Source organism: Monodelphis domestica, chromosome 2 (assembly GCF_027887165.1).
Source record: "Monodelphis domestica isolate mMonDom1 chromosome 2, mMonDom1.pri, whole genome shotgun sequence".
Taxonomy (NCBI): Eukaryota; Metazoa; Chordata; class Mammalia; order Didelphimorphia; family Didelphidae; genus Monodelphis; species Monodelphis domestica.
Genome location: NC_077228.1, coordinates 83833842 through 84106341, shown reverse-complemented (window position 1 = coordinate 84106341; position 272500 = coordinate 83833842). Strand labels below are relative to the sequence as shown.

At 35.7% G+C, this 272500-nt stretch overlaps 4 protein-coding genes across 18 annotated transcripts; 2 read left to right on the top strand and 2 right to left on the bottom strand.

Annotated features, from left to right (window-relative positions):
• The first annotated feature begins 40708 nt into the window (after positions 1 to 40708).
• PDC (phosducin) lies at positions 40709 to 76731 on the top strand. 4 transcript variants are annotated; one of them, XM_007480972.2, is made up of 6 exons: positions 40709 to 41187; positions 47856 to 48029; positions 56585 to 56619; positions 71232 to 71316; positions 72725 to 72876; positions 75613 to 76731. In XM_007480972.2, exons 4-6 carry the CDS (start codon positions 71235 to 71237, stop codon positions 76138 to 76140), a joined length of 762 nt encoding a protein of 253 aa, XP_007481034.2. In that variant the 5' UTR covers positions 40709 to 41187; positions 47856 to 48029; positions 56585 to 56619; positions 71232 to 71234; the 3' UTR covers positions 76141 to 76731. The 4 variants fall into 4 exon arrangements, with proteins under 4 accessions (XP_007481034.2, XP_007481035.2, XP_007481033.2 ...); XM_007480973.3 differs by lacking the exon at positions 47856 to 48029; XM_007480971.2 differs by lacking the exon at positions 56585 to 56619.
• A 10775-nt stretch (positions 76732 to 87506) lies between these two features.
• On the bottom strand, positions 87507 to 131666 carry ODR4 (odr-4 GPCR localization factor homolog). 5 transcript variants are annotated; one of them, XM_007480964.3, is made up of 15 exons: positions 131455 to 131626; positions 126679 to 126923; positions 124657 to 124796; positions 123049 to 123183; positions 120406 to 120501; positions 118427 to 118533; positions 113012 to 113048; positions 109704 to 109844; positions 108985 to 109080; positions 108296 to 108364; positions 105837 to 105965; positions 103180 to 103270; positions 101852 to 102037; positions 92977 to 93087; positions 87507 to 91384 (listed from the first exon to the last, which is right to left on the bottom strand). In XM_007480964.3, exons 3-15 carry the CDS (start codon positions 124753 to 124755, stop codon positions 91317 to 91319), a joined length of 1365 nt encoding a protein of 454 aa, XP_007481026.1. In that variant the 5' UTR covers positions 124756 to 124796; positions 126679 to 126923; positions 131455 to 131626; the 3' UTR covers positions 87507 to 91316. The 5 variants fall into 5 exon arrangements, 4 of the variants coding, with proteins under 4 accessions (XP_007481026.1, XP_056671635.1, XP_007481025.1 ...); XM_056815657.1 differs by having other exon boundaries at positions 108296 to 108361; positions 131455 to 131594; XM_007480963.3 differs by lacking the exon at positions 126679 to 126923 and having other exon boundaries at positions 131455 to 131666.
• TPR (translocated promoter region, nuclear basket protein) lies at positions 123942 to 218525 on the top strand. Of its 7 annotated transcripts, XM_016430011.2 has the most exons (54): positions 123942 to 124294; positions 125515 to 125650; positions 132383 to 132691; positions 136219 to 136323; positions 152107 to 152180; positions 153597 to 153693; positions 154353 to 154456; positions 156114 to 156278; positions 156675 to 156767; positions 158422 to 158502; positions 158592 to 158679; positions 159900 to 160040; positions 160596 to 160687; positions 160936 to 161133; positions 161860 to 161967; positions 162770 to 162996; positions 164695 to 164858; positions 165211 to 165347; positions 165439 to 165587; positions 166397 to 166559; positions 168290 to 168424; positions 169460 to 169600; positions 170467 to 170635; positions 172699 to 172865; positions 173771 to 173923; positions 174451 to 174567; positions 174714 to 174917; positions 175025 to 175209; positions 176110 to 176257; positions 176642 to 176779; positions 176904 to 177035; positions 181974 to 182104; positions 182637 to 182847; positions 183369 to 183509; positions 184102 to 184300; positions 186525 to 186730; positions 189004 to 189065; positions 191760 to 191968; positions 192761 to 193033; positions 194642 to 194790; positions 195857 to 195937; positions 197457 to 197657; positions 198713 to 198847; positions 203359 to 203446; positions 204328 to 204512; positions 205815 to 205883; positions 210487 to 210581; positions 211132 to 211238; positions 211973 to 212068; positions 212247 to 212403; positions 215470 to 215588; positions 215698 to 215823; positions 217675 to 217773; positions 218318 to 218525. In XM_016430011.2, the coding sequence occupies exons 3-54, from the start codon at positions 132541 to 132543 to the stop codon at positions 218371 to 218373; spliced, it is 7221 nt and encodes a 2406-aa protein (XP_016285497.2). In that variant the 5' UTR covers positions 123942 to 124294; positions 125515 to 125650; positions 132383 to 132540; the 3' UTR covers positions 218374 to 218525. The 7 variants fall into 7 exon arrangements, with proteins under 7 accessions (XP_016285497.2, XP_007481029.2, XP_007481028.2 ...); XM_007480967.3 differs by lacking the exons at positions 123942 to 124294; positions 125515 to 125650 and adding an exon at positions 131682 to 131938 and having other exon boundaries at positions 210490 to 210581; XM_007480966.3 differs by lacking the exons at positions 123942 to 124294; positions 125515 to 125650 and adding an exon at positions 131682 to 131938.
• PRG4 (proteoglycan 4) lies at positions 217516 to 240209 on the bottom strand. 2 transcript variants are annotated; one of them, XM_001375819.5, is made up of 13 exons: positions 240196 to 240207; positions 239361 to 239456; positions 236066 to 236188; positions 233501 to 233620; positions 231319 to 231471; positions 230058 to 230183; positions 225109 to 227634; positions 222981 to 223058; positions 221841 to 221977; positions 220495 to 220651; positions 219796 to 219990; positions 219344 to 219469; positions 217516 to 218663 (listed from the first exon to the last, which is right to left on the bottom strand). In XM_001375819.5, exons 2-13 carry the CDS (start codon positions 239428 to 239430, stop codon positions 218566 to 218568), a joined length of 3909 nt encoding a protein of 1302 aa, XP_001375856.4. In that variant the 5' UTR covers positions 239431 to 239456; positions 240196 to 240207; the 3' UTR covers positions 217516 to 218565. The 2 variants fall into 2 exon arrangements, with proteins under 2 accessions (XP_001375856.4, XP_007481031.2); XM_007480969.3 differs by lacking the exon at positions 236066 to 236188 and having other exon boundaries at positions 240196 to 240209.
• Positions 240210 to 272500: the final 32291 nt, after the last annotated feature.

The window sequence follows — 272500 nt, the reverse complement described above, 5'->3', positions numbered from 1 at the left end:
TAATTAAAAGAAAACAAAAAAAACACACCTAAGGAACTTTAAAGACTGGAGGTTATGATTTTAAGGCATTTCAGACTCCAATGGTTTATTTAAAAAATCTCTGTATTCTATTGCATTTTTCCTGATTGTTTTGTTTAAGGTTTAACTTTGTGATTTTAAGTTCATATATTACTGGATTCAATATTATTCTGTTACACTGAAGGTTGATTGAATTTATTTTGAATGTACTGAGTTTTGAAATTCTGTTGTTTTTCCCCTATAACTGTGCTGAACAAATATTAAGTAATTAAGCCCATATAAAAAAAACAGCCTTTCTATTTTGACTTTGTAAATTATCACATAGAGGATAGATGGACTTCAGGACTGGTTATAATTGTATAACAACCTTAGGAAAATTTAATATGCTAAATATCTCAAATGATTTTAAGGGTTTTTTAAATGATTTTTGTAATTTTTTAACAATCTCTGGTTATTTTGCCTGCCCCTACCACGAGGTAAGGCCCATTCTAGTAGCTGAAGTGAAATACATTTTATAACCCCCAACCTTCCCACATTTCCAAATATGTGAATGGAAGTTGGGGCAGTTAATCTCAGGGCATTTGTACCCCTAAAAAGCCTCCAAAAAAGGAGCACCCCTTTATTTATACTCTTTAGCTCACTATTTTATTTCCACCAGAATGATATATAGATTTCTTGATTATGTTCTTAACCCAAGATGAGTTTTACTTTGTTTAAAAATATGTTTATTACCAAGGTTGAAAGATTGCTATGTTTGTAAAAAAAAAAAGTGTGACAAATGTCCATCAATTCATAGGTTTTTTTAAATGCCATACAACAACTTATGTGAAATATGATAGTGTGTTTGTTTGCTATTGTAATTAATTGGGCTATTGAGAATTTTGGGGATATTGATATCTACATATTTGTACTACTGTTCAATTCATTTGCCTCATACTTACAGGGGATTATGGCCAGATATTAAGAGGAAATGGATCTCATTTTTGGTGAGAAAGCCTTGCATTTTATATTTTCTTAGCTGACACAGTGTGTCAATGATTATAAGCTATATTTTTGAATTTTTAAAGACTTTTATTACATTTTTCTCGCATGTGCAATATACTTTTCAGTATTTTTTTACTTTTTTCTCTCCTATTTTATATTTCAAGCGCATGTCACCAGCATTAAGATTTTCTTTAACTTTTTGACTTTTCAGTACTACAAGTTTAAGATACATTTGCTAATGCATGCCCTAAAAAGCTTGTGACTATAAAAATGATGCCAAAAATTATTTAAAAACTTATGGGACTTTGCTTAATGATTCTGATTCCACGACAAGATATATACACAAGAGCTATTGCACAGGGCCAAAGAAAACCCTATCCAGGATGGAGTGATGCACTTCTAGGCCAATACAAAGGTCTTGAACCTAGTGTGAAGACTCGAGGTTACTGTGTTTAACATGTGTTAAGACATAGGCTTTCCTTGTGTCCACACTCACTCTGAAGATACTCACAGACGAGTGTCCCCAAAACCTTGGCTCCTATAATCTGGTCCCTTTTTCTGCCTCTCATAGTGTGGTACCTTTCTGTAGTCCTGGCTACTGACTGGATAATGCATCATTGCTTAGATCATTTAATTGGGCCCTGATTCAAGGACCCGTTATAGATTTAATTTTCTTTTACTTTGAATTTTTACACATAAGACTTTGATAGTCTATATTTTCATCCAGAAATTTTTCTTTTCTTTTTGATTTTTCTGATGTTTTTTTTAATTTCTCTTACCACTTGATTCATATACTTCATACCTCAGCCATGCATCCCTAAGTGATTATGTATTTTTTAATCATCCTCTTAACGGGGGGGAGGGGGATGTAAAAAATATCATTATTTAAATTGCAAAGTTTAAAATTCCTTTTGAGAAGAATTTTAGGTAAAGAAGATGCTACTTCCCTGAATCCAGAACTGAACTTTTGGAGAAGACACCATGAAGAAGCCTCCAGACCAGCCAACTGCACACAAAAAATTGAACTTTGGGTGTAGTTGATTGAACATTTATTTGTATGTATACTTTTATGCCAAAGGGGACTTCCCCCTAACTGGCTTTTTGGCAATGCATTCAACAATTATTGGTTTTATTCTTTTTTTTCTCTTATCCTCAAATTATTGTAATCTTTAAATTGATTATGTTTTCATGATCCTTTGGGAAAAAATTAATTTTTTTCTTTTTTTTCTTTTTTTTTAAATTTTAAACATTATTTTATTTGGTTATTTCCATACATTATTCACTGGAAACAAAGATCATTTTCTTTTCCTCCCCTCCCCCTCTCCCACCACCTTTCCCTCTTCCATAGCCGACGCATGATTCCACTGGTTATCACATGTGTTCTTGACTCGAACCCATTTCCATGTTGTTGGAATTTGCATTATAGTGTTCATTTAGAGTCTCTTCTCAGTCATATCCCCTCCAACCCTGTAGTCAAGCAGTTGCTTTTCATCGGTGTTTTTACTCCCACAGTTTATCCTCTGCTTGTGGATAGTATTTTTTAGATACCTGCAGATTGTTCAGGGACATTGCATTGACACTAATAGAGAAGTCCATCACCTTCGATTGTACCACAGTGTGTTTGTCTCTGTGTACAATGTTCTCCTGGTTCTGCTCCTTTTGCTCTGCATCACTTCCTGGAGGTTGTTCCAGTCTCCATGGAATTCCTCCACTTTATTGTTCCTTTTTTCACAATAGTATTCCATCACCAACATATACCACAATTTGTTCAGCCATTCCCTAATTGACAGGCATCCCCTCGTTTTCCAATTTTTGGCCACCACAAAGAGTGCAGCTGTGAATATTCTTGTACAAGTCTTTTTCCTTATTATCTCTTTGGGGTACAAACCCAGCAATGCTATAGCTGGATCAAAGGGCAGACAGTCTTTTATCACCCTTTGGGCATAGGGGAAAAAAATTAATTTTTTTCAAACGATCAAACGAGGGTATGTAAAAATAGACTCGAACTCTGGACTTCAATCCCCACAAGCCCTTGCTCCACTTCCCCAAAATGCTTTATAATCTCACGGAATTCTGAGGTGGGCCGAGATAGAGAAGGGATTTAACCTGATTGCAAAGGCCTTTGGGTCTCTTTTTGGACTTCCGTTTCGGAGCAGACGCGTCTCTTTCATGATGTGAGATTATCTTGTCTAGGCCTCTCTGGCCTAGGCAGTGTTTCTTATCCTGTATTTTCGTTAATCCTTAATCTTTAATAAACCTCATAAAAATATAATATTCCTTGCAGAGAGAAATTAATTTCTACCTGCCTCAGTCGCCCCTAAATTTTAATCTTTACATCTCTTTCCCCCCCTCTCCATACCAAAGGTCCAAGCCTCCCTCTCTGGGTATATCCCTCCCTCTCTTTTTATTCTTTTAAAATACTGACAAAGCCTTGAAAACAAGGCTCTTGTTCTCCTACAAAATTCTTATTGCTGTTATTCAGTCATGTCTGATTCTTCATGACCCCATTTGGGGTTTTCTTGGTAAATTACCATAAAAATGATTTGTAATTTCCTTCTCTAGCTTGTTTTATAGATGAAAAACTGAGGCAAACAAAGGTAAGAGACTTGCCCAGGGTCACCCAACTAGTAAGTGACTGAAGCTAGATTTGAACTGAAGAAGATGAATTTTCCTGACTCCAGGCCGGGCACTCTATTCATTGTGCCATCTAACTCCCCTTAAAATTCTTCAAACTCAAGATAGTTTTCCTCACTCAAAGTCAGTAAGAAAAGAATGAAAAAGAGTAAGTCAAACTTTATGAATAACAACTCAGTTCTAGCACAGCAACACTGGATTAATTAGATATTCAAGATATATAACCAGTTAGATTTTATACATGGCTGGAAAACCTTACCTTCAATTTTAGAATCAATTCTAAGTATAGTTTCCAAGGCAGAAGAGCAGTAAGGGCTTGGAAATTGAGATTAAGTAATTTGCAAGTTCACATAGCTAGGAGATATCTGAAGCCAGCTTTGAATCCAGGACCTCTTTCTCCAGGCTTAGAGTTTTGTATTTATTGAATCTCTCAACTGCTCCAAAATATTTTCTTGGACTAAACCAGGAGAGAGTATATCTGAGAATACTTCAAGGACAGACTCTCATAAGCCAACCTACCCATCCTCCACTATTATCCACAATGAAAACTCTCCTGGCTTGTTGATTTAGAATTGTGTATAAAATTGAGCTGATTTAACAGTCTTGGCTACCTGGTTTGTCTTATTATTTAGCAAATCAGAAGTGGAAATGAAGAGGTTATAAAGGGGTCTTGGGCTTCAGTGTAGGAGCAACTATACAACTCAGTAGTTTGGGAAGACATTAATATGTTTGGCACAGCACAGGAAAATGATGTTTAAAATAATCATCATAGAACATTTAAAAGGCCCAAATTACATACTTTTAAAGTTCTTTTTAAAAACTGAATTACGTAGTATTTAATTATTTATTACATTACTGTTTAAAAAGGTAGGGAAGCTGAAAAACATTTTGAAATGTTTCTGTTAAAAACTCAATATTAACAAGCAAACCAACAAATATCACATGATTATCTCAATAGATGCAGAAAAAGCCTTTGACAAAATACAACATTCATTCCTATTGAACCACTAGAAAGTATAGGAATAGAAGGGCCGTTCCTAAAAATAAAAAACACTATTTATCTAACACCATTAGCAAACATCATCTGCAATGGGGATAAACTGGAAGCCTTCCCAATAATATCAGGAGTGAAACAAGGATGCCCATTATCACCTCTATTATTTGACATTGTACTAGAAACACTAGCAGTAGCAATTAGAGAAGAAAAAGAAAGTGAAGGCATTACAATTGGCAATGAGGAGACCAAGTTATCACTCTTTGCGGATGACATGATGGTCTACTTAAAGAATCCTAGAGATTCAACCAAAAAGCTAGTTGAAATAATCGACAACTTTAGCAAAGTTTCAGGATACAAAATAAACCTGCATAAGTCATCAGCATTTCTATATATCTCCAACACAGCTCAGCAGCAAGAATTAGAAAGAGAAATTCCATTTAAAATCACCCTAGACAATATAGAATACTTAGGAATCTATCTGCTGAAACAAACACAGGAACTATATGAACACAACTACAAAACACTTTCCACACAATTAAAACTAGATCTAAACAATTGGAAAAACATTAACTGCTCATGGGTAGGACGAGTTAACAAAATAAAAATGACCATCCTACCCAAATTTATTTACTTATTTAGTGCTATACCCATCAAACTACCAAGAAACTTTTTTACTGAATTAGAAAAAACTATAATAAAGTTCATTTGGAAGAACAAAAGATCAAGGATATCCAGGGAAATCATGGGAAAAAATTGCGAAGAAAGGTGGCCTTGCAGTCCCAGATCTCAAACTATACTATAAAGCAATGGTCATCAAAATAATATGATACTAGCTAAGAGACAGAAAGGAGGATCAGTGGAATAGACTTGTGGTAAGTGAACTCAGCAAGACAGTCTATGATAAGCCCAAAGATCCCAGCTTTTGAGACCAAAACCCACTATTTGATAAAAACTGCTGGGAAAATTGGAAGACAGTGTGGGAGAGATTAGGACTGGATCAACATCTTACACCCTACACCAAGATAAACTCAGAATGGGTGAATGACTTAAACATAAAAGATGGAAACTATAAGAAAATTAGGTGAACACAGAATACAGAATTTCATTTCCTTTAGGAAAGATGTTAAAACCAAGCAAGATTTAGAAAAAATCACAAAGTGTAAAATAAATCATTTTGATTAAATCAAATTAGAAAGTTTTTGTACAAACAAAACCAATGTAACCAAAATTAGAAGGGAAGTAACAAATTGGGAAACAATCTTCATAACAAAAACCTCTGACAAAGGTCTAATTACTCAAATTTATAAAGAGCTAAATCAATTGTACAAAAAATCAAGCCATTCTCTAATTGATAAATGGGCAAGGGACATGAATAGGCAATTTTCAGTCAAAGAAATCAAAACTATTAGTAAGCACATGAAAAGTGCTCTAAATATCTGATAATCAGAGAGATGCAAATCAAAACAACCCTGAGGTGTCACCTCACATCTAGCAGATGGGTTAATATGACAGCAAAGGAAAGTAATGAATGCTGGAGGGGATGTGGCTAAGTTGGGACATTAATGTATGGCTGGTGGAGTTGTGAATTGATCCAACCATTCTGGAGGGCAATTTGGAACTATGCCCAAAGGGCGATAAAAGAATGTCTACCCTTTGATCCAGCCATAGCACTGCTGGGCTTGTACCCCAAAGAGATAATGGACAAAAAGACTTGTACAAAAATATTCATAGCTGCGCTCTTTGTGGTGGTAAAAAATTGGAAAATGAGGGGATGCCCTTCAATTGGGGAATGGCTGAACAAATTGTGGTATATGTTGGTGATGGAATACTATTGTGCTCAAAGGAATGATGAACTGGCGGAATTTCATGTGAAGTGGAAACATCTCTAGGAATTGATGCAGAGTGAAAGGAGCAGAACTAGGAGAACATTGTACACAGAGACTGACACACTGTGGTACAATCGAATGTAATGGACTTCTCCATTGGTGTTGTGCATTGATCCTGAACAACTTGGAGGGATCTATGAGAAAGAACACTATCCACATCCAGAGGAAAAACTGTGGGAGTAGAAACACTGAAAAAAAAAAAAACAACTGCTTGATTACATGGGTCGAGGGTATATGTTGGGAATGTAGACTCTAAATGAACCTCCCAGTGCCAACATCAACAACATAGAAATAGGTTCTGAACAAGGTCACATGTAATACCCAGTGGAATTGCACATCAGCTATGAGAAGGGCAGGGGGGGGGGGGAATAGAATATGATTTTTGTAACCAAGGAATAATTTTAAAAAACCCTCAACATTAAAATATTTTGATTCTTAAAGAGGAAAACTTCCATTAATTATAAAATTCATGACCACAGAGCACTTCAAATCTCTCATGACGCCAGCTAAATAAAAAATAGTTCTAATGGTTCTTTGAGCAAATTATTACAAAAAGAAAAATTTTGTTGAAGTTAGGAATTAAAATAAATAATATATTACATTAGAATGTATTCATATGACAACTTTCTTGCAAAATGCTGTAGGAATATTTTAGATTATTCAATCTTATATCAATTTTCAAAGAAAGAAATTGTTTCACAGATTTTTGTAGGACATTGTCTTCTATCAAATTATAGATCAAAGTGTAGAAATGTAGTAGCTGACCTGAAGTTATACAGCACATCAGTGAAAGATTCATATTTCCAGGCCACTTGTCCAATTTTCTGTACACCAGATTACATAAAGCAGCTACCATCTGAAACAAGTTGAAAAGTACAACAGCTACTATTTTGAAACACGTTCCAAACTAACTCACTTGCCAGACTATTTCTTTTTCAAACAGACAAATTCCATTAAACCCTGTCTGAAATAAGGTACAAAGCAGACAAACCCTTTATATTTAGACTCTATTTTGGGGAATAGAAAAAAGAGAGAACCTTTTTATTATTGATTTTTTTGTTTTGCTGTTGTTTTGCAAAATCTGACAGTTGATGTATAAAATGTGTTTCTCTTGACTTAAAAAATCAGTAGCAGGGATAAGAAACAAATAAATAAAAATTAAATTAAAGCTTTGAATCAATTACCCAAGGAATGTATGGTATATTTTTTTTCTGGCTCCAATGGGGCAGGGAGGAGGAATAAGCATTTGTATAGCGTCTACTACATGTCATATACTACGCTAAGAATTTGACAAATATTATATCAGTTGATTCCACACCTCTTTGCCTCCAATAGAATGCAACATGGCAGGAGGAAGGTGCCTTGGCTCTGACGACAGAGAATGAGGTTCATGTCCCACCCTCTTATGTGCCTTGGCTCAAGTCACTTATTTTCCCTGAGCCTCCTGAGTGGGTTGGTTGCAATGGCCATGGAAATTTCTTTCCAGCTCTAGATCAATTCAGCACACATTCCTTAAGTATTTTCCATGTGACACTGAGGATATAACAGCAATAGCAAAACAGTTTCTGACCTTGAGAAGGCCATTATTACATATTACAAAATAAGTAAGTTTTAATTTTATTTATAATATTTATATATATATTTATTACATTACAATTATATATACAATATATATACAATACAAATATATATACATATATACAAATATACATATATACAAAATATAAATACAATACAATACAATACGAATATACAATATAAATATTACAATATTTATATTACAAATGTGACACCAATGACCCAAAAAACAAGTTCACAAGAGCATAGACTCTCCTGGTGGGAAGGACTCTCAGAGACCATCCAGCACAGTCAAGACTTCTCTCATACAATTCAACAAGTAGTCCCACAGCTTTCACTTGAAGATAATTAATGAAGTAAAACTACTGCCTGCGGCAGCCTGTTCCAATATTAGACAGTTCTAATTATGTAGATTTTTTCCTTAAACAAAGTGGAAATATGCTTCTCTGAAACTTTCATCCTTTGCTCTTTAAAACAAAACAAACAAACCTTATCTTTTGTCTTAGAATTGATAGTGTCTATCAGAAGAGTAGTAAAGGTAGATTATTGGGATTAGGAGATTTGATATTAATAAAACAAATAAAACAAAAGTAAGAAAAAGAAAATGAGATTCCAAGAAATGAAAAGTTATTCTAAAAATTCTTTCCAGCGATATGAGGAGGTATGCATTGGCTCTCAAGCTAGCATTTTCCCTAGCCTGTGTCATTCAAGTGACTCTTCAAAATTTCTTCTCCAGCTTTTAATTGCTTTTTCAATCCTTTAGGATTTGTTTCAAATATGACAAAAATATTTTTGCAGAAGAAAGATTTGATTATTTTAGTGCCAGTCAAGGTATCTTTATGGAAACAGCCTTAATGCTAGGAGGAAAAATAACAGCTGAACTCAGCAATTAAAAATGAGTGTTGGGAATTTGTCTAAATCCAAGTTATTCAAAAAATAAAGTTTGACAGTTCAGCCTGTGAGAGTAATGAAATGTCAGAAATATCAAATCTAAATGCACCAAGAGTAATTGTGCCCTATAATCATATGCTGATCCTTTGTCACAGAAATACATATTGTCAAGTCATGTTTTAAAATATTCTATATTCTCCATAATGTCTATAATGCTAAAAAAAAGCAATTGGAACAGTTTAGAAGTTATGATTAAAATTTTTTAAATTAAGAATATCTTTAAGAATATCAGGAACTTCAGGAACTCTAGGGAAAGTGGACTAATTAAAAGGAATTAAGCAATTGAGTAGATTTCCATAGACCAAGAGTTCTTGACCTGAGTTCATGGATAGATTACATAGAGTCTATGAACTTGGTGGGAAGAGATTATATCTTTTATTTTTTTAACTGAGATTCTTCATTTTATTTAAAAAAATGTTAACCACCACCACCACCACCACACAAAAAAATTAACTAAATAAATGTATGTAACAAGGGAATCACTTTAAAAGACTGATATATATTAATTTAAGGTCGCCAAGGAATCAGCTATGTAATTCCTAAATGAAAAACTCAAGTCAGCCGTCAGCCTTTTTCGGAGTTTAATTACAATAGGAGTAAGAAAGGAATTAGAGATATATATAGAGAGAGAAAGGGGAGAGAAGGGAATAGGGCTTAAATACCCCTTCTGTTTAGGCTGGGCCAAAAGGCCCAAGCCCTTAGATAGCTGGGGCAAAGAAAAGAGATCAGTCCCTATTACTCACGTGTCCAAAATGGAGAAACAGTTTCAGAGGCCCCCACCTTCAGCTTCCTTCAGAGCAAGCCTCCTCAGAGCCCAGGAACCACACCGACCAAAAACTCAACCACCTCCTCCCAGTTCTCCCATCTACCAATCCCTGTTCATCAATTTCCCTGTGCCAATGGAGGCTCTAGCTTAACCCAGGACCGCCCAGAGGTTTCTGGCTTTTGCACATGTCTGTTGAAGGTCATATTTTCAAATGATTAAATCTTTACTCCTTTGCTACAGCCCTTTCTAAATCCTGTTAACTTGAGTATGGTAGAGATTGGAATAATTAAATTTTGATCTAGGCTGCAGCCCTTACTCAATCCTATTAGGACTGAATAGGGTGGAGTATCTCCATTGTATCAATTCTAAAATCAATCAAGACTCAAAGAAATTCCTGTTCTATGCTTAAGCATAGGTCAAAGTCCTTTCCATTGTTCAGCAGAGGGTTTCTGTCCTAAAGTAATCTTAAGAAGGGAAGAGAAGGAACCTCCCATGCCAATGGGGTTCCCATTCCAATAGACTATCAGTAAGAAATTTTCCAAGTATGAAATATCCCAATGGTGAAATTTCCAACATTTATAAGCCTAAGGAAATTTGAGGTTTACATGTATAAAAAAAGTTTATGTGCAAGACCACAAACTCCACATTGTTTATAATTTGTCTAAAAAGATATACATTATATATGTATATATATGCAAATATAAACATCCTCTCTTTTTTAGTTCCCTTTGGATTTCTTTAGCTTGGATACTGTTTTCTCTTGATTTTATGACTATTTTTTAATGTAATCACAGTATGTATTATTATTCTCTTTTCTTTTTTATCTCTTCACATAATTCCCTTATTTTATTTATATTTCCAAATTTGTCATTTCAATAATATAATTTATTACATTCAAATATCACAAACTATTCAACCATTTCTCCCATTCATTGCATTTATGAAATTTCCAATTATTTTTTCATAATAAACAAAGTTTCCCTGAATATTTTAATACAAATATAGCTTCTCACTCTTTCAATAATGCCTTTAGGGCCTACCCCCTAGTAATGGAATCTCTAGGTCAATGAGAATGAAAAGCTTTACATATCTTAATGCATAATTCCATCTTGTTTTCTAAAAACAAAAATTCATAGATGCTCTAACAATGTAATATCAGGCCTGTTTCTCCATTTTCCTATAAGCCTTTAATTTGATCACATTAGCCCATCTGGTTCTCAGGTAACATATCATCAGGACCATACTTTGCTTGATCAGTCCTTAGGCAACAGACACAACCTGTTACCAGGACCATACTCTTTCCAAAATAATTCTTTCCAGCTTGATCATACTCAGTGGAACTTTTGTTCCAGTGCCTTAATCCCTCAGGGATATAGGATCACCTCCATAGTATGATGGGAGTTAAGGTAAGACCTTTTTCTGGAATATTTATACTCTTCTAAATCAATGTTGTTGCACCAGAAAGTATGTTTGGATTATGTGTATACTCAGGTTTAGATCTATATCTAGTCTCATGCAGGTGTATGGGAACAAGAAATCATATCTTTATTTTTACTAACCTCTAACTGAAATTTAGCATTCTCTTATTTAAAAGCAAATTCTGAAAAGGAATCCCTGGACTTTGCCAGACAACCAAAGAGGGTCATGACACAAAGAAAGACTGAGAACTTTACATTAGACTGTATTTTTAAAAAAAGGTTTTTTTAAGTCAAAATAATGTTTTATTTTCTTTATATGGCACAGAATTTGTTTGACTGATGCTGAGTCTTTATACATATTAATATGTATTTGCTAAAATTTTTTTAAATTAATATCCAAGTAAAGAGAAGATCTCATTTGCAGTGAGACCCACATCCCCAATATGTAGAATGAGAGTGTTTCATTGTGTGGCTTAATAGGAGGCAAAATAGACATCTCCAGTTATTTCCCTTCCCCCCCCCCCTCAGTCCAAATCTGACTTTAGACATTTGCTAGCTGTGTGACCCTAAGTAAAATCACTTTGTCTCTGTCTCAGGTTTCTCAACGTTGTAAAGGTTAAATTTAATGGTTGGACTTAAATTATATGAAATAACATGGTTGCCAAAATTATAATATCTCAATTCAGAAGTTTATTTACCAAAATAGAGGGGGGAAATAAAGTAGAGAAATGTGAAAGAGGTTAGAGAAAATACCTATACTAGTACTCAGCCAGGAGGGCTAGTAATGAGTAACCACATGGCTTCCTCCAAGATGGAAGCTAGTCTCTTAGGAAATTAGGAAGGGAGCTAGCCTTTCATTCACCCGAGGAAGCAGTCCAGGAGTCAGAGTCTAAGTTGAAGCTGAGATCCAAGCCCATGATCCAAACCATAGTCTCCAGCAAAGCTCCCTTAAAGACTTTCCCCAGTCAGAAGACTATGTCCAGAAGACAATCTCTTCAGACTATCTTCTCAAAGACAATCTGCCTCAAATAAAAGGATTTCGTGGCTTTTGTGGTGGCTCCTTGGCCCTTCCTCTCTTCAGAGGGGCCAATCAGAGTTTCCAAATTGTCTAGCACTGCCTATGGGGTCAGTGTTTGTGGGATTGACCTTTCCACCTTCTGAAGCTTAAATTCTCACCTGCTGAAGGTTAAGTTCTCATCTAATGGTATCCATCTTCTGGAGAGGTGAATACTCATCCTGACTGATTGAGTTTCTAAGGGTATGAATTCACTAAGTTGTTTGTGAGCTCCTCCACCTAGTTTAAGCTTGTGTTGATTTGATCAAAAGGTAGACAAAGGAGAGTTAATCCTGTCTTCACAATCTAGTGAAGTACTTAAGTTAGTATTTACTCAGGATAGACCATAGAGTCAAGAATTCTATTTCACAGCATGTAAAATGGGAATAATAATAGAGCCTCAATCATTGTAAGGATTAAATGAGATAATATTTGTAATAAAGCACTTAGCACCATTCCTAGAACAGAGTAGGTGCTATATAAATGTTTTTTTTTCCCCTTCCCATCCTCCCCTCTCCTCTGGTGATAGAGCAAACAAGGGTAACATGATCCAGCAAAAAATTATTGATAAGGCTTCAGAAACTTGCATAAGAGGAGAAATGGTTTCTAAAATCACCAATCATCAAAATCTCACCTATTAAACTGTTCTTCATAATTAAGTTTTAATTAAAGAAACTTTTTGCTATATTATTGTAGATAAAGATAAACAAATTTACTTGTCTAAATGAGAATGACACTATAACAAAATGTAATAGAATGATTGATATTTTTGCTAGATTTTATAAAAGAGAAACTATTCAAGGGTCACAATAAAAAGCTAACTATTAGAAAAAGTTAATTTTCTTAACATGCTCCAAGTGTATTATCATATAATGGAAAAGCATGTGCAACAATTTCCTCCAAATGCTATCCTAAGTGATCATATCCAAAATTATTTCATTGTGGTCTTGTAAACATTGTGCAACAAGTTAAGTCAATGAACATTAAATGCTAATATATGACAGACATTGTGCTAAGTACTTCAGATATAAAGGTAGAAGATAATCCCAGTTCTCAAAGAGTTCCTAGCCTACTGAGGGAGAGAATGTACAAAGAAGAGATAGACCAAATAAACTGGAGATAATAGTAAGTATTCAGGGAAATCAGGATAAACTTCCTGTACAAGATGGGAGTTTAGCTGCAATTTGAAGGAAACCAGGAAAGCCAGCAGGCAAAAATGAAAGGTGTGAGCACTCCAGGTATGGTGGATGGATGACGAATGAAAATTCCCAGGCAAGAGATCAAATCTTATGTGATGTACAACAAAGAGACAAGTGTCATTGGAAGACAGAGTCCTTGGAGGGAAGTAAGGCAAAAGAAGACTGGAAAGGTAGGAAGGAATTAGGTCATGAAGGGCTTTAAAATCCAAATAGAAAGCATTATAGTTAGTTCTAGAGATAATAGGAAGAGATTGAAAATTTATTGAATAAGAAAGTGACATGGCCATATCTACATTTTAGAAAGAGGAATGTGATAAGTGAGGGCAGGAAGGCCTCAAGTGGAGAGACACTTCAGGCAGAGATTCCATAATAATGTTGCAAATAGATTAGGTGAGGTTATTATAACTGCATAAATGGAAAAATTGTCTCAAGAATTGCTAATGACATTACTGACTCTACATTATGATACAGTATTTTGACAATGAAAAATATAATCCAGTTGAATATTTTATGTTGGTTAGGGGATATGAACTATTGATACTCAGTATATATTTTACCAGTTAGATTACTTCTCTGCCATTCTTAAAAATTACTGATCATCAGTGATATTTGCCATTTGAATGGTGCATCTAGTAAGTCTGGATTTACTTTAAATAAATATAAAGAAAAATATAGTTAAATATTCCCTGAGTTATTTGAACTTTATTCTAATAATTGTATATACTTCAAGTAAGCAAAAGTTTTGGATCCAATATTTTTATATCATTAATACTCAATATACATTAGTGAATTGGAGTCATCTGAAATACAATCATGTAGAAGATTTCACAATAATTAGAACTCTATTTGAAGACTGAAATCACTGTCAAATAGAAGATGGACATATAAGTAAAAGCAGAGGATGTTATAAAAAAAATTAACCCATCCCTTTATAAACCTTCCAAGATGAGGAAGTAGAGAGGAATAATCATTATTTATAAAAGTTTATATTTACATTGTATTAATTAGAATCTTGAACCCTTGGATGTTTCCCACAATTCCCTTTTGCCTTTCATCTACCTGTGTCATTAAGTTGTTTGTATATAGTGGGTGTGGTTCATCTCTCTCGCTCTCTTTTCCATGTGGAAAGCTGGTGAGCTCTCTCAGTTTCCCTAGCTTTTTACTTTCCCTTTGCTTCAAGTTAAATATTAATAAATACGATGAAATATAATACTTGGAGTATTGAATATTAAATTTTAAATTTACAATATTAATGCTATGTGCCAAGCACTGTCCTAGGTAATTTTGCAAATATTGTCTCTTTTGATCCTCACAATAACCCCGAGTGGTATGTGCTATTATCTATACTTTACAGTCAAGGTAACTGAGACAATCAGAAGTTCAATAACTTACCCAAAGTCACAAGTTAGTAATGTATCTAAGGTTGTGTTTGAACTCAGGTCATCTTCACTCCAGACTCAGGGCTCTATCCACTGTGCATCAGATGCCAGAAACAACTGAAACAATTCATTGAGCTGTGACTAAAATAAAGTCTACTTGTATTAATGATATATTTGAGTCCCCATATGATTCTGAAATGAAAGAGGAGCAGGAGAGAGTAATTTGACTTGATCTATTTCTAGAGTGAGTGATTACCACCTCTGAAGAGGGATTTAAACAGGGGATTTATAAAACCATAAATACAATGGGGAAAATTGCTGAGTTTAGGCATTGACAGGGATAGTATGAGAAGGGGTACCCTTGTGGAATTGAAAACTAGAGTTAGATTGCTTTGCACTACAATGACCACCAGAGAATGCCTTGATCAACTAAAGAAATCAGATTATTCTTCTGTCTTTCAGGCTTTATTTTATTCAATCCTTTCCTAACTTACCTGTTAAAAGCAGCTATTCATGTAAAAGAAGCTTTCCAGAACTAGCTCATGAAAAAAATAATAAATTCAATGTCCCAATGGCGCTTCAATTGCGAGATATCCAGCAAGAATTATTTTTGTCAGCTAATTATTATGATCCAAGCAAAGAATTAAAGTCCATAATACCTTGTGACTACTGTCTCATTCTTTAGGACAGGAATATTAAAACTTCATCTTTTGCTTTGACCATTTGGAGTTAATTCATTATCTGGATAGAGCATGAAAGTTGATATCTTTATTTATGCCTGGTTGTCACTACAACAAAAATTTGGTATTTTAAGCCTCATTATTATAATACATTTTTAATTTTTTAAATTAAATTGAGTTGTTTTAATTTTTAGGTTAATGAATAAAATAACATCTCTTATAAGTGAATATTCAACATACATTTGCCACATTTTTTTAAATTCCCTTGGAAATACATCATAATGAAATGTACTGAGCATGTCTATGACCTGATCATGAGTTGCTATTTTCCTTCTGATAAGTGAAATAGGCATTCTTTAAATGTTCCATAGACTCTCCCTTTTTGACTCAAGTTGAATCATTTTGACAAATTTTCAAAACTGTCTCTATTAAAACCTCAGACTCTTTTATTTCCTATGCCAGTTTTTTTGTCTCTATTTAGCATTTCCTTACTAGTATCATCTATTTTTAAATTTTTAAATCATTTTTGAGGTGATTCCCCATATTATTGTAATCACTGGCTGAGATTAAAAAAAGATTCCTCCCATATCAAACATCAAGAAGCTCATTTTCATTTGAATCAATTCTAAACTGAAACTTTTAAGGATAAATGAGCTCTTTGAAAGAGAAGAAGAAATCACCAAAAGCCCACACACCTTGATTAAGAACAAATGGTCTGGGGGCAGCTGGATAGCTCAGTGGCTTGAGAACCAGGTCTAGAGAGAGGAGGTCCTAGGTTCAAATCTGGCCTCAGCCACTTCCTAGCTGTGTGACCCTGGGCAAGTCACTTGACACCCATTGTCTAGCCCTTACCACTCTTCTGCCTTAGAGCCAATACAAAGTATTGACTCCAAGACAGAAGGTAAGGGTTTAAAAAAAAATAAAAAGAACAAATGGTCTAAGATAAATTTCATTTCGTCTTTTAAAGAAGTTAAATAAGTTTATAAATCAGGAAAATTTTGGAGTCCTTGCCAAATTAGATTTCAGATGTGCTTTTGATAAAGACTCTCAGACTATGCATGTAAATGACCAGACTAGACTTATAGAGTAGTCCTAAATGGTTCTTCATTCTAAACAGACATCTCTAGTAGATAGAATGTCTTCAACAATCAGTCCTTGGCCTCCTTTTCAACGTATTTTATTAACAGATCATGCACAAGTAGCCCAGTGGCCCCTAATCCAATCCTTTTCAATAATAAGAACCAGGTGCTGGACAGTCTCACAGGTAATTTACTCTTCCATGAAATATGTAAGGGGGAAATAGGTGTTTTATATAAAAAGTTTGGATTGGATTATATTTAAAATTGGGTCACCAGGAATTTAATTTATTCCAAAGAGATGTATTTACAATTTATTTTTAAAATGTAGAAAGAGTAAAGTAAGAAAATCAGAGAGAGGATGGGGTAAAATATCTAGCCTAAACACAAAGTAATTTACTCCTGACCCCTGGCTCAATCTGGGCAGGGAGAATTAGTCCTTAGCTTGAGAGGTCTGCGCAAAGCCAAGGACCTGGGGATATCTCTCCCAAGAGATAAGTCTCTCCTGAGGCTAGTCTCTTCAGAAAAATCAGGAAAGGAGTCAGATTTTTCACTCACCACGTGTCAGTCCAAAGGAAGAGATTTAAGGACAGTCTCAGCAGGAACAGGGTCTCAGGTCCAGTCAGCACATTCTTCACCAATCTCCAACTTGAACTCAGAACTCCAGAAGAAGCTAAAGTTCAAGTTGAACTCTGAAGATCTCAGACAATTCTCCCACAAATTTCAGACTAATCTGCTCCACAGGAAGTTGTAACTCCCTTTTAAAGACACTTTCTTTTGTGTCACTTCATGTGCCTTCCCCTAATTTTACATCTACCAATCACAGTTGAAGCTTTGCTTAGGATGGCCCATGGGGCAGTCAGTTTGATTCTCATTTGTCACCCACTATGGCACACGTGAGTCACAGACCTCCCCACTTAATGATTAAGTGGGATGTTTACACTTTTGGTGATTAGATCTAAAAATAGTCAGATCTCCTCATTCAGCTGTAAGTATGTAAAAATGGAGATTTGAACCCTGGACTTCAATCCCCAGAAGTCCTTGCTCTAGTTCCCAAGATGCCCTCTAATCTCACTGAGATCCCCACCTGGGCGAGATCAAAATTTCTATTTAAACTGGCTATAAAACCTACTGAGGTCTCTCTTCCTGCTTCTATTCCCAAAGACACGTGTCCCTCAAGATGTAGTGTAAATTGAATAGGCCTTTTGGCCCCCCTAGGCATGTGCTTTCTTATTTTGTATTTTCTTTATAATTTTAATCTTTAATAAACCTCATAAAAATATAATGCTTCTAGCAGAGAAACTAATTTTAACTGTTACAGTTTTGACTAACCACTTCGAAAAATGAAATACCCTCAATCTTCTGATCTTTTGTCTACTGTAACTAATAGCTAGTGCCTAGTTTGTTTGTTTTTTAAGCCACATTTCTCCAAGATGCTTTTTTAGAAAACTGTCTTGATCAGCTCTGACCTGCAACCATCCGCTTTGGACTTTCTTGTTTCAATATCGCTTAGCTCACCTGCCCCCCCTTCCCTCCTGCCCGGCCAACTCAGTTCCTGTTCCCAGCATCCGGACCTATTTGACCCAGATCTTGATCACCTGGTGACCTGCCCGCCAGCCCAGCAAACTCTAGCCTCAGAGCAGACCACTCATCGCCCCAGGCCCAGGACTCATTTCTATCAGCTGGTAAAAAACGGGGGTAATTTTCCCTTAGGCTATGATTAGCCTCCACGTGGACTGGAGGCAGGGGATCACAGGGAGGGAGTAAGAAAGAAAAGAAGGAAGAGACCTTTCCAAACAGGAACTTAAAAGCATTGCTACTTTAAAAGGATATCTTTTGAATGCACTGATTCTGTTACTTCAGGGGTAAAATTCAGCTCCCTGCAACTCTTTAGCTAACTTTGGAGGGGCAACTGGGTGGCTCACTGGATTGAGAGCCAGGCCTAAAGACGGGAGGTCCTTAGTTGAAATCTGGCCTCAGGCATGTCCTGGCAATGTGGTGCTGGATGGGTCCCTTAACCCCCATTGCCTACTCATTACCAATTTTCTGCCTTCTGACAAGAGGTATCTAAATGGATAAAAATCCAAAGAACGTTAAAGAGACTGGAGGTTATATTTTTAAGACATTTCAGACTCCAATGTTTTATAAAAATCTCTGTATTTCTATTGCATTTTGCTGATTGTTTTGTTTAAGGTTTAACTTTGTGATTTTAAGTTCATATATTACTGCATTCCATACTATTCTGTTATACTGAATCATTTTAATGTCCTGGGTTTTAACTACTGTTAAATTCTGTTGCTTTTCCCCTATAACTATGCTGAACAAACATTATTGAGTAAGCCCATATTAAAATAAAAACAGCTTTTTTCTATATTTGACTTTGCAAATTGTCACATAGAGGATAGATGGACTCCATCAGAAAAGTGCTACAACAACCTTTGGAAAATTTAAAGAGATAATTATCTCAAATCGATTTTAAGGGTTCTTTAGACATGATTTTTAGAATTTTTCTTAACAATCTCTGGTCATTTTTGCCTGCCCCTAACACAAGGTAAGTCCCATTTTAGCAGCTGAAGTGAAATACATTTATAACCCCCCAACCTCCCACATTTCTAAAAATGTGAATGGAAGCTGGGCAGTTAATCCCAGGGCATTTGTACCCCTAGAAGCCTCCAAAAAAGGAGCACCTCTCATTTATACTCTTCAGCTCATTTTACTTCCACCAGAATGATATCTAGATTTCTTGATGATGTTCAAAACCCAAAATAAGTTTTACTTTGTTTAAAAATATGTTTACCAAGGTTGAAAGATTTGCTATGTTTGTAAAAATTATGACAAATATCCATCAGTTCATAGGCTTTTAAAAATGCCATACAGCAATTTATGTGAAATATGATAGTGGGTTTGTTTGCTATTATAATTAACTGGGCTATTGAGAATTTTGGGGATACTGATATCTACATATTTATACTACTGTTCTTTATATATATAAAAAAAAACTGTTGCCTTGTGAAATTCATTTGTGGATCATGGCCAGATATGAAGAGGAAATGGATCTCATTTTTGGTGAGAAAGCCTTGTATTCTATATTTTCTTAGCTGACACAGTGTGTCAATGATTATAAGCTACATTTTATTTTTAAAACTCTTTTATTATATTTTTCTTGAATGTTCAATATACTTTCAGTTTTTTTTCTCTCCTTTTTATATTTGAAGCACATGTCACCAGCATTAAGATTTTCTTTAACTTTTTGATTTTGCAGTAATATAAGTTTAAAATACATTTGCTAATGCATGCCCCAAAAGTTTGAGACTATAAAAATGATGCCACTAATTGTTTAAAAAAATTATGGGACTCTGCTTAATGATTCTGTCTGATTCCAGGACAAGATATACACAAAAGAGCCATTGCATAGGACCAAAGATAAGCCAATCCAGGATGGATTGAAGCACTTCCAAGCCAATACACATGACTTGAACCTAGTGTGAAGACTCAAGGTTGCTCTGTTTAACATACATTATGACATAGGCCTTCCTTGTATCCACACTCACTCTTTGTAAAAATACAGACAAGTATCCCAAACTTGGCTCCAAACCTGGCTCCTATAATCTGGTCCCTTTTCTGTCTTTCATAGTGTGGCAACTTTCTGTAGTCCTGGCTACTGACTGGGTAAATGATTACTTGCTTAGATCATTTTAATTGGGCCCTGATTCAAGGTCCTGTCATAGATTTATTTTTCTTTTATTTGGAATTTTTACAGATAAGACTTTGATAGTCTATATTTTCATCTAGAAACTATTTTTTATTTGGATTTTTCTCATGTCTTTTTAATTTCTCTTGCCAATAGATTCATATACCTCATAACTCAGCCATGCATCCCTAAGTGATACTGTGTTTTTCAATCACCCTTTTAATGGGAAAATGTAAAAAGATTATTATTTTAAATTGCAAAGTTTAAATTCCTTTTGAGAAGAATTTTAGGTTAAGAAAGATGCTACCTCTCCAAATCCAGAAACTGAACTGTTGGGGAAGACACCATGAAGAAGCCTCCAGACCACAAGCTGCACAAGAAGATCAAGAATGAACTTTGGGTGTGGTTGATTGAACATTTATTTATATCTATACTTTCATGCCAAAGGGGACTTCCCCCAACTAGCTTTTTGTCAATGTGTCTAGCAATTATTGGTTTTGTTCTTTTTTCCTCTTATCCCCAAATTATTGTAATCTTTAAGTTGATTATGTTTTCATGATCCTTTGGGGGAAATCTTTTTCCCAAACGCTCAAACAGTGAAATGTAAAAATGGAGATTTGAACCCCAGACTTCAATCTCCAGAAGTCCTTGCTCTAGTTCCCAAGATGCCCTCTAATCTCACTGGGATCCCCACCTGGGCGAGATCAAAATTTCTATTTCAAGTGGCTGTAAAGCCTACTGAGGTCTCTCTTCCTGCTTCTGCTCCCAAAAGACATGTGTCTCTCAAGATGTAGTATAAATTGAATGGGCCTTTCGGCCCTCCTAGGCACGTGCTTTCTTATTTTGTCTTTTCTTTATAATTTTAATCTTCAATAAACCTCATAATAATATAATACTTCTAGCAGAGAAATTAATTTTAACTGTTACAAGTAGCGTGTTTATACTTTTGGTGATTAAATCTAAAAATGGGCAGGGGAGTTAATTTAATTTTCACAATCAGAGGAGAGTTAATTAATTTAATTTTTTACAATCAGGGGAGAGTTAAATTTAATCTTCACAAATACCAAGTGGTACTTAAGGAGAAAACCAAGCTTTTTATGGTGATCAGGGACCTATAACTGATATATCCTGAATACCTATCCCAAATGTGGGTGGCAATGCATCTCTTCTTTTCTTAAGCATATGATTCATATCAGTTTATCTAATTAAGCTTTCATTTCACAATACCTGCTCTGTGACCTTGGGCAGTCCATTTAACCTCTCAGTGCCCCGAGCACCTGTCAAAGTTGATAAACTAAAGAAAGGGAACCCAGCTGAATGGGCATACAGAGTTTCCTTTAGGAGTTCTCCAGACGAATGAAATCAACTATCTTCTTTCTCATATACAAGTCACTATGTTGGGTTCTAAAGATAAACAATAAAGTCATAGGCCCTGCTCTCAAAGAGGTTAGAGTCAACAAGAGGAGATTAGATATGTACACAAATTACTATAATACAAAGTAGAATTTAAGTGTATGACTGAAGTATATGCTATGAAAAAAAAAATCTCTCCTGATTGAGGGCTCCAGAAAAGCATAATTCAGGATGTGTTGAGTTTTTAAAGGATGGATAGGATTTCAAGAGGCAAAATGAAAAATCAGGACATAGTTTGAACTAGGTTGAAGAAGTTAACAAATTCAGGGCAAATGTAAAGAATATTAATTATCCAATTTGGTTAAGAACAAGAAAGAAAGTATTTTCAGGTAAGATTCGAGACGTGGGAGACATAAGAACAGATAAATCAAATCACAAAATTTCAGATTTGGAAGAGACTCAGTAGCCATTTGATCCAACCCATCCCCTCAAATGAATCTTCTAAACAATTTGTCCAATAAACCACCCATCCTGCAAAGGATAATTTAGTCTCTATTTGAAATCCTCCAGAGGGGGAAAAAATATTGTCATAGAACATTCCATGTATTGTGGGCAAAATTCAAATCTAGTTGTAGGGGGATCGGCTAGGTGGTTCAGTGGATTGAGAGCCAGACCTAAAGAGGGGAGGCCCTAGGTTCAAACTTGGCCTCAGACACTTCCTAGATGTATGACTCTGGGCAAATCACTTAGCCTCCACTGGCCAGCCTTTATCTCCCTTCTGTCTTGGAACGAATACACAATATTGATTCTAAGAAAGAAGGTAAAAAAATTTTTTTAATCTGATTGGAAAAGATGCCACCTTTCTGATTTTACTAGTACAAAAGCCAATAGAAGTAAATCATACATTCTTCATATAAATTAAACTTGGAAAAAAAATAGGTTCACAACCAGCAATTTAAAGAATATTTCTCCATATTCTTTTTTCCTACCAATGGGACTTCAAAGGTTTTAAAGAAGCACTAGTGTGATCATGATGTAATTTGTTTTTTTTTTCATATTTAAGATTGATAATCAATTACTTTTTTCATAAGAATTATATCACTGGGCAATTTTTTTTTCTTTTTTAAATTGCAGTATTTGCAGTGTCCCTAAAATTAGAGTTTAAGAAAAAAAGCTGAACTCCTTTAATGCTGATCCTCTCAAATATTTTAAAGATTACTCAGGAAACATACTTGACTGGGTGGATCTTGAGATTTTAAACTCCTCTTTTTGACAGGTTTGCGTGATCTACAAAAACTGCTCAGTTTACTGTTGAGGCAATTAATTCAAACATGCTGTCAACTCTAGAGCCAAGTATGAAATCACATTATCTCCCCCCAGATACCTTTCCAGTAAACAGATGCATGCAGGAGTTGAGATTTTGCATAATGTTTAGGGAAAGAATAATGTAAATATCAAGAGGCACAGTCATTCTGGTTTTCCCTAAATCTCTGGATTTGGGCCAAAGTTGCAGTTTATGAGGTCAAAGAATCAGGTTGTCTGAAGGGAAAAAATACTACCTACATATCATTTCAATAGTATCTTCATTGATTTGGAAAGCCTGGCACCTACATATACTTAAACCCTTTACATTTCAGATATTCCTTCCAATTTTCTCTAGCTGAAAAATGTCCTTCAAGAGGTAGACACAGCTATGGGTGAATCTTTTGGCTTCATCACAGATTTATTAATAACATAAAAGTGATTTGCCATTCGGGATACGGTAGTCCCTGAAATTCTGTCTAAAAGGTAAATACTGACCTCTATGGGTAGCACGAGTATACTTGTGTCACATAAAATACTCAGTTTTCTCAAATCTCCAACATTTATGGTTCTTTCAGGTCAGATCAGTCAATACTCATTTATTAAGAGCTTTCTAGCTCTATGCTTACTGCTGGGGATACAAAGACCCCAAAATTGTCTCTGTCAAGAAGTTCATAGTCTAATGGAGACTCAACACATAGCTATGTATAAATATATATTATATGTGTGTGTGTGTGTTTGTATGGCAGCTAGGTCAGTGGATTAAAGAATCCTGTGCCTGGAATCAGGAAGACTCATCTTCTTGAGTTCAAATCCAGCCTCAGACACTTACTAGCTAGGTCACTCTGTGTGCCTCAATTTCCTCAGCTATAAAAAGAGCTGGAGAAGGAAATGGCAAAGGGGCAGCTAGGTAATAGAGTAGATAGAGCACCAGACCTGGGAGTTGGGAGGACATGGGTTCAGATCTTGCCTCAGAAACTTCCTAGCTATGTGATCCTGGGGAAGTCATTTGACCCCTTTTTTGCCTAGACTTTGTCCTTCTACCTTAGAGTTGTTACTAAGCCTGAAAGTAAGGGTTGGGGGTGGGGGAAAGGAAATGGAAAGCCACTCTAGTAACTTTGCCAAGAAAATTCCAAAATGGGGTCACAACAAGTTGAATATGACTGAAAATGACTGAACAACATACACACACACACACACACACACACACACACACACACACACATATATAAATACAGAAAGGTAGGCACTGATATAAATAGGACTTCAGGAAAGTCTTCTTGAAAATGCAGTTTGGAACTGATTTAGTAGTACAATTAATCCCTGCATTTCTCATATTTTGGCATTTTTGAAGAATTGATTTCATCATAAAAAGTATGACAGAAAAAAAATGAGCTAATGATGTAGCACATATGAGACACAACTAATGTAAGTCTATTTGCCCCATTGGTATCCATGTGATATTCAAGAGATCTTGAAGATAACCAGCAGTCTTTGGGAAGGATTTCCTCTCATGGAGTTAGGGGAGAACAATGACAAAAGCTGCACAAACTTAGCAGGCATGAACAAGTTGAGATCTACCTTGTTAGAGAGGGTGCCATCATCAATGAGATCACAGAACCTGCCGAATATTTTAATTTTCTATAAATATTAAATACTTTGTCTTGAAAGAGAAAAGGAAAATATTCTAAGTTAAAACTTCATTATGATTTCATTTTAAGACTCTCGTAGAGATATATCTATTGACATATGGTCAAAAGATGACATTATCCAGGAAAAAGCATTGCCTATTATTCCAGACAGATGGAAACTGATGATTCCCAGATATCTGAGAAGTGTACAGAGAGTGAACATTATTACATACCCCAAAGCAGTATTAAATACCATGACCAATTCAGAATAGTGTTTATATAACAGTGGTTTGGGAGCTTTATGTCCAAAAGAGGAAGAGCACTTCCTCTTCTAACTTAAAGAGAGGACAGCATAAGGAAACTTTTTAAAATGATGTTATAAGAAAGCAAACAGCACCATTTTTGGTTACACTCTTCACACTCTTTCCTGACCCAGGCAGTGAAAGCCATACAGATGCTTGACTGATTTCTAGTCTTTGCCCTTTTACTGAAGACAGCAAAGAATATCATAACCAAATTCTTGAGTTTCTTGATGATGTCAACAAAAAGATATTACAAGTAGCCAGAAAGAAAGGGTTCAAATATGAAAGAACCAAGTCTCGATCTATACTACAATTACATAAAAGGAAAGAAAATCTTGGAATTCAATATTTCAAAAGGCAAAAATATAAATGTTCATGACCAAAAAATAACTTACCCTGCAAAACTGAATATAATTCAAAGGGGAAGGTTGGATCTTTAGTAGAATAGAAGACTTTCTGATGAAAAGATCACAAACTATGAAATGAACGCATAGGACTTGAGAAACATAGAAGAAGCTTTACAGTGACATGTTTACATCCAATAGAAGATAAGATTGGAGTTCAGTCAGAATTCCCTGATCATATAGAGAATTAAGAAATCACATCCAAGATTTGGATGTGATTTTATTGTTTTATTGGATTCAAGAGAGTAAAGAAGTCATGGAAAAAGGAATAAATAGGAAAGAAATGAAAAAAGAAAAGAAACACTATTTTACATAATTGAGGCACACAAAAAAGAATATGAACATTCAGAAAAAGTTGAGTGAGTGGGTGTTTCATTCATCTGAATTTACATCTGAATTGCACAAAGGACAATTGTACACATACAGGCAAACATGAATATGCATTTTGGTATAAAACTATATTAAAGTCAACAGAGAATGGAAAGAGAAGTATTTAAAAGGGAGGGTAGAACCAGGTAAGAAATATTCACAGGCAAAACAAACTTCAGAGCCTGGATCCTAAAAGAGAGAACTAAAAGACAATAAAATAAAATAAAGGGATATCATGGAGGAAAACATATAATTAACAGACACATTTATGTTCTTGAGATGAATGAATGATAAAATAGAAAAAGGCTAGTAGAATTTATAGAAAGTAAAATCCTACAATATTTTGCTTACAAGAAACAAACTTGAAAAATAAGAATTCATGCAGAATTAAAATCAATACCTGGAGCAGAATTTATTTTGTTTCAGGCAAATTCAGAAAAGCAGATAATGATCATAATCCCAGATAAGATCACAATAAAATTAAAAGAGATAAACAATTTTATTGTGCTTACAGGCATCCTCTGAAATGAAATTATGTCAATACTTAATGCACCAAATGTCACACTATCTAAGTTCTTAAAGGAGAAATTAAACAAATAACAGACAGAAGTTACAATAAAGTAATGATAGTTGGGAACTTCAATGTGCTTCCTTCAGAACCACACAAATCTAACAAAAGAGATGAACAAGAAAGAAGTTAAAGACCTAAGTACCATTTTAGATGTGTTAAATATGATAGATTTCTAAAGACCCATAATGGTAAAGAAAGAAATATTCTAATTTTTTCAGCTGTCAATGACATTTGATAAAAATTGCTCATAAGACCTTGAAAACAAATGAAGAATATTAAACACATCATTTACTTACTAAGTGAAACTAAAACTATAATCAATAAGTGAAACTTGAAGAAAGAATTCAAAACTTAAGAAGAGAATAAATGATTCAATCATAAACAATTAGTCAAAGAGCAAATTATAGAATAGGTAATCTCATATAAAAATATAGATAATAATAATAGCTAACATTTATATAACATTGTATCAGGCACTGTACTAAGAGCTTTTCAATTATTTAATTTGGTCTTCACAACAATACTGGGAGGTAGGTTAAATTATAATTCTTATTTTATGGATGAGGAAACTGAAGCAATTAGGGGTTAAATGAATTGGCCAACATCACACAGGTAGTAAGTCTCTGGGGCTGGATTTGCACTCGGGTCTTTGTGACTAGAAGAAATAGACTATAATCATTATACCACCAAAGTTCCTCAAAAAAAAAAAAAGACAACCAAACCACATACCAAAACTTCTGGGATGAGATCAAAATAGAACTTAGGGGGAAACGTATGATTATGAATCCTTTTATTAACAAAGAAGAGAAAGTATTGCTCAATGAATGAGGCAGACAACTATAAAACAGAAAAGAAAAAATTTAAAACCAATTAAATGAAAAAATAGAAATTCTTAAAATCAGAAATCAGCAAAATTAAAAAACCTTAATTGATGAATAAAAATAGGAGCTGGCTTCAAAATAATAAAAAATAGATGAACTGATAATCTCATAGAAAAGAAATCAGTTGACAAATTTAAAAGAACACATAGCAAGCAAAGAGGAAAATAAAGCAAATCATTAGTGCTATGTTGCCTAATTATAAAATAACAAAATTGATCAAGTGAATATTACAAACAGAAATACGTAGTCACACAGTAAAAGAAATAAAATATTTATGCATTTATATGTATAATATATATATATCCTCCTATACATACATATATAAAATAAAATTCATCCAGATGAACAAAAAGGTCATGAATCTCAAGGGGAAAAAAATGGGAAAATCGGGAAGAAAAGTGGCCTACGAGTAACATGAAAAAAGGCTGGGAAATTAGGAACCACGTGTGGAAGGCTTAAATGGCAGATTGAAGATTTCATATTTTCTCCTTAGAGAAAATGAGGAGCCACTAAAGATTTTTGAGTAGGAAAATGACATGGTCAAATCTATGGTTTAAGAATGTAAATCTGGCAACTGAAGGATAGATTCTAGAGGGAAGAGACTGATTCAGGAATACCAGTAAGGAGATAACTGCAGTAATGTAGGGGAGAAGTGTGGCTGGATGGCAAAGTGGATAAAGTGTCTGGCCTGAAGTCCAAATCTGGTCTTGAACATTTGCTAGCTGTGTGACCCTGGGCAAGGGTCACTCAACTATGTTTGCCTCAGTTTCCTCATATATAAAATGAAATGGACAAGCTAAACCAGTCCAGTATCTTTGCTAAGGAAACTTCAAATGGGCTTACAATGAGTCAGACACAACTAAAAGACAATTAAATATTATGTCTCCCATATGTTGAGGGAATAAATTTATATGTGTGTGACTATGCCTTTTGAACTAATGTTTATTTATAAAAATGGGGGGAAAAGAATTGTCACAATTGAGATTAACGTAAACTGCGCCACAAAGTTTTGAGTACATATAACTTATTTCTAAAGTTAGCAATTACAAATAAAATGGGTTTTTCCAGTTTCTCAGTCAGCCAAAAGATCACAGAGTTGAAATTATTTGCGTTCACATCATATAGCGAAGTAAAAGAGAATAAAGAATAGACTGTATCACAGATGGAAAACAATATGATTGGATAGAAATCTGGAATGCAGGAAAAACAGTAATTTCTCCTTCCATCTTGTTGCCATGGAAAGCCCATTGTCGACTTGCCTGGCTAGTTAGTCTTAGCAATATCAGATTAGACTTTCTCAAAGGATGGCCAATGTTGCAAAAGTAACAAGCCAGACTCCCTGGCATCCACTTTCATCCTTCAAGGATAACAGATTTCTCCGAATTGTAAGGGCAACTTTTAAACTTAATTCAGAGGGGGAACTTTTGGATTCTCGAACTTCTGAACTTTAATTTAGAGACAAAGAAACCTGGCTCAGGCAGTTACAGAATAGAGTCAAATATACAATGGAATCAAATATAAAATTTTGAATCAATGTTTATTTTTTAAGCATTTTATAAGTAGTGATTGTTTCATTCTTTGTATTTGTATCCCTAGAGCCTGGAACAATGCTTGATACATAATGGACTCTTACTTTATTTTTTTCCCATTGGAGACTTTTCAAGAACATTGCATATTCTTTCAAGACTGTACTTCTGAGTCTCCTACACTTTCTCAATAATACTTTGAAACCACTTCAACTTAGAATCCACACATTGGAAGGATTCTCACCTTGCAGCCTTTCTCTCTGGTTAACTGGTTCCGCCATTTTAAAGAAGAGGCCCTGGCTACCTATGCTTTTATTTCCCAGCTGGCTTTATTCCTAACACTCCCAGACTTTCTCTGCTATATTGGACACCAAGTACTTTCAGCTTTCCGTCTTCCATTTCAGTTTCTTTTAATGAGTTATCTTTCTCCTTTAATATATAAGTTCCTTAGGAGTAGAGATTGTCTTTTTACTGATAGTAGCAGTATCCTCAGCATAGCAAATAGTTTTAAAATGCTTGTTCTTTGCTGGTGTCTTCTATGAACAAAAGCCTTCTTAGTTATTTTGTTACTTTGACCAGTGACCCATCCAGTAACTTTCTCTTGAAAAAGGAAACCTTAAACAAACTTAATTGGCATAATTTATTTTAATTTATTTTAATTTTAAGAACAAATTTCCACATGAGTGTTTTGAAGTTATATAATCCAAATTATCTCCTTCTCTTCTTCCTGACCCCACTGTAGAGCTGGCAAACAAATCATTCTAGGTTATACATGTATTATCATGCAAAACATGTTCACATATTGTTCATTTTTGAAAGTGAATAATCTTATAAAACCAAAACCCCAAAACATATATCTGAATAAACAAGGGAGAAATCATATGTTTTCGTCTGCATTCCAATTCCAATAGTTCTTTCTCTGGAGGTGGAAAGCATTCTTTGTCATAAGTCCCTCAGAATTGTTCTAGATCATTGTATGGCTGAGAGTAGCAAAGATCAAACATTTGATCATTCCACAATTGGTATAATTCTGATAGGACATGTTAGATTAGTACTGACCTCAGTTATTCTGACCTGTTTCTCTAATTCTGGGCAAATGTGTGTGGAGACAAGAAATACAGGATTGACAAAGACCTCAGACCTGTGAGCTTCCCCAAAGACCAAATGATAACACAAGGAAATAAGAGAAGAACTAACACATGGGGAACCACCATGGCCAGGTACCTGACTCCAGCCTTAGCCCACAGCTCACTCATATGAATGACCAGATATCCGACTCATACCAGAGAACAGTGATCTCTGTCTCCACCTGGTCATCAGGAGCTTCCTAGTCTCTGGTACACACTATAGGATCAGGCGATGCAGGGAGCAACAATTTTGTCTATATTACTGCTCCCTGCATCGCCTGATCCTATAGCAGGAATAATAAGGGAAAGAACTCCCTTCTGGCATTTACACACTCTAAAGCACATTCAGCTCAATTCTTTCTCTGAGCTTCCAAATGTCACAATCTATCTCTTAACAATATCTTCATTTTCCAGTCAGTCTTGTATCTTCCTTGTAGATCTCAGTGCTTCCCTCTCTAGCATTCCATAAACCTTTTTTCTACATATCTTCTCCTATGTCCTTTTCCCAGAAGGTCAGGTCACCCCAAGAATTAGCTCAGTTCTTCCTTGAGTACACCTTTTCTTCACAAGGTCATTCTACTTGAGGTGGGAGTTTGGACTTAAAGGATATGTTCAAAAGGATGGTTCATTATTCCTAGATGCAAGGCTTCCCTCTCACCTCTCTCTGAAAAGAACAATAATCAACTTTTGATCTGGAATTCATGTTAGGCAGGGAGGTAATATGGTAATAAAGCACTGGACTTGGAATCAGAAAGACTGAATTCAAATTCTGAATGAGAACCTTAGTCGCTGTGTGACCCTGAGAAAGTCATTGAACCTCTCTCAGTCTCAGTTTCCTTATATGTAAATTGTTATTAATAGAAAAAATGACTTTTAAAAAAAAGAAGAGGAAAGAAATAAGCAGTTATATTGTGCTTACCACATGCCAAACTAAGCAATTTTTAACCTTCTTTTACAACAATCATAGCAAGCTTGGGAGATAACTGCTATTATTATTCCCATTTTACAGTTGAGACAATTGAGGCAAACAGAGTTTAAGTGGCTTGTCAAGGTCAAGAAGCTTGTAAGTATCTGAGACTGCTCTATCTACTGTGACACAAAAAGAACAAAGGTTCTACCAAAGGGTATTTTAGCAAGTAAGAAAAATGGATGAATTGTCCAGTGTTATAGCTAAAGGGGGCCATCTAGTCCAAACTTTTAATTTTACAGATGAGGATAGAGACCCAGATATGTTAAGTGACTTATTCCAAGTCATATAATTTAATCATGACAGAACACGTACCAGCCTTTCTGTCTCCTTAATATCAGCCCAGTGCTCTTTCTGCTACTTAAGCTCATCTTTGAGAATACCTCCTGAAAAGACTGATACCTAAACACAGAACTGTTAGCAGGTCAGATTTAAAAGATTAGAAATAGACAGATTAAGAAAATGCCAAGAGAAAAACTTCAGTTGATGAAATATTTCTTTCTGGAACTGTTTCAAGGACAAGAGAAGGTACAGAAAAGAAACAAAGAATGTGGGCCCATAATAAGTTGCCAAGCAAAGGACTGAAAAATAAATCGTTGAACAGCAGACTTTCTGAGTAGGATCAACTTGTTAAAGACAGTAAGTGCTCCTGGATCAGGTGGTTTCCCTCAGTAGCCCAGACAAGCCTTGGGTTGCTCTTTTCAAATTAAAGTGATAAGGAATATAGAAATATTTTTAAAAGGATATAAGGAGAATGGAAATCAGAGGTTCCTAACATTACTAAACACTAATTTTAAGAGTTTGCCAGCAATCTGGCTTCAATAACTTATGAAGATAGCCAAAGGACCCCAAAAGGAGAGGTAGAAAAGTAGATCCTAAAAGGGAAAGAAGAAGAGTCATTGACTTTGCCAAGGAAGAGAGCTGAAAAATATACTTATAGCGTGTAGAATAATGCAAAACTTTTTATGGGATAAAGCTTGACTTCCAAAGATCATATAAAAATTTGATATTCTAGATGAAATAGAAATTTAATAGAGACCTTAAATCTTAGAGCTGGAAGGGATAAAACAATGAAGTGCTTAGATTCTAAATGATAAGGGAGAAACAGATCCCTTCAGGTTTCTAATTTCTTCAAAGGGAGTTAAATATTATAAACATTGAGTCTGCTTGGGTATGTGTTGTATTAGAGGGGAATAGTGTTTATTTTGTTGGCTTAAAGAAAAGAGAAGGGGGTGGAATGGTCTGGGGGAGAAATGTGAAAAAGGGGGAGAAAATATTATTTTGTGTAGATGGAACTTTTAAGGCAAAACATATACACACATAGAGGAAGAAATATATCATTACAAACTCATTCTTATCTGATCCTGACAAAGGATGGCTGAGCATAAAAAGAGTTTGGTAGAGAAAATGTATTATTTTTATTAGTGATAACAGCAGGGATTGGGAAAAGGGAAGAGTAATATACAAAAGAAAATAGATTAAAGAAGAAAATAGTCATAAGCAGAGCAATCTTCAAGTTCTGAAAATTTCCTATAAAGTATGATTAAAGAAAAAGAAAGTGTAAGAACTTGAGTCTGGAGTCTCAGTTTAGAAGAGAAGGGAGATACAGAGGATCAAGAACAGATCAGTTGTGTATTATGTTAATAGTGTTTATCAGATTTCTTCTCTGTTAATGCAGGAATGGTTTAAAAAGAAAGAAAAGTTTAAAAGAATATAATGGAAGGGAATATATAATTAACAACTATGACAATGAATGTTAATAGAAGAGACTTACCCATGAAACTGAACAAAGGAGCAAAGTGTATTATAAGACTGAAAGTAATAAAATAACAAGAAACATACTTGAATCAAAGATTCACACAATTAAAATGAGGGGCTAAAGAAGAATTTATTATACTAACAGGAATTTTTAAACAACAGATATAGTATTCATAATCTCAGACACAGCAACAGTAATTTTTAAGGGCATCATATATAATTAAATAATATCAATATTTGTTTATGTAAAAGACACCAAATAGATGTCTGGCATTTACTGAATGGGAATTTTAAAAAGGAGGGAGGGAGGGGGAGAGAGAGAGAGAGAGAGAGAGACAGAGAGACAGAGAGAGACAGAGAGAGACGCAGATAGATGAATAGACAGATAGAAAAATAATCTAGATCAATATAGAAATATATACACATGCCAATCTATTATATAGGATAATAATATGATAATTACTGTATCCTTAAAGTCATAGTACATCTTGAGTTTTATAGATCATTGATAATTGCACATATAAGTATATATATGTATATATATATATATATATATATATGAATTTCTCAGCTCTGCATGGCACCTTTACAAAAACTGAGCATGTACTAATGCATAAAAACCTGATGAAAATACAGAAAGCAGAAATAATATGCCCTTTACCCACTAGAGTATGATTAAATATAATAATATAAAGGAAATCAAATTGCTAATATGCTATATGTTACACATATACATGTATATATAATATGTTAATAAGTAAAAAAAGGAGAATTCATGCCAACTAAAGAAGAAATATAGGAAAATATTAGAAACTTTTGTCCTATAATATTATAATATACTAATAAGTTATATGAACTAGATTAATATTTACAAAATCATGAAATACTCATGTTAACAGAAAAAAGAATTAAAAAACTCAAGAAGCTTGAAAAAGAAATTGAATAAGCCATAAAGGAAATATTAATGGGTAGAAGAAATAAGGCTAAAGAGACTTAGAAGGGAATTTCACAAATATTTGAAGAGTAATTAGTTCCAATAATGCCCAAATTATTTGCAAAGATAAGGAAATAAGAAATTCTACTAAACCCCTCTGAGAGGCAAATAGAGTACCAATTCCTAAAATAGGAAGCAATTGGGGGGGAGGGGCGAGGAATTATATAGCAATATTCTTAATTAAATCAATGATAAAATGAACAAAATATTAATGAAGATATAACATATTGAAAAGAATAGTCACTATGTTCATATTGAATTTATGCCAGTAATGAAAGATTGGTTCAATATTAAGAAGACATGAATAATCGGCATATTAATTTAACAAAACACCAATAAAATCATTCAGATAAATCTTTTGGCCAGGTACAATACTTCTTTATATGAAAAACACTTTTTTTTGAAACTTAGGGGAAAATTAGAGTATCCCTTAACATGGTAAATAATATATATCTAAAATCAAGAGCTAGCATTATCCATAATGGATAAATGCTAGAAATCTTTCCAATAAGATCAGGGGCAAAGCAAGAATATTCACTTGAGCACTACTATTTGATATAATCCTAGAAATTCTGAATATAACAACAAGACCAAAATAAAAAATTGAAGGGAATTAACATCAGAAAAATATGAAACAAAATTATCACTTTTTTCAGATAATATGAAAGTTTACTTATGGAACCATAGGAATTTGATGAAAAAAATTAATTGAAACAGTTAAGATCAATGAGGTAGCAGAAAACAAAATACAGAAAATTTTAACACTAGGGTACATAATTTTAGAAGGCCTAGAGCAAATGAAGATAGTAACAATCTATTAAAGAAAATGAGGGGTGGGGCAGTGAAGTGGCTTAGTGGATTGAGAGCCAGATCTAGGAATGAAAGAGCTCCTAGGTTCAAATCTGGCCTCAGACACTTCTTAGCTGTGTGACCCTGGGCAAGTTGCTTAACCCCCATTACCTAGTCCTTACCATTCTTCTGCCTTAGAACCAATACACAGTATTGATTCTAAGATGGAAAGTAAGAGTTTAAAAAAATGAGAGACTTCCAACTACTTAATAAGGATACATTTGAAAATAATTGCTGGGAACTCTGAAAAGTAGTCTGTCAAAAATTAAGTTTGTTATTATCTGACACTATTAACCATAATCATCTACAAAATGATACAAGAGTAATATTTAGATTAGACCTATACCCAAAAATGATAATAAAAAAGCGAGAAAAAAAGTCATTTGTTACCCCCCAAAAAAATTTCATACCTCTAAGTATAGTGGCAAATAACTGGAACTAAGTAGATATCCACTAATTAGGGAATAGCTGAACAAATTATAGTATATAAAGGTAATAGAATATTATTATACTATAAGAAATTATGAATGATTGTTTCAAAGAAAGTTGTGAAAACTTCTATAAGTGGATGCATGATAAAATGAATAAAAGTAGAATCATTTCTGCTGACAATATTGTAAAAAAAAAAAAACAAGTTTAAAAAACTAAAATTTCATCAATGTAATGAATGACCATGATTCTAGATGATGATAAAATCAAGAACATTAACCACTTCTGGACAGAGAGAAGATAGACTAAATATGGAGAATTAGACATATGGTTGAACATGGCTAATGTGAGAATTTATTTTGCTTAACTATGGGGAAAAAAGTTGGGCTGATTCAATACAAAAAAAAAAGTAGAAGATATAGCTATAAAAAGACATATTATAAATGCATTAAAGACTATACCTTTCACCACAATGGAAAAAAGGAAGATTTGCTTCCCAAATAGGGGAGAGAAAGGATGATTGGAAATAAAATGAATACTTCTGATAATATAAATTTTTAATCTATACATAAACAAAATGGATCAATTTTGACTTAGAAAGGAAACAACTGGGGGGGTGTTGCAATAATTTTATGTGACCTGATACTTGAGAGATAGGAAATTAATATATATTAATATGTATTGTAAAGGATGGCAAAAGGGACCTAAATAGAATTTTGCCTGTTTGATGGACCAGCAGCTCGATGGCAGTTGAAAGTAAGCAAAGGATTCTGGTAAGAGAACTGGGTGCTGAGGAAGAGAATTCTGGACAGCTGAGCACTTCCAGTTCTGAAAGGGAAACAGATAGGTCTTTGCCTGGGTGGCTGAAGGAATATGAAGCCACAAGAAGAAGAGCCAGACTTTTCCTGCTCATCTGTGAACCTGCTTGCATCAAGAAATCCTTTTATCACCCTTTCTCCACCTACTTGAGAAAGTGGCAGAGACAAACTGTAAGGATTAAAATTTAGGGAAACTGAGGCAGGTAGAAATTAGTTTCTCTCTGCAAGGAGTATTATATTTTTAGAGGTTTATTTAAGATAGGGAATTTAAGAAAATACAGAATAAGAAAGCATGTGTCTAGGCCAAAAGGCCTAGACAACCTTACCTACATTATGAAAAAGATGTGTCTGCTTGGAAGTGGCAACAGGAAAGCAGAGAGACCCCGCCCAGGGACCCTTTAAATAATAATTTGCTCTCGGCCCAGGTGAGAATTCAGTGCGATTACAAAGCATCCTGGAAGTAGAGCAAGGACTTCTGGGGATTGAAGTCCTAGATTCAAATCACCATTTTTACAAAGCATGAAAGTGATTGAGGAGAGTAAGGAATAATCTAAATATACCTTCAGCACCTGTGGAAAAAAAGACAAGGAAGATATATATGAATCAGTAATCCAATAAACATTTATTAAGTATTTACTATGTGCCAAGCACTGTGCTAAACACTAGTGGTTCAAAAGAGAGTCAACATGCAAATAATTAAGTTATATATAAGATATATTCAGGGTAGATGAAAACATTTTGATTTCCTCTTTTAATCCTGCCCTTTCTCATTTCACTCTTCTCAACACCAGTGTGTCTTGCTTTTAATCACTCCCCTCTTCTCCCTCCCTTATTTTACTCTCCTTCCCACCACCTCCTTTCTTATTCCCCTCCTACTTCTCTTTAGGGTCTTTTAAATCACCCCCCCCAACTTTTCTATCCCTTATATTACTCTCCTCCCTATACCCACTTCCTTATTCTCCTTCTACTTCTCTATAGGATAAGGTAGGATTCAATACAATGAATCTGGCTCATCTTCCCTCTCTGAACTGATTCCAATGAGGGTAAGGTTTAAGTATTACCTCTCACTATCCTCCTCCTCCCCTCCTTGTAATAGTATTCTCCCCCATCATGTGACTCTTTATGTGGTATAATTTAACCCATTTTACTTTTTCTTTTGCATTTCTCTTAGTATAATTCTCTTTTTTCCCCCTTAGTTTTTTTTTTACATATCACCCTAAACAACTTAATACCACACCCTCGCCCTTTGTATATTTCTTTGAACTACTATGATAATGATCATAATTTTTAAGAGTTACAGATAACATCCTTCCATATAGGAAAATAATCAATTTGACCTTGTTGAAGCCCTTAAATATTTTCACTTTCTTCTTTGTCTTTTTATGGTTCTCTTGAATTTTGTATTTGGACATCAAATTTTCTGATTGTCTGGTCTTTTCTTCAAAAATGCTTAAAAATCTATTTTATTAAATGCTCATACTTTCTCTTAAAAGTATATAGTCAGTTTTGATGGGTAGGTGATTCTTAATGGTAGATGCAATACTCTTTCCTTCTGGAATATCATATTCCAAATCCTTTTGGTCCTTCAATGTGGAAACTTCCAGATCTTATGTAATACTGACTGGGACTCCATGATATCTGAATTATTTCTTTCTGGCCACTTACAGTATTTTCTCCTTGGTCTGGAAGCTCTTGAACTTGGCTTTAATATTCTTGGGAGTTGCATTTGGGAATTGATTCCAAGAAGTGATCTGTGAATTCTTTCAATGTCTATTTTGCCCTCCTGTTCAAGAGTATCAGGGCAGTTTTCTTGGAAAATTTCTTGTAATATGATGTCTAGGATTTTTTTTTTGTCATGACTTTCAGGTAGTCCAATAATTATCAAATTATCTCTCTTGGATCAATTTTCCAGGTCAGTTGGTTTTGCAATGAGATATTTCATATTTTCTTCAATTTTTTTCATTCTTTTTAATTTTGTTTTATTGTTTCTTGATGTCTCATGAAATCATTAGCTTCTACTTGCCCAATTCTAATTTTTAAAAACTGAATTTCTTCCATGATTTTTTGATCCTTCTTTTCCATTTGGTTCATTCTACTTTTCATAGCACTCTCTTCTTCATTGGACTTTTTTGCCTGTTCTTCCAGTAGGTCAATTCTGGTTTTTATTCTACTTATTTCTTCGTTTGATTTCAGTGTCTCTTTTTCCATTTGAAAAGTTTTACATTTTAAACTATTTTCTTTTTTGCATTATTTTCATGTCTTTCCCCCCATTTTTCTTGTCTTATTTGATTTTTGAACTCCTTCTTTAGTTCTTCCAGAGCTTGTGACCAATATCAATTTTTGGGGGAGATTTTGCATATGTTTGCTTGTTTCTCACCATCTCCTATTGCTTCTGTTTGTTGCTCTTTTTTCCCCATAGAAATTTTTAAGGGTCAAGATTTTTTTTTTTTTGGCTGTGATTTGCTCATTTTCCTGCTCAAGGACTGGGAGATCTGCAAGTTGCTAGCCATTTCTGTCTTAGCTTCTGGCACACAGGGTTTTGCCCTGGGGCTATCTTCATTGCCACTTCAGAGGCTTGATTATACCCAGTGCTATGGAGCTCCAAAGCTCACTTCCAGAGTCTGGGATTTCTTAGGATGGGCCTGAGGTTCTCTTTTGTTGATGTAGCCTATGTCCAAGAATCCCATAGTTGCTTAGTTCTTGGTTCTGTGACTAGCATAGTAGGGGTTGGGGGTTGGCCTGCACTTTTCCTTGTGCAGTTTTTACCCTGGTTTTACTTTATATTGTTGAAATCCACTCTCTCTGCCTACCTTTCACATTGTGTTCAATGGAAGAGTCCCTTCACTGATCCTGCTTTAACTCCTGTCCTTCTGAGGTGCCTTTTAAAGATTGGTTTGGAAGAATATTCAGCACAGTTTCAGGATTTCACTGCTCTTGTGGCACCATTTTAGCTCTGACCCCCTGAAAATAATTTGAAATGGAAGGTAGTAGCAGTTAAGGGCGAATGGGGAGAGGATAGGGAAAGGTTTACCGGGAAAGGTAAGACTTGAGCTGAGTCTTGAAGGAAGCAGAAAAGTCAGGAGGTAGAAATGAGGGGGGAGATAGGGGAGCAATCTAGACATGAGTAACAACCAATATAAAATCATGGAGAAAAACTGGATGTTATATTCCAGGAACTATGAGCAGTTCAATGTTTCTGGATAGTAGAATACATAAAGGGACTAAGGACTTAAGAAGGCTAGAAAAGGGACCCATATGTAAGGGGAAGAAAGGCAAAGTAATATAGCCAAACATAGAAAGAAAAGCAAGGGAAGGACATTCAGTTGGCGGAGACCAGGTCTTCATGAGGGTTTGTGACAGAAAGAAGACCAAAATGAAGTGGTTTGTTCACTAGGGAATGAGAATTCCAGAGGGCACAATAGAAGGAACAATCAAGATTGTAGTAGGGCATGGGTTGAATAAAAATGAAGAGGATTAGAGTTAGTTAAGCAGGCATTAGGAGTTGAAGATATTTTGTTTCTTATGTGATCCATGGTTGAGTAACACAATGATAGGGAGAAAAATAAGGTGATGGGAGATGTTTAGCTATAAGGTGAATAGTAGATGGCAGGTAAGTAATAATGCTTGTATTTTTGAGTGGTTATTGTTGGCAAGAACCAAAGGAATAATATCTTCATTATTCCTACCTTTTCCTTCTATGTTCTTAGAAAGGAGCAATTGGCAAAGTTGACAAACAAGGAAAATAACAATTGTTGGAGGCAATGTGGAAGAATAGCTACTCTGGAATGCAATTTGGTATTATACAAAAATTATTAAGCTCTGAGAACCTTTTGATACTATTACTTGTCCCATGTTGAAGTGCCCAGTTATTGATCCCAAGGATGAAACAAAGACCAACAATGTAACACACAGGAGGGAGTTTATTAAACTAACTGCAGTTTGGGCTCAGCACTCAAAAAAATGGCTGGGCCCTGAGTCTGGGGTTTGCAGGCTTTTTATACCCTTTTATGGTAGAGGGGAGTGCACAGGAATTCCTGGGGTGGGAGAGAGTGAACAGGAACTCCTGGGGCTAGGGTCCTTATCAGTTAGTGTCATTATCAGTTCCTGGAAGGGGGGGAGTGACAGGAACTCCTGGGGTCAGGGTCCTTATTAGTTCCTACCACATTCCAGGGTATGGTAACTGGTTACTGCAGAGGCTCTAGGAGGTCAGGGAAGAGGTTTACAGGGAATGGCAACTTGCCTCCAGGGGCTCTAGGGGCGAGGGGATCAGGGAAGGGAATAGGAACTGGTTCTTCAATGTGTCAGAAATTTAAAGAAGAGAGAAAGGATCTATATGTTCAAAAAAACTTACAGCAGCTCTTTGCATGGCAGCAAAGAGCTGGGAACAAAGTGGGTGGCTGAATAAAATATAGCAGATAAATATAATGGAATATCACTATGCTATAAGAAAAGAGGGGGCAACTAGGTGGCTCAGTGGATAATCATGCCTAGAGACAGAAGGATCTGGATTCAAATTTGGCCTCAGACACTTCCTAGCTGTGTGACCATGGGTAAGTCACTTAATACAATTGCCAAGCCCTTATTGCTCTTCTGCCTTGATTCTAAAATGAAAGATAAGGGTTTAAAAAAAAGACAAAAGAATAAGATTCAGAGATACCTGGAAAGGTTTCTCTGAACTGATGTAAAGTGAATAGAATCAAAGAATAATTATTTTTACAATGACTACAATAATGTAAAGAAAAACAGCTCTGAGGAATTTAAGAACTATATTAATGCAATAATCAGTCTTTTGCTGAACTAAAAGCTCAGGAGATATTTTCAGACTCAGCTGATGAGTATTTTTGTTTTCTGTGGCCATACTTATTCATTTCAAACGATGGCTTTTGCCTTTTTTCTGTTCAGTAGTGAAGAGAATGGAGGGTAAAGAGCAAAAAAAAAAAAATAGAAGGAAAAAATGTTAATGAGCCATTAAAAATAGACCCAAAAAGTGCAGAAGGCATTTCAGAAAGAGACAAACAGGGCAGTGTTGTAACTCGCATTTATATTTGAATTTTACATAAAATCTGCACATGATGAAATAAAGGCAAACTAAAGTTCATTCTTTCATAGACAATCTCCTGTTTTGTTTTTCTGTACATGTTGAAATGTTCATATTTGTTGACCTTTATTAAGTTAATAATTTTTTAAGTTATCTAAGAAACTAGTGGGAATAGGAGAAGTAGGAAAAGCAGACATGCATTGTGGAATGTCTTACATAACAAATCACTAGTTAGTTTCTTGACAGGACAGACAATGCCTGACCAAAGGAAGGATGTGGGAAGATAGAGATACAGCAGGCCTGAGTTTCTGAATACACCAAAGCAAAACACTTTTGGAACCAGTCAAGCTTCTGGGGGAGGGGAAAGGAGGAAGTAAACAAGCTAGAATTAGAAAAATCCGCATCTTATTAAGAGGAAGAAACAAAGGAAAAAACAAAGAATCATCATCTTCAGAATAAAAACTCTGTAACAGAAGAAATATTGAAGCACATAATTCTGTAAGAATCAGAAGAACTGACCAGAAAATGAACTATTAAAGAAGACAAGTATACAACAGGTAATGGAAAAACAATTTTAAAAATAAGAGTATTGGATTCATAAGAAATATTTGTGAAATGTCAATTGATAGTTTCTTGGTTTTATTTGATGATTGGAGAAAATGTATAAACATCATTTTATAATAACTATGATTCAAATTAAGTTGGTCTGTGAATGCACTTTCTAAATATTAAGTATAAATATAAATTCAAATTATTTAAGTGCAGAATATGCAAATTGAGAAGAACTTCAGAGACTAATTAATACAACCAACTTCTCTACAAAAAAAAAAAACAAAACCCTTCTCCATCATATCTAATATATCTTCTTACCTGAAAACCTCCAATAAGGGGAGGAGATCCTCTATTTACAGGGATATCCCATTCCATTTAAAAACTAGTTCTAATTGTTAAAAAATTTTCCCTTGCTTTGATTTTTATGTTAGATATTATATTAGATTTATGTTATATGTAGATTTATATTAGAATATTAGATTTTTTTAAAAACTCAAGTATACTTTGAACTCGAGTCTAAAAATGACTTTATAGTCATCTCTTATTTTATTTCTCATTATTTGATTCAGGCCAATGTTTTCGACCTTGTTAAATTCTCTTTGAACCCCATTTCAAATCTCTGGATGATAGCTATCTATGCCTCTCAGATTTGTGTCATGTGCACATTTGATCATATAAACTTTTATCCATGTCATTGAAAAAATGTTCAATAGTTTAAAACCCAACACAGATCCCTGGGACACTCCCTTGTAGACATCCTTTAAAGCTGATTTGAAACCTTTTGAGTCCAGTCATTCAACTAATTCTACATCTTCCTAAATTTGTGATCACTTTTACTCTACATCTCTCCATATTGCCTATAAGCATAACAAAAGAAATTATATTCTTATGCCTGTTCATAATATGCCTTCACTCTGGTCATATCATCCATGACACTTGTCTTTTTTAAAAATTCTTCTTTTCTGTCTTCGAATCTATACAAAGTGTCCATTTGAAGGCAGAAGAATGGTGAGGGCTAAATAATTGAGGTTAGTTGATTTGCCCAGGATCACACAGCTTGGAAGTGCCACATTTGAACTCAGGTCTTCCCAGCTCCAGTCCTGGCACTCTATCCATGATGCTACCCTACGTGATCCTATGGTCTTACAATAATATGTTGACCACTGTGGGTTTTTTAAAAATTCATCATTATCCTATTGAAGTGACTTGAGAAATGGGAATATCTCGAAAAGTCAACTCATTTTCAGGTTTCCAGAAAAGTTTTAATCTTCGCTTCTTTAAATATATGAGAAATTTAACAGATACAGATTCCAAACTCACCTCAGGACTGACAAATGATATTTGACATATTTTAAAAAGTAATTTGGGATTTGTGATACTGAAAGCAAATAGTTGGGGTGTGCTGGAACAAGCTCTAACCAGCTTATGATAGCCAGTTGTTAAATTTGTAGTGTGAATTTTTTGTGTTTAGAAAATTTTTAGTGTGAACTTCAGAAATACACAATCAGCCATAAATCAGGGCTTGATTTGTTTTGTTGGTTATCTAGATTTAGGAAAAGGGTTAATAGTGGAGAATAAACTTTAAAATGTGTATACAGAGATCCTTTGTTAAAATTTACCAACACACCCCTGTGTTTTACTTTATAAACATTTCTTGAGCTTAGTGGGAGTGCAGCAGAAAGCTCAAAGAATGAAGTCTGACTGAAAGGTTGTTTACTAGTGGATGACAAGAATAATAACAATAACTGCATTTATAAGCATCTAAGATTTGCAAAAATGTAATTATCTCATTTGAGCTTCCCAACTTGTAAAGATCATAGAATCATAGGTTAAGATTTAGAAGAGATCTCAAAGGCCCCCATCCAATGCCCTCATTTTGTAGATGAAACAATTGATGCCCTGAGGGATGAAGTAAAAGGTAACAGTCAATGTTTATCTTGGAAATGTCACCCTCCCCACTCCAGATCAGATACCAGAACTTTGTCCTGTGACTGTTCAAGTGCCAGACTGAAAATATGAAAAATAACTAGATCTCAAAAGACAAAAGATAGGAAAAGGAAAGGTGTGAAGATCAAACCTGAATTTTCATGGAAAGGGGTAAAAAGATCCTAATTTGAGCAGTTTGGTTGTCTCAAAATTATTGCTGTCAGCTTATGGAAAAGATTACATTTCTTCCCACTTAAAATATAAATTAAATGTTAAAACCCAAGCTATTAATGAAGGTAAAAGAATGGCAGAATCCTCTGAGGTCTCCTCAGTCATAACAGTAATTATCCTCTGCTCTTATACTGAGATGAAAATGAAAATAGCTACCAAAGACAAATATACCTCCAGAGAAACCATGGTACAACCATGGAAATGGAGCTTCTTTTTGGTTCATTCAAGGAAAGGCTGCTTAAAAATTTTTTCTTGGCATATAGTGAACAAGATATATCCAGTCCTTCCTATTTGATCATGCAAAGTAGGGATGATGCCTGCTTTCATTCATCCCCCCATGTCATTTTTTCTGCGAGCAGGTCTCCCTATCTCATCCATGACTACCGATGGTCCAATCCCACTACTGATGGGCATGAAATATTTGATCTCTATTTCCAACCTGGGCCCATTCATTCTTCCTTAGTCAACTTGATGGGCCCTTGCTCTCACAGGGACTAATATCTGATTGAATTCAAGTACCAAATAGTCTGATCCCACTAAGCTCAAGAGATATGCTAGCCTCAGACTCTCTGGTGTCAAGGATTCTAAACATGAAACATCATCCTTGGCCCATATCCTCTGATTCTTCCAATAAACCTCAAGTTACTTCCCTTGTGTAGTCATTTCTTACAGCTCTGATTTGAATCCAAGAATTGCCTGGCTTGTCCATCAGGCTAATTAATACCTTCTCTTCTCTAAGACCTCACTAACAATCTTCTTTCCTTTCTCATTCATCTTCATTCCTTCCCTCGCTATTGGTTTCTTCCAGTTAGATAACAAATCTGGACAGGTCTCCCAATCTGATTAAAATTCTTCCTTTGACCCAGTTTTTAAATGTCCTCTCCTCTCCCTTTTACTTCTTGATTTCTTGAAAACTCAGTGTTGGAAGGCACCTCAAAAATAATCTAGTTCTGTCAGTATCTAACCATAAGTCCTCCCTAAAACATCCCTGACAAGTGATGGTCCAGTTTATACTTGAAGAGCCTCAAAGAAAAGGAACCCAGCTAGGTGGTAGAGTGGATTGGAGAGGCAGGCCTGAAGTCAAGAAGATCTAATTTCAAATTTACCTTCAGACATCTACTAGCTGTATGACCAAAACAAGTTTCTTCACCTCTATTTGCCTCAGTTTCCTCAACTGTAAAATAATGATAGTAATGATAATAATAGGGTTATTGTGAGGATCAAATGAAATTAAATTAATTATAAAGCACTTAGCACAGTGCCTAGAACATAGTAAATACTATTTTAATATGAATAGTAATAGTATTGTCAATATTATTACCTCCCAAAGCAACCAGTTCCTCTCTAATCAATAGCTGAAATTGGCTTCTTTATAAATTCTACCCCATGGTCCAAGTTCTGTTCTCTGGAGACCAGGGGAACAAGTCTCTTCCATGTGAAAAATCTCAGGCTAAAACATATCCTCAGTTCTTTGCCCTCCTCAAATGGAGCTAAGCTCCATATACCTACTAGACCTTATTCCTAGTTCTACCTTTTAGGATCAAGCAGGACAAGTCTAATTCTTCTACATTAAAAGCCCAAAGCAAGCATCCTCATCTTTTAGCAGATCCACAAATGCCTTCAGGTATAAACTATCCCTGGCTTAAAGAGAATGCCAGCCAGAGATTGCTGGAATCAGCTCTTTCCAGCACAAGTCCATTTTTAAATTTTCAGTTTGATCATTTACACTTAAAATGAGCCAATGCTGATTTTGTTTTGGTCTGATCTTAGAAATGTAATGGAGAAATTGTTAATGAGGCAGATTAAACATAAAAGAATCTACATTCTTTTTTGAGATCTGTTTGTTAAATATTTACCAGCTATAATCATAGAATTTATGCTAAAAGGAATATATAGTATCTAGTCAAACCTCTAACTCAGGAATAGCTACTAATACCATTAATATCATCTATCTGAATGCTTTCAGAGACTAGGAGCTCACTTTAAAAAAAAAAAAAGGAAGATCTCCTCATCATATTTATCCATTGCCTGAAAGGCTCAATTTTCTGGCACTTCTACCTAGAACAAATGTGACTTTGGTCCATCTGACTCTGAGTGCACTTGTTTGGCATTAGGTTCTAATTAAAGGACTCCTGAATCACAGACCTGAAGAATTGTACATGGGTCTAAATAGATGCTTCCAATTGGTTTTATTGGTTTCTTTTTCCAATTTTCACTGATTATATATACTAGTAATTAAAATAAGAGTTATAAAATTCCTTTTGCAATTAAAAAAATCTCAAGATTAAAATGAGATCATGTCTGTAGATGTGCTTTTCAATGTATGAAATATTCTTCCTTCCTTTACTGAAGGGGTAGAGGATCACAGATGTGGATGTTTATACCATCAGATAAGGGCATTAGTTAGTTTTGCTATGCTACTGTATATTTTTTTTTTAATCTTTATTACAACAGATGACTTGCTGCATAGGAGAAAGGAAGGGAACTATTTCAAAACGTACAAGGAATGTATTTAGAAATCACTATAGGGGGCAGCTGGGTAGCTCAGTGGATTGAGAGCCAAGGCAAGAGATAGGAGGTACTAGGTTCAAATCTGACCTTAGACACTTCCCAGCTGAGTGACCCTGGGCAAGTCCTTAACCCCCATTGCTTAGCCATTACCACTCTTTTGCCTTGGAACCAATACACAGTATTGATTCCAAGATGGAAGGTAAGGGTTAAAAAAAAAAGAAAGAAATGACTATAATGTAAATATAAAAGATTAAAAGGTTAGTTAATTTTAAGTGCTATCAAAATTCAAAATATTATTATCATATCCAGTTGGTTACTTTTTTATGTCAATGTATATACTATTAAGCCAGCTGGAAAATGGAGGAGTTAATTTTCAGCTTTATAAGCTAGATTAAAATTTTTTTCTAGGATTTCAAATTGCCAGGTACTCTTCCTCCCCCCCGCCCAAAAAAAAAAAATCTTTACTGTAGATTATAAGGCAGAAGAATGGCAATAGCTAGGTGGAGGCTAAATGATTTGCCCAGGGTTACAAAGCTAGGAAGTATCTGCCAGACTAAATCCAGGCCTTCTCAACTCCAAGGCTGGTACACTATCCACTGTGCTACCTAGCTGCTCCACCACCATGTACTCTTAAAGAACACAAAAATTGGGTACAAAATGATTTTTTTCCTCCTAATCTCACTTGTTGAAATTTTTTAACATTTTATTTTCCAAATTACATATAACTATTTTCAACATATATTTTCCAAAATTATAAGATCCAAATTGTCTCCTTTCTCCTTTCCCTCCTTCTTCCTAGAGTTATTAAGCAATTTAATTTGCAATATTACACATGTATTATCATGTCCATATTGGTCATTGTTGTAAGATGTAATTCTTACATCTTATATAACATGTAAGATGTAATTTAATTCTCATATAAAACCAAAACTCCAAAATAAAAACACAAATAAAACAAAGTGAATAATAATGTGCTTTCATCTGCATTCTGACTTCAATTCTTCCTCTGGAGATGGAGAGCATTCTTTGTCATAAATCTCTCAGAATTATCCTGGATCATTGTATTACTGAGAGTAACTGAGCCTACCACAGTTGATCATTCCACCATATTGCTGTTACTGTACGATGTTCTCCTAATTTTGCTTATTTTGCTCTGCAATCATTACATGTAGGTCTTTCTAGCTCTTTCTGAAATCATCCTGTTCATCATTCCTTAGAGCACAGTAGTATTCCATCACCATCATATACCACACTTTATTCAGCCATTCCCAAACTGATGGACATCCTCTCAATTTCCAATTCTTTGCCACCACAAAAAGAGCAGTTATAAATTTTTGTACAAGTAGGTCCTTAATTCTCTCTCTCTCTCTCTCTCTCTCTCTCTCTCTCTCTCTCTCTCTCTCTCTCTCTCTCTCTCTCTCTCTCTCTCTTACTTTCTCTCTCTCACACACACTCACACACATCTCTTTGGGATACAGATCAACAGATCTAGTAGTGCTATTCCTGGATCAAAGTATATGCACCTTTGGGCATAGTTCCAAATTGCCCTCCAGAATGACTGGATCAGTTCATAACTCCCCCAACGATGCATATGTCCAATTTTTGCCACATCCCCTCCAACATTTATCATTTCCCTTTGCCGTCATATTGGCAAATCTAATAGGTATGAATGGGACATTCCGAGTTGTTTCAATTTGCATTTCTCTAATTAAGAGTGATTTCAAACACTTTTTAATATGATCATTGATAATTTTGATTTTTTTCATCAAAAAACTACTTGTTCTTATTCTTTGACTATCTGTCATTTGAGGAATGGCTTCAGTTCTTATACATTTGAACTCATTGAATTTCTTACAGAGGATGCCAATGGACAATAATCACTTAAAATTGATTCCTAACAGAGATAAAAAGAATGTATGTTTACAGGAAGGCTGTAAGCTCTTTATTTCGTTGGCCTATCACTAATGGACACAGTTTGCTAATTCTCTTGTGTCAATCCTATTAGCTATTCAGAGCTATTTCTGCAAGGTTATCATCCAAGGACCTCAATCCGGGCTTAGATTTATCTGTGTGCCATAAGAATACAGTCAAAAAGAAATTCCCTTCTGCTGAAAACCATTAAAGGTATCAGTTGATCCAGTTGCGATTAGAGGCAGACAATCAAGCAAAAGGTCACCAGGTAGGTCTTTTCTTTCTTTCTTTCTTTCTTTCTTTTTTTTTTTTTGGTCACTTTAATGCGTTTTGTTTTTATGTTACATGAATTCATAGATTATATACACTTCATCAGAGGTTTCTTGTGACAAAGTCAAGCCATTAAATGTTATCAGTTATCCCTTAGATTTAACTTCAGGGGGTAAAAAGATGAACTTCTTATTACAGTGCAAAGTTATTCTTATAATCTTAAAGAGATATCTGGGACACTGAGAAGTTAAAAACCAGTAAAGTGTCTCAGAGAGGACTTCAATCTAGGTCCTCCTAACTAACTCCCAAGCTTGTAGGCAATACAGTATTCTGAAAAGCAAATGCCTGATGTTTATCTTTGCCACCTAAAACCTGTAATATTTATTGGGAAAGGAAATAGGAAGATTGGAAAACAGGGGATAAATGGGGAATAATGGGAGGTTTGTATAAGGGTAAGGAGGAGATAAGGGGAGAGAGGGAACACTGCTTGGTGAGGCAAGGGAGGGAGATGCCCCCTGCTGAGAGGAAACAGCAGGGGTCCAATAAGGACGGTTTGTCTTTGAATGACTGAAACTGAAGTTCAGTTTCCTCTATGACTAGAAAAGATAGTCCACTTATCTGACTGCAAATTCAAATAATATAAAGTTTAATAATCCAGTTGGAACTGGAGTTTTTCCTTAGCTTCAGAGTATAGGGCCAGGCCCTAGAGGCTGGAGGAGGGTTTGTCCCTCTCCCGTCTACTCTCATTGTTCTAATTCAGAATCTTAGCAATAGACAGAAAGCAAACAAGAACAATTCTAACCTTCAGAAGCCTGTGTCTTTGGGCTGAACCAAGAAGAGCATGCCACTCCAGACTGGGCTGAATAAGTTCCACTCTCCTCCAACACCAGGACCCCAGACTCCACTGGCAGGAAGGAAGTGCTAGTCACAAGACCCAACTGCCACTCCGAGTTGGCCCTTCCCCCACACAAACTGTCAGTCTTGTTTCCTTTCCACAATCGTCCCCTTTTTTGTTGTGACCTTCCCAAGGTCATATATTTATATTATAGTTACCAATTTACTAAATCTACTCTAAGGAATTCTTAGCAGGAAAATTTGGGCAAGGGTAGTTTGGGGGTTTTACAATAATTCAGTACAATAAATGTTGAACAAACTATTACAAGAAATTTGAATCTTAGTGCTAATACTACTTACTCTACGTTAACTAAAATTAATATCTTATTTACAGAAATTATTTACATATAATATAATAATATACATTGTTCCACATTATAATGTTAGTCAACTAGAAATATCTATTGATCTTTCTATTTGCCTAAGACCTTATGGAACTAACTATATACATATTAACATTTTGCATAAATATAATTTCAGATATTTGTTTATATAAACACGGTCTCTCAATATGTTAGTGATTTTGTGTTTTGTGTCTAATAGTGTTGTGTTGAATTAATACTTATCGAGTTTCTTCAGATTTCCACTTCTCATGTTGACTGATGGAACTCTTCTTTCTTCCATGTTATGTAGTGATGCATGCTATTTCCCTAATATGTGAAATTACTTTTGTTTTATTATTTCAACACACTCAATCTTACATATAAGTCTCATTTTTCATCTGTCCTCTAATATAAACAAATTTACAAGTTCAAAGTCTTAGCTGTCCATTTTAGCTTTTTTTTTCATTTCTTGTCTCTAGCATCTTTTCTTGATGCTTTTCCTCTGGGCTGGTTTAAAATCTTTTCCTCTGGAATGCTTTTCCACTGGGATGCTTTTCCTCTGGGTTGCTTTTCCTCTGGGATGCTTTTCCTCTGGGTTGCTTTTCCTCTGGGCTGGAAAGTTGTCTCAAACATTATGTGTCACTATTATTTCTTTGTGTTGTACTTTTTATGTTAATCAGTTTTTGTTTTTATTTATCAGCCCTATCTTTTGTCTAATTATCTTCTATGTCTGTTACAGTGGTGTTGAACTTTTTCTGGTTTCACATGGGAACAGTGAAACCATGAGTCTTTCCCTGCAACTTTTATAGCTGTTGGGGTAGTAAGCAATACTTCATGTGGTCCAGTCCATTTTATGTCTGTAGCCAATTTTCTATTGAAATTTTTTAAGTATACTAAGTCTCCTGGTTTGATGTTGTGCAAATTGTAATCCAGGGGTACTGTTTGTTGTATCAAGCCCATTTCATGCAATTCTGCTATTCTTGTCTGTAAAGCTTGTATATATTTTGTTAATTGACAGTCTAGTTTGTGAGAAGTTCTACGTCAGAGAAAGGAAGATGTGATAGGAGCATTACATTGTTTTCTTCTTCCTTTTGTTTTGGATAGGGTATATGATTTTCTTGTACTGCAAATTTAGTGTCTCTATCCACTTTATCCACTTCCACATACTTTTCACAAAGTTCTTCGTAATTCTTAACTCCCAATGCTGCCAGCATTTCTTCTATTGTGATTGTGTAGTTTATTTCCTTAACTAACTCTTCTGACTGGATCGTTTGTTCTTGATTTGAGTTGTTAATGTAATTATCTGTCTTTCCCTCTTGTAAAGCTTTGTGATCTTGATCGTAAGGTTTGATATATTCATAAGGTTCTTGGTCTTCTTCATTTTCTGAATCAAACATTATTGAATATAGTGATTCTGTGTGATTTATGTCTTGCATTGACTCTTGCTTGGTGATCTCTATATTCCCCAAGTCTTTTGCAAGCTCCTTAACTTGGATGTAACTTGTGATTTGGCTATCTTCAGGAGGTGTTTTTAAAACAGATTTAGTTGCTCCTGTATCAATAAGAGCTGGGTAGATCTCATTACCCACTTTTATCATGACCCTTGGTTCTGTGTTCTCATTTTATTGGCACACTTGGACCATAGGTACCTCTATTTCTATTTTGTTCAAATCCCAGTTTTGTTCTTCATCTACAGACTTTTCTTGTTGCTTTAAACATTCATTTTGCAATTCATCATCAGTTTGCAATAGAATTGCATTATCATGGAGACTTAAGGATGGCATAACAATGTTTGTATTTGCTTTTTCTTGTGTAGTTACTTTTGGTTGGAATTCTTCTGCATAAGGATTTAAGGTTGACTTTTCTATTATATCATTGGTATTTTCTTTTGTAATATAATCCCTGCTTTCCATGCCATTGTCTCCAGGAGGTCTGCTAATTTGAATGTTTTCTGTTATTGCATTTTCCTCCCCATTGGACCCTTCTATTGTTAGCTCATATGCTTCAATTAATTCATTTACAGTTTGTGTATTACAGACTGTTGCCACTTTTGTTCCTTCTTCTTTCTTTGTAGATTGTTCCACTGTTCCAAAAATTTTCTCTTTAATCTCTGTTACATCATCATCTAATTGGATTTCTTCTTCTATCTGTTCTTTAGTTTTATTTTGTGCTTTTGGCACCCCAACATTCTATCTGCATGCATTCTCCTTCCTTTTCATTTTTCCTTTTTCCTTTCCCATTTTTCCTTTTTGATGTTACCCCATGTACCTGGCTTCATAACTGACTTTGTTTGGCAGCACCTGAGACTATTTGCGAATAACGTGGTTTTGCTCCTTGTTGGATGTACCTCTCCATGGTTTCTAAATTTGGTGCTTGCAATGAATTTTTGCAATTACAATCACAACATTTTGCATTTGTTTGTGTATTATTGCTGCTATACTTTACATTGCTTTTCCAAGACCTCGGTTTGTTATTAGCTTGGAATAATTGTGCCCTTAAATAACAATCTCGAACCATGTGACCTATTTTTCCACAGAGGAAACACCTGGGTAAATTTCTCCTTTGATTGCTTTGTATGTAATTTCTTGTGGGTTTGTACCATTGCAGAGTGGCTAGATTTTTTATTTCTTCAATTTCTTTACATTTACTTGTGCTATTTGCCTCCTTGAGCTTGGCTTTAAGCTCTTTTATTATTTCATTCTTTTCCTCTAGCATTTCTTTATGACCTGAAAATATGTAAGTTGCAGTTTTTCTTAAATCTTCCAGACTTAGTGTTTCCCAATCTGGGCATTGAAGTTTAAGATATGATCTAATAGGTGTGTTACTGCCTTTCACAAATTGTCTCCTTATGTGTTGGAGATTTTGTTCTGTTAAATTTTCAAATCCAAGCACATCCTCTGCTACTTCAATCACTCTATCGAGCAACTTTGATGGATGTTCCCCACTCTCCTGTCTCAATTTCTCAAATTTTCCCCAAGTATCTGGTCTTTTTGAAAACCTTTTCATTGCTTCTAATAAGTCTTCTCTGGCCTTTCTTAGATAACGTAGATTTTCATTATTAGATAACTCTAAATCTGTTCCTTCCTCTGGCCATGATGTTAAATTTGGATTTTTTCTAGTTTCATCAAGGAATTGTTGTTTTTCCCTTTTTGAAAATAATTCTGAGAGAAGAATTTCAGTGTCCTGGAAATCTGGATCAGAAAGCCTAATTGCTCTTTTAAATTCTTTTAAACATCTGATTGGTTCTGAAAAGCAGGAAGGCATCCATCTTTACAGACTTTCAAGGTCAGCTGTTGTAAATGGTTTATGTGTTTTAATATGAATTATGCCGCTATCTGGTTGTAGGCTTGTTTGATCTCTTAGTGGCAATATTGGTATTCCCCCTTCAGCCCCATCTGTATTTTCTTGCTGAACTACATTGTTATTTTTAGGTATGTCTTGTTGTGTGTTAATACCTTTGCCACATTGTATCTCTTCACTCAGTTGCTTCATCATTTCCTTTAGTTGCATCATCTCCTCTTTTATGGCTAAAATCATCACAGCCATTTCATTATCTTTTGCTTTTTTCCCAAAATTTAGATGCACACCTTTTTTTAGGGCATAGTATAATTTGGTTAAGAAGAATAATGCTCCAGCATATGTGGGAATGAATGAAATCAAGCGATACATACTTATATTCAGCCATTGCAAACTTTCCTAGATGCTAAGCAGAAAATAAATATAATCCAGAATCGTGACAAACAATAAGTCAAAAAACATATAAAAGAAATATGCAATCCAGGCTAGATTACCCATGGCAAGTAATAGTTTCTTTGCCGTCTTGTATCTTGAAAAGCCTTTTGCAACAGAAAAAAAAAATTAAGTCTGGCCCTTTAAGAGTTGCCTCCTCCCTTCAGGAGGAGTGGTTTCTTTTGGGCGTGGTATCACTAGGCAGATTAGTTGTACTCAGCACTGCTCTCAAAATGGTTACTTTTCACAGTCACACAGGCTTTTGAAATGTATGCAGGCCCAACTTCTCTGAAACCTCCAACTGACTTTTTTTTTTCCAAATTCTTGACAAAAATAGGTTGGAAAACCTGGCTGGCTCACCAAAAACTGTAATATTTATTGGGAAAGGAAATAGGAAGATTGGAAAACAGGGGATAAATGGGGAATAATGGGAGGTTTATATAGGGGTAAGGAGGAGATAAGGGGAGAGAGGGAACACTGCTTGGTGAGGCAAGGGAGGGAGATGCCCCCTACTGAAAGGAAATGGCAGGGGTCCAATAAGGATGGTTTGTCTTTGAATGTCTGAAACTGAAGTTCAGTTTCCTCTATGACTAGAAAAGATAGTCCACTTATCTGACTGCAAATTCAAATAATATAAAGTTTAATAATCCAGTTGGAATTGGAGTTTTTCCTTAGCTTCAGAGTATAGGGCCAGGCCCCAGAGGCTGGAGGAGGGTTTGTCCCTCTCCCGTCTACTCTCATTGTTCTAATTCAGAATCTTAGCAATAGACAGAAAGCAAACAAGAACAATTCTAACCTTCAGAAGCCTGTGTCTTTGGGCTGAACCAAGAAGAGCATGCCACTCCAGACTGGGCTGAATAAGCTCCACTCTCCTCCAACACCAGGACCCCAGACTCCACTGGCAGGAAGGAAGTGCTAGTCACAAGACCCAACTGCCACTCCGAGTTGGCCCTTCCCCCACACAAACTGTCAGTCTTGTTTCCTTTCCACATCTAGGAACTAACTCCCAAGCTTGTAGGCAATACAGTATTCTGAAAAGCAAATGCCTGATGTTTATCTTTGCCACCTAAAACCATCTATGTTAATTGGTCTCCTCTAGAATTAGAGTGTCCTATTTCAATTAATCAAATGTCTGAAGATCTTTAGCATGGCAATAGATAAAGCTTTAGATTTAATTTGGAATTAGATTTGGACTTTTGGAATCCTCTGTTCACAATAGGAGGTTGGGATGGGGCTGGGGGACTAGAAGCATTGTTAGTCGAAAGGCTCTTGGATCCAGGGTCATTTGAGCTATCTCCATCAAAGAGGTAGTAGCAAGAACAAGAAAGAGGGGAGAAAAAGGCAGTTTTCTCAGGGATTATCCCACAAAACTTTCTTTGTGGTCAAAAGCAAATCCAAATATAATTGGGAAACATTTAACAAAATAAATTAAAATTCAATACAATACAATGAAGATGATACTAATTTTAAATATTTAATATTTTTACAAAATGTTTAAATTTAAATATGTAAAATAAAAATATTTTTAAAAACTAGATATTTAAATAAAATTAATTTAATTTTGGTCTTCTAAGTCAATCTGCAGCCCACAGAGATCCATTTCTATTTGTTTGACACCATTGTATTGGTCCTACTTTATCATGGCACAAGAAAAGATCAACTGTTAGAAAATGTGCAAAAAAAATGTAAACCATTTGTCAGACTATCTATGAGACCTAATTGAGAAGCAGCATGGTACAATGGAAATAGACCCTGAAGTCAGAGCACCTGGATTGAAATCTCTGCCTCCCACTATTACTACTCCCTGGTATCTGTGCAAATCATTTAACCTCACCCTGCTTCAATTTTATCATCTATAAAATGAAGGGATTGGGTTAGATGACCTCTGAGATTCCTTTTAGCTCCTTTTCATTTCTTTTGTAACCTCTGGGGATACCTGAAATAAAGTTGCTGAAAACTTGAAAGAGAAAACTACTAAGCATCCTTTGATGTGTCTTGAATTGGGTAAGAGATCTTCTCTTTCCCCTTCTTCCCTGGATTTTCTCAGAAGTGATTATTATTAAGCACTCCATTTTATTAGACCTACAGAACTAGCTCTAACAACATTTTCAGTATGAATTGTGAAAGTAGCTGAAGCAGGGTTCTTCCATTGTTTTGCAAGATACCATTTTAATCTGCAGAATCAGCTTTTATTTATAACATCCCCTTTGAAAGAAATATGGCCCAGACCAAAGCAAACCGTTCTTCATTTAATTTTCTTAGTTTTTAAAAGAAAATGTGGATTCTTTTTCCACAACATGACAAATATGGAAATGTTTTTTGTCCAAGCATAAATATAACCTATATCAAAGATTACCATCTTGGGGAGGAGGGAGAGGAGGAAGGGAAGGAAAGAATCAGAGACGCAAAATGTTAGAAAACAGATGCCAAAAAGTGTTTTTTATATATAGTTGGAAAATAAAGGGGAAAAATAAAAACGTGACATCACAGATGACTTACACTTGAGAGTTAGCTACATCCCAGCAAAGGAGCAATCCAACAAGCTGGAATCTGTATGATATATTGCAAAAGACACTCCACGGTGACTTTCTTTTGCTAGAATTTAGTTGAATATCACATAGAAGAGAAAAAGTTGTTTGCAGGATGAATACAAGCAATCTTTTTTCGCTATAACTCTTCAGAAATGTTTGTTAAATTGTATTTATAAGTATTTATTGTAGGGGCAGCTGGATGGCTGGCTCAAGGGATAGAGTTCTGAGCTTGGAGTCAAGAACACTCAAGTTCAAATCTGCCTTCAGACACTTACTAGGGCAAGTCACTTAACCTCTGTTTACCTTAATCTGGAGAAGGAAATAGTAAATCACTCCAGTATCTTTGCCAAGGAAATCTCCTGGACAGTATTGTCCGAGGGGTCACAAGGAGTCAGATGGGACTGAACAAGTCAACAACAACAAAAATTTAATCTTAGTTGTGTTGTGATTCTGCTCTTATCTAGAAACTATACAAAAGCCATTAAATGGAGATTAAAAAGGGGTTCCCACGAACTGTAACATAATATGTATTACCAAGGTATTTCTGACATATGAAGAAATTTTAAAACCACAGATAGGAGCGCTCCTAAATTTCCAAAGGAAGTCTGCTACTTTCTTCATTTCCTCCAGAAAGGCCAGGAGGAAGGAAATCCTATGACCACTAGTGACACTCTTTGCCTGATATCTCCCTCACCTCCTCCCCTAGTTGAAGTGCTCACACAATTTCTATTTCTTTTGAAAATATGGAGTACCACTAAGCCTTTTCCTTTCTATGCCTTCAAGACCCTAGCATCATCATCTGATTTACCATGTAACCTAAAGACCCCTGGGCTTTGCCATCTCCTGCCCCCTCTTAGGCCTTCCAAACCTTTCCATTGGCTCCACAACTGAACTTTCTTTTGTGTACTATCTCCCCAAAACAAAATATGAATGCCTGGAGAGCAGAGACCATTTTGATTTTTCTCTTTTTATTCCCAGACCTTAGCATGGTGCTTAATGCATAGAAAATACTTAATAAATTCTTTTTCATTCATCTACTGCTTCAGTTTCTAAAAAGTCATTTTTCTCTCCCACAGAGTAAAAGAAGCATAACCAGGTGAACACCCAAAAGGTGGGTGTTGTTGTTTTTTTCAGGATGCCTCTTCTGAGAGCTACTGTTTTCTTCAGAAGGAAATAGTTCTTGCTGAGGGAGATAAGTATAAATAAATAAATAAATTCAGTCTTGTCTTTCTAGTTCTATGACCTGGGGCAAATCACTTAACTTCTCCAATTTCCAGTTCCCTCATCTGTAAAATGGGTATATTAGTAGTATTTATTTCACAGAGGTGTTATTAAGATTCAAATGAAATGATGCTCCTAGAAAGACTTTGCAAGACTGACATTTAATTGTCAACTATAACTGTTCCTAAGTCCCATTAGGATGCTGCTCTTGGAAGTCAAAGACTGTTTTTATATTTCTTTGTATCTCCAAAACTTGGAATAATCCAACAAGCGTTTATTAATATAACAAAAATTTATTAAGTACCTATTCTGTGTAAGACACTGTTAAGCACTGAGGATACAAAGAGAAATTAAAAAAAATAATAATCCCTATTATCAAGGAGCTAATAGTCTAACAATGCTTGGCCCATAATAATCACTTAATAAATGCTTACTGATGTGATATTATTGTTATCATTATTCTTATAGAGGTAGCCTGGCATAGCAAGTAGAGCCAATTATATTAGTCTTAACCCTTATGTCTGGGCAACTACTTGGGACTGGTTGACTAAATAATGGATGGATGACCATTTGATTGAAAACATAAATCCTTTGCTTATCATTAGCACTACTGATGCTATAACTGCCTCCATACAGAACACCAAATTGTAGCTTTCTCTTATTATAAAAGTATTAGCAAAACTCTATTCTCTATATTCAGGCAGCAGCAGGAGAATTTTTTTTTCCAAGCAAAATTCACTATGGAAAGACTTGTGAGCCCTTAACTAGAATCAGAAGAAAAGAGAAAGATGACAAATATAAGACAGTTAGTTATAAGAGTAAGCAAGAAGACGAGCCTACTTTTTAGCCATTATGCTATGAGTTTGAAGATTTTATGAATTTTGCTATAACTGAACTCATTGCACAGTGCCAGGCTCTGTGCTCAGGACTGAAAACAGGAGTGGAGGAAAAAACAGACAGTTGCTGCATTTATGGATTTGTATTATCTTGGGAGGGAAACATCATATGCACCGATAAGAAAATGTAAGATATATACAAGGTAATGGGCGGCCGGTATTAACAACAGAGGAAATCGGGAAAGGTGTTTTGAAGGAGATGCTATTTGAATGAGCCTAAAGGGGAGTTAGGGTTTCCAAGAGGCAAAGATGAGGAAGGAGGGTATTCTAGACATGGGGGAGATCCCCTGTGCATAGATACAGACATGAAAAATGGAATGTCACTTATGGAAAACAGCAAGCAGGCCAGTTTGTCTGGAAAATAGAACTATGAGGGAATAATTCGTATTCAGTCTTGAAAGGCAGGCTGGGTCCTAATGGTGATGAGTTTAATAAATGCCAAATACAGGAGCTCCTATTTTGTTTCAGGGTATTCTAAGAGGTCCAACAAGATCTTGAGTAGCAGAGTCATACCTGTGGTTGAGTTATATTCATTTAATAGGTGTGTGTAGAATGCATTAGTGAGGGGAGAGACAGAGGTCTTATTTTCTGGGGCTTCTGATGTCATTTGTTAAGTTGCAATGGACATTCTGAGCCCATCAAGAAAGTAAAAGGTGAAAAATGAGGCCAGAAGAAGCTATTTGTGAGCTGAGAGTTTTTTCAGATGCTAGATTTTAAGGGTGGCAAGAGAAATTCTTCCCTATAAACTTTTATCTCAAAACAGATTTAAACGGCAGAAATGCAAGCCTTTTGTAGCATAAAAGGAAAGAGAAAATGGGTTAAGATTTGCAAAATGTTGTATAAGGGAGGTCACTTTACAAAGAGGCTGCCCAGAATTCTCACATCTCTCTCCACATATAATCAAATAAAAGAGAAACCATTTCGAACTGGTTGAAGAATCATCTAACACTTGTGATTTTCTTTTTTTTTTTAAACCCTTACCTTCCATCTTAGAGTCAATATTGTGTATTGGATCCAAAGCAGAAGAGTGGTAAGGGTTAGGCAATGGGGGTCAAGTGACTTGCCCAGGGTCACACAGTTGGGAAATGTCTGTGTTCAGATTTGAACCCAGGACCGTGAGCCTCTAGGCCTGGCTCTCAATCTACTGAGCCACCCAGCTGCCCCCCACTTGTGATTTTCTTGAACAATATTTAATCATATATTTCTTAAACAATCTAAGATGAATAACCAAAAGATTTTGATATTAACATTTGAAATTACATTATAACTCAAATCCAACTGAAGACTCAATAAACTGGCCTCTTATTTTTTTCTGAAAAAGTCTGTAAGATCTTGGTTAAAAATAAATCCTAATTGGGACTGCTGGGTGGGTCAGTAGATAGAGCACCAGGTCTGGAGATAGAAGGTCCTAGGTTTAAATGTCACCTCAGACACTTTCTAGATGTGTGACCCCAGGCAAGTCACTTAACCCTTTTAAATTAAGTTAACAAATTAATCATTTAAATACATTCATAATTTAATAATTTTAATTAATTAAGAATAATTAAAAATCAATAAAAATCCTCATTAATTGCCTAGCCCTTACCACTCCTCTGTCTGGGAACTGATATTTAATATCATTTCTAAGACAAAAGGTAAGGGTTTTAAAACTAAATAAATCCTGATTTTTTTTTGTTCCTGAAAAAAAAAGAATCTCTACTAATGTAGAACTCCAATATTATTGGTCAGTCAGAATAGTGATATAAAGTAAGTTGAAATCAAAATGTTATGATGGGTGCACTGTAGCCATTGGTAAGACAGGAGAATAAAATACTCATTAGAGATAAGTTGTTCATCCATATAAAGTTAATGGATATTTTGGGGAGTCAAATTTACATCATATCAGGAGAGGGAATCTAATGCATCTGAGCATAATCAAATATGCAAAATATATACAGATTCTAAGTATGGGGAACTCTGGATACAAGTATTTTCTCTTCAAATTGGCTCAGGAAATAAGTCCCTGTAGAGCTACCGAGAGCCACAGATAAACTAAATGACTATCCAAGGGTTATAAGACTACAAACGTTTCAGAATGTGAACCTCCATCTTTTTTACTACAACCTTGAAGCCCATCAGCTTGACCAATCAGGATTTGAACCTTGGTCTTCTAGATACCAAGCCCAGGACTATATCTACTATACCAAGCTACATGTAGGGGAAAAATATATATATGTGTAAGAATAAAAATTAATATCCAAAATGCTCTAAGTATTATATTTAATAAAATTTATTAGTAATAACTTGAAGCAGAAAGGAAAATAAAAGGATAGAGAAAAAGAGAGAGCTCACCCAGCCACACATGTCGGAAAAGAGAGAGTGAGGGTGGGCAAAACATCCAATTAAGTACAAATAGGCAAGCATACAAGATGGGGATAAAGAGGAAAGGGATGCTGGGAGATGTCATTCAAGGGTACAAAATTTCTAATTACATATGTATATTTTTTAACATAGGAAACCAGCCCTGCCTTATCAAGTATTTCAAATATTTTGTTTCTTTTGCTCTGCTATTCCTTTCTCTGTTAAGGAGCATTGTCCACAGCCAATCAATAAATATCGTTTTAGTGGATACTTGCAATGAGCCCAGCCTGGCATGCCACAAGGACATGAAAAATTATTGACATGGCACCTACCTACAAGGGACCTTACTATCATCTTGTGGGTACAAGACACATCCCAGAAGCAATCATAGAACAAAACGGAATATAAGTCGAAGGTGAAAATGGCCTAAAGTTCCCAAATTGGCTCACTGAATCTAGCTCCATCCCAGGTAGTTGTAGGCAAACAGCACAGCGGCCAAGTATATGTGGGGTGATTGTCCTAGTACTTGGATGAGTCTGAAAATTTCCCTGGGTCCTTAAACCCCTTTTGCCATCAGATTTAGTTTTCTGGCATTTTCTCCCCATTTATCATCCCATTAGGTACTCATTCATTCCAGGGGTCCTCCGAGAAATGGAAGTTCCATACTTTTGGACACTCTTGGTTTAGTCACCTGCCATAAATCAGTTAATAATCACTGACAGTAGGAAGAGGGTCTGGGGAGATGGCAAGTGAGGGGCAGAAAAAGCAGGCACGTGAGGCATAGCAGGGGAGGGCAGAATAAGTGGAAGAAGGGGAGAGGGCAGAGAAGGCTGCTCCCAAAAGGAAAGGGGAAACAGCAATAAACTTTGCTGACTCCTCAGTTTCACCCACCAATCAGACATTCTTGCTCATATAAAGTTGTTGTAGTTAGTATTTTCCAGGTAACCTGCTCCACGTTGGCTTAGTCAACTGAAAGTGTCAATTTACTGAAGCATTTGATTCTTAGAGAACTATTTAGGGCCTCTGGCTAAATAGAAGTGCAGACAGATTAACAGCGTTTGGGACCAACTCCCCTCCTGGAAGGGCCTCTCCTGACTGAATTGCGGTTTGGTGGGGCAGCATGTGCCTTCATGTGCTCAGGAGATGGAAGAGAATGGATTTTAAACCTCACTACAAAAGAACTGTCTTCTTGTTGGACTGTCTCATTCCTGTCTATTTTCTGGGTTTTACCTATTTAGGGAAAGATGCCAGTTAGGGCATCAGAAAAGAAGCAATGTTCTTGTCTGGCTTGTTAATCTCATCATCACTTACCTCTTAAAACAAAATTCACATTAAAGTATTTTCAACAATACCCCTAATTCCCATCCCAAAGCACCATATATATATATATATGTGTGTGTGTGTGTGTGTGTGTGTGCATATATATTTTTTTCTGTATTTGGACAAATGGGAAAATATAAATTATAGTGACAAGTATTTATTAAGAGTACACTCTATGGGGGCAGCAATGTGACTCAGTAGATGGAGAACCAGGCTGAGAGACAGGAGATCCTGGGGTCTAATGTGACCCTGGGCAAGTCACTTAACCCCCTCTTACCACTCCTCTGCCTTGGAACTAATACATAGCATTCATTCTAAGATGAAGGTGAGGGTTTAAGAAAAGAGTAGAGACTTTCATTTTTACCTTTGCAACCTCAGCACCTAGACTAGTGCCCAAAACATGGCAGGTACACAATGTTTCTTGGTTGATGGTTAATATACAGCAGACATGGTGCTAGGCAATGTGGATATAATAGAAAGAAAACAGTCTTTGCCTTCGAGGATCATATTTTGGATGGGGAGGAGAGTGGTAGGATATGGGGACAACAAGCATCCTAACACCAACATACTATAGAAAAAGACAGATTTTTTTTTAAATTCTCACAGAAAAATAATCATTCTTTGGTTTGCTTCTCCTCCTTGATGGCTCCATCATCTTGATGTGAGTACTCCTCCCATGATGCAGGTTACAATCTATCCATGCCGACTTATCCAATTCAATCTTTGTCCAAGACCTCCTATGAATTCTCCATGAGGGGGTACACCTAAAAGGCTAGAGATCTTCCTCTTCTAGTTTTCTGAATATGGTATGGTTATCAATAGAACAAGCCAACTGCTTGTCCATTATCTCTTGCTCACACCAGAAGACTGACCTGCCATCTTGTCTACTAAAACTTTTCTCTGATAATATCCTTTATACTTCCTCTGTTTGGTTAGTACCACAATAAAATATACTTTTATGAATATACTATAATTGTAGTATAGTATACTTGTAGTATAACCTATGCTTGCCTTTGGGCTAGAAAAAGGAAGTCCTCCAAAGGACCTGGATAAAACTATTCTCCTTCTTGATCTATTATTACTCCAAATTCACTCTGAGGAGCAACATTAAGGTACTTTATTCAGTCGCAGAAAATGTCTTAAACCATCATAGAATCTCTTCAACCCTTAATATAGATGGAGAAAAAAGAAAAGAACAAAAGTCAAGGGTCCCAGATAATTATATCTGCGTTCATGGCGTTCGTCTCATTTGTCACTGATGGACTACAGAGATTATTTAAATTCACAGCACTCCAAGTGTCTCTGGTTGTGCCATCCAAAAAGTCTAATCTTTGGATGAGCAGTGGAAATAGGAGGGTTGAAGAAGTGTATATTCAGTCCACCTAAGGTCAGCTCAGCAGGAGGTAATTATATTGCTCAGCAAATACAACAGTATATGTGTGAATAGTGGATAGTACCAGTCCTGGAGTTAGGATGATATGAATTCAAATCTTGCCTCAGATATTTCCTAATCCTGTGACCCTAAATAAGTCACTTAATCTCATTTTCTCCAGTTTCCTTATCTGAAAAATGGAAATAATATTATCACCTTCCTTCCAGGGTTATTCTGAGGATCATATAAGAGAGTACTTATAAAGCATTTAACACAGCACCTGGCACATAGTAAATGCTATGTAAGATTGGGAGGGCAGGGAAATACTCCTCAGGAGGGAGGAGGCTCCAGACCCCTAAATATCCAAGAACTTCTGGTCATATCATGGGAACCTCAGAAAAAAGCAGCACTACTTAGCAACTTTATAGGACTTTGGAGGTCCTAAAATTAAACTAAGAAAAACAAACAGACTCTAACATTCAAGTGAACCTAGAGTCAAAAATACGTTACCTGACCTCCTAAGAAATTTTCCATTAGAATGCTATTTACATCCAGAGAAAGAACTGTGGGAGTAGAAACACAGAAGAAAAACAACTGCTTAATCACATGGGTCAATGTGGATATGATTGGGGATATGATCACCCAACTGCAAGTATCAATAATATGGAAATAGGTCTTGATCAATGACACATGTAAAACCCAGTGGAATTGCTCATTGGCTATGGGATGGGGAGGAAGAAAGGGAGGGAAAGAACATGAATCATATAACCATGGGAAAATATTCTAAATCAATTAAATTCAATTTTTCAAATTAAAAAAAAAGAAAGTAAAACAAAAGTTTCCCATTAGGAAAACAAATTTCCTTTTCAAAAAAAAAATTTTAATAGCAGACGTGAATCCACAGATAGTTAGGTGGGGCAATGCATAGAGTGTTGGACCTAGAGGCAAGATGGTCTTCCTGAGTCCAACCCCAGCCTTAAGACACTATCTGTGTGACCTTGGACAAGTCACTTCACCCCATTTGACTCAATTTCCTCATATGTAAAATGAACTGGAGAAGGAAATGGCAAGCCAGTCCAGTAACTCTGCCAAGGAAACCCCAAATGGGGTCACAAAGAACCAGGCAAGAGTGAACAACAAGGAGTACATGAATAATGATTTGCTTTTTTGTTTTTACAAAATTCCACCAAGATAATTCATATCAGAAAATATTAAAGGATTTGAGCTGGAAGTCAGTCATTTGGTAAACCAACAAGTATTTATTAAATGTTTACTCTGGCCAGGCATTGTGCTAAGCATTGGGGTTACAAAGTAAGACAATGGAGCAACTAAGTGGCACAGTGGGTAGAGAGTCAGGCCTGGAATCAAGAGAATCCAGGTTCAAAATTGACCTTAAACATTTCCTGGGTGTGTGACCCTGGGAAAGTCACTAAACCCCATTTGCCTAACCCTTGCCTTCCTTTCTTAGAGTTGTTGCTAGGGCAGAAAGTAAAGGTATTTTAAAAATAACAACAAAGGCAAAAATACAGCCTCTAAACTCAAGAAGTCCACATTCTAATGAGGAATACAAGTCACCTCAAGGAACCCCTAAAATAGTAACTCAGGTGCAATATCAAAGGGAAGGGATCCTAGAAATTACCTAGCCCAGTATTGGAATTTTCTGGATGAGGAAATGAAGGGACAAAGAGATTAAGTGCCTTGTTTTGACTTTAAGAGCAAAAACATAACTGAGAGGAGCAAAACCACTCAACTCTACTATTCTTAGAACCATTGCCTTAGAACCTTAGCCATTCTTCTCCCCCAACCCCATCCCTTGCCACATGCATACTGTAACCAACTGCCCACTTTCCACCTCTGATTCCAAGAACTGTAATCACATCAAGGCTACTATGAATTAGAATTTTTTTAAAGGTATGTCAATGAATGTCCAATAGTTCCTTTACTGAAAGGGAAATGCTTCCGTGTGGCTTTTACCCTGATTAAGGAGGCACAACTCAGGTCAAAGAGAATAAAAAGGAGATGAGTCCTTTGTTGAGATGGACCGATCCCTGGAGATCAGCAAATGGTTTTGAGGTGGGGCACAAAAAGTCCAGGTCAGCCAAAGAGGTTGGACTTCACATTCCTGCTCCTCCTCCTCAGGTAGGAGTAGTAGAGGCAGTTTCCAGGTACAATGTGTGTAGGGAGGGGGTAGGGAGGACTTGACTACGTGACAAATAGCAGGGAATACAAAGCTTGAGACTGAGCAGGTTTGGAAACAATGGGTCACTGAGTCAACATAACTTTCAATACCATTTTCCATCTCTGTGATTACCCAAACCAGACCACTCTTTACTGGCCTCCACTTCTAACTGTGTTTTCTCTCCCATTCGAAAAGATTCTGATAGACAGGGACTCTTTCACTTTTGTGGTTGTATTCCCAGACACTGGAGCACTTACAGATTTCTATTCTTGAGCATCATTTAACAAAAAGCATGGCATCATTTTAGAATCAAGTATGTGAAAACAGTGTCTGGTCTACCTTTGTAAACGAGCCAGTGACACAGAACTAAATGGTATTCTTCAATTCAATACTCTTCAAAGATACATCAGGCAAAACAGTTTTTTACTTTTGAACCCTTCAAAAATCTTTGAAGAACAGAATGTAGACTTCTTTGGCTTCATCTGGGTTTGTATCTTCTCATACAATTATTACTATCAACTATTCCTAATAATTCAAATTTCATTCAAAAATCATACAGTGAAAAGATGTAAATTTTTTCTACTCATAAATTTATATGGTTTAGCAGGGAATGATATAAAGTAAATATTACTCAACATAGCTATGTATTTTAAGTTATTTCTATTTAATTTTCTAAATCACTCCTTTTTGCAACACCTTATCCCCAACTCTATTAAGATATACACAAGAGTAGTACATAGACTTCAGCAGAAAATATTCTTCTAAAATCTTTTTTTGAACAAACATTAGCGTTTACATCTATAGCAAATCAAACACTTGAAAGATCAACAAAAATACAGATAACAAAATTCAATAGAGTTGTGATTTGTTTTTTAATGTTAAAAGATCACTGTATTACAAATATAAATAACATAGGAATAGGTTTTGAACAATGATACATGTATAACCCAGTGGAATTGTTTGTCAGTCCTGGGAGTGGGGAGGGAAGAAGAAAGGGGGGAATCATGAATTATGTAGCCATGGAAAAATATTCAAAATTTTTTAAAAATACAGATAAGAATGTTTAAAATGACTAGTAATAGACATTGTCATAGGGAAGGTTTATCTTAGCAATAGTCTTAGTAGCTTTCAAATTTTTTGTGTCTTTATTCTGTTTGGTTTTTTTAAACTGAAGTTTAGAATTTAAGCATTTGATAACTCAAATAATCATTTTTATAGGACAGGAATAGACTTGTGACTTCTTTAGCACAGGGAAGTCCCAGATGCTAAAATTGTTTACTGGTAAAGGTTGACACTCTCACTGCAACTTGTAGGCTTAGAAAGTTGCTTAGGATCTAGATTCAAATCTGACTTGAGATCTTTCCTAGCTGTGTGATACTGGGCAAGTCACTTAACCTCAACTTCCTAACTCTTGCAGTTCTTCTCTCTCACAATTGACACTAAAGAAGAAATTAAGGGTTAAAAAACAAAACAGAAAGTTGCCAGGGCTGTGGTGCAAAATAGGTAACCTATTGGCTACATATTTGGAAATGTTTAACAAAATTAACAAAAATACAATAAAATTTAGATTACATCATATTTTCAAATTGTTAATAAGTAGCTGGCAGAGATCCTTATGTATGGTTTAGTGTCTCTCCCATTTTGATTTGAGTTTGGCACCACTCTCTACAACACTGAGTGATTTCTCCAGAATCCTACACCAGTATTATCAGAGGCAAGATTTGAATCCAGTTGTTCCTGGCCCTGAGGCTGCTTAAGAACTTGATGGAATTCATGTGTATGTGACTAACAAAAGTAACTAGGATCGAAACTACTGCTAGTATTATCACTCCTACTAGTACTATAGCTACTAAATTCTATCTCCCCACAGAGTATGAAGTAAGCACCAAGAAAGATGGAGAGTTAATTTAAACTGTTCATTCTGATTCATCTTCGTTATTTTTATTTTTCTGTTATTGAAGCCCTACTCCATTGTCAGATGGGTGGTGTAGTAGATGGAATATTGAGTGTAAGAAGAAAAACAACTGCTTGATCACATGGGTCAATGGCGATATGATTAGGGATGTAGACTCTAAACAATCACTCTAGTGCAAATATCAATAATATGGAAATAGGTCTTGATCAATGATACATGTAAAAACCAGTGGAATTGCTCATTGCCTATGGGAGGAGGGTGGGAGGAGAGGAGAGAAAGAACATGAATCATGTAACCATGGGGAAATATTCTAAATCAATTAATTAAATAAAATTTTTCAAGTAAAAAAAAAAGAATATTGGGTATAAAGTCAAGAAGACTAGAGTTCATATCCAGTCTCAAATACTTACTAACCATATGACTCTAGACAAGTCACTTAAGCTATTTGCCTCAATTTTTTCAACTGTATAATGGGGATAATAATAGCACCTACCCCTACCCTACCCCAGGTTGTTGTGAAGATCAAATGAGATAATATTTGGTAAAAAAAAAAAGGGGGGGGGGTTGGGGAGGAAAATGGGGGAAAGATTGGTTAGTACAGTGCCTGGAGGATACTAGAGGGTATATAAATTCTTACTCCTTACTCTTCTTTTTCCTCCTCATGAAATGGAGGTGAGCATAGATTATCAAATGATATCTCAGGGCTCTATGAGTTCTATCAGATCCTACCAATCCAGAACAACTTTAAGGAGAGGTCCCCAGGAATGTACTAGATAGCTGTTGTTTGAGGACAAACAAGTTAAGTTTGGAAAAGAATATCATCAAGTCAGTGGCAAAAAGGTAAACAATCAGGAGTGGATCTTTCTAGCCAGAGCAGCTCTTCTACACCAGTACTCACCCATGGAAGGGTCCAGATGCTCATTGGTCAATGAGCCCATCAGTAAACATGGATGAAAGGAGCAAGTAAGCAAGTACTACCTAAATCATGGCTGTGAAGTATTTAAAGTATTTTAATGTATCTAAGTCTATACAGAGAGAATAACAAAACGGGGGGGGGGGGGGGGGGGGGAGGGGGGAGTAGTCGTCCTCTAAAATATAACAAGATACTCAGTCAAGATCCTTCATGACCAAAGCCCTTAGTTGACGTCAATAAGCTTTTAAGGATGAGTGAAATGCACAATTGCAACTGTCTAAAACTGCCTTGCTCTGACCAAGAAGAAACTGCGCGTCATAATGCTTTTTAATCAGATAAGGTAACCAATCCTTGAACAATCCCTAAATGAGGTTGACAGTTTTCTCTTGTCACCTTGCCCCAGTTGTTCCCTCCTTTCTGATGAAAAAAATTTGTTTGACCTCCCCCAATACTTTATATGATTCTACCAACCATGGTCTAAAAATCTTCCTTCTGGTTCAATCCATGGTCATGTACTTCCTTTTTTTCTTTGGTCATTTCCCCCTTTTCGGTCTAGACCTGTGATTTCATCCTGTGTAAGACACTTGTGTGAAGCAATGAAATGCAGGTGCTAGTGCTAGGGACACTTGTTCGACAAATTTAATAGAGTTGGGGTGTTTCCTGGGGCATTAATGGGTTAAATGAATTACCTAGGACATTAACCACCAATAATGGCACCAGATAAATGTTATTCTGGATTTTTAAAAAAGTTTTGCCCAGAGAAAGCTAATGATATTGTTGTTAAGTTGTACTTTCAGTGATATCTGGGGTTTTCTTGGCAGATACTAGAGCAGTTTGCCATTCTTTCCTTTTCCAGCCCATTTTACAGATGAAGAATAAAGGCAAACAGAGTTAAGTGACTTGTTCAAGTTCCCATGGCTAGTAAGTGTTTGAGGCAAGATTTAAATTTAGGAAGATGACTCAAGGCCCAGCGCTCTATCCACTGTGCCACCTAGCTGCCCCCTAACAGTTATAGAGGGTGGTGTCCCAAAAGCCTTAGTGCAGTTGGCTAGGACTTTTAAGGCACCTTGTGCAGTGTCCTTTGCATTTGCAAAGTGCTTTCCAAAGCACTCTATCTCATCTGATCATAGTCCAGACCTAGGGGTTCTTATCATTTTTTATGTCTTGGGCCCTTTCTCAGAATAATGTTTTTTACCCATATTCATAAAAGAAGGAAATGTTAAATTTCAAGTAGATGTTAGAGAAAATAAAGACATATTTTTTTTCCTCATTCAAGTTCACAGATCCATCATCTGTGAACTCCAAACTAAAAAGTTTAGGGGTGAAGATATCTTCTTAAATGCAACAGGTGCACTGTAAGAGAATTTTGAAGCTAAAATTAGGGTAAATGGTTTGATATTATAGAAGGAAATTGATAGTAATTCAGATGACTTAGAAACAGTAAAAGGAATGTGGATGGCAAGAAGGAAAAATCTCTCTCCTGTAGTTAAAAAAAAAAAGCAAAGGCATGCATTTTTTCCTCCATTTCCCTTTCTTATGAGAGTATCAACCAGTGCTACTATTGGTAGCTGCTGTCACATCCCTCCTATCCCTCCCATCCTCAACCATGAACCTAGGTCACAGTCACCCCTAATTCAACTGGAGCCTTTCTACCATGACTAGCTTTGTCTATGTGACCTAAAGTTTGTCTTGAGTATTGGATTACTTTCTCAGTAAGGTGGTGACTCAATGTTTTTTTTTTTGTTTTTTATCTTTCTTTTGAACAGTAATCAGTTTTCCCTTCTTTCACTATGGGTTTTCACCTGAGCAAAAGCAAAGGCAGCAAGCTCTGTTTCTCATTCTTGGTTATTAGTAACAAAATTGTTTTCAGAGTTGCTTAAACACTATTTACATTTCTTGTACATAAGTACCCAAAGTAAGCAAATTGCTCTTTTAAAATTCAGAAGAAAGAAAAGTCCCTAGCTTAAAGCCAAAGCATTTGGGGCACTAAACAGTTCTGCAGAAATTACCAGGTGATGTGCCATTTTTAACTTTTAATTAGAGCTTTTATTTTAATGTTCCAAGTTACCCAGTTATTACTTTTGATGACTATCAATATTCCCCTACTTACTCTCTGAGGTAGTTAATAGTCACAGTGCAATTAGAGAGTTGCTTATATTCTATAAAATAGTTACTTCCATTTTTGTCCTGTACCTTTAATTATTTCTGATTTAACTTATTAATCATTTCCTTTCTCATATTTCTAGCTGTGTGATTCATGGACACTATCTCTTTTATTCTATTTTTCTTTTCTTAAAACAATAACCAACACTGACATAATGCTTTAAAGTTTGCTAAGTGCCTTATTTATATTTTATCATTTTATTTTACATCTCACCCAGCCTGGAAGGGTGATGATCAGTCATGAGCATGATCCCAATACTGATTGGCATGAAAGCTTTGATCTAGATCATTTCCAAACTAGGCTATTTCACCCCCTCCTCAAGCAGTCTGATGGTCCCTGCTCCCAGGGGTTTCCCATATTGGTTCCAGACTTGGTGTGGACCCACCTGATTGACTTTAGCCCTTCTGCAGCTCAGAACTCTCAATATCCAATGATCTATCAACCTTAGCATCACCCAGTAGCAGGGATCATAAGCATAAACCACCACATCTGGCACATTTCCCTTCTTTCCTAGAATATTCTGAACAAAATTTAAATTTTTCTTAATGTCAGCATCATTTTGAAAATTCCTCTGAGTTTACAAAAGTATATATTTCTATTCCATATCTGGATTAAATATTACCATATTTTAATTCTTTTGTTTGTTTGTTTTAATGATTTTTCTTTCTCCTCCTCTGCTGCCAGACTCAATTGATATTTCTTGTTAGAATGAATTCCACAGAAAAAATACTTGCCTATAAAAGTCCCTTCCTTCCACCTAATTTCTAGCTTCCAATTTGCTTTGTGTTGAAAAATGAGATAACCAACCCTGTTAAAAATATGTGCAAAGTCAAAATAAATAACCCTATATGAAGATTTGCCAAGAAATAAAGTATATATGCTTTTTTTTAGAATAAGAATTCTGGGTGTGATCTTTATTTTGACTTCTCAACAGTCTTTTTGGTTCCTCCCTGATTCTCAACTGTGTTTTAGAAAGTCAAGGTCCTTAAAGAAGCAAAATCTCAATGGAGAAGGAACCAACATATCTATGATTTTTTAGGAAATGTTCACTGATAGTATATTTCAAGTTATGATAGAAAAGCTGTCCCGAGGCCATCGACTAGGCAAAACTTCCCATGTATTTCAGTGTTTTCTCTTCTACTTCAAATAATGATAGCATCTTTACACAATGACTTCACAAAGTAATGAACAATGTTCACAAAGTTTGTGGCTTGAAACAGGAAAACTACTTTGGGCTGGATACCAGGTCAAAATATTTTTCATTTACACATGTGGGTGATCACTTAGTAGAGATGTTAGTCCATCATCAAACCTAGGAGTATAGGAAATTATATGATTTGCCTATATGTTCTAGCCCCGTCTATTTATTGCTCACCTATTTATTTTCTTTTTCAAACACACAGATAATGTCAAATTCTGACACAAATATGGAAGTAACTAAAAGCTTCAGCCTAGAAGAGGATTTTGAAGGACAGGCCACACATACAGGTAAAAAAAAAAAGCACTAAGCAAAAGTATTCTCTTATTTAAAAGAAAATAGGAGGGGGCTGCATAGCTCAGTGGATTGAGAACCAGGCCTAGAGACAGGAGGTCCTAGGTTCAAATACACAGTATTGACTCCAAGATAGAAGGTAAGGATTAAAAAAAAAAAAAGAAAAGAAATCTGAAACCTTATCTTAAGTTGCCTTCCTAGAGTTGGAATTTGCTTATTGTTTTTCTAAATATTGGATAACTTAACAACTCTAGAAGTTGAATAACTTATAACTATTTTGTTTTATACTTCTGTATCCTTTGATTATTTACAGTGATACCTACCTAAATATTACCCCTATAATAATAGTATAGCATACATTTATTAAGCACTTTCTATATTTAGAAAATTATTTCATTTATAGGCAAGATTTCAATTCAAGAAGAATGTATATATATATATATACATATATATATATATGTATATATATATATGTAGAACAGTTTTCTAGACCCTGATACAAAGTTTAGACAAAATGTGACCACTGCTCTCAAGGAGAAAACTACAGGGATGATACCAAAATAGATAGCTGTACAGATAAAATGGTAGTTAAGTGGCTAGAGTATCAGGCCTGGAGTCAGAAATCATTATCTTTGTGAATTCAAGTCCGACTTCAGAGACTTACTACTGTGTGACTCTAGACAAGTCACTGAATCTTGTTTGCCTTAGTTTCCTCATCTGTAAAATGAGCTGAAGAAGGAAATGGCAAAATGCTTTAGTATGTTTGCTAAGAAAACCTCAAATGGGATTCCAAAGAGCCAGAACTACGACTGAAACAACTTGACAACAAATAATGATAAATGTATAAAACTACATTAAAAATATTAAAAGAAAAAGAGAAAAAAATATTTTAAAAAGAAAAAATAAAAATAAAAAAGCTACAAAACAAAATGCTATTTGAGGTGAGAAAGGGAAGATCATTCCCAACTTACAGATGAAAGCTGACTTCTTGGAGCAGATATCATTTGTGTTAATTTCTAAACAGTGACCAGAGGTTCAGTAGGAAAAGAAAGGAAGAAAGTACTATACTAGCAATTCCTCCTAATCCTATCATTTTAATTGGACCATAAAATTTTTAAGTGTTCTTTTACTAATAGACAAAGTTTAAAATGTATGTAATTCACACATTCATAATATGGAGTTTTGGGGATGATTCTGTGCTTAAACCTATATTAACACGCTTGAAACGGGAGTGAGTTTTTATTATTGGGACAATCAGAGACATCTAGCCTAAGCAAGTCATGGATTTCACCAGCAGGAGATCACAAGTCTGTTCCTATGACAACACACATATAAATTTCAAAAGGGCATACTGCCCACTGGATCGCCTAAAGAGCAGAAGACAAACCTTTTCCTTTATTCCAGGGCCCAAAGGAGTTATCAATGATTGGAGAAAGTTTAAATTGGAAAGTGAAGACAGTGATTCCGTCCCACCCAACAAGAAGGAAATTCTCAGACAGATGTCTTCTCCTCAATGTCGAGATGATAAAGACACAAAAGAAAGATTTGGCCGGAAGGTAGGTGGAAGAGACATGATATTTTGTAGGAAAGGAAAAGGGTAAATTATACCAGACTAAATTCAGCCCCTCAGTGAATGGACTCCAGGGTTTGAAGAACCTTTTTGACACCCAATTATGGTTTTGACGGAATTTTCTCCTCTCGTTACAGTTGAGCAGGATAATGTTTTTGTTTTGCTGTCATAGAAATATCATTCTGAGAAAATGCACAGTGTTCTTTGGTTATGCATTTTGCTCTCTTGTAACAACCAAGGTTAGCAAAAAGAGAACATGATTAGGAGTTGAAAAGCTTCATTTCAACTTCACATTCCCTCACTGACTCACTATGACCTTTTGAACAAGGCTCTCCAATTTTCCTGTCTGTAGGAGGATGATAATGATATCTCTTTCTATTTAACAAAGTTATGAACATTTGAAAAGGTATTCATGAAAGTGGCTTGGAAAATAAAAAGTGGAATGTAAGGGGTTTGGATTCAGAATAATAGAAACCTCTTGAGGGCAAGGACTGTTTTGTTTTTGTATTTCTATTCCCAAACACTAAAGCTGTGCCCTTCAGGAATAGGGGTTCCATAATCCTTTGTTGGAATGGATTCTATTGGATTGGATTTTTTTAATACTAATCCATGAGGTCTTATAAAATTGCTCCAAAAGAAAATTATAAGTGTAAGCATATGACATGATAGCATCCATGTAAATGATCAGATGTCAACATTCTAAGAACTTAAAGCTGGAAGGTCAGAATTTCAACTAAGCCCCTTATATTATAGAAAAAAAGAAACTGAGGAATAGAGGTTAAGTGAATTGCTCAAGCTCCCACAGCCACCAGACAAGATTTTGGATCCACATGTGTTAATATAGTAAAGTGAAAGGTTGGAAAGGAGAAGGGGGATTAAGAATCTAAGGACCTGAGTTTGAATCGGGGCTCTGACACTACAGAACTTTAAATAAGTCACTTATCCTGTCATGGCCTGAGGTTTGTCCTCTGTAAAATGAAAGGTTTACAAAAAATGACCATGAAAGTACCTGCAGATTTTCACGATTCATGATTCTAAGTGCTTTACTTCATCTAAGCTCTGAGGAAAGTAAAAAAAAAACAAGCATAGTCTTTTCCTTTAGAAGCTGCAGAGGTGGTTCAGTGAGTAAAGTACTAGATCCGGACTCGGGAGAAACTGAATTCAAATCTAACCCCAGACATAGACTAGCTGTGTGACCTCAGGCAACTCATTTAGTATTTCTCTGCCTTAGATTCTTCAATTATGAAATAGAAAAAATAATAGCACCTACCTAGCTAGGAGAAGGATAAAATGAGGTATTCATTGTCTAGCACTCAATAGGGCCTGGTACGTAGTAGGTCCTTAATAAAAGCAAGATTCCCTCCTTCTCTCATTCTTTCTTTGCTTCCTTTCTTCCTCCTGCAGGGCCTTCCATTCTCCTGGATCCAATCCACCATATTTGTACTTTTCAAAATTCTATCACAAACATGTTATTGCATCCTCATCATGATCAAGAAGGAAAAACAAATACAAAGAAATAAATTCAAAATCTATTGCTTTTGCCATTATGCCATACAACCACATTAATCACTTAATAAGCATTTATTCAGTGACTTCTATGGGTTAGATATTGGGGATACAAATATAGAAAATACTTCCTTGAGGCAGGGATGAATAGGGAATTGTGAAATGGAATTCTTTATTCTCTTTGTCTATTTTGAGTTAACTCTTTGTTAGCTATCAAGTAAGAGAATTTACATAGGCTTCTGAAGGTATCAACTTTTATCATAGGATTCACAAGTTTCTGACTGATTGAATTATCACCCATTTTAGCAAATGACTTGCAAACCCTCTTAGTGTTAAGTAGGGGTGCTTTGAGTTCTGGAGTTATCACTCATTTTAGCAAGTGATTTGCAAATTCTCTTACTTCTTCAAGTAAGTGACTTGTGAATTCTCTAACTTGATGGTTAACAAAGTGTTAACTCAAATAGACAAAGAGAATAAAGAATTCCCTTTCACAATCCCCCCTGTGATTCTTTTGGAGACAGGTCTCCCCAATGAATCATTTAATATAACCAGCTTATACCTACCTCTAAAGATCTTCTAGCTACAGGTATATACCATATTGCACTTTCTAAGAGGAAACTACAATAGTTAGAGATAAAAGGGAAATAGAAGAGAGAGAGAAAAAACCAATGTTTGCTAGGCACATTGACAAAAAAAGCCAATTAGAAGAGCAGTCCCATTTGGCATAAAAGTTTACATTCAGAATAAATGTGTTCAGCCCCCTTCAGTTCAATCAATTACATCCCAAAGTTCATTATGGATCCTCTGATGCAGTGGAGGTTTCTTTATGGAACTTTCTCCAAATAGTTCATTTTCTTGATTCAAGGAATTAGCAGGCTTCTTTTCCTGAAATTTTTCTCAAAAAATTTTAAAACTTAAATTTTATGAAAATTATGCAGAATGAATTCTTTTCATGGGAGATGGCCAGAGCACAGTCACAGAAATGAGAGGCCAAGAATTATAGATGAGGAACAGAGGGCAGGCCAGTTTGTCTGGATTGTACTTTGTGGGGATGACAGTAGTATCCAGTGAGACTAGAAAGACAAGTCAGGGCCACCAGATTGTGATGGCCAAACAGAGCAATTTATAATCTAATCTAATTTATATTATTAGTAGTATTGACCATATGGGGGAGTGACATGGTTAGATGTGGCTTTGTTTATGTTTTTTTTCCCAGATGAGTGTGCAAGAATATGAACTCATTCATCAGGAGAAAGAGGATGAAAACTGTCTCCGTAGATATCGTAAACAATGCATGCAAGACATGCACCAGAAGCTAAGTTTTGGACCCAGGTATGGGTTTGTAAGAGAGCTGGAGAATGGGGAACAGTTCTTGGAAGCCATTGAGAAGGAACAGAAGATCACCACCATCATCGTTCACATCTATGAAGATGGTATCAAGGGCTGTGAGGCCCTGAACAATAGCCTCAATTGTCTTGCTGCAGAATACTCTATGGTAAAATTCTGTAAAATCAAAGCTTCTAACACAGGTGCTGGGGAGCGCTTCTCCTCAGATGTGCTTCCTACATTGCTGGTCTACAAAGGTGGGGAGCTTATCAGCAATTTCATTAGTGTCTCTGAGCAGTTTGCTGAAGATTTTTTTGCTGTGGATGTTGAGTCTTTCCTAAATGAATATGGGTTACTTCCCGAAAGGGAGATCCATGCACTGGAACAGGCCAGCATGGAAGATGAAGATATTGAATAACTTAAGCTATAATATTTCAATATCTCAAATTTTTCCTTTTAATATTACAAAGAGATCTTTTTTTTTCTTTCTTCTCTTTTCTTCCACAGAAAAATATGTGTGGTAGTTGCTATTCTAACATGTAAAAAAACCTAACACAATAAGTGTATATTTGGCTTATGCAGATTTCTTAGCTTTGAACCTAGATTTCTTTTTAGGTCAATAATATCACCCTCTAACTATGAGTGTTAGGATATAGCCTTCAGCAATGTTATAAACAGATTTAGAAAGAACTAATGATATTTTGACATTTTGGACAGAATCAATTTTCTTTGGGGGGATTTTTTTTTTAAAGTTCTAGCCTTTCTCCCTTTGGTTCAGTCCTCAGATTTACTATTTGAGAAGTTTTAAATAAGGAACTACCTATATTCTGCTTATGTAACACTAATGAAGCCACAAAAATAGATATTTTTTCTTTGCGAAAAATTCATTCCTTCTTACTGACTGAATTTTGCAAGGCCCTGGGGAAAAAAAAAAGAAATTCCCCAAATGTGATGCAAAATCATTGTCATATATGTCAAGAAAACAAATAAAGAACTAGTCCATGGTGCAGCTGAGTCTTCTAATCTTTAATGTCTCATCAAAAAGATATACTTTATATATAGTCTGTATTTGTTATGTTCTTCCTCTCCTACAGGGAGAGTTCCTTGAGAGCAGGGACTGTTTTTTGCCTTTGCATCATTAGAATCTAGCACAGTGTCTGGTACAGGGTAGGCACTAAAAAATGCCAATGAATTAAATCAAACTACTTTAAAGTGGATAAGAAAAAGTGTTTCCCTGAGCTAAAATTCCTTCATCTAAAAAAATGAAGATAACAAAACTTGTAATACCTACCTATTTGTAGGATTATAGATTTAAAGCTGGGAGGGACCTCAGAAAACATGGAGTATACTTCTCTCTATACCACCCCTTGTTTAAGGCAAGTGAAACACAGAAAAATTATGACTTGCCCAGGGTCACAGAACTACTAAGTATTTGAGGCAGGATTTGAATCCAAGTCTTCACTCCAGGTCCAGGTCCTTATTCAGTAGTTCAAGCTGCCTTACAAGATTACTAGACAGATTAAATGAGATAATGTAAAGTGCTATGGGAATTTTAGTACCAACAAAAATGTTAAGTTTACCCATATTTTTAGACATCTCCAAGGACACTTGGCACTTCCTCCTCTCCCTCTCAAGGACCCTCATGCTCTAAATCCTTTCCCAGTGATGTATGATTTAAGGGTCCCTCTTCTTCCAACTCTTCATCTCTTTCTAGCCCCTCCTCAGAGTCCAGGAGGAAATCACTTACTACTTTGGGAATGTAAAAGGCAACCCTTAAAAAGAGGAAACACTCCATGTACAATGTGGGTCAGGCCTCGGATGGCTATTATTTCCTTCATACCAAAGAAAGGCCAAGTCCACCAGACTCCCAAGTGCCCAGTAGCCAAAAATGGGATTTAAGGGGCACAAAAAGAAATAGCTATAAAGTAGAAAGTGATAGGAGCCAAGGAAAGATTCCATGAAACACTCTAAGAAAATTTGAGGGGAGCTAGTTTATATCTGTAGTTTGAAGTAAAAAAGTACAGTCATGAGACCATTAGATATGAAAAAATAAACCTTATCAGTGGTTAGGAGTACAACTAGCCCAGTACAGAAGCAAGAATCATGAGTTTCTTCCCATCAAGGCCATCCTTACCTTCTTAAGAGAGGGGAAAGAAAATAAGGCTTATGCAGAAAAGCCAAGGAGGTAAAAGGAAGAAGTTGAGTTAGACTCTTAAGCAAGAGTAAGCAAAGATTTCCCAGCCTCTGCCTGCCCCAGGGATGGTCCAAGTCTTCCTAGAGCTTGCACATATATCTGATATGGCCTCTGTATTATAAGGGGAGGTTAATTTGTAACTCGAGGGGTTTGGCCTTTTAGTATTGAGAGGAAGAAAGAGAGGAGAACCTCCCTTCTCTAAGTGGGGTTCAGGGGAGACAGCTGATGTTTAAGGTTGGCTCAGAGAGAAGAGAGGGGGTTTGAAGATTTTTCCCCTTCTGCCTTCCCTCCTTAGCTAAGGCTGCTCTCCCACATTTGCTCTTGTCCCTCTTGTCCCCCCTCCGCCACTTGAGACCAAAGGATCTCCCCTTGATCTGTCTACTCACACTCCACTTGGGGAAAAGTTAACTATTTTAATGTCAACTCAATCAAGGTAATATAAAGGAATAACTAGTATGGAAAGAATGGGAGAGGGAAGTGGGGAAAAGAGGTCCCTGTCTCTATCTAAATCCTTTCCCCTTCCTCCTTGAGTTTGGGGGAAACTTAGGCCTTGACAGCCTAAGGCCCCTTAGAGAAAGTCAGGTTGACTCAACCCTGGGCAACAGGAGCTGAGGTAAAGTCTGCTCAGGTTTCTCTTCAGAAAGTCCCTTCAATTGGGATATGTTGGGGGGAAAGATTTCCAGTCACCAGCAGGAAAAGTGGGTAACCCTCAGGAGAAAGTCTTTTTTTCACCCTCTCCCTTCAGCTTCTCAAGACTGAGAGAGCAACTCCTCTCCCATCCAGAGTCTTCTCCTCCTCAAGATTCCAAAGTCCTGGTCGTTGAGGTGATCAGTTTCACACCCTCTTCAGCCTGACACTTTTTCTTTAGTGCCCGTCTCTGTCACATCTTCAATGTAAGAATGAGTACTGACAGTTCTTGCTCTAAAAAACTCCAGGAAGGAAGGGTAGAAGGGGAAAAGCATAATCTCTCTCTACTCTTTAATCTCTTCTCTACTCTTTAAAATCCCTCTCATTTCAATAAGAACTTGTTTTTCCTTTTTTGGACATTATTAGTCTTCCACACTGGGCCCTTTTTGGAAAGAAGATTGCATAAACTTTATAACTTTCCCCCAACTTAGCATGTTAACATTTGGGGATTTTGTTCCTTTTCCTCTGATCTAATACATTCAAATACACCACCTTATAAATAAGACAGCAACATCCACAATGTCTGAAAACTTCTTAAAAGCATTACCTAGATAAATATAAGGAAGCTATCAATCAACCAAAATTCATTGAGATTCTCCTAAGGATCCTGTGCTAGAGATACAGCTGTGCTAGCTGCTAGGAGCCTCCATTCTTACAGGTAAATAGAGCATATATAGTGGGGTGAAAGACTAGGAAGAGAGCTTTAGTCCAGATAGTCTTTGGGCTTCCTAGGGCAAGCAGATGATAACAGCCTTTCCAGTAGTCTAGGTAATGGGTAATACTGGTTGAATTATTGTTTCTAGACCTAGAATAAGAACTAACATGGCAGAGAGACCAGAACAGGGCAGATGTCAAGACACTCATGTGGATAGGCCCTGGTATTCTGGTGGATAGCTGGAGGGATATAAAGTATAGTTTAGGGACAGTCTTTCAGTCAATAAACATTTATTAAGCACCTGCTAAGAGCCAGGCACCATACTAAACACTGGAGATATAAAAAAGAAATACACTCCCTGGCTTCAAGGAGTTGACAGTGCGATGTGACAATTAAAATTAATATACAATAACTCAAGTATTATATTTATAAGTTTTATTAATAACAACTTGAAATAAAAAGCTAGAGTAAAACCTGCCTAACTCGACCGTGATCTTGAGAAAGTAGAGACAAAGACAGGGTGGAGACACCGAACTATATATAAATGTGACCACTCAACCAGGTGAAGAGAGGAGAGGAATTCTGGGAAATACTGAAGGACTTCTGGGGGATGAAGTCCAAGGGTTCAAAATTCTAATTAATATAGCGATGAAGGAAGACAATGCACAAAAAGCTAAAAAAGAGGTAAGGTGGGGGAGAAGACATAGGGGATCTAATATAAGGGGCCAACAGCCAATAGACATTTTGTAATTGTCTACTATATGCCAAGCATTGGGCTAACTGCTGAGGGGGTACAAAAGAGTCAAGAAAGAATTCTTACCCTCAAAGAGTTCACATTATTATAATTTTTTTAATTAAACCCTTACCTTCCATCTTAGAATCAATATTGTGTATTGGTTCTAAGGCAGAAGAGTAGTAAGGGCTAGGCAATGTGGGATTACGTGACTTGCCCAGGGTCACAGAGCTGGGAAGTGTCTGAGGCCAGATTTGAACCTAGGACCTCCCGTCTCTCAATCCACTGAGTCACCTAGCTGTCCCCAAAGAGTTCACATTCTAATAGGAGTGACAATAAATTAAAAATATGTACCCCAAAAGCTGTATACATGATAAATAGGAAATAACTTAGAGGGAAAGCATAGAATTCATAGAAGATGGGATTTTAGTTGAGACTTACAGGAAGCCAGGGAACTTAGTAAGAAGAGAGGCAGGGGGTCCCAGACATGGGGGACAGCCAGAGAAAATGTCTGGATCCGAAAGATGAGGGGTCTTGTTCATGGAACCAGAGGTCCAATCTGATTCGAGGGAAGAAAGTGGGGAGTAAGATGGAAGAAGACTAGAAAGAGAGGAGAGACTCGGTTATGAAGGGCTTTGAACTCCAGAGGATTTTGAATCCGAAGATGTTGTATTGTATCCTTGAGGGTGACACTGGAATTTAAGGGGGGGTGGTGGGGGGGGTGACATGATCTGATGTGCTTTTAGGAAAATCACTTTGGTAGAGGAATGAAGGAGGCCTGAAGTGGGGAGCGGCTTGAGCCAGACAGACTCATGAGCAGGCTCCCCTGTAGTTCGGGTGTAAGGTAATGAAAGCCTGTACCAGAGAGGTGGCAGCATCCGAGGACAGACGAGGACCCATTGGAGGAAACACGCCGCAGAAATAAAACTTGGAGTTGAGATGACACCCGGGCTGTGTGCCTGAAGCCCCAGAAGAATGGAGGCTGCTATTCTCTAAAGGGAACTTAGGAGGTGGGGAAGATTCAGGGAGAAGATGAGAAGATCTATTTTAGAAGTCTAAGTCATCCAGTCCCAGGGGCTCGAGGAGCAGCTGGAGAGGGGAGACTGGAAGTCAGGAGACAATTTGGGTCCAGGTAGGTAGATCTGAGAAGCATCGGCACAATTCAGTTCCTGAAGAGATCACCAAGTGAAGGAGTAGAGAGGGAGAAGGGAAGAGGGCCCGGGAGGAAACCTGAGTTCTTAGGACAATGATAGGCAGCAATGATAATAAAAATGAACAATAGGATGCTTCCTCTACTTGACAGGTTCCTAATCCAGCCTCCCCTTGCAGGAGGAAGCTCATCTTTGGACCGGCCCCAATTCCCAGTGAGTGAAGAAAAACATTAAAAAAAAGATTCATACGTGCCCATAAATGTAACATTATATCTGAGAAGCAGTAATAAGAGTTGCATTGTGTTCAACTCATTATCAGAATGAAAGATTAGAGCTTTGCAGCCCAGTAACAGAAATGTAAAACCACCCTAGGAGGACAAAAGGGGAGAGAAGTGTCCTTGGCGGGGATGGGGGTGGGCAAGGAGCTAAAGGCTTGGGAAGGACGATATTCATAAGATAAATAAAATAAGAGTTCAGAAAGATTCTCATTCAAGGCAGCTTTTGTCTTGCAGTAAACAGACCAAACAAGCTTAAGCAAGATTACTCCAAGCAATGTCTTTAACCCATAATTGGTAAAACAAAAGTAACTAGGTGGCACCTATATTCAGTCCTCATGATGATAGCAACCATACCCAAAATAAGCAGCTGGTGAATCACAGAAGCCAGAGAGAAGCTTTGATCATGGCACTGAGCAGGAAGAACTGAACAAAAGGCAGGATTTGTCTCAAATATTTTAAGTCTGCGGCTTGCAAAAATCTTGGATAATAAAACCTTCATTTAAACATTCCTTCATGGTAGGAAAATATTTTTTGACCCAAAGGAGAGAAATATTCTCAAAAAAAACAAAAAACAAAAAAAATAACCCCAAACCCTTACTTTGTCTTAGTATCAATACTAAAACAGAAGAGCAGCAAAGGTGAGGCCATTTGGGCTTAACTGACTGACTTGTCAAAAGTCATAGTTCGGAAGTGTCTGAGGACAAATTTGAACTCAAGAAGATGCCTTTCTGACTCCAGACCTGGCACTCTTATTTATTTCATCACCTTGCTGCCCCATCCTCCCACGATGGAATTTAAAAAAACTCTTACCTTTGTCAACATGGAAATCTAGAGATTCCCAGTTTATTTAGTGGGGAGGTAGAAACCCCAGGTTTGGACCTTGTCACAGGAGAGGTTTCCCCCTGATATCTGGTTTCACCAGACAATAGACATCCACTTCAGGTGGGATGCAGATCCCCATCCTAAGTCAAGTAGCTCTTTTGTCTCCAGAAGCCTTTCCCAGTATATCACACCCTCCTTACCGAGGATCAATCTGGGGACCTTCAGCTTCTGAGGCTGACACACTACCTACTGTGCCAAAGCTGAAGTGGATGTCTATTGTCTGGTGAAGAAGGACCTTCCCTCAGGGGGAAACCTCTCCTGTGACAAGGTCCAAGCCTGGGGTTTCTACCTTCCAACTAAATAAGCTGGGGATCTCTAGATTTCCATATTGACACCTTTCACCTTAGAATCAATACTATGTATTGGCTCCAAGGCAGAAGAGTGGTAAGGGCTAGGCAATGGGGGTTAAGTGACTTGCCCAGGGTCACACAGCTGGGAAGTGTCTGAGGCCAGATTTGAACCTAGAACCTCCCATCTCTAGGCCTGGCTCTCAACCCACTGACCCCTACTACTGATTTTTATTTTATTTATTTATTTATAAGCCCTTACTTTCTGCCTTAGAATCAACACTATGTAATGGTTCCAAGGCAGAAGAGCAGTAAGGGCTAAGGGCAATGGGGGTTAAGTGACTTAAGTGTCTGAGGCCAAATTTGAACCTAGGATCTCCCAACTGTAGGCCTGGCTCCCAATCCACTGAGCAACCCAGCTACCTTCCCTCTCTACTACTCATTTTTAAATGCCATTCTATATTATAGAAGATACATTAAACTGGGAACTATAAGAACACATGTTAAGACATATGAAGTATATTTACTGGAAAAATATGAATAGTAAAATAATAACAGGACTTTATGATTTTTAATTAGTGGTATATAACAAGAATGTCTAGATGATTTAAAATACATTAAAAAGAAGTTTATGTTAAAAGTAATCACCTCTCTCCTAAGAAAGACTTGGGATCCAATTCCATTTATTTTAATTTCCTATTTCTGTTTAAGACGAGTTTCAAAATTCAATTCAAAAGTTATTATATCTATGACACCAAACTGGGTCGTGAGGGCCCAGGAGGAAGGCCATTGGAAATTCCTGCTAATTCCTTTTCCCTTTTCCCCTCCCCTCCCCCCCCCCTGAAGACAACCCTTCCTTCCCCATCATTGGATCCACTCCTTTCCCAACTGTCTTCTGGGGCTCCCTGATTATTGCCAGTCCTACACCTGCCCAGGGTGGCCCCACCGACTCAGATCCTTGAGGCTTTACCCTCTACCCTGCTGTTGTGGCCTCCAAATCCTGAGGTGACCTGCCCATGCAGCCCAAGGCCTTCTGGGACAGGCTATTTTTCCCTTTATTTGGGGGGTTCCAGTCTAGCTTTATTGGACATAAGGCACTTGAGCACCGGCAGAGGAAGGGGTCTGCAGAAGGATTAAATGGGACTAAATCTTAAGAGAGCCAGGGGGCTTCCCTTCAGGGGTGAGGCGGGGAAGAAAAGGAAAAGAGAAAAAGGATGAAGGAACGGGGGCAGGATGCAGAATGCTGGCAGGAGAGGGCCATGGGCTCCCCTTATTGCTGGCGCAGTACCGGGTGGTACAGCCTGCCAGGAGGCGGCTTCCCAGGCCCTCATGCGCACAGCTTGGGGTGTAGAACTGGTAGTCAGAGAGGCCTGGGAGGACAGAGGCAACAGCTGATGCTCCAATCGAGCCAGGCTGCTGAGCCCTTGCTCTTCACCACGGTCAGAATGGTGCCCATGACACCTTGATACTGGGAAGCAGTAGAGGAAGCGCCCTGGCTCTCTCCCTGAATCAGTGGCCGGACTTTGGCTGTGTCAGCGGCCTCCTCCATGTAGAACGTGAGGATACTCTTATGTATTCTTAGACTAATTCAGGGCTGTCATTCCATCCAAGGGGTCTGTTGTGATAACAGAGTTGAATGTGTTACTATGATTATGACCATCATTGTGGTACTTCAAGAATTGGCCATTTCACAGACTCGAGGAAAGGACAACTTCTCTATAACTTAGTAGTCTGTCTTGGAGAATTGCTGTCGTCAAAAAATTTCCCTACCCTATGGGGAGCTCATTGTTGAGTTAAGGTACACCTCTTTCTTCTAGGCTTACTCCGTGAAGTCTGCGGCAAAGGAATTTGGATGAAAGACTAATGTACTTATTAATCACTTACTATGTGCAAAGCACTGTGGCAAATGCTGGGGATACAAATGGGAAAAAGGACAGCCTCTGGTCTCCAGGTGGCCATATTCCGGAGACAACATACAACTCTTCCGTAATGCCATTTCCATCAATGTGGTTTTACTTTTGGATGTTAAAGGGTATTCAGTAACTGGCAATGGCACCTGCAGAAGCGCTTTCCAGGTTACACCACTACATGGGTTTGTTTCCCAGGATGATGTCTATTGTCAGGTGAGGTGGGACCTTCCCTCAGGGGGAAAACTCTTCTGTGACAAGATCCAAACTTGGGGTTTCTACCCTCAAACTAAATAAACTGGGGACTTCTAGATTTCCATGTTGACAACAAAAACAGTTCTAACTTTCAGAGCTGATTGGGCCCTCTTTGGGCTGAAACAAGTAGAGGTATTCCTAATCCAGACAGGGCACACAACACTCCACCCACCTCCAACACCAGGAAGTCAGTAAGCTTGAGGCAGATAGGAAGCCAGGAAGGAAGGAAGTGCTAGTCACAAGACCCAACTGCCACTCCCAGTTGCCCCTCCCCCACCAACTGTCAGTCTTGACAATTTCTTCTCTCTAGTATTCCCATTGTTACTTGGTCTAACACAGTGGCAGAAAGTTCAGAACTTGTTCTAGTTTCTTTTCCACACCAGATACAGAACTTTGAATTACAAAACTTCTTAGACCACTTTAGAGACAAAAAAGTGATGCTGTGGGAACATGAGTCAGTGATTTGGCTAAGGCCAAGAGTCTTTTTTCATTCCTCATCCTGCTTGTCCCCTCAGCTGCATTTTATCTTGATGCCTTTCTTTAAAAAGTCTTTTAGCTTTTATGCTATTCAGGTTCTCTTATATCTTTGATCACACTATCTCTGTCTCTCCCTCGGTTTCTTTTTCTTCTGCTAAATCTATTTTCCTTAAATATAAAAATGCCAAAATCTTCCCAAGAGTAATGAACTCTTCAGCTGGGAAATGCAGTTAAGATTTCAGTTCAAACTAAGAGAGAGAATGATCTTACCCAAAGGAGGTCCACTCTCAGCAGTGTTGAAGGCTAAAAACTGGAGAAATCAAGGTAAAGCTGAGTTTGATGCTCTCCTTTGCAATTTAAAAGTTCTCACCTCCATTCTGTCTCTCTCTCCAATCTGAAGTAAGTCCCTTGGGGCAAGTAAGTATTCATCAGCTCGGTATTTTCTCAGGCAGCCACAAGTCACATCTCCTTCCAAATGCACTGTGTACAGTGCAGATTGCTCAGAGGAACACGGAAGGTGTTGTTATATTTATGTGCAAGTGTTATATAGTATGTACATGTAGTATAACTAGTATTTGTAGAGTGCTTTAAGATTTATAGAACACTTTACCAAAAATATCTCATTTTATTCTCTCTACAACCTTGGGAGGTGAGTTCTGTTAAATCTCTATTTTTTTTAAGAAGGGGAAACCGAGATGGAAAGAGGTTATCTGGCTTGCCTAGAGTTAGTAAAGATGAGGCAGGACCAAATTCAAATCATCTAAAGTCCAAATCTGGTGCATTTGTGCTGCTATAAGAAGGGTAGTTATCAGGAAATGCAGATGAGGAAAACTGTTAATCTTCATCAAATTTGTTTGTTGTGTGTTTTCAGTCATTTCTGATTCTTAATAACCCTATTTGGGGTTTTCTTGGCAAGTATGCCATTTCCTTCTTCAACTCATTTTAAAGATGAGCTAATTAGGACAGAGAGTTAAGTGACTTGCCCAGGGTCATAGAGCTCATGTCTGAGGCTGGATTTGAATTCAAGTCTTTTTACCCCCAGGTCTATCACCCTATCCACTATGCCACTTAGCTGTGCTTCTGCACCAAATAAGGGAGTATGAAAGGATAACTGTGTACACATGATGGATGACAAAGGAGATGGAGGAGTAAGTCTGGAAGAACTTGGTTAGAGTGAGGAGGGATAATGCTGAATAGTCATAATTTTTAGACCTATCTTCCTTGAAAAGGTAGAATTATATGATCTCATATACAACCAAAAATTTATACAACTCTGAGTCTTGCCTATCATATTCACCATCCCCCAAACTCGGACGTTCCATCTTGTCTCCAAGGTTTGACAAAAGTTCACCCTCATACCTGGCAGATGCCTCCCTCCTCACTGGTGCCTTGGGATCCTTATTTTCTTTACATTTTAGCTCAAATGCTTACTCCCATGCAAATTCTATCCTGATTCTCAAAAGTTAGTAGTGCTTTGCCCCTTCTCAAATTATATTTACTTAGCTGTGTACACACCACATCCCTAGTCAAACGTAAGCTTCCGGAAGGCACTTTTGTCTTTACCTTTTTATTCTGAACATTCATCTATCTTATAGTAGGTACTAGTTGTTGCACTATAGTATTGAAATAGAGAGGGTAGGCCTGCATGGATGCTTAGGAGAAAGAGGGTAGAGCCAAGTTCCAAAAACAGCGGGGACAGTTTTACTGGACAATGTGTATGTGAAGAGTAACATGAAATAAAGTCTTGGAAACATAGGTTGGAGCCAAATCATGGAGGACCTTAAATACCAAGGTGTTGCTATTTTATCGTATAGGTAATAGGGAGGCACTTTGGGTTTTTGAATGGTGAAAAGATATAGTTAGACCTGTGCAATAGGGTGATTATTTTGATATTAGAGAGGATAGATTGAAGAAGGGGTATCTAAGGGTTGGGCAACAGATTGGGAGGCTATTACAATTCAGGCAAAGTGCTGAACAAGATAATGCAATGAGTGGAAAAGTGGGGGCAAATGCAAGAAATATGGATCTAGAAACAGTCAGAATTAGTATCTGACTGGATGTAGGCAGTGATGGAAAAGTAAGTCAAAGATGCCTTTTGTAGTTTCAAGTCTGGGGAATCAGGAAGATAGCAGTACCAGCAAGAGATACAGGAATTTAGCAGTAGGTTTTAGGAGGAAGGTTAAATGCCAATTGGGGTATGTTACAGAATTTGAAGAATTCGAGGAAATGGTATAGTAAATAGTGATATAGGACAAGAAATCAGGAGGGAGATTTGACCTTTGCTCTTGTGGCTTGCTTTTATTCACCAGATAATTAACATGCTTTTTCTAGTACCAGGTCCAAGAAATAACATTTTTTTCCCTTAAAAGTTTATTTTTGAAATTATGTTCTATTTTCCTATGGCAGCCTGAAGACTTCTAGACACATGTAAGGAAAGGGGAAAAGGCAAATTTTATTAATGTAGAATCATGAACAAATGGAAGGGACCTTAGAGATTATCTAACATAAGATCTACTTTAAAAAATTCCAACCATAAGAAAATAGCAAATGCTCATATATGCAGTAAGGCCATCGTTGATGTGCAAAGTGTTATTCCCTGAGGTAGCCCACCACTTTTGGACATGTATAAATGATAAATTTACTTTGAATCAAAATCTTCCTAACAGCACTGGACATCTCATGGGAGATAAGAGTCAAGAAAAATTTCACCTACTTCACCGTCTTGTCTAGATCCAGTTGATTTTGATCTATTTACTTTACAATAAATATGGGCATGAGTGATTTACACCAGATTCTCATGTTTGTAATATACAATTTTACTGACATATGGGAAGAGTTATAATGCCTTGGAAATCTTATACACACACGTTCTATGTTGCTCAGAATTCTAGCCCAATGGCCAGGGATTATTTTTTTCTATATTGTTTTTGATCTTGAATTTATTTGAACTCTGGTTTTATAATAGTATTAAAAGGCAGGGCTTTTAAAAAGCATTTATTAGAAGGTAATGCTATGGTTATGACAAACCAAATGGTCTATATCTAAGGAACTTCAGGACTTGAGCAAATGTCCCAGTTTTACTTATAGGACCAAAGCCTACTTCATAGGATGGTAACTAGAACTGGAAGGTGCCTTAAGAGATCATCTAATTCAAATTACTCATTTTGCTGACAAAGAAAACTAAAACTCAGAGTTGTACCTTGACTAGGATTCTACAACCAGCAAGACATTGTCAGAATTTGAACCCAGGTCCCACGACTCCAAATCCAGCAGTCTTCCACCTATTCACTCCCATTAATGTTCTTTCTAAATCTAAAATGAAAGCTTAGTTGTCTAAGGTACATTACAGGTTTTAATAGCTGTGGCATGATTAAATATTAGCTTTCAAAAATATTTTAAGTTTGTCAAATTACTAATAATCAGACTTTGCGTCTCATTTAACAAAGCACTCATGCATTTGGCCTTGGAACTAAATATCTTAACAAATAATTTAAAATGCACAATTGACTCATTCCATATCTTCTATTTAAGCTTCATACCGCATGGGATACAGATATTTCCCTATTCCTGTGTAAATCAATAATAGCTTACATTTATATAACTTTACCTTTAAAAAATACTTAGTAAATATTTTATTAGTTCATCCTCACAATCAATTTGTGAGGTATGTGATGCAATTATTATCCTCATTTAAGAAAGAAGTTGAGGCTCGATGATATTAAGAAATTTAGGCTAATGTCCAATTTCTGGTGACACTGAAATCAATGATAAATAATGCAGCCCACAATTTATGTTAGAAAGAAACTAAGAAACTATCTGGTTTAATTTCCACAATTTACAGATAAGGAAGTCCATGCTCATAGAAGGTAGGTCATTTATCCAGGGTCATATAACTAGTTAATGGAAGTTAGGAGTAAAAGACAGTTTTATTAAATCCCAACCCATTGCTATTTGCACTTTACCCAGCATCCAGAAATTAATTACTAGTAACGGTCTCCTTGACAAATGCAAAATACTAAACATGCCCCACCAAATAAATAAAATAATTTAAGTAATTTCAGTTTACTTTTTATGTCTAGTGTCTGAGCTTATTCCCATTCAGAGCTCTGATCACAAGGGCAAGGTACAGACCCAGCTAACTAAATTGGATTAGTCCAAAATAGAATCTAATGCAGGATTAAACTAAGTCCTTCCATTCTCATCACTAAGTGCCATGCCACAAATTTACGAACAAAAGGTCTAATTGTCAAAGGGAACACATATGGCAATGACATTGGCTTGGAATAGTTTTCCTATTAAATTCCTAAAAATGAGCTTTTAAGACTGATTATGAAGGCTTAAGTTCTGCAGTGACTTACCATAATAAAGCATGGCTTAATTTACTGTGGATAGGGTTCAATTAGCTAGCGCTTTATTAACATTTGTTTGTCATGTTTACTTCAATAACATTCCCAAGGCATTCTAACAGTCCTGGAGGATTAATACAAGAAGGAAGAAAAATATCTGGGGCATGGAGATTAAGGACAAATAGGAAGGTCATGACAAGCTAAGCCTCAGCTTCTTTATTGGCAATAGTGGGAATAGCATTTGTTTGGGATGCTTCAAGTGGACCCCAAAACAAAACAGTGAAGTAAAGTGAATAACACATCTGGTAAAGCTAGAGAAAGAAAGAGTTTCACCCAAGTCCCCAGAGTGTTTCATATCCTTTTCTCCAAGGTGCTAAGCATATACAAGTGGCTTATGTTACATTATTGTAATACATATTATCTTCTATATGGGGTTAGGATACACATATATGTAGATTCATTGATTACTTCTGGCTAACTTAATATTTTCTTTTGAATTTTTTCAGTAAGAATACTAATTTATTATAGGACATAAAGAAGAATCAATCAGTTTTCTGATGCACTGATGCAGTTTTCTAAATAAAGTTATAACTTTTTTTAAAGGCTCATAAATCCTTAAACAAGACATAATAAATAGAATAATTAGAATAGCATTTAAATATTCTTCAAATTTTTATCAGTGTGGTCTAAAAAGATCATTACAATATATAATATGCTAATAGAGGCAGCAAGCATCTACAAAGTCCTGATCCCCACATGTTTTATTTGGACCATTCTATCTGCCTGCGGTTGAGGGACCGAGACGTTGGCTCACATGGTAGGCCTTCTTTCCCACTCTGTGATCTGCCCAGTCATTCTTTCTTGTGAATATAAAGTATCCTTCCATGGCACTGAGATTTTTATACATCCTGATTGGTATCAACTCATAATTCAAAAATACAATAAACAATTATCTCCTATGTATATAGTGCTTTTCATCTAAAGCATTTTAAAAACATTTCCTTAGACCCTCACAACAACCCTGTGAGGTAGGTAGTGTTATTATCTCCATTTACAGATGAGGAAACTAAAACTTAGAGAAGTTAAAATGGTTGGCCCAAGTTCTCACAGTTAACAAGTATTCAAAGTAGGATTCAAACTCAGGGTCAATTGTCCTTCCACTATACCATATTGTTGCTATTTCTGTTTTTATTCTTTATGGTAAAGAATCTATTACAAATAAAATTATTCTTGAAGACTTTATACTGAATTTATAAGTATTTATTAGTAAAGAGAAAGAAAGATAGAAATAAAATCTCTAGCCCTTCTAACTTAAAGATCTGGTCTCGGATTTCAGCCTGTGGCTTGGGAGATTGCCAGAAAGCTAAAAGTTGCTGGGATGGCTGGAGAGAGAACCAGACCAGAGAGAGGCTCAGGAGCCAAGAGATTCTCCCCCAGATCCTTCCAGACTCTTCCATTGGCCAATGGCTTTCCTACATCATGCCTCCGGGCTTCAGGCTGGCAGAGATGTAACTTAAATTTTTAGCTAAATAAGTCATTTTACTTTGGGAAACCCATCCCACCTACAGCCTTGGTATGCCCACACAAGGCAGCTCAAGACTTTACAACAAGTCAGAAGTACAGCGATTAGCTACTTATGGAAACATGTTGGTTTGGATGTTGGTCTTGCTTGTCTCCTCAGGATCAGCCCCTCATTCCCGGTCAATGTTCCCACAATGCGCAGAAAGCTCCCATGGCTGAGATTAGTCACTGAAGTAATGAAAGGAGAAGCCTGCAGCAAGGAGTGCCACTGCTGCTGCTATCGCCAAGCCTACAATTCAAACAAACAAACATGGAACATGTGTGAGCTAAAGGAGAAAGCTGGAAGGCTTTCCAGGCAGGAGAAAGAAGGGCAAAGTCAACAGTGTAAATGCTCTCTCTAATTTGACTACAAAGTACAGACACGAGATATTAGAGCCAGTTCTTTAATTCTGGTGGGGAGCTTCTTCTTGTCCATTATTTTTCCATTTGCACAGCCAGAAGACTGTTCTTCTAAACTATGAGATGTCAAGAAAATCTTATTCTGAGGAAAATGTGATCTAAAGAAGATAAGATGTTTCTTCTCTCTAAATGGCAACCATCTATTTCATAACTTTCTAAATAAAACCCAAAGTAAGGGAAGAGAATATTTTAAAAGATGTATCTACAGAATGTTCACAGGTGTGGTATTTGTCTTGTGGGCTAGGTAGCTCAGAAAGCAGTTCCAAATGGTAATTATAGGTCAATTCAATTCAACAACCATTTATTAAGGGCCTACTATATGCCAGGTCCTGAGCTAAGTGCTAGGATACAAAGACAAAAGTGATAGCACTTACCAACAGAGTTCACTCAACAGAGATGTGGCTCTTTAAGCAAGTCACAACTATTTGTCATATCAGTAACTTATTTTGGCTCATTTTAGATGAAATGAGAACATATTCTAGTCAAAATCTGGGTACCAGGAAAAGAGGAAATAGCAGGAGCTCTAACTTGCTCATTCAACAAGTTAAATCTGATTTCTCCTTAAAATAATATATTTTTTGAGTAAACCTTTAAGGAGTGTGAAAAAACTTTAGATGAAAAACAATTATGACCAAATTAGAACAGTAATTGGCATATAATTGGAGTTTAAAGTTCACTGAATAACTGAATGACCAAATGGCAGTAAAGGACTTGACTGCTTAAAAATTTATAGCCTGTGATAGGCTATGACATTCTAAAACAAAAATGGAAACATGTTTATTAAAAATTCTTTCTAACTTAAAATTTCTATAAAGTTAGGTGAGCAGTAGTACCACTTTTATTATTATAGGTTAAGACACAACAAATGTTTAGTATTTTTTTTTAAAACTCTTACCTACCATTTCAGAATCAATATTATGTATTGGTTCCAAGGTAGAAGAGTGGTTAGGACTAGATAAGAGGGTTTAAATGACTTGTCCTTGGTCACAAAGCTAGAAATTGTCAAAGGCCACTCTTGAACCCAGGACCTTGTGTCTCTGGGCCTAAATAACAATCCACTGAGCTACCTAGCTCCCTCCTTAAAGTTTAATATCCTGAAAATCATATAATTGATAAGTGATTAAGCTAACAAGAAAACACTGGTCTCCCAATATCCATGTCAATAGTCAATGCTTTGCCAAATCAGACTACTTGTTTCCCACATTATATACTGTGAACCTAAAACTAGGATTATAGGATTTTTTTCCCTTCTCAAAACCAATACATAAAAATCAGTAACCACTATTCATAAAGCCATAACTATTAGTATGAAAGCTTTAGAAAATAAGATAAGAAAAATTATGCATGATAAACAAAAAAAGGTAAACTAACATTCTGGAATGTTTCTAGAATGTTTCACATGAATGACCAGAGGTAACATACCTAGGTTTTGCTGAATTCTCAATGCCATTGTAGTTTTAATCAAATGCTTTGGTTGATCATCATATGTGTTGTCTGGTATGTCTTCTCTTTTCATACATGAATTTATACTAGCTGAATGAGGCAAAAAGGAAAATTATTAAAAGAAGTGAAAATATAAAAGGAATAATTACTCTCAGAATTCATTATAACTTAAAATATAAACAAAAAATATAAGGTTAAATTCCCATTTCATTCTTAGGTTCATTTTATGACACATTAAACTACATTTTCCTACTTTCAAATGTGTTTTAAGTTTGGTGCTATGGAACTGAGAGGGCCATAAAATACACAATACTTGATTTAGTTTAATAATGCCTTTTCCATATAGCTTTAGTTTTCTGAATTTCAAAAGTCTCTAAAATATGGGAAAATAAAATTTATATTCAATGCCTTTTATAAAGATAAAGGATATACAAACAATTCCAAATGACATTTTCAAATTATCATGAGTTTTCTGCCAAAGTTTCTTAAAGTGAATTCATTGTTAAAATAATACCAAAACTTATAAGGAAATTAGTAAAATGGCATCCTGATATATCCAAGAAATAAGAGAAACAAAGATCTCCATCCTACTGAGAGGATCCTCAATGAAGAAATAGAAAAATGTGGACAAACATATCACATGGCAAAGGATGAGAAGGCACAGAGAGTCTGTGGTCTAAACTAGTATAATGAACACTCATACCATGTAACTGAAGATGCACCAAAATAAGCTTTAAGTCTATCAGAGATTGTGTAATATTGGTCAAGTCAATTCATTAATTAGGGTCATTAAGGTTCAATGATTCTATCAAGATAAATATCTTTTAAAATTAGAATGGTATCAAGAAATGACAGGCTAATTTACTTGTTTTCTTAAACCCATATTTTCTTAGTAACAAGATGGAATAACAAAAGCTGGACAAATGAGGTTAAGTGACTTGCCCAGGGTGACACAAACTAGACTTTCAACAATTTTGTTGATAGTTTAGAAAAGAGAATTCTCCTTGCTCACGTTGTTAAATTTAAAGAGAGAAAGCAATTTTCTAATGGCAAGACTTAGGAAAAAGCATTTTACAGATAGATATGCTGGCTCCAAAACTTTTAGAGCCAGAAGGGGCTTTCCCTTACATTTTACAACCCCCCCAAAAAAACCCTGAGGCCCAGAGAGATGCATAAGACTGAAAGTCAACCAACAGTCTAGAGATAATGGTCTTCATTTCTCAATAAATTGGTTAAGAGAAAAGATTTGCTTCAAGCATGCTTACTCAGTAAACAGAGAACTGAAATAGAGAACTATGACACCAAAATCAAAAGATCACAGAATCTTAAAGACAAAGAATATAGGATCAGAGGATTTTAGAGTTGCACAGGATCAGAGATCACCTAGTGTAAATTTCTCTAGTCTCATTCTCATCAATGGAGACCTATAATATACCAAACAAGCAATCATGCATCCAGTGCATGAAGACTGACAATGAGGGAAATGTACTAATCTACAAGTAAGTCTATACCAATGCTGAGAGGAAACTCTGACACTGAGCCTTAATCTACTTCACCATAACTTCTATCCACTGCTCTTAACAAGCAGAACAAATCTAACTTCTCTTCCATGTGACAGGTCTTCAAATATTTGTAATAGAATCAAGTGTCCCTAGAGACTTTTATTCTCTTCAATACCAGCTCCTTGAATCAAATCTTATAAAAGCATGGTTTCTAATCCCCAAACTATGTGTTGCTTTCCTCTGGACCAGTTCTGGTTGGTCAATATCCTTCCTAAAATATGGCACCAACAAATAAATACAATTTTCCAGATGTCATTTGGTTGGGCAGAGCCCAGCAATTGACCATATTCCATGCTTTTCTTAATGCCAGCTAAGATTGTTAGCTTTTTTTTTGTTTGTTTCCATGCCACAGTAGTATTGATTCATATTCAGACATTGCTATTCTTATTTAATTTCATTTTATTATATTTATATTGTTATGGCTTCTTTGGATCTTGACTTTGTTGGGATCTTTTTAGATCTCAGCTCTAACACCCAACATGTTAGCTATTAAATGGTATCTGTAAATCAAATCGTCAAAGATAGTAATACTGTCATTCAAATTACTGATAAAAATGCTTAACATAGGGTCAAGGACACATGATTTAAAAGCAATTTGTTCACTTTGCAGAGACTTCATTAGCTCAATTTCCATTTCCTAACAATTAGAGCTATCCCAAAAGGAAATGGAATGCCTTAAATTACAGAGTACTAAAAGTCTTCAAGTGAAAGGTGGATGGTCTCTTGTCAGATACATTAACAAGAAGGTTCCTTTTGAAGGATGGGAAGGCCTAGAAGCATCTGAGATCTTTTCCCTCTTGGAGATCCGATGTCATTGACATTCATAGTCAACTTTGGCTTATTCTATGTCTTAGTGCCCTAAACACAGTTAAAGACAGGACTGTTCCATTCTTCTTCATCTGACCTTGCTGCTATCTCCTATAAAGGTGTTTAAAATTTTAAGTTGTTTCATTAGTTCCCTATGGAGGCATGCCATCTTGTCAAATCATTGTTTTCTGTTTCATCTAATTTTACTGCTGCACTGTTAGGAAGGAACTCAAGATCTCTCCTGGGCCAGTCAATTGGAGAATTTTAGGCTGAAGGTTCCTACCCATTCTTTAACTGAACTCTGTTCTGCTAAAATCTAAGACGTGTGCCAGGCTAGCATATTAGGCTTGTACTTTATCACAAACTCAAAGAGGGAGTGATGATTTCCTGCAGAGGTTTCTATCATTTCTACCTCAGTAACCTGTTCTTTCTTGTTGAATAAGATTCAAAACAATACTTCCCCAACCTCCCAGCCCTGCCCATCTCACTTCGATCTTTTGAATAATAAAATAATCTTTAAAGGCAATAATAGTTGCTGTTTTTGGAAGAAAAAGTTCTAGAAGCCAAAATACAGTAGAAGGTCCCTCCCCAGTCTCACAATTCTGTCATATCCCCGTGCTGTTTCTGATTTATTCCTTAAACTCTACTGTTTCCTCTTTCTAGTCAGGTAGTCCATAAGACATTCTCAGTACAATGTTGTTTCTATTTCTCTCTCCATTGAGCTTTGCTTTCCACTTCTATGGATGCCTCACTTCCTCAGTGTTACAGCACTGTTCCTTTTGAATAACGCATACCCCATCCAAAGCCATTTCCTATTCACAAAGCCTATCCCAGCAAGCCTTAGTCATACCTGTTTAGTTGCACCAATTTACTTCTGTGCATGCAGTAAAAACTCTCATTGATCTTACCACCCATGCATTGTACATATATCTTTGTATAGAGACATATGAGACTAAGAGATTCATTCCTGTATTTTTTTTTTTGATAAGTTTCCCTATGAAAAGACATCTCTGAAGTCAGTCTTTTTTCTTATGTTGTATCCACTACTCTTAGTGGTATCCAGCATCATACATTTATGCCAGTAGTTTTCACTCTTCTCTTCCCTTTTCAGTTTAAATCTTGTCAAAATCTGCAAGAATCCAGGCAAACATATTTTCTCTGGACAACATTAAGTACATTCCATATTTAGTCAAGTGCTATTCCTATAAGTTGAACTCCAGAAATTGAAATCCTGTTTTCAGTCACCATTAAAAAACAAAAAAAACTATTCACTTCCCCAATTTGCCTTTTTTCAGAAGACGTAGCTTCAACTGACTGCACTGATAAAAATATCATCTCTTCCTCTATGGTTTTCAGTTCCTTATTGAAGACTTGACTGATAACCCCAAGCAATGCTTTCTAAATTCCTTGAGTGATATCATTTATCCCCATATGAATTGTGAGAAAGGTATGGTGGTTCCAGAGGAAAGAAAGTGCATCTGGAGATTAATATTCCAAAAATACTTTTACTTTTATTCTCTAACACAATATTTTAGGGCAATTCCCTCATTTGTATCCATGGAACTAGTCTCCTTTTTTCTAAGGCTCAAAATCTTTAAATTATTTTCAACCTTTGTCTTAATATTGACATTCTATAAAATTAGCTACCCCTCCAATATTGATTCCATCTGGTTGGCAACCTTTAGCTCTTGATTATGGAACAGCCTGTATTTTGTTCAATTCAGATGTTGATATTTTTTATTTCTCAATGAATTTCATTAAATACATTTCATTAAAATTTCAAAAATACCACTCCACAGCTGTCACCAAGCCTAAGAAGTAAAATATATTACTAAGTGAATGTTTATACTCTAAGATGACTTACACACCTAAAAAATGCAAAAGGTATAGATACTCTATTCTTGTTAAGTCTTTTAGACAAACTGTTCTCCTTTAAGTAATGTTAAAAAAAAATCATGTGCTATTATAAGATTCCTACTCAACAAGGCACATATTTTAAACATTATAATCTCCTGGTATCTAGATTATACAATGGAGATAAATAATCAAGTTCATAATAAGAATCAGTCCTAGAAACAAAGCCATGTTTTGGAGTTATATCCTTAGCAATTGTCAATCCCCAAATTCTACTTCTAACCACAAAGTTCAATTTGAATTAGTATCAATCTCCAGTAAAAATATTATTTCACTGCATTTATGTCATAGTGACCCTGTGGGTTCTTGAAAGATGATTTAAATTGTGGAAGGTCCTTCTAAGTTGGCCTGTATGTCTGTTTTCTGGGACTTGGTCTAGCTAGTTTTAGACAGATCTAGCACAATAAATCTAACTATAAGACTATGAATTTTTGAGCCACATCAACTCATTAAGTCATCTATTAAGGTACAGGTATGTTTTGACCTGCAAGTGGAGGTTTTTTTAATGAATTACTAAGGAAAACAGTTAAGAACTAGATTTAAATGTCAAAAACTGTATATTTCCAGGAAAACCTATGCATATAATATGGACCATCATTTCCATAGTAAAACAATGGTATCACATAAAGAGAAAAATGCTAAAGGGCCATAGAATTTGAAGTTAAAATGGATCTGTTTTTCACTTAAAATTCACTATTATTGAATCTGTAATTAAAAGCATAGTGCTGCTGGTATAACCTGTATCAGATTATTTACCATCTCAGGGAGAGGTCAGGGGAAGGAGGAAGGGATTTAGTTTGCAAAAATGTCATTAAACAATTGTTAAAAATTGTTTCTACATAAAATTTAAAAAGCATAAATTTAATTAAAAAAAGGAAAAAAATTCTTGAAGATTAGCGGGAATGACTGAAAGGTAACATAGAATGCATTGAGATTAATTTGTTTAAATGTTAATACTTGCAAAGCAAATGTAAATCTGCTATGTATGATTACTATCATTTGGAGAAAAAAAAATCTATGGTGGCAACTTTAATTTTGCCCATCAGAGACTTTTATTCACCCTAGCTCACTCATGGATTACAATTCTCTAAAATATTATCAGGTATATATTATAAGCAAGTTAATTACATATGAAAATTAAAGTTATACCCAAATTCAGATAAAAATGTATTATGTTGGCCTCAGTCAATAATGATTTCTATTTCAGATAAGAAGAGTAATTGTGGAAGAGTATTTCTTTTGTTCAATTCAGAAGTTAATGTTTTTATTACTTCCATTTAAGTCAGGGATGTGATGACATCATTCTTTTAGAAATATGCTTAACTATGAAATTATTTCAGAAGATGAGTTCTGAATATGGAACACAGAACATCTCAAGGATCACTGTGACTATTAATTTGGAGGATGTTTGAGACAACAAATCCAGGAAATCTTCTGACACAGTCTAGGGTAAAACCAGTGTGGCAACAATGTTTGATTACTAAAAGTCCAGCTAAGAAAAAGCTTACAATTTTGTGAGATAAATTAATAAGATCTAATGAGGTTTCAATATGAAGTCAGAATTTTTTTGAACCAAATCCACAATATCTATCTGAAATACTTTAATCATATATATAAATATTAGAAAAAAGTATGATCATACTGTCAGAAAGTTATGTTTTATATAATATACATTTATATACACCTAAGACCAAGAACAATGAAACTACTAAAAAAAAGCTAACACAAACTTAGGCTATATTTTAAAACTAGAAGTTATTATAAAAAATAAGAGTATTATGGTATCCTGTAAGGTGAGATCACTTCAAGAACATTATATTACATTTTAAGTGCCATATTTTAAGGACACGAGAATATATCTTTTTTTTTTAACCCTTACTTTCTGTAATAGTAACAACTCTAATACAGAAAGGCAAAGGCTGATAAACGAGGTTGTGACATTGCCCAGTTTTACAGAGTTAGTAAGAGTCTGAAGTCATATTTGAACCTAGATTCTTCTGACTCTAGATCTGGTGCTCTATCCACTGTGACACCTTGCTGCCCTAGAATATGTCTTAAGTAACATAACCAAGATGGTAAGGGTATTTGTCAATGATATCATATAGTGATTGAAAGCAAAAGTACATGATTAGATGAAGGAGGTGATTAAGGAGACATGATAACTGTCTTCAAATATCTGAAGGGATATCATATAGAAAAAAGCAGAAGATGGGTTCCAGTTAGCTCCAGAAGATAAGACATAGAGGTTAAAGGCACATAATTTTTTTTGCTTACTATACTTGTACTTTTCAGATATAGATTGAGTTTTGAGTCTCTTCCATCTTTCAGATTCTGTGAATAGAAAACACTATAATAACTGAAACTATCTAAAAATAGATCTATCCCATGAACTAAGGATATAGTCAAGGACAGGTTAGATCAAGTGATAGAAAAAGGATTTTCAAGCATTAGTTGGATAACTTATTAGATGCCCTATATCAGCGTTAGCAAAGGTTTTCAAGTTAGGGTGCCCAAACTGCAACTTCAAGCTACCTGTGAGGCCCCCACATTACTCCAGAGAGCAGAAGGAGAGAGCAGAGGGAGAAAGTGGGTGCTTTGGACAACTGGACAGAGGGATGGGGTATGCAAAAATGTCCTCAGGCACTGGAAAAAGCGGGAACGAGTATCACACCTTCATCAGCACTGCCCTATATGCTCCTTCCTTTTTAATTCTGAGTCTAAGACTGGCAAGCAGAAAGTTTATGGCACTGCTCTACAGAAGAATTAAATTATGATGCAAGGTGGAGCAAAAAAAGACTTACAAAATGACCTACTGGTTATGTTCAAAACAAAGCCCTATGTCTTTAAAATGATATTACTTATATGATGACATTATTATTGGGTGATATTATTACTGAATATCATGATACTCTTTAATGATGATATTGTTTAAAATATAATCTTTGCCACAAAATAAAAATATTGAGGACTTTGTATTATTTTCTTCCATTTTTTTCATTGTGAAACAAACTTTTTATTCTTCATCATAATATTAACACCTGGAGTTACCAACTTGGAAAAAGTTGGTGGTCTCAACTCACACCTGGAGCACCAAAGCTTTTTTTGGAATTCACTGATCAAACAATTACATGACTCACCATAGTAACAAGGATACTTGAATTAAATACCATAATCCAGTTCCAGCCCATACAGTAAACACAAGGGGGTGTGGGAGTAGAAGAAAAAAAAGATACCATAGCAACTGATGAATAGCTATAAAATTTACAAAATGTACTAGGGGAAAAATTGCTGTCCAGAAGTTTAAAGCACTTGTTCTTTTCATTCTAAGGAAAGACTTGGTAATAATGTACTGAAGAGAACAATCAAGGCAATGATAGCTTAAAATAATGAATTGCTCTTTTCTTATAGATATGTTTACAGAATTAACTCTTTTTTCTTAAAAGCTATTGTGGGAACATTATAGTATTGATTACTAAGATAATACTCACATCCCTTTATATATGTTGCTTGGGAATTCTGCATTCAATAGCAATAAAGTAAAATATCACATCCAAAATATATACTCCAATATGAAAGAAAAAGATGAAAATGGGTAAGAAGTTACATTTGACAACAGGCATAATATGTTCCTAAAGAATATAGCTTTGGAAATATCAAGGTATCTTTCAGGTTTGCTGCTTCCAGCAGGTTTTAATTCATTTCCTTCTGTTTTTTTTTAAATAAGTGTTTCTTTCCCATCTGAAGGAGATATGGCAGTATACATCCACTTAAAATTAGAGTTCTTACAAAAATTCCATAAACTACAAAAGGAAGAATATTAAAAATTGATTTTTTAGTTCTTCCTCTTCATTCACATTCTATGCTTGCCTTTTTTTTTATCAAGAACCCCCAGTATTATCTTGATAAAAGCTGAAAAACTGCTATGCTTTGCTAATATTTACTATCAATACTGTGCCACTGCCAATATTTACTATATATTTACCATTTATTTACTGTAAATACCTGCAGAAAGGCAGTGAATAGAGTGATTTCCTTGAATTAGAAAAGACCTGGGTTAGAATCTGCACCTGGCATTTACTAGCTCAATGATAATAGGCAAGACACTTAAACTTGTGCCCTGAGAAAGTTTCTAAACCAATGAAATCACAGGTGCTGGATATATTGACATATAAATATTACCAATACTATTTGATATCCTCTGGGAAGGAAAATACTCATTTTCTGAAAAGTTTGAGATGCCTTACTTAAAATGTTATGTAGGAATATCCCAAACAACTAGATGTTTAAAAGCTAATCTTTTATTGATATTTTAATGAAGCAATTCATCAATACAGTTTAATCATGTATTTCATCACAGCTTATACTTATGCCAGACTTGTCAATCTTTCCTCAAAGAAACAAAGTTTTATAGGTGAGAAACTGAGGCTCAGAAATTATGGGTCTTTTTTATGGTCATAAGAATAGTAATTAGAACAGCAAGGACTAGAACCCAAGTTTGTTTACTAGGGGAACAATTCTTTTTCTATGTCTCAACCCCCCCTTATTTAAATAAGATCCTATTTTTTTTTTACCTGTGTTAATTTCCTCTGCAATTTCTAAATCATCTAGTCCTACATGCCGATCCAACAATTCCATAAAATTTTCTTGAATTTCTCTAGTTGACTCATCTCCAAATTTATAATCACACAGCATAACACTGGATCCAGGAATAGGGACAAATATTCGGTGAGGCAGAACATGGAATTCCTTTTCAGAATCTAGAAGAAAACATAATTGTTATGTAAATAATACTATTACTGGCTATGGAAAAGATACTTCTGGCACTTGAGGAGATGATTAAATCAAAATTGTAGAAGACTAAGAAAAACAAATTAAAAGACATTTCTATCTTTTTAAAAACTTGAACAACTTAATTAAACAAACATATATTAAGTATCTAATACATGCAAGGCACTGGGTATAGAAATCCAAAGATATATAAGGTGGAAAATAATACCAAATTTCTTAAGTTTCATAGGAAATTCCAAAATTAGCATATTTCTTCTGAATTTAAGCATATTATCTAATCAGAAAGTGAAATTAAATTTTCCTCTTTGACAAGACTACCTCCTAGTGGTAAAATCACTGAACTGTAATAAGTCTCAAAACTTAACTGCCTCATTACTTACATTAATTATAAAGAAGCTAATTTCATTTAGCTAATTATTGTTTGAAGCAAGTTACGCTAAAAAATATCAACTCATAATTGAACTCATAAGTGAACTCTTAATTCTTGACATCATTTGAAAAAATTAGGAATAAGCATCCCTAGCACCCAATAACAACCTATTATATAACTAATAGGTTTACACCAACCATGAATATTTAAAATTGCTTCTTGATTTAATATTTTAGTATACTGCTTCCCAAAATAACTCTTATCTATTTATATATAATAGTTATCTATTTATGTAAAACATTTTAGCTGGCCTATGGCCTTCCTCTTTAATCAAAAATTCTCCTCAGTAGTGAGCAACCACACATGCCAGACACTGCTTACCAGTTTTCAAAGAATTAGATTGCTAATTAGATTATTATATTAAGTATAGTAAAACTAGTGGGAAAATGTTAATTTTATTTTGACCATTCAGAAGTTCTAGAAGGAACTATTTACATAAGTAAATAAAAGATAACTCTACAGCACAGACCACATATACTAGTAGCTCTGATGTTTTAAAGGGAAAAAAATTACTGGTTAGACAAATAAAAACTTGCAAATAAAGCCAGAATTAATTCATAAAGTGCTAAAAATACTTTTTATAATTGAAAGCAATTTATCCTCTTACAAAGCCCTCAGAATGTGTCTATATTCTTGCATCAAAAAAAGAAAAATTTAAAATCACTTATTTAATATTCAAACCTTTTTTGCTTGGTGTTTCATTCATAAGAAGATCCTCAAATAGTATTTCACAACGGTCAGACACTGTGTTCAATATATCTCTCTTCAATGCCTAATGATAAAAAGAAAACAATTATAAATAGACATGTTACTATAGAGCCCTGTTGTAAGACCCCCCAACTGCAGCAACAATTTTGAACATTTAGAGTCAAATTATGTTTACTAAAACACAAATGAAAACAATTCTAAATCTAAAGTGATTGACAAGTTTAGTTCTTAGAGCAGGTATACATTTTCCTTCCAAACTCATTTTTACTATTCATCTCCTCAACAATATTACATCAGTATCATATCAAGGTATTTTTTCTTTAATAGAACAAAGATAAATTTCACCTCACTCCCTATCCAAATTAGTGACTTCTAAATGAATCAGTATGTACATACTGCATAAAGAATACCAGGATATGTCAGCATTCTGAATCAGTGAACTATACAATTATGCCAAAGCAATTTATACTTTTCACAATTTCTGAATGACTTGGCTGGGATCCCATGTGACAATCCAACCATTTTGTTGGTCTTAGAAACTGAACATTTTGAAAGGAAAAGGACCTATTATACTTTTTTATCATTATCCTACTTCACCCATAATAGGCTGATAATCCCAGAAGGAGTTGTAAAATTATCACCTAAAGACAAGTTCTCGACCTTTGCATAAGTGAAAATGAAGAAATATAAAATGAAATAATGCATGTTATATTTTATTAATAATAAAAATAAATTTTTCCTGAGAATTAGCCTATATTCAAGAAACCAAAGGTGCTTTCTGATGAAAAGAAAAATCATTTCTTTAACACCAATATACCTTCTGAAAATTACCATATAGCTGTGATTCATGGAATGTCATAATTTTAAAGAATCAAAATTGAGCAACTCTGAGGACAATGGAGAGAGATATAAATCAGAAGAAAGTAGGATGTGGCATATTATAAATGACTTGCATGGAGAAACTGGGTGATTCAGTAGATAGAGCCTGGCTTAGAGACGAGAGATCTTGCATTCAAATCTGGTCTCAGACACTTCTGTTAAGATTAAAATTATTGGGGGCAGCTGGGTAGCTCAGTGGATTAAGAGTCAGCCCTAGAGACGGGAGGTCCTAGGTTCAAATCTGACCTCAGCCACTTCCTAGCTGTGTGACCCTGGGCAAGTCACTTGACCCCCATTGCCTAGCCCTTACCACTCTTCTGCCTTGGAGCCAATACACAGTATTGACTCCAAGATGGAAGGTAAGGGTTTAAAAAAAAAAAGATTAAAATTATTTGGAGATTGTAACTTAATTTAGAATTATTTATTAAATAATAAAAAGTGGACCAGAAGACAAAATAGCATTGGCTGGCTGTTGCTTTTGCAAGCCTCTTCTCCTAGCCCACTGTACCAGCTTCAGAGCCAGATCTCAGCATGCTGGGCTAGGCTTCTCTCTCCTCTTCACCTCCTCACAGGCGCACCAGCACTCTCTCTCCTTGCTTCTGAGGCAAAAGAGCCTACTTCCTTTTTTCCTAGTCCAATTTATGCTTCTTATGATACCACTTTTCTCAGCCCCTTTGATTTGGGGGACTCTAACCTCAGTCCAAATTACAGGCAGGTCTTCCAGATGCCAGGGTGCCATGGGGTTTCTAGCATCTCTCCTGCAACCTCCAGAGAGCCCACAAGTCTCTATCTTAAGCAGTATGTTGACAGATAAGTACCAGGCTTTGTTCTTAATTCAATCAAAGAATGAGACAGAATTGTAACTTAATTCAGAGAGTGGGAGATTTCAAACTCGATATAAAATGCTCCTCTTTTAAAATTCAAAGTCATTTTTAGGTTACAAGTAAAAAAGGAATGGGCTACTGTTAATTTTTCACACTTTCTACCTGTGTGACCCTGGGCAAGTCACTTAATCCCAACTGGTTACCCTTGCCATTCATCTGCTTAAAACCAATATTCAGGATTAAGACAAAAGTTAAGGGTTTAAAAAGATAAATAAAATAACGGATATCTTTCATGTAAGAGGAAGCACAGATCTCATTCAGAATATGTTTTTCAAAAAGGAGGTGGGTTACTCATAGAGTAACAACCAGGAAGAACAACCCTGTTACAGCACCAGTACTTTTGTGCTGTTCAAAGACCTAAAAAATTTTCAGTCTATGGTACTGGGAAGATAACCTATGAACAAATTGGAGAGCAAAATGAAAAATAAAAATGCTGTAATCTGCACCATTATAGAGTGTACCCACATTGATGCAATCACAGATCCACTGGGAAAAGACTATTTCAAATTAAAGAAAAAAGATAAGATTTTTTGAACCTGTCTATAAATTCTCAGATTTAATGGAGAACATCCAGATGAACTACATTTTCACTATTACTAAGACTTTATTGTGATTTAAGTTCATTAGGCCTATGATGTCAGTGATTTAAACATAAGAATAATGCTCACTTTTAACTCTTTTAGCATTTTCCTCTCAAGAACCCTGAAGACAACCTAAAGGATATGTACACTATAACTATAGCCTTTGGCTGCCAAGTAGATCAAAATGAATGCTTTCAAGTTTTTAAAGACAACAAAGGTTAAAATGTTATGAAACTGCTGGAGTAAAATGTTACCATATGCTGTATAATGATAGTTATGCTCTGACCTGCACAGCATCTTTAACCTTGGGTTTGTTGTTGTGAATATAGGCTCTACATGTCACAGAACCCTTGAGGTTTACAGAGCCACTGCAGACCTGGACTGTAGCTGTAGACCTGTGATTTGAATTGAGGAGCTGAAAGAGAAATGTTTTATTTAGACTAAAGGATAATTAAGTAGCCCTCTTACTAGAAATAAAACACATGCTGTTAAACTCCACATAAACATTTTAGCAATTTAGTGAGCATGACTTTCATTTCCTGACCCAGTGCATAAAAATATTCTCAATCAGCTATGAAAATATCTTTACCCAATTTTCCTTTTTGTAGCTTAGTAGTTTTTCTGAACATTTATGTTGTCATTTGAAATCAAAGGCCGTATCTATTTTATTACTTTCCTTCACATCCTCTTTGTTCCAGTCACAATTAACCATTGGCCATTTTCTAAAAATGGCACTGCATTTCCTATTTTGGTGTCTTCCTATAACTTGATCCCATAACTAAAAATAGGGTTTACTGGAATTTATTGGAGGCAGATGAGATAATCATTTCCTATATAGGTTCCCTACCTGCTTTATAAATGGATAACTTGATATCAAGGGTCAGTCACACCAGACATTTATTATCTAATTGTAAGTGGGCCCTCAGTACTGTGCACCAATCATTTTACTTTTCCCAATGAAATTCCTCACAAATGATTCTAAATCTTTCCTCTTCTCACTACAGCACCTCTCCCAACTCCCCCTTCAGCAACATATACTACAGAGAAAATTAAGGCCATCCATCACAAGCTCCTGCTTTTCCCAAATTCTAAACATAAAATTCTCTCAACAGGCGAACCTATGGCACAAGTGCCAAAGATGGCATGCAGAGCACTCTCTGTGGGCATGTGTGTCACCCTCCTCTCCTCCCCCTCCAAGTTCTTTACTAGAAAGACAGAGGAACTTGGGTGGAGCTGCTCCCCTCCCCCTCTCCACTGTCTCTGATGAAATTTTTTCACATCCCCTGCCCCTCTACCTAGCAGCCCAATGGAAGTACACAGGGGGTAAGGTGGGCAGCTCATAGGTGGCAGAGCTGGAGGGGAATGAAGTGTTCAGGCCACTTCCCTTCCCCTCTCTACACTCCCAAAGGACATTCCTCACTTCACCCACCCCTCTACCCAGCAACCCAATGGGAGCTCTTCTTCCCATCCCTGTGTGGGTAAGGAGTAAGGGAGGCGGGGGCAGCTGTGAATTTTAAAACTACTCCACTCTACTCAGACCATATGTTAGAAGATTTGATTTAGCTATCTCCTGATTGTAACAATGAAGACACTCTCTTTAACAGAATCAGGAATGTCTTTTGGTACTTTACATTACTCCACCCTACTTAGACATACTTCATACTTTAGGGGAAGATAAAGTTGTAATCTCCTAATTGAACAATGAAGGTACTAAGTTCTCATCTTATAGTGAAGCTAGAACTTTAAGCTAAGTCTAATTTTAGGCCTTAATACAAACAGGTGTTAAGTAACTATAAAGGTTAAATTAATCACAAAAAGGTCAAGTAACTAACAAAAGGTAAACTTAACAAAGAAGTGTGAAGTAGCTGAAAAGATATAAACTAATCAAAGAAGGTGAGAATTAAAAGTATGGGCAGTCCTGGAGAAAGCCTTTAATGTCATTGGTAGATGTGAAAATTTAGAGGTGGAGACACAAGGGTGAAAGGTCTATATATCTGGGATTTTTTCGTCTCTCAAAACCTCTTTCCCTGGAAAGTTGGATCTGACTGATCACTTCCTGTGAGCAGCCTGGGTGCCAGTTCGATCCTGGAACTCAGCCTGGAGGAGCTCACTCAGACAGCTTCCTTCAGACTGTCTCGTGGTGAGTGATAAGACTGACTTCCTTTTCCCTTGGGCTCAGGGAGGCCCCTTTGGCCAGGGCCTTTAAGTCCTCCCTGGCTCAGCCTGAGCCAGAGTAGTTTAAATTAACTCTTTTTCCTCTCCTTCTCTCTTCTCCTTAAATTCTTTCCCTCTATATTAATTAAATTATCATAAATTTCCAAACTGACTTCGGAATTTTATTTGGCAACCATTTAAATCTAGATTTAAAGTCACAACTCTAAATTCATCTTTACAGGGTATACGCAGCATGTGGGTGGGAGGGGCACAGAACATGGTCTCTAGAGGGGGCAGGCATACACTTGGTCTGGAGGTGTAGGATAGGGGTGGGGCTTAGGACTCTGTCTCTAAAGGGTTCACCTTAAATGCTCAAGGATTTAGGGCTAAGGATGTAGTCAGAAAAAGTTTCAGGAAAATGATAGCTCTGTGAGTTACCTAAAAAGTAAACTATTCTCATGGTTGAGAAACTCATAATTTCTAAGTTCTGAAATGCTATGACTCTAAATATAATAAACTCCAGAATAGTCATTGTTTCTGCCACATGACTTTCTGAAAAGTTTTAGATTAGTAGTATTTTCTAATATTTACCAGTTGTGTTAGAACTCTGACATCAAAAGTTTGACTAGTAGTTTGAGTATTTCCTCTAGAAGACTTCTTCTGAAAGAAAAAAAATAATTAAAACAGTAATTTTTTCAGCAATAAATAGTTTTTTGAAAGTTTTAAAAAGACAACTTAGGAATTTTTATTGATAGACTTGAATAGTTTTAAAAGGTAAGAATTTGTAAAATATTGTAGGCTTAAAAATTTTATTTATATATATGTTAAGGGAAAAGCACTCTTACAGAAATAGTACATATAGTGTTGTTTATTATAAAAATCACAAGAAATAGCATTCTGGGGGTGAAATTTGTAAACTATATGTTAAAACCAAGATTTTTGAAAAAATTTGAATAATCAATCGCCTTCCCTACTTTCTCTACTTCAATTAATTCACTAAAATAGGTTTTAAGTTAGGGTCTCTAGGACTAGTTACAGGCTAAGGAAAATGCGAGCTATTATTATGGTGCTTCCAGCAGGTCTTCCAAGTCTGCACCATATTCTAATTAGTCCATTAGGCCTTAATCACATTTTAAGGTACAAATCCTTAGAAATACTGGGAAGAAATAATAGATAAATTCTATAGATTTTGTTGGAATATTTACTGACATACATTATTTTTCATGTAAAGGAAATATTTTAAGTCATTTAATAGCAATATGATAATTTCCTAAATTCACCTGTCCCTCTAGCAGTTCACAGTCTTCTTCTTTAACTTGTCCATTGATCAAATATACACCGCCTTCGATTTGCTTGGCCCACCGTGCAAGTCCATTCTTAAAAAGAAAAACATCTAGTTATAGCAGATATTAAATAATTTCAATTTTATTAGATTTCTGCCTTCCATGTTTACAAAGTACTTAAAAAACTAAAAGCATTGGCAATTTAATAGTAAGATAATATTTTTGCAATTGTTAAAATAAATTGCATTGTATCTACCCAATCTTTATCTCCTCCACACATAAAAAACCTCTAATTCTTAAGCTTCTCTCCTTAACAAAAATATAAGGTACATAATTATATATCTAAAATGTATATAAATATCTTTAAAGGCATATAAAATATAAAACAAAAGGTTAACCACAAATATCTATTCAATTCAAAAATCTGAAAAAATAAAAAGGACATAAAATACTATATAAAAGACTACATGAAATGAAAAATATCAAATCGTTTCAAAGAGTTCTCTCATTAATGGGAAGGGCAAAAATGTGCAAGAAACAAAAACAACCATAAGGCACTGGTTAGTTAACCCTCCCATCAAAGCACTTATAATCTACATGGAGAAATAAGCCACAGACACCACAAATCACTGCATAATGGTATCAAATAACGGAAAAGAAAGATAATATACGCAAGAGGTATTTAGTAGTATTTTGAGTTTCATTTTATTTATTACCTTTGTATTTTTCTCCAGGGGATAGTTGGCAGTTGTTGTTGAAAGTGGGACATGAATATTAACATGAATTTTACAATCTAAAGAAAGCCATGAAGAAGATAGTCCATTTTGATATTTCCAGTCTGCAGGTTTTGCTGAACTCTAGAAGTGATGAAAGGGGAACCAAGATTGGAATATAAAAATACACATGAAATGATTTACTTGAAATAAAAATATAATATGTATCAATAAATAATAAAAAGCACAAGGAAAAGCAGTTGTGCTCCAGGACAGTAAGCTTTCAAACTTTTCCAGATTTCCTTAAACATGACATTCCTATTCTGAAATGAAAATTCAATGTAATTTTCTATCTAGATTTCTAAGGTCCATTATTAACTCTGAGATGTCTTGATGGTCAGATTTCACAAAGCAAAGTTATCCCTAGAACCAAGCTTCCAGAGTTTGAAGCACATATTGAAGTTCCCTATTTTGTGGGTCCTATTGTATCTTCTGTTCTCAAGACAGAGCAGAGGGAAGAGGGTAGACATGAGTTATCATGCCAGAAGTCACAATGGGTATACCTCCCATAAGTACAATTTTTTTACTGTTGATATGTATTGACACATATTTATTGCATGCCTACTGTGTACAGAGCCTATATATCTGCCATGCCAAACAGCTCAAAGTTCTATTTTGTAAACACAAGAGTCTAGAAACTCTAAGCAAGACACAAAGTTTAAGCATCTCTGACAGGGATATACTACAAATAATAATAAGCTTCTTTAGTATAGAACCTTTAAAATGTTATAGAACTAGGAGCAGCTGGATGGTTCAGTGGATTGAGAGCCAGGCCTAGAGACAGGAGGTCCTGTGTTCAAATCTGACCTCAGACAGTTCCTAGCTGTGTGACCCTGGGCAAGTCACTTAATCCTTGTTGCCTAGCCCTTACCACTCTTCTTCCTTAGAACCAATACACAGTATTGATTCTAAGATTGAAGCTAAGGTTTTTGTTTTTGTTTTTTTTCCACATGTTAAAGAACTTAAGGAAATCAGAATGCTAGGATCAGGTGAGAGATGGATTCTATTTTCTGTTTATAACTGAGTAAAAGATACATATTTCTAATGCCACTCCACCAAAGTAAAGTATTGTAGTAGATTTTTTCATAAGTAGCCATTTAGAAAATTTAAAGACCTAAATAGGAAACAACTTAATACTATGCCTAAAAAATACAATTTTGTTTAAAGAAAAAATTTAAGTGTAAACGAAATTGCCTTGTAGCAATTTAAAATTGTATTAGAAAGCAGCTCTAAAGATTTACAAAAAATGTGAGAACTGGCATAACTTTAATATATTTATTTTTCCCACTCTGTGGAAAAAAATATCCTTGAATATATGTATTTGTGTATATGTGCATAGGAATTATCATTTGTAGACTGATCCATATGGTGGACAGCAAAGATGGTTGAAATTTCCTTTTAACAATGAGATATCTGATTTATCAGCAGGCCATATCTTCATCAGTAAAATAAGGTTGGTTTTTCTCATTCCTATTAGCTCCAGATCCTATGATTCCCTACCTTCACTGAGCTTTAAGGTTATCTGGGTTATTTCAGCAGACTGTCATTAAGTGAACTTCAGACCTATGGTTTAATCTCCCTCTCTCTCTGACAGACAAATATTCAAATGACATTTTTTCCTAAGAAAATAAACTTATAAAAATAAAAACATAACTCCTTAATATTAGTGCCTTCCTCTTGAAAATACACCCACCTAAATATAGAATGTTTGTACTTAGTTATTTGCATCTTGTCCCCCCATTAGACTATGGGGTCCTTGAAAGAAAGGACTTATTTTTTGTCTTTGTATCTCCAATGTTTTGTGCAATTCCTAGAACACAGCAGGTAATAAATGCTAGCTGAATGACCAAAAATACAGTCTGGCAGTGTGGGACTTTGATTTTACCACACCTCAACTACTTCATCTGTAAAATGAAAACATTATAAATTATGGGTAAGGGTGAGAGTGATGTCAGCAAATTATTACTGGTATACCTTTAAATATGTAAAGGAATGACTCTATACCTATATGAGGACTCATCTATAAAGTTTAATAAGCATAGTGCCTGCCATATATTATGTGCTTAATAAGTGCTTGTTGACTGTCTGACTAATCAATAGACAAATTCTGTAGTCCTAGCCACCAGAGCCTGCGATTAGGTCAAACTGCCACCCACATCAGAAAAGTATAAAGTCCCTCCTGAAGTGTCCTGGCATGCTTTCTCTCTTTCTCTTTCAACCCTTACCTTCTATTACTGATTCTAAGGCAGAAGAGCGGTGAGGGCTAGGCAATAATGGCCAAGGGTCACACAGTTAGGAAGTGTCTGAGGCCAGACTGGAACCCAGGACCTCCTGTCACCAGGCATGGCTCTCTGTCCATTGAGGCACCTAGATACCCCCATGGCATGCTCTCTTTAATTAATGATCCAGATCAGCAGAATTTCACCTAAACTAAACCTTACTCTTTTGCTCTCCTTCCTCTCATCTTGGCCTCCCTTTAAGTCATATACTAGTGTCCCCATAGCATCAAATTGTTTTTCTAGCAAATTAAGTAGGTGGTTAATTAGTTATATTGTAAGTTACAATAGCTAAAGATTGCCTATACCAGTTGCTAAGCTATAAATGGGTTTTATAATAAGCATTTTAAGGAAACAAAGTATTATTTATTAATCTTTTTGTTTGGGATTAAATTATACAATTTAAAGATGATTGGTATAAAACCTCTGGCATCAATTACAAAAATTATATCTAAATATAAATTGGCTCTTCACAAAATGGTATTTTAAAAACACTGGAAAAGAGGTCAATCCCTAGCATAAACTCTAGGATTAAATGTTTCTTCACCTAAAATTTTTAAAATCTAGCACGGAATAGTAGAGAGGACCTTGATGGGCTCTGGCACTTACTAGGTCATATTGAAGAACTGATCTGACCTCTCTAGGATTATTTTCTAATAATTAGAATGAGGGTTAGTATTTTATACACTCTTTAAATCTAATAGCTGCTTAACCCTGAGGAATTTTCCTCTCTCTGATGATCAAAAATGTATCTTAAATATTTTTTTATATATCTGAAATGCTTCCAAGCATGTTTATTAATATAGTGAAATGAAGAATGCTAATTATATTCAAATGTTAAGAAGGACTCTAGCTCACTTTCCACATCAAAAGAAAGTAGCATGCTGAACTAAATACACTGAAACTAATTATTAAAAGAGAATTAAAAAAAAACTGATTTCAAGATAAACTGGATAGAGATAAAATATATCTTACCTTTGGATCACGAATATCATAAGTTCGACAAAGTATTCTTGACTAATTAAGGAAATCCAAATGAAGTAAATATTTGACAGATTCAAACAAAAGGAAAAGAAGAATTACTAAGATCTATTTTAAAATCAAATAATACAATTTTAAATTTAAGAAAATTAACATCATCTTTAGAATGCAGTAAAAATCAATCATATCTCTATAACTTTCCATTTAAAATTTCCTCTTCTTTGTAGTTCCTTCTCAAAATTACTGGGGTAGCATGTTAGAGTAAAGAAATATCTTAAATCAGGAAGAATCAATATAAATAAAAGAAACTATAGTTAATATCCCTAATGAATGTCATTACACAAATTTTAAATAAAATATTAACAAAAAGACTAGAGAAAATATATACTGTAAAACATATGCTATGAACAGTCTGGGTATATATCAGGAATGCAGAATCAGTTCAAAACTATAAAACAAATATACTATTTTAACAAATACATCAAAAAACATATGATTATATCAAGAGATGTGGAAAAGCTTTTGACAAAATATAATACCCAGTTCTATTTAAAAAAAAAAAAAACCAACACAATGCATTAGGAAACATCAAAATAAGTGGATCTTTTAATATGGTAAGTAGTATCTATTCAGTAATGGTGAACTTTTTAGAGATAGAGTGCCGAGCCCTGCTCCCACTCCACCCATAAGACCAAGTGCCCTGACCATCCCCTCCAGAGACCAAGTGCCCTGCCCCATCCCCGTTACCCCATACAGGAAAGGGATGAAGCGCTCCCATTGGGCTGCTGGGCAAAGGGGCAGGAGATGTGAAAAAATGTTGTCAGAAATGGTGGAAAGAGGGAGGGAAGGCAGCTCTGCCCTAGTCCCTCTGCCTTTAAAGTGATGAACTTGGGGTGTGTGTGTGGGGGAGTCATGTGCCCACAGAGAACACTCTGCATGCCAAACTTTGGCACCCATGCCATAGGTTCACCATCACTGATCTATATAAAACCAAGACCAAGGGGCAGCTATGTGGCTCAGTAGACAGACAGTTGAGTAACTGGATAGCAAAGTGGATTGAGAGCCAGGCCCAAAGATGGGAGGTCCTGAGTCCAAATTTGACCTCAGATACTTTCTAGCAGTATGACTGGGCATATCAATTTATTCCAAATGCCTAGTCTTTACCATTTGTCTGCCTTGGAACCAATACTTAGTATTTATTCTAAGTCAGAAAGTAAAGGCTATAAAAAAGAATAAATAGTAAGAAAAATAAAACTGTCAGCCAGAATTATATGTGATGGGGATAAGCTACAGGACTTTCCAATAAGATCAGTGCTAAAGTGGCTGTTACCACCACTATAATTTGATAGAGTTAGAAGGCTAGCTACAATAATAAGAAAAAGAAATAAAGAGTTTTAATCAGCATAGACAAAGGAGGAAAAAAACATCCAACATTTTTTGAATATATGGTGCTTCACTTAGAGAACACTAGAAAGTGAACAAAAACTTTAAGAATAACTTCAGCCAATTTCTGCATATAAAATAAATCTCCATGAGTCATCAGAATGTCTATTTATTACCAACAAAAACCTAGCAGGATGGGATAGGAGAAATTCCATTTAAAAATAACTATAGAATATGTTAAAATAGTCTATTTGCCAAGACACACATTAACTATATGAATACGACTATAAGACATTATTTATAGAAATAAAGGCAGACCTAAAAACAGATGGGAAAATATTCAATGTTCATGGGTATACTAAATCAGTGTAATAAAAATAACAATAGAACCTAAATTAATTCATTAAATCATGTCATACCAACTACTTATAGAACTAGAAAAAATGATAAAATGTATTTGGATAATAGACGACCAAGAATCTTAAGCAGAAATGATAGAAAAAGAAAAAATAAGTGGGAAGACAGCAAGGCAAGCAGGACCAGATCTTAAAATTATACTTGATCTTAGTCAAAAGTCCTTACAGAGGAAAAAACAGTTAAAATGATGTGGCTTTAAAAAAAGTTAAAAACATTTTTTTTTTTACCAGAGAGAAGTCAGTTAATGGAAGACATTTGGTACAAGCAAATGAATGTAGTAGCCAAGCATTGGATAAATCCAAAGACTATAATACTAGGGTAAAAACTTTAAATAAAAATTCCTGAGAAACCTAGAAAACAGTCTAGCGGATTTGACTGTAGCAACATCTCACACCATACCAAGATAAGCTCCAAAAGGATATACAACTTAGATGTAAAAGGTCATATCATAAACAAACCAGAGGAGCAATAAGGAAATTATCTTTTGGATTTATGAATAGGGGAAGAGTTTGTGACCAAAGGAGGTTAAGGATTATAGACGATAAATTAGAGAATTTTGATTAAAGTCTTCTCTACAAACAAAACCAACAGCTAATATTAGAAGGAAAATGGTTAATTGAGGATAAACATTTATATTAAGTTTCTCTGAAAGAGATAAATTTCTCATTTCCAATTTCTATAAAGAACTGACTCAAATTTATAAGAATAAGAACCACTCCTAACTGGTAAATGGTCAAAGAATATGAACAGCTAATTTTCAAAAGAAGAAATTAAAGTTATCAAGTCATATCAAAAAATGCTCCAAATCACTAATCACTAGAGAAATGCAAATTAAAGGGGCTCTGGGGTTCTACCGCATATCCATTAAGTTGGCAAAATTGAAAAAAATAATAACAAATGTTAGAAAGGCTGAAAAAGCACATTAACACATTAGTGGAGCTGTGCATTGGTCAAATTTGTGCATAAACTTTGACCAAACAATACTACTAGAGCTATTATCCAAAAATAATTAGTAGCATTATAAAGCAAAAAAGGAAAAGGCACACAGGTACACAAATAATTATTATAGCAGCTTTGTAATGACAAAGAAGAAACTAAGGGAGTAAATATCAATTGGGAAATGGCTGAACAAATTATATTAAGCTGCATTACTGTTTTAAGAAATGACAAAAGGAATGGTTTCAGAAAAACCTTGAAAGATTTGTATAAACTGTTTCAGAATAAAGTGAACAGAGAAAGAATGACATATATCATGATAATATTGTCAAGACGTAATTTTGAAAAACTCAAGAATTTTAATCCAAATCATGATGAATCACAATTCTAGATAATGCATGATGAAGCATGCCATGGAAAATTATTGTAAGAAAAAAAAAACACAAACCAATTGCTTTAATTAAAATAATGCTGAGGTACCACTTCACACCTATCAGTTTGGTCAATATGGCACTAAAGTGGTAAATGTTGGAGGGGATGTGGCAAAATTGGGACACTACTACATTGTTGGAGTTGTGAACTGATCCAACCATTCTGGAGAGCAATTTGGAACTATACCCAAAGGTTATAAAACCATGCATACCTTTTGATCCAGTAATACCATTATTGGGTCTGTAACCCAAAGACCCACTTGTACAAAAATATTCATAGCTTCTCTTTTTGTGGTGGCAAAGAATTGGAAATTGAGGGGATGTCCAACAACTGGGGAATGGCTGAACAAAGTGTGGTGTATGTTGGTAATGGGATCCTATTGTGCTATAAGAAATAATAAGCAATATGATTTCAGAAAAAGCTGGAAAGATTGCAGAACTGATGCAGAGTGAAATAAGCAGAAGTGGGAGAACATTGTACACAGCACCAGCAATAATGGATGATGATTATCTGTGAAAAATTGACTACTCTCTGCAATGCACTGATCTGGGACAATCCTGAAAGGTTTGTAATGGGAATGCTATCCAACTCTAGATAAAGAACTGTTGAAGTCATCTTTCACATTAATGTATTTTTGGTTTTATCTTGGGGACTTGGTTATGTATGACTTTGCTCTTACAACCATGACCAATATGAAGTGTATTTTGCATGACAATAAGAAAATCTTCAAAAAAAAAAAACAATTGCTTTTAAAGGAAAGTAGCTGAGCAGCTTCACCCAAGAATTTCTTTTTACCACCCATCCTAATGCTGTGTAAAACCCTATATACCTGTGCATCTCCATTTGGCCCACTGAGTTGCTTGAGCCATCTGGCAATTGTCCATCCACTGATAATAAACTTTTTATTTTCTTAAAACAAACAAACAACTGGTCATCTAATCTGTTCATGAATGCTTGCAGTGATAAGACACCTCCAGTGATGGGACATGAATGCTTTCAGTAATGGGACTATATCCACCTCTCTCTGAAGCAAACTTTTTCATTTCTAAATAGTTCTAATTGTCAGTAAGTTATTTTCTATCAAGCTGAAATATCCCTCTCTGCCATTTTCACCAGTTGCTTCTAGTTCTTCTTGTAGGGGCCATCCAGCACAAGTTAAGGGCATATCAGGTTGCAAAATTATATTACTTAAATTGCTGGTATCCAAAGTCAGCAATTTTGCCCATGTAATTGAGAGAATAGGTTTCCTCTTGCTTTAATTTTATCATCTATTATCTTTATGTAATAAAATAGCAATCACTTTGAAAATTTCAAAAGATACATGTAAATATGGATAGATATCCTTTGTCTTAAGGGTAAGTAGTCCTCAGTTTACAGTTAATTTTTGTAACACATTTTTGTATTATGAATTAAACTTGTGTGGGATACTTTGGAAAATTAACCACTATTCATTATACTGGCTCTGTGGGAAAATGTGTTTCTGAATTAACTGTAAACTGAGGACTACTTACCCTTTACATATGCGTCTTTTAAAATTTTCAAAGCGATTGCTATTTTATTACAAAAAGATTGGTATAATACTTTTTAAGTCAGCACATATAATACTGTTTCTATGAAAACATCCAGAAATTTCAGTTCAAGAGGCCAGTTACCCTTCTGTGCTCTCCCTTCTACCCAAGTAATAAAAGGAAATGGGAGGGAAGAGAACAGGTTCCTTTGGATGCCAAGAATTTTTAAACTTTATATCTGTAAAGTAGCAGATAAATCTATAGACAAATACTTTTTCCCTTACTTTTAATTAATAGCCAGCAAAAAACATAGTATTTTAAGATTTGCAAGGTACTTCATAAATATTATCTCATTTTTATCCTCACAACAGAAGTTAAGTGGTTTTAAAGGTTATTACATACAGCTAGCTAAGTACCTAGGAAAGGATTTTACTTAGGATCTCTTTCTGATTCCAGGTCCAATGTTTTATCCACTTTACCACTTAGCTGCCCAGGAATTAAACTGAATTAATAAAGAAGGAACAATTTTCCCCATGAAGGTTAGAATCATGGACTTCTAAGTTGTCCATTCATGAAGTGGGTATTTATAAATCAGGCACTGCCTATAAATCAAGTATGATTTAAAAAGTATATACAGTATGTATAATTTTGCAAATAATGATATATTAACTAAATTTATTAATACAATTTTAGTAGCACATTAAAATATTAAACTTCCAATTTAAAAAGATACTTTTTGGTAGATGAGCAAACATGAAGTGTGACTCGGTCTGAGACATCATTTTCTGAGAGATTCCATAGTCTCCTTTTAGCTATCGATTTTTCCACGGCAAATAGTAGCTGAGGAAGAAATTTAAAAAATCAATGATTTTTCTTTCCTTTTCTTACCATACCATTGTATGTTGATTCTAAAATACAATAAGGATTTCAACTACTATCTTTTTTGGACTTAAAATAACTGATTATTTAGGAGCATTCAAGTAAATGTAAATAATTAATTGAATAAATTCTATTCAAATTAAATTCTATTATTTTCATCTAAAATAGGTTAAACAAATTAATTTTATACAACTGGTAACTGAATGAAAATACAGGAGAGATATGTTGTTGGAAATGAAATGAAAAATTAGCTAACTTAAAACAAATTCTTCAAAAGCACTTCATGAGAATCTAGTTGTACAATGGAAACTCACAAAGCTTCCAAAATTTTTGATATAGGTTATATATAAAGAGTCACACAACTGTTAGGTACAAAAGGGAAAATTATGTTTGATTCTGTCACTTGTTTAGCTGACCAAACAAATTTGATTGAGAAAACAAAAATTTCTGATTGCCTCATTTTATTAAGCAATGTATGCCAATTGCATAATAATTTGGGACCAGGCCTCCTTGGCTTGGCATTGAACAATGAATATGGGGGAGACAGATTTTTATGCATTAAAAGAAAACAATTCGACATAAACCATGATACAAGATTAAGTTATTTGATTTCTAATCAAGGGAAAGATTTGGGGCTTTCAGATTTGGAAGGAGGAGAGCAAACAGGTATAATTTCCTGAAACCAGAAAAAGAAGTGTCCCAAACCTGCCCCCAAATGCTAAAGTGTCAGTATGCAATGAAAAGAACAAGGAAACAATTGACAGTATAGGTTCAGTTTTCAGACAAGACATATGGGTTGTTTGTGATGCTTAATTGTGAGAAATTAGGGTTTCCAGTTAGCATAACTTAGGTTCTTATTTAAAGGACTCTTAAGCAAAACATAGACAGAGGTGGTCTAGCTCCCTGACCAAGCAGGGCTAGGTGGAAATAATGCAATAAAGATTTTTTTTAAACATTTCCCATAATTGAATAAAGTTTTTTAAAAACACAAATTGGACTAGACTCATAAATGAATAGAAAGGGAAGTCAGCTATATCCAGAGTTGAGTCACAAGGAACAGTCAGTGTAGTTTACTCAATTTCCACAATTCCTGCACCTGTCTCCCTAATATTTATAACAATCCTCTGGCAAGCAAGGTGCACATGTAAAGCTAGATTACATTCAGTAATTCAAAAGGGAATCCCTTAATGTGGGGATGAAAGCCCTCTATAAATCACAATGAACCTACCTTTCCATCCCTATTTCATGTTCTACTTCATTTACTCTAAGTTCCAGTCAAATTGGCTTATCTACCACCTTCTAACTTTAGTTTTCTACCTCCCAAATGAGAGCACTTGAGAGGTATTTTTCTCATGTCTAGAATGCCTTCCTCTGTATTTACACCCCCCCCTTCCTTCAAGGCTCAGCATTGGTATTTGTCACCTCGTTGGTAAAAATCACCTTTTACTTATTAGTGGTTTCTCTTCCTCAAATATCTTTTCTTTACCTAACTATATATATATATATATATATATATATATATATATATATATATATATATATATATATGCTGATCACGATAGTAGAGAATAAGCTCCCTGAAAGCAACAACGACTATGATTTTGGTTTGTATCTCCACAAAGTTCAACAGGGAACCTTGCACATAACAGGCAAGTATTTAAATGAATGACTTGCAACTAGATTTGAAAACATATGTATTTTATTTTAATTCAAACCCATAAAATATTGTGAGCATAACCCAAACACATCCAGGGACCAGAGTATTAAATTATATTTTATTAAAACCATACACATCCAAAACACATTAAGAATTGTTCATATGTTGGTACCTACCCTGCGTAGGGCATTCTGAACATCTTTCCCAAGATCTGGAGTAGTAATAATAAATATTCCAAGAACTAATAACCCTCCTGGTAGCATTCTAGATACCTAAGTGAAGAAAGAAATTAAAATATTAATTAACATAATGATTTTTTGCTTGTAATCAATTCTTATTTGTTAAACTGGAAATTCATTAATTCTTCCATCTATTAAAGTATTTACTGAGCAGCTACTTTTTTTAATTTTTCCAAAAAATTTAAAATTACATGTAGAAACAAATTTTGACAATAGTTTTCTAATATTTTGCAATTCAGATTTTCTCTCACCCTCCATCCTTCCCTATCTCTTCCCAAGGTGATCAATGTTCTGATATAGGTTATACCAGTGCTTTCATGAAACACTTATTTCCACATTCCTCATGCCATGAAAGAAGGCACATATCACACATACAATAAAAAATTCATGGAGGGAAGTAAAGTGAAAGATGGCATATTTTGATCTGTAAGCAGACTTTAACAGTTCTTTTTTTGGCTTGGAGTTATCTTGGAACCCTGCTTTGCTGTTAATAGTTTAGTCCTTCACAGCTGATCATTGTACAATATGTTACTGCATACACTGTTTTAGTTATGCTCACTCACTTTGCATCAGGCTTTCTGAACTTATTTCATTCATTATTTCTTATGGCACAATAGTATTCCATTATAGTCATATACTACAACTCATTCACAAGTGATGGACAACCCCTCATTTACCAGTTCTTTGCCAGCACAAAAAGAGTTGCTAGAAATATTTTTGTACAAGTAGGTCCTTTTCCCCCTATCTCTGATTGCTCTGCAATACAAATCCAACAGTGGTGGTATTGCTGAATCAGAGTATGCATAGTTTTATGGCCCTTTGGGTATGGTTCCATATTGCTCTCCAGAATGGTTATATCAGTTCACAGCTCCACCAATAGTACATTAGAGGCATCTACTATTTTAAGTATTGTCCAAGATATGAGAGGATATTGATGTTAGTATTAAGAAATTTATGTTAGCCAAGTATAACAGAGCCACTGAGTTCACTGTCCTCTTAGTATTTTGAAATATTCTGCCTGTGGTATTTGTGCCATGAGACCACCTAATAATTGAGACCACCTTAGAATGAAATACTTTTAAACTAAATAAATATACGTATAGTATACACATATAAAAATTTTGCTTTTTAGCAAGAAATAAGTAATGAGAAATATTGCAGTGAAGACCTGGCACTATCCAATTAAAAATAAACAAATATTTAGCCTTCAAAGAAACTTAAAAGTACTCTATTGCTCTCATACAAAGGAAAGATCTTTGTTTATTGAAACATTTGAATCTATTAATGATTAAATCCAAAATAAGCATTTAAAATAAGCATAAGATTTTTGAACTCCTAAAAAAAAGTTAGTTACAACTGTAAAGATTAAAATTTAGGGGAGAGGGGGAGACTGAGGCAGGTAGAAATTAGTTTCTCTCTGCAAGGAATATATATTTTTTAGAGGTTTATTAAAGGTTAAAGATTAAGAATATACAAGTATGAAACATGTGCCTAGGCCAGAGGCCTAGACAAAATAACCTCACATCATGGAAGAGACCTCTGCTCCAAAAACGGAAGTCCAAAAGGGGGCCGAGCCCTTCAAAAGCCTTTGCTTAAATATCTTCTCGATCTCGGCCCAGGTGAGATTACAAGGCATTCTGGGGAAGTGGAGCAAAGGCTCATGGGGATTGTAGTCCTGTATTCGAGTCTATTTTTTACACAAATATGGACTAATTGTCTCATCTATTTCTGCCAAATAGTTAAATTTTTTTACAGTATATTTGGAAATTCCTATTGGGTTTTCCATATTAAATTTCAATGCAAATTTAGCATTTATTCTATTTCCAAATTTTGTTAGCAGTATTAAATAATAGTCAAACTTTAATCCATACTAGCACATGTGCCTTTTGTAAATATAATCTAAATATTTCATTTGAATTTAGAATGCATTATACAACTTTTATAGAGCAGATTTACCATCCTAATTAGACTTTTCTCATGCTAATATTCTTATGTCTCCCATAAAATTCTACTCCTATGTCTCATAATGGCATAAAGTGATCCTGGGTTCTAGAAGACTATGTCAAGCAATGGCAACTCTGGCAGGGTCTACTTTGATGGAAAGGCTTCAAGTACCATTGCAACAAAAATTGTATCTGCTTTTTAAGGACCAACCTAAATAAATGTGAAGAAACTCTTCATAAGTAAGCTAGTTATTAGATGATGAATTATTTGTGCAGGGTTGGGGTGAGTTTGCATGGGACTAAGCATACTATAACTGGGCAAAGAAAATATTTTAACAACGAGGAGTTTGGGGGTTGGGGAGAGGAAGAAGCTAGAGTGAGATAAAAATGGATACAAATAACCCACAAGAAAAAGAATATACACATGCATAAATATATCATTATTAATTATATATGATGGCAGTTTTTTAAAGTTGAAAATAAATATTGGAAAATTCCAGTTCAGCTTTAGGTAATTAATCAAACAAAATGCTGACTTAATTTTATGTTAATAAATATTGTGTAATTTCATAAATGTAATAAGTAATTTGTAATACAGATACTATCATAATATATATGTATTTTATAATAATACAACCTGATTGGCATGCGTTGTAGCCCATTCTTCATCTAAATCATCCAGCTTTGATTGGGAAGATCTTGTATCCTCATTCTGATCTTCTCTGGGTGGTGTTCTAGTGGCAAGAACTACATAATCTTTTTGTGAAGAACACTTAAAAATAAAACATAAATGGCAATTTTATTTCTACCTTGTTAAATGTAATGGTCACTTTTCTAAAACAAATTAGGTAATAGAGGTTAATGGTTTTATATGCAATCTTTTCTGGGTTTTTTGGGGGGGATCTACTAAAATATTTGTGTTGGTTGATTACTTATGTTTACAATAAAAAATAAAATTATAAAAGTAAAAAAAAAAACAAACAATCAGTGGCATCTAATTAAAGAATACAGCCATTGCATGAATAAAGGAAATAATATAAATGTACCAATTAATTTATTCATGTTGTAATTAAACTTACAGTGAAACAAATTTCTTATTTTTCAAATTAGTTACCAAATATAATGTTATTATTTTAATACCTCAACCTCATAACACTTTTGCTTATAGCGTTAAATGAAAAATGGCTGAACAAATTATGGCATATGAATGTAAGGGAAAATTACTGAACAGTAGGAAATGACAAAAAGGATGGTTTCAAATAAACTTCATAGTTCTTGCATGATGGCCACCTCTAAATATGTGATCTAATGATCACAATCCTATGCACCAATGTAGAATGAAATGAGCAGAATGAGTAAAAGAGAGCAGGAAATTTAGAAAGGAACACATAAGCAGGACAATGTTGAAAGTAATGTACCAAATGTAATATATACTTTTAAAAAATTCAAGTTGAACTTAATAGAGACTCATGGTATTTTACAGAATCTTCTTTTTCTTTTTTTCTCTGTTTGTCAAGTTCATAATAATAATAAAAAAGAATTTTAAAAAGCTTCAATCTGCAAGATTTCCTGCTACTGGATTCATAGAGTCTCAAGAGTTTGAAAGAGGCTCAGAAGCCATCTAGTCCAACTCATGCTTGACTAGAATGTTCCCTCCTGCTTGTTGGGGATGTTATTATCCAGCCATATGCCAAGAGTCCCAGAATTACAAAGGTAGTCAATATCAGAGCTGGAATTCTAGCCCAAGTCTATCCTGGCTCCAAGTCCAGTGTTCTTTCCATCACATCGAAATATAAGAAAGAATTTATCCACAGAGGGAGAGGAGAAAGTGTGAGGAGTTAAGGAGCAAAGAAAAAGATAAACAAGAAAGAATGAAAATGAAGGTAAGATCAATAAAAATAAAAAGCAAGGTAGGAAAATATATAGGAAGAGGAGGGACAGAACAGACAGACTTTAGAAGCAATTCATGAAATAAACCACTTGCTTCTAATAAATTAATAGTTAAAAGAACATTTACAAACTATTTTTCCACTTAAACAGAAACTGTCTTTTTAAATAGGAGTTGGAAAGGAGAGTATGAGAAATGGAAGGATGAGGAAAAGATGGTAAAGAAAAGGGGATGCAAGGGAATCATTTTACCTAAAGCTAGTTCTAATTAAGACCATGAGTGTTCAATACATTGTATCATACTTTTAGCCCCAAAAGCTAAGTTCCATTAATTAATATGCAACTAAAATATACATACCTGTCCTATCAAAAGACCTGAGACAAAAGCCTTTTCAGGATTGTTGAAGTTTAAAAGGTATTGTCCAATTGATTCTTCTACTAGATAGCTTCTTCCCATTATTCAAAGAGTATCAATATTCAATGTAGTTTTTAAAAGTTCTATAAATGAGAGAAGATAGCACCAATAGAAATTATCATAGAGTAACAAATGAAATAACAATCTGGAGGAACACTGGTATTAAAAAATAGGCCTACTGTTTCAGGAAGAAGTCTCCAATAAACTATAAGCTCCCTGAGATCAAGGCTTGTTTCATTTTTGCTTTTAACTAAAGCTCTTAGCCTTGTGCCTTGTGAACAATCAATCATCAAAAATTAATTAAAAACCTATGAAGACAAAAAATTAACCAATGCCCATGCTAAAGAAGTTTACATGCCCACAGTATATACAAAATAAATATAAGGTAATGCGGAGGGGGAGGGTGGAAAGACTAGAAGCTGGGGGAGATCAGAAAAAGCCTCTATTGTAGGAGGATGTGGTACCTGAGCTGAAACCTGAAAGAAACTAATAATTTTAAGAGGCAAAGGGAAAGAGAGACTGCATTTCAAGATGTAATATTTAATTAAACTAAGTGGCACATAGAAGGCAATGAAAATGTGTCCTGTATAAAAACTGGAGTCATAAAAAGCTATAAACTTCATTCTGGATTTCCTTATCAATATCCTTCTAAAACCAAGATGTCCCAAAGTAAATATAACATTCCAGATTTAGTCTAATCAGAGCATAGTACAGAAGTCTTATTTTTGGAAAAAATGCCTCTCTTAATGCATTGACATCATGCCATATTGTTGACTTATACTGAATGTCTTCCTCCACCAGCAGGCTTTCATAACTATAGGAGAATCAGGGACTCTGAGTAAGGAGCACTGAAGGTCCATACTGATTGTGTTTAATCATCATGGGACCCTAAAGAATGGAATCCTTTCTCAACTGGTCACTCTTCAGACTAATGAAGGTAATTTCCTTGCTCTTGTTTACTTTAGCCCTGTCATTCAGTAAGTATCGGCAGAAGTGACTAACTTCTCTTCTTTTTCTCCCAATACTCTCAACCCTTATCTACCTTGGTCCTATATACTTCCACAATCTAAAAAGCTAACAGTTTAAAGCTAGCATTTATATAGTTCTCTGAGGCAGCTAATGGTGCAGTGGACAAAACACTGTGTCTGAACCAAGACCCAACTTCAAAAAATTGCCTCAGATACATACTAGGTGTAAAATAGGAATAATATAATAACACCTACCTCTCAGAGTTGTGAGGATCAAAAGAAATAATTGTAAAGTGCTTAGCATAGTGCACTATGTAAATATTTATTCTCTTTCCCTTTACCTATCCCTTTAAGGTTTATAAAATGCAACTTGAAGTTAGTCCAGGGCTACTTGGCTAGTAAGTGTTGAAGGGAAGTTTTAAACTCAGATCTTCTTGACTCCAAATCTAGCACTATATGCTGTCCTATTCTCTTTTTTTTTTCATTCCACCAAACTCTCTAGAGACCCTACCCATACTCTACTACTTAATTCTCTTTTATTTTGAATCCAGTCACATTCCAATCTATCTTCTTACAATAACAAAAACCTAGTTCTCTCAAGATATTGCATTCTTGGCCCCCTCTCTCCACTACCCTCATGCTCTCCAAAGTACTGGGTCTGGAGAGTGGGATCACTCCTACTTCCAGACTGTCCCTTTTCCCATTCTGTCAGAAAAGTTTCTTCGAAGATTATTTCATGATCTTTATTACCCACTCCATTCCTTATTGCAGTCATATGGTGGGAACACTTTTTATTTCAATCATACTGTAAGTATAATTTTTTGCATGATGTCTCCTCTATTAGCTATAAACTGCTTAAAGGCAGGAACTAGAGTTTTTTCTTTTAATCTATCCCTAGGCTTAGCAAAGTACCTAGCACATAGACAAATTTAATAAATACTTAAGTGATTAACATAGCTACCAAACTAGTTTTGGCACTTACCACTTCTTGTCTCACCTGCTAGAATGGTCTGTTAATTGGTCTCCTGATCTCAACTTTGTCCCCACTCTAAATCATCCTCCATTCAAGTGCCAAAGTGATTTTCATCAAGCAAAGGTCTAAATAGATAATTCCCCGAATTTGTAGTGGACCCAGTAAGCATAGTTTTGTGACTTTCTCCAGATCCATTCAGTAACATGAGATAGAGATCAAGGTAGTAGATGGTAGAAGGAATACAAGGCTGGAGCTTGGAATGGCATAATCTGTAATAGGATAAGGAAGTAAAAGAAGTGTGGAGTTGAAATGGTTTACCAGAGTCAAAATAAAGGAGGAAAGAGTGGGCAGTACAGAAATGATGCCCTGGAAAAAAGCTGAGGGGTAGAAGGAAGGACTGGAGGTCAGTATGAAGAGGAAGAATAGTGGACAAGGTCTTAAGGCATAGGGAAAGGCTGATTGGACTGACAAAAGATTATGATCAGTTAAGGAATTTGAGAGTTCAAGAATGTGGAAGTGGATAAAGGGAAGATGGGTAACAGCAAAAGCAAGGGTAATAATAATAATAATAGCTAACATTTATATAGCACTTATTTTGTACCAGGCACTGTGATTTCCATTGAATCTGGGAATATAAGTTGGGTCTAGATGGAAATGAGCTTTAAAAGCTAAGCAAGAAAATATATTTTATTCTGGAGACAGTCAGGGGACACCAGAGTTTATTAAAAAAGGGACTGCTGTAATGAGAACTGTACTTGAGTGGGGAGAGACATCCAGACTAGAGATTAATTAGGAGACTATTATAAAAAATCTAGACAAAAGATGATGAGGACCTGAACTAAGGTAGTAGCTTAGAAAAGGGGTCAGAGTTTTATAAGTATTATCTCCTTTGATCTTTATAACAACCCTAAAAGGTAAATGCTATTAGTATCCACATTTTACCTATGGGGAAATTGAGGCACCCAGAAGTTAAATGACTTGCCCAGGCTCACAGAGCTAGTAAATATCTAGGCTTAGATTTGAACTTAGGTCTTCCTGATTTCAGATCAGGCACACTACCCACTGTGCCACTTCCCTGCCACTAAGATCTTTCAAATCTCAAGGTCCAACACTCTGAAATGTCCATTAGATAGGTTATGGCTGGGATAGGAGTTCAAGAAAGAGAAAATAGGACTAGATATGGGGATTAATAAACAAGCATTTATTAAGATCTATATGACATCCCATCATCTTTTTCAGAGGTTTTTAAACTTGATAACTTTCTGGTCTCAAAATACCTTTATACTCTTAAAAATTACTGAGTCTTTGTTTATGTGGCTAATATCAACTGATATATACACATATATATGTCATATTAGAAATTAAAACTGATATATTTAAAAAATATATATTAACTTACATGAAAACAGTAACAAATCCATTACACTTTAACAAAAACATTTTTATGGAGTGCCATTGTTTTACATATTTTTTTGCAAATCTCTTAAAGTTGGGCTTAACAGAAGACCTCAAATCTGCTTTTGCATTCAAACTGTTAAAATATATTATTTTGGCTCAAGTATATGAAATACTACATTCAGCTTCACAAAGAAATATAGTTGGAAAAAAAGACTAGTATTTAATAGGCAAATAATATCTGAGTATGATTATGAAAATCATTTTGACCTTGTAGACCCTCTCAGCATCCCCTATATCCACAAACTACTTTGATCTTTTTCAAAATCTAAAAAATGAAATAATTCAGTTTATAATTTCAAAATGTTTCCATAATAGCATAGAAAGTAATATTAGACAATCAATAAACATTTATTAAATATCTATTATGTTACACTATGCCAAGTGCTGGAAATACAAAGAAAAGTAAAAACAGCCCCTGTTTTTAGCTCTCAAGGAGTTCTCAGTCTAATACAGGAGATAACGTACATACAAGCTACATACAGAATAAACTTGATCAGAGAGGAGGCATTAGAATTAAGGGGGATCGGGAAATACTTCCTCTACAAAGAAAGACTCTGAGATTTGAAAGAAAGCAGAGAGCAGAAATGAAAAAGCATTCAGGCATGAGGGACAGCTGTCCTGGAGCTGAGAGATGGAAGGATCATGTTCCTAGACAGCAAAAAGGTCACTGTCACTGGATGGCAGAGTACTTAGTGGGGGTGTAGGTACGGAAAACTAAGTTATGAAAGGTTTTGAATGACAAGGATTTTGTATATGATTCTGGAAATAATAGGGAGCCACAGGAGTTTACTGTATATGTGGCTGACATGGGTGAACTTTCACTTTAGAAAGATCACTTTGGCAAATGAATGGAGAATGGACTAGTACAAGAGACATGGGGCCATAGACCAACCTGCTGGCTACTGCAATAAGTCAGGTGGTATAAGGGGATGAGGGCTTTGTATCAGGGCTGTGGCAGAGTTAAGAGAGGAGAGAAGTAGGCATATGCAAGAGATGTTCCAAAGGCAAAATTGACAGGTAATAGATTAGACATGGGGGGTAAGGAGAGAGGGAGGTTTGAGAGTAAGGAGTAGAGAATAAACTGGGTAAGAGAATGGTGGTATCTGAAACAGGAATAGAGAAATTTAGAATGGAAGGTTTGAGGGAAAAGATAATGACTTCAGCTTTGCACATCCAATTCAAAACATCTAAAAGGCAGTTGGAAATGTGTAACTGGAGGATAATAGAGAAGGTAGGCCAAGATAAGTATACTATGTTTGAGAATCATCTGAATAGAGATGATAACTGAATTCTTACACTGGCAAGATCATCAAATAAAAAAAGCTTAAAAGGAAAATAAAAATGAGCCTTGATAAAGCCCTTGGGACACCCAAGGTTAGCAAGCATGATTTGGATGAGGATCCAGCAAAGGAGACTGAGAAGGAGCAGTCTTGATAGAGAGAAGGAGAACCAGGAAAGAATGGTTTCACAAAAACCCATGGAGAGAAGAAATATCAAGGAGAAGAGGATGACCAACAGTGTTGAAGGCTGAAGAAAAGTTAAGAAGGGAAGGGACTGAGAAAAGGTCATTTGATTTGGTAATTCAAAAGATTATTATAACTTTGGAGAAAGATGTTTCAGTTGAATAATCAGGTCAAAAGACTATGGAGAGGGTAGAGCTAGGTAGCTCAGTGGATTGAGAGCCAGGTCTAGAGACAGGAGGTCCTGGGTTCAAATCTGACCTCAGACACTTCCCAGATGTATGACCCTGGGCAAATCACTTAACCTCCATTGCTGGGCCTTAACACTCCCTTAACACTCTTCTGCCTTGGAACCAGTATTGATTCACAGTATTGAATCACTTGGAATCACTGTATTGATTCCAAGACAGAAGGTAAGAGTTTAAAAAAAAAAGACTATGGAGAGTTAAGAAGAAAACAAAAGGAAAAGACATAGAAGCACTTTTATAAATGCTTTTCTCAAGGTAGATAAGCAGAAGATATAGCATGACAGCTCATGTAAATGGATAGATCAAGTAAGAGTATTTTGAAGAGAAAGGAAGGAACAGGGGAAGAAGGTAGGAAAGAAGGGAAATAAACATTTATTAAGCTTTTACTAGGATCAGCAAAGAAACAAGTGATACTGGATTTCAGAAGAGGGAAAGGTGTAATAATATCAGTACAACCTATTCTTTGTTGCTTCCTTTCCTTTGCTCAGGATGTTTTCTATTTCTGGGGAGGAGGAGAGATGGAGTAGCAGTACCTGTAGGATTCCTACATATTTTTTAAAACCCAATTCGATTGTCACTCTTCATTACTACATTCTGCCAACAAGCTGACAAGCATTTATTACACTCCAATTACATGCCAGACATTGTGTTAAGTGATGAGGATATAAAGAAAGACAAAAGATAAACTTTGCCCTCAAGGAACTCACAATCTACTGGGAGAGCTATAAACAAATATGTACAAAAATTAATACAAAGGATAAAGTGGAAAGTAATCTCTCATCCCCCAAATCAGTAATGACATTTTCCTTCACTTTGATAAATTTCTCTATGATAAATGATATCTGATCTCTATGATAAATTTCAACTAGTCATTTCAGGAACAGGGAACAACTAAGCATGTAGAATGACCCCAAAATCTTAAGAGTCTGTATATTAGTGTTTTTCTTATATGGGTTTTATCTTCCTAAACAGTAAGCTTCTGGAAGTCAGCGACCATTGTCTAATAAGTAACATTTCCCCAAACTCAATACAGTTCTTCACAGGATATGTACCCAATGGATATTGAATTGAATTATAATTACCCTCAGAAGAACCAAAAATACTTCAACAGTACTATGACCTTGGGCAAGACACTTAATCCTCCAAGTTAATGATCATTTTGCCAATTATCATTACTTTATATGATGGAATGGGATTGAGGGCTCTTCAAGGTTTCTTTTAGCTTTAAAGACTTATCTGTCACACCTGAAGTATTCTCCAAACCACTTCTTCCTTCATTTAATGAAAATCAAGGTGCCAGAGTTTGTCCTTAAGAATACAGTTTGTCCTTAAGAGTACAAACTCCACTATTAATAAGTTGTGACAGCCCTGGCCCAGCCATTGGTATCTCTCCGGGCCTGTTTACTTATCTGCATAGAAGAAGCTACAGGATTAGATGTTCTTGACAGTCCCTTCCCCCAGCCTTCGTCCTCTCTCAAAGCGACTAGAGGATGCAGCCGGGCAGGCAGATGTCAGGATCTCGCCCTTCTCTGCTGGCCTCTTAATTCCCAGAGCTGACAGCTCGACTCCCAGGAGGCAGCCCTTCTCCCTCCCGCCTGGGCTCCCCATCTCAGCCCCACCTCAGGCTGGCTTACCTATGGGAGACAGGCCCATCCACCGGCTGCGGGGGTGGTGATGGTGGGTGCTGCAGTTCCTGCGCCCAGCTGCCCTAGCTGCCCCCGGAACCCCAGAGTGTCGCGTGTACAGACAGAAGCCTCCGCCCTCCGCCTCCAGATTCCCGCCTCCTTTCCGGGGAGGGGGAGGGGTGGAGCAGAAGGCGCAGCTTGATGACGTAGACTGTCTCTTCTAACTGACTAGGGAAAACGGAGCCCTGCCCTTTATCCCAATCTTCCCAATTACTATAGGGGAGGTGACTCCGGTCCCTCCCGCCCCCTTCCGGACGGCCATAGAGAGTGTGGCGGTAGCGGCGCCAGTCCGCCCCGCCTCGCTCCGCCCCTCCGGGACTGATGCCCTCTAGTGGCTCTCTGACTAGGAGCACTCGAAGACGACGGCCCATGACGTCCCGAAGCCTCAGCGAGAAGGGCTCCCGGCTCCTAGGAGCGGGACGCGGGTTGACTAGTAAGTAAGTAGCGCCGCCCTGCCTCACAAGCCGTTTTCTCACTGGAGAGCAAAAGTAATTGGGGAAGGTGAAGCGCAGGGAGGTAGTAGGGGGATCGGTTCCATAACTCTGCTGGAGTTGAAGAGTGGAGGGGAAGTTGGAGGGTGAGAAATGAGGAAGGGAAATGGGACCGAGGGGACGACTACATTTCCCGGCGTTCTAAGAACAGGCTGTGAAAGAGGAGGGGTAAGGGGGGGGGGGGCGGCACATGAAGGATGCGTGCGCATTCGGGAATTTGGGCCGGCCTCTTAACTCGGTTTCTCCGGGTGCTCAACCTAGGAAGTCCGTCTGAACGCCCGGGGCGGGGGAGGCGGGAGGCGGGAGGCGGGGCGTGCGCGCGCACGCACGCATCCCCGGGGCGGTGAGTCGTGGGTTCTTCTCCAGTCTGGTTCTTGGCTACACAGGGTCGCGACGAGCTAGCCTCCGGGAATCGGGTGCGCGCGTGAGCGTAGCGCGGGAGGATTCGGCCTCCGCGCCGGCCCAGGCTCCAACCCCAGCCTCCCTGTCCTTGCCTTCTGCCCCGGACCCAGTTTTCCCTCCTGGAGACCCGGACAGTGGCAACATGGCGGCTGTGCTGCAGCAAGTCCTGGAGCGGCAAGAGCTGACCAAACTGCCCAAGCCTGTCCAGGCAAAATTGGAGAAGTTTCTAGCAGACCAACAGAGTGAGATCGACTGCCTGAAGGGGCGACATGAGAAGTTCAAGGTGGAGAGCGGTAAGTGGACCCTCTCCCACTTGCAAGTGACCCTACCTGGGAAGCGCTTCCCCGAGGCCTTGCTTGGGGTGTTGCAAGACTTGGTCTCTGGGAAAGGCCTCCACTGGGGCCTGGACGTGCGCATCCATCCATGCTCTGCATCCAGCGTGGGCCAGGTTTAAGGATCCGCCCACTCCCAACCTGGACCTCTCCGTGGAGGTTTCTCTGCTAGTTTGCACCCAATATCAGTAAAATCTTAAGGATCATCCAGGCCAACGTGTGCATTTTACTGTTTGAGAAAGCTGAAACCTGACCCTCTTCCATATAGATATATATCATTGCCAAAACCTAGATTTGAGTACAAGTCCTTTGACTCCAAATTCAGTGTTCTGTGTATATCATATCATATATCAGTGTAAACTGATAGCTTGCTTGCTAATACAAATAATATGCTAAGAGGAGCAATCATTCAAACTGAAGCATCCATGACTCAATAAGGATACAAATACAAAGAAGAGAATAGACTTGTTGAGTTTATGTTCCAATTTAGGGGAGACATATAGGACAAATACAGGATATTTCAACAATATTAGTTCAGTTTTATGCTATTAAAGCTTTAAAATATAAGGACGTAGTGGTAACTTGGCCAGTGGATTAAGAGGGTTCGAATCTGGCCTCAGACACTTCCTAGACATATGATCCTGGACAAGTCATTTAACCCCATTGCCTAGCCTTTACATATATATATATATATATGTAAAGGCTAGGCAATGGGGTTAAGATAGTACTTTGGAGAAGGAATCATATTTGGAAAATGTGAAGATAGAAATGGCCAGGTTTGGCAGCTGATTGGATGTAGAGAAGGAAAGGTTTGGGAGTCTAGAATGTTACAAATGTGGGAAGACTGGTTATATCTTAAACAGAATAAGGAAGATTGGAAGAAGGAAGAATTTGGAGGGAAACACAAAGTTTGAGATGTCTGACTGAATTTCAGTGGAGATGAGATATACTATGGATGTAATTGTAGATCTGGAAGTCACCTACATAGCTATACTGATCAAAACCATGGGATCACAAAGGGAAGAGAACTTTAGGTAATAACTGTATTTAGGGGAAGTGATGGATGATGAATCAACAAAGGCAATAAAAAGGGAGAGATTTGACAATTAAGAGGAGAACCTAGAGAGAAGAGTCACAAAAACCTAGAGAGGAGAAAGTATCCAGAAAAAGAAGTGTGATCAACAGTGTGAAATGAAGTAGGTCAAAAAGGCTGAGGACAGACCATTAGATTTGTCAATTAACAGGTCATCATTGATTTTGGAATGATCATTTTCATTTGAGTATTAAGGCCAGAAGCCAAATTGCAAAGGGTTGAGGAATAAAAGAAGTATTGATAGCTTAATTTAGGATCAACTACAAACTCTTCTGTTTGGGCCCTTCAGAACTTGTATTAAGCTCACCTTTCTGTGCTTATTATGCATTATTTTTGTACATCCAAACAGGCCTTTCTTTTTACTGTTCCTAACAAATAGCATTTCACCTCCAAGTTTCAGTGCCCTTTTCACTATTACTGGAAGGCACTCTCCCTTTCTTGAAATATCTAGCTTTCTTTACCTTTACAAGTCTTTCATCCCTACCCAGTATTCCCACACACAACTGTGTGATTTTTGTTTTTGCATCCATGGGACCTGATGTAGTAGGTACTTAAAAATAGTAGGTGCTTAAATAGTTTTGGATTGATAGGGTCAATTTGCATTTTATGGTCGAATATTAGGTTATAGAAACAGGTGTCCTTTAATTAGCCCAGTGCTAAGCCAGTGATAGATTCTTAACAAATGCTTGTTGATTGCCTCCTGATACAACATATATGGATGGCAATGAATTTTCTCCCAGGTAGCACTATAAGTTAATGAAATAGATTAGATTTAGTTACTCATATAACAAAGATTAGAATGACTTTAAAAATCTTGATGCTTTGGGGGAGAATTTTTAAAAAATTGTTAGGCCAAATTTTATGCCCTTTTTTTGTTCTTCATGTGGCACACTTCAATAAGAAAGATTTTAAGTGTATGGTATAAGTAAGTAATACATTCTCTGTTTAATATACTTAACCAATTTTAAGCTTTGATCAATAAAATCTGTTTTAATGGTTAATTGTATTCCCATTTTTTGCATCTGCAGAGTTGCTGATTTTTTTTTAGTACTCTGCTTTGAATTGTTAAAAGATTGCTTTTAGAAATTAAATTTTAAAAATTTTAACCCTTATCTTCCATCTTGGAATCAATACTATGTACTGGTTCCAAGGCAGAAGAGTGGTAAGGGCTAAGCAATGGGGGTTAAGTGACTTGTCTGGGGGTCATACAGCTAGGAAGTGCCTGAGGCCAGATTTGAACCCATTTCTGTCTCTGGACATGGCTCTCCATTCCCTGAGCCACCTAGCTGCCCCCAGAAATTAAATTAAATTTGAGAAAAATTATGTTAAGAAAAACATTTCAACTTAATTCTTCCTTTTGAATTAATTTAGTATTCTGTGCCAGCTCCTAGAAAAAGTATGAAATTAAGATCATGGTACTTAGCAGTGATCATGGAATAAAAAATTTGTCACTGCAAACTGTCAGTGAGCCTTTCTATGGCCCTCAGATAACATGATATGCCTCTAAGCCTATCTTTATAGATTTTTTTTATTACACAAGTATTTAAATGCCTTCTTTTTGCCAATCTTGATTGGTATAGCTTTCAGGAATGCAAGCATTAGTTCCACAAGATGTATCATTAGTGGCTAATGTACAGAAGTGTCAAAAACTCCAATTCTAAACCAGGTTAAAATATAAATTAAGAAATGTGTAACAAAAGAAATAAAATTAGAATACAATATGTTCATATGTGGTTTTCTAAGTTAATATGTGGTTTTCAAGCATTTGTCTATTTGGTTTTTGATGCCAGTGCTGTAGTAAATTTTAAAGTCATTAAAAATACCTTTTTAAAGACTTAAAATGTAAGTTATCTGGGAGTAATAGAAGGAACATTGGACCAAAAGTTTGGCTTGAGTTTAGTTTCTGGCTCTGATATTAGTTTAGTTGTATGACATTGATGAGTAAGCCCCTTACTTCTTTGGACCTCATTTTTCCATCTGTCAAGTGAAGGAGCTCAACTGAATGATCCTGGCTCTTTACTTTCACTCAAATCCTGTACTTGCCATTAGTTTTTTTTTTCTTAAAACCTCAGGAAATTAAAGTTTATTATTAAAATTTTTTACATTTATGTTTTACATTTGCATTTCAAACTGCATTTATACTTCTGTGTACACAAGATTTTAAAATGGGCAAAATAATGAAAGTTGACATTTTGTTTGTCTGCTTTTGTTTAATTTTTCTGTCTGCTCTTCTTTAATGTTGAGTTTCTAATTGTACACAGTTTAGTGATATCTAGGAATATAAAGTTGTCACCCATCAATAAAAATCACAAAGTTGGTTTAAAAAAATGTTTTACATTTGTTTTACATTTGCATTAATAAAATGTAAACAAATTGTGATGTAATTTTTTTCCAGAACAACAATACTTTGAGGTAGAGAAGCGCTTGTCTCAGTGTCAGGAGAGACTGGTAAATGAAGGCCGAGAATGCCAAACTTTACGTCAAGAACTGGAAAGACTTTGTAAGTGTATTTTTAAAAATTAATTTATTTAATTTAGAACATTATTCCTTAGTAACAAGAATCACATTATTTCCCTTCTTCCCCTCCCCTCACCCTTCCCTCAGCCGACCTGCAATTTCATTGGGTATTACACATGTCCTTGATCAGAACCTATTTCCATGTTGTTGGTGTTTGCATTAGGATGTTCATTTAGAATCTACATCCCCAGCCATATCCCCTTGTAATCAAGCAGTTGTTTTTCTTCTATGTTTCTACTCCCATAATTCTTCCTCTGGATGTGGATAGTGTTTTTTTCTCATAGATCCCTCCTAGTTGTTCAGGATCACTGCATTGCCACTAATGAAGAAGTCCATTACCTTCGATTGTACCACAGCGTATCAGTCTCTGTACAATGTTCTCCTGGTTTTGCTCCTTTCGCTCTGCATCAATTCCTGGAGAACTTTCCAGTTCCCATGGAATTCCTCCACTTTATTATTCCTTTGAGCACAATAGTATTCCATCACCAACATAAACCACAATTTGTTCAGCCATTCCCCAATTGAAGGGCATCCCCTCATTTTCCAATTTTTTGCCACCACAAAGATCACAGTTATGAATATTCTTGTACGTGTCTTTTTCCTTATTATCTCTTTGGTGTACAAACACAACAGTGCTATGGCTGGATCAAAGGGCAGACAGTCTTTTATCGCCCTTTGGGCATAGTTCCAAATTGCCCTCCAGAATGGTTGGATCGATTCACAACTCCACCAGCAATGCATTTATGCCCTGACTTTGCTACATCCCCTGCAGCATTCATATAAGTGTATTTTTAAATGACATAATTTTCTGTGTAAGAGTTTTTAGAGATGTGCTGAAATCTAACACTTGAGAAAATGCAAAAATGATTATGTGTAATAGTTCATTAAGCTTTTGATTTTGTTAATTTCTTCTATTTGATTTCTAGCCTATTTTGTTTTACAGAATCTTTGGAGGGGAAAAACAACAAAATAAAGTGAAAATAGAAAAAGCTAAATAAAATGTACTGTTTTGAACTGTTCTTTATGCCAAATAGCGATAGGTCAAATGACCCAAAGTCATGTGGTCATCTTTATAATAATGGTAAAGGTGAAAAGTAATGTATGAATTTTAAATGTTATTGTCACAGAATAAGCCATTTAATTCTTTGTGTGTTATTCCTTAATGAAAAGCTATTGATTTTGCTACGTATGACTTTACTCATTGGTCATTTGTTTTTTGTCATTACAGTTTAAGGGCATGAAAGAATTATCAGCTTGATTCTTACCATTTACTATTTTTTTTAGTTTAATTTTTTGTTTAGAATATTTTGCCATGATTACATGATTCATGATTCTTCCTCCCTTGTCCCCTCCCCCCTCATGGAGCTGACAGGCAATTTCCCTGGGTTATTCATGTATCATTGTTCAAAACCTATTTCCATGTTATTCATATTTGCAGTAGAGTAATTCTTTAACATTAAAACCCTAATCACATACCTGTCTCATTAGGTGGTTGATCATATATTTTTCTAATGCATTTCTGGTTCCACAGTTCTTTTGTGGATAGTGTTCTTTCTCCCAAGTTCCTCTAGATTGTCCTGTGTCATTGCATTGCTACTGGTAGAAAAGTCCATTACATTCAATTGTACCATAATGTATCAGTCTCTGTGTACAATGTTCTCCTGCTTCTGTTCCTTTTGCTCTGCATCGGTTCCTAGAGGTCTTTACAGTTCACAGGGAATTCCTCCAGTTCATTATTCCTTTGAGCACAATAGTATTTCACCAACATATACCACAATTTACTGAGCCTTCCCTAATCCCTCATTTTCCAATTTTTTGCCACCAAAAAAATCAAGGCTATGAATATTTTTGTTTAAGTCTTTCCTAATCATCTCTTTGGGGTACAAACCCAGCATAGTATGGCTGGATCAAAGGGTAGGCATTCATTTAAAGCCCTTTGTGCCCAGTCCCAAATTGCCCTCCAGAATGGTTGGACCAATTCACAACTCTACCAGCAGTGTATTAGTGTCTCTTTTTTGCCACATCCCCTCCAAAATTTATCACTTTCTTTTGCTGTCATATTGGCCAATCTGCTAGTTGTGAGGTGGTACCTCATAGTTGTTTTAATTTGCATTTTTCTAATCAGGAGGGATCTAGGACACTCTTTCATGTGCTTATTGATAGTTTTTTGATTTCGTCATATAAAAACTGTCTCATGTCCCTTCACTATTTGTCAATTGGGGAATGGCATAATTTTTTGTAGATTTGATTTACTTCCTTATATATTTGGGAAATTAAACCTTTGTCAGAGAGTTTTGTTATAAAAATGCTCTTCCACTTTATTGCTTTCCTTCTACTTTTGGTTGCATTGGTTTTATATATACAAAACCTTTTAAATTTAATGTAATCAGTCATTCATTTTACCTTTTGCAATATTCTCTATCTCTTGCTTGGTGTTAAATTCCTTCCCTTCCCACAAATCTGACAGGTATACTATTCTATGCTCACCTAATTTATTTATGATTTCACTCTCTATATTTAAGCCATTTACCCATTTTGAATTTATCTTGTTATAGGGTGTAAGATGTTCATCTAAACTTAATTTTGCCCATACTGTTTTCTAATTTTCCCAGCAGTTTTTGTCAAATAGTGAGTTTTTGTCCCAAAAGCTGGTGACTTTGGATTTATCAAACATTAGTTTACTGAGGTCATTTACCTCTAGTCTATTCCATTGATCCACCCTTCTGTCTCTTGGCCATTACCATATTGTTTTGATGACCACTGCTCTATAGTATAATTTAAGATTTGGTACTGCTAGGCCCCTATTCTTCACATTTTTTTCATTATTTCCCTTGCTATTCTTGATCGTTTATTCTTCCAGATGAACTTTGTTATGATTTTTTCTAATTCTATAAAAAAGTTTTTTGGTAGTTTGATAGATATGGCACTGAATAAGTAGATTAATTTGGGTATGATTGTCATTTTTATTATATTAGCTCATCCTACCCAGGATGTTAATGTTATTTCTAATTATTTAGATCTAGTTTTAATTGTGTGAAAAGTGTATTGTAGTTGTGTTCATATAATTCCTGTATTTGTTTTGGTAGATAGATTCCTAAATATTTTATATTATCTAGAGTGATTTTAAATGGAGTTTCTCTTCCTAACTCCTGCTGCTGAGTTGTGTTGGAAATATATAGAAATGGTGATGACTTATGTGGGTTTATTTTGTACCCTGCAACATAAAGTTTTAATTATTTCTAGTAGCCTTTTAGTTGTTTTTCTGGGGTTCTTTAGGTATATCATCATATCATCTGCAAAAAAATGTCTCCTCATTGCCTACATTAATCCCATTATTTCTTTTTCTTCTCTAATTGCTACTGCTAGTGTTTCTAGTACATTATTGAATAAAAGGGGTGATAATGGTCTTCCTTAATTTACTCCTCATCTTATTGGCAAGACTTCTAACTTGTCCCCATTGCTGATGATTTTAAATATATATATATATATATATATATATATATATATATATATATATATATATATATATACTGTTTATTATTTTGAGGAATGACCCTTCTATTCTTATACTTTCAAGTTTTCAATAGGAATGGGTATTGTATTTTGACAAAGGCTTTTTCTGCATCTATTGAGATAATCATGTGATTTCTCTTGGTTTGATTATTGATATGGTCAATTATGTGGATGGTTTTCCTAATATTAAACTATCCTTGCATTCCTGGTATAAATCCCACTTGATCATAGATCCTTGTGATCACTTACTGGAGTCTTTTTGCTAGTATTCTATTTAAGATTTTTGCATCTATATTCATTAAAGAGATTGGTCTGTAGTTTTCTTTCTTGGTTTTTGCTCTGCCTGGCTTTGGAATCAGTTCTGTATTTGTGTCATAAAAGGAATTTGATAACATTCCTTCTTTATTTATTTTGTCACATGATTTGTATGGTATTGGGATTTGATTTTCTTTAAATGTTTGATAGAAGTCACTTGTGAATCCATCTGGTCCTTGGGATTTTTTCTTAGGAAATTCCTTGATGACTTGTTCAATTTCTTTTCTGAGATGGGATTGTTTAAGAATACTATGTTCTCTTTTGTTAATCTGGGAAATTTATTATATTTTTGTAAATTTTCATCCATTTCACCTAGATTGTCATATTTATTGCCATATAATTGAGTTAAAGTAGTTCTTAATAATGGCCCTAATTTCCTCTTCATTAGAGGTGAGATTGCCCCTTTCATCTTTGTTACTGTTAATTTGTTTTCTTTTTTTATTAGTTTGACTAGTGCTTTATCTATTTTATTCATTTTTTTCAAAGTACCAGCTCCTAGTCTTATTTATTAGTTCCAATAATTTTTTAAATTTCAATTTGATTATTTTCTCCTTTAATTTTTAGGATTTCCTATATAATTTTTATATGGGGATTTTTCATTTGTTCTTTTTCTAATTTTTTCAGTTCCAAGGCCAATTCATTAATCTTCACACTCTCTATTTTGTTGCTGTAGGCACTCAGAGATACACGTTTTCCCGAGTACTACTTTGCCTGTATCCCATAAGTTTCGATACGATGTCTCCTCATTGTCATTTTCTTTAATGAAGTTTGTAATTGTTTCTATGATTTCTTCTTTGACCCACCAATTTTAAAGAATTAATATTATTTAATTTCAGATTAACTTAAAATTTTCCTTTTCATAGACCCTTGTTAATTATAATTTTTAACATATTAGGATCTGGAAAAGAAGCATTTAAAATTTCTGCTTTTCTACATTTGTTTGCAATGTTTATATGCCGTAGTACATGGTTGATCTTTGTATATGTACCGTGTACTGCTGAGAAGGTATATTCCTTTTTATCCTTGTTCAGTTTTCTCCAAATATTTTTTAACTCTAATTTTTCTAACACTTCATTTTCTTCCCTTCTTATTTATTTTTTTGGTTCAATTTATCTAGTTCTGAGGGAAGACGGTTAAGATCCCCACTAGTATGGTCTTACTCTCTATTTCCTTTTTGAGCCTTCAGTTTTTCCTTTAGAAATCTAGATGCTATACTGTTTGGTGCATAGATGTTTATTAATGATATTGTTTATAGTACCTTTTAACAAAATGTAATTTCCTTCCTTATCTCTTTTAATCCAATTAATTTCTACTTTGGTTTTGACTGGTATCATGATTGCTACTCTTGCTTTTTTTTACTTTAGATGATGCATAATATATTCTTCTCCAGCCTTTTACCTTGAATCTGTGTGTGTCATCCTGTTTCAAATATGTTTCTTATAAACAACATATAGTAGGATTCTGTTTTTTAATCCACTATGCTATCGCTTCTGTTTGATGGGTGAGTTCATCCCATTCACATTAAGCATTGTGATTACTAACTATGTATTGCCCTCCATCTTATCCCCTTTAGTTCCTACTCTATTCTCTTTCACTCTATTCCTTCTCACCAGTATTCTGCTTTTTTGTCACACACACACACCTTCCCTCCATCCCTCCCAGTTAGACCTGCCTTGTATTACCCCCTGCTTCCCATGTCTTGTTCTACTTCTGCCTCTCTGTAGATAGAATTTTGTGCCCCACTGACTATACTCATTTTTTCTCTCTCAGCCAGTCACAAAGAGAGTAAAATTTAAGCATTGCCCATCAAGCCCTTATCCTGTTAAAATTTCTGTGGTTGAACTGAATAATTAATAGGTGGTCGCCAGGGATTTAATTTCTAAGTCCAAAATGAATTACTAAAGTAAATGTTATTTATGGTAGTTTATTTACAATAGAAAGTAAAGGGGAGAAAGAGAGATAGAGCTCTGGCTTCCTCAGAGCCAGGTAGAAATTCTAATGCCCTAATCAGGGAAAAGTAGTCTCAAGAGGATGGGCCTTTCTTGGAGGTTCACACCTCCAGAAAGGTAGGGAAACTAAGTCAGCCTTTACACTCACCATGGTGACCCTCTGAAAGGAAAAGCAGTCTGAGGTCTCCTGCATGAGCTTCTCTAGGGTCGAGTTCCACAGCCAAGTCTGAGTGTTTGTCTTCTAGTCTCTCCTCAAGGGTCTGTCTTCCAGTCTCTCCTCTGAGTGACTTTTCTTCACTCCAAGCTTAAGAGACTGATCCTCTAGTCCAACTCCGAGTCAGAGTTCTTCGATCTATATCTTCTGGCTTCTTTGGTCTTCTATTTAAAGATCTTTTTCTCTTGTGTCACCTCCCCTAAATTTCACATCTACCCATCATAGCAGATGCCCTCTCCAGGACTGCTCACTCTTTCACACATTGGTCACAGACCTCCCACTCAATGCATGAAATGGGTGTTCACATCTTTTTTAGTTAGTTTGCACCTTCAGTGGTTAGTTACTTTTTTGTAGATTTAAATGGGTAGATCTAATTCAATACTGAGTTAACACTTTTGGGAATTAAAATCTAAAAATAGACTGGGGATTACATTCAATCTTCCCAATAAAGAAAGAGCTAAGTAATTTCATTGTTAAAATCAGGAGATGTCCAAATCCAATCTTCACAATCCTTTCCTCTCTGTATTATTTTTCTCACCTCTTACAATTTATCACATTCTATCCCTCCTTTTTTCTCTCAGTGCAACCCTCTCTCTCAGCCCTTGATAGATTTTTAACATGTCATTCATATGCATACATATTATATCATACATATTCCATATCGTCACATATTCATATGTCATATCATCATACTTCATCTTATATATCATATTATCATAATCAACTTACTTTTCCACCCTCTTTCTGAATAAATTCCTTCTATCTTCTCTACTAATAAGAATAATTTTTGAGAATTATAGAAATCCTCTTTCCATGTAGACATATATGTAGACATTTTCACCTTAATGAGTCCCTTAAATTTTCTCTTTCCTACTTACCTTTTGGAGCCTCTCTTGTGTCTTATATTTGGCCTTCAAAATTTTTGTTTAGGTCTGACTTATTCCTCAGGAATACTTGGAATTCTTCTATCTTAATGAATAATCATTTTTTTTCACCTTGAAAGAGTATACCCAGTTTTGCTGGATAGCTAACTCTGGGTTGTAAACCCATATCTTTTGCCTTTATGAATATCATATTCCATGCCTTTCAATCCTTAAATTGTAGAAGTTGCTAGGTCTTGAGTGATCCTGATTTGTAGCTCCATGGTATTTGAATGTTTTCTTTCTGGCTTCATCAAGTATTTTTTCCATGGCTTGGTGGTCCTGTATTTGCTTTTATATTCCCAGAAGTTGTCAATTAAAGATTTCTTTCTGGAGGTGATCTGTGAATTCTTTCCATTTCAATTTTATTTTCTTGTTCAAGTATCACTGGGCAGTTTTCTTTGATAATTTCTTATAATATGATATCCAAGGTTTTCATTATGGCTTTCAGGTAATCCAATAATTCTCAGATTGTCTCTCCTAGACTTGTTTTTTAGGTCAGTGTTTTCAATAAGATATTGTATGTTTTCCTCTTTTTCATTCTGCTGATTCTTTTTTATTGTTTCTTGATTTCTCATGAAATCATTAATTTCTAGATGATCATTTCTGATTTTTAAGGCCTAGTTTCCCTCTGTCATTTTTGGTTTTCCTTTTTCTTCTTGTATCACTTTACATTCTCTTTCCCACTTTTCCTCTACCTCTGATAATTTATTTTTGAAGTCTGTTTTTGAGCTCTTCCAGAATTATGTCCAATCCATATTTTTCTTTTGGAGTTTAGGTGTGTTTCTTTTGCTTTTGCTGTCCACTTCTGTGTCTTTGTCCTATGTCTCTATAAAATGTGTTTAGAGTTAGGTGCTCTTAAAACTTTTTTTACTCATTTTTTCATATATGATTATAGGTAGGCTTTGTTTTCTGGGGAGTTGGGGTGCCCTCTTAAACTTCAGTCCTTCTTTGATGTTATTTTTGGCTTATTTTCTGGGTTGTTACTAGTTTACCAGATGGTCTGAGGACTGAGATCTCTGAGAGTCCCCTCACCCTACTGATTCAATTGATATTTGAGATGCTGATAGCTTAAAGACTTTCCTCAGGCTTGGGTGTAAGCTTTTGATCTCAGTCTCAACTTGATCAGGTCAGCTGCTGATCAGATTCTAGCCCCAGGCTTAGGCTCAAGTTTTTGGTCTTAAGGTGTTCTTGATTCAATCAGGAACATCCTTGATTGCTTTAAGGGGGAAAAGAGGTTCTTTTTTAAAAGTGTTGGACTTATATTTTATGAGTGTGTTCGCCAGGAATTTAATTAATTCCAAAGAGATTTTATTTACAATTTATTTAGAAAATGTAGAAAGAGTGAAGCAAGAAATCAGAAAGAGGATAAAGTAAGCTATCTAGCCTAAACACTAAATAATTTATTTCTTGGCCCGTGCACATCCACCCCAACCCCCCCTTGGGGAGAGAGAGTTAGTTCAGTCAGCCTCAACAAAGCCAAGGACCCATGAAGTTTCTCTCCAGAGTAGGTTTCTCTTGAGGATAGTTTTTTCAGAAAATCCAGCAGTTAAAGAGTCAGCGTGTCAGTTCAGAGAAAGAGATTTAGAATAGCCTCACCACAAAAAACAGGGTCTCACATCCAGTCAGCAGCCTCTTCACCGACCTCAACTCGAAAGCATGAAGAATTAAATTCTTCAGGAAGTTGTCACTCCCTTTTAAAGACATTTTCTCTTGCTTCACTTCCTGTGTCTTCCCCTAATTTTACATCTACCAAATCACAGTTGATGCTTTTGTTTTAGTACTGCCCAGGGGGTGGTCAGTCGCTTCTGATTCATCACCCACTATTGCACAGGTGGGTAACAGACCTCCCCCACTCAAGTGTGAATGAGGTGTTTACACCTTTGGTGATTACATCTAAAATGGGCAGCTCTTCATACCCAACTTTAAGTAGGGTGTTCTAAAAAATAGGCAGGGATTACAATTTAAATCTTCACAATCTAGCCAGAGTTAAGTATTTTCATTTAACCCAGGGGAGAGTTAAATTTAATCTTCACATTGCTCTGTCTTGGAGCTCCAACCTTAGACTTGGGTAAAAAGATCCCAGGGAGGCTTCCCTTGAGAACTGTGTCTTCACACTAAAGAAGGACTTTGCTTTGCTCTGGGCCCACGCAGGTCAGCCCCCTTCAGCTCAGATTGCCTTGGGCTGGGACTCCAGACTTCCCCATAGGTTTGTAATTTCAAGGGATGTTAGCTGGCTTGGACCTCTGTTTCCCTGGTAGGATCTCAGGGTCTGACTTACCTTGGGCTCAAATTCAAAACCTGTGAGAGCAGATGTGTGGGGTGATGGGGAGGGGGTGTTTTGCTTTTGTCTTGCTCTTCACTTCCTGCTATTCCTCCAGTTAGCTCTGCTCCCCCCCTCACCTCAGTTCCCCAGATGATCTCTGCCTACTTTGGGGGTTTTGCTTTTTTTTGAAGGTTATTTCCCTCTGTCTCTCTTGGTTCTTTCACTCCTGTATTTGTTTTGTGGTGGTATTTTACTCTTGGTCAGAGAGAATTTTCATGGTGAAACAGTGTTCTGCTGCCCTCCATCCACTCCTCCATCTTGGCTCCACCCCCCAGAGATTACCATTTACTTTTAAAACCAGAGCATTAATGTATTGTTATGATAGAAAATTGACTTCTTAATTGATTTTTTGAGGGTACCCAAGAAACAGCTGTCCACAAAAGAAATGGTTTGCTTCTGGAGGTTTTGGATTTTGCATCTTTGGAAGTCTGAAGATAGAGGCTAAATTTCTTTCATGATTATAAAACTAAAAGCATTGGAATTTTAGCAATATACATTTTAAGTACATATTGAGTAAATAGCAGTAGAGAGAAGGAAAAAAAAAATATTGCTCCTGTGTTAGAAGAACTTATAATCTTGTAAAGCAAAGCACCACTATAGAAATGCAGTGGTTATAAGATGCATGTATTAGAGTTCCAAAAAGCCTTCTGTGAGGACAAAGTTATTACCAATTTAGGAATTCAAAGAACATTTCATTTGGAAAATGGCATTTGAGTTAAGCCTTTAAAGAATGTCTAAAACAGCAGATAAAGAATAGGAGGGAGGAAAGGCATTCCGACTTTAGGGAGTCAGGCCACAAAGGCACAGAGTGCCTTTATAAATAATGAATTTTGTGGATGCTCAGAGTAATTCTATGAGCCTAGTTATCCTTATTAAATGAAATCTTAGGTGCAGCTAATCATTCTCATTTGTTAAATGATTTTTTGGCTCCTGATTCTGTAATCCAACACATTAGATATCTACTCCTGTTAAACTTGTGCCATCTACAAGATTTGTGCTTTCATCTCAGTTGTTGATAAAACATATTCACCCTATTTGGATCAAGAACAGAATGCTATGGCATAGGAAATTTCTCTCCAAGTTGATGTTAATCCATTACTTACTATTTTTTTAGGACCAGTTTAAAATTCAGCTATTTGTGCCATCATTCAGCTTATGTTTCTCCATTTTGTTTTTGAGAATACCCTGAGAGACTTGCTCAAGTTTCTGAAATCCAGATATACTGTCCGAATGGCAATTTCCTTAATTTCTAGTCTAATAATTCTATCAAAAGAAGATTTGAGGTTAATGTGGCATGACTCATTCTTGAGTCATTTATGCTCCCTTCTTCCCCTTCAATATGTTACTAGCCATCCCTATGAGAATATTTTCTGGAATTTTACCAGTTATCAAATATGTTCTGTGCCCCTTTTGTTTGAAGAATCCATACTCCCCACCTCATGATTTTTGAAAATTGGGAAACCATTTGTCCATCAGTAGTTCTCTTGGCACTGCTTCCTTTTTCTACAGTTTTTCAAAATGGCTTAGCAGCATTCTGGTTCTGGTTACTTTTTTGGAATGTAGTTCATTAGCCCTGGTAATTTGAGATCAGTAAGTATATTTAGATGGCCTCTTATTATCTCTTCACTTATTGTGGTATACAAATGCCTTGTTACCCATTTTTTTGTTATTTCCAGTTCCATAATTATTCATCTTAACAGAAAAAAACATAATCAAAATATGAATTGAGTAGTTCTATTTTCTTTCTATGAACTATCATCATCCCATTAACCCCAATCAGTAATTTTAAGCCCTTTTAAAAAATTTCCATCAGCAAGCAATTACTCAGTTCCTATTATGTACCTCTGTTGTACTAGGATACAAAGATAAAGGTGAAACTCAGAGAGCCTACCCTCTGATAGAAGAGACAATATGCTTATATAGAAGTATATACTGATATATAAAATTGATAAGGGTAATTTTGAGAGAGAAGGCGATCTTCTAGAGAAGATATTAGAAGTTGAGGGGTGAATAACTAAGTGGCTTAGTTAGGGACTCTGGGAGCATATCCCTGGGGGAATGCACCTCCCTACATGATTTGTCTGAAGAACAATAGAACTTGGAGAATGTATATATCTTTTGATGAACTAAGGGACAGGGAAATATGATTGACATTACCATGGTTACAAGGAAATGAGAAGCCCAAACTACACTGACTGGATACTAACAGGTAATGGAAAGAAACCATAGCCAGAGGCAGGGGAATCAAAGAGTGCCCTACTTACAATAGATACTAAAAGGTTGGTCCTTGCACAGGTATTGGTCTTCTTGGGAATCATCTCAGATACTATGGGGTAAACATCTAAAACTAAAAGGGTACTTAGCATTTGCTTAGGTCTTCTAGCCCCACCTAAGCTGGGATTATCAAGTAATTTAAGGTCTATTGTTCAGTCTAGGTACTGAGACAATTCTCATGGGACTGGGACTAACTTGGGGTCTCCAGATTTCAAGTTGACAGGCACTAGTTATGTGACCCTGGACAAATTACTTAAAATCTCAGCCTCAGATGCCTCATCTATAAAATAGGTAAATTAATAGCATCATTCTCAAAGGATTACTTTGAGGATCAGATGAATTAACATACACGGCACTTAAATCCTTGAAGAACTATAAAACTATTAGTTATTATATTATTATTAAGTAACCTGAAGAGCAAGAAATAACTTTAAAACAAAATCAGTTAATGTTCAGTATTCCAGAAAGGTTTCTGCTACCTCAGAAGTTAGTAAAAACAGCAGTGAACTTTGGAAATAGGAGCAGGGGAGCTAATCACTTAATCTTCCAAGACATTGGATGAGTTTCAAATGTATTTTATTTGCTTCTGTATTATCTCTTCAACCCTGGAGAGGAATAAGGGGATGCTGGAACTATGTAGCAGATAGGCCAGAATGGTAATGATAAGAAAGGTAGCAATATATAAAAGGCCATATTTTCCATTTCCATACTTGGTATAATTCTTCTTATTGTGAATTAAGAGTAGATAAAATAGTTGCTGCACATACTATTTTTTGCCCCAAATGTCAATTGGAAAAAACACAAGAACTACTAAAGTACAATCAGAAAAGAGATAGTGTTCCATTCCAAGGGCCTAAAAACCACACAAAGCCAAGGACTCTGGGGACAGTATCTCTGTGCAGGATGATTCTTTAAAGAATTATATATGAATTCAAAAGTAATTCTCAGCCTTTTTTTAAACCACATGTAGTCTTAATTTTAAAATAGTTTTTCCTGTAACTGTATGATCAGGTCTTCTTGGTTTATATGTTTGCAAATATAATGTTTTTTGAGTTTTGTTTTATGGTGTGCATTTTCATTAAGTCAGCACAGAATAGATAGAAGATAGCAGGAGTCAGGATAATCCGAATTCAAGTTCTGCCTTTGACACTGACTGTGATACTGGAAGTGATAGAGCAAGTACCTGTCTTTCATTGGTATTTGGGGTTCTTAATTGTGGTTTCCCTTTTCTCAATTGTTAAACTGGAAAAAAAAAGCAAACAGAACTATTAGTCAGAAAAACCACTTTCCTCAAAGTCTCCACACAGAACACTCATAGAGCTCTGAGACTGGTTGCTCTGGCCACTGACCAGTGGGAGTGCCATTGTGCTAGATCACAACTCTAAAGGACAAAAGAAATTGGAGAGCTTATATACCATTTGGCGAACCAAGGGACAGGGGAAAATGATTGATTTACATTAGGCTACAAGGAAATGAGAGTATTCAAACTACACTGACAGACTTAGGAAAGAAATCATAGCCATAGGCTAGGGTGTCTGGTGTAAGATTTAAATGTCCAATAATTCCAAGTATTATATTTTATAAAATTTATTAATTATCACTTGAAGTAGGAGAAATAAAAAATAGAAGTTCAAAATGTTATGGGCGCGGAAGGATACCTTTTTGGGGTTCGGGAAGGATGCCTTTTGCAAGCATGCAATGACTCCAAAACTTAGCTTAAAAAACAAAAAGAGGTTTATTAATTTAGAAAGTAATGTTGAGAGTGGCCAGGAGGATAGCAAGGAACAGCAAGATGGGGAGCAGTTCCTTGGGAGGACAGCATGAAAGGAAAGACTGTTCCCCCATGGGGACAGTGTGGATGGAGAGGCTGTCCCCTAGACGACATCAGTTCTGGGGATTTTATACATTTTTCACAACAGTTAGTCACTCAGGCATGAGGTGGGGTGATCATACTGGGGTCTGCCTGGGGACATAAAGATTCCTTAGTTTTAGGGGACAAACAGATGTCTGATAGGATCAAGGTGTGGCTTGAAGGTGCATCTTTCTGTCCATCCAGAGGACGATCAAAGGAAGATAGTCATCTCAGGATTCTAGAGGGGTCATTGGGTGTTTTTAGTCTCAGAGTCAGGAAAAAAACAAGGGAGTTCCCCTGGTAATAGTTCGCCTGGGTTTCTGGGGTACAGTGCCCATGTCAAAAACATAAGTATGACCATGTGAGTAAACTTTCCTGCCAAGCTCTGCCTCCACAGTTCCCTTTGGGGAAGAAGAAAGAAAGGGGTGGGGTTACATAAAAATATAGCCTCCGTAGCTACCTACCTACTCATTGTGAACACGTAAGTGGGATGCTGGGTAAGAGAGTCCTGGAAAGCAAATTCTAATTACACAATTCTCCCTGTGATTTCATTGGGAAATGAGCATGTAGAAATCTCTCAGATTTACATGCCTAGTTTCCCTAATGAATAATTATACATAACCAGCTTATATCTAAAGATCTTTAACTAGAGGTACATACAATATTTCACTTTCTAAGAAGAAATTACAATAATTTGGGGGTGAGAGGGAAACAAAAGAGAAAAACCAATGCTAGACACATTGACAAAAAGCCAATTAGAGGGCAGTCTCCTTTGGCATAAAAGTTTAGATTCAAAATAAATACACATTCTATCCCCCACAGTTCAATTGACTACATCCCAAAGTTCATTCTGGATCTTTTGGTGCAGTGTGTGGTTTCTGCAGGCTTCTTTATGGTGCCCTCTCCAAACAGTTCACTTTCTTGATTTGGGGAGGTGGCGAGTTTCTTATCCTAAAATTACTTTCAAACAAGACAAACTTATAAATCTAGAATTTTATGACAATCATATAATCCTCCCTGGGGAGGGTGTTGACCAACGCACTGATCACCCTGGTATACATAGCTGAGTTATGAGGTAAATGAATCAACTGGCAAAAGAAAATCAAAAACATCAAAAAAGAAAAGAAAAGAAAAGAAAAAAGTAATTTCTGGATAAAACAAAATATCAAAGTCTCGTGTAAAAATTTTAAGTAAGGAACAATAAACCCATAACAGGTCCTTGAATTAGGACCAAATTAAAGTGATTTATGTCCCACAAGTCTATAGGACCCTTGCAACAATATGCATTTAACCAATCAGCTTCTAGGACTACAAAAAATTGCCATACTACGAAAGAGAGAAAAAGGACTAGATTTTGAAGCAGAAGGGAAATATCATTCCCTGGTCTGTTTTTGCCAAAATGGCAGCCAAACTGAGGTACTTGGTAGAAGTCTGGATCTGGCATGAGGGAATCCTGTGTCTGAGAATGTGAGGCACTTTCTCGAACCCCAACATAAGTTCAAGTCCCTTGTCTTGGTGCAGAATCTCATCAATCCCACTAGGATCCTGGTGCAGGTTAACTCTCTCTGTTCCTTGGTACTGTGTAGTGGCTCTTTTGTGATCCCTTCTCCTGGAATCAGACACAATCATTAATCAAAGTCCCATAATATTGTTAATCAATGGCAGGTTTCCATAGTCTAAAGCTTTTGGGTATGCATTGACATTAGGGCTAATGGACATTTTAAACTTATCCTGGTGCAAAATTAAAAAAAAATAATACTGGTAATGTGCTTCAAGTACAAAAAATGAGAGAAAAAAAGAAAACTCATTCTATTGCACATACAAGGAAAAGCAGTAATAAATAAAAAATTCCACACAGGGAATGTACTACTTATAATGGATACTAAAAGGGTGGTCCCTGCACAGGTATGGGTCTTCTTGGGAAAGGATCTCTGATATAATGGGAGAAGCTACTGGGACAAAAGGATACTTAGCATTTGATTAAAATCTGTGGATTCCACCTAAGTCCATTAAATATTTTGAGGTTTATTATTCAGTCTGAGATTCCCTTCTTGGTGGATTGTCATGGGAACCAAGGGCAAGCTTTGGGATCTCCATCTTTCAAGCTGACTATACTTGAGGTTCTCTTAGATTCCACACAATAAAATCACAGATCTGTTCCAAGCCAAAAAATACATTTTGATTAGGTTGGAAATGAATTGAGAAATTAGGAAATGATCAAACCAATCTACTTATAGCTTTGGTCAAGTCAGAGCTTGTTGGGACATCAATTTCCTCAGTTACAAATGGAAGAATCAGATTCTATGGTCTTTAAGGTCCCTTCCAGATCTAAACTTCTATGATTATATTTTTGTACTGAAGTGTTTATATAAATATTTAGTTTTTGACAATTTTTATATTCAGGTCAACAATTGAAGTCAGTGACTGAGAAAAACAAAGAACTGGAAACTGCTCAAGATCGCTATGTCACTGTTCAGGTAAAGTAATCATTGGTCATATGCATGAAGAAGTTTTGCAAATTATTTGTGGTTCAGAAGTTGGTAACTATTTAAGTACAGTTGCTTCTATAGTCCTTTTTGTTTCTACAATTGTTTCTTGGCTATGATAAGTAAAATTATACCAAAATAAAGGTTGTACAGACAATAGATTTATTTCACAGGAAAAAATGTTTTCCGAAGACTAGAGAATAGGGTTGAAAAGAATCCCTAATATATAATAATGGATTTCTTGGCCACCGTGGTGATAGAACTTTAGAACATGGCTACATTAAATTTTTTAATTACATTTTTTTTTGTTTTTGACAGAAAATATTTGAGATACTCTCTTGTTTTTACAAAAGTACTCATCAGAGTTGTACACATACATTTAAACCATTCAGAATTCTTCCTTAAAATAGGCATAATGAAAATGTGATGCCAAGAGCCAGTTTAGCAGTGACAGTTAAGATCCCAAAAGAGGGCAAGGAAAATGACTCAAATACAATTGGGGGTCAGGAGGACCACTGAGACTGGTAACCATCAGAGGTGAGGTTTATTGGGAAGAGGAAGCAAAACAAGCTGGGATCTTTGCACAAGATTTCACATAGACAATGTAAGTAAAGGATTGGTAAAGGTGATACAATATTATTTATATTTACCTCATTGAGACTACACAATGGATTCTATAGGATCATAAATCAACATGTAACATTTAACTTAGATTTTGTATAATTAGAAAATCTTGAACCCTTGGACTTAGTCTCCCAAAATCCTTTTTCCTTCATCCCCAAGTTGTGTCTTTATGTATTATAAATAAGTTGTAACTCTGCCTTACAGTGTCTCTCTTCTCTCATGACTGCAGCTGAGTTAGCTCCCTTTTTAATCTAGCTTTTTATTTTAGTTGTTATTAATAAATCTCATTAAATGTAATACTTGGAATTATTGTATATTACTTTTTAAGCTTACAATTATGGCAACTACAAAAGGAAAAGGATTCTGGGAGATGAAATCCAAGGGTTCAAGATTTTCTAATTACACAATTCTCAAGATAAAGCATACATCAGTGATTTTGTAGGTACAGCTAGTACAAAGAGGGGGAAAGGAGGGGTTTGAGGTGGCAGGCTGAGGAGTGAGCTACATGACTAACATCAGCTGGTCTATGGCCTTAACTTTGCCTGAGGGCCTCAAGCTGTGCTTTCCATGTCAGAGCTTTGCTTGGCGAACTTCAGGCTTTTGCTTCCTACAAAAAGATTTCCACGGTTAAGTTGTAGCTGATTTAAACCAGACAGATGTATTTTCTATGTCTAGAATTTAAGATTTCATGTGACTAGTTCCTGTGTTTTGATAAGTACAGTAATTCTATTATCCAATTTAATATACACTGTTCTTAATTTATACTCTCATTTTAATTGATAGAGCCAGCTTACAAGAGCAAATGAGGAATTAGAAGCTGAGAAAAGAGATTTGGTCAGAACCAGTGAGAGACGATCACAAGAACTTGAATATTTAACTGGTATGAAGAATGTAGTCTAAAATTTTGATTTTTTAATAAGCTATTTTTATAAGATTTATAGAGGAAATCCTAAGTTCCACTCATCTTTCAATTTTGTTAATTTAACATTGTGGACTTTGCAATAAAGATGTAAATTTTGTATTATTTCTTATGATAGGAGAGTTGCTTATATACTCTTTGAAGGATTTTAATTTTTATTGCTTTTTGTATGAGATGTACTCATTTAAAATATAAATACTTTTAAAGTGAGAGAAGTTATACATTGAAATAGATCTATCAGTGACTGGAACCCAAAACATAATTTCCCTACAGATGATGATCTGTTGAGTGCCTTCTCCTCAGAATCTTAGTAAGGGTGTGTGGAAAAAGATGCAAACAGTAGTAACATTTTTAAATGTCATTTTTTGTTCATTTCCTATTGTATTCCTAAATATTAGTGAATGGATTTATTACAAGTGATTGTCAGATTTATAAAACAATTAAGCATGGAATGATTGAATTAAGAAGCTGAATGCCTATTATTTAATGGTGTATTTTGGGTTTTTTTTTTGCATTTAAAGTTTATAGTTCATTCTGTACATATTTACAGGTAAGGTGTAGGTAGGAATTTATACTCTGCAACACTTTTAACAATTTTAATCTTTTTCTGGGTTTTCTAGAGGATGTTAAACGCCTAAATGAAAAACTCAAGGAAAGCATTGCATCAAAGGGAGAGCTCCAGTTAAAGCTAGATGAACTTCAAGCATCTGATGTTTCTGTTAAGGTAATAGTTAGCATGTACAAATTATAATTAGTAATTAAAACTTTTGAAAAACAAGTCTCTAGTAGAGTCAACTGTACTTTTCCATTACTGTTGTCTTAAGAGTTTTTGAGTCTTTTTTATAGTTTTTAATGTTAAGGGTCCAGAGCTGCCACTTTAATTGGGAAGGTTACATTAAGCTGACTAGGACCTTAGGCATGATCTATTCAGATTAGCTTATTTTTGTTAATAATTACTTTTTATCTAAGATGAGAAGCCAGACTAGGGATAAATGAAATTTATGATACTTAACTAAATTACTTCTTATGTATTCTTAATCTACCACCAAGCTCTAAGTTTTCTAGTTATCTTTTGACATAAATCTTCCCCATTTGATTAGTCCATTGGTAATCTTGAAGAATAAGTCTCATAAGCCAGCTTTTTTCAACTCCTTAAGTTTATCTCTATAAAATTTTGTTTCTCTTTTCCCTGGGTAATATGCCAGATTCTGTCTCCCTATAAAACCAAAATCATTCCTTTGTCTCTTTTATGTTATTGAATACCATATAAGCAGAGTGAAATTAAAAAAAAAAAACAACCTTGTTGGAGTTGAGTTTTGTTTATTTTAATCTGATCCTGTGCTTATATAATGAAAACTGAAGTTTTACATCCAGAATCTTGTTGTAATGTCTGCTGCAAGCACTAGCTATCCAGGATCCCATAGGTATATTTCCTGTGATATTGAAATGAGTAAAATCAAGTCATTCAATCAGTCACACTTTTATTCAGCAGTTTTTTTGTTTCATACACTGTCCTCTGCTCAAAGGACAAATACAAAGAAGGAAGCATTTCCTACCTTCAAGGGGTTTATGTTCTGTTTCTGGAGATAAGCCTACAAAAACGTCTGTACAGAATAAATGTAGACAATAGATGCATTGAGGTACAATTAGGTGGTTCAGTGGATTGAGAGCCTGACCTAGAGACTGGAAGTCCTAGGTTCAAATGTGGCCTCAGATACTTCCTAACTGTGTGACCCTGGGCAAGTCATTTAACCCCCATTTCCTCTTTTCTGTCTTGAAACCAATACTTATTACTGATTCTAAGATGGAAGGTAAGGGTTTAAAATAAAAGAACAATTGGCATATTGTGCTGGAGGGTACTGGTAGTTGGAGGAGCATTAGGAAAGGAAGAAAAGCAATCTGTGAGGCAGAGCTGATGAGAGGGTACATTTTTGACGTCGGATATGGCCATGGCAAGACTTGGAGATGAGAAATAGGCTGATACTTGTGAACAACTTGAGAGAAGGCCAGTTCAGCTGGATTGTACAATATTAGTAGAGAAGAATTGTATGATGAGATTGGAAAGATTGGTTTGAACCACATCGTATAGGACTTTAAGAGCTAGTTTCTAAGAATTGTCCGAGGATGGTAATTATAATTATTCTGATTATGTGACATTTTAAAGTGTTCCTGTTTTGTTGCTCATCATATGTATGTCTAATTTAGTTGATTTTTCTGTGAAGTGAAAATTTATTCAAATTATAGGCTGCAAGAAACATCTACATCTTGAATTTAAACAAATAATATAGCTGGCATAATTTAGTTGCCTACCAACTGTAGTTTATGTTCCTTTTTAAATCTTTTTTTATCTTCTTTAAAACTGTTTTCTGTGATTTCTCTAGTATCGAGAGAAACGATTGGAGCAAGAAAAGGAATTACTACATAATCAAAACACATGGCTGAATACAGAACTAAAAACCAAAACTGATGAACTCTTAGCTGTTGGTAGAGAAAAAGGAAATGAAATCCTAGAACTTAAATGTAATCTTGAGAACAAAAAAGAAGAGGTAAGTTAGTAACATAAAAATAGTATCTTTGTGTATGTATAGTCACACCTTTTTATTTTTAGAATTATGTGTGCAAATTACATCAGAGATTTGTTCAATAAAAGTAAAACAACATTCTGATAGGAATGTAGGCATCAGAAATTGAGGATAATAATATTCTGTTGATGAAATAAGAAACCAATTAAAAATGTGTTTAAAGTTTCCCTACAACAGATTTTTTCATATTGTTGTTGATTTGATTTTGAAGATTTTCCATGTTAAACTATTGTATTTTTTGCCAATATCTGTATAAGAGAGTGCTTGATTTTTTTTTTAGAGATTAGATTGTATAATCATGAAATTGAAGTAATGTTAAATTACGTGACTTACTCCTCCCTTTACAAATTTTTCACATAGGTTGTCAGGATGGAAGAACAATTGAATGGCCTGAAAACATCAAATGAAAATCTACAAAAACATGTTGAAGATCTTCTGACCAAATTGAAAGAGGTACATTTAGTTCATTGCTACTTCTTTGAGGATATGAAAGCATTCCTAGTTTCAAAAGTTTAGAGCTAATAGAGACTTTTTAGAGTCATTTAAGGCAGCTAAGTGTTGTCGCTTATGGAATCCTAGGAAACTGACAAGGAAATCACTTTAAAAGACTGATATATATTAATTTAAGGTCGCCTAGGAATTCAGCTATGTAATTCCTAAATGAAAACTAAGTCAGCAGTCAATCTTTTATGGAGTTTAATTACAATAGGAGGAAGAAAGGAATTAGAGATAGAGAGAGAGAAAAAGGGAGAGAAGGGAATAGGGCTTAAATACCCCTTCTGTTTAGGCTGGGCCAAAAGGCCCAAGCCCTTAGATAGCTGGGGCAAAGAAAGGAGATCAGTCCCTATTACTCACGTGACCAAAATGGAGAAACAGTCTCAGAGGCCCCCACTTTCAGCTTCCTTCAGAGCAAGCTTCTCAGGGCACACACCAACCACACCGACCAACTTCTCCACCACCCCCTCGAGTCTTCAGACCCCCCTATCCTTAAGGAAACCATCCAAGTTCCCTCCCCTCGGTCCTCACATCTCCCAATCACCTGTCCATCAATTTCCCTGTGCCAATGGTGGCTCTAGCTTAACCCAGGACCGCCCAGAGGTCTTCTGGCTTTGCACATGTCTGTTGAAGGTCATATTTTCAAATAATTAAATCTTTGATCCTTTGCTACAGCCCTTTCTAAATCCTGTTAACCTGAGTAGGGTAGAGATTGAAATAATTAAATTTTGATCTAGGCTGCAGCCCTTACTCAATCCTGTTAGGACTGAATAGGGTGGAGATTGATTCCAAGTATCTCCATTGTATCAATTCTAAAATCAATCATGACTCAAAGAAATTCCTGTTCTATGCTTAAGCATAGGTCAAAGTCCTTTCCATTGTTCAGCAAAGGGTTTCTGTCCTAAAGTAATCTTAAGAAGGGAAGGAGAAGGAACCTCCCATGCCAATGGGATTCACATTCCAATAGTCAAGACCCACTATCAATAGGAAATTTTTCAAGTATGAAATTTCCCAATGGTGAAATTTCCAACATTTATAAGTCTAAGAAATTTTGAGGTTTACAAAACCCTAACTTCAGATCTGACCTCAGACACTGACTAGATATATAATTCTGGGCAAGCCACTTAACCTCTCTCCACCTTTGTTTCTTTGTCTATAAAATGAGGGTAGTACAAGTACCACCTACTTTCCAGCATCATTGTGAGGATAAAGTGAGATCATATTTGTAAAACACTTTTCAAACCTTTAAGTACTATAAATGCTAGCTACTTTTATTATTAAGTCCAGTCCTCTTATATATAATACTTTACATTTGTAACCTTAACTCTGCAAAAATTATTTTATTTATCAGCCTATAATTTCTAAGACCAAAAACAGACAGTAGATGCTATGTCTAAAAGAGGAAAATACACGTTAATTACTTAAGAGTTTTCCTGGGGGACCAAAAAGTAACAAGATCATTTTAATAAAGGTTGGTTATTATCTGTTTTGGAATGTGATTATAATATAATTTTTATGTAGTCTTGTCATTTAGTAAAAAGCACATTTCCTTACAATCTCTTGTCATCAGTGGTGAGACATTATGGTTATTATGATTTTGTTTGCTTTCTAGGCCAAGGAGCAGCAAGCTAGCATGGAAGAAAAGTTCCACAATGAGCTAAATGCTCACATAAAGCTCTCCAATTTGTATAAGGTAACTGTAGTACCACAAATTTTCATTTCCTGGTCTTATTATTGTTAACTGTTATTTTAACAACTTTTGATTAAACAACATTATTTTAGAGTGCTGCTGATGACTCTGAAGCAAAAAGCAATGAGCTAACTCGAGCAGTAGATGAACTTCACAAGCTTTTGAAAGAAACTGGAGAAGGTAAGAAAGATTCCCAAAGGAAAGATAATTAGTTCAGAGAGGGATCCCTTTCCTCTTTTGTTGTGGATTATGTGATTGATGTAAATCAAGTATATTTTAAATAAGTTCATCTCAGTAATAAAACTTACCTGAAGAATATTAGAGCAATATTTAGAAGTGAAATGTGGTTCCAAGATTATGTTTGGGGGGGGGGGGGGGGAGAATTCTCTATTGAGGGCAGCTGACTGGTTCAGTGGATTGAGAACCAGGCCTAGAGACAGGAGGCTCTAGGTTCAGATCTGGCCTCAGGCATTTCCTAGCTTTGTGACTCTGGGCAAGTCACTTAACCCCCCTTGCCTAGCCTTTACCGCTCTTTTGCTTTGGAACCAATACATAATATTGATTCTAAGACAGAAGGGAAGGGTTTTTCAAACATACTCTTGGTATAATTATGATAGGTCTATTTCTATACTGTAAAAATATGTATGTATTATAATAGGTGTGCATATGTATATAAAGACACATGTATTTTACACTTATTTCCCAGACGTCTTTGTAGTTTCAGCTACTAAAAGTTTTAATCTATACCCAAAACTTTTGAAATACCCTATATATTTGTTCATCACCACCTTATACACAATTACTAATAACAGCTTTTGTTTTTCTTTCTTCCTAATCTTCTCTACCTTATTCTCTGTCAATTTTTTATAAAGTTAAATTTTTACTAATTCTTGGTTAAGGCTATATAGAGAATTGTGACTTAGATTCCCTTTTGGAACCTATAGTAAGCTTTGTCATGTAAGATATACTTCATTGTCTGACTCCTAGCTTTTTAAAAAAAGTATTTAATTCATTATTCATAGGCCTTTAGCCCACATCTCAGAAAGGACAATCCAGTATTTCAGATGAAGAATAAAAAATGAAGTCAAGAATTATTGAATTACAATCCCTTCTTCTTTACCTTTATCTTGGAAAGAGGGATTTTGGGAGACCAAGAGAAACAGGGAGTGTTAAGTACCAGAAGCATGGCTATTTCATATTGTTCAAATGAATTAGGAGCTTATAGTGAACAATAATAAAAGGAATGCTCATTTCCTCCCCTGAATCCAGTTTTCATCCTTAGAAACTACTGTATATTTCAGAGTGGAAAAGTGGGTTTTAAAGGAATAAAATTTAGCATCTTGTAGGTTTCCTTTCATTCTGTGATGCAAGGTGATTTTTTAAAAAAAATTATGTTTTAGCTAATAAAGGAATACAAGATCATTTAATGGAAGTGGAAGAATCTAAAGCCCAAATGGAAAAAGAAATGCTAGAGAAGATTGGCAAATTAGAGAGAGAACTAGAAAATGCTAATGACCTGCTTTCAGCCTCAAAACGTAAAGGTATGAATAATATTTGTAAATAAATGTTTTTAATGACTTGGAGCACAAAAATTGCTGGGTTTTAAGTATATAACAGCCAGTGTATTTAATTAATAGTATTTAAATATTAAGCCTTTCTCTTTAGCTGTGAGGTAAATTATTTCATTTTGCTTTTATTTGACAGTATGTATTATCTTTGAAACTTTTCATAGTATAATGGTACTAGTCTGAGACTTAGATGCTAAGTGACTTGCCTAGTCACCATAAATAATAACAGAGGCAGTATTGAACCTTGATCTCTTGCTAATGTTAAATCCTATACAGTTATAAAGGAAGGGCATTCCAGGCACAGGAGCATCATAAGATATTGAAAAGACAACATTTGAAGCATGATTCAAAAAGTAATATAGTTGGACTGGAGTATAACATGAATGGAGTGGTAATGTAAAATAAGACTAGAAAGGTAGTTAAAATGGAGGTATCAGTCCTTTTATTATGTTGAAAATAATCAGTAACTTTGATTTTTTTATTTTATACAGTAATGGAACATTATTTATGTGTTTATAATATATACAGGAGCCATATTATCTGAAGAGGAGCTTGCAGCTATGTCTCCTACTGCAGCAGCTGTAGCGAAAATAGTGAAGCCTGGAATGAAACTAACTGAGGTAATCATTTCAACTTGAGTATTACAACACATTTCCATCTAAAATGTTCAGAACTCTTTAAGATATTTCTTCTTAGAAAAAAATCATGCTTAAAGTAGAAGGGGGAAGAAAAGTACCCAGTTTTGCAAAATGACTAATTGATCAATGTGACAAAAATTCCTTTTAAAACTCATTTGTGGTCAACATGTTCTTTACTTGCCCCTTTTTACATTATGCTTAGACATGATATGGTACATTTTCTTTTACAGTTGTACAATGCATATGTAGAAACACAAGATCAGTTGCTCTTAGAGAAACTAGAGAACAAGAGAATTAATAAATATCTAGATGAAATAGTAAAAGAAGTGGAAGCAAAAGCACCAATTCTGAAACGTCAACGTGAAGAATATGAATGTGCCCAAAAAGCTGTGGCAAGTTTATCTGTTAAGCTTGAGCAAGCAATGAAGGTGAGTGTACCCTTCTTGGGACCAAATTGGGGAACAGTTAAAGGTATAATATGATCCATTAGTTCATTTTAAAAATGAATAATAACAACTAGCTCAGTGGCTATATAGTAAATAATATAGTAAAAAATGTTCTGTTTGGAGTCAGGGAACAGTTTAAATCTGGGGTTTTTAATTAATCCTTTTGTGACCTTAGGAAAGTCACTTAACCTTTTCTGGTTTTCAAAGAGAGTTTATTATGAGTACTATATGTCTTTCAATTGTTCTTTTGGTTATTGATAATTTTATTAAATCTGACATAATGTTGATATTCACAGTCACATAATATCCAGATCAGTGTCTACTACTATAATGCTTTAAACATATTTCTCTGCCATTATCTATTGCTATATAAGAATTCTATGTGGATTTATGGGATATAGGATAAGGGGGTGAAATTTTTGATCAAAATGAACTGATCTATCTTTCCTATTTGTTACTCAATTTAGACTCAATTTTAAATGATAGCTAATGGTTATGTTGCAATAGCACATATTTAATTTTTTTCCTCAGGTTAATTTAAGAAAGGTTTTTCCTTTTTAATAATTCTCATGTATTATTTTTAATATTACTCTGATATGGTTCCTGAGCACTCTATAATAATTGTAATCCCAGATTTCTTAAAGCAAAATTTTTGTCTTCACAGAAATGCTGATTTTTACCACCCTTAAAATTGTTTCTGGTTTATAGGAAATTCAACGATTACAAGAGGACACTGATAAAGCTAACAAACATTCATCTGTGCTTGAAAGAGACAACCAAAGAATGGAAATACAAGTGAAAGATCTTTCACAACAAGTTAGAAATTTTTAATTTTAGTCCTTTGGTCTTTGTCTAATTCCACCATTTGGGATCAGTGTCCCAAAATTTCCTTTAAATAGTTCCTTTGGTTAATAAACTTTGCATTTGGGGGAATCAGAATTGATTTGCTTTACATCAAATAGCACTAAACAATGAAATTCTTAGAAGATTAGTGTCTAATTTCTGAGTTACTTTGTCATATTATATCATCCTATTGATATTGCTGGAGTGTCTTGAAAATTGAAAGTTGCAGTTGACAACTTTTTTAGATATTAAGCACAATTTTACTTAAATCAGAATTGCTTGGACTTAATAGACTTAACCAAGAATTTCTCTTACCTTATGATGTCAACATCCAAATGATAAATTGGAAGGCTTTTTTGGGTTCTTAATTTCTGTACTACTACTACTTATAATAACAAATATTAACAGAATTTTAAAGTTTGCAAAGCACCTTACATTTGCTAACTCATTTAATCCTTACCTATCCTTATGGGGTAGCACTATTACTCCACTTTACAAATGAGGAAACTGAGCTTCATGGAAGTTATATGACTTCACAATCACATATCTAATAAGTAACTGAGGCTTACTTTAGATCGAGATGTTACTGCTTTGCAGATCTCATGCTTTCCCCACCGTGCTAACTAGTTGTTAGGGTCAATTTTTTTCCCTCCACTCTTGAGTTTTCCATATAAGTACATGAGAATCATTTCTATAAAATTTGCTTTCTGCTCTAAATATCTTATTTTTTTTCAGAACACAGCAGTATTTTAATAACATTGGCATCTTCTCTTAGATTAGAGTTCTCTTGATGGAACTTGAAGAAGCAAGGGGTAATCATGTAATTCGTGATGAAGAAGTGAGTTCTGCTGACATTAGTAGTTCATCTGAAGTAATATCACAGCATCTAGTCTCCTATAGGAATATTGAAGAACTCCAGCAACAGAACCAGCGCCTTCTGGTAGCACTTAGGGAGCTTGGGGAGACAAGAGAAAGAGAAGAACAAGAAACAACTTCTTCAAGGTAAAAAGTTGAGAGCTCATTAAATAATCTACTTGTTTATTTTGCAGTAATAATGAATGAAATGGCCAGCCTTTGATGATTTGTATGATGAGTTTTCTTTCTCTCTTGTCATGGGTTTTTGTTTTAACCATAGGAAAATTAAAAGAATAAATCATTAAAATTTTCATATACACAATAAAAATGAGAAAATAAAAAATAAATGTGACCCAAGACTAAAGTTTTGCAACTAAATTATGTATGGTAGGTTTGATCTATTTAAATCCTTTCAGGTTTTAATTAAGCTTCTATTTAAATTTTATTTTTAATGTAATCTTTCTGCGGAGATTACTGTCCTTCCTTCTCTATCACCTCTACACTAAAGTTTTTTAAACCATAGCAAAGGATCAGAGAAGGACTTGAATACTCTACAAAGTAGACGAGATGAAGGTAGCTGATGATTGAAAAGACAGTTGTCTCATTCTTATTTAGCTTCTGTTTTTGCTACTAAGGAGAAGGATGTTTGAACTGATACAGATGGAATGTTTAATTAGGGGGTTGAGAGACAAGAGAAATAAAGTAAGAGACCATCTTAGTCACAGCATATGGCCCAGATAAACTACATCTTTTGAGTACTAATAGAATCAGCAGATAAGGTTGTTAAAGTACTTGTAATATCTAAATGATCATGGAAAATGGAAACAGAACTTCAGGATTGTGTAAAGTCAAATATTGTCTCAATTTGCAATAAAAAAAGGAGAAAAAAATTTCATTAAAAAATTCAATAAATTAAAAGGAATTTTCTAAATATGGGTCAGTAACCTTCATTTTAGTTTCTAACAAAATTCTAGAACAAATTATAAAAGAGTTGATGTTCATCTAGAAAGCACTGATCTTGAAGAGCCATGATGACTTTGTCATAAATCATTGGTCATGTCAGTCTTATCATCTTTCCTTTTTTTTTTATGGTTTACTAAGCTGACATGATGAGAATATTATAGGTATTGCATAACTAGATTTTATTTTTTTTTTAATTTAATTTTGATTTGATCCAGCATACCTTTATTAAGTATTTACTGTGTGCAAAGCATTATATTATTAGACCCTAGGATACAAAGACAAAGATTGTTGGGAATCAATGTGCATAATTCCCTATAAATAGCACATATGATAAAAAATTAATTATATAATATGTTTAATGTTTAAAGGTCCCTCTAAATGCTAGGTACCGTTTGGATTCTCAGTGGCATTAAATGGAATTTTTCAAAACATTCAGATTGTTTAGATTAAGTAAAAGTAGCCAGAGAAAAAATTCCTGTGTTGAAAATTACCTATTGTTTACAGCATTAATTTGATTTCTATTTTGTGTTGCATATCCTATTCTTGTATGCTTGGAATTTCCTCTCCCCATTATCCCATTAAAACCTAACTCATTCTTTAAAAGCAAGCTTAAATGCCCCTACAAAACAGTCTTTCTCCCATTAAATCCCACACATTTTGTTTTGATCCTTTATTGTCATATGTATTTCATGTCCACCTACTACTCTATAAACTCTAGAACACATATACCATGTCTTATCTAGACTACACATCTTCCTCACCCCCTAGCAAAGGAAGATAGATGTAATATTATAATAGAAATTCCTGTACTGATTTCTGGAAGAACTATCTATGTAGTCACAGACATTTTCTCTAAAGTATGTCATTATTTTTTTCCTATAGAATTTCTGAGCTACAAATTCAGCTTGAGAGTGCTCTCACTGAATTAGAACAACTTCGTGAATCCCGACACCATCAGATGCAGCTTGTTGATTCTATAGTCCGTCAACGTGACATGTATCGCATTTTGTTGTCACAGGCAACAGGAGTTGTCATTCCATTGCAAGGTAGGTTAGCATATGTTATTTAAGCTTCCAGATATTTTGGCAAACAAATTAAGTATGTTTCTAAAATCTATGTTAAGTAAAGATTTGATACTAACAATGTTTTTTCTCAGTCATATTCATTTGCATTTTTTGCTTTCAAAATTCATAAGCTCCTAAATGATTTGTTAGCTTGACTCATATGATATCTCCAGCTCTCACTGAATAAACAATGAAGGATACTTACTTATGCTGCCAACTTCTGTAATTTGACGATTAGTGTCTTTTGCTTTTTTTTTTTAATAATGAAGTAAATACAGAAACTTAAAAACAGCTGATAACCAGTTGTATATATTCTAATTTTATTTTTATGAAGCTTCAAGCTTAGAGGATGTTTCCCTTATGTCCACACCAAAACATCCTTCAGGTGTGTCACAGGCAATCTCTACTCCTACTCCAATTTCTACAGTTGAGTCAACAGAGGCAATAGAAGCCAGGGCTGCACTTAAACAGGTATAACTCTTGTTTCTCTTTCTCTGGGGCAAATGTTAATTTTAAGAAGGAAAGTTTAAAACATCTGCCAATGATTGTTCTTAATATTTAGTTGCAGGAAATCTTTGAAAACTACAAAAAAGAAAAGGCAGAAAATGATAAAATTCAAAATGAGCAATCTGAGAAACTTCAAGAGCAAATTACAGATTTACGGTCGCAGAATACCAAGATTTCCACCCAATTAGATTTTGCTTCAAAACGGTAAATTAGTTTTAGTTTATGTTAAAAGACTCATTTTATAATTTGCAGTTTCATTCTGAGATTGTGAAATATAGAGTGCCTTTTTCATTAGAATCTAGCATAAGTTCACTATGGATTTTTAGGATTTGTTGGGGTGTTTTTTTTTTTTAGCTAATCAATAATAAGGATTTTAATATATTAAAAATGATTAGTTTACTATTATGGCACAATGAAGTGTTATTACAATTTCATAGGAAATTTGTTGCACATATATTCCAGTTTGATCTCTTTAACATAGAGCCATGTTGGCAAGCTTATGGCCTGTGTGCCAGAGGGGGCGGCTCTCCTCCCCTTCTCCACCATGCCTAAGAAAATGTCATCACCCACCCCTCTGCCCAGCAGCCTATTGGGAATGCTTCCTCACTTCCCTGTATGGGGTAAGTGGGTATGAGCGTTGCAGTTTGAACACTCGGTCTCTAAAAGGTTCATCATCACTGACAGAGAGCATTTGCTGTATTTTTATTCTGACAGGAGTATAAGGAATAAGCCTTTTGGTCCAAACGTAGACTTCCCACCTAAAATCAGATCTCTTTGAAAAGGAAAAAAATATATAGTCATTCACTGCAAAATCGTAGTAACTTAGGTTACATTCTGGTTTCATACAAGACAGATTTAGGAGAAAAGTAATCCTAGTTTTGAACTCTTATGGCATATATTTCTTCAATCTATTTAGATAAAAAAACAGTTGACATTTTAAGAATTAAATGCTTAGTTTTAGAATTTATTAATACTCCTAATTATTAACATGTTTTTATTTTTTATAATGCAAGTTACGAGATGCTACAAGATAATGTGGAGGGATACCGTCGAGAAATTACATCCTTACAAGAAAGGAATCAAAAACTCACTGCAACAACTCAAAAGCAGGAACAGATCATCAATACAATGACACAGGACTTGAGAGGAGCAAATGAAAAGTTGGCAGTTGCAGAAGTGAGATTAATTTTCCTTTTATAGGTTTTAACTAAAAGTGCTCTTACACTTTTCTTTTAAAGACAAGTTTCTTTTTTAAATTAACATACAGCTTGATATAACTTAGGATATTTTTGGATCTTCGAGCTGGTTTATGGATAACAAATGATCTTTACCATATAGGCCTAGATTATTTAGTTTTGGAAGATAGAGATAGAGACTAGGACTAGGTCTGTGCTTTCATTAGTATAGCGGAATTGTTCTCAAAGTGTTGTCTGATGACCCCATTGTAGTCCTCACAGTCAAAACTATTTTCCTGATAACAAAATGCCTTGATTTCTAATACTATAAACATTGATAGTTATAGCCCACATAAACAACATTTTGGGGGAACGAGTTCTCAATTTTTAAAGGTGTCCTAAGAGGGACCCGCATAGTTCTACCAGCAACTTTATTAGTATTTCAGGTGTGAGGGCCTGTACCAGAGAGGAGGCAGTGTCAGAGGAGAAGGGGGAAGAGGGGGGCTATATTCAAGAGATGTTATAAAGATTAAGTCATTAGACCTTGGCAATAGTTTGGATATGGGGAGATGAGAGAGAATGAGGACTGGAAGTAATTAAAAACTGAAACTGAATGCTCTCTTTTTTCCGGGATTTTCCATTCTGTTGATTAAAAACATATATTATTTTTAAGAGAGCTGGGAAGTTATTGACATTTCTATGTCCTAGAGTCATAGAAATCCCACTTCATTTCTGGGAATAGTAAGTGTCACCTATCAGATTGAGGTAAAGAACTAGCTTAAAGCAGTACAGATTTATCTTTATAGTATTTTTGTGACACATGCTCCCGATAGTAGGGAGATAAGTAAGTGTTGTAGTTTTAAAACCTCTAAACTTCTGGGCTCTTGGTATTCCATGGTACTCTAAAAAGAAGTTTATTGGCCTCCATGGGTGGATAGAGAAAGCATTTATTAAGTACTATGCTAAACTAGGGATAGAACTATCAAAGTGACTCATTCCTACTTAAGAAGGTCTCTCTTATCTCCCAGACAAGACATATAAGAAAGTTCAGTTGCAGGGCTGATGGAGAGCCTTGAACAATCTTAGTTGTGTGTAGGATTGGTAAGTTCTAGTGGTCTTCCATCTCATTAGAAAGATTGTAGTTGATGACTCATGGCTTATCCAACTGACATAAGCACCATTATAGGGTCTGGACAGGTGAGGGGTCAAAAGAAAGGTTTACTTTCTGTCAGCTCTTCCATCCCCCCAGCCTTACTCATACACACGGAGAATCCTGGGAAAATTTAAGGAATAGGGTAAGAGAAGATATAAAAAGACTTGCTAGCTTTGTCTTCATCCCTATATACATAGCCTATGGAATTGGGTTAGGGAGAGAACTGTTTAATGGCATTCCCCCACTGACCCCAGGAAGCACTCAGTGGCTCCACATCAATTGTTTATCATAATTAAAGGACTGCTTTCCTTGGTGCCTTAATATCTTATAGGATTTCAATTTAGTTCATATTAGGTATTCTAAACATGCTTATTGAATTGAATGTGTTTTATTATTTTTTTTTTGGTCCATATTTGTCCCATGTGCTAATCTTAAATGTTGTATAAGTTTAATATTGACTTGGCAATGAAGTGTTTATAAATATTTTATAATTTCTCATTTTATTCTTAAAACAAATCTGAATTCTGTATTTCCCGTTTTCCCCCCATAAAACTTATCATTGTTTTTTTTCTTTTAAGGTAAGAGCAGAAAATCTGAAAAAGGAAAAGGAAATGTTGAAATTGTCAGAAGTTCGCCTCTCTCAGCAGCGAGAATCTTTGTTAGCTGAGCAAAGAGGACAAAATTTATTACTAACTAATCTGCAAACAATTCAGGTATTCCACTAAAATGTTGCGGGGGTATGTCATTATATTAAAAATTATCAGCCTATATTTTGTTTATATATATGTACTTATACATATATATAAATTTGGGTAGGGAGTTTTGGATCAACTTCAAAAACATTTTAGTAACTTCATTTTAAATAAATTAAATTTATTTTCTTTTGTAAATAAAATTATTTTATTCTGTGCATTTAAAAGCATTATTCTGAGGAGTCTGAGCTTCACCAGATTGTGAAAGGGGTCCATGTCACAAAAAATTTTAGAAACCTAATTTAGGAGGCTATTCACAAAATACCACTCTTATGAGTTAGATTTGTTTTAATAAACATGGAGTTTGACACCTTAAAATGTTATTTTTCTGATTAAAACTTTAAAAGGACTCTTAATGTTTTGCTCAGAAGTTTATCTCTAACTTATGAAAGAAATGTGCTATTTAATAGTCTCCGGGACTTGAAATTTTTTATCTTTCCTTCAAAATAAGACCAGTAACAAATTTTTTTTTCATTGACATGATCGCAAAACTTTAAAGTTTTAAAGTAAAGGAATTTTCTTTTGTAGTTACATACATAGTGCTTCACTTTGAGAAAACTCTGAAAATAATTTCTTAGTATAGGTAGTCTGGTATTTGGAATGTTCAAGTAAGTATGTACTTTTGTTTTTTAAAAATACTTCTGTTAGTAACCTTTTCTTTGTGCTAGACTAAAGAGCTTATGATGATTCTTTCAATGAACTTTTTAAATTCTGTTGATCTTCACAATGCCCCTTAGAAACTCTCGCTTTCTTTAAGCCTCAGGTATCATGTACTGACTTCTTTCCATATTCTATCTTCACTTCTCTTCCCCTGATTTAGTTTTTTTCTAAATTTTTGTATGTGCACATATTTCTATCAATAGAATATGAGCTCTAAGCTCAGGGACTAATTTCATTATTGTCTTCACATTCTCATTACCTCACACTTTATAGGTGCTGAATACATGTGTTTTTATTTATTAATTTTTTTAAAGCCTTATCTTTCTTTTTCTTAAGGGAATACTTGAGAGATCTGAAACAGAAACTAAACAGAGACTTAATAACCAGATAGAAAAACTTGAACGTGAGATAGCTCAACTAAAGAAGAAGTTAGAAAATGAAGTAGAACAAAGACACACACTTACAAGAAATCAAGATGTGAGTATATTTGAATAGATAATTGTTGTGGTGGATTTCTGCCTGTGTGAACTTTAGGCAAGGCACTTAGACTCTTTGGGCCCCTGACTGCAAATTACCTGTCTAACTTAGCTCATAATATTTCCCACCTTCATGTTTGAGTTATCATTCCCTAAGCTCCTCCTTCCTTCTTTCTTTCCTCACTGACTTTATAAATAAATATTTCCCATACTATAGAGTGATTTCCCCCCTTCATCCTCTGCCTTTTGAAACCCTTGTCTTCAAGGACCAAATGAGCTATTGGTCTATATGAAGCCATTACAGATTTCCCCAAAATATCACTGGTCACTCAAATTTTTCATAACATTTTCTGGTAGTCTCTCTTATTGCAACTTCTATAACTTGTATAATCATTCTCCTTGTACTCATCCATGTCCATGTTCCCTTCTGATAGATTGTAAACTTGATAACAAGGGTTGAATTTTATTTCATCTTTTTTTTTTAACCCTTACTTTCTGTCTTAGAATCAGTACTTAGTATCAATTCCAAGGCAGAAGAGTGGTAAGGGCTAGGCTATTGGGGTTAATAAGTGACTTACCTAGGGTCATATAGCTAGGAGGTACCTGAGGTAGGAATTGAGCCCAAGTCCTGCCAACTCTAGCCATGGCTCTCTTATCCACTGAGTCACCTAGCTGCCCCTTTGTTTCATCTTTATACTGCCATCATCTAGTCCAGTACTTTAGTGCTTAATAAATGTTTATTTTTAAGTGTTTTCTCTCAGCCATTTAAGTGATCACAGGAAAGGAAACATGAGAATATCTGGTTTAAACCAGAACATTCTTGAAATTTGGTGTGTTATAGTAAGGTATTTATATCATCTTTTACAGGTTCAGCTTTTAGATACCAAGAGACAGCTGGAGACTGAAATAAACCGTCACCTTAATACAAAAGAACTGTTAAAAAATGCTCAGAAAGAAATAGTTACATTGAAACAGCAGCTCAGTAATATTGAAGCCCAGCTTGCTTCCCAGTCAGCACAGAGAGCTCTTGGAAAAGGTAAACTATATTTATGATCTGTACAATATCTGGCATGCAAAAACTGCATTATAGACTGGTCAATTCTAGAGAAGAAAAGAAATGCTGACTAGAATTTCTAGAGCATTAAGTTGGTAGTTTTAATTCTTGTGAATATTTTTTCATCCTGGCATTAAAATCAGAACCAAATGATGTTTATATTCTTAATCCATTTGATCCTCTTTGGGAAGTTGACTATAGGTCTTTAACATGTCCCGAGTGATCAACTTAATATGCTCCATGTTTTCCAACTGTTGAAAGCATCTAACCGAATGTCAGAAATCCTTCATTCTAACAGCTTCAGTTTATTTGTGAGGAAACTCAAGCCCAGAATAAAGTGATTTGCTCAAGGTCACACTACATAGGGAATAAGTGGTGGAACTATATTCGCGTTAAGACCATTATACCATTTGGTAAGGACAGTCATTGATAAGAATGATTGAGTCAATTAAAAAAACACTAAAGGTAATTGATAACTTTTCCAGTGAAGTGGTATTTCCTCTCTGTAGGGTAGTCCAAAAATCTTAGTAGTTTTAAGCTATTAAAGCCTAAAACTGCCCTTACAACTTTTTGAATAACCCGTATTATTAATGAGAAATTCCTAGGTAAAAGATAATATTTCAGGAAGCTTTGCTTCACATTGAGAAGTACACAAAGCAAATAAAAATCTTTAAATAGTGGTCGCTGAGGATTTTTTTTTTAAGCTAAAGTAAATGGACACGTATAAATCAATATGGTCAATGCTGCTGGCCAAAATGACTTGTTAGACTAGTTTTCCACATCAGCAGGCTGTATGGGGAGAGGTTGGTTTGAATTACCCTGGAAATACCTTTTAGCACTAAATAATATAACTTAAGATTTTAAGGTGGATTGTTAATGACTCAGTAGGCTGAGAGAGTTGTTGAGAGGTTCCATCTGGATAAGGGCTTTTTCAAGGAAATATTAATACTTGAATTTCTATCTCAAAACATTATTTACCCAATATTTATGTTAAGGAAAAACTGATAATAAAAGAAAGTAGGTAAAAAGTAAGTTACAGAGGGAGGACACAGGTCTGCTTTAAGAGAAGTTTGTTAACAAGATAAGAATAGTAGATAAAATGAAAGGATAGGATTGAATGGAATGGGGAAATGGGGAGAGCTGGGGCTGACTTTCATGTGCCTGTGGGAGTAATGCATTGTTAGGGAAGTGTAAAGATTAAAATTAATTTTCAATACTCTATTTTAATACTGTTTATTAAATCAACTTAGAGCACAGAGGAATTAAAAAAACTCCAGCAAGCACCCAAAACCCTCCCTCCTTCCCCCTAGTATGACCCAGAGAGCCTGCATGGGCAGAAAACGGGAACTCAAAACTCCATCCACATAAGTAGCTGCACAAACAGGAAAAGGAAAAGGGAATTGTGGGAAATGTAGTCCCTAGGGTTCAAGATTCTAAATCAATACAGAAGGGAGTTTTGTCCAAAGAAAACACTATCATTTTAAAGATTCAACATCACAAGAATTTTTGTCATTCTCTCTTGGAGCATTGTTCTCTTTCTGAAATGAATGTCTATACATGACCATATTGAAGCACTTTTTTATGTACCACTTTTATGTTTGGTATTAAGAGGAGATAATGGCAAACTTGCCTTTGTGAAGCTAATAGTCAAGTTGAGTGGGAAAGATAGGAGAGTAAGACCCCAAAACAAATATTCATGCTAACTATGTTATATATAAGCACAATAGATTTAAAGATTTTAAAAATCTAAAAATAGATTTAAAAGGAAGCGCAAAGGTGATTAAGGTAGGTTTTCAGTGGTATTTTGGATTTTTAAAAGGTATAAGAGACCATCCCAAAGAGGGAAACATTGAGCCATCATAGAGGGACTATTTCCAGAAGAATGTAAGCTTCTTTAGTTTTTGTTTCATTTTTATCTCTGTAGATTTTACTGTATAGTTGTGAACCACATACTAGTATTTAATATATCTTGAATTGTATCCTGAAATATCTGTAAATGACATGCTGGTTATTTTTTACATTAAATTTAAATATCATTATTTTAGGCCAGTCTACTACTAAAGAAGACATTGATGACCTTATAAGTCAGTTAAGGCAAGCTGAAGAGCAGATTAATGACCTGAAGGAAAGACTCAAGACAACTTCTAGTAATGTGGAACAATATCGAGCTATGGTTCTTAGCTTAGAAGAATCTCTAAACAAGGAAAAACAGGTAAGCAATATGTGAAGATACTGACAGTCTAGAATCTATTGGCAACTTGTCATTTACTTAATATATTTAATAGCAATGATTCATTTCAATCACACTTTTATTAGCAAATTTTTAACTGTTTGATTTTTCATTCAGTCTTGAATTACTTTTCAACTGATATTTCTTCCTGTCAGTTATCTTAGAAGTGAATGTCAAATCAGTGTATACATCTCTTCCCATTTCAGTCACAGATTAGGTAGATTTTACTGTGTAATTTAAATACTTGTTCACATATATCTCTGATGCTTACTGCTGTGTGAATCTGGACTCTTGTGAAACAATCAGTGCTCTGGGTCTTCTCTGTAAAAACTAAATTAACTCTTCAGTATATTTTGTAAGTTATTGGATGTTCTGTTTAATTCAGACATTTTTATTAAACACCCACTCTTCCCCCAGACACTGTGTTACATACTTAGGAAATCCTGGGGCGTGGGGAGGGAATGAACAATTCTTAGTTTCAAGGAGCTTACATTATATTAGGGAAAAAGCTATATAGAAAATTAAGAAAGTAGATATAAATTAAGTTGAAGGTCTATTTCAAAGGGAAGTTTGTTAAGATGGAGTAGTGGATATGATGGAAGGATAGGATTGAATGGGATGGGGATATGGGAAGAGCTGGCACTGAGATGTTCAGTTATCTGTGGGGATAGTGGTGAAGGAAGAATGTTTTGTCCAAGTAAAACATTTCATTTTTAAGACTCAAGATCATAAGTTTCAAGGAGCTTACATTATATTAGGGAAACAATAAGACAAGTAGACTGTCTAATGCTGATTTTTTTTTTCGCCTATAGTTTCCAGTCTGGTATAACCTAAAATTAATTGTATAACTTATTTTTGAATCCTTAATTTCTGTTGTATATGACAAGGTGACAGAAGAGGTACGTAAGAATGTTGAAGCTCGTTTGAAAGATTCAGCTGAGTATCAGGCACAGCTGGAAAAGAAACTAATGGAAGCAGAGAAGGAAAAACAAGAACTTCAAGATGAAAAGCGCAGAGCACTTGAGAGTATGGAGCATCAGGTAGATTTGGTACCCATGCCACTAGCCTGTTACTTTGTTTGGTTTGCTACTTTGTTCTGCCTTAATCTACTTTTCTTGTGCAGCTTTTATGCTTACACTTAAAAACTGCCCTCTTAGTCCTTTTTCTTTAGCTCATGTTTATAGCATCAAGAATTATTAATTGCATACCTATAGTGATAGAAGAGGTTATTTCAAATCACCAATTACTTTCATTGTATTCTTGTTGTATTTTTACACCAGAGGTCAAACATGAGCATTTTTTGCCAGTAGCCCTTGAGTGGAACCCAAACCAGATTAAGATGTAATTGAGAAATTGTTAACAAAATGAATAAAAATACATTAAAATGTAGATTATGAATATGTGATTTTCTCAGTATACAAGCTTGCAGGGACCATTAGTACAATATAATGGCCTCATTACTATTTGAAATTAAAACTACCTCTTTACACAGCAAAAGTTTTCTAAATTGTATTTTTGTAATTTTAAAGCAAATATAAATTAAATTTTTTTTTCTTTCCTGCTTTAGTTGTCTGAATTAAAGAAGACTCTCACTAGTGTTCAAAATGAAGTTCAAGAAGCTCTTCAGAGAGCAAGCACAGCTTTGAGTAATGAACAGCAAGCCAGACGGGATTGTCAGGAACAAGTTAGTATATTCTAGGTTTTTAAAAGTTACTTCAAAAGGAGAGAGCCATAAAAGTGTCCTGTAGCTTTTCATCAACATGTTTTCTTTTGAGGAATTCAAAATGGACTTACAGATGTTAACTTTTTATTTTTTGTAACTTATTATAGGCTAAAATAGCAATAGAAGCTCAGAATAAATATGAACGGGAACTGATGCTACATGCTGCTGATGTGGAAGCTTTGCAGGCTGCCAAAGAACAAGTTTCCAAAAACTTATTAGTGCGTCAGCAATTGGAAGAAATGGCTCAGAAAGCAGAATCACAGTTGTTGGAATGTAAAGCCTCTTGGGAGGAAAGAGAGAGAATGTTAAAGGTATGTTTGTTCATAGATGTGGAAACATTGAATAATATTTTTAAGACAGTTTTCTAAATGATCATTGTCAAGAATTAAAACATTTTAACATGTTTTTTTATTTATAGGATGAAGCTTCCAAGAGTGCCTCTCGCTGTGAAGATTTAGAAAAACAAAATAGATTACTTCATGATCAGATTGAAAAATTAAGTGACAAGGTTGTGACCTCTATGAAAGAAGATGTTCAGGGTTCATCAAATGTCTCTCTAAATGAAGAAGGCAAATCCCAAGAACAAGTCTTAGAAATTCTCAGGTAAATTAAATTCATTCAAGACAGTTTACTTTTGTGTCTTAGAATGAATTCATTTGGGCTTAGGGGGTTAAATTCTCTTAGCCCTTTCTTTGCTGTGTCTTACTAATAAAATACAGAAAATGTAAGGAGGAGATTTTGTAATATTCTGTAATGCTATACTTTCTAGCTATGGGTTACTTTGCTGTGGGTAACAAGTTAGTTTCATACTCTTATGATTTGTTTTTCTTATTGTTAATCAGCAAAACAGTTGCCACCCATTTTTTTCAATACTTTTGGAATTCAGCTATTTGCTACTTTTAAATTCTTACTGGAAGTAGAAATGTATTTCTTCAAATCTAAAGGAGATTGTTGCCTATTGGATAAGAGAACTAACCTCAAAACCAAGAACCCTCAGCTTCTAGTCTTGCTTTTGACATATACTAACTTTCAAATCCCAGCCAAGTCATACCACCTTTTAGCACTCAAAGCAACTCTCTAAAAGTGCAGAGAAGGTGCTGACCTGTAATGATTGAAGGAGTTACCAGTACCAATGAAATTACAGGTATATTCCCTATTATCCTACAGAATAAAACAAAATTCCATTCTCCATTTTTATTCACTTGCTGTTGGACATATTTTATAGAGGATTTATACATTACATATTGTATTGGACTAGATCTAGCTTTATCCATAAGTCTTTGAAACAAAATAAAGAAAGTAAAAGGTTCATTGATTTTGCACCATTTTTAGCATTTTTGGTCACTTTCTGTACTGTAATTAAATTCTTCTGAGTTTTCCCTTATCCTTTAAAGAATTGAAGCATAAGATTATCAGCACTAGAAGCTTTAGGTTGGGTTACTTTTAAGTAAGCTTCACAAAGGCACACTTTTCATAAATATTAAATGTTTTTCTTGGTTCTAGGTTTATACGACGAGAAAAAGAGATTGCAGAAACGAGGTTTGAAGTAGCCCAGGTAGAAAGCTTGCGTTACAGACAACGGGTAGAGCTCCTAGAAAGAGAGCTTCAAGAGCTGCAAGATAGTCTAAATGCTGAGAGAGAAAAAGTCCAGGTATATGCCTTTATAGTATCTTTGGAATTTTAAAAAATATATTATTTTGAAAACAAGGAATATCATATAACTTTTGCCACTTTCTCCACCAACCCAAATCTTTTACTAGAATTGCCATTTTACCTTTAAAATTTATCTTTAATTCATATTTACATGAATTCTTTTACTCTTTCAAAAAATTACTACTACTTTTGCTTTGGTTCCCAATCTTGAACATGTTCACAAAGTTAGATAAATGTATACATAATTAGAAATAAAAATCATATTATAAAGACTTGAGTGCATACTCCAACTCTTCCCACTCCCATTTTCTCCCCTCAAGCAGGAAGATGCTTAAAATCTCCTGGGATTTTTCTTCTTTGTTGTTTCTTTTTTAACCTCTAGGTAACTGCAAAAACAATGGCTCAGCATGAAGAACTGATGAAGAAAACTGAAACAATGAATGTAGTTATAGAAACCAATAAGATGCTGAGGGAAGAAAAAGAGAGACTGGAACAAGAACTACAGCAGATGCAAGCAAAGGTTTGTAACTTACTAATTTAGACATGAAGAGTACAGGAGGTAAAACAGGATTTTTAAAGTTTTTTAAATGTTATTTTCATTTATATCAGTCAAAATAGCATTGGTAAGGTATTTTGTTTTCCAGGTTAGGAAACTGGAGTTAGATATCTTACCATTACAAGAATCAAATGCCGAACTCAGTGAGAAAAGTGGTATGTTGCAAGCAGAGAAGAAATTGCTAGAAGAAGATATCAAACGCTGGAAAGCACGTAATCAGGTGAATAATTTGCACATTCACAAAGTTTTTGGTCAGGAACTAATTTGTAGATTTAAAATTAACTTTTGAGAAGTAGCATGGCCTAATGGATTAAGAGTTAGTCTCAAAATCATTTCTCATTGCCCCAGGTAATGTGCTAAGAACAGAAGTGTCAGACTTCCAGCCAACAGATAGAAGTGACTCCCAAGTGTCAGGAAACAGAAATGTAATTGGGAAATGTTTAATAACATCAATAAAAATACAGGGGGCAACTGGGTGGCTCATTGGATTGGGAGTCAGGCCCAGAGATGGGAGGTCCTACATTGAAATCTGGCCTCAGACACTTCCTAGCTGTGTGACCCTGGGCAAGTCACTTAACCCCCATTGCCTAGCCCTTACCACTCTCTTGCCTTAGAACTAGGTAAGTACTTCAAATGAATGAACGAATGAATGAATGATACAGTAAAGCAAAGATTGTGTTAAGTTGAAGTTTTCTAAGTCACTAAGCAACCTGCAAGCTTATTTTTCTATTTGAGTTTGACACTGCTGTTTTGGAAGTATCCAAACGAAGAGGTCCCTAACTAATGAAATCCCCTGGTCCATTTCCCTTCCTACTCCTCCCTCCCCCACCAAAAAAAAATTTACTTTGAGTAAAACTGAAAAAAATAATAAAAAGTATTTCTGCTGCACATTTATACAAATGTCATCCTTATATCACTTTTGATGGTACAGATTTGTATTTATGCCAAATACCAAGTCTTTTCCTTCAAGCTTAGCCTTCATTTGTTCTGGTTTTTAAGCTAGGTGTTGTATCCCAGTATCTAAGTTGTCTTTGGTTTTACTTTATTTATGAAATAGAATAATTCCACAGCACTTAGGTTCAAGGGACTGTACAGAGGAGGTACAAGGCTAAACCACAGCCCTTGCCCACTTATAGAGAAACTGTTAGACATGAGAATCTGATGATTAAGATAATTTTTGGAAGATTGTGGAATTCCTTCAAGATTACTAAATAAAATGGTATTTATACTTTATAGTTGATATTTTTTTAAAAAAATATCTTAACGTCCTTTGATCCTCATTTTCTGAGGTAGATAGATCAGGCAGTTGTCCCCAGTTTATTGGTAAGACAATAGAGGTATAGAGGATATTAAATCATTTGGCCGGTGTCTCAAGCTTTGAAGGAACTACAACTCAAAACTCAGGTCTTCTGATTCTAATTGCATGGTTTGTTTGTTTTTTTCACTATCATACAGGGCCATTTATCTGAAGCTAATAAGAATCTTAGAGATCATCTAATCCAACTTCTTTATTTTACTAATGTGGAAATAGATCTAAGAAAGTTATCTGTCTTTACAAAGGTCACACAGTCACTTGATGATAAGGAAGAGACTAGTTCCTAACTCTGCTTTGGGAGTCTATTAAAACTTCTCTTACCTGCAAATCAGATTCCTAATACTTTGTTTCTTTCCCTTTTCCTTTCCACCCTAGTTTAGGCTTTCATCACTCTTTGTCAGGACTATTATAACATCTCAACTGATAGTATTCTTTCTAGTCTTTCACATCTGTAATACATTTCTCACATTACTTCCTATGTAATCTTTCAAGTGGATTGTTTTTATATATCTTTTCAAAAGCTTTTAATATTGCCAATTGCCTACTGCATGAAGTTCAAATTATTCTTATGTTAGTATTGAAGGTCCTCCTGTAGTTAGTTGACTTCAGCCTGCTTTTTATGTGTCATATCTGTTGCTATTTTATGTATCAGTCAGATTCTGTTATCATAGTTGATAGCTTTTGCCTCTCTAGATAAAGATTTTCTATTCAAATCTTCCCCAGATCTTCTTGAATTCATTACTTTTCCATGTTAAAATTCCTTTCTTCTGTGAGGACCTGAATGGTACTTTCTTCCACTTAATCAACTATTCATTCCATAGAATCGAATCCCTTTTTCCTCTCTTTGCCCCATGCAACTTAACTCTTATCTCTACCATTTAAAATCCCTTCTTTAAAGACCCAAGTATAACCTCATACATTAAACTTTCCCTAAGAATGGCTATTGAAAACCATCTCTTCTCAAATTTCTTTTAATTTCTTTTAACATTCTATTGATTTTTTGTACTTTTCACATTTTGCCATGTATTATAATCTTATTTATAATATCTCTCTCTCCTAACTAGATTATATTTGCCTTGAAGGTAGTACAATATATCTTATTAGCCTCAGAAGACCTGAGTTCAAGTCCGACCTTGGACACAAAAGTAGTTAAGTAATCATGAAAAAGTCCCTTACTTTTAGTGTCCATGCCCTAGGCATTTCTCTGGAAACCCAAGTTAAAGACAAATTGCCTGTCTGCTTTAGTGAAATAATATTCACTAATATTCTACTCCCCACCCTAAAAGTTCCCCATATCTGATGACATCAGAGTTCTAGACACCCTTCCTGCCAAAGGGGAAAAAACCCTCACGTGTAATTAGCTAGATGTTTGATTTAATTGGGTTGGATAATCCCTGCTAATCCCTGTAAATTATAGTCCCCATAAGTCTTCCCAGCCACATATTCTTATAAACTTCTTTTAATGTGTTGAAGATATACTCTTGGACTGTTCATTTATTATTTACATGTCAGGTACATACTTTTTCTACTTATAGTATCTCTGTTCTCTTATAGTAGGATATTTGTTGAATCAGATTGAGTTGGAAATGTCCTTGAATTCCTAGAGTATTTCAATATTAAACTTACAACTTTTGGCCACCTGTAGCCAAAGGATTTAAGACAAATACTATATAATGTGGAAGAGAGAAATTGAAAAAGCTTGCAACAAGGCAGGAATAGCTGGGACTGATGACCTATCATTCAAACCAGAGCATTCTGTTTGGAATGTGACTGGGAGAAGCAGTTGGAGGAAGGGAAGCAGACCAACTGAAGTCTGTTATGTCTGACTTGGAAGACAGAAAGAAGTCTCTTGTCTTTGGCTGTGAAAACAGTAAAGTCAGGACTCTCTCTTGGCTTTGAAGACAGAAGAAAGAAGGACAAAGTCCAGCTCTCTCTGATTTGCTCTGTTGTGATTCAGTGACTGAACTTTCAGACCTGTCAGCCCATTTTCCCAAATTGAACTGTATCCCACCATCCTTTGACCTAAAACTCATTCTAGTATTAGGGAAACCCCAAACCCTCTTTCCCTCCATTTCTTATATTTCCTTTCTACCCCAATAAATCCCTTACTTAATTTGGAGAAGAGAAAGAATATTTTATTTGAGACATCATGAACTCACCCTGAGTTGATTTAGAGAAACCAGAAGGAGAATCAACAGGAAAGGGAGGGAAGAAGAAGGGTGAAGGGCGGGAAGAAGGGAGGAAGGAAGAAGATTAACAGCCCTGATCGTTAGTTATCATTTACCATTCAAATAATCCCTTATAATCCTTTATTACAATAACTAAAATCAGATAGCCATTGAGCAGTGTGATGTTTGGTGATATTAAATCCATTTTGTTTGGCTTGTATTTTTTTTTTAAGCCCATAACTTCCTTCTTGGGATCAATATTGTGTATTGGTTCCCAGGCAGAAGAGTGGTATGGGCTAGGCAATGGGGTTAAGTGACTTGTCCAGGGTCACACAGCTAGGAAGTGTCTGAGGTCAGATTTGAACCTAGGACCTTCCATCTCTAGGCCTGTCTCTCAATCCTTTGAGCTACCCAGCTGCCCCCTGGCTTGTATTTTCTTGAGCATGCTCAGACTATTGGTAGAAATATGACTTCAGTGTTTGCTAATATAGTCTGTTTTTGCCCTCTTTTGGGTGTAGAATTTTTAGGAATTAAAACTAGCAGTTGGAATAATAGTAGACTATAATAGCTTTTCATCATAAAGTGCCAAATTAGAGGGATCTAATTCAACCTCTTCTGATAGAGGATTCCTTTCTTATAAAATACCTAACCAGTAGTCAGAGAGACTTGCTCATTGAAATGTTTTTATTAGTTACCTTCTCCCAGTCCCACTAGGAGATAATGCCTTTGCTTCTAAAGTTACTTTCTATTGACACTATATATATATAACATAGTTACGCATGTATTTTCTAATTAGAATGTTAGCTCTTTTCAGGCCAGGAACTGGTTTTTGCTTTTACTTTGTTTCCCCAATGTTTGCTTCATGCTTAATAAATGTAGACTGCCCCTATCAGTAGCTTTTTTTCCCTATAAAACTATTACTTCCAGAATAAAAAAAAAAAAGCTCTCTTCTGTCTCTTACAGTTTTTCTAAATTTAGTCCTTCCTTATCTTTCTAGCCTTACAGAATAAGTGTTCAGAATTATAGTTATGTTCCAGAGGCCCCCAGAATAGGTGAAACTCCATGAAGTAGTAGCGTTATATTCATTTTATTATTTATATTTTAAGGCTTTATAAACTTTTACCACTCTCCTAAAAACCTTTTCCACATTCTTATTAATCTACTCTCACTGAACCAATCAGCTCCCAGCATACAGAACACAGGACAATGGTTGGTCATCTTTCATTCCAACAGCCAGTAGTGTGTCAAGATAAATGCAATAGCATTAATTTTTTTTTTTAAGCTGTGATAAGTGAACTGTGATATAGCTAGGGACGACTATACTACTTTTTTCTCTTGTGTTTTTTCAATCTGACTCTCATCTCTGCTTCTTGTGATTGCTATTTTCTTTTGAAACTCAGCTTAAATACTACCTCAAGCATGAGGCCTTTATTGATCTCATCAGCTACTAGGCCTGCTGCCAAAATTATCTTATATTTATCTTGTATATGTTTTTATTTTACTTATATGTACATCATATCTCTTGGTAGATTGAAAGCTTCTGTGGGCAGGGACTGTTTAATTTTTGTCTTTGTATCTGCAGCACATAGGACAGTGTCTATATCACATGGTAGACACTTAATGATTTTTGCTTAATTAAAAATAGACCATCATTATGAAGCTTCTCCTTTTTCAGCATCTTGCAAGCCAGCAAAAAGAGCCAGATTTGGAAGAATGTCGAAAGCTCCTTTCAGAGAAGGAAGTAAATACTAAGCGCATTCAGCAATTGACTGAAGAAACTGGAAGACTGAAAGCTGAAATTGCAAGGTATAATGGAAGGAAGTTCTAAGTTTTAACAGCTTATACGAAAGAAACTCTTAATACAGGGTATACAACTTACCCTCTATTCTTTAAGAGCTCTCTGCTAAGAATTGAACTTTCTAAAGGGAAAGTAAAGGCATGGGATGTCTACTGTGTGATGGCTTTCCTCATCATTTTCAGTGTAGAGCCAAGCAAAAATGTTGTTCATAAAAGTTTTCTTTTACTATCACATCCCCTTCTCACATCCTAAAATAGTCAGTGTTTACCGTCTACAGCTGTTACATACTTTATTGTAGTATCCCTCAAACTAATCAGTGAAACAAGTTTTAAACAGTTTTAAAAGGAACATTTTGTTATGCTTTAAATATTAAGCTTAAATGCAATTGAAATGCAAATGAAATACAATTGAAAAATGTGAACAATTTAAATTAACTGGTTTAATACTGCAGTTTTTTTTTTAAATACCCTTTCCCCAATAAGATGTGTATGGGTTTAGTTTTGTTATTTTTTTCTTTTCGATGTTCATTTTTTCATTTAGATCAAATGCATCTTTGACCACCAGCCAAAACTTAATCCAGAACCTAAGGGAAGAATTAAATAAAATGAGAACTGAAAAAGAATCTCTCCAAAAGGACTTAGAAGCCAAAGTAACTGATATACAAGAAAAAGTCAAAACTATTACTCAAGTCAAGAAAATTGGACGTAGATATAAGACTCAATATGAAGAACTTAAGGCACAACATGATAAGGTAAAGTTCAAGGAAAAACATAAAGCTAAATCTTACTTTAGGTTAGGACAACTCTATAATTTTTATATTTTATTGGTTGAAATACATAAATTAGTCAATAGTTGCAGATTCTTAGTTCAAAATATAAGCTTAAATGATTTTATTTTTTGTTTGAATGGTGACTTAAAAATAATAAATTCAGAGGTATAGAGATTCACATTCAAAACAGGAGTTTGGAATGCATTTGTTGATTGCTTTACTGCTGTTAAATTTATTTCCTTGTAAATCCTTGCTAATTTAAGCTTGTAAGTAGACACTCATGTGTCTAGTTGTAAAGAAAAGTAATCTAATTTAATATCTACCTTAACAAACAACGTAATTGAGGATTACAGAAATCCCTCATTACTTTGTCTCATTAATTAATGAATTGCTTCTGAGACTTTGTTCTCTTCTTTAAAGTCTGGCCACATAAGCACATTCCCGTTATCATGTACTATATTCTGTATACTGTTGATACTTAATACACAGTATCATGATCCTAGGTAATGGAAACCTCTCAGTCTGTTGGAGAACCTCTAGAACAGCAGATGTCTGTTCATGAAGTGCAAGAGCTTAAAGAAACTCTGAACCAAGCTGAAATAAAGACAAAATCTCTAGAGAATCAAATAGAGAACCTTCACAAGGTAGGTATGAGAGAGCAATAGATTGGAGCTTTAGTTCCATTTTGTCTTAGAACATAAACAGTGTAAGGACCACAAGATTATGGAGAATGGAGAATGGTCACAGTAGTTTATCTACCTTAATGAGACATAATAAGCCTTATTGTTTTTCAGGGCCTTATTTCTTAAGATAATGATGGATTGTAGAATGATTAAATTTTAGATTTGGAGGAAAACCTTAAAGAATATGTAATTCAGCCTTTGAATTTCATAGAGAAGGAAACTGAGGCCTAAAGAGAGAAAATTATTTGCCCACAGTCACAAAGCTCGGATTTGTTATCTGGCTTTTAAGTCCAGTTCTCTTTCACTATATCCCACTGCATGAGAATATTACCATTTTTCATATAATTGTTTGCATTGTTGTATGTATATACATATAGATACACAAACATATATACTAAACTTATCATTTACTCGATTCCTTGACATTTATGTCCTTTTAAATCATTATAGTATAAGATTTGTCATTATGAGATTTGGTAATTGTTTGACAGCTCATCTCATTTTTCTCTAATTAGCCACTTTTACTTAAAGGTCTTTTTCCCCCCCTCTTTAGACAGTATCTGAGAAAGAATCTGAAGTTAGAAATCTTCAGGAACAGATAACACAGCTTCAATCTGAGCTCTCACGTCTTCATCAAGACCTTCAAGACAGAACTACCCAGGAGGAGCAGCTGCGGCAACATATGACTGAGAAGGAGGATAAAACAAGAAAGGCTCTTGTTGCAGCAAAAGCAAAGCTGGCACATTTAGCTGGTAAAGATATCCCTGTATTTATTAAAGTTTGAAATGTATGAAATTACAGGCAAAACTCTACCTGTATTTTGCCATACTATGCAGGTTAGGTATTTGGAATGGTGATTAGAGGTGAGGAAGTGATTTTTAACTATCCCTACTGAACAGAATTAATTAGAATGCCACAAGTACAGAATTAATAGTAGCACCTAGCACTTGCTTAATAAATTTTAGTTGATAATTATATTAATTCCTGGAGATTTAGACTTATAGAAATTTAGATTTTTCAGTAATAAACTAGTTCCCTGAATTCATCACTTCTGAGGATAATGTTGGCAAGGGGATAAGAATTTAAATTTATATCTTAACTTCACCCCATTCATTTGACACTGGCCATGTACTACTGCTATATAACTTAATGAATGCCAAAGGGCCTAGCAATACTTCTCTATCCTACCAAATCAAATCTTATCTAGCATTGAGGCATGATGATAAACTAAATCAAGATATATTGCCTTGTTTTCTCTTCACTCTTAAGGTGAAGGATATCCTTTCTTTTGTTAGAAAGTTCTGTTACATAAAAATTGAGGAAGTGGGAAAAGATAGGAAATGGAATATAACGGGATTTGATTAGCATAAAATTTTTTTACTATACTAAACTATATCCTTTCATTACTGATGAATTACTATACTGCTGTTAATTAAATTGAAACCAGGCTTCCAAAGTTATCCCCTTCTACTGTTAACTTGGTCATGTTTTCCGGAGACATGAACCAGCTTCTCTTATTTGAGAGTTTTTTCTATCTTATTTCCAAATAATTGCATTTTGGGTTGCGAAATGTACCTTGGTTTTTGGTGGTTGATTGGGGGGTTATTTTCTTTCTAAGCAGTATAATTTGTAAATGTTAGGTATTGAAATTTAGCGAGAATATTTATTAGAGGATAAATCACAGAATTTGAGGGTCAGAAGGATCCTCATCAACTATATAATCCAACCTATGCCTGAAAAGAATTTCTATATTAACATATCTCTTCCACATGATAAATGTTTTAGACAATTGAAGATACCTATTATGTCCCTCTAGATCTAAGTGACTCCAGTTCCATCAATTGATCTTTGTAAGACATTGTCTCAAGACCCTTCTTGGGAAGCTCTTAACAATTTCCTTCTACCTGAAAGCTATGACTCTTTAATACAACCCAAGGTCAAATTCATTTTTTTGCCTGCTCTGGCATACTAGTGACTTAGTGAGTTAGCAGTCTCCAGAATATTTTCTGAAAATGGCTTTCAGATGTTTTCATTTCTGTGTATGTGTGTATTAAAGAGAGAACATGACAGTGGATGGAGAAATGGGCTTGGAGTCACAAATTCTTTAGTTCAAACCTAGCCTCCATCACATTCTAGCTGTATAGCCCTGGGTAAATTAGATCTGTGTGCCTTAAGCAACTTCCTAAGATTTAACTACAAAAATATAAATAGATTACAGTCATCATTCTCCCAAACTGAGTTTCTCATGCTGAAGACACAGCCTTCGAATATTTGCATTTTAAATGTTTAAATTTGAATAGAACAAACTAATGTGTAATTGTTTACTGAATTCAAACAAATGAGGATTACTATTAAACTGATGGATATAGAAATTATTAGAAGATAATCAGCCACTATTTGTGTAGAGAAAGGATATCCCTAAATTTATTAAGTTGGTAGTATTATAAATTTCTTGGTATTGGAGGGAGAAATAAGGTGTAAATAGCTTTGAAAGTGTTATTTTCACTGTGTCACAATTTTAGTATATTCATCTAACAGTTTTAACTTTTGGTGTGGTATTTAATTTTAAGTATCGTCTTGAAAAATATTAAATATGTATTTGGTCCTATAATTTGGACCATTCACCATATAATGACTAGCCAGTTAAGAAGCATTTATTATGTCCTTAGTGTATATATGTGCTAGGCACTTTGCTAAGCTCTAGAGATATAGAGGAAAAACAAAAACAGACTCTGCTGTCAAAGAGTTCACATTCTAATAGGAGAGACAAAAAAAAATGACTACATTCAGAGTGTGTGGTATGTAGCTAGATTTATAAAAAGCAAATGGAAGGTAATCTGAGGGGAATAAAGCTGGGGTAAGTAGGAAAGACCTTCAGGAGTTTGTATTTGAATTGGATTTTGAAAGAAATGAATTAAGCCAATCATTTTAATGTTCCATCTTCTTGCTATATGTTATATGTTATTATTTGTGCAGGGGTCAAAGATCAACTTACTAAAGAAAATGAAGAGCTTAAACAAAGGAATGGTGCATTAGATCAACAGAAGGATGAATTGGATGTACGGATGACTGCTCTTAAATCACAGTATGAAGGTCGAATTAGCCGCTTGGAAAGAGAACTCAGGGAACAACAAGAAAGACACCTTGAGCAAAGAGACGAGCCCCAGGAAACCACTAGCAAGGTAACTGATACCTCATTTACTTTTTCTGCATCTAATCTTAAAGTACTCTTAATCCTCTTTTGTGGCATGATATATATAATGGGAAATACATATTCAGAGCCATAAGCCCCATTCTTTTTGGAAAGATTTTATTTTACCAACTTTGTTATAACAATTTTCCATATAAGTTTTCCAAAGTTATATGAACCAAATTGTCTCCCTCCCTTTTTTCCCTCCCTTCTCCTAGAGCTGGTTAGTAATCTGATCTAGGTTATACTTGTATTATTATGCAAAACATATTTCCATTTTGTTCAGTTTTGAAAGAGAATCTCATATAAAAACTAAAACCCCAGAGGAAAAAAAAATAAAGTGAAAAGTCGTGTGCTTTAATCTGCATTCTGACTCCCAACAGTTCTTTCCGTAGAGGTGGATAGTATTCTTTGTTAGAAGTTTTACAGAATTTTCCTATATCCTATATCAGAAATTGTATTGATCAGAGTAGCTAAGTATATCACATTTGATCATTCCATAGTATTGTTGTTACTGTCTATAATGCTCTCCTGGTTCTACTTATTTCATTCATCAGTTCATGTCTTTCCAGCTCTTTCTGGATCATCTTGTTCATCTTTTTTAGCACAATAGTATTCTGTTGCAGGGAGCCAACAAATCCCCACTGGCTGACAAAGTCACAGTTTGGGAGATGGGAACTGCAAGGCAGCCCTCTGAGAATGAGGCCCCCCACTGATCCCCCTCTGTGACTTCTCTCTCTCTCCAACTTACCTTACTAATGGACTTGTCATGATTATTGTTCCCTCCCCAATATAGGAGAAAAAATATGAGAGCAAAGACTTATGAAATTAACACACATATATCCCACTTTAATTCCCCTAGATTATTACCCTGAAAAGATTGCATTCACAGAATTAAAACATAAAGATCACTACCCATTTCCCCTCTCTACTCTCACTCAAGCACAGATATGCTTCAAGGCCCCACAATCAACACTGGCCAAATGCTTGAGCACCATAATAAATCTTTCCTTACAGTTACTACACTCTAATGAATTGTTGATAGATAGAAACCCAGCAGCATTGCTAGGTGCTTTAAAGTAATGCAAGAAAAATAGAACGTGTAAATTGAGGAAAACCCCAAATCCAGTCTGCTTTGTGTTACCTTTTCAACTTTGTACTTAGAAAACAAAATGTTTTGTTATTCATCTCCTAAATAATTGTGATTGATTGTGAAAACTGATCAAAAGCACAGTGATCCCCCCAGAAAGTCAGGGGGTACTAACCTCCAAACCACCCTATCCATGTTATTCATCTCCATCACAAAGTTTCTTTTGTTGTAGTAACATCACAAGATTGTTGATTAAGTGTAAATGTAGAAGACCATGTATGTAGGAAATTTGTTGTGTGCCAAAGAACTATGTAACCACAAACCCATATAATAAATGTACCTCCATTCTATGGCAGAATGCTATGTGACACCTATGCATGTGGGACTGAGTATATAATGTCTCTCATCTCCATTACTTGGCTGGATCATCACATCTAGACGGAGTACACCCTCACCCTCAGAAAGACTGCCCAATGGCTCTCAAAGTCCTATCACCATTATACCAGTTTGTTTAACCATTCTCCAGGTGATGGACATCCCATTGATTAATCCCCTTGATTTCCAATTCTTTGCCACCATAAAAAGAGCTGCTATAAATATTTTTATACAAGTAGGTCCTTTCCCCTTTTTATCTCTTTGAGATATAGACATAGTAGTAGTAGTCTTACTGGATGAAAGGGTATGCATTGTTTTGTAGCCCTTTGAGCATAGTTCCAAACGTGGACAAAACTCTTAAACCTTCTAAGACTCAGTTTCTTCATCCTTAAAACGTAGTTAATAATATTTAGGACTGCCTGTCTTATAGACCTCTTGAGGGGGGGGTCATATGATAATACTGAAATGCTATCTCACCAAGGAGCTATTATTTTTTATATTTCTCCTTAATATTTATTTGTATGTGTCTTGTGTATTCTGTGTAACAGATTATAACTTCCTTCAAATTGATATATATTCCCCTTGCCCATAACAGGTCTTTAACAAACATTTGCCAAATAATTAATGTGATGGGTTTTTGTCTTAAATTTTTATTGAAATCTCCCTGGTTTTTGTTTTCCTATCTTGTTCTGTTAACAACTTTGAACAATTTGTAATAATTTTTATTTTTTTCATTTAGTTTCATTTTTGATATTTTAGAGGGACTACTTATTCTTCTACACAAACTTGTATTTTAATAGGTCCCTGAACAACAAAGACAGATCACACTCAAAACTACTCCAGCTTCAGGTGAAAGAGGAATGTGAGTTCATTTTTGTATTATATTTAAGTTGTTCTCATTATACAATAGACTTTTCTATTGCTGAGAAATCTAGAAATGGTTTCAGGAAAAAGAAATCCTATTGTCTGCCTCTTTGTTTTTACCCCCCGCCCCCCCAAATTATTTAATTAATTTAGAATATTTTTTCATGATTCATATTCTTTCCTTGCCTTCCTCCTGCCTCCTTCCCCTACAACAACCCCCCCAAGCCAACGAGCAATTCTACTGGGTTTTACATGTATCATTGTTCAAAACTTATTTCCATATTATTACTATTTGTAAAAAAGTGATCTTTTAAATTCAAACCCCCCATATATCCCCATTGAACCATGTGATCAATTATATATTTTTCCTTCTGCATTTCTACTCCCACAGTTCTTTCTCTGCATGTGGGTAGCATTCTTTCTCATAATTTCCTCTGGATTGTCCTGGATTGCTGCTAGTAGATGTTACATTTATTTGTGTTTGGACTTGAATATATTAATAGGTGGTTTAAATTGGTGGCCACCAGGGATTTAATTTCTAAATCCCAAAATGAATTACTAAAGTAAAATGTAATTTATGGTAGTTTTATTTATAGTAGAGGGAAGATATTAAGGAATGAGAGAGAGAGACAGAGACAACTCTGGCTTCCTCTAAGCCAGGTAGAAATTCTAAGGCCCTAATCAGGGGAAAATGTCTCAAGACGATGGATTTACACCTTCGAGAAAGGCAGGGTTACTAAGTCAGCCTTTCACTCACCAATGGTAACCATTTAAAAGGAAAGCAGTCTGAGATCTCCTGCACAAGCTACTCCAGGGGTCTAGTTCCACAGCCAAGTCCGAGTGTCTGTCTTCCAGTCTCTCCTCCAACTGAGAGTTCTTCGATCTAATTCGAATTGAATCGAATATATATCTTCTTCTGGCCTCTGGTCCTCTTTTTAAAGATCTTTTTCTCTTGTGTCACCTCCCCTAAATGTCACGTCTACCAATCACAGCAGGTGCTCCTCTCCAGGACTGCCACTCTTTAGTTCACACCTTTTTTGGTTAGATTATACCTTTTTTGGTTACTTAACATTTTTTTTGTTAGTTCGCCTTTTGTAGTTAGTTAACACCTTTTTGTAGTTAAAAGGGGTAGATATACTTCAAATACTGAATTACCACCTTTTGTGGATTGCATCTTCCCAATAAAGGAAGAGCTAAATACCTTCATTGTTACAATCAGGGGAGAGCTAAATCCAATCTCCACATAAAGAAGTCCATTACATTTGATTGTGCCACAATGTATCCATCTTTGTGTGCAATATTTTCCTGGTTTTTCCTTTCACTCTGCATCAATTCCTGGAGGTCTTTACAGTTCACATGGAATCCTCCAGTTCATTATTCCTTTCAGCACAATAGTATTCATCAGATGCCACAGTTTGTTCAGCCATTCCCCAATTTTTTGCCACCACAAAGAGCACAACTAAAAATGCTTTTGTACTAGTATTTTTCCTTATGATTTCTTTGGGGTACAAACCCAGCAGTGGTATGACTGAATCAAAGGATAGTTCTGCCTCTTTCAAAGAATAATGATTTTTGGTTTTTCTGACTCATGCTTTGTATGGGTTTCTTGTGTCTCTCAAGTCTTGCTTTTTCATTATTCACATTTTAAAAATATTTTTCTGTCTTTGAATCAATACTATCACTTCCAAAGTGGGAAGTATCTAAAGTCAAATTTGAACCCTGACCTCCAGGCCTGGCTCTCAATCCAGTGAACTACCTAAGATACCTCTAATATTTTTTTTTATTTCCATTAGGTAGAGACTATTGTACACTAAGTTTTCTCTACCAACTCTTCTAATAGCTTGAACCTTATCTTCTTTACAATAAAAATGGGCTTACTCATCCTAGCTGTGTGCCCTTGGGCAAGTCATTTAACCCCAATTGCTTAGCTCTTACCATCTTCAGCCTTGGAACCTATACTTTGTATCAGTTCTAAGACCGAAGGTAAGGGTTTGGGGTGGATAGGTGATGGTAGCAACAGTGAGCAAAATGGGAGAGAGCTGACATGGGCAACACTGCAAACAAAAAGCAATTGAACCTTTACTGGATTGTTGAACATTACAGATATTTTTCAATTCTCAGACCATCAATCAGGGAAATTACTTGATTTTTGTGTGCTTAGATTATTAATTTTTTTTTGAAGAAAGGAACATTACTGAATTTCATTTTTAAAAATTCTTACATCAGATTTTCCGATGAGTTTAGAAAATTTCCTGATTCCTCTCTTACATCTTCCTATTTCTAATCTTGGAAACAGTGGTTCCTGAGTCAGTGGAAGAAATTATAAATTTCTTACCACTCATTTCAGGAGGCTCATTTGCATTCTGCTTTTTTGTAGTCCTAATGTGGACCTTAAATAAAATCTCAAATTTTTCATTTCACATTGACTTTGATTCTTGTATTTTTTCTGTCATATTAAAAATTTGCCAACTTTTTTTTTCCTAAAATTTCTTTCCTTAGAAAAGGTTATTATAACATTGAGGATTAAAGCCAATTAGCAATGAAGAGGTTCTTTTTTTAGGGTACCTGGTTTTATATAACTTAATAAGAAGCTAATTGTTTTTCACTCCAGAAAATCTGCAAAATAGAAAAACTCAAGATAACATTTATTTACTTGTCACACCATAGTTCTAAAAATATCTATTATCTTCAGTGCTAGTACATCAGATCCACCAACAGCCAATATCAAGCCCACTCCTGTTGTGTCTACTCCAAGCAAAGTGACAGCTGCTGCCATAGCTGGGAATAAATCAACACCTAGAGCTAGTATCCGACCAATGGTTACCCCTGCCACAGTTACAAATCCAACCACTACTCCAACAGCTACAGTGATGCCGACAACTCAGGTGGAGTCTCAAGAAGGTAAGCTGACTGATAGGTACACTGGTCAATGGCTGCTTGCTTATTTCAGAATCTTTGGTGAGAAATTGATCCAATATCTGCATAGTGTTTCACCAGAATAGCGTTGACATCACTGGAGGGAACGTCTTACTGTACCTAAGATAGCAGTGATGGTAAAAGAGAGAGTTGTTAGCAAACTAAATCCTTAAAGTTTTAAAGGGATCATGGAAGAAATATTTAACATGTTGTTTGTAGCAAGGCAGTGTACTCTTTTTATACTTCTAACAACCAGGGCAAAACAAATTTCCATTTTTATGCTTGCCTATTTGAAGTGGAATGGCATGTTAAAAGTGGAAGAAGCCATATATTTGAAATCAGAAGGGCCTGCCTTTGAGACCTAGGCTCCATTATAATATACCTTTAAACAAGATCTTAGACTGCTCGAACCTCTTTAAAATGAGTGTAAACTCCCTATCTTGCAGGGTTATTATAAAGGAGTATTTTATTCTAAATCACTATGGAAATGTCACTTATGTGATTATTGCATGGGATTTCAACTTGTTGAAGATTTGAATTGGGTTTATTCTTATTAGCAAAGAAACATTTAAGTATACATAGTATGATACTGATATACCATAAAAGGTATTTCTATTTTATCAATTTTTACTGTTCACATGTTATTTTCCATACCTTCCTCAAAACAACTAAAATCAGTATTTGGAAACAGTATATTAAAGTAGAAGGTTGTTATTTATCATCATCATCATCATCATCATCATCATTATTATTAAATTTTAATCATTTCTCTTTCAGCTATGCAATCGGAAGGACCTGTAGATCATGTTCCAGTTTTTGGAAGCACAAGTGGGTCTGTTCGTTCTACTAGCCCCAATGTCCAGCCCTCTATCTCTCAGCCCATTTTAACTGTTCAGCAACAAACCCAAGCTACAGCCTTTGTGCAACCCACTCAACAAAGTCATCCTCAAATTGAGCCTGCTAGCCAAGAACTCTCCCCTAGTATTGTAGAAGTTGTACAAAGTTCACCAATTGAAAGACCTTCCACTTCAACTGCAGTATTTGGTACAGGTAAGTTTAATTTTCCAAATCAAAGTTGTAGTTAATAATGCACTTTCCCCTTGATATGATATCAAAGATGATTTCCCCAGATTAAAGTGTTTAATGGATTTTTTTATTTCATCCATTTTAAATATGGATTAAATCTTCCTTGTCATAGAAAATTTTCTTTTATATATTTATGTCCATTGAGCTATAGTTTTATAGTATTTTGAATGTACGATTTCTTACTTAGGCACTTCCTATTTTTTCATAATACTTATAGGAAACATAGGAGAGATGTATTAGAATTTATTCCTACCAGTTTATTTAGTTTGTACATATGTAATACAGTATATTTCACAGTTTTTAGATAACTAGCAGAATTTTGCTATTGAAATTATTTCTTTGTTAGTAATCTGTTCTAAAGTTCATGTAATGTTGCTATCACAGATATCACCATAGGCAAACTCCAATAACCAAACAGTCATCAAATCTTGTCATTTCTGCCTTGGTAGTAATAATAATAATAGCTAGCATTTAGATACCAATTTCAGGTTTGCAAAGTGCTTTACAAATAAATATTAATGTATTTGTTCCTCACCACAATCCTGAGAGGTATTATTACTACCATTTTACAGATGAGTAAAGTAAGGCTGAGAGAAGTTAAGTGATTTGTCCAGGTTCACATATCTAGTAAATATCCAAATAAGAGTTTGAACTCGGATCTGTCTGACTTTAAGTTCAGTACTATCCACCATGCCACCCAACTGCCTTAGTTATGCAACCTATTATATACATATATATATATTTTTTTTTTTTACAAGATCAAAGAGCCAATTCTTTTCAAATATTATTTACTAAAAATGTGATCCATGGAAAGGGCAAGTTTCATAATCCAAACTAAGTTCCCACCCATTTAAAATAAAATTCACTGTAACCCTTTATAAATCACAAGTACTAGAAATATAGACAAACTTAAGACTTGTGTGTGACTGTAAAATTTGGTTGGTTTGGCTAGTTAATGATTTTATTAGTGCTCTAATAATGTACAATCCTACCATGTAGACAACTACTTGCAATGGAATTTTGTATTCTTAGATCTTTGTTAATGGCATATGAAACATTTAAACTATAACTAAAAAAATCTTTCCCAAGTCTTTGTCCATAAACATTTATTAAGCACCTTCTGTGTTCCAGGGACTGCTAAGCAACAGGGACACAAATATGAAAAAGACATTCTGTGCCCTCAACTTAAATCTAATGGGAAAAGACAGTACACAAAAGGGAGGGGCAAGGAATAGCATGTTAGAGTCCAGTACAAGCTGGAAGGAAATTAAGAAATGACTTCCTGCGAACCTTCTTTAAATGGAGGTTTAGGATGAGGTTCTTTGGTCTCTTCTGCGATCAGAGAGACTCAGAGGTTGCTGAGAGTACTGAGGAGATAAAAGTAACAAAGTTAATGCAGTATGACAGGTTGGTGAGTTTCCAAATGAAAAGCATGAGAGCGTCCCATACTATGAATGCCAAGTGATTTGGTAAGAGAACAAAAGTCAGTTTAAGGGGGAAGAGAAATTGCTTGTGTTCTTTTTAAGCACTGTTCACTGTTATAATTTTTTTAATAGTGATTTCATTTCAAAGTTTCAGCTACCCCAAGTTCGTCTTTGCCTAAGCGTGCCCGTGAAGAGGAAGATGATAGCACCATAGAGACATCAGAGCAAACCTCTGAAGAAACAATAGAAATGCCTCTCCCAAAGAAATTGAAAAGTATACCACCTGTAGGACCTGAGGTGTGTAAGAAAATAATGCTTTTTAATGTTTGCTGTTTTTACCATTAGGTGTGAATACCTAATTTGGGTTAGTTGATATGATTTGATTTTTATTAAAAAATTTAAATTTAATAATATTTATTATGGAGGTAGAGAGTAAGTTAAAAGGAAAATCTCTGCATAAGAAATATTACCCCAAGCTAATAGCTCAGTAATTGGGAACCATATTCATCATAAACTGGAAGGATCTAATACAACAAGTAAATTTAAAATGTACCCAAGAATAGTAAAATGGATTTGGGCCTTTATTTTACCTGTGATAAGGAACTGCCTTAGAAGTATAAATATAATGAAATGGGTTTTTTAGCCCCACATGGCCAGAACTCCTAAATTAGTTCCAGTGGCACATTTTCTCTTTGCCTTCAATATGTACTAATGAAAAACCTTTGATTTGTATATACCAAAGAAAAATAATAATGTTGTTTATTCTAAGTAACTTCTTGAAAAACAGGTATGTACAAATGAATGTATATTTATATAATAAATATGAGGCATTTTATATATAGGGAGGGGAATATGATCTTAAAAATAATTATATTTCAATATGGTCTCCCTTTATATGTCTTATGTATTTTGTGCATTTAGAAATATTCCAGAGGGATCCACAGGCTGTCCACCAAACTACCAAAGAATTCCTTGACCAAAAGTTAAAAAAAAAAAAGAGGTTAAGAACATAGGTAAAAGATATAGAGAGCTAGACTATTCCTTTTTAGGTCTTTTGCTTTTTCTATTGTCACCATAATACTACTTTTTTTTTTTCACCAGATTTCAGATGATTTTTAAAGCCATTTATTGGAAATCTAGATGTTTGACCTTTCAAATTTGAATTAAAATTATTTTTGTCAAAATAATTTTTCTGAATATATTTGACAGTTACAGCATATTGATATTACTACCTAAACATGTGTATTAGATTTTAAGATTCTTATGACCTAATTCTTCATGAAATTCCTAAAGCATTAATAAACCAGCAAAAATTTATATATTTTTTTAATATTTAAAAAATCTTATATATTTAATGATTCAGGAGGAAGTTACGGCAGAGGAAAGCACTGATGGGGAGGTTGAGACGCTTGTAAATCAGGATTCACAAGATTCTATTGGAGAAGTAAGTGAAGTACAAATGAACTTAAGTAATAAGATAAGTGACTTTAATCAGTTTTGTTTTTGTAAATGTAATTACCTGTGAAATTTAAAAATTCCTTATGATTTCCTTTTTTATTTGATCTAAATTAATTCTAGCTTAGAATTTTGACTTGGAGTTTTTTGCACAATCTAAAATTTCCAAAATGCATCCAAAGAAATATTCCCAATATTAGGGGAATTTCATTATAGCAATTTTGTATTGGTGCAATAAAAGCTTTGTTATTTACCATTTTGGAGTAAGCATTCAAGTTAACTGAAGTCATTTGACTTTATATTGCTCTTTGGCCCTACTGATTTCTTTTACTTTCATAAACTATCATTGTTCAAAAAAAATACTTGTAAAATTTTACTATGTAGAGAAGCTATGGTTTTTAGGAAGTATGTTCCCAAGTTCATTAATTAAATTCATAGCACAGGTAAATTTTTTTGTTTTCAAAGTAGGAGGTACAGCTACCAGTACTAATTTTCAAAACTTTGGTATATACAACAAGTTAAACACTTAAATGTGAAGATAGTAGAGATTGTGCCTCTTTAACCACTATGTTTTGGACAGTGTCAAAACTGAAAGAAATAAAAAGATTAGGCAATAGTGAATTTCTTTTATGTCATATTATCTTCCTACCATAAGAATAATTTTTCTTGAGCATAGCAAAATCTGCCTTTGGTTTTGGAGTAATTTACAATGACATTTTGACCTGTCTTTGAACTTTTCATATATCCACTCTCAGTAAACAATTCTATTTGTATTATACTGACTTTAAACCCAACGTTGATTTGGATCTAAGTATTGATTTTTTTTTCTGAGATAATCGTGTCAGTTTAGTAAGAAATACATTTTAATTATATTGTATCTTAAATTTTTTTTTTTAAACCCTTACCTTCTGTCTTGGAATCAATACTGTATATTGGCTCCAAGGCAGAAGAGTGGTAAGGGCTAGGCAATGGGGGTCAAATGACTTGCCCAGGGTCACACAACTAGGAAGTGGCTGAGGCCAGATTTGAACCTAGGAAGTCTCTAGGCCTGGTTCTCAATCTACTGAGCTACCCAGCTGCCTGCCCCCGTGTCTTAATTTTTTTTCAATGTTAATGCACTTTTTTTTTCTTGGATGGTGCTCGTTAATGGGACACTAGCAGTATGATTAGCTATTATAGAATAAAAAACTAATAAGATGAAAAGAGTGATTACAGAATTTTTTCATTTGCTACTCTTTAATGGATTAAAGATCTCATTAGAAAATATAATTTTTAATGTTCATTTAGTGATAGGATAAGGAGTTTTAGAAAAATCATTGTAGCATTGATTTCTATTATGGTAAGTATAAGCCAATACATATAACTTATTTTCAGAGATATGTTTATCTAGTACATTATGACATTTGAAAAGTACATTTTTAAAAATCTGAATACTGTTATTAATTTTCTTCTTTTAGCTACTTGTAGCCTAAAAGTCTCTATTTCAGCATATTTAATTATTTTTTAAGGGAGTCACTCAGGGAGATTATACTCCTATGGAGGACAGTGAAGAAACCTCTCAGTCTCTTCAAATTGATCTTGGACCCCTTCAGTCAGATCAGCAGAATCCAGCCTCTGGCCAGGATACCCAGTCCAAAGGAGATGATGTCATTGTGATTGACAGTGATGATGAAGATGATGATGACGATGAAAATGATGGTGAACAAGAGGTAACTGTGATGTGGAATTAGTGATAATCATAGGCCCTTTTTCTTCTTGATAAAATAATATAAATTCTATAATAAAATCTAATTTTCCTCCAGGCTCAGTTAAACATTCTTGCTTTTTCTGAACTTTTGGTTTTCATATTTTATAACATTGTAAAGTTCAATACAGATATAATTGATTTTAATGATGGGAGATCTTCAAGTATTTTCTCTGAATTTAATGCAACTTAATAGTTATATAACTTGAAAACATAAGCCCTGCTTTTTCCTCAGTAAATAGACTGGCTTACTAGTGTAGAGAGCCATCCTTTTATTTTAGAATAATTTTTCCTTTGAAAGAAAAGACTGAAAGATCATCTTGCCCTGTTCCTCTTAAAGAAAAGTTACTCTGGCAGTGTTACACCTTACTAGGTTTTTGTGTAGTAGAGAAGGATTCTGTAACACTTTTTGGTTGTTTTTTTAAGCCTTACTTACTACCTCTTAGAAGTAGCAGGGGAGTGCCAATCTACTAGGCAATTTGTGTTAAGGATGAAATACATGGGCAGTTTGTTTTAGTTACTGACTTTAGAAACATCCCATCACAAATTCATTAATTATTTTTTAGTAAAACTTTATCAGTGTTTTTTCCTTATTTTATATAATGCTAATATTCCATTATTCCTTCATCAGGTTTGTTATTTTTGGTTCTTTATTACTAAAATAGATGTTAATATAAATTTCTTTTTAAAAGCAAGTTAATTATAGACACTATTATTTATATACTGCACATAAAAATGGAGCACCTGAGTATATGTGGTGGGGAGGTCTGATTTGGATCTCTTGGTTGCTATTTAGTTTTGTTACACAAGTTTTTAAGCATTTATTGTTCCTAAGACATGTTGCAGTTTTTACAACTTGTCACATGTATATTGTATTTGAACTTACAGTATTACTCCAATTCCAGTACTTCATCCCTCCTAATTAGTATCTGTTCTTTTGAATTACTGAGTGTTAAGATTTAAACCATAGCTGACTTGCCAATACATTTTTTATTTGCAATTATGTACTCTTCCTTATAGGATTATGAGGAAGATGAGGATGATGATGATGATGATGATGATGAAGACACAGGGATGGGAGATGAAGGTGAAGATAGTAATGAAGGCACTGGTAGTGCAGATGGTAATGATGGCTATGAAGCTGATGATGCCGAGGTAAAACATAATTTTCACCAGCTTTCCACTCTCCACCTCCCCTAACATTTATCTTTCTTTTTTAGGGAAGTTGTCCTATATATTTTTTTGTCTTGAATAAGTTATTACCAATAATGCAAACATTGTCACTTAAGTAATTCAAGCAGCTAAATTATTATGCCCTAATGCATTGACTTCTAAACTTGGCACTTAATTTCATCTATTAGTTGTATTCTGTCTCACAGTGTTCTGAGGTTATCTTGACTTTTTTTTTTAATTTTTATTTGGTCAATTTTGAACATTATTCCTTGGTTACAAGAATCCTATTGTATTCCCTTCCCCCCCCCTTCCCCGCCCTAGGCCTATGCACAATTCCACTGGGCATTACATGTGTCCTTGATCAGAACCCATTTCCATGTTGTTGGTGTTCATTTAGAGTCTTCATCCCCAACCATATCCCCATATAGATATTATTAATTACTTATTAATTACTTATTAATTGTTTCAGTGATTTGTTCTCTAATTTATTTTGGAGAATCATATTATTTAATTTAATTTCCAATTAATTTTTGATTTGGCTCTCCATGTACCCTTACTGATCATAATTTTTGTTGCCTTATGATCTGAAAAGGTTGCATTTATTATTTCTGCTTTTCTACATTTGTATGCCATGTTTTTATGACCTATTACATGATCAATCTTTGTGAATGTGCATGTGCTGCTGAAAAGGTGTATTCCTTTTTGTCCCTATTTATTTTTCTCCATATGTCTTTTAACTCTAATTTTTCTAAGATTTCATTCACATTTTTACCTCTTTCTTATTTATTTTTTTATTTGATTTATCTAAATTTGATAGTGGTAGGTTCAGATCTTCCACTAGTATAGTTTTACTCTCTGTTTCCTCCTTCAATTCCACTAGTTTCTCCTTTAGAAATTTGGATGCTATACCATTTGGTGCATACATGCTGATTACTGATATTTCCTCATTGTCTATACTCCCTTTTATCAGGCTGTATTTACTTCCCTATCCCTTTTGATCAGATCTATTTTTACTTTGACTTTGTCAGATATCATGATTGTGACTCCTGCCTTCTTTCTATTAGTTGAGGCCCAATAGGTCTTGCTCCATCCTTTAATTCTAATCTTGTGAGTATCCGCCTCAGGTGTGTTTCTTATAGTCAACATATGGTAGGATTTTGGATTCTAATCCCCTCTCTTATTCCTTTACGTTTTATGTGTGAGTTCATCCCATTCACGTTCAAAGGTATGATTGTCACTTGTGAATTCCCTAGCATTTTAATATCCTCTCCTATTTCTGTCCTTTCTTCTTTTGCTATATCCTTTTAAACCAGTGGTTTACTTTTAATCAATCCTCCTAATCCCCTCCCTTAGTATGCTTCCCTTTCTGATCCCTCCCTTTTTGTTCCCTTCTTGGTTTTTTGGAGTCTGTTAAGTTCCCTTTCCCCTTTCTTTCCCTCCCTTTTTGTACTCCCTCCCCCACTACCTCCCTTAGTTTTCCCTTCTCACTTACCCTGTAGGATAAGATAGAATTCAAGACTTCCCTCTCAGAATTGATTTCACTGAGAGTAAGGTTTAAGTATTACCTATTAGCACTCTCTTCCTCTCCTTCTTATAAGAGTATTCTTCCCCTCCCCTTCCCATGTGTATCTTTCTGTGATAAAGATTATCCTATTTATTTTATTTCTTCAAGTATCTCTTGGTGCCATCTTTGATTCTGTGATATGGAAATGACTTTAAAAGACTGATATATATTAATTTAAGGTCGCCAAGGAATTCAGCTATGTAATTCCTAAATGAAAACTCAAGTCAGCTGTCAACCTTTTTATGGTGTTTTAATTACAAACAGGAGGAAGAAAAGTATTAGAGGGAGAGAGAGGGAGAGAGGGTAAAGGAAGAGAAGGAAAATAGGGCTTAAATACCCACTCTGCTTAGGCTGAACCAAAGGCTCAAGGCCCTGGATAGCCGAGGCAAAGAAAAGAGATCAGTCCCTATCACTCACGTGACCAAAATGGAGAAACAGTCTGTCGGCTCCTCCACTCCAAGCACCAGGCTCCAACCACCACCTTCTTCCCTCCACCCAGGAAAAAGTCCCCAGAACTCCTGAGCTGCCCTCTACCTCACTTCCTGTCTCTCACATGTGCCAATGGTGGCTCTAACTTGACCTAGGACCGCCCAGAGGTCTGTCCTTTTTGCATATGTCTGTTGAAGGCCATATTCTCAAATAATTAAATCTTGAGTTTTGCTGCAACCCTTCCTGATCTTGTTACCCTGAGTAGGATGGAGATTGTCCTTTCCAAGACCTGATTCTGTTATTCCAAGTATCTCTATTGTTATTGATCAGGAAATAGCTAAATCCCATCTTCTAAAGAATGGTCTGAATAGGGTTGAGTAGTTTTGAAATTCACAATTCCCCCCACCCTTTTTCTTTTTTTTTCACATCATCTTAAAGCCCTTAATGCCCCAATCTCTTCCTATGAGTGATTCTTCTAATTACTATAATAATGAATATGATTTTTGAGAGTTACAAATAACATTTTCACCATATATTAATATATATAATTTGATCTAATTGTAGCCCTTACAGAAGAGAGTTTGAATAAAAAAAATACTTTCCGCCTTTTCCCTCTTTTTCTTTATTTACCTTGTCGTGTTTCTCTTGATCTTTGTGTTTGGATATCAAACTTTCCACTTAGTTCTGGCCTTTTCTTTACAAATACTTGGAAATCTTCTATTTTGTTGAATGCCCATACTTTTGCCTGGATATATATATATAGTCAGTTTTGATGGATAGGTGATTCTTGGTTGAAGACCGAGTTCTCTTGCCTTTCTGAATATCATGTTCCAGGCCTTGGAGTCCTTTAGTGTGGAAGCTGCCAGGTCTTGTGTGAACCTGATTGGTGCTCCTTGGTATCTGAATTGTCTCTTTTTGGCTTCTTGTAGAATATTCTCCTTAGCTTGAAAGGTCTGGAATTTGGCAGTTACATTCCTGGGGTGTTTTTTTTTTTTTTTGAGGATTTAGTGTAGAAGGGTGTTCTATGAACTCTTTCGATGTCTATTTTCCCCTTTGTTCAAGAACATCAGGGCAGTTTTCTTGGATGCTTTCTTGTAGTATGATGTCAAGATTTCTGTTAATTTCTGGCTTTTCAGGTAAACCAATGATTCTCAAATTGTCTCTCCTTCCTCTATTTTCATGATCTGTCACCTTGTCAGTGAGATATTTCATGTTTTCTTCAATTTTGTCAGTCTTTTGACTTTGCTTTATTAATTCTTGCTGTTTTGCAAGATCATTGGCTTCCTGTTGCCCAATTCTGGTCCTTAAGGCTTGGTTTTCTGTTTTAATTTTTTCTTGGCTTCTTAAATTCAAATTCTGATAGTTACTAACAAACTAGAAAATTTCAAGACTTAAAACATTTCTGCCTAGTTGAAAGTTCAAGGGAGCCCATCACCCAAAGACTGGCCATCAGAAATTGCATTTTTTGGACACAGCAACTCAAAACCAATTCTTATAGTGTAGAGGCATAAGTATTTTCATGTAAGTAAGAGTATTCGCACAAATGAAATCATAAATCAAACAGCTAAAAATTATTACTAAATATATAAAACTGTTTTTGTTTGATCCTTGTCATTCCCTAAGCCAGATTGCAGAGGTGGTTGAATTCATCAGAAATTTTGAATTTATTTCAAAATGTTCATTAATATTGAAAAATTTTCAAGTTTTACAGAAATAACATTATTTTCAATTAATCAAAGTATTATTAATGTTTTATTCTTTAGCCTTAGATTAAATGAAAAAGTATTTTAATTGAAGTTAAACATTGGGGAATCATTGTTGTATGGTAGAAAGGATGTTGGACTTTGAATCATGTATCTGTGCTAGCATCCTACCTTCAGCATTTTAGAAGAAATAATTATTGCTGTGTTACTGAAATCTGTATTTGAAGGGTCTTATTCTAGATTCGCTTAGTCATTTTAAGAGCTTGTATACAGTTTCTTCAAGCCCTATGCATTTAGAGTAAAAATTTCTTGTTATTAAAAAAAAATCTTCTTGAAGAAAGCTGTATAGATTCTGCAATAGCACTTATCCCTCAATTTACTATGTTCCTTTGCATGATAAAATTTGAAAATATCTATTGTTTTCTTGCTGTTAGTTTTCCATTTTTACTTTTTTTGTCATAAAGAATCTCTCACTTAGAATAAATTCACTTTGTAGGGAAAAAAACCTATACCAATAGGGTCTTGCCACATGTAGACTAAGACAGTCACATAACTCCTAGTGCCATATTTTTTCTAGTTCATAACAATACCTCTTATTTTTGCATTATTGCAATTTGTAAAAATGTAGTCTTAAATTGCCAGCTTTATCTGAAATCAGATATTAGTGTGTTACTCTCTAAAATTACCTATTTGGTATTCCCATTTGTTAATATATTCCTCCTTCACTCTGGATGATTTCTTGTTTACTGCATTATTAAATGATTTGTACTGAGTCATCAGCATGGTTTTATGTTTAGGGTGGTGATGCTACTGATCCAGGTACTGAAACAGAAGAAAGTACAGGAGGTGAAAGTAACCAGAGAGCTGCAGATTCTCAGAATGGTGGTAAGATACCATGGTTTTTTGTTTTGGGTAGTATAGGTATAGGTATGAAAAATAATACTTCCTTTTTAAAAAATTGCTGTAGATTTGTGATTCAAAATACATCTTTTATAAAAGTTCATCTTTTATCCTGACCATAATTTAGGCTATGATTTCAGAGAATTAGTGTGTTAGTAGACTGAATTCAAATTCCATAGGCGTGAATTCTTGCCTCTTTTCTCATTGCTTATCTGGTTAACCTGGAGCAAGTTTCTGTGTGTCTCCTTATAAATTGGGGGATAAGTTACTTACTTTTCAGGGCTGTGTAAAGATAACTGAAAAAATATATAAAATTTTGAAAAGTTTAAATCATCCAGAAATTCGAGAGTTTATTTATATTTCTAAGAAAAATTGTTTTAGAACTTCTAAAAAAGCAGCAATAGTACATTTCATTAATTTCTTCTTTGTCTTGTATGACCAGCAGAGGTCAGTGTAAGCTTCTAAAGGAATAGGTAGGTAGCAGAGCTATATATCTGAAAGATGTTCAAATTTCTTTGATTTTGAAATTTAAAAAATCACAGCATCACAGATTTGTAGCTGGAAGGTACATCAGAAGTCATCTATTCTAACACACTCATTTTTTAGATGAGGAAGAAACTAAGGCCTGGAGAGGATATATTTTCATATATAGATTTGTACTTTTAAAAATTAATTGATGTAATCTTCTAAGTTCTGGTCTTACTCATCAAGGTAAAGCCCTATTTCATTCTACTAGGGAATTTCCATACCTATATTACCGAAGTATCTTATCATTCAGACAGTGAAAACAATACTAACAAGAATATTGAATCCAAAATGTCAATTCAGCTAGTGTTAACAATTTTGTATTGTTTGTTTTCCTAAAGGTGAAGGAGGTTCCATTATTACAGAGTCATCTCTTCCCCATGAAAATTCTAGAGAACAACAGCCTTCATCAGCTTCTGAAAGACAAGGTCCTCGAGCACCTCAATCACCCCGAAGACCACCCCATCCACTTCCCCCACGACTGACCATCCATGCACCTCCTCAGGAATTGGGACCACCAGTCCAGGTACCAAAAAGAGAACCATATATTTTAAAGAATTTGACTTGTAGAAAATATATTTGCTTTTTCTATTTTTCACTTTTATTTCTCTTAATACTCTTCCACTTATTAGTATTTAATATATTCTTAAATTACCCAAATAACAACTTGCTCTGGGATTTCTTCTTCCTCAAATATGGTGGTGATGAGAAGTATAGAGAGAATGCAGCAAAGCAGTGAGTGGGTATAATTTGGAATTATTAAAGTCATGGTTGACCAAAAGAATTGGCCATTATTTCCATTGTTAAAAGCAGAATTTTTACTAGGTTGAAATTTAGATAAAATTTAGGCCTAACAATTAGTTATATTTTTTATGTGGAAGAAAAGAAATTTTTGTCTTGGTTCTATGTTTGTATATAAAAGGATCTGTGTTTTATTGTACCTACATACTCGTACTTGTTGAAGGTTGGTATGCTTTGTATTGAATTTCAGTCTGATGCTTTTTAGCAGTAGTGTGGTTTAGGCATGTCTAGATATATTAGTAGCAACAAGAGTTTAAAGATAAACCTAGTAGACCAAATTTATATCCCATTGTGTTGTAACTGTGTATTTAGTTATATATACATGTTATGGATAGATTATAACATCATCATAGACAAAAATGATGTTAATTTTTGACTAAAGAACCTGTATTGACTATAGAAATTCATTATAGAGATATCTGTTGATTTCTCAACTAGTCAGAACTTTTTTTTTTTAAACCCTTACCTTCAGCAGAAGAGTGGTAAAGGTTAAGCAATGGAGGTTAAGTGACTTGCCCAGGGTCACAGAGCTGGGAAGTGTCTGAGGCCAGATTTGAACCTAGGACCTCCCATCTTTAGGCCTGGCTCTCAATCCACTGAGCTACCCCAGCTGCCCCCCCCCACCCCCCCTCAGAACTCTCTAGGAGCTTACAGTATGTTGATAACATTTTTTTAAAGTAATAATGATAAGCTTTAGATTAATTAAAAAATATGTGCATAATTATATCATTTTTCTATTAGTAAAATCAGTTTAAAAATAATAAGTGAATATTAAAATGAAGTTTAATTTTTTTAAAATATAATCAAATCCTTGTTTTCTTCACCCTTAGTCTGAATTAGTGAGTTTACTGGCTTGTTTCTTTATTCAAAATTCAAATCATTACATGGCTATTAATGTGGTTAAAGAACTACTTTTGCTTCATGCTTTAATTAAGTCAATATTTAGCTATTCAACTACTTCAATTCTTTATTCTTTTGTTTAGTTTTGATTAAATTCCTTAGAAAAATACCATTATTCTTCACACAGAGAATCCAGATGACACGAAGACAGTCAGTGGGACGAGGGCTTCAACTAACTCCTGGGATAGGTGGTATGGTAAGTAATAATTGCTTAAGAAAATATTATTAGAATTAAAAACATTTCCAACTTTGGTTTCTAAGATAACTTAAAAATAGTAATCATATATTATCATTTTTACAGTAAGATAAAATTTATTCCTTAGGGATTCCTTATTTAATGTCCTTTGCTCCTAAAAACTTCCAGCATTAAGTTAAAATATTCATAAAATCTATCTCCATGTTCTCTTTCAAATGTCCCCTTCTTTTACCTATACCATGTCCAACTTAATTTAAGCCCTCATCATCTCTTGCCTTTGCTATTGTAATAGCCTTCTATTTTTTTATCTCTCTTTATCCAAACTCTCCATAGCTCCCACATTCTTAGGGTAATAAAATATATGACTCTCTCATTAGTTTCTCTGCTAAAAGTTACTATATTTTATGAGGTTTATTAAGATTATTAGAAATCAAGGATACAAAATAATAAACCACATGCCCATTGGCAAGCCCCTGCTCTTAGTCTACTTGCTACATCCTTGCAATCTCTGAGTACAGGAAGAGGCCTCAGTAGGCTTTACAACCAGTTTAAATAAAAATTTTGATCTCACCCAGGATCTTAGTGGGATTATAGGGAACTCTGGGAGCTACCAAGGACTTCTGGGAATTGCAGTTCGGGATTCAAATCTCCATTTGTACTTTTACCCATTTGATCCTATTGGGAAAGATTTTCCCCAAAAGGATCATGAAAACAATCAACTTAAAGACTACAATAATTTGAGGATAAGAGGGAAAAAGAACAAAAGCAATAATTGCTAGACGCATTGACAAAAAGCCAGTTAGGGGGCAGTCCCCTTTGGCATGAAAGTATAGATACAAATAAATGTTCGATCAACCACACCCAAAGTTCATTCTTGATCTTCTCATGCAGCTTGTGGTCTGGAGGCATCTTCATGGTGTCTTCTCCAAACAGTTCAGTTTCTGGATTCGGAGAGAAAACATGGTTCTTAACCTAAAATTCTTCTCAAAAGGAATTTAAACTTTGCAATTTAAAATAATATTTTTACATTTCCTCATGAAGAGGGTGATTGAAAAACACAGGATTACTTAGGGATGCATGGCTGAGTTATGGGGTATATGAATCAATTGGTAAAAGATCAGAAAAATCCAAATAAAAAAGGAAATTTCTGGATGAAAATATAGACTATCAAAGTCTTATGTGTAAAAATTCCAAGTAAAGGAAAAGTAAATCTATAACAGGTCCTTGAATCAGGGCCCAATTAAAATGATCTAAACAATGATGCATTTACCCAGTCAGTAGCCAGGACTACAGAAAGTTTGCCATACTATGAAAGAAAGAAAAGGGACTAGATTATAGAGGCCAAGTAGGAGCCAAGTTTGGATACTTGTCTGTGAATATTTTTAGAGTGAGTATGGATACAAGGAAGGCCTACGTCTTAACGTATGTTAAGCATTGCAACCTTGAGTCTTCACACTAGGTTCAAGTCATGTGTATTGGCTTAGAAGTACATCAATCATCCTGGATTGTTTATCTTTGGCCCTATGCAATGGCTCTTTTGTGTATATCTTGTCCTGTAATCAGACAGAATCATTAAGCAAAGTTCCATAAATGTTTTAAATAATTTAGTAGCATTATTTTTATATTCTCAAGCTTTTGGGGCATGCATTAGCAAATGTATTTTAAACTTATATTACTGCAAAATCAAAAAAGTTAAAGAAAATCTTAATACTGGTGACATGTGCTTCAAATATAAAAAGGAGAGAAAAAATAAAAGACTGAAATAGTATATTGCACATGCAAGAAAAATATAATAAAAGAGTTTTAAAAATAAAAATATAGTTTATAATCATTGACACACTGTCAGCTAAGAAAATATAGAATGCAAAGCTTTCTCACCAAAAATGAAATCCATTTCTTCTTCATATCTGGTCATGATCCACTGTGAGTACAAGCAAATTAATTTCACAAGGTAACATTTGTTTTTTATAAAGAACAGTAGTATAAATATGTAGGAATCAATATCCCCAAAATTCTCAATTGTCCAGTTAATTACAATAGCAGACAAACCCACTATCATATTTCACATAAGTTGCTATATGGCATTTTTAAAGCCTATAAACTGATGGATATTTGTCACAATTTTTACAAAAGTAGCAAATCTTTCAACCTTGGTAAACATATTTTTAAACAAAGTGAAATTTATTTTGGGTTTTGAACATCATCAAGAATTCTAGATATCATTCTGGTAGAAGTAAATTGAGCTGAAGAGTTATAAATGAGAGATGCTCTGCTTTTGGGAGTCTTCCAGGGGTTCTATATGCCCTGGGATTAATTTCCCAGCTTCCATTCACGTTTTTATAAATGTGGGAGTTGGGGTTTACTAAAATGGGCCTTACCTTGTGGTAGGGGCAGGCAAAATGACCAAAGATTGTTTTTTAAAAAATTCTAAAAATCGTGTAAAGAATCCTTAAAATCAATTTGAGATATTTAACTCATTAATTTTCCAAAGGTTGTTATAGCAGTTTTCTGATGGAGTCCATCTATCCTCTATGTGACAATTTACAAAGTCAAAAATAGAAAAGCTCTTTTTATATGGGCCTACTCAATAATGTTTGTTCGGTATAGTTACAGGGGAAAATCAATTATTTTTAAATTTTAAATTTAAAAAAAAAACCCACTACATTAAAATGATTCAGTTTAACAGAATAGTATTGAATGCAGTAATATATGAACTCAAAATCACAAAGTTAAACCTTAAACAAAACAATCAGCAGAATGCAATAGAATACAGAGATTTTTATAAAACATGGAGTCTGAAATGCCTTAAAAATATAACCTCCAGTCTCTTTAATGTTCCTTGGGTTTTTATCCATTTAGATGCCTATTGTCATAAGGCAGAAGATTGGTAAGTGGTAGGCAATGGGTATTAAATGACCTGTCCAGGGCCACACCGCCAGGAAGTGGCTGAGGCCAGATTTCAACCAAGGACTTCCCGTCTCTAGACCTGGCTCTCAATTCACTGGGCCGCTGAGCTGCTTCCCCATAGTGAGGAATCTCAAAATTGGCTAAAGAGTTGTAGGGAGCTGAATTTTTCCCCTGGCACTTAGGTGAAATAAATAAAAGTATCAGTACAGTCAAAAAATATCCTTTTAAATATCCCATGCTTGTAAGTTCCTGTTTGTAAAAGTCTCTTCCTTCTTTTCTTCCTCCCCCTCTGCTATCCCCTGCCCCCAGTCCACATGGAGGTTAATTATAGCCTAAAAAGAAAACATCCCTGTTTTTTACCAGCTGGTGGAAGTGAGTCTTGGGCCTGGGGCAATGAGCGATCTGCTCTGAGGCTCTGAGGCTAGAGTTAGCTGGGGCTGGGCGGGCAGGTTTCCAGGTGATCAAGAGCACAGGTCCGGATTGCTGGACGAGCCGGGTCGGAAGGGTGGGCACCAGGTGAACGAGAGAGAGACCAGGAGCGGCAGCCAGAACAGGAGCAATTTGAATCAAACAGGTCCGGATCAAGAGGCTTTTCTGAAAATTGGAGGAACTTGGCTTAAAAAAACAAACAAACAATTAGGCTCTAGCTATTAACAGCTGAACTTAGTTACAGTATAGAAAAGAACAAAAGATTGAAGGTATTTCATCACAACCGACGTGGTTCGCCAACTGTTACGATTAAAAATTAGTTTCTCTGCTAAAAGTTATATTTCATGAGGTTTATTAAGATTATTAGAAATCGAGGATACAAAATAATAAACCATATGCCAATTGGCATGCCCTCGCTCTTAGTCTACTCACTACATCCTTGCAATCTCCATGTACAGGAAGAGGCCTCAGTACTGGCTTTACAGCCACTTTAAATAAAAATTTTGATCTCACCCAGGATCTCAATGGGATTATGGGGAACTCTGGGAGCTACCATGGACTTCTGGGAATTTAAGTCCAGGGTTCAAATCTCTATTTTTACACATTCTCCTCCCCAGTATAGTACAGAGATTGCTTATTGTCTCAAGGATCTGAACTTCTCTGCTCGGCATTTAACTCCTTGACAATCTGGCTACAAATTCTCTTTCTAAGATAATGTGACATATTATTTCTTCCCTCACCTCCCTCCATACCCTATAATCCAACTAAACTGGACAGCTGGTCAACAATACTTCATCTCCATGCTTTTGTACATATTACCCTATAAGCATCTCTCTTCCCATCCATTCCTCCTCCCTCTGCCTCACTCTTTACCTGCCTTCCTTCTCCTTGAATGCCCTCAGCTTCCTTCAGTGTTCACCTCAATAACTGTCTCCTATAATAGATTTTTTCTGACTTCTTAGGTTATTAATACTCTCTTATACCCTATAAAATTTATTTTGAAGTTATTTATTATGTGTACTTATGTGTAATCTCCCTGCGAGCAGAAAATGATTTACTTTTGTATACCCAGCACCTCAGCATGGTGCCTAACACAGAGAGAAGTTTTATTATCTTCTGAAATACAAAGTTAATGGGTTTAATAATGATGCCAATAACCTTCCACATAGGCTGCTAATACTAGAGATGTTCCTCAAGCACCTACTAATGCACGCTCAATTCTATACTGAATTTCTTATGTAGATTTTAATATTAGTCTTTGCTTTAGCAGCAGCACTTTTTTGATGATGAGGACAGAACTGTGCCAAGTACCCCAACTCTTGTGGTACCACATCGTACAGATGGATTTGCAGAAGCAATTCAGTAAGTCATTATGCAAATAATTAATTTTTTTTGTTTTCTTTTGCTATTTTTCCTTATCAATTGATGGAAGAATTTTGATGTTTTTTGATGTCTTATTTCCAAATTATTCCAGAAAAATAAGAATACAGTCATACTCACAATTTTTATTTGTTCCTCTTACACAATATACTTCTAAGTAGTTTTTCTCTAACATCAATTGGTGTATTTCAGGGAGTGAATCCAAACCAATTTTACTATTAATGTGATTAAAACATGAATTTGACGGTCATCAAATATACACATAATGCATTCCAAAACCACGATTAAATGATATTTGGAATAATATGTTCATTTTTTGGACTTTAAATTCTTTTTGCACTTCTTCAATCCTACTCTTCTTTAATGTAATTTTTTTCCTTGCTCTTAGTGAGCTTTGATTTTTTCCCCCAGACCTATTTATTTCTTTCCCATCATAAATATCTTAAAGTTACATTTTTTTAAATTATTTTTTTTAAACAAAAATTACCCAGGTTGGAATTTGCAAAATTTCAACTAGGAATTTGTATTCTAGTTCACCTCAGGTTGCTGGTGTACCTAGGTTCCGGTTTGGCCCCCCTGAAGATATGCCACAAACAAGTTCTAGCCACTCAGATCTTGGTCAGCTTGCATCTCAAGGAGGTAATTAGTAAACAAACCTTTGAATCACCTGAATTTTCATATTCTAAGTAATGAGATAACTATATTACTGGAATTTGGTGAAAGATTTGTATACCACAGATGTGCCATTAGTCTATAATTAAGTCCTTAGGCTAACTTTGCTGGAAACTGTCCTAAACTTCTCTTATATTACTTTGCATTGTTGCTCTTCATGTGTCTTGTTTCCCTAATTAGACTTAAACTTCCCAAAGGAGAGATTTTGTCTTAGTTGTTTCTTTGCTTCACAATTAGTATGTACTTAAGAAATATTTTCTGAATGGGTAATTAGAGGATTATATAATATTAAGCATTTCATCTTTCTTGCATAGAGATACTAAATGTTTAACTAAATTGAGTTCTTTCACTTTAACGCTGAGAAAATATTAAGAAAATGGAGTCTGTGACAAATACAAGAAAAAAGAATAAAGCCTTATGTCAAAAAAATTAGATTAATGGTGGTTAGTGTTGCTGAAGCAAAAATTTTATTTAAGTTCTTGTACTTTAATTTGGTCACTATTGCTTCAGATTTTATTTAAAAGTTTAAATACTTCTGAAAATAATGACTTCTACTTGTTCTGCCATTTAAAAATGATCAAACTAAATATTTCAACAAGCTGTACAGTGATAAATCTATTTCATTTTCCCTTTAAATGGTATTCAGAAACAATTTTTTTCTTATTGGCATTTAGTGAGGCCATTAATACAATTGTCTTTAGGTTTAGGTATGTATGAAACACCCCTCTTCCTAGCACATGAAGAAGAGTCTGGTGGCAGAAGCGTTCCTACTACTCCCTTACAAGTTGCAGCTCCAGGTAAGTATCAATCTGTAAAGTATGATGCCAGATCCCTGAGTTTAATAGTTTGTTTAATTGTGTATAACAGATCTGTTGCAAAATTAAAAACTGTTGTCTGACACCTCTAACTTCTTACTAAACATCATATGCTAACTGAAGAGTGTTAAACAAAATTGTTTTTCCTGTCTTTTTGAAGTGACTGTATTTACTGAAAGTACCACTGCTGATGCTTCTGAGCACGCCTCTCAGTCTGTTCCAATGGTGACAACATCCACTGGTAGTTTATCCACAACTACAGAAACAGGGGCAGGTGATGACGGAGATGAAGTATTTGTGGAGACAGAATCTGAAGGGTAATGTGTTTACCTGGCTATTAATGTTTACTTTGAAACTCAGAATACTTACTAACAATTTAGGGTCATGAAATATGTTTTAGTTTACTTAGATTATGTCTATAAACATCAGAAATTGCTGGTAGGGTAAGTGACAGTGGTATTCCTATTTGAATTTTTTTAAGCAAGAATTAACTAATTCTGAATTAAGTTGTCTACAACAAAACAATATTCTTAGTCACTTTCTTATGTTCATTTCTTTGTGCCAACAGAATACCAAATAATTATTCCCTGACAATTTTAGCTTAGATAGTTGAGATTAGGCCTAACAAAAAGGGAAATTTTTGAAAATCAAGTGATTAACTTCTGATTCAAAGAGCAATTTAATTTCTGTGATTAATGATACCCTCTGAAATGCCATTATTTTAAGTACTTATGACATCAGATAAGTTTTAATTATTAGTTGTTTCAAACATTCTCATTATGGGTAAAAAATTGAAAACTTAACCTATAAAACATAATGATTTCATGGTTAAACTAGCCACATTGATTTTTTAAAAAACATTTATAATGATTTATTTTAGTACAAATTAGTAATCTTGTTTTTTACATAGTAATTCTAAGGCGCAGTATACTAAAAGAGGCCCATTAAGTTAGTCTGGAAAGTCCTGATCTAAGTCACCAGTTCTGCCTATTAGTTCAATGGAAGGACTTGACCAAATTAACTTTGGTTTCTTCTTTTGTAAAATAAGGAAAGTGAGCTTAGGGGTGTCTAACTCAGATCTAAAATTCTTTTAGAGCTGTGAAAATGTGGGGAAAGGTCATATAGCCAGAGAATACTCCCTTGTTAGTTCGATAATTTATTCTCTCATGGTTGAGCACTAGTAATGCTGAATATTCTTTATGTTGATTCTCTGACTAAAAGTTTAAATGTGATTATTTGAACCATGTGGACATCTATTTAAACAGTACCTAGAATGTTGAATTGCCTCTATAAAAAGTAGTTGCTTTCATCAAGTATATTCTTCATATTTGCTGCTTTAGTTTATGGACATCTTAACAATGGTGATTAAATGGAGGTCCCACTAAAACAAACTACATGAAATTTCCTTTAGATGCACTCAGTTTTTTTGCTTTGGATTTTTTAAAAACAGTTTCATTTCAGTGTGTGATCAAATCTCTCATATTTCTTTGTATGGTTCATGAAGGGAAAAAAAGAACATTAAATTCAAATCTTAAAATAGCATTTTTAGTGCCTGCAAAATAGCTCTCTTAGCCTGACTTTTTGAGTTTAGGTGATAGAAAAGTATTACCATTACTAACTAAATTAATTTTGAGCTTGAAAAATAGTGTGAAGTTAAGATGTAAGCAGCTTTATTTGTAATAATGAGGGATAAAGATAATTTAACTATAAGGAACTCACAAAAGTTACATTTGAGTAAGACAATCTAGTACTTCTTCATCAAGAGTTATTTCCAGGAACTTAATTCGTTGCTGAGTTGCCTTTTATTTCTATATGGGAATGCAAGCAAGCATTCAAATTGCCAAAAAAGTCCAAGGAAAAAGAAGTGAAGAGTCTAGATAAAATCCACAAATTATACCATCTGCTCTTTCACAATCAAGAAAGACTTTAAGTACTTGAAAGAACACTAAACTAACTTATGACTTTTCAGAATCCTTCCCTTTGAAGCCTTTGTAGTTTCAGAGCAAAAACATAATTAATATTAAAAGATATAGTCAAAGATTAGAAAATCTTACTATTAAAAGGGGCGCTTTAGAGTAGAAGATTGGAATTTGGAGTACAGAGCTTGTCCTGAACCATCTTTGTGGGAGAGGAGGCCTGCAGTTGCCCAGGGTATAAAAGGTTAAGAGACTTACTTACTGATGAACTGCACCACCACCACCACCTCCCCCAGCCATCAGGCAGTATAGGTCCAATCATAACACTGCCCTCCATCCACTACACCAAGCTACTCCTTATCTTGTTATTTGAAAGCAAATCTAGAGGAGTTTCCCTAAGGATTTACTCTATTTTGTATGTGAACATCTATTCTATACATCATAAAATTCAGAATGGAAAGGGGCAGAGTAATCACCTAATAAAGAGGTCTATCTTGTTAAATTTATTGTGGTTGGACTGGATTATTTAATTGGTAGTCTCCAGAGATTTAATTTCTAAATCCCAAAATGAATTACTAAAGTAAATGGAATTAATGGTAGTTTGTTTTACAATAGAGGGAAGATATTAAGGAAGAGAGAAAAAGGGAGAGAGAAGAAAGCTCTGGCTTTCTCAGGCCCCAGCCAGGGGAAAGAAGTCTCAAGATGATGGGCCTTTCTCAGAGGTTCATACCTCCAGAAAGGCAAGGAAACTAAGTCAGCTTTTCACTCCCCACAGTGACTGTCTAAAAGGAAAGTCTGAGGTCTCCTGCACGGATCCTCCAGGGGTCCAGTTCCACAGCCAAATGTCTTCACTCCAAGTCTGAGTGTCTGTCTTCCAGTCCAACTCTGAGTGACTGATTCTTCTTCCAGTCTCTCCTCCGAGTGACTCTTCTTCATTCCAAGCCCAAGTGACTCTAAGCCCGAGTAACTTCTATCCAGTCCAACTCTGAGTGACTAAATTCTTGATTGATTCCTCTCTGTGCCTCTGTTTCCTCTATTTAAAGATCTTTTTCTCTTGTGTCACCTCCCTTAAATTTTATGTCTACCAATCACAGCAGATGCTCCTTTCCAGAGCTGCCCACTCTATGAAATGGGTGTTCACACCTTTTGTGGTTAGTTAACACCTTTTTGTAGTTAAAATGGGTAGATCTATTTAAAATACTGAGTTTTAACACTTTGGGGATTAAAACCTAAAAATAGGGGATTACAGTTTAATCTTCACAATAAAGGAAGAGCTAAGTACCTTCATTGTTAACAATCAGGGGATAACCAAATCCAATCTTCACAATCTGTATGCTTAAGAAAGATTTTTCTTTTATGTGATATTTACCAGCCATAATCTCTTTATCTGCAATTGATCAATTGTTTAGCTTTTTACTAGGAGAAGCACTTTTGTGTTTCCTAATGGATTTCTTTTTCTTCCATTAGAATTAGTTCGGAAGCCGGCCTAGAAATTGATAGTCAGCAAGAAGAAGAGCCTGTTCAGGCATCTGATGAGTCAGATCTTCCTTCTACCAGCCAAGATCCTCCTTCCAGCTCCTCTGCAGGTACATTCCATCACTTTGACTAGAACAGAGATGCAGCCAACCTATTCTTCATACAGCCTCTTCTAACTAATGATAATAACAACACACATTTACTTATATCGTGCTTTAGGGCTTTCAGAGCGTTTTCTTCACTACAACCCTGTGAGGTGCAGTGAAAGGAGTAGTATTCAAATTTTAAAGACAAGGAAACGAAGTTCTGAGAAATTAAGTGACTTCACCCATGATCACACAATTAGTAAGTGTCTTGAGGCAGAACTCAAACCCAAATCAAAAATCTTTTTAATACTCCTACACTGCTTCTATCACAAGCCTACTTATTTTTGTATATGCTTAAATATAGAGATGTATGTTTATGTATACATATATACACTATTAATTAAAGGAACATTGAGTTCCTTTTGAAGTTACTGTTGCAGAAGTTTTCTGTTTATTATGCAGGAACAGCAAATGCTTCATACCTTCAGAAGTGTTGAATGAATCAAGAGATAAGAAGTTACTAAATGATTCATTTGGGCAGTTGAAAAACTTGGCTTTTATTTCTTAAGATACTAAGATAAATACAATAGAAGAACTTGGAAATGAGCAAAACTGAATGCGCCTTTCAGCTCTTCTACTTATTAATTTTGTCACCTTATGGCTTAACTCTTCTTCTTTACATCTTTACATCTGTAAAAAATAATATTTGTACTTTGTTTTAAGGGTCAGTGAAATATTTGCTAATTTGTAACTGGAATTTTATATAAATGTAAGCTATGTTACTCTGAAACTTGAAAATTATTTCTTAGTTGTAACATAGGCTTGTTCAATCATTGATTTAATAATATGCTGATCCCTTGATAATCTCAGTATTTTTTTACTCTGGATTTTCTTATTGTTCCCAAGACCAGCCCACCCCACCACCCTCTCATTTTCTCTGTCACAAAGCTCATTCTGTGTCAGGCTCTAATGTTGGATACAACATTAGAGGAAAAAACAAGTTACCAGTTGTGTAATGTTGCCTTCTGGAAATTTCTAGGCCAATTACAAGAAAGGAGGACAAGGCATCTGTAGAGAACAATTGTAGAGGAACATAATATTGACATATTTATATTGCACTTTAAGTTTTACAAAGTACTCCATATACTTTGTCATTTTTTTCTTTGTGGCAAGATTATAAAAAATTCAAGTATTCCCATTTTCCAGAGGAGAAAACTAAGGTGCTTAGAAGTCAAATGATTTCATCCCTTGTCACCTAACTAATAAGTGTCATATCTAGAACTTGAAGTCACATCTCTTCTAACTCCCAAAATCAGTACTTTCTCCTATATATAGCACACTACTTTTCTCCACAGATAGATCATGAAAATTGCACTCATTTCTTTTGGAAATTCAGGACTCTTTTTAGCAGCACCCAAATTCAATGAACATTTCCTCCAATATGGGAGAATTAGTACCCTCTTGCCTAGTTTGTATATTCTATTTGAAAATTCCGTTTCCACCAATGTTTTCTTCCATTGCCAAAGTTGAGGAATATGCCATACTTAGATTTTATTCTGATGTACCCCCCAGAAGTTTTTTCCTAAGAAATATAAATATGAAGTAAACTTCAAAGTACTTGTAGCTGTCTATATGTAGTATGTAAAGTTCATAGTTATGGTTTTTAGATGTTTATTGAAATAGTTAGGAAACATCAGCTCTTTCTCCTTCATTAGACATTCAGTTTAAGAAGAAGAAACTAGTCATTTAAGATGAAGATATTTTAAGCAAAGAATAAGTGAAACATTCTTAAAAAGTGGTTGTTTTCATAAATTATTTTCATTCAACAAGAGAAATCGTAATTCTTAACAATTATATAGAGTAGGCAGGCTAGTTGGCTCTCTTACTTGGAGGTTTTTTATAATATGAAATTAGAATGTCATTTAGTTGACTAAGAAAAAAACATAAGCACTTTGTTCATTCTGAGCTTTTTATTTCTATTTTTTAAGATTCAACATATTACAGAGTTAAATAGTTTTTAAAAACATTAAATTAAAAGGACATCTGTTTGAAATTATATCCACTCATTCAGTTAGCTTTTTGCTTCAGCTAAGCTATCTTCTCTTCTCAGATACCAGCAGTAATCAACCTAAGCCTTTCAGACGAGTTAGGCTTCAGCCTCAGACTTTGAGAACAGGGGTCCGGGGTCGTCAGTTTAACCGACAGAGAGGTAAGAGTCTCTAATACTGAGAACATGTTTGGAGTTGAAGAAGGGAATTAGTTCAGATGAATCAGAGCCATTTCCCTAAACCTGAGCAAATTGACATCATCTACCAAATATGTATACTTCTGGGAGTAATTTGGGGGAAGAGATTTATTGCATTGTGTTACATTTAATGACACATTCAATCATGCTCTTTCCTCATTTAAAATGAAATTTGAAAAATCAGAATGTTGGGTTTGATCTTTAACCATCACTTCCTTTGTTTCCTTTATATATAAGAAAAAGCATGTTTTGTGTGATTCCACTAATAAAAGACAAAGGACTCTATTTTAATAGTTCCTTTGTTTCCTACTTTCCCACAGAGATATCACATATTGAATCTTAGTGTCATGAAAGTGTGAAACTTATTTTTAGAGATGTGATAGTAATAAAATCTGAAAATAGTTAGATTCTAGCCCAAAATAACAGTAAAGTAGAAAACTTCATGCCCTTCTTGATAAACTTTTTTAAGGGGAATGTTTATATTTCCTTCTTTTTTTCCCTCCTACAGGTGTAACCCATGCAATGGGAGGCAGAGGAGGACTAAACAGAGGAAACATTAATTAAAGCTTTGTATACTATTGTTGTAGTTGTGAATAAGATTGTCAAATCTGCTACTGTTTTAGTGTAATGATTGCTGAGATTAAAAGTGCTTTGTACTTAAATTGGTATGCATACATTTCAACACCTTTATTAATAAAATTATTTCCATGTCAAAATATTATTTTAAGTTTTTCATATCATCTTTTGAAATCAGATTTAAGGACATTTATACCAGACATTGGATAATGTTTGTCCAGATCGGGTGGTGATCAAGTTTGCTGTTCTGGTAGGCACATCAATGTTGTAGTAGCGATCTAAATTAAAAGAAATTTTTAAAAAATAATAATAATTTGCTTTCATTATTCCACAACAGTCCCATTTGAACATTTGCATTTTCTGACAAATAAGACACTTAATAATTTGAAATATGAGCTTTGACTTCATTTCTAATACTACTAAAACTTTTTAAATGAGCATTTTTCCAAAGCATAAGAGTCATGGATTTAGATCTTTGATCATCTAGTTCATTTCTGATATCTTATAGATGAGAAACTGAGGCCCAGATAGGTTAAAGGACCTTCCTAACATCGTTCGGATAGTCAGTGAAAGAGTTGAGCTTTGAATCCAAGTTAGACTTTAAAAGAGTTAGAGTTAGACTCTAAAGCAACAAATGAAATCTTTTTTGAATTAATGTGCATGTCATATGTCAAATTCTTCAACCTACTTCATTACCTCCCCCCCCCCCAAAAAAAATATCCACACTAATCTAAAATAATGAAGCACTAGGGAAAAAAATTAAGGCTAATTAAATTAATTTAATTAACATAAATCATTAATTTTTCCCAAGTCTAAGCTTCATAATGCTAGATCATAATTTTTTAAATATTTGATTGAAGATCATAACAAAACTACTTATCAGGTTACAAATGTATTAACTAATTCAAGATTGAATAGATAGCTCATACAGCTTTTGTTTTATCCTAAAATCACTTACCTTTGGAAAAGGCATAATAATCGTAGCCATCAGGTTTTCTAATATTAGGCAGTGCAATAGCTGAGGTAATCATGCTTGGAAGACCTCTCCAAACTGAATTCACTTTAAATTCATTATGAAGGAAACCTGTGTGTGACATTTTTTAATATCACCAAAGGTGTTCAAATAATAGATATGAACGTAAATCAGGCCATGAGCCAACCTGAGTAACTGAAACCCCTTTCCCAAACCCAGAGAAGTGAGGTAAACAATATGGCCCTGATCTTTGGGTAATTCCTGGGAAATAAGGGGTTTGTGTCAAACAAATAACATAAGTAGAGGCAATAATTTTAAAGACTAGACCCCCAAACTCAGACTGCTTAGATATTTGCACGTGGCCTGAATATATGAAGCCCAATTGTTTAAATTTTCATTTGTTCCTAACAAGATATATAAGAAAATGTGTGGTTTACCTTTTTGATAAGTGACTCTGACAGGTAAATAGTTTATCCTGATGGTATGTGTTTGGGAGGGAATGATAGCCCGTTCATAGCGACGCCTCCTGACTTGGACAGGTTCTCCATAAACTGAATAGTTCATGGTGGGTCTTCTTGCAGAACACTTTTTAGTTGGTTCCTGCTGGTAGGTATACTGCTGAACGGTACCACCTAATATAGAAATAGACTATAATGTGAAAATTGTTCATTTAAGAAAAGGTAAAAAGTAACTTTGAAAGTATGAACTGGTTTTATTATTCATGTTTCTTATGTTCCAAGCACCCAAAAAGATGATTCCAAGAGGCATTAAAGTAAAAATCATCAAATAATTACAAAGTAATTAGCAAAGAGAGCAACTTTTGTGTTCACCCAATTTAGCCCCCTCAATTTATAAATCAGGAAAAATGGAATCTAAAAATGTTATGCACTTTCTACAGATCAGGCAGCAAAAGAGTAGTCAAACTGGCCAGTACAACCCAAACCACTTCACTCCCCATGTACAAGGCAGCTGTAGCCAAAAAATAACTTCGATATCAGTAAAACGTGTAGTAAACACAAGTTAAATAGATGGATGTTTCCCTGGCAACCAAAACTTAGGCTACCAAATATGCTGATTTTTGTACATGTCTTAAAAGTGTCAATGAAATCTGCAGATAATTTTAAAACACTACCTACCTCTCTTGAAAAAATAAACCGATTCAGGCCTGTTTTTGTATTTAGCTACAGACAAAGCTGCCACTATTTTCCCATTTAGACCTCCAAATCCCTTAACGATAGGTTTAGGATAACCTGGATCTCTTACATCATTGGTGAACCTCCAGTACTGAGAATCCTAGAATGTGAAACAGGAAATATTAGTAGAACTTGCGGGAGCAGGGAGAATTGAATAAATACTTCAAAAAATAAATGCTTATGGTAAAACCTTGAACATAGTGGAGGGGGGTTGGTTTGTTTTTTTGTAAGTTAGCTTTAGTAATTCAAATTTGTTTAGGATCACAGAACCATAGACCTAAGTGGGGAAGACCTTAGAGGTCAACTAGTCCGACTCTTCTCATTTTATAGACAAAGAAACTGGGTTGTGACTTGTCCAAAGCAAACAGGGAATAAGGGAGGGAACCAGCCAATGAAATTTAAAAACTGGGTGTTAGGGAGTAGACAAAATTGAAATAGTTCTGCCCTCAGGGAGATAACACTATTATATACAATGTAGATAGAAAGAAACATTCTGGTAATGTATACATCAAGAGAAAGTGTTCTTAAACCTAATTGAGGGAAAGGCTTATGTTGGGAAAAGCCTAATTGGGGAACTGGCATCTGAGGTGGTAGGGATTATATGAAATGGAGCTAAGGGATTGCATTCTGGGAAATGCTACATTTGTGCAAAGGGACCAAAGGAAGAGAGAGACTTATGTATGGAGAATAGTTAGCCAACCAATTTGACAGTAACAGAGAGTACACGAAACGGGAGATTAATAGAAGTTACTCGTCATTTTGGGGAGGGCAAGATAAATTACTCGGTGTGTTCTACCAAACGAGATGTTCTTTATGGACCCAGTGAATATATGCCATTTGAGAAACATCCTCACTGCATTTAAAGAGGCTCATTTACTGAAATTTTTACAGCCAGATATTTCTTGTTTATTTTTGACCAGAACAATTCATGATAGTTTGTAATAAGGTATAGAGTTTTCAGTTATTGGTAGAGGAATAGCCCATACTGATGATTAAATGATTATATGATTAAACATATGTCTACTAGGAGATGAACCCAATTCTGTGCCTATTCTTCATCTTTTTATGAATCAGAAGAGAAAGAATTTAGAAACACATGGCTCATTAACTGTGTGGGTTATCTTTTAGGTTTCGTTGTTCCTCTCATTAAATATCCGTAACAAAAACAAGAAGGAAATTGCTCTGTGAGACATTAGCCCATCTTTTTGAGCCCTCATGACCAAGTAATACATCGATCAATGAGCAAAATTTCTGCTGCTATTTTTCCCTTGGCAAGTTATTTTCCTCACCTTAAAAAAGAAAGTCTTTCCATCACAGTTACATCTAGTAAAGACGGTGTCAATGGGTGAAGGGATACCCCAAACCGCAGTAATTCTCTGAGGTGGTGATGGTGGAGTGAATGGATTCAACATCCAGAAGTAATGACCTAAAGATATAAGACAAGAGTAACCTAGTCACAATGTGATCTCAAATGCCAATGTACATTTGGAACTTCTTCAAAACAGCTTTCCTTGTACGGATGAAAACATTTGGGAAAAATATAAATCACTATATGAATAAACTATTAGCACTATTGATAATTCTTGTCCCATGTAAAAATCTTAACACTTTCAAACTGATAATAGCACAGCTATTAAAATTTGTCAGGAAATAAATTTGAGGGGTTTTCAGGAAAGGACCGATACCAAGATTTTCAGATTTAAAATAATCTCATAATTACAAGGTTAATATGGCTATTCTTCAAGTCCAACTCAAGTTCTATCATGGTGTGGTGACCTGGAATCTGTGGATTTTGCCATTAGAGCACACCAGGACTCAAGGTGATGATGCTTTTAATCACATCCATTCACTAAGAATGTCAAGTCAGATTGGGGTAGAGTTGCAGCCTATGTAGGAAGTGGGAGTACCCAGGTCAGAAAAACTAATGGCTCTATACAACAGGCATTAAGGCACTAATATAAGGAATAAGGATTAACAGAACTGAAATTTATACTGTAACCATCTACTTGGGACCAACAAGTCATCTGCTTCCCTTCCTGCCTTTTTGATAAACGCACATCTATGCATCAGCTTTGATGACATCTCAAAAACAAGATGTCTTTTCAAAGGGAAGTCAGGGAATATAAATCTTGAAATTGTACTCATCAGCCTGAAATGAAACCATGGCATGATTTCATGAGTTGAGAATATCTTTCCTGCTCAGGTATTTTGAATGCATCTCTGAATGTGTTTATATCACTTCAGATTCCTGGTAGTTAACCCCATTTCTCACTCGTCATATTTTGCAGATAATATCTGAAAGTTCCAATGTCTGACAGCATTATATAAATAAATCCCTTTTCCAACAAGTAGATCTAGTTCACAGTTGGGTTATTCTCATAAATACCACAAAATCATACAATGACAAGAGATTTTTCTGTTCAGCTCACCCCGAAATGCGACCAATGTCCCATTGCGCAAAGTTGTCAGTCCATCTATTGGCTTCCCATTGCATAGGTTAGTCTCATCTGAAATAATTAGTATAAAATATACATTGGTGGGAGAATGCACAGCAAAGCAAGGGAAGGGAATTATTAAAAATAAGAAGAAAAAAATGTTTTTTCATTCATTTTTCAGATTCTGCTACATAAGCTGTTTTTTTCATCCTAATTATTCTGTTTTTAGATAATAATTCAAACCAGAAGGGATGGGATTGGATTTCAAAGGTGGTGAGAAGATCATATATTTCATAGTCTTATTCATGTGGCCTTGGATAGATAACCACTAGACTTTGAGTATTCTCGTCAATGTAATAAGTTTCTGGGATCCCTAAACGATTTGCAAACCCAAGTCCAAAACTGTGATTCTGTGAGGATACTTTAACCCAATGTAGAAAGCCTTCATTTTTTTTTGATGTTCAGTTTTGCAGATGAAAAATAAATTAGAGCCAGAATTGAAAAGTAGTAAAGATAACAGTCTAGGTTGCATTTGGAAAAATTTGCACTGCTTTCTGTGACTGTAATGTTCTCCTTGAAATAAGCACATTTTTAAACTTACTATATTTCCATTATAAGTCATTGGATACTACTATATCCAAGGAATAAAAATTATAGTTATTCTAAGAACAAAAGAGAGCTATGTAGTACATGTTAGTAGACTAAAAACATTACCAGTAAGAAGTGGCCTAAGCAATTATCAAAAAAGTATGCCTAGAAAAGCAAGGGAGTCATATAGAAAGATCTAAGGAGAATGAATGAATGAATGAAAGCAAAAACATTGATTAAGGGCTTACCAGAGGCAGCATGACAGTAGATAGAAAGTTGGTACAGGAAGAACTCTGATTTATACTGGCTTTGTGACCCTGGGCAACTCACTTAATCTCTCTTCACTCAAGGTAACTTTCTAGGATTATAAACTTCAACAAAAGTGCCAACTTTAATAGGTAGATCTAGTTCCCTCCCTCACCTAGGAGTCTGTTCCCTCACCCAGTGAAATCATAAGTCTAGTCTATTTCTGACTGGAACAACCACCATGGTAATTGCTAGTGATAAAAATGCAAGAAAGTAAATAGTGTACCCTCAAGGATATTTCATTCTAATAGAAGAAGATAGCATAAGAGTGGGGAGTGGTGGCCAGGGAATTTTATTTGGGAGAGAAAAATCCCAGCATGATAGGTGGGCTTCTTGGAGAAAATTTACTGGAGAGAGTACCACTGAGAGCTGAGGGAGTACCCTTATCAACCAGTTCACAGTCTACGGAAGTATTAAGTATTAAAGAAGTTTTCATTTCACCTTTTATGGTGAGATTAAAGTTTTTTTTTTTTAATGTTAGTGAAAAGATAAAATGTTTAAAGGAGAGGGCAGACTAAAATTCAACCAACTTTTTTAGCAATAAAGAAATGTAGAGCTCTTAAAAACTACATATTCACAATGAACTTTCTTGACTCACTGAATAGTCATTGTACCATTTAGTACCCTTGGTTTCAAAAGACTGAAGATTCCTGCTCACCTAGAGGAATATTTCAACTGTGGACACGTTCAAGATACCAGAAAGCACCTCAGTTGCAGCTGGTAGAAAAGAGTTTTTCAATTCAAAGACTACTGGAACTATCGAATGGACTGTCCTTATGCCTATATAACAAAGTTTTTGAAGCATCTTTTAGAAGTTTTGGTGAGCTTATAGGGTTTTTTGATTTGTTTGCTTACTTATTTTGTTGTTTTTAGGCTTACAAGACATATTAAACTCTTAAGAATCGATTGGTAATAATTTACTCAAACATTTCAGGTAAAAAAAAAATAGAACTAAAATATCCTAATTATTTTCTAGAAAAAAATAAAAAAAAGAATCCCCATTCCCCATTTTCAGGGGATGATCTCTAGAACTAGCCTCAATAAGTCAACATCTATTAAGAATATCAAGGTAAACCAATTCCAGATTATCAACCTTATCATTTTCCTTTGAAATGGCTAGTCTGATGGAATATATATTTCCCTGATGTCGAAAACTAACCATTTCAGACAATATAATTCCATATCATTACAATCAAAATATAAAAGAATATCAGACTTTTCAAATTACCTGAAATCATTGGAACATTACTAATGCCTTGACTGGGTCTTCCCACATAGGTGCTAGAACCTGGGATACCTATTGGAATAAACACAGGTGGTCTAGGATTCACATAAGACTCCTGCTCAAAAATATTTAAACCCTCATTCTTTGGGGTGACTTCTGGTATAGCAAAAGAGTTTATTGTTTCTGAATTTGGTCTTCTGTTGGACCCAGGAGTGGTTTGAAGGATAGCTGTAGGGTTCAGTTCAGTTAATGTTGATGTCTCTAAGGTGGTCATTTCTTCACTTGTAGTTATGATTTTAGGTGTAGTTACTGGTTTCTTGGGTGCAGGTGTAGTCTTCTTGTTTGTCACTTTAGGGACAGGAGTTGGAACCATGGGAGTAGTTCTGTCCTTTGTTACAACAGTTGTTTCCTTATCTTTCGTAGTTGTTTCTTTTGTTGTAGTGGTTGTCTTCATAGGTCTAGGAGTTGTCACTTTAGGCTTAGAAGTCTCTTTTAAGGCAGGAGTAGTCTCATCTGGTACAGCAGTTGTTTCTTTGGTTGTTGTTGTTGTCTCTTTTGTGGTGGTAGATGTTACTTTAGGGGCAGGCGTTGCCTTAGGAGTTGGCTTTTTAGGTGTGGGAGTTGTTGCTTTAGGGGTGGTAGTTTTATCATTTGATGTAGCAGTTGTTTCTTTGGCTGTTGTAGTTGTCTCTTTAGTAGTAGTAGTTGTCACTTTGGTGGAAGTAGTTGTTGCTTTAGGAGTTGGCTTTTTAGGTGTAGGAGGTGTCATTTTAGGAGTAGTAGTCTCATCTGGTACAGCAGTTGTTTCTTTGGTTGTAGTTGTCTCTTTTGTTGTGGTAGATGTCACTTTAGGGGCAGGCGTTGCCTTAGGAGTTGGCTTTTTAGGTGTAGGAGTTGTAGCTTTAGGGGTGGTAGTTTTATCATTTGATGTAGCAGTTGTTTCTTTGGCTGTTGAAGTTGTCTCTTTAGCGGTAGTAGTTGTCATTTTGGTGGCAGTAGTTGTTGCTTTAGCTGTAGTAGTTGTCACTTTAGTTGTCACTTTTGGTGAACTGACTGTCCTTGTTGTCACTTTAGTGGTTGTACTTATTACTTTAGGTGTAGCAGTTGTAATTTTTGGAGTAGTAGGTTTATCATTTTCTGTTACTTTATCCTTAGCAACTGTAGTCACTTCAGGTGTAGTAGGAACAGAAGTTGTGTCTTTGGGGGAAGTTGCAGGGTCTTTGGGTGTAGGCTCAGGGTCCTCAGGTGTAGGCTTGGGGTCTTTGGATGTTGGCTTAGGTTCTTCAGGTGTAGGCTTAGGCTCCCCAGGTGTAGGCTTGGGGTCTTTGGGTGTAGGCTTAGGCTCCTCAGGTGTAGGCTTAGGATCTTTGGGTGTGGGCTTAGGTTCTTCAGGTGTAGGCTTAGGCTTCTCAGGTGTAGGCTTGGGGTCTTTGGGTGTAGGCTTAGGCTCCTCAGGTGTAGGTTTAGGCTCCTCAGTTGTAGGCTTGGGGTCTTTGGGTGTAGGCTTGGGCTCCTCAGGTGTAGGTTTAGGCTCCTCAGTTGTAGGCTTGGGGTCTTTGGGTGTAGGCTTAGGCTCCTCAGGTATAGGCTTGGGGTCTTTGGGGGTAGGCTTAGGTTTGTCAGTTGTAGTTTTAGGCTCCTCAGGTGTAGGCTTAGGATCTTTGGGTGTGGGCTTAGGTTCTTCAGGTGTAGGCTTAGGCTCCTCAGGTGTAGGCTTGGGGTCTTTGGGTGTAGGCTTAGGCTCCTCGGGTGTAGTCTTGGGGTCTTTGGGGGTAGGCTTAGGTTTGTCAGTTGTAGGTTTAGGCTCCTCAGGTGTAGGCTTAGGATCTTTGGGTGTGGGCTTAGGTTCTTCAGGTGTAGGCTTAGGCTCCTCAGGTGTAGGCTTGGGATCTTTGGGTGTAGGCTTAGGCTCCTCAGGTGTAGGCTTGGGGTCTTTGGGTGTAGGCTTAGGCTCCTCAGGTGTAGGCTTGGGATCTTTGGGTGTAGGCTTAGGCTCCTCAGGTGTAGGCTTGGGGTCTTTGGGTGTAGGCTTAGGCTCCTCAGGTGTAGGCTTGGGATCTTTGGGTGTAGGCTTAGGCTTCTCAGGTGTAGGCTTGGGGTCTTTGGGTGTGGGCTTAGTTTCCTCAGGAGTGGGTTTAGGGTCTTTAGCAGCTGTCATTGTCTCTGTAGTCTGTAGGGTTTCTTTGGCTGAAGTTGTTGTCTCTTTGGCTGTGGTTGAGGACTGTTTATCTGTACTTGTCATCTCTTTTGTTACAACAGATGTCTCTTTCGCAGCTGTGGAAGTCTCCTTTTCAGTTGTTGTAGCTGTCTCTTTAGATGTGACTTTATTACTGTCCTTGGGAGTTACTGGTGGTGGTGCTGCGGTTGTTTTAGGCGTTGTGGTGACTTTATTGGGCTTGGAGGTAGGAGGAACAGCAGTGTCAGGAGCAACAGTGGGTCCATTGTCTACTCCACTTCCTGTATCATCTACAACTGGAGGTGCCGGAGTAGGCTTTTCTTTTGGAGTTCTCTTCTTTTTTGAATCTTTAGCTATGGAAAAAATGCACATCTCAAGTCATTCTTTGAATGGTCTTTATATTACATTTATATACAGGTCCTGCCTCTCTCACTTACTAGTTCTACTAATCTTATCAAGACATGTAACTTCTCTAGGCTTCCATTTTCATACCACTAAAATGGTAATGTAAATAGCTGTACTCCTTGCCTTACAGTGCTGTCATCTAGGCCTATAGAGAGACTAATGAAATGGGTAAAAAGCATTGAAAAAGTATAAGATATTCTTGTTCTACAGTCATGGGTAACTTAAGGAGTTTCAGGGGAAATGGGTATGTCCATCCCTCCTGGTATTATGACTGTCTTTCTCTAATGTGCCCTCTCTTCATTTCTTCTCTTGTATTTCTATCTTGCTCATCCTCTAATTCCGATTCCCTTTTCTGTTTTCTCAAGAAACACCCTTGTCTCAGCCCCAGTTCTTTCTTCCTGTATTCATATGCCTATGAGCTATTATCCTTTCTCTATCTACTCCATTCTTACTTATAACAAGATCAATGTGGACTTCTGAAGTAGGAAAAAAAAAAGACCAAAAAGTGTATCATATCCTTCCTTCAGTTCTTCCCACGATGCTTATGACTTCAGGTGATGTAGACAACACCCTGGAGGAAAATACATGTGAGACCCCTTTGGTTAATATGCACCCGACAGAGGAAAGAATAAATAGCATGGGTAGAGTCACTGACTGGGAAGAGAGGTATATATGAGCATCAGAGAAAAGAGTAAGAGGGGTGAATAGAGTAAAAACTGGTAGGGAGGGTTTTGGAGATGGAAGAAAAGAAAGAACAAAAGGGGCAGTAAGAATAATTCGAAAACAAGAAAGCAGAGACAAGGTTATTTTACATGAGCTGACAGCTTGGTAAATAGGGAGATAAAAGAAGGAAAAAATGGAAGGACCACTCATTTAATTTACAGTTCTCTCCAGACCCTGGACCATGTATTCCCCTCTGTCCAAACATCATTGTACCATAATCCAGAAATTCTCTTCTCTGTTTACAGAGTGACTCCAATAGCAGAGTCATTCTCTGAACTTGAGATCTTTTTCAACTTTTCCATGGCTAATTCTTGTGATAAGGCATAAGCACTGGCCTTTCATAACAGCACCTCTTCTGAGAAGTGAAGACATAAGCAATATTTCCACAGGGAATCAGAAAATATTGGCTGTTCCTCCCCCTCTTAATTGTCCTTCCCTTCATCCTGGATTATGTTTTCAAGTCCTTTTTTCCAGACACAAAGAGACAATAATACCATCAAAGCTGGAACTATTTTAGTCCAGTAATTTGACTGAAGATTTAATGAAGTCACTAATTGAGTCTACTCTCTAAACATCAGAGATATTAACAAGAAATCAAAGTATCTTGCAAACTCTGGCATTCTGATAAGTCATGTATGAGATCTTGTACAAAAATAAAAATAGCTCTGGACTCTGAGGAACAGCTGAAGATGAAAAAGGGGAGATGGTAATGCCAAAAGGTAACGGCATTTCATACATCTCAGAAATCTTTTGAGTCTTGAAGGTGACTAGGAATTGCCAAATAGTGTTTCTCTACAGTTTTCGTATCTCTCTTAGACCCAACTTATTCTTATGGAAGTTCACCATCTAATGACTCAAGCTTAAACCTCAGAATCATCTTTGAGCCTTCCTTCTCCTTTCCCTTACCCCTCCTACCTATGGTATCCAATTAGTGTTGTCAAATTTACTTCTCAAAGTAGTAGCACTATTTGAATTCACATTGTAGATTTCCCTACTTCCATTGGGCTGGAACCAATGGCCATATAGTATAGAATTTGAAATGATGCAAATTTGAATACATACAACCATTTCGAGGGATTCATTATTCACATGAATTTGGACCTAGCTGTGTGGGTGTTTGTATATATATACTCACATATATAGATAATCCATATATGCATACATACATGGGTATATATGTATGTACATATGTGTATATGTGCATATATACACATACATAAGCCATAGTGAAGTTTTAAATGTGTGTGGGTACTCAGAAGACAAGGACAATTTTTTGTTCTTGTATCTCCAATAGAAGTACATAGTGCTTGTACATAGCACATAGTAGAGACATTAAGAACTAGATTGAATAGAATTGGGAAGTTCCTTGTTTGTCAATAATTTCCTACAAGAGGTTTGTCATTAGTTTCCTATAGGATCCTCCCTTTGGCATTAGATCTTCTAATTTTATTCAAACATACTATATTTAGAGAACAAGAAATCTTCTAGAAATCGTCATTTAGTATCTTCTAAACACAGTATTACATAGTTATTGTCCCCAATTTTAAAAATTAAATCATCAAATCATACTGCCTCCACCAAATATTTTCAAGTTATAAAATCTTAAGTTAGCATTGATAGAGCATTAGATGTTTATCAATGCTCAAACCTTTAGGTTTCTTCTTGGCTGTTGTATTAGCAGCTGAATTTTTGGAAGACTTGGTTTTCCGAACAGTTGAAGAGGAAGAAGAAGAAGAGGAAGAGGAGGATTCCTGATTTTCAGAAACAGAATGTTCTGTAATCAAATAAAGAAGTGTTTTGTGTGAACTGCAACCTTTCCACAGTAATCCATCCAGTTCAAATAAAATAAAAATGGACCCTGGCCCTTTATTGCTCAGAAAATGTCTATGGCCTGCATTGATTTGAGTGAAGGGCAAAATCAAGTTGCACATGATGGATTCCCTTTCAAAGTCATGAAAGAAGAGGATTGAACTGGTTTGTAAAATTTTAAATTATATCTCAAATAATAAAAATATATTTTATGAGATTTATTAATGATCATTAGAAATCAAGGAATAAAGAGGATAAAAAATTAAAAAACCACGTGCCCATGGCTGGTTTGCCATTTTCAGTCATCCCCACTCACCACCATCACTGCTGATTGTTGCCCAAAAGAAGAAGACATAGGAGGAGTTACCGCCGTTAAATACCAATAACATGATCCCGCCAAAATAGAGATGTAGGTGAGATAATAGGGAATTTTGGGAAATACTAAGGACTTCTGGGGAATTAAGTCATAGGTTCAAAATCTCCATATATACAGGTTGGACCAATTTCTTTCTCATATCCCATCCTTGCTACCACTCTCCAAAAGCATGACATTCTTAGAAGTCAAATTCAGAGCAGACCTGAGAGGGACTTTTAAAATTATGTAGATTTATACCAAATTTCAATTGGGAGTTTAGGAAACCAAAGAGAGATCAATGGTTATGCTTCAATTTTACCTGCACTTTAAAGAAAGACAACTTTCTTTTTTTTAAATGTCCATTTTAAATAGAGGTAGCTATTTGGCTAGAGTGCTAGATCTGACTTCAAGTCCTACCCCAGACATTAGAAAGCTATATAACTGTGGGCAAGTCATGTTGCTGCTATCTGTCTTGTCTCGGTTTCTTCATCTATAAAATGGAGGAAACACTGACCTCATAGGGTTGTGAGAATTAAATAAGGCAATATTTATAACGTGCTTCACAAGCCTTAAATGTTACACAAGTGGCTATTTTTTTCCATATAATTTGACCAGACTCTTATGTATTTGAATCTTCCTAACTTTTCCCAGTTCCATGACAAAGTACTAACACCAGTCCACCATCTGCATGTTGCATTATTTACTGAGGGAAAATTTCCTTTTGTCACATTCATCTTGTTCCTACCTTCTGTTATTTCCTCTGATTCTACCACTTTATTAGAGGTCTTCTTCTTTGGAGGTTTTGGGGAACGTTTAGTTGTTGATTTGATGGTTTGAGGAGCTTCTGGAGATGGCCGCTGAATCTTTGGAGGTGGCCGTGGTGTTGTTGGATTATGTACTGAGAGCAAACAAGATCAATCAGTTGGTACCAATTTCACAGTCCATATCACTCCTAAAACATGCAACTGTTAGTAGAAAATCCAACTACACTTGGATTCCTTTTCATTTTGGATACATCTTTCACTTTTAGTTACAAATATATCTCATGATCTGAGCAAATGTTTCTGAAAACAAGTCCATGTAGCTAGTCTGTAGCTACAAATAACTGAGTCAGTCACTTGTGAAGGTGGCTGTTCTAAATCACCACTATGTGTGATGAAATGGAAAGAGCCATGAACTTGGGAGTCTCAGCTCTGCCAAGTACTTACTATCTGTGTGACTCTGGATGAGTCGCTTCACTGAGCCTCAGTTTACTCGTATGTTTATTTGCTCATATACATTAGCTGCACAATAATGGGAACATTGCTGATCAGCACATGGCCTCCAGACCACCCTCTAAGATTATGTTAAGTTTGAGTTGCCCCTCTTCATTAGTAGACACTTTCCCACAATGAGAGTTCTCCCATCCTTCCAAAAATCAAAGGTCTGGATGAACAACTGTGAAAGACTTAGTGACTCTCAGCACTCCAAGGATATGGGACAATTCTGAAGAACCTATGACAAAGAATCCTCTCCACCTCCAGAGAAAGAACTGTTGGGGTGGCCTGCAGATCAAAATATTCTATCTTTCCCATTAGCCTATTTATGGTTTTTATTTGGGGGGTTTAGTTCTATATGATTATTCTCTTACAACAATGACCAATATGGAAGTATGTTTTGCATGAGAATACATGTATAACCCAGAGCAAATTGTTTACCAGTTCCAAGATGGGGGGAGAAAAGGGAGAGAGGGAAACAATTTGTATTTTATAATATCAGAAGATGTAAGTTGTTATTCCAAATAATTGGGAAAATAAAATATCTTTGAATTTTAGAAAATCACAGGTTTGGTCAAAAAGTTTTCGATCCATGAGATACTTTTCTCTGTAAGGCTTGCCTTCTCCCTAGCCCCTCATTACCACCCCACCCAGCCACCTCCCCTCCCTCTCCTCAGCTCTCCTATGATAAACAGCTCACACAAATGCCAAGGCTCTGGGTGAGAGCCCGCTGTTCTTCTGATAGCTGCATGGGTTCTGAGCTCAAGTGTTTAATTAGGAGGGTGTTGTCTCCATCCTTTTTGGGATCTGCTCCAATGAAAGCACTGACCAGCCAAAATCTACCAGTGGGCCCGGCTGTCTTAGCTGTTTCCCTATCTTTCTCCTCTCCTCCAAAGGATCCAGATCTCCCTTAGGTGTTTAAAGAATGTTTGGGGGGGGGAGGAAGATAAGATTTTTTATTCACTTTCCCAAAAGTAACTTGTTTTCACCAAAGAGAAAGGAGCTTTTCACAAGCAAAAGCTCCTCAAAAGACATAATCTGGGACTGAAGGTTTTTGTTGTTCTTATTCTTCCTTCTTAGACTTAGTGAGTCTTGGTAAGGTTAGGGGTAGGGACTGCACCTGTTATTTCCTTAGTATAGAGACCTACTTCATATATACTATTACTTCTATGCTATTATTGCATACTAATCCCTAGGATAATAGTGTATTCCATTAGTATAACATACTATGGAATAATATTCTAATTGTATACTATTAGTAAATTATAGAAAATTCCCACTGAATGGTATAGATTTTTGTCAAATTATGACCTTGACGCAGTCAGTTTTAGGTATTAGCTGCCTTAACTGAAAAAATCAATTAATGACCATAGCCAGACTAAAAATTCAAAATGGAATGAGATAGAAAGGTAATCAGGGATAGCTGGGTAGCTCAGTGGATTGAGACCCAGGTCTAGAGATGGGAGGTCCTAAGTTCAAATCTGGCCTCAGACACTTCCCAGCTCTGTGACCCTGGGCAAGTCACTTGACCCCCATTGCCTAGCCCTTACCACTCTTCTGCCTTGGAGCCAATACACAGTATTGATTCCAAGACAGAAGGTGAGGGTTAAAAAAAAAAAGGTAAACAAATGTTGGAGGAAGCCTTTGATTGGAACCGTGAGCGGTACTTACTTTCCTCACAGAAGTCTTCATAATCTGGACAGCACTTGCCATAATTCTTACAGTCAGGGTCACAGTCACATTCTCTCCCTCTGGCAAATGACTCAAAGCAACGGCCTTTACAGGACAGCTCTACCCAGAGCAAAATGTTAAGAAAAAAAATGATTAGGTGTGCACAGGTGTATATGTATGAAATTCTGTTCACATTGTACCATATACAAAATAACTTCACAACTTGCAGAAAGTTGTATTCCAGAGTAAATTTTGACAGTTCTTATTTAGTATTTGGATAGCATTTTCCCAAAGAGGCAATGTTGTATGAATGGTAGTTAAATTCCCAAGCTAATCCACAAAAGCCTATATAAATTATTTTGGAATTTTATATAAAATATTTTGGAATAAATTGGAAGGGGCCATATTGTATAGTGAAAAAAGTAATGGCTCCAGAGGGTTCACATGCTACTTTTGCCATTTGCCACCTGTATGACCTTAGGCGAGTCACTTCTCTAAGACTCATTTTCCTTGTCCATAAAATAAGAAAGTTGAACAAGATGACTTCTGAGGTCACTTTCAGCTTTAAATCTAAAATTATAGGATTCTGTGAAATACCTATTTCACAAAATAGCTATTTGATATTATTGTTTGTGATTTGGATTTTGATATTATTATTCTGATATTAATTTATATCACTTGAATTCAGAAGTAATTTCATAGTCCAGAGTTATGGCTCAAATAGATATTTGAAGACTGTCTTGGGAATATTAACTCTATTAATACCATTATTTTAAAAATATATTTTTGATACCATTATTCTTATGGAAAGGTCTTCTTAGGTGACCCAGGAAACACCAGAAATGTCTCTTCACTATCTCCTCTGTCCTCAATAGCTCTATTTTAACAGCCATAGTGAGAACCACACAAAGTACATGAAAAAAAGGAATATTTTTCACCCTCTGGAAACTCCATGGAGTCTAATTCTGTTCCTAGTGTGACTTAGGCCAGCTGTTTGTAGATAGAGGATATTTTCAGGTGTTTTGTAAATCAGGAATGCCTGTATTGTAGGACAGAGGTGTCAGAAATGTTCCTGGAGGGTTATATAAGGGCCACCAAATTCCTGAACCAGATTAAAATGTAATTGTAAAATACTCAACAAAAACAAATAAAAATATAATAAGACATAGATAGTATTATATTTTAAAACTAGGTTGATATTAGACTTATAGAAATCCTTATGTATTGATTAGCAGACCATTTGTATTTGAATTTGACACTACTGATGCAGAATTTCATCCAAGTGAAATTCCCCTCCCTTACTATCTCCTCTCACAGTGATCCTATCACTTCTTTTTTTTTTTTAACTCCTTACCTTATGTCTTAAAATCAATATGAAGTATTAGTTCCAAAGCAGAAGAACTGTAAGAACTAGGTAACTGGAGTTAAATGATTTGCCCAGAGTCACACAAATAGGAAGTATTTGAGCCCAGGACCTCCCATCTCCAGATCTGGCTCTCCATTCACCAAATCACCTGTCTGCCCCATTCCACTACTTCTAAGTTTCATGTCCACTAGAAGTCAAATTCTATTAAAATAAACTCTCAGGACTTATCTCAATTATTGTAACGGGATTTGTAACATCAAACATTATATAAGTGGGTATTTGTTTAGACTTGGAGATCTTGTATTATTTATCTCCAAGAATGAATGTGATATACATCAATGCATGTGAATAATTCTGATTTATCTCCACAGCATTGGCTATTTACAAGCAGTTATGACCATTTAAAATCATCCATATTTAAAAGATCATTGAATGAATTAAGGTACATTTAAATTAGTACCCTTGTTGAACTACTCTGCAATTGTCTTTACATGTAAGTTCAAAAGCAAGGGACACTTCAACAAATCCCAATAATGATTTTCCCAATCTTGAAGATGAAATTGATTTTGTGTTAAAGACAAAATGGTTTGAAATTAATTTCAAGTTGGGACAATTTTTTATTATCCATTTTAATTTATTTTTCCATTTTATTATCCGTTTCCATTCCAATTTATTATCCATTGTTGACTTCCAAATTACTTTAGAGATCACAACTTTAATTGAGGTTCCACCTTGGCTACCATCTTGTTTATAGTTTAATGTTATTTACCATTCTGATGGCCAATATTAAACAGTTGAATAATGTATTCTTTATATGAATGTCCTAGAGCCACTATGACCAATTAAATATTCTAAGTTCTCAAAAATAATTATGAATTATAACTTTTCCATACATAACAAAGAAAAGTATAGATACATACGCTTTGCCATCCACATCTAGAACAGAATTTTGGGTGAAAGAAGGGTATTGACTTCATAGAACTCTATGAAAGAGTCAGTTTTTCTATCTGGTTCATTAACCAAAGTGCTGTTTTCAGGTACAACAAATGCAACATTTATGCGAGGGGAAGGAAAGACATGCAACAATGAGATGAAACACAGAAGCCCATTCCAAAATAAAAAGGGACACTAGGGCCACAGGGAGGGATGTCAGGGAACAGTGCTCCTTTGCAGAAGGCCTTTTGGGCTCAAGAACTTACCCACTGTGCAGACTTTCTTGTAATCAGGACAGCACTCCATGTAGTATTGACAGTTATAATCACAGTTGCAGGCGGCATCTCTAGAATACCCTTCCCCACATCTCCCTGCACAGCTTGGTAAATCTAAAATTACACAATACTGGTGTAAACATGACCAAACCAGCTGATCTGATACCAAGGGAAACATCGAATGGCAAAAAAAAAAAAGAGGTGGATTGGGGTGAGAGGTTGGACATAGGGGGGTGGGTAAGTTTTGTCTATGTACCCACTGAATGGAGAGAGGAAAAGATATCATAGAAAGGATGCATGATTGCTATTCCATTGTCTGTCAATAATATCCCTTTCTCCTTCCAAGGATTCCAAAATATGGAGGCAGAAAGTCATCTTCTTAGGAATAAGAGCATTCACTCATTAGGCATTTCAATAGTTTTGCATTAAAAAATGGAGTTCATGGGGTTTTTTGCCACAACATTATGACCAATGTCAGTTCCTCTACCAGGAGTGGAAAACACATTTTTTGGATCCCGTGTAAATATTTGCTGGCTGTGCCAGTAACTCCTGCTACAAGATGATCTCGGGGTGAGGAACCATCGTTCTTTAAGGTTATGGAAGGCAGTTACTCACACTCAGAGATTAAGTGAGTGAGGAACAGTCAAATCCCAAAATGAGAGTAAAAGTAACAAATGGAACTATACAAGGCAACAAAACTACAACACACAAGCACAATTGTCCTTCAATAATCAAGCAGTAAACGAGAAAAGCCTCTTAATCTCCATGAGACACACAGCCGTGGTTATGAAACAGTTACTTTTATCTGCTAGAATAAAAAAAAAAATTCTTTGCTCTCTAGAGGGACACTGAAATGTGCTGAAAAAGACTTAAGGTAGTGAACCCAGAACACCAATAGCAAAACCCACAAACATCACATGGAAGACTGGGATGACTTTCAGCCTCTTAGGCAAACATACGTTTACATATACACATGCATACACACATATGTATACATCATGTACATATATGAAGGGGAGGGGTGAAAAGGGTTTGAAAAGAAGGCAAGAAAGCAGCAAACAGGACAAAAATCAGATATTCAAACTCATTTATGAATGGTAGACCTTTGGAACAAGTGAAAAATCAGCTTGGTAGGCAAGTTATGATTCTCAAAAAGGAAATTTGTATCTTACCTTCTATGTTATCATTGATTAATCACATTTTTTTAGTTTAATCACTGCAAAGTAAAGTACTGTGAAAGAAGAAAGCATTTACTAGACTGTAAATATCTGTGAAAATTAGTATTAAATTGGCATTATGTTAAAATGAGGAGGTTTCTCATTTTATTTTCATGGCCTAGAAAGGTTCACCTTCACTGAGCTGCTCAGCTTTATGTTAAGAAGTTTATATCTGTTTTCATCAATCTAAGAACACCATTGAGACAATATCTAGCACAGATAGTCTTCGTTCCCATTTTAATAATCAGAAGTCAGTATTTATTTTAGTTATTTACTATAACATTTGAACATTAAAAATTTAATTTTACTATATCATGTCTAATCTGAATTTTTATAAGTGTTTTCCCGGGGGGGGGGTCAATTCACAGAAATCGGATATTTTAAAGAATCTAATAAAAACAAATCACAGATTTGAGCCTTTTTCTTAATGCAGACTCACTCTAAGTGTACATTAAAATATGTTTATAAACATTGAATAGTATATAACATTTATCCAGATCAGAGGAAGTATGGCAGAGAAGACAAGCTTGTAGTCAGAGGTTTATTTTTCAAGGAAAGCCACTCAAACTTTCACTGTCCCAGGCAACTCTCTTAGTCTCTAAATTACAGATGGATTATTGATGAGGAAAGGTCTGGAACCCCATGTTTGGATCCCCCTTCAAAAAAGCATCCAGATACAGATTCAGTCAAAGGACACTTAGGACACTGGACTTGGAGTCCGAATACTGGTTCAAATCCTATTTCTGTAACTTACTCTCCTAGGTAAATCATTTAACCTTACTGATCCTCAGTTTCTTCTTCTATAAAATAAAGAAGTTATTCTTTTTTTTTTTAAACCCTTACCTTCTGTCTTGGAGTCAATACTGTGTATTGGCTCCAAGGCAGAAGAGTGGTAAGGACTAGGCAATGGGGGTCAAGTGACTTGCCCAGGGTCACACAGCTAGGAAATGGCTGAGGCCAGATTTGAACCTAGGACCTCCCATCTGTAGGCCTGGTTCTCAATCCACTGAGCTACCCAGCTGCCCCCAAGAAATTATTCTTAATGACATTTGAGATTTCTCCTAGCTCTCAACTATGATATATATATATATATATATTGATATATATATATATATACATGTATATTAAATCTTGATATCACATTAGATAAATAGTGATCATTCATAACACTTTTCCACACTGAGACCAGGACTACCTAACAGAAAAATAATCAATCAGTCCATTTAATTAATTCAATGAAAAGATTAGTTAAGCTATTTTGTCATTATATTGGCCAAAGGAAGCTAATTAATTTTTCACTTATTTAATCCATTATTTCAGCGATGTTTCTTGTGGTCACAAAAGCCATTTATTCTAAGTGGTTGGTAGGGCTATGTTTTTTACCCCAAAGAGTAAAGCAAGGAGTGTTCATTTAATTTAATCCTCAAATAACCTTAACCCATACTTCTCTCTCTCTCTCTCTCTCTCTCTCTCTCTCTCTCTCTCTCTCTCTCTCTCTCTCTCTCTCTCTCTCTCTCTCTCTCTCTCTCTCTCTCTCTTTTTTGCTAGAGGTGTAACTGCTCTGTGATTTTATAGTATGGTGTTACTAGCATGGAAACTCTCTCCAATTATGCAGGTTAGTATTTCATCAACAGTCCTAGAGAGTTGGCTGGAGCATGCATGTTATTTTCCCATGATCTTACAGCTATTATGTTTCAGAGAAAGGATTTGAATGAAGTTCTAAGGCATGTCATCTGTCTAATAATCTACAGTCTTACCCTGCAGATAATGATGAAATATTTTGAAAAACAACCATGATAAAGACATTCACTTCACATAAAATACAGAGGAAAAGGGAGCACTTTCTCTTTCCTCCTCTCCCCTCCCATAAACATAATAGCTAGCTTATATATTCTTTTTACATTCTCCTGACGGTTTGTAGTGTGCTAAAACTTTTTTAAAAAATGGTAAATCCCAATGTCACAGTATTGATAATAGAATGCCGTGCAATTGTTCTTTAGTGGAAATCCCCATATGAAGGATTCAGACCAGGGAAGAAACAGTTTCACAGCTTTGTTTGGTTAAAGTACCTTGAGAAGAAACTTGTATCAAGAAAAGGAAAAACACCAACAGGTGAACAGGAAGCATTTTCCATTCCATGGCTGTTTTCAGATATTGAATCTTCTCTGAAAAGCAATATCAAACAAAATATTAAATGACTGGCATGAAAGACCACATCAGCCAACTTAAGGTGAAGACTAGTCATTTTAAAAAGCCATTTCACTGTAAAGCTATACGTTATATCATCATGAATATTTTAAAGTGATTATAGATTCTGGAGATGACTAATTTTACAACACAATACTATTCTAGTGTTTAGTTTAAATATGATGAAATAACATCATTATCGAGCTTTTATCATTCTGAGGATATCATATCAAAATAATTGGTTCAGATTTGCTACTGTTCTCCTTAAATCACAAACATAAAAATGCTAAATTATGACACTCAAATTAACCTGTCCTCAATCATTTCCAAATAGCTTAATGATTAAAAATATTTCATTTTTTAAGTGGAACAACTCAAACCTTAAATTTAAAATTAAAATTTATCATTTTAAGATACTTTAAAGAATTATTAAGTATTGTCACTGGATGAAAATTAATATGTAGTTCCAAGAAAATTTAGTGCAATAAATTTTGTAGGATTCCACCCTCCCAAGTATTTATTTGAACAGTTTATTCAATACATATTTTTAAAAAACCCTTTAATAAATGAACACCACAAAAATAGTTCCCTAGAAAACTTCCACATTTCTAAACTACTCTCTCTATAAAAGTTACCCAAAAGCCTTCAACAAGGTATCTCCTTTCTGCGCTGAAAAGTCAGAAATCAATAAGAAAGCACGATGACTTCTTTACTTACCGGGCAAGGGACATGTGTGTATCTCTGAAGTCCTGGAAGCTTTATATATTGGTGCAAACATATTGGGATGAACCAATTAGTTAAAAGGTTAGACCAAAGCAACAGTGACAACCTATGAAAACAAACTTTCCACATTTATTGGAAGGGGGCCCAGATGACTAGACTTGGGCAACATCTGGAAAACACTTCTATTAAGAAAAATGACTACTACAAAATATATTTAGATTTATTGGACAAAACACATTTGTAATTTCTGAGTGAAGTGAACAAATTGTTCTGAGATGGTAAATGGCTCTGGCAGCCTATGGGGAATGTATCAAAGAAGCACCATCCAAATGGGCAAGAACCAGAGCATCATTTTCTTTCCTTTCAACTAAACCTGACACACAGTAGTTTTGAACCTTGTCAGGCTACTGAGCTGCAGTATAGACAGATCTTCCAGGATTGTCAATCAATTAACTACCCAACAAGCAAATATGTATTTATCAAACATTTATCATTTGCCAGGGCCTGAGAATACACAGGAATAAATGCATATAAATGCATTTAAATAAATATAAATACATTTGAAATGAATGTTGTTTTTGTCTCTTTTTTTGAGTCATGTCTGACCCCATTTGGGGTTTTCTTGGCAGATAGTGGAGTAGTTTTCCATTTCCTTCTCCAGGTCATTTTACAGATGAGGCAATGAAGGCAAGCAGAGTTAAATGACTTACCCAGGATCATACAACAAGAATCCAAGGCCAAATTTGAACTTGGTTCTTCCTGACTCCAGGCCTGGAACTCTGTCTACTGAGCAACCTAGCTGCATATGAATAAAAATAAAATAGTCCCTAATCCTAAGGAACTGTATTTCAATGATTTTTCTTTTTAAATATAACAATAAATACATAGTCAGAACTCAGCAAGTACTTACATATGTCAGCAATATTTATTAAGCTCCTATATGTGTGGGACAGTGCAAGATGCTGGGAGAGACACAACGATAAATTGTCCCTGTCATCTGAAAGGGAAGATACATAATACAAACAGAAATAGCTCTAATATTTATCTACTTATACACATACATCAGATATGTTAAGTGTAAAAACAAGGTTTTTTTTTTAAATGGGGAAGAAAAATATATTATTTAAACTATTTTGCTATCATATTGGCCAAAAGAAGCTACATAAAAATATAGGAACAATCAGTGAAAACTTCATGATGTAAGTGACATTTGAACTGAACCTTAAAAGAAAGTTAATCATTTTAATGTGGGACCTTGAGCAAGTTATCCAACCTCTTTGGGCCTCAGTTTACTTATCTGTAAAGCGAAGAGATCAGACTTACTGATTCCTGTAGGCACTTATTCTATCTCAACTTGTTTATAAGTTGAGATAGAATAAGGACCTACTGCCTCAATGAAGTACATAATAGGAAACATGATCAATTCCTGTCCAACTAAATCAGATGAATTCTGGTCACTGAACAAAAAGTAGGGCAGGCTGGAGAAGTTACTAATTTTCTAACTCTTCCAGAGGGACATACAGTGCTGGCAAGGCGGTAGATTCAGAAGGACCTACATTTGAATCTTGCCTCAGAAATGTAATAGCTGTGTGATGCTGGACCATTAATTTAACCTTTATCTCAGTTGCCTCGTCTGTAAAAAGAAGATAAAAATAGCATCCATCTTTAGAGTTATGGGGAAGATCAAATGAGACTTTGTAACTCTAAAAATGTCATATAAATTCCAGCTATTGTTACTATTAGAGGTTTTCTAATTCTCAGAATATCAGATATGAATATATTAAAATTAAAATTAAAACCTCATTTTACTTAGGAAACAAATGTAAATGATTTGGTGATTGCCATTTGAGTTCACTGTATTATTTTCCATCAAATAGTAATATTCGATATTTCAATAGCTCAAAGGATCAGCGATATCTCTGATATGGACACTCATTTCAACAGTGCAGGTCACAATTCATCCACACTTGATTGGCGTAAGCACTTCTCATCCACATTCCCCTTAAGGATATATCCAACAGTCTAGAGGCCTTCCCAACGATCTTTAAAGATCCATCATACTATTCAACTATTTATACTATAATCCATCTGAATAGCAATAAATGGAGTAGAACATATCATATAAACGAGCCCTGACCCACGTCTTTTAAAAGAAATGTTATGATTAAATTTCTCTGGAGACATCTTAATTTTATAATTATTATTTATTAAATAACAAAAAAAGTGATTCAGAGAAAGTGAGAGAGAAGCAAGAACTGCTTGACTGACTAGCTGGGAGCAGGAGAGCTTGAGGCCACCTGGTCAGCCAGAGTTTGTAGCCTCCTAAACCCATGGAAAGAAAAGGAAAGAAGGAAAAGATTTACGTTAAATTCTCACAATAAGTAGATGATATATGTGTGTGTGTGTTTCTGTGGCACATGTATCTGACTATATGCCATGTCTCACCTGTCAATGCTAGGGAATAAAGTGTGCTGCATGAGTGGAACTTTCCCTTTTAGGGTCTGAATTTTTTTTTTAACTTAAATACTTTACTAGAATGTATTCCTTGTGACCAAGAATTGTTCTTGCCTGTATTTCCCCAGCATTTATCAGTTACTAGCATGATAAATGATTGCTAATTGATGGATTTCTAAAATATGCTACATGGTTTCCAGCCTCAGTAAACAGGGTGGATTGACCATACTTGATCTTTTCATTTTCACTGAAGAATGAGAAATTCTCCAAAGTTTGGTGAATTTATAGAACGATATACAGTCACAAAGTGAAAAAGAGTCTTAGAGATCATTATTCCAATAAACATTTTATATATAAAGAAATTAAGCCCAGGGCAACTAAGTGACTTATTCAAGACCATGTAACTGTATGCATGAGTTAATGAATGTGGAAAATATTAATATTGAACGGTAATCATTTTTATATGAAACTTTTCTTGAACCGCAGATTCAGGTCAGAATTTACTCCCAGACCTTAGGGCATCTCACTGGACTGGATTTTGTTGGAGGCAGGGAGGAAACCTGTTCCTTATTTATCTGTAAATTTGAACTCTCTTGATGAAGCCAACATGTTCTAGCTGCCATGATCTAGGTAGCTGCCATTTTGAACTATTGTGGCTGGGTCATGTGGCAGAATGTGTTGGCAGTTCCTGGGTCTGTTGATGTCCTTAGGACACTCTCCTTCCTGTAATGAAGTAATGAGAAATGGGTTGAGGTGTTTGAGTTTACTCCCTGATCAGAGATATCCTGGGGAGGGACTGAGCAATGACATCATAAGAGGTATATATTGGCATGTCCAGGAAGTTCACACTTTCACCTAGCTCTTCTGCCCAGATGTTCCCACTTTTGCTTCTCTCTTTCTTGGGCCCTGATTTTTGCACTGCTCTAGTTTTTTGGCATCTGTTTAGGAGGTGGAGGGAGTCCACAGGCTAATTAGGTTTTCTTTTAATAAACTAATTTTTTAAATTTAAGAAAAACAGCCTCTGGAGAATTTCATTAGTTACATGAATGAATGAATCCTTTATTAATAATTGAGTAACACCAGAGTCCAAGTCTTATAACTACATGTGGGCTATGTTTTGAGGGCTCAGGCTGCCAGAAGACAGCGGTAGAAAATAATTAAGATCAAATAGTTAGAGTTTTAAAAGGTCAGGCACATATAAAGTGATGGCAGCACCTATCAGGTACCTTTCCAGGGCTTCTCATCTACTTTTGGTGTCTGCCTTTTGCTCAGTTCTCATTTGTGGCTCCAAGAAGCTCTATCAGACACCGTGGCACAACCAAATGTAATGACCTTCTCTATTAGCAGCAATGACAATTCTGCTAATAGATCCATGACAATTCAGAGGGACTTATGAGAAAGAACACTATCCACATCCAGAGAAAGAACTGTGGGAGTAGAAACACAGAGGAAAAACAACTGCTTGATCACATGGTTTGATGGGGATATGATTGGGGATGTAGACTCTAATCACCTAGTACAAATATCAATAATATGTAAAAAGGTCCTGATTAATGACACATGTAAAACCCATTGGAATTGTTTATTGGCTATGGGGGGGGAGGGGAGGGAAAGAATATGAATCATGTAGCCATGGAAAAATATTCTAAATTAATTAATTAAATAAAAAATTCAATTGAAAATTTAAAAAAGAAGTTATATAAATATACTCTGACCATGAGAAGACTTCTCCCAGTGTAATGGGTGAATGAAAACAATTTGTTTCAACCACCATGAAGAGGACTGAAGCAAGAGCTATGGAGAGCTTAGAAGTTGGTCAGACATCAAAGATCCCAAGGTCATCAAGGCATAAAGGGCCATCACCAGTCATCCTGACTTAGACTTTAATGACTCTGGAAAAGAACTGTGAGACAGATGACTTTGTATAACCCTGCCTCACTTAAATCTAATTTATGAACAAGTCAAGACATTATCCCATTATGTCATTGATCCTCTTTAAGAACAAGTGATTAACCACAACAGTGTATCAAATATTGAGCTAGACAATGAGACAGATGGAATGTTTAAATTAAAAAAGATCTCTGCCCTCAGGGACTTAATAGGAAAATAAAATGCTAAGAAGAAGGGTTTAAGGAGTTGACACTTGTTGAGCTTTAAACGTAGGCTAAGGATTTGACAAAGAGAGAAAGAAGAGTAATCCAGGCACAGGCAACAGACTGAAGAAAGGGGTGGCAGTGCCAGAACACATTTTATATTCAGGGAATGGATTGTTTTTCAGTTTTATCATTGATCGGGGGTTTCTGCTGGGGTCTGGGGACCCCTAAAGCAAAGACTCAAAAATACTCAGTTGAAGTAACAGACAAATATTGTTGAAGAAGAAAAGGAGATGTAAGCATCAAGACATGTTCAGTATCTGCTAGGAGCCCAGAGTAAAGGAAGGGGAACGGGATGTCCTTGGGTCATGGAAAACAAGGTGTCCTTGAGCTCCTGGGTGTAGTCATTCATTGGTTCAGTGACTCTCAAGATTAGAAAAAATTGGTTGGGTTGGCCAGCTCAACAACTCACTCAGAGTTCAGTCTCAAAGGATCACTGTTATGTCCAGCAGGCTGGCTCAGAGAGCATTCTGATTGGCTGATTTTGAATTAAAGCCCTCTCATTAGATCCCAAGACCTGAGAAATAAGGCAACTCAAAAAAAAATAGCATAATTATCATCAGGATTATTTTGACACCTAGAACATAGAGTGTATAAAGCTAGTTTTTGTACCCCTAATATTCTGTCCTTTCAAGGTTTCTCAAACTTTTGTCCATTTGGAATTTGCTGGTGGATCACATCCTTAATTTTCCCCCATCCCCAGACCTAGCCCAGTCTTTCCCTCCATGCTTTCCCCTTGGACCTAGCGGTGTCTCTTTTCCAAGAAAACCATATAATACTCCACCCTCTGTACCCTTCCCAATATCTGTATCATCTGTAACGGAAAGGGTATCATCACCCTGCATGCCGTGCCTAAAACTTTGTGGTTTTTTTTTTTAATAAATCCTGTGTAACTTAAGCATGACAGGCCTCCTTTTATCAATTACATGTGGGGTTCTGGCTCACGAGTCCTTTGATCTATTCAGGTAAATCATATTAATTTTTCCTAACTCTAGTTTAACAAGTGTGTGAAAAAAAAAAGGTAGGCAACAAACATTTATTAAGTACCTATCATGTACCAGGCACTATGCTAAGAACTTTACAAATATTGTCTCATTTGATCATCACAACTATCCTGGGAGGCAGGTGCTTTCTTAGTAACCCTATTTCACATTTGAGAAAACTGAGGTAAACTGAGGCTTGCCTAGGGTCAGAGAACTAGGAAATTTCTGGAGCTGATTTGAATTCAGATCTTCCTATTTCCAGAAATAGTGTTTTTATCCACTGTGCCACCTATCTGTCATCCCAAGAAGGAGAATAAAGTGAGATGAGACTTAAATTAGGATAGACTAGACCCTGGAGGGGACTGAATGCCAGAAAGGGAAGTTTAAACTTTTCCTATGAAGGCAATAGTGCTTCACAGATTTTTGAATTAAATAATATCATGACTTCCACTATGTATAAGAAAAACATATCCAGGCAGTGTTAGGAAGGATGGATTATAGGAAGAAAGGATTATGGAAAAGGAAAGACCTAAAAGAAATCTACTGTATATCATTTATAGTACTCCCTTGTTTCTTTTCCCCAAAGCCTGTTTATTCTCCTGAGGATCCTTCTTATTTCTGGTTCTTCCTCTTCTCTCCTCCCTATTAAGCCTACCCACTTCCTCAAGTTCCAGACTTTGGAGTTCTTCTTGACTTTGTCTTTCTTTCTTTCCTCCTTCCAAGTCTTCTTAATTCAGCCTTTTTGAAGATAAGATTCTTCCTTTATGGGATAGTACTCTCACATCAATTGCTTTCTTTTCTCTTTAAGATAATTTTGTGAGTTAGAATGGGCAACTTTTATTAGCTTCCCTTGACAGGAAGAAATAAAAAGCACAGGAATGTTGATTGACTGGTACAGTCCATATTTGAATTAAGACATTCTAATTTGTGTTCATTTCCACTAAGCCATATTTACAACTCCTATCTCATCATCCCCTAAATAAAGTAGATCTTAATTGATTTTCCCTTTTCTCAAATGTAAGTAGGGAGTCATTTGAATTTCAAATCAAGGAATCAAAATATCTTCAGTTTTATTTTATCTATAAATTATGATTTGGTGGGGATAACACGAGCATGCTTTCTCCAGATCCCAAAATTCCAAGCCAAAGTACCACTCTTTGAAATTCAAAAAAGTCAGGTAAATTTAGGATAGAGGCTGGTAATCTAGAGACCCTAAGCTTTTTTAGTCAAAACGAATAAAGAAAATTATATCCTTATATTAATTAGTTTCATTAATATAGAAACTCATTACTTACTATGAATCAGGAGCTTTGACAGCCTTTGGAGCTCTGGCCTGCAGTTCTAATCCTTCACTCACTGAGTGAGCAAAACATGGTGGGTTCATGGTATTCACTTAAATTCCTCATTTTCCCTCACCCCACATATCTAGTTGATTGCCATATCTTACTCTTTCTTCTTCTCCACCATCTTTCACATCTAGTCCTTTCTCTCTACTCCTATTCTACTCACAACTATCTATCACTTTAGTGCAGGTCCTCATTACCTCTTATCTAAATGACTATAACAGATTTCAAATTGGTCTCCACGATTCAAGTTTTTGTTTGTTTTTTTAACCTCTCCAATTGATCTTATGCATTGATGCCAAAGTAATTTTCAGATGTGACCATATGACTCCCCTACTCAATGGCCTTTAATAGCTTTCAATTGTTTCTGGGATATAATTTAAACTGTTCTATTTAGTTTTTAAGTCCTTTACAACCAGAATCCAACCTAACTTTCTATCATTATCATACACTATTCCTTCTCTCTAATTCTTCAGTCCAGTCAAATTGGATTTCTCTCTGCTTATTGAACACAACACTCAATCTCCAGCATCTTTACCTTTACTTTAGTTGTCTTACATGTCTACAGTGGGATGCTCTTGGTGGAACTGAGATATCTTTGCCAATCTGAAAATAATTTGTTAAATATTCCCTTGAAGGGAGGAGAGTTTAGTCATATTTCCTTTTGGTTGTCTCAAGGATCTATTGTCAGAAAGACTTCCACTCAGGACCCTCAGTCTTGGGGCCAGTAGAATCAAGAGTCAATTACAAAAAGTCAATTTTGTTGTGATCAAAGGAGCCCTACTACAGCCAGAAGCATTAGAGTTAGATTTGGTTAGATTCTGCCAGTTATCTAAATACTTGCAAGTGCATAGTACATAATTTGAAAACATGTACCCAGTAGATGTCCCTTTAAAGGAATTTGTTGAAACTGACCCTAAAGAGCCAGACACTCAACCTAAAAAGTGGCAAGAGTTTGAGAATTCGAGAGACTTATTTGCCCATGCAAAGACCAAATTGATTCCAGACTGGATGCCAAAGTTCCTGTGCTTGTGCTAGGCTCCTAAAATTGGTAACAGTGACTGGTTAGGCAGAGGTCTTTGAATCCCACTTCTGACACCAGATACTAAGCTTGAAAGTAAAGAGAACTATCAAAGCAGCACAAGGGTCATTAGTAAAGGAAGAGCATAGTAGCACCTACTCTAAGGGGAAAGGAATAGATTTAAATTAACTTCAAATGGGAAGAGTAATTAGAAGGGGCAGCAAAAGAGAGGAGTGACTAATATCTGGTAAGATCAAAGATTCTAGTTGCAATTAAAGTAGCAACTGGAAGGAGTGACCAGGAAAAGTGGGGAATGAAATCAAAGTTATTAAAGTATGATCAGATCAAAGGCTCTAAGAGTTGCAAGTTTTCAGAGATATCATGTTCAACCATGAAGTTAGTGGAGTCAAGATAGCTCCTCTGATAACTGCATTTAATGTCTTTTGTCCCCTTTTTTAATTTAGAATATTTTTCATGATTACATGATTCATGATCCACCGCACACACACACACTCTCTCTCTCTCTCTCTCTCTCTCTCTCTCTCTCTCTCTTTCCTCCCCCTTCCCAAATCCAACAAGCAGTTCCACTGGGTTATACATTTGTCATTGTTCAAAATCTATTTCTGTGTTATTCATACCTGCAATAGAGTGATCCTTTAACATCAAAACCCAAATCAATCCCTATTGCACTACGGGATCAGACATATATTTTTCTAATGTGTTTCCATTTCCACAGTTCTTCCTCTGGATGTGGACAGCATTCTTTCTCCTAAATTCCTCTGGATTGTCCTGGATCATTGCATTGTTGCTAGTAGAAGAACCTATTACAATTGATTGTGCCACAGTGTATAAGTCTTTGTGTACAATGTTCTCCTGGTTCTGCTCCTTTCACTCTGCATCAATTCCTGGAGGACTTTCCAGTTCACATGGAATTCTTCCAGTTCTTTATTCCTTTCAGCACAATAGTATTCCATCACCAACATATACCACAATTTATTGAGCCATTCCCCAATCAATGGATACCCCCTCATTTTCCAATCTTTTGCTACCACAAAGAGAAAGGCTATAAAATATTTATGTACAAGTCTTTTTTCCTTATTACCTCTTTGGGGTACAAACCCAGCAGCGCTATGTAGCAAGATCAAAGGGCAGGCAGTCTTTTAAAGCCCTTTGTGCATAATTCCAAATTGTCCTTAGAATAGTTTGCCTAATTCACAACAATCTTTCTGATTTCTGTTTGTTTTCAACTTGAATAAATGGGTTTGTTTGCTATTCTCTATGGATAGCCTTTGCATAAAATATTTGTCATAAAGAGTCTAACTTTGAATATATATAATTTAGACCATTTTTTCTATCAAGAGGAAGTAATCAGGGTTCAACTTAAACCTATAAATCATTTCCCCTATTCCAACAATATTTAGGGGGTGGATTAGATGTAATTCTAGCCTCGTGTCCTTTCTCCTATTTTGCTTGAGATTTGTCTGCCTAACCTGAGTTACTGCCTTTGCATTTGACTTCATGTCATCTGAGCTCTATGGATTACAACAAATCAGAGAAACACAGCCCAGCTTTTATAATTGGTCTTGACTTTTTTTCTTAAGAACCATCAGGACTACAGAAACTGTTTTTAAAAGAGGACAATCACATCAAAAGAACAAAAAACTCACTCCCCTGCCATTCAGGCCTCTGGTTATTTCCATCTTTCCTAAATTTCTGTAGATTTACATTAATTAGGTTGTCTCCTCTTTTATTCATAAGATAACATAACTATGTCCTCTGTATTTCACTGGATACCCCACCACTCTGGTGCTATGTGGGATCCCAGATTATAGTCTCCTTCCACCAACTAAAGGCTCTTTATTATTTCTTCTTTGGTAGTTTTGTTTTATTCAGGTTGATGTGACCTACTGAAATATCAGCTTCTCTCCAATTCAGCATGGCTATTTCACAGCCCAGCTGTGCGCCTCTGTCTCTCCAGTCATTGCTAACAAGATTTAAGGGAAGCATACTATGAGACAGCACAAATAAAAACATTAGAATTCAGTTTTTCAAATAACTCGCGTGATGAGTAATTACTACATATATAGGTTTTAAATGAATGACAGTGACATAGTTGTCATGATAACCTTTTAGAAGTTCTCCAGGGATGGGAAAATCAGAATGGGTCAGAAACCTTTGGTAGTAGTCCAAAAAGAACACAGCTATGATTTACAGGAAAAATGTCTCTGAGAGACGTTGTCAAGGATGCATCCTATTGATGGAGTCATTACAAAATATGCTTGGTCACACCCTTGAAAAAATACTGAAATATAATGTAGGCTCTGGGTGATCAGAGGATGGTATGATCTAATAAATGCTTTTTCAAATCTTTGTTTCAATGATGATGACTTTTCCTGCCAAAGGAGTAAAGTTCTAAGAAAAAAGGAATAAAAAAACATTTGCAATGAATTTCCCCCTCTCTCTCCCTCCCTCCCTCCCTTCCTCTCTCTCTCTCTCTCTCCAGAATAGCTTGTTGTTCAGTTGTGTCCAACTCTTCCTGACTCTATTTGGGTTTTCTTGGTAAAGATACTGGAGTGGTTTAATATTGCCTTGTCCAACACATTTTAGAAATAAGGAATTGAGGCAGCCAGGGTTAAAGTGACTTGCCCAAAGTTTTACAGTTAGTAAGTGTTTGAAGTGAGATTTGGATTCATATCTTCTTGATCCCAGGTCTGGAGCTCTCTCTAGCATCACCTAGCTGCTCCATCAGAAGATGCTATTACTACAATAATAATTGGCATATACAGTAATGGAATATAAAATTTTGGCTGCCTTAGAGCCAGGGTCTAACTAATTAAGCAAATGGATTCATTTCTTTCAGGAATAATTCTGTCCTAATCTGCCACAATACCTTTTTTTCTGTTCAATGTTTTTTTTTTATTGTATTTCCAGATTATATATAGATACGATTTTTCTAATATTTTGAAATCCATGTTCTATCTCTCCCTCCCACACCTCCCTCTTCCCTGAGATGGCAGGAAATATGATACAGGGTCTATCTGTGCTATCATGCAATACTTATTTTTATGTTCATCATGTGAAAGAAGAGATATACTAAATATATACATATACTAAAAACATTCATGAAAGAAACGAAATAAAAAATGACATACTTCAATATGCATTCTGACTTCATGGCAGTAGATAGATTTTGGGGATAGCCTTTTTTTTTGTCATGGATCCCTTGGAGTTGTCACTTCATGTAAGTCTTTCCAGGTTTTGATGTCAATAGATGTCAGAACCTTGAACAAAATCAGTTTTGTTTTTTACCATTCTCTTTTTTCCCCCCACATGTATATATGGGTATGTGATTTAGAGTTTAGGCTTTAATTTTTTTTGAAATTTTTATTTAATTAGTCAATTTAGAAAATTCTTCCTTGATTACAAGAATCATACTCTTTCCCTCCCCTCCTATCACCCCTTCCTGTAGCCAATGTGCAATTCCACTAGGTTTTATGTGTGTCCTTGATCAAAACCTATTTCCATGTTGTTGATGTTTGCCCTGGGATGTTCGTTTAGAGTCTACATCCCCAGTCATATCACCATCTACCCATGTGATCAAGCAGTTGTTTTTCTTCTGTGTTTCTACTCCCACAGTTTTTCCTCTGAATGTGAATAGTGTTATTTCTCGTAGAGCCCTTTGGGTTGTTCAGGAACACTGCATTGCCACTAATGGAGAAGTCCACTACATTTGATTGTACCACAGTGTATCAGTCTCTGTATATAATATTCTCCTGGTTCTGCTCTTCACACTCTGCATCACTTCCTGGAGGTCATTCCATTTCCCATGGAATTCCTCCACTTTATTATTCCTTTGAGCACAATAGTATTCCATCACCAACATATACCACAATTTGTTCAGCCATTCCCCAACTGGAGGGCATCCCCTCATTTTCCCATTTTTTGCCACCAAAAAGAGCGAGGCTATGAATATTCTTGTACAAGTTTTTTCCCTTATGATCTCTTTGGGGTACAAACCCAGCAGTGCTATGGCAGGATCAAAGGCCAGAAAGTTTTTTAGTGCCCTTTGGGCAAAGTTCCAAATTGCCCTCCAGAATAGTTGGATCAATTCACAAGTTCACCAGCAATGAATTAATGTCTGAACTTGGTCACATCCCCTCCAGCATTCATTACTTTCCTTTGCTGTCATTGTTAACCAATCTGCTAGGTGTGAGGTAGTACCTGAGTTGTTTTGATTTGCATCTCTCTAATTATGAGATTTAAACACTTTTTCATGTGCTTATTAATAGTTTTGATTTCTTTATCTGAAAATTGCCTATTCATGTCCCTTGCCCATTTATCAGTTGGGGAATGGCTTGATTTTTTGTACAATTGATTTAGCGCTTTATAAATTTGAGCAATTAGACCTTTGTCAGAGGTTTTTGTTATGAAGATTTTATCCCCCAATTTGTTACTTCCTTTCTAATTTTCATTGCATTGGTTTTGTTTGTACAAAACCTTTTTAATTTAATGTAATCAAAATTATTTATTTTACATTTTGTAATTTTTTTCCAATTCTTGCTTGGCCTTAAAATCTTTCCTTTTCCAAAGATCTGACTAGTACACTATTCTGTGTTCACCTAATTTACTTATAGTTTCCTTCTTTATATTCAAGTCATTCACCCATTCTAAGTTTATCTTGGTATAGGGTGTGAGATGTTCATCCAAGCCCAGTCTCTCCCATACTGTCTTCCAATTTTTGCAGCAGTTTTTTTTTTTATCAAATAATGGATTTTTTTGGTCCCCAAAGCTGGGATCTTTGGATTTATCATAGACTGTCTTGCTGAGGTCACTTATCCTAAGTCTGTTCCACTGATCCTCTTGACCATTTTCTTTGTCATTTCTTGTAGTACAATATATTCTATTACAATGATACACCACGACTTGTTCTGACATTCCTTAATTGATGGATATCCCTTCAGTTTTCAGTTCTTTGCCTCTACAAAAAGTGCTAATACAAATACTTCTTGTACAAGCAGGTCCTTTTCCTTTATCTTTGATCTCTTTGGGATAAAGACCTAGTAATAGTATTGCTGAGTCAAAGGGTATGCACAATTTAATAACCCTTTAGACATGGCTTCAAATTTGTGACCCCAATGGTTAGATCCATTCATAGCTCTAACATCAATGTGATAGTGTCCCAATTTTCCCACATCTCTTCCAACATTTGTCATTTTCCATTTTTTTGTCGTTAGCCCATCTAATAGTTGTCGTATTAGCCAGTTTGATCGGTATGAGGTGGTACCTCAGAGTGGTTTTAATTTGCATTCTCTAACTAATAGTGTTTGGGAACATTTTTTTAAATGACTAAAGATAGTTTTAATTTTCTCATTTGTGAACTGCTCATTCATATCCTTTGACCATTTATCAATTGGGAAATGACTTGTATTCTTGTAAATTTGACTCAATTCTCTCTATATTTGAAAAGTGAGCCCTTTGTCAGAGACATATAGTATCCCTCCTAGCCCTAATAGGTCCTTTAGAAATCTGTCAAAATAGAAAAGTCATGTATATAAGATAATATGGAAGATTTCCCCCCATAAGTAAGGGGTAGACTAAATAGCTTCTGAAGGAACATTCCAGTTTTACTCTTCTAGGGGTCTCATATTATTTAATCAGCTCTTTATAGAATTGTAAATAAGGCTTTTGCTTGTTTTTCATTTTATTATTTTTTCTCAATTTATTGAGTTTTTCTACAAATATGAAAGACAGTAGATGTACAGAGCAATCCAAAAGGGAGCACATTAGGCAGGTAGTTCCTTATATGCCATTCTTTACCTATTCCATTCTTCTGTCAATTTAACAATGCATTTAAGATTTAGAAAAAATACATGGGCCAGGAGAAGGAAGAAAAGAAAGTCCAAGAAAAATAAATTTTGATGTCAATAGATTGCAGAATCTTCCACGAAGTCACTTGAGCAGTCTTATATCAGAGGAAGACACAATGAAGCAGCAATAAAGTTACCTGTACACGAAACAATAAAACTGTATGTGATCTTGAGAAAAGTTCTTGTCACTTAACTTTTACCAACATTTTAGAAATGTGAAGTTAACACAAACATAGCCCTTCTGTTTTGTAGGGTTCAATCCCAGATAAGCCTCTCTTCTAAAGAGATGGATCATATTCTTTTCTTGCCAGTTCTTTATACTGTCAGCCTGGAGACCCAGGAAAATTTACTTAAAGCTTAGATATGACTCACATCTAGGGTCTCCCCAAAAAGGAACTGAAAGTTACTTTGTATATACTTACTACAGATTGGTCTACAGGTAGAGGACAGTGATTTATTTCCCTCATCCAGACTGGAGACTTAAATACTCATAAGCATGCATTATCATGTGAACAATTCCATCAAAGCTCATATTTTTCTGGAAAGGATGATCAGGGTTTGATCTCATCTTCTTCAAGAAACATTGTAGTAGTTATAAGGAGCATCTTCAAAAGTTTGTCAGGTGAAAACTAAGGCATCCAGAAGTTCTCAGTCTCTTGAGCTCATAAATCTGAAATTGTTCATCTCAGGATTAGTAAAAGACAGATAATTTATGATTTTGCTCTATTTCTTCCCCTCCATCTAGAACATTTGGTTTTATGACTTCTGTAAAATTTAAAATTAATGTGCAATAATAAAAATAATATATTTTAGGAGATTAATTAATGATCATTAGAAATCAAGGAATAAAGAGGATACAAAATAAAGACCATATGCCCATGGCTGATTGGTCCATTTAAAATCCCCATGCTTAGCTTACCACTTGCACCATGCTAGCTGCAAGCCCAAGAAAGAGACCCAAGAGGACCACCCACTCACTAACATCCTCTATCTACAGGAAGTACACAATAACAGGAAGTCAGTGGACTCCTGGGAAATGTAGTTCATTTTTAGGATAACAGATTTTCAATTATACATTCTTCCTGAGATCCGTGGAAGACTAGTCTCTCCAATGGATCTTGTAAACATAACCAACTTTGAGATTACAATAATTTGAGGATTAGAGGAAAAGTGAACAAAACCAATGGTTGTTAGGCGCATTGACAAAAAAGCCATTTAGGGGGCAGTCCCCTTCGCCATAAGAGTATACACACAAAACAAATGCATTCAATCCCACACAGTTAGGTCACCACATCCCAATGTTCACTCTGGATCTTCTGGTGCAGTGTGTGGTCTGTGGAGGCATCTTCATGGTGCCGACTGTAAAGAGAAATTTTACGGTTGTGACTTAATCTAAATTTAATTGATCTCCAGGGAATATCCTAAATAAAATACCCAGTCAGAGGTCTTGGCATCTTGGTATGGCGGCAGCTGGTGGTAAGTGTCCTTGATACACCACTGGGGGAAGCCTAGTAACTTAGATGAGGCATCTTTTCTGAGCTCTCTTGGAGTTTAGGCTGATTCCTTTCACCTTTACCTTCCAAAACACTATTCTCTTAGGAAGCCTCTAATCTTCTGAAAAGACCTTGTGGAGAAGATTTTTGAACTCCCCCTGGCTCAGGCTAGGTGGGAGAAATCCTATATCCTTTCCCTCTCTCTTCTTCTTAATTCCTTCCCTCTGTATAAATTAAACCACCATAAAATTTCTAAACTGTCATTTAATGACAATAGCAAACAAACCCACTATCATATTTTACATGAATCTGCTGTATGACATTCAAAGCTAATGGACTTGTCACAGGTTTTTCAGGTGTAATAAATGTTTCAACCTTGGTTGAGATATTTTTAAACAAAGTAAAACTTATTTGGGTCTAGAATATAACTAAAATATCTAGATTGTTCTGGTGGAAGTAAATTAAACTGAAGAGTTACAAATGAGATATGGTCCCTCTTGGGAACCATCCAGGGGTACCATGACCTGGGATCAACTTCCCAGTTCCTTTGGTATGAGGCTGTTATGTCCCATTCATTCAGATTTTTACAAATGTGGGAGGTGGGTATTATAATTGTACTTCACTTCAGCTACTAAAATGGACCCTTTACCTCTTGTTACAAATAACTCAGAGGCAAGCAAAATGATCAGTCAGAATTGTTGAAAAAATTTTTTTAAGTTTTGTCTAAAGACCCCTTAAAATCAAGTTGAGATATTTATCTCATTAAATTTATCAAAGGGTGTTAACCAGGTTGATGGAGTCCATCCATCATCTGTGTGACAATTTACAAAGCCAAAATGGAAGAAAAACCTGTTTTTATATGGGCTTATTCAATAATATTTGTTCAGTATATTTATAGAGGAAAGGTAACATAATATATATAGTAGTAGTCTCTCAATAACCGAGAGTGACGATTGTCTTTGTGCGTTTTCATCTATGGAGAATAGATGAGTGTGCACAAAGACACTTGTGTGTGAAGGAGATTTAAGTGGAAAAGTCAATGCACAGAGACTGTCCCACTCTCTCAGTGTAGGAAGTCTGGGTCCATTGGCAAGAAAAGTCATTACACCTGGAAACTTCCTCAGCTGCATTGGATGGCCGTGTTGTCTTTTGTACTCCAACACACCCTAAGCACTCCACAGTGCTTTGCTGCGTCACCCTCTCAGCCGTTGAACCTTCTTACTGGTTTATTCCGTCTGTTCAGCCGAAGCAGTCTTCACATGCTGGGTGAGCAAAGCCCTGGTTCACCAGGGGTCTACGACCTGATGGCTACCTTCACAAGGTTTAGCCGGCCTGTTGAAACCATTGCCCGGGGTGTGGCCACTGCTGCATGCTATAACAGAATATATCAGTAGCTAAAACACAGTAGCTTAAACTGATTCAGTGTAACAGAATAGTATTGAATACATTGATATATGAACTTAAAACAACAAAATTAAACCTTAAAGCAGACAATCAGCAAAATATAATAAAGCACAGAGACTTTCATAAAACAATGTAGTCTGAAAAGGCTTAAAAATTTCATCTCCAGTCTCTTTAAAGTCTATCCTTCCAGAATCCTTTTGTCAGATTTTTTTGGCTCTCCCATATTGAGGGAGAATTCCTTGATGAACATGGTGAGGAGGAATCCCAAATTGGATGAATCTTGGAAATTTGGCAGGCCCAAATGGCAAAGGGTTGTAGGGAGATGAGTTTTCTCCCCTGAATCTTAGGCAAGATAAGTGAAAGGATTAGTGCACTCATGAAAAATCATCCTAAAGCTAGAAGCTGTTTGAAATAGATAATGCATCGTTCTTTCATAGAATGAGCCATGCTTGTAATTTACTTCCTGTTTGGAAGAGTAACTTCCTTCTTTCCTTCCCCCCTCCCCCCAGGTAAAATGCTAGTTTCCCCAGCCACATGGAGAGGGAGTTAGGAGATTAATCATTGCCTAAGGAAAATGCACCTCCGTTTTTACCAGCTAGTTTGTGATTCTGAAGACACAGTTGCAGCTACCAGTAGCCCAACAGGATTGGAGCTGGGGTTGGACTGGGGCTGGAGATCAGGAGGAGGATTCAGAAGCAGGAGCAGGCAGTATCAACAACATCAATGCCAGAGGCAGCAGCAAGGAACTGAGGAACACAGGCTCAAACAGATGAGCAGGAGAAGTGACTTATCTCTTCTTTGCCAAGAGTACCCCAACTAAAAATAGCCTGGCCAGTAGAGAGGGAAACTGGGCAAAAAGTAGGGAAAGAAAAAAGCAGCAGCTCCAAAGAGAGGGAGGGTGGGTGGGTGGGGTGGGCGGAAAGCCTTGGCAGGAGAAATGTGGCTTAAAACTTATCTAGGCGATCTTAAAAAAAGTGAGAGTTTTTCTCATCGCTTCTGGTTGCCAAAAAATGTAAAATGTAAAAGTAATGCGCAATAATAAAATAATATATTTTAGATTTGTTAATGATCATTAGAAATCAAGGAATAAAGAGGATACAAAATAAAGACCATGTACCCATGGCTGATTAGCCCATTTAAAATCCCCATGCTTAGCTTACCACTGCCACCATGCCAGCTTACAAACCCAAAAAGAGGCCCAAGAGGACCGCCCACTCGCTAATATCCTCTGTCTACAGGAAGTACATAACAGCAAGAAGTCAGTGGGCTCCTGGGAAATGTAGTTCTTTTTTAGGGTAACATTTTCAATTTTACATTTCCCATGGCAAGATGAAAAGGAATCTCTCTCTTTGCACTGATATAGCGGCTAGTCATACATGACAAGTTAGAACCGGTCTTTGGAACCCTGGCTGCCTCTTCTACTTTGTAATCTTTTACTGAATCTCAGTGACTGAATACTGATCCTGAGATGGACAATTTCAGATGATTCCTTCAATTTTGATCCAGAATTCCTGTGGCTCACTAAAAGCAGTCAACAGAGGTCAGCTCAGTTCCATATGGAACTGCTCCAGTCAGAACACATGGAGATGGCAAAGGTTTCATAATTATTTCCCATTACATGCAGATTCATAATAATTTGAGGAGTAATAATGCATTTAATAATTAGAAAGTCAGGAAAAATTTCCCATTAGAAGTAGCCTATGAACTTCTCTACTAGTAGCAATGCAATGATCCAGAACTATCCAAAGGGACTTATGAGAAAGAACGCTATCCACAATGAGAGGAAGAACATGGGAATAGAAACACAGAAGGAAAACAACTGCTTGATCACATGGGTCAATGGGGGTATGATTGGGGACATAGACTCTAAATGATCACCTTAATGCAAATACAAATAATATGGAAATAGGTCTTGATCAATGATACATGTAAAACCCAGTGGAATTGCATGCCAGCAATGGGAAGGAGTTGGGGGGAGGGGAGGGAAAGAACATGAAACTTGTAACCATTGAAAAATATTCTAAAATCAACTAATTAAATAAAATTTAAAAAAGAAGAAGTAGCCTATGAGTTGAACTTTGAAGAAAGTTAATGAGTTTAGAAGATAAAGGTGATTAGATTCATGGGTAAACATCCACAGTAATTTATTAAAGGAAACAAGGATGTATGAATATAAGCTTTAACTTGTGAAACTGATGCTCAGGAGGGCAACCTTGTCCCTTCCAAAACATATGTTTGAATGAGACAAAATCCAGTCTAGGGAATCATGAGACTGTTATTATATTATTTTATATATATTATTATATTATATATATTATAGCAAATCTTATAATCTTACTTTCAGATACTCAAATTAACAAAAAATTAGAGTACTCCACTCTTATTACTAACAATAAAAATAACAGAACATTTATATAAAACTTTACAATTTTAGAATGGAAAAAGCAAAAGTTAAACAATCCCGTTGCAAACTGAAATGAACCATTTTGAGAACTAGGAACCTATGTATTTGGGGGAAATGAAAGTATTCTTATTTTGTGAATAAATGAAGGACAATTTATTCTTTTTAGTTAGTGGTACTTATAAGTGATACATTATAGTAAAATAGAGTCTAATGCCCCAGAGTCACTCACTGAAGTACTGATGGGAAATTAGTTAATCATCTTCACAAAATCTTGTGTAATTGGGTAACTATAAATATTCTGTCCATGGCTATACTCCCTCTCTCCCTCCCCTTTTTTTTGAATTTCACCTGACCTCCTCCCTCCTCCCATTTTATTGCATCAAGGAAAATTGGATGAAGTTGAAGTATTTTAAACCACTTCCAGGAATCAAACTTATGACTCAGGACTCTCAGGACTGTGATTTAATAACTAGCTCAGGCTCCCTTCCATGAACATTCCACGAAGCCATTCACTCCTCCAGGTTAAAAAAAATTACATGTATATGTATAGATCATATACGTGTATATATTTAGAAGACTTTGCAATAGCTAATTGCTTTCAGCTGTTGATTAATCCGACTGCTTGCTGCAAAAACTTGATTGCTCCCCTCCTCTAACCCAGGAGTGTTGGCAAATTGGCAGACATGTGCAATGGTGCTTCCTGGACTTTGAGAAAAAAAGCAAGCAGTTCAAAGGTGCCCAGGCCAGAGGAGCAAAACATACAGACAACCAAAGAGAATGTATGCAATGATTTTGAAGACAGCCCTCCAGAGAGTTTATAGAAAGGCATCTTTCTGGCTAAGAACAGCCAATAATTAATCAGATGTTTACATTTCAAGTCACAGTGCTAGCAGGGAAATTTTAAAGTGGGATTAAAGTGATGATCAATAGTTGATGGGAGGAGGAGGGCAAATGGATGGGGGGTGGGACAGAATAAAGGCTACAATAATAATAATAAGTGATTCATCTTTTTTAGACTAGGATGTGAGAAAGTAAAATGCTTCCCAGAGTGACATACCCACGGTGGCTTTTCATAGTCAAAGGGAATAACAGTAATGAATGGAAAAATTAGTCTGGGTGTAACCATAAGAATAGAAAAAGATGGAATTCATTACATTTGGTCTATTTGCATTAGCCTTCTAACTAGTTTTCCTGACTCCAGGCTTTCTCCCACCCAAGTAATCTTCTTAAAGGCACATCTCTAGTTATATTACTTCTCTGCTCAAAAATCTTTATTGGCCCCCCTTATTCTGACAAATGAAGTTCATCCAAGGCTGGATCACCCTCCACCCCCATCCCCCACTTCCTGCCCCCACTGGATTTAAGTGAGGCAGAGTTGTACAAAGTCATCACTCTCTCTTTTCCAGTCATGGAAGTCCAAAGGCAAGACAAAGTCAGGACAACTGGCCTGGGATGCAGTGGATGACCTTGATTCTAAGCCCCTGTTTTAGTTGCCTTCATGGCCATCAGAGCAAATTATTCATATCCTCCCATTCTGCCTATATACATTCTGCTGATGGAAGTCTAAATGTTTGATATATGGTATGAACAAAGCTAAGTATTATATAAGAAACTGTTCCCCAAAAGCAACCCGGAGAAGTGGGTGGCATTAGTATCTTCTTTACAGATTAGTAAATTGAGATGAACAGATGTAAATTTGCTTGCTTAAGGTCACACAGCTAAGAAATTTCTGAGATCAGATTTCTAACTCAGGTATTCTTGATCCAATTTTTTTTAGCATAAGGTCTAAATACCAAATAGCAAATGTCTAAATGCTAAATAGCAAACATGATTTTATCAAGTTTTGATTTGTTATAATTATCCTAATGGGAGAATGTGTCTCACAATAAATGAGAGCACATTATGATTCAATTTCAGAACAGTTATGACCAAATCAAAAATCTGGCTTCATAATCCCTAATCATTATATTTAAATTTTTGATTTTCCTAAGGGTTCATGGATTTAACTTTTCTGTCTTTTAAGCAAAATCACCTTATGAGCTAAATTACTTCCTTTTATGCTCTTCATCTAACCCCACCCAGACACTTGTTTGGTTGTTGTCCTTCATATATCAAGAAGACCAAAATGGCATCAAGTAATCTTTTGACTTGTGCATAAAATGGATTTAAGTGAGCCAGAGTTGCAGGAAGCGATCAATCTCATTACCTCTTCTAGAATCATCAAAACCCAATGGCAAGACAAAAGTCTAGAAGACTAGGGATGGCACAGGATGCAATGGATGACATTTGATAACTAACCAAGCTCTAAGCACTCCAGTGTTCACTTCTGCTCCCTTCATGGCAGAGGGAACAAGTACTCTTCTGCTCCTCCTGCCAGGGGAAATCTTCATATGCCTACGGTAGATACTCTCCTAAGTTTAGGTGGAGGAAGTGTATATCACACATCTTCTCAGTTGTTACTTGGGAAGGTCAAAGATGACATGGCTTTTAGGCCAGAAAAGCTACTTTCAGAAGAGGATACTTTAATTTTTACTAAGGCTTTTAGCATAACTATTTTCACCAGTGGGAAGAAAATATCTTTTTTACCAGTTAAGATTCCTCTACATGCCTTGTTGTTCATCCTTGGTTTCCCCCTTTCCCAAAGGGCGCCAATGTCTTGGTTGCACAAAGTCATCAGCTTTTCTCTCCCTTCCTGAGTCTTGGAAGTCGAGTGGCAAGACAAAAGTCAGGATGACTGGCAATAACCTGGCATGCCATGGGTGACTTTGAGTCTTCCTAGAACTCTTCAAAGTCCTATGAGTATTCTTTTGCAACCTTGAATTAATAATTGATTTGAGGAAAGTGGGGTACTCAAGACATTTAGGACTTGTGAAAGGGGAATCTCTTGATCAACAATACTCAGAATCCTGTCCTACTTGTGAAGATAATCATTAAGGGCTATGCACATGTAAAATAGTATTTTAACACTCAATTTATTAAGAGGCATTAGGCTTAGTTTACTCCATACTTGTACCCTGAGGGATTGCAACACCTAAATGAACCTGTACAGGGAGTGCCACAGAAAAGCAAGAATTTATGGAAAGAATGATTTCTGTAAAGAGGAAATGAATCAGCTAATAATCTTAGAGTCAAGCTCTCCCACTTACATTAAGGAATGTGCATAATGTTGGGTTGGGATTATGTGCATGCTAATTGCTGGGAACAGAGTATGTTTAAACCCAAATCCAACATAACTGGCTTTGGAATCTACAACTCAATTAAAAAATAATTAGACATCCCCCCCTCCCCCTGCATGATACCATTATCTGCCATCATTGGTAGTCCAATTTAACAAACATATAATTAGTGACACTTATTTGTAAAGTAGCTTTAAGGAACATTTATTAAATCAAATTTGATTCAAATTATTAATACTCATATGATTATGAGCCATCCACAGAAAGAACACTGCAGGTTGGGAACCCTGGGTTCTAATCCTTGATCTGTCACCAATGAGCTGCATGATCTTAAAATGATTCGCTTCATCTGTATGAGCCTCCATTTACCCAGTCCTTAAAATGAGGGAAAGGGAAGAAAACAAGCATTTATTAAGCACTTATTACGGACCAGCTACTTTGCTAAGCATTTTACAAATATCTCATTTGATCTTCACAACAATCCTGGGAGGTAGAGGCAGGCTATTTTGATTCCTATTTTAGAGTTGAAGAAATGAAGGCACGTGTCAGACAGTTTAGTAAACATCTGAGGCTATTTTAGGCAGATCTTATGGATTTGGGTGCAGTTAAGTGGCACAGTAGATAGAACTCAAGGCTTAGAGTCAGGAAGGATGGAATTCAAACCCAGATTTAGACACTTATTAGCTGTGTGACCCTGGGCAAGTCACTTAACCTGTTTGCCTCAGTTTCCTTGTTTGTAAAGTGAGCTGGTAAAAGAAATGACAAACTGCTCTACTCTCTTGGCTAATGAACCTCAAATGGAATCACAGAGATTCAGACACAACTGAAAATGAACTTATTAACTTTATGCACTATACCACTCGTTGAGAGGATTGCCCTATATAATCAATATGGCCCCTTCTACACGTTTGTGATTCTATGGTTCTAGGTCTGCAACAAATTTTGGACAAGAGGGAAGTGTGAGGCATTGGAGACTAGGAAATTACAGTATTATCGCTGGGAAACGTTAGGACGTTAAATGTTAATGATGCTCTGGAGAACAGAAGAGAAACTGAAGAATGAGGTGAGGTCAATGGTGAAGGGAAGAGCAAGCATTAGGGAATTTGACCTCCTCGCTATTATGAAAGCCTCGACCTCACCCTTGTAGCACCTCTCCAGATAGACTTGGCAATTGCTTCACAGAAAAACATGCCGAGACCAGATGTTCCAACTAAATCATACTTCTGAGTCAATTCTTATATGACGTGTAGACAATAGTGTCCTGAAAGAAATGAAGAAAGCTTACATTTTTCAAAGCCAGCTGATACAGGTAACCTGATTTTAAGCAGAAAGAATATCCAAGCCTTTCTTGAACCCTTTTATTCCAGTTTGTTCATGTTCTCCCATTTTAGTGATGGGCACCCCTTCTGCGTGGCTGGAGTTAGGGGTGCAGCTCCCTGAGATCTCAAAATCCCCATAAAAAGTCACTTGACCCCATTGCCTAGCCCTTACCATTCTTCTGCCTTGGAACTAATACACAGTATTGATTCCAAGATGGAAGGTAAGGGTTTTTTTTTTTTTAAAGAATAGTTATCAGCTTCTTTTAATTTAATTTTTTATTTAAATTTATTTATTTTAAAATATTTTCCCATATTTCCATGATTCATTTTCTTTCCTTCTCCTCTTTTCTGCCCCCTCCCAGAGCTGACAAGCAATTCCACTAGGTTATAGAAATGTTATCACTTGATTCCTATTTCCCTATTATTTGTTATCTGCTTTTAAATCCTTCCTCTCTTATTTACTAAGTCCATGATCCAGGGCAAACCACTTAACTTCCATGCATCTGTTTCCCAACTTTAAAATGAGGGGATTGAATTAGATGGGCTCTGAGGTCCTTTCTATCACTAGATTGTTGATCTTACTATTCTAAGTTATCTGTGATCTTATGAATGGATAAATCAACTACTGAATTTGATTTCAGCCCACTCATACCTACCTACCATGTGTGACTCATATCTACCTTCCCATAAATCCACCAAGTTGTCTACCTAATAATCTGGAGATTTTCTAATCTTTCAACACTGCAACCAAGTGGAGTATGGAGACTTGTCATTCCTCATTTGTACCAGTCCACCAATTTTTCCCACTCTACATTTCACTGTCAATATCTCTTCTCCCAATGTCATTTGTAATTTGTAAAGTATTACAGCCTGCTCAGGCCCACCAGGAATCATTTCATTGCCCTTTGGGTGATCTCCAACTTTATTTATTTTTTATTTTGAACAGTCATCAACAAAAATATTTCAATACATAAAGAAAAATAAAATAGAAGATATAAAACTCTGAGTTTCTGTTTCAATTTGTTATTTTAAGAAAGTACGTAACATTTTAAAAGATGGTAACAAAATCATATTGTATGTGTTCCCTTCTCATCTTTTTGACCTCATTCTGTGTATTAAAAACATTAATATGTTTTTCTTTCTTTTATTTTTATTTCTCAATCACTACATGCTAAAATCCATCTTTGCTTGTACACCTTGGAATAGTAGCCTTCACTTTTTAACAGGTAAATATAGGAAAGGAAAAACAGATAGACATATTGACGATATCTGAAAATGAATGTCTCCTTCTGTACCTCTGATTCATCACTTCTCGGTCAAGAGACAAGAGGCATCAGCAGTCTTCTGAAGGCATGATTGAGCACCAGATAGATCAGAGTTCTGAGATCTTTTACCGTTGTTTGACTTTACTTTATGGAGGTCATCATGTAAATTGTTCCTGTTTCTATTTATTTCATTTTGCACAAGTGCATGCAAATCTTCTAAAGTTTCTATGAATTATTGATATTTTTAGTTTAAGGTTTTTGCAAAGTGTTTTTCATGTGTTGGTTCATTTGAGCCTCATGACTCTGCAAGGCAGGTGCAGTTATTATTTCTATTTTATAGATGAGGAAACTGAGGCTAACAGGGATTCCATGACTTGTCCAGGGTCACACAAGTATTAAGTGCCTGAGATAGGATTTGAACTCAAGTTTTCCTGATTCCAAGTCCAATATTCTCTCTACTGATTTACTTAGCTAGCATTTTATTCAGATAAGACAATTTGTTCAGGTAGTATACTATATTTCTTAAACCCTTACCCTGGGTCTTAGAATTGATTCTAAATAATAGAATTGTAATAATGAATTTAAAAAATAGGATTGACATGAAGGCAAAAGAGCCATAAGAGCTTGGTAATTGGAGTTAGATGACTTGCATAGCTAGGAATTATCTGAGGTTACATTTGAACCCAGAACTTCCCGTCTTGGGGGTCTGGTTCTCTAACCACTTCACCACCTAGATTTCCCCAATTAGTCCACTATTGGTGGATATCACTTTTGTTACAACAAAAAGTCATACTAGAAATACTTATGGATCCTTTCCCTCTGTGTGTCTTTTATCTCTTTTGGGCATGAGCCAAATAGTTGTATCCTGGGATCAAAGGATATATTGTTTAGTGACTTGGGGAATCCAGTTCTGAATTCTTTCCATAAATACCAATTTCTTCAAAGACTGTGCTATTCCATGACTCACACCATACATTAGCAGAAAAATATTGGTGTGTAAAATGTGAAACTTAATTTCAGGGAGATATTTGGAGTCACTAAAAGAATTATGAAATTCCCCCAAGGCAATTCATCCTCTTCTTCTGTGTATTTTTAAGGCCATTGTTCATTTAGAGTGCTTTGCCAACATATACACAATTTCCTCCCCATCCCCCCCATAGATAAAGAAATAGGGGCCAATATAGATAAGTTGTTATTCAGTTAGTTGATCACATTCAACTCTTTATGATCCCATTTGTGGTTTTCTTGGCAAAAAACATTGGAGTGGGGTTTGCCATTTCCTTCTCTAGTAGATTAGGCAACCAGAACTTAAGTGACTTGCCCAGTGAGCAAATATCTAAGGTCAGATTTGAACTCAGGTCTCCCTGACTCCAGGCCTAGTGCTTTATCCACTGACACCTTTATTTATCTGAATGAATGAGTCCTCTGGATTTAAACTCAACAAACATCCATAGCACAGTCTAGACAACAGGCATTCCTTATATATTGAGGGTTTTTTTGTGACTAGATAGGTTGAATTCTGAGAAATGATGGATTTCATTTAGACGGTTCTGCCATGTTGTGGGGCTTGATTTAATCTGTACAGTATCTTCTGTGATCAGGAACATCTAGAGAGTCAGATTCGTAAGGCTTTCTTTAATTTAAAATCTGGAATAGACATCTTCTATGATGGTGCTCCCCTTTGGTAAAACTATCCTCCCTGCTTCATGCTGTGGTTGGTACTCATGCTCAGAGGGCCTCTAAACAAAGTTACCACTTAAATTTGCTTTCTAGAATCTCGTGATTTTAATATGAGTATGGTAGGTATTGTATTGGTCAAGAAATGGCAGTCATACTAGTTAGTAGACAAAACCTTAAGCCAAAAGAATGATTCTTTCATAGTGGACTAGTGAGGAGGAAAAGGAAGATAGAGATATAGACACATGCACACACATATAGAAATACAGAGAGACCGAGAGAGAGACAGAGAAAGACATGGAAAAGCATAGAGAGGCAGAAAGAGGATAGGAGAGATATAGGAACAAAGAGAGAGGGAGAGAGAGGGGAAGAGAAAAGAGACGAGGCTAAGGAGAGACAGACAGAGGGAGAGAGAGACAGACAGACAGAGAGAGACAGAGAGAGAAACAGAGAGAGACGGAGAGAGAGACATGGAAAGACATAGAGAGGCAGAAAGAGGATAGGAGAGATATAGGAACAAAGAGAGAGGGAGAGAGAGGGGAAGAGAAAAGAGACGAGGCTAAGGAGAGACAGACAGAGAGAGAGACAGACAGACAGAGAGAGACAGAGAGAGAGACAGAGAGAGACAGAGAGAGAGACATGGAAAGACATAGAGAGGCAGAAAGAGGATGGGAGAGATATAGGAACAAAGAGAGAGGGAGAGAGAGGGGAAGCGAAAAGAGACGAAGCTAAGGAGAGACAGACAGACAGAGAGAGACAGACAGACAGAGAGAGACAGAGAGAGACATGGAAAGACATAGAGAGGCAGAAAGAGGATAGGAGAGATATAGGAACAAAGAGAGAGGAAGAGAGAGGGGAAGAGAAAAGAGACGAGGCTAAGGAGAGACAGACAGAGAGAGAGAGACAGACAGACAGACAGAGAGAGACAGACAGAGACAGAGAGAGACAGAGAGAGAGACAGAAAGAGACATGGAAAGACATAGAGAGGCAGAAAGAGGATAGGAGAGATATAGGAACAAAGAGAGAGGAAGAGAGAGGGGAAGAGAAAAGAGACGAGGCTAAGGAGGGAGAGAGAGACAGACAGACAGAGAGAAAGTTCTTGATGCTCATCAAAAAATACCACAGTCATCATTGTTTCCCAACAAGATGTTAAATTCCTTGAGGACAAGGAACAGATTATATTATATTGAATTTCCCACAGCAGTTAGGAGAATGCAGGCCAATTGATATGAGCTCAATAAATTCTTGTGAATTGGACTGGAGTGACAAGTTATTCTGCTTTGGACCCATTCTTTCCAGTAGTCCTGTTGAAAGAGAACACTGTCTCATTCTCCCTTTTGGTTTGCTTCTCTGTCTTCAATAACTCTAGCAAAAGGAGAATGAAATAGAAGAGAAGATGTGAAAGATGAAAAAAAAATTAAGAAGACAGATTTTTTTCATCTGCAACAGATCACAGCTCTTCAGGCTCATCATTATTACCAAAGTAGTTCTCCTTCCCTGTAGTGGGATGTGTTTCAGAAGCTTTTACATTTTTTAAAAAACCTAATCTGTGAATTCACTGATATAATAGGAAGCTCTTTGTGAGGCAAATCCTTTACAAATACTCATCAATGTGTACTCCAAAATTTATATCTTAGAGACTTGGTTTTTTGTGTATATTCTTTCTTGATTTCAGAAAAATTAATAACAGAGCCAGAGGGGACCAGATGATGTCCTAGTGAGTTTGGAAAGGTCAGAAGAGCCCCAGAAGCTCTGGCCACTTGAATCCTTGGCAGGTAAGTTTTCCCCAAGTCTGTTCTTATCTCTTTAGTTTTTATTCTATACCCTCTCCACAGAGCCATAGCTTTGGCAAATGATTTATACCAAGTCCTGACTCTAAACCATGCTTTGAATTCCCATTTCCTCCAGAAATGTGAATTTGAATAGTTTGGAAGGTGGAGGGAAACTCTTCTAGACTAAGAGAGCTCTGAAAATTCCATTTTGTCAACCAATGAACATTTGTTAAATGCTTGTCATATGCCAGGTTCTGGGCTAAGTCCTAAACATACAAAGAAAGAACAATCCTTGCCCTTAAGAAATTTACAATCTGTAGCTTTAGGATTCTATGGGGCCATTGATCTTCAGAGCTCAGCAGAGAGTTACACTTAGGGGGAATTTAATGGGGACTCCACAAAGAGAGAAAAGGACTTCTATCCCACCAGAAACTGCATCACTCCCTTTGTCATATGTTTTCTAAGCTTGAGTCCACTTTTTCTTGGATCTTATATATACATATGTTAGAGGGTATACTACTGGACTACTTACTGTATTTCTTCTTCTTGTTTTCTCTCTCTCTCTCTTTGTCTGTCTGTCTGTCTGTCTGTCTCTCTTCCTCCTCCTCCTATCTTTTCACCTTCATCTGCCTCCTCCTCTTCCTTTTTCTTCCTGCTCTCACTATACCAAATTAATAAATACTCCTTTCTAATAGCTAATTAAGTCTGGCTGGTAATTAATGAGGAGCACACCAAATGGGGTTCTTGGGGAACAGTAGAGATACCCCAGGTCTTCAGGATTACTTCTAGAACCCTAAGAGGGAAATATGCATTGCCCTTGGGGAACCTAACTTGCTTGCTGAGAGAATGATAGAGAAGAAGGTGCAAAAATCAAATTACTTTTATTTTCAAAGATGCCTTTTTAACATGATTTCACTTGTCTCCTGTTCCTGATATTTACTGCCTCATCTCTCTCTTCCTTTTGTGACTAAACTCCTTGAGGTCAACTCTAGCAGGTGTTCTCAATCCCTTCTTTATTCTTTACAATTTAACTTTCAGCCAGGCTCCATCTCTACTATTTGACATCAGCTCCCACATATTTAAATATCATCTCTATGCTGATGATTCTTATGTCTACTTTTAAGGAGACTTAAATCTCTAGTATCACATCTCCAACTGCCTACTAGACCTCTTGAATTGGACATTCCATAAATACCTCCAAGTCCAAACCTGAACTCATTATCTTTGCCCCCTAATAAAGAAAGTGTGGTATCCTCTCTGGACTAATCCCCAAAGTTGCCCTTATGGATTGGGTCACTGCTACCTTGAGTTCTAGAGTCACCCACCAGAGTTCTTTACTAGAAAGCTAGAGGGACTCAGGGAAGAGCTGCTCCCCTCTCCTTCTTCATGCCCTGAGAACATTCCTCAGTTCACCCACCCCTCCACCCAACAGCCCAATGGGAAGGACCTGGTCCTCCATCTCTAAAAGGTTTGCCATCACTGTTATAACTCCTGATCTCCATCCATTTGCTTTCCATTAAAAATCACCAGGTAGATTCAATTAGCTCTTTAAAAAGAAACCAAATCTCACCTTCCATTTTAGAATCAATTCTGCACATTGATTTCAGGGCAGAAAAGTGGTCAGGGTTAGGCAATGAGGGTTAAGTGACTTACCCAGAGTCACATAGCCAGGAAGTGTCTAAGTCCAGATTTGAACCCAAGATCCTCAGTTGCCAGACCTGTCTTTCTATCCACTGAGCCACCCAGCTGTCCCCTCTCATTTAGTTCTTTTTTTAAAAATTATTTTATTTCGTCAATTTAGCACAGTATTCCTTAGTTACAAGAATTATATTATTTCCCTCCTTCCCCTCCACCTACTTTTCCCGCAGCCGATGTGCAATTTCATTGGGTATTTACACATGTCCTTGATCAGAACCTATTTCCATGTTGTTGGTGTTTGCATTAAGATGTTCATCAATTAATTCTTAATTAAGGCATTTATTCAAATGAACAGGAAAAACAATAGTTACAAAATATCTCCCTCAGAAACTCAGTTCCCTAATAAATACATGCTATGGCTGTGGAAGGGGTTGGTTCGACCTTAGAACACAGTAGCTGTGAGGCACTTGTGTAGGCGACAGGACGGCAAAGGCTATTTACAACTTCTGGTACTATAAAGCTTGTGATTCTTTTATCTTTTTAGAAATGATTTATAATTAGTTTAATCTCTCGTTAAAATACGTGATTACATTTTGCGCCTTAAGGGACAATGAGCACTAAGGTGGAGAGCACAAAGCAAAATATTTGTCTCAGTTTCCTCATCTGTAAAATGAGCTAGAGTAGGAAATGGCAAATTGCTTCCGTGTCTCTGCCAAGAAACCCCAAATAGAGTCACAAAGAGTTGAACATAACTGAACAAGAACAACACAGATTACAAATACCAGGATTTTTTTTATTGTAGATCTTGAATTTAGTTTCTTAATTTCAGAGGGGGCAGAGGGGGAATTTCACCTGTAAAAGGGAGAATGGCAATAATTAATAATAATAATGATGATGATGATGATGACAGACTAGATGCATGTGTAAAGAGACAGAGACAAAAGGGCTAAGAGAACAAATGGGAAAAAGGAAGAGGGAAAGAGTCCCGCCCTTGGCCCCCTTCTTACTTTTCCTGCTGGCCTTAGAATGCTGCTAATGATCTGCAGCTGTACCAGCTTCTGAGCCCCTGCAACTTGTCTCTGGAAGGCTTCACACTCCCACTTCTCTTGAATGGAAAACAGCCCTTTCCCATCGGATCCTCCCTGTAGGGAGAGCATGCCAAGCCCACTTGGGGTTCCCCCAGGGACCAGGGCAACTCACCAGACCCCATCTCAGGCGGACAGATGTGCCCTACATAGACACTAATAGCTGACTTACTAAGATAGAAAAGAACATTAAAAATAATCCTTACAGCACTGATTTTTTAGAAGAAAACAGTTTTGGACTCAACACATGGCTGTCATCTCTATGAAAAAAAAAAGGGCAAACAAACATTTTCAGAAGGACTTAACCAGCATCAGCTTCTTGGTGCAGCAAGTGATTCCATCCCAGAAGACACATCTTCCAGATGCTGGCTTCAGAACTAGGAGATCTGTCAGCTAGGGAGGAGATTTTTTTTGTCAGAGGACCAGATCCAATCAGATTCCCACCTCCTGCCTTCTGTGGAACATTTCCTTTGGCCTTGTACAGATAAACAAATTTGGAGGGGAAATAAAGTATTTTGGATTAGATGGTACAATGTAGAGAGGTCCTAGAGAAAGGCAGCATTGAATTGTGGTTTCCTAGTCAACAGCTGACTTCACATCCTGCCTCTCAGACAATATTTACTGTCTGTGTGACCCTGGGCAAGTCACTTGATCTCTTAATGTTCTAGGCAACTCTCCAAGAAGATAATTCTATAATAAAACCAAATTAAATGTTCATTCTAAAGCTAGAAAGTTTTGGACATAAATTGTATTCCTTATACTTTTTAACTTTACAAAAGCAAAAATTAAATATCTACAAAGCTCAGAAATATTTAAAAGGATACTTAGGTGAATGTGGAATTGATTGAGGGTATATGTATGTTTTAAAACATATATTAAGTGTTTCAATTGGAATGGAGTGCTTACTAAACAATTGGTTATAAATTCAGTAAAATCTGAAAGATTACTTGAAACTAATCACAATTAGAATTCCTTTTCTAGTATACCTTATTTAATACTCGATCAATACATTTTCTCTGCATTTAGAACTCATTTAATTCTCCAGAGGTGGAAGGAATTTCTTTACTTGGGGGTTTTCTGTTCCAATGAAATAAAAAAGTACAGTATCTACCCCACTATCAAGGTAATTTTAAAAAATTACTCTGGTATTCCCCCCTGAGCTTAATTTTTTCTTTTGTGCATTTTAAAGTGCTTTACTGATGCACTTTTTATGTCTGTGTCTACACAAATCCACCTTTCCCTCTC

Bases quoted from the DNA above. Each gene is read 5' to 3' on its own strand.
- PDC (XM_001375885.5), top strand. From the start codon at position 71,235: ATGTCAAATTCTGACACAAATATGGAAGTAACTAAAAGCTTCAGCCTA. The intron at 71,317-72,724 runs GTAAAAAAAAAA...CCTTTATTCCAG, and splicing joins AGGACAGGCCACACATACAG to GGCCCAAAGGAGTTATCAAT. The intron at 72,877-75,612 runs GTAGGTGGAAGA...TTTTTTTCCCAG, and splicing joins AAGAAAGATTTGGCCGGAAG to ATGAGTGTGCAAGAATATGA.
- ODR4 (XM_007480963.3), bottom strand. From the start codon at position 124,755: ATGGGAAGAAGCTATCTAGTAGAAGAATCAATTGGACAATACCTTTTA. The intron at 120,502-123,048 runs GTTGTATTATTA...TTCTTCACTTAG, and splicing joins CTACAACGCATGCCAATCAG to GTATCTAGAATGCTACCAGG. The intron at 109,081-109,703 runs GTAATAAATAAA...TTTCTTTTTAAG, and splicing joins CCCTGGAGAAAAATACAAAG to AATGGACTTGCACGGTGGGC.
- TPR (XM_007480966.3), top strand. From the start codon at position 131,827: ATGCCCTCTAGTGGCTCTCTGACTAGGAGCACTCGAAGACGACGGCCC. The intron at 156,279-156,674 runs GTAAGTTAGTAA...TTTTTCACATAG, and splicing joins TTGAGAACAAAAAAGAAGAG to GTTGTCAGGATGGAAGAACA. The intron at 198,848-203,358 runs GTAAAACATAAT...TTTTATGTTTAG, and splicing joins ATGAAGCTGATGATGCCGAG to GGTGGTGATGCTACTGATCC.
- PRG4 (XM_001375819.5), bottom strand. From the start codon at position 239,430: ATGGAATGGAAAATGCTTCCTGTTCACCTGTTGGTGTTTTTCCTTTTC. The intron at 223,059-225,108 runs GTAATTTGAAAA...TAATTATTTCAG, and splicing joins TAATGTTCCAATGATTTCAG to ATGAGACTAACCTATGCAAT. The intron at 219,470-219,795 runs GTAAACCACACA...TGTCACACACAG, and splicing joins CAGAGTCACTTATCAAAAAG to GTTTCCTTCATAATGAATTT.